The sequence below is a fragment of the Pleuronectes platessa genome, chromosome 17 (genome assembly GCF_947347685.1).
Source record: "Pleuronectes platessa chromosome 17, fPlePla1.1, whole genome shotgun sequence".
NCBI classification, from domain to species: Eukaryota; Metazoa; Chordata; class Actinopteri; order Pleuronectiformes; family Pleuronectidae; genus Pleuronectes; species Pleuronectes platessa.
The window spans coordinates 17658458-17888457 of NC_070642.1; the positions used below are offsets into that span (position 1 = coordinate 17658458).

At 42.4% G+C, this 230000-nt stretch overlaps 9 protein-coding genes across 15 annotated transcripts; 2 read left to right on the plus strand and 7 right to left on the minus strand.

Moving 5' to 3' along the window:
* Positions 1–51236: 51236 nt before the first annotated feature.
* On the minus strand, positions 51237–55950 carry hlx1 (H2.0-like homeo box 1 (Drosophila)). Its single transcript, XM_053445130.1, has 4 exons — positions 54649–55950; positions 53908–54093; positions 53580–53764; positions 51237–52133 (listed from the first exon to the last, which is right to left on the minus strand). Exons 1-4 carry the CDS (start codon positions 55148–55150, stop codon positions 51795–51797), a joined length of 1212 nt encoding a protein of 403 aa, XP_053301105.1. The 5' UTR covers positions 55151–55950; the 3' UTR covers positions 51237–51794.
* Positions 55951–63467: 7517 nt separating this feature from the next.
* slc35f6 (solute carrier family 35 member F6) lies at positions 63468–69909 on the minus strand. The gene is made up of 6 exons (XM_053445631.1): positions 69694–69909; positions 67263–67335; positions 66596–66767; positions 65986–66198; positions 65786–65896; positions 63468–65024 (listed from the first exon to the last, which is right to left on the minus strand). The coding sequence occupies exons 1-6, from the start codon at positions 69768–69770 to the stop codon at positions 64537–64539; spliced, it is 1134 nt and encodes a 377-aa protein (XP_053301606.1). The 5' UTR covers positions 69771–69909; the 3' UTR covers positions 63468–64536.
* Positions 69910–84908: 14999 nt separating this feature from the next.
* kcnk3a (potassium channel, subfamily K, member 3a) lies at positions 84909–113683 on the minus strand. The gene is made up of 2 exons (XM_053445488.1): positions 113401–113683; positions 84909–85937 (listed from the first exon to the last, which is right to left on the minus strand). The coding sequence occupies exons 1-2, from the start codon at positions 113681–113683 to the stop codon at positions 85024–85026; spliced, it is 1197 nt and encodes a 398-aa protein (XP_053301463.1). The 3' UTR covers positions 84909–85023.
* Positions 113684–125294: 11611 nt separating this feature from the next.
* On the plus strand, positions 125295–159460 carry enpp1 (ectonucleotide pyrophosphatase/phosphodiesterase 1). 2 transcript variants are annotated; one of them, XM_053445239.1, is made up of 24 exons: positions 125295–125721; positions 129583–129655; positions 139434–139487; positions 142790–142850; positions 144635–144732; positions 144817–144896; positions 145998–146117; positions 146870–146979; positions 147069–147134; positions 147226–147298; positions 147808–147916; positions 149838–149969; positions 150076–150107; positions 150249–150376; positions 150811–150880; positions 151794–151881; positions 152422–152606; positions 153610–153649; positions 153732–153892; positions 154832–154967; positions 155908–155982; positions 156994–157126; positions 157778–157922; positions 158056–159460. In XM_053445239.1, the coding sequence occupies exons 1-24, from the start codon at positions 125587–125589 to the stop codon at positions 158206–158208; spliced, it is 2457 nt and encodes an 818-aa protein (XP_053301214.1). In that variant the 5' UTR covers positions 125295–125586; the 3' UTR covers positions 158209–159460. The 2 variants fall into 2 exon arrangements, with proteins under 2 accessions (XP_053301214.1, XP_053301215.1); XM_053445240.1 differs by lacking the exon at positions 139434–139487 and having other exon boundaries at positions 125303–125721.
* Positions 159461–159667: 207 nt separating this feature from the next.
* On the plus strand, positions 159668–168344 carry sytl3 (synaptotagmin-like 3). Of its 6 annotated transcripts, none has more exons than XM_053444809.1 (14): positions 159668–159781; positions 162570–162815; positions 163205–163420; positions 164123–164190; positions 164595–164646; positions 164731–164797; positions 164892–164964; positions 165279–165406; positions 165955–166077; positions 166255–166424; positions 166512–166608; positions 166698–166868; positions 167148–167229; positions 167752–168344. In XM_053444809.1, exons 2-13 carry the CDS (start codon positions 162718–162720, stop codon positions 167187–167189), a joined length of 1305 nt encoding a protein of 434 aa, XP_053300784.1. In that variant the 5' UTR covers positions 159668–159781; positions 162570–162717; the 3' UTR covers positions 167190–167229; positions 167752–168344. The 6 variants fall into 6 exon arrangements, with proteins under 6 accessions (XP_053300784.1, XP_053300785.1, XP_053300783.1 ...); XM_053444810.1 differs by having other exon boundaries at positions 159672–159781; positions 162567–162815; XM_053444808.1 differs by having other exon boundaries at positions 159687–159781; positions 162185–162815.
* Positions 168345–169776: 1432 nt separating this feature from the next.
* Positions 169777–197350, minus strand: ezrb (ezrin b). Its single transcript, XM_053444814.1, is given in 15 exon segments — positions 169777–171289; positions 171476–171629; positions 171631–171716; positions 171876–171968; positions 173433–173593; positions 174267–174397; positions 176133–176296; positions 176774–176870; positions 179739–179885; positions 180134–180217; positions 180834–181108; positions 182670–182765; positions 188884–188967; positions 195418–195527; positions 197211–197350. Coding segments are annotated over 14 exon segments (1749 nt in total). The 5' UTR covers positions 195430–195527; positions 197211–197350; the 3' UTR covers positions 169777–171124.
* Positions 197351–199210: 1860 nt separating this feature from the next.
* On the minus strand, positions 199211–201950 carry LOC128460655 (radial spoke head protein 3 homolog B-like). The gene is made up of 7 exons (XM_053445899.1): positions 201774–201950; positions 201527–201659; positions 201286–201431; positions 200678–200881; positions 199897–200059; positions 199625–199711; positions 199211–199269 (listed from the first exon to the last, which is right to left on the minus strand). The coding sequence occupies exons 1-7, from the start codon at positions 201948–201950 to the stop codon at positions 199211–199213; spliced, it is 969 nt and encodes a 322-aa protein (XP_053301874.1).
* Positions 201951–202444: 494 nt separating this feature from the next.
* On the minus strand, positions 202445–205826 carry LOC128460232 (radial spoke head protein 3 homolog B). Its single transcript, XM_053445316.1, has 8 exons — positions 205595–205826; positions 204844–204925; positions 204603–204744; positions 204360–204505; positions 203762–203965; positions 203435–203597; positions 203259–203345; positions 202445–202893 (listed from the first exon to the last, which is right to left on the minus strand). Exons 1-8 carry the CDS (start codon positions 205702–205704, stop codon positions 202835–202837), a joined length of 993 nt encoding a protein of 330 aa, XP_053301291.1. The 5' UTR covers positions 205705–205826; the 3' UTR covers positions 202445–202834.
* A 3612-nt stretch (positions 205827–209438) lies between these two features.
* On the minus strand, positions 209439–215797 carry tagapb (T cell activation RhoGTPase activating protein b). The gene is made up of 10 exons (XM_053445693.1): positions 215570–215797; positions 215035–215119; positions 214875–214919; positions 214455–214515; positions 214023–214177; positions 213346–213507; positions 212369–212478; positions 211839–212025; positions 211453–211534; positions 209439–211172 (listed from the first exon to the last, which is right to left on the minus strand). The coding sequence occupies exons 2-10, from the start codon at positions 215059–215061 to the stop codon at positions 210001–210003; spliced, it is 2001 nt and encodes a 666-aa protein (XP_053301668.1). The 5' UTR covers positions 215062–215119; positions 215570–215797; the 3' UTR covers positions 209439–210000.
* Between the last annotated feature and the right edge of the window lie 14203 nt (positions 215798–230000).

Sequence of the window (230000 nt, forward strand, 5' to 3'; positions counted from 1 at the left end):
AAAAATGTTTTGGAAGAAAACTGAAAATCTCCTCCCCATTGTGCAAATCCTCAGCTACATCTGAACCAATGTGCTGTACAGATGAAGTGGCTCTTTGCAGCCACTAGGAGTCAGTTATTCTCATTTTTATTACTCCACATTTCAGTGGAGAGAAAAATTAAGTTATTTGTGTGATGACCTGAAGACTCATTGTTTATCAGGATGATGATTATAATGATGGTGATAATAACAGAGAGGAGTAAACAGAATGAAACATTACACAGTTTCACTCCAAAAGTAAAAGTTTCCCCCCTTACAAGGTAAAATACTAAATAATAAAAGTGTTTGAATAATTAAGAGTTGACGTGTCCTGACTTAATGAACTCTGCTCTGACACGGAGTCTGACTTCCTCTGTCTCCCGCTTGATGATCCCACTGCACGTTAATAACACGGCTGATAAGAGATCTTGGCATCGGAGCTCTGCAGCTGGACACTGGAGAAACAAGGTAATAATCAAGAGCAGTAAACAAACCGCCGTCTTCCTAAGGACAATCAGGGTCATCAGAGGAAGTCTGACGGCTTCCAGGGAAACAAGATATGAGACGACGGAGCCAAAATACAGAGAATTGTAAGTACACAGGTTTCATAGGCACATATATAATATATTTTACAGTGGGTGTGCTCTTGTTTTTTCATTTTTATCTACGGTTATCTACGAGATGATAATAGAGGAAATGATCAGCAGTGGAACAAAACAGGATATTTACACAAGGACTGAATCAAAAACAATTGGGAGATAATTTAACTTAAATGTATCTTCTAATTCAAAACTCAATTAGATCAATAATAAATTAAACAGCATCTATTTTTATTATCGTCTTCTTTCAAGTAAAAATATCTTAACATGACTTAATTCCAGCTTGTGTGTAGAGATAATTTGCCGCATTTATTTGCCTTGTTAAAATAGTGGTAGTTTTGTTGTGTGTTTTTCAACTTAATGGACCTTTGATGACCTTTTTGTTCTTTTGCAGGAAACTGTTCTTCATAAAAGTGAAGATCGCCCGATTGCTACAGACAAACAGATATAAAGTCACTTCATTTTTCTGGCACATCTCACCTCGACCACTCGTAGAGCACATACACCCGCGGGCTATTTTCATCTATTGAAGTGAAAGGAAGCAAATAACAGCGCATTAGCACATGCTGCACTCACACAAAGGCGCGCACACAAAGGTACTTGGATTGTTTTGGCAAGCGGCGAGTTTATTATTTTGTTTTATGGGGCTGGGAGGCGGGGGAGCTTGTTTTGCGGCGCTGCCTGTGATACGGCGGCTCTGTTTGTGAGCTTGTGAGAAAGGAAGCACCAGTAAGATCAATACATCCTCCACGTAGATTTCCAGCAGAGCGTGACGTGTGTGTGGGGAAATGAGCTGGGCCGAGGATACTTTGCTTGTTATGGATTTGACATGAACTTGGCCCCCGGCCTCTCAGAATGTGATGGATGTATTATTTAATCTTCCTGTCTTTGTTAACCTCCTTTTGGCCGAAGCCGCAGTGATTCTCGCTCCCCGAGTGGATGAAACAACATCCCCAGTTTGGCCTTTGGATTTTCAATGTAGTATAAGGATGGCCGTAATAACAGAGCCGCTCCACAAGGACCTTATCCATGGCAGACGCGCTAATGTGCAGTATTTTAAGCACACGTGAGTCAACTGCACAAGATGAGGTATCACTGAGGAGAGCAGCAGCTGCATGGAAGGGCCGGGACACCTTACCAGCTTCAATGTTGAGGGTTGGATGTTCATGGGAAAAAAACGTTGTGAGAACAGTTTAGAATATATTTTCAGAGTTAGGGAAACTAAATAAAATGGCAAACAGCAGAGCACACACCTCTGTCAAGGCTCAACCAATCTCAGACACTCATAGATCTAGTTGACCAAACTGTGCTTGATTTTTTCTTTAAGACCCATAAATTATTATCTTGGAAACTGGTGAAAACGTGGAAAAACTTCCATATTTCCCAGTGCTAAAGAAAGTTTGAAAACAATTAGCTGGATCCCTACCAAAGTTCTGTTACCTGCTGACCCACACCACATCCTTATATCAGGTTTTGGGGAAATATGTGCAGTTGTTTGTGTTTAATCTTGCTTACGGACAAAGATACCAACTAACAAGCGAATAAATCAAATAAAATGATGAAATATAGTTAAACTTATAAATTAATATATGGATTAAGTGTACAATTTATTCGCTCAAATCATCCTGTAGCTATTTTATTTATTCAATCTAAGCTACATTGACATTTTAAATGTAATTGAAATACATAAAGTCACAATCTAGGCTCGCTACCGGTTTAAAACACAAAGATGTATAACTGAACTGTAGCCTATGTGTCGAAGGTCACCTCAATAAAAGGATTAATCATCAAAGTTGTTGTTGGGTCATGACGACGTCAGGATGTAAAAACAGACAAGAACACACACGAAACTGAGGCTTAATGATGTAAACAGTGCGGACAGAGGCATGAGGATGTGTGTGTACGTGTGTGTTTAAGAGTTTGTGTGACTCTGCTTAAAATAAACAACCTGCCAGCAGCCTCAGACAATGATAGGGCAATAATAATCTTTGGAGGCTGAAGACGTCAGAGCAGTAGGAACCGGATTCAGACTCACAGACAAAGAGACAAATTTAGACCTTTGGTTTCTTGCGGGAACAATATTTGTTACCTTTGAGTCACATTTAAGGAAACACAGATTAACACTGAGGAAAATACACCAACATGGAGGAATGAGATTGTTTGACCACACCAGTAGGGTTGTATTATTAGAGGTCAACTTTTATAGTTTAGTGTTAAGTACGAAAAGATATATATATATATTGTATAATGGCGACATTAATCAAGTTTTTTACTTGGGACCATAGACTGTATATTAAGATGGATGACTGCTCCCCAAAAGTGGAGCCGAAGCATCTTGATTGCCATCTGGTGGCTGGCTGCAGTATAGGTCACAAACCGCTGCCTCCTCCATTTAAGCAGTTGGGACATGGACCAATTTAAGAAGTCAAAATACACATCAAAGAATTTAGTAGCAATTAAAGATGGTTTCGGTCATTTTCTGTAGTTTTTCTGATGCATGTTCATTGGTTCACTTTTCTGGTAAGTTTTGTTTTAATTTGTTATTCGATGCTATCATCATGACATGATGATAGCTGAGACTGACTCACGATTGGTCCAGCACAGGACCTCGATATCTCGGCTCCACGTCGTGATCACTTCTACGCAGGTTCCAAATGCGCAAATGTGTTTCTCGTTTCCAGGATATATTCTGGCTTCCTGTCTGGGTTACGGGAGGAAGTGGAGAGGCATCGTCCATGTTTATATACGCCCCAATATGCTCTGGACACGCATAATGAGAAAGCTTTCGTGCTAATGTGCCATGCTAACGGTCCATTCCATGCTAAAGGGAAATGCACGGGCAATAAACTCCACAACCAGATGGACACACACCTGGTTCCCCAGCTGCCTCCTCTCTCCTGGCTCATTTTGACAGCATCAGTGTTTGAATTAAGTCTTAATTTGTCCAACAACCTGATAAACCTGAGTTCCATTAGGCTTTTTCTAATATAAATGACTTGATATTTTCCTCATGTCAGTTCACACAAACGCCTCAATGCGATCCCAGGGTTTGTTTGCACCACTTAAGTTCAATGCTTCAAAACATAAATGTTAGATCGAACGCTCGATGAAAAGTGCAATGGAGCTTTGTAACAGCCGCCATGACCCGAAGCCGCTGAAGCAGCTCCGCCACCGACCGAACGAGCCAAGATCCTTTCAGAAGCAGGGGCACATGAGCGAGAAGGAAAAATGCTCTTGGAAAAACAACGAGGTGAGGGAATCGTTCCAACGTTTGCAGCAAGACACTATAATGACAGCGGTGAGTTATTAATGAGAGCCTCCGTCACGTCGCTTGTTGTCTCCAAAGAGGTGGATGAGCTGCTGTCAGCTGTGGTGGGCAATCAAACAAATATAGGGTTGGATTAAGAACCCCAAGAGTCGCCAGGGAGTTGTCAGCTGTCCTGTCCCACTGCTTCTCACCCACCATTATACGTCTTTACAGTATATCTCCAACTTCTCATATTGGAGCCCATTGTAATTCTTACAAAATTACAGAATCCTCACCACCAACAGGCGGAGTGATCCAAAGGTTTGAGGACATCAGGCAACCCAGTGCAAAGCCCAACTCCCCCACAAAACACACTAAATCGGTTTTCATTTTGCAGAGCCAAACCACATAGAAGGGGAGAAAAAAAGCTATATCTTTTGAAATTTGCAATCATAAAACTTGTTTTTTCAACTCTATTTAGAGCGAGGGTTCGGCTTCAAGCCTCTGATGAGAGGACGATTAGGGTTAAGGTTAGGGTGAGCTTTGAAAAACGACTCGCTAGGTGAATATTATAATAAAATCCTGCGTTGCAGCTCGGCCAGAAAGGAAGATTTAGGATCAAGCCCCTAAATCTGGAGCCTTGCCTCCGTAATCAGCCGGACGCAAGCGACCGCAACCCCAAGAGCCCTCTGGACGTTTCACTGTACGTTCCTCTCAGTCAAAGGAGACACCGGCAACGAACCAGCAATCGTCAAAGAAATATAGATAAAATCACGTCACACTCTTCTGCTTGACAGGTCGTCCAAATTAAAAAGGCATTTGTTGGAGAAAATGAGCCTCGCTGTACTGGTCCAGGGTCTGTTCCGCACATTTGTGGGCCGCAGTAAATTTCAGTACTTGCTTCATTTTTTTCTGCTTCTTTTTGCCCCAAATGATCCATTATATGACAGTGAATCAGGAGCCTGGAGTTGAGTGGTCTCCAATGCCTCTTCACATGCATACCTCAACAGTGCAGCCCCCCCCCCCCCCCCTGCACAGGATACAGGAGATTTGGATGTGCAGAGCTGTGCTCAGCTCCTGATGTCAGAGATGACTCAATCCAGAGGCTTCTAACTCCAAAACACATCTTTGAGATCTTGAATGGAGGCAAAATGGGAGGAGAGGAGTGGAAGGAATCTGTTTCCATGCCGCCATACACATGTTTTCTCTATTAGATAGACGGATTCTCATGCACATGTCAGTTACAAAGTGGAATACAAGCGCAGGCTGTTCCAAACACTACATGAGTAGGAAAAAATGTAAACATTGTGTCTCGATTCTAGAGGAGTGTCCACTTTCTTTTGCATCAGCCTCTAAAAACCACTTGAATTAAACGCGTCGACGTGTTTTCTTCCAACCTCCGTGAGGCTGGCCCTCAGTACGAGGCTCCCGGGGGAGGTTGAGATTAGCTAGAATGTGATGAGATGGTGACAAATATCCAACCCTCCCCCGTATCAACAATTGCGAACGCAAACCACAATGGGGGAGAGAACGCAGCTCCGATTGGACTGGAAAACAAAACAAAACAAAAAAAGGAGACGCGGCCAGGAAGCGGCGTATCCATTTCATGCCCCCGTCTGTTTCCCTGCCACCTGTTAGACATGATCATTACCACGGAGCAAGGGTGTAGGGGGCTAAGCTGGCCACATTTATATCAACAAGCTGGGATAAAACTGTCTAATTATCCCCCACGGCCCCAGGCCTGGCCCCCGACTCTCCTCGCTGAGCCGGGCCCATTTGCCAGCCTGGCCCGCAGCCAAACTCTGCAGGCTGGTATGTGACAGCACATCCTAATGACAGCTCTCTTTCAATCCCGGGTCTTTGTAATTGCCCTGGGTAGCTTATACACATTACGTGGCAACAGTCCAGCTCAATAGTAAGAAGGTCAAGGAGAGGTTTAATGGAATAAGTATGTGGATTTATTGCTCTACCTGGTCGGAATAAATCATTTTTGGGTTAAGGTGTTGAGGTTCACGATGACAACTGCGTTCCACTTTGAAAGAAAATATAGGTTTGGTGATTGAAACTCTTCCGAGTCAGGACGGTGGTCCTGAACGCAGCATGAACACGCCTCTCGTACGGTGGTCAAAGGTCTGAAGCAGGGAAATATAACTTTTTCTTAAACTACTGCGACTTTCAGATAAACATCCACCCGAATGTGCCACCAGCGAGCGAGCGCTTAAGTCGGCGAGAGTTACGCTTTGATCATCGGCCGTGATTGAGAGCAAATGTAGACTAAATGTAAGCAATTTGCACCTGTGCAGAGCTGACTGCTATAACAGTTTTGATGGCTGCGGGGGGGGAATGTGCTGGGTGGGAGCGCGGCATCCAGAGCCCCGCGGGACGCAGCATTAACGTCTTAATTAGGACGCAGGGGGACAGATTCAAGTACTCCAGGATGACGAGGGACGCAGCGATGGGAAACCAGAGCTGCTCGTCTTACCTAGTTCAAGGCTAATTGCTGAAAAGGATCTGACATGGATGTGCAGGGGGGAAACATGGACGGTATGTAATAAGATGACTTGAGGTCATCTCTAAAAACTCTTGGACTCATTCTGTACATCTTTGGTGGCTTGTAGGTCTGTTTTTAATCAATGTTATACATGTTGCTAACATTTTACTCTGTCCAAGAATTACCCTTAATTCAACATGTCTATCTTTCTTTGACCGTTGGCCTTAAAGGTCATTCTGTGAGAGCACTTTACGTGATCTTTAACGTATGAAAAAGGTGTCAAGTCTCTGAATAGATGTCCTTTGCAAAAGTGGCAACAGAAGTGTCACTCAGCAGGAGCCCCCACAGTGGCCGGTTCCCTCCCAGGAATGTATTTGTCCACAAGATGTCTTATTAAGTGGCAGCTGTAGAAGATATGATTACTACAACTGGGCACAAACTGGAAGCCGGCCTGAAGTCCTGGACCTAAGATGTGTCACTGCACTCACGGGCAAATCCCCTAAGAGAAAATAAATTGTGTGTTCACAAGTTGAAAACTTTTATCGGCTTGAAAAAGTTCTGTTGGTATTTTCAAATGGAGTTGTTGCTCTTTGCTGCAGCTTCATTTTCTGACGTAGATGAAAATCAGACAAAGCTTGTTTAGCTGCGACCAGAAAAAAATGGGAAATGACTGTAGAAGTAGATTTGTTCCATTTCTGAGACGATAAACCACCGAATGTTGGCTTCAAAGCAAATGGAGGCTTATTTCCATTAAAAGGGCCACTGCAGAGAATTCTAATGAAATAAAATAACTGCCCCTAATTGCCCTATCAAATAAATTCTTTGCGCTGACATCACCTTCAGACATTTCCTCCAGATACAATCATTTCGGGCCAAATGTGTGTGAAGTAATGCGCACTGCGGTTCTAAAGATCAGCAGCAGTGATTCCCCTGGCAGTGTCCAAACTTTATAGAGTGGTATAAGGCAGGCCTGCCCCAATAAAAATACAGGTGCTATACTTCCTCTTTCAAAGACTTTTGCAGACTTCTGTTCAATTACAGCTAAATGGCGATACGTCATTTATTTATTCTTTGACTGGCGGCGGAGAAGTCAGGGCTGGACAGACACCGTTCGGGACGTCCACTCCGAGTCTCCTCCTCTCTGTACGTGAGCGATTTGCCAATCTCCTGCGAACATTAAAATGCTAGCTCGTACGTCTCCCTGGTGCAAAACCGTGATCCCCAGCTTTGAAGCAGCTGGAAGTGCAGAGGGATAAAAACTCTATACAATTTCCACATGAAATAGGAAGACAGGGCCCCACCGGGAGACAGCAAATTGAAACTAGGGCTGTGCCTGATGGACCACAGGATATGCCTGCAAAATTTAGACGTATCAAAATGGCGAAAAAGTCTGCTAGTGCCCATTCATATAAAGTGAATGGCTTGTAATGTTCTCAGCGCCCTCAGGGGTATACTTGCAAGGTTGAGGAAAGACTACAGGAAGAGCAGAATGGTTTTTACATAACTTTATTTTAGTGCACTACAGGTTTTCTCTCCTCCCTGCAGTTTAATGTTGTATTCCACTGGGTCCCGGAAGGAAGCAGCCCAGTAAATCCCTACTGCTCAACTTAAAAAGGAAACGGAATCTGAAGACAGGTGAAAAACTGAAAGATAAATACATCCAGGCCTCTCACCCGTAGTGTTCCTCTCCAGAGGGTCATCTCCCAGCCACACAATATAATGGCACAGGCGCTTGGTTTAAATTTAGCCGGAGAGGAAGCCATAACGATGAAATAACACTTGCTCACTTTTAAAAACATAACTCATTTTGATTAAAAAACTCGCCTTACATGTTACAGACCACTGGCTGGTTTTTAGATAACCCAGGTCAGGGGATGGAGGTCTCTGGGTTTTCAGGCCAATTTGCAGGATGTTATAGGGAGAAAGTAACCGGGAACATTTGAAGCCGCACAGGAGAGACTCTGGGGGGGGGCTGCGGGGTGGTAGGTGTATTAGGAAGTCTTCACTTAGCCGGGTATAATGAACTGAGCCGATGTGCACTCTAGTAATGTTTCACGTTTTTTACCTTTTTTCATACGGAGGAAGGGGCTCGGGGGATGAAAAGTAAACAGTGAGAACTTCTGCATCCACCCAGCTGCTCCCAGCGCGCTTCAAAAGGAGCTTCCACATGTTTTCAAGATTTGAAGCAAGCGTCAGCATTTCAAGACGTCCAAGTAAATGCTTTTCAGTTGTTGTTTTTTGTGCTCATTTGTTTTCCCTTTGAACTACTTCATTTAAAAAAGGTACATGTTGCTGGAGAGAACATGTATTAACAAAAACAAGCATGAGAAGGAGTTGATAACTAGAATATCACTCAATAGAGCCAAACCCAGTCACCTCTTTAAACCAAAGTCAGCAGGTATACACGTTGTTTAAACATGGGTAAACCCTAAAAAAAGAATAGTGATTGACTTCTTTCCTGTTCCCAGTAGAGGATTTGGCCTCGTTTCACGTTGATCCCAAGATGTAAAAAAAACTACATGTTGAAAATGCTATTTACAGTCCAATGCCTGAAAGTTCAATGCCCGCCATAAGGTTGTGTTGGAAAAGGTGCAGCATCAACATCTAGAAATAACCTCATCAAATATATAAAGGGAATAAAATGTGTTAAGCTGCTCAATATTTATAATTAAAGCATCATCCTGAAACAATTCACAATGAAGTTACAAAGATATAAACCTGTGTCTACTGCAGAGTCATTTGACCCGGAATTGAATTCCGATTATATCCATTCCCATTGCTGACAAAAGCCAGATTTAACGGGTGTTAGTGTTTTTTTAACCCGTGGAAAATGTCCAAAAAAAGAAAATGTGTCCTACAATTTCCTTCCACTAAGTTTTGCAACAATACGTCTGTTAGTTTTTGTGCAATGCTGCAAATGAACAGACAAACTAACAGACACAGATGAAAACATTACCTCCTTGGCGGAGATACTAAATATTCTTACAGCAGGTCTCTAGGGAATTAAACTGTGTTATCGTGTTTTGATCTGCGGACTCTCTGTAGGTTGGGAGTCACTATCAGGGTGTGACTGTCGAGCGGATGAAACATCCACCATCTGCTGCTCTTCAAGTGCTTGTCATGGTGAGACGAGGACGGGTGTAGCCGCGCGTGGACGGTATCCAAAACATCACCGAGTGGTTTACGCAGTCCTCTACTCCGAATCCAACTGACAACGAAATAAACAGATAAAAGTTGTGTTTATCCGACGGGCCAATTTACACATGTGTGGCTTCTGAGGCTCATTTTAAATGGATGAAGACGAAATACAATATCCCCCCCCCCCCCCCCCCCCCCATCGTATCCGCCTATTTGCTCTTGTTGAACGTTTCTCACAGTCATTATTCAGACTCCTTAAAAAGTGCAGCAGCACAGTAATGAAGAGACGGCAGCGGAACACACGTGTGCGCAGATGCATCAATAGAATAGTTTCATTGTCATCTTAACTTTGAGCCCAGTTCATTATTCTTTACTTAAAGGTAATCAGTGGGGCTCCCTGCTCCGCGAATTGCACGACACAATATTTACATATCTGCTTTAATCACTGCGGTCCATTTATTTTTACCAGTTTAAAATAAACATGCTGGAGTATTACCAGCTGTCTAATAGAAAGGGGGGGGGGGGGATTAAAAAAAAAACTGCAGTATAAACGCAGTAACAGGGAATTGCTTTGGTATGAGGAATTTCTTCCCAAACAGCAAGCAACGTCTGTGCATGGGAGCAAGGTGCTTGGTCCTATATCTTCACGAGGTTATATATATATATATATATATATATATATCAGTGATTTTGCAGGGGGTCAGTAGATCATGATACCGAGGTCTCACAGAACAAGAGGAATCCTGCAATCGTATAAAAAGTTCACAAAAACATTATGACAATACATATTTAACATCCCAAGGACAAAAGCCTGCCGTGATCTCCGAGCAAGGCGTAAACCAAATGTTCAGAAAAGCATAAAAAGCTCCATGAAACCCGAGTGTTTCAATGTCCAAACACGCCATGACCGCGGGGCCATCTGTTTTCCCCTCGCTGCATCGGGAAGCCAATGGAGAGGTCCACAGTGGTGCGTAACCTCAATAAATATCGCAGATCCACAGGGACGTCCCCCAATTTGTCCACTGGTGATTCATCTGGGAACTAATAGTGGAAGACAATAACCAGCGAGAGGGACCATCTGAAAGACATCAGTAAACATGAGCGTAAATCACAGGACGGGGCCGAAGCGATGGAAGGAAAAGTCTGTCTGCACAAAATCATCCTGTGGTGGGATGAGTACAGGGCTGACGGCAGGACGATGCCGAGGCTATTCCCAGATTCTTGATGTTCTGGTCTGTATGAATTATGAGTGCTTGTCCTTTCGGTGACCTCGCGAGCAATTACGCCATTTTCTCAAACAGGCAAAATCGTGTGTTTACACTGAAGTACAGTGCGGATAACGACCGCGTCCAGGCAATTAACGCTAATCCAGAGCGACGCCCCCTCCGACCTTATATGGATTTCATTTTGTGTTGTGTCAAAAACTGATAAGGTCCACGGAGAGTTTAAACATGATGTAATCCTGGATTTACAAGTCAAACACTTCTGACATTGATAACTACGACTGTCAGGGCTGTTAATGGACAGTTTGAAATGTTATTTATTGGAAGCTGCAACTGCAATTAGTTTGACAACCATGCTAAATAAAGATATCCAAAATAAATCACTCCTCACAATTGAGAGGTTTCCCTTGTACAAACAGTTGAGGATATATGTTTATTAAAAGTTGAATATCATAAAAGCTTATTCGTGCACATTTTCAGTCAAAACAAAACACAAATGACAACATAAATCTCCTGTTTAGAGATAATTCATATTTAACCGCCAACCGCTCTTGAATTAAAGAATATTTTTTAAACCACAAGCCACCTTTTGACAGACATCCGTCAGCTCTAGCTAACAACCATGACTCATATTCCAGTAAGAAAAACCTAGCGGTGACACGTTTAAAAATAAAAATCATGTAAAAAAAAAAAAGCTCTTAAATACACCCTGGGTTCTGTGTGAAGCTAAATCCAAACGCTTCTCGTCCCAGGAGCGTTTCCAGAAGAAGTTTGAGAACCGGTGATAGACGTCCACATGCTAGCCGCCATGTCATCCAGTTTGTTATTTATCTTTTATCTTATGGTTATTTTATTCTACAGCACTTTGGTCAAATCTGGTTGTTTTTAAATGTACTTTACTGATTTACTGTTTAAAATCATCAAAGTAATACTTCGTTAGTGAAAAAATAGTGATAGAGTTGGATGGACATGCTGCATGGATTGTGGAGAACACTGTATAATCTGTTCCTCACACATTTGTGCATTTTCATTTTGGAAAAGACACAACCCTGAAAACCCCAAGGCCAAGGCCCAACCGTCCTTAATTTAAATAAAGCAACACCAAACTGCAAACACTCAGTTATCAGTGCTATGAGTGCAGTCTGGGCCGCAATTTTCAAATCAGAATCCGTCTGAGCCCAAGAGAAAACTAACCAACACAGGCATTCTGTTTTTTGTGTCTGAAGCCAACAGGAGAATAACGTTTTCCTGATTACAAGCACATGAAGTACAAAATCAAGTGGATGGCTCATCCATCAAGACCGAACTCGACCGGAACCCAAATGTTATTTGAAATGTTTCTGTCTGAACCTGGTCCTGGACCTTTTTAGGGCTCAGACAAATATTTCACCAATGAAACCTTTGTTTCGAGGCAAATCACATCGTTCAACTTTGGTCAACTTTGTCGCTTCGCATTTGCCTATGTGTGCCTATCGTATCTCTTCTTAGGGAAGAAGCTCAACAAATCCCCAATCTGTACATGCAAACTTATTTCCCAGTCTATTCTAAGAGCTACATGTGGATTCTAAGCATGAATGTAACATATATGTTCGGGGTTATTGCTATTTTTTTCATCCGAGTAATTTCCGCCTTCACTTACTCCTTCAGCAGCCGATATTAACGCTCGGCCGTAAACACCCATGAACATGGAAAGCGTCACGTCCGTATATCATAATCCATCTAATCCATATGCAGTGACAATTTTATTGTGCTCATAAAATGCTCGCGACTGCCCTTAAGCACATTGTAGTTTCAGCAGGCGGTTTAAAAAGGCTTAAATTACTCTCAAACAGCATCAGGATGAATGGATTGGCAGCTCTAATGTGAGAGCAGCTTTTTTCTGCTCAGAGAGGGAATTTTCCTCCCCGCCGCCGTGCCAAGAGCAGGAGGGGAAAGTCAACTCCATTCAACTATTTGTCAACTCCCTTTAGAAACATTTAATAGTAATAAAATTTATGGCTCCAGTTTCCAAAGGATACTGCCAGTGAAGTTCATCTCAACGAGAAGTGGCTGTAAATGCAGCCATTGTTTCACGCTTTGATTTATGACCCAACCTTTTTGCTGAGGTTTTTAAATATATGAATCGTGAAACCTGTAGGCAGCGTATGAACATAATGTATGTACGCATTTATGTATCTGTCATTTATTCGTCTTTCTGCTACTCTGTCCATCTATTTAGTCGATTCCATACCGTCCATAAGGAATAGAGGTTGGTGTGGGGGGGGGGGGGATACACTCTCCTGTCTGTACGATGAGCAACGACAGTACCAGACAGCTTTCAGGAATCCACTGAGGCGGCGCGTCCAGGATGGAGTTGCCATATGGCAGCGGTGCTTAAAATGTTGCCTCGAGACAGGTTGGAGCATGAACTCATATGTCACGTCTGTCAGCTGCGTCGCGTCCCTATTAAAACGGATTAAAAAAAAACGCGCATCGGGTTCATATAAGAAGATGAACCGAACCAACGGAGAAGACCAGGGTTGCTGTTTTGGGATCAGTAGGGCAAAGTCTAAGTCGCTTTCAGGCTGCGATTTAGTCAATCACTCCATTTCGGGCTCCTTCCTCCATTATTCCATTACCGTTTAATTCACGAGATATTATAAAATACGTTAGTCATACCATGGACCAGAGTTCAAAGTGTAAACCTTTTATTGGACAGTGTAGAATTGCCCATAATAAGGTCATTAAAACATGGCGTAGTGGATTGTGAATCCGGCAGCATGAAGGGGAAAAGGGAATCATGGTCAGAGTGAGTTATGGACCATGGAGGGGCAGTAAAAGTAAAATGATGAATTAGTATGTATTTCGGTTTTTTCTTTTCCCTTTTTCATCCTGACACCGGGAAGGAAATGCTCTTTGTTTGCTTAGGGACGCGCAATTTTCTTCTCGTCATCCCCCCCTCTTCTCGAATCCTCCTGCTGAATCCTCAAGCCATCAAATGGAGGATTTAAAGGCCTTTGGCGGCGGTTATGGCTCCCTGCAGAAGCTTCCTCGTGATGCCGAGTGGCGACTCCGTTAAGGTCAGGGAGGAAAACCAATTTGCAGGAGGGAAGAAAAAAAAAGGAGATTCCAAAAACCTTGGCAAAACTTCCGCAATTCGGTTTCATATGGAGCATCAATCAAGCCTGTTGCTCTCTTTACTGTAATTACTGGGAAATGGTATAAATATTGTGCAGGTTCTGAATCAGGCACTGAAAAACATGGAGAGTCGGTCGCTTCTGGATTCTCGTGCTTAATTCATCCTACTTTGAAAAATCTATAAATAAAATGGATCTAGAGAGATTTAAAAGAATATTCTCGTTTTAATGAAGGGACTTTCTTGTATTACACAAAGTGCATTTTATTTTTACTACTATGATGCAAGACAGAAACAAAAATCGATAACTTTAAACTAAGATCTGCTGAACGGAGAGGGGAGAAAATCATCCACACCCTCACGATGCACATGTGCGCACATGTGTGGATTACATTATGCTCCGGGTCCTTCCACAGAAAAACCTGTGTAATTTATGGGGAAATAAATCTATCCCCTTCCTGACAATTAAACCTTAACTCTAAAGGGTGGCACAAAAGAAAAGCTCTCGTTTCAAAAAAAAAAAAAAAAAAGAGGGGGGAAAAGGAATAGAGTGAGCCTAACTCACTCAGCGTAACACCACCAGAGTTTTTTCCCCTCCTGTCAGTATTGAACAGTGAATAGAGGCGTAACTCTGCATGGCAGCCATGTATCAGCATCAACATTAAAGCATCTGTCACATCCCCAGTGAGGGACCGGGGTTATTTGTGAGATGCTGCTGCTGCTGCTCAGCTGACAGGTGGCTGCAGTGATGATGGAGCCGTGGAGGCCATATGCAAAACAGAGCCGTCATGACACTGAACAGCTTCATAATGACTCCGAGACTGAGTTTGTAGAAGTAAACTGTTTTAAAGATGTTAGTTTTTTATGCTATATATATTATGTTACTTACATTATCTTTTTTAAATAGAGGGGTCTAGAATTTCTGAATCTTTTATTCTTACATTTCCAAACAAAAAGTATGATTTAAGAGGATTGATATTATTATAATTTAATTGTTGCTTTTAGCGATGGGATTTTAACATCCTTCTTTTTCTCAAAGTTTGCTCGGTAGTTGTGCTTTGTGTGTGTCAATAAATCAGTTAATATACAGAAAATGTATATACTGTGGAGTTTTTTACACCTAAGAGAGCTATGAAGCAATATGTATATAAAAGTATATACATATTCTTTTACGTCTTTGTTTCACGTTCTGTCTGAGTGATGCTATTTCCCACTCTGCTGGAGTTTTCATGCTTTTCTGCTGACTGACAGATGTTGGTGGTCACACAGCAAAAGACAGACAATTTAAAATATACAATACATTTTAAGAAATACGTGATGAATCAGACAAAAACTGTGATATTCAGACATTTAATCCTTAAACAAAGGATTCTGAAGTAAATGTTTGTTTGCTTGTTCAACTATTGATCCGGCATCGTGACTCTGGAACGTGTATTATTATGATATCTAAGTGGAAATGATTGAGTCGTCAGTTGCAGTCTCAATGTGGTGCTGTGGTTCTCAGATATCAGGTGTCAGCTGGAGGTTTCTCCCCCGGTTTCTCTCCACGGTCGCCAGGTGTTCGCTCATTATGGGAACTGTTGTTTTTCTCTATAATATCACAAGAGACCTTACTATGTAAAATGACTTCAGATAAGTTATGTTATGATTTGACGCTATCAAAATAAAACTGAACGGGATCCACAGAAAAGACTAAAATCTGGTTTTAAATCCTCGTGTTTTAATTTGAATAAATGAAGGGAAACAGGTGCACACTAAAACAACAAATGTTTACTCTTCCTACTAAAATGCAAAGTGTATCCAGCCCCAGCATCACATGTTGTTACAACTAGTTTGGTGTTACACCGGTGAATCCTGACAGAAGGTTTTATTAAAGTATTCCTGTGATCTGGATTTCAAATCCAGCTGTAAACAGTTGACCGGGTTAAGTTTTATTCCCGTCTCCGTGCACCGAGAGGCCTTCGGGGTTAAGCGGCAGAAAGTTCAGCTGGTTGTGAGTTATAGGATCTCAGGCTCATTTACAGACTTTCTCGGACGGAGAGGCTCAACAATTAGAAGCTGTGGATTCGGTACCGATGGGAGTTTCCTGAAATTAAGTCATTACATCCAAAGGAGCTGATGAGGTCACAGCTGACAGGAAGGCCCGAGGCAAGTGACTCAACAGAAACACAAAGGACCCGCGGCTCCGCTCCAACTCCATTCATTTTCAGAACTTTAATTCTTTTGTTGGATTTTCTTGTTGTTTAATATTCCAAAACTTAAAAGCCACATTGTACATAACCCAACGTTGTGAATTTGGCTTTCATCGACTTGCAATAACTTCCTTGGATTCAATTAAAGTGGACGGCAAGACATCAGTGTTGTTTCAGATGTGGCGTGCAGGCCGCGGTGCATCGCCGCAGCTGAGACGCACATTGTCTTATATCCTGATTGTGGATGAGGAGTCGGTGGAGAAACTCATTTTCTCAGGTGGCAGAATAAAAGGATCGCTTTTGGCAAATGCTTTTCTGACTTTGCCAAAGCGGTGGATTTATGCTCCGAGCTAATCCCTGTGTGATTCTGCAGCGCTGAATCCAAACAGCCAGAGAAGTGTTGCTCCTGGCCGGCGGAGGGTCATTTACTTAATGCTGAATGAATCTCGAATCCTGTGTAAACGTCAGCTCGCTGCAGAGAGAGGGTTTCTTTCCAGCCCAAAAAATAAAAAAGAAGGTCAGTGCTGTTCCTCAAGCTGGAGACAAGGTCAAGGAAATAATGTTTGATCTGTTATGGCACTCTTATAATTATTTGGACCCGGGAGGAGGACCTTTTCTTTGGCTTGGCTGCTGCCTCCTAATATTTCACGTGGAAGATGTGAAAGCCGTATCACAACTTGTGGTGGAAGACCGCTGCTGGAGATTCCTTAAATCATCTCCACTAATTTATTCCCCACTCACTTTTGTTTTATTAATTACCATAAATTTTAAAAACACTCCAGACATATACCTGCAAATGTCTGCATCATAAAGTGGTGTGAGTGGATTTCTTTGTTCCATGACTGCTGCTGTCGAGATCCTGGTTTCCTGAATGTGAAGGATTATCTTTCACATTTCTGTTTTCAAGTAGAACTGTATATTACTATATATTAAAACAATATGAGGATAAGATAAAACATAATTATGGATTCATGTCATGCTCACATTTTCAAAGGTTTATCTGATGTTAATTTAATCAGAAGATCTTGGTCAGCAACTAATGGTTTTAATGATTGTTGTCAGTGTTGATTGATGAATGTTTGATCTAAAGTCAAAATGATGTTGATCATCCAAAGAAACATTCTTTCGGGAGAGGCGATTGTAAAGGGCAGCTTCTAGGCAATTTTCTGTTGAAACTCAACCAAGCTCAAGAGAAATCTAATGTAGCCTGAGCTGATCCCGACAGACACTGTACTTTTTTGTCCGAACACGACCCAAGCCCAATGTTTTTCCTTGGTTACAGACACATGTAATGTCAAAAGCAAGAAATTAGTCCAGCCAACGTGAGCGAACAAGACCCGAACCCGAATATCATTTCAAATTTTCTGCCCGAACTTGGCCCGGATCCCGATGGACTCAGGTCGAGTATCCACACTCCACCAGGGGGCGCAAAGATGAAGGATTCAAACAAGAAAAACACTCAGTGGAGCTCACACCCCCCACCGAGGCTCGATAGCCATCTTAAATTCAGACTCACTAGATCAATATCAGCCCCCTAAATATGTTGGATTATTTTCATCGGGACCCAGGAATTATTCCCGAGAGAAACCAGTGAAAATATAAAAAATCTCCTAATGTCAAAGAAAGAGAAAAGTTTCCTGGATACAAACCAATATTTAATATCACATCCTTCCAGTTTCGTGTTGATCTATTGTTTTTGTGTGATCATGTTTACAACAAACCAATCAACAGACAAATGGACAGAGGTGAGAACATAACCTCCTCTGTGGAGGTAATCACAAGTCAGTAAAATATGTGTTCAGAATATAGAGCACAAATCTCACTGTTGCATTAACTTGCTTCTTTAAGTTCAGCAGCAGTATTTTTAGATTTCCTGTCCTGTTGCACACAAACTGCCCGGTATCAGCAAAAGACCATAAAACTCACACTTTACACACTGCTCAGTGTTTCTCTGAGGAGAATATCATTTTCACACTTCAGCAGAAAGCATGCCCAGGACAAATAGTTTATGAAAATGTTTAAAATCTTTTTATCATGTTGAATCATCGAAGAGAGCGAAGCCAAGCCGTGACCCTAACAGGAGCGTAGGAGGAATTGAAAAGTGCTGTTAAAACAATATATATTCATAAAAGCAGAGGTAAAAGTGAAGCCAGTGTTATTTCATTCAATAAATCTCCCGCAACAGGAGGAACCGGAGAAAAAGTGTGGAGCTTATGATCCGAGTCTTTCTCTAGCAGAGTTCAGCCGCTCGGCTTGGAGGAGCTAACGCGCGTGTCCGTTTGAATGGAGGGAAGCGGAGGAGCACTGGGAGCCTTCAGCAGGTTTTTGAACTCTGAGGTGGGCGACTTCTCTTCTCCGCGATCGTCCAGGTTTAATTGTTCCGAGTGCAGCTGGCGGTGAGTTACTGCCTGTTCGGACAGCAGAATGACATCCACGGCAGGTTTATAGAGAGGATGGTAAAAAAACGAAGGCCTGGTCGAGAGATCATCTGCAGGGACTGCGGCTGACATGACTCTGAACACTTCCTGCTCCTCACATATCGATATTACAAAAAACATACCAGCACTCCTATCTCATACTTTATATAAATATGAATTGGCAGCTTCAATAAGTGACTTGTGTTTTTATATTCTCATAAATCAATCACAGATACTAACAGACACAGACAAGTCAATTATAGCTTAAATCTTTCATTTTACGTACTTTGTAGGAAACTTCTTATTTTGTGTTGTTTCACCCGACGTCTTTTCAATTATTCTTCACTATTGTGTCCAGCCATACCGATAGCTTTGATTTTATTATTTAATTATCTGTGCAGCTTTAAAATGCTTTGAAAAGTTTTAATTCAAGGGGATGCTCTGGATTTGCCTTCTATTCAAGAAATAGCCTTAATTCAAGGTCACGGTCATCATGTGATGCTACAGGTTACTGACTAAACATATTTTCTTTCTGGAAGAAAAAGTTCAAATATTTCAATTATATATTAAGTCATTGTTAATGTATTTCGTAGCTAGCATCGTTTTTCAGCCGATATTTCAATGTTTATGTTTATGTCAGCACCATAAGTCTACGGTAGTTCGGAAAAAGTGTCACCGTTTGTCCACAAGAGGGCACTGACAAGTTTATTTTTTAAAAGTGCTCGGAACGTATCGTGATCACAGTTCGTTGAAAAAGATGTTTGGTTACTTTGGTCAATAGATCATTATAGGATGTTTAAAATTCTTAAATATCTATATTACAACTGCTCACAAAAATCCAGTATGGGTCAGAATATATTTGTTATGTGCTGCTGTATAGTTTAAAATGTGCCAATGTGTCACATTTGCAAGATCATGTCAAGTCTGACAAATTCATTAAAACCATCTGATGGAGCAGAAGAAATAAAAAGTGTTTAAATTAAGAGCTGTTGTAAGAAAGTGATTTTTAGTGGTTTCTTTCCATTGCAGCTCAGAAAAAGGTACAACAGAAGCGAACCAACATAAAAAGTGAATATCATGACTGTGCAATATGCCATCACTCATCACATATGGCTCACTATTTTCCTTCTCTCCGTCTTTTGCTGCGTTTCTACTTTTCCCCGTTGCTCCCTCGCTCCCTGGAATGCTGTGCATTCCTCTTTGTTTGCTCATAGCGAGCTCTCCCTGTGGATCCCAGCCCTGACTTTCCCAAAGCCGATATTAATATCACAGGCCATTGTAATGGAGTTATTTTCATGGAAGCCCCGGAGGAAGTCACGTGGCTATGATTAGTCCCCCGAGGGCCCGGAGCCTCCATTAAGCTGGTTGTTTTAACTCACATAACCATCAATGAAGTGGAAAAGCTGAGGAAGTAGCTATCACTCTGGGCCGGCTGGGGTGTTTTCTGAGGACCCATTTTGTTAATGGGGCCAGAATATTTTCCCTCTCTTCTCTTTTTTTTAGGGGAGGGGGGCTGGGTGGGTTATTCTTAAACTGTGGCTCGCAGAAAGAGCCTACACATGTGTGCGTTTACACTGACCCACCACCATTAAGATTGATAGCAATGGGATCTGGTGGTTAACACACCGTTTAAAAAAAAAAAAAAAAAAAAGGTGCAGGAACAGCATAAGGAAAAGCACAAGGACTCACACACACTCAGCAACTACACGCAAGGGCGAGCTCCAATGCATCTGCCATCAGGAAGACGACTTGAGGTAAGACGGAAAAAAAAAAGAGAAGCACCCTGGAATACATTTACTACTTAAACACACACGACTGAGAAAAGCAGACACTGCCACATGCACGCTTCCTCTCATAATTCTGTTCACCTCGCTTCTTGACCTAAAAGCCACTGGACCACTCCACCACTGGGCCACTTCCAAGGAAACAGGAAGAACTGAGCCGCTGGGGCGGTTGACAGCTTTCAGATGGACCATCGGTGATATCAACCATGTTCAGAGGCTCGCTGTGAGGAAGTGACGGCTGCTCCCACTCCGCAAAATGTAATTACCCAGAGAGGAGCCTCAGAGAAATGACCTCCAACAACAAAAAGAGGGAACTTACTAAAACTATGAGTTTTTATTGACCTTAGTCACTCTTTTCTGTCTAAGTAAATATTTAAATGATATATACGGTATATATTAATATGCACACCTTTAGATATCTTCTCACAAATAAACATATAATATACATAGACATACCAACATGCACCAAATTTATACATGTAATTATTAATTCAACAATAAAAAGAGGTATCGAGTTTTTTAAATTGACCTAAGTCCCTCTTTTCTTTCATAGTAAATATTTAAATAATATATATAAATATACCGTATACTTTAATACATATACACACAAATGTATACATACAAAAACATTTAAACATGTAATGTATGGGTTTATATGCCTCTGTAAACCGACACACATTTCCAGGTGGAATCCAGTCTGGTCTAACACTTCCTGTATAACTTGCTGTTTAAAATGTATCACATTTTTACTTTTATTACTGACAGTAAACATCTACCTCGGAGTTTCACCAGTGACCCAGATGCACGAGGGGGTCACGATATGGCTGAAACATCCATCAACACTTTAGGAACCATGTATGACTAAAAGAAAAACAGGAACTGGTTGCCCCCTGAATCTGGAATGTTACCCAGCAGGCTTTGGGCCTCACAGCCGCTCACCCTGTCTTCACCCGACTGAATCGCACGACTCCCCCTGTGTTTACAAAAATGACATTTCCATGTTAACTGTCGTTGTAACTCTGGCTCTCAGGGGAGAAGTTTTTAAATGTAAAACTCACTTGCCAGCAAATAAATCTGGTGATTTTATGGGGTCGTTCTTTTATTTTGAAAGAAAAATGTAAATACCAAGTCGGTCACATCACCGTGCAAATGGAAGATGGCTCAGAGCTTCCATTCAGTCACATCTGCATGTCGTCCAAAATGATGTAAGCAAGTTCCCGTCACTTTCCCTTATTAATGTCAGCTCCATGTTGGGTGCTGAGCTACATAAACACCCACACACATGTTAATAATGCACACGCAGCAAGACTCTATGTGGGCCCCATTTGACCTGCGTGTGTTAAACTGACACACACACACACATACGCCATCTAACCCCACCGTGTTCCCCACGCTGCTTGGTCCCGACTGGGCCCGGCCGGGGGAAATGGAAGATCCACATGGAGTTTGTGACACCGCAGCCCTCTGCTTCTCCCCAGTCGCCGAGTCCAGAGGAGGCCGGTCGGCCGGCCGCACATTAACTGGAACAGGTGCAGTGAGCGGGGGCTTGTTTTTCTTCATTGGCTCCTCAGGAAATCATAAAGCAAATATATTGCTGGAGGACAGTTTTTGGGGTGCCCTGTGAGCAAACTGAGAGGGGAAATGGATCAACGAGCGGCCACCGGGGACAGTAAATCAACAGGCTAAAAGGAGAGCTGAATGTACTGCGGAGGCCCCGGGAGCCCAGCCCAAGGCCAGGGCCTCTGTCAGTCACAGCCTGGTGTTAATGTCAAAGCCAGCTGGACCTGGCAGCACACGCCTATAAGGAAATGATTGAGCTGTCTGTGTCAATCGGCAGTGTACCACTAGAGGCCATCATGTCACAGGCCAACATTTTGGGGAAACTTCTTGCTTGTGTCTTTTTTTTCTTTTTACCCAAACCTTCTCCTTCGTATCTTTCTGTGGCCTTGACGTCGGGGGAGAGGATCAGATTTTCCTGCCCCGGCTCAAAGGAATCCCAGAAGCTGTTTTTCTAAGCCATATTTTTTATGACACAATATAAACATGAGTCTTCTCTCAGGATAAAAAGTTGAGTCATCCACGGTGAGATTAATGCGACTTAGTGTCGAGAGCGTTTTTCGCGAGGAGGGCGATCGCCCAGTCGAAAAAAATGTATGAGCCTTTCCACAACCTCTTTGGAGTAATGGGTCATCACTAATCGATTCGTGCTGCCTGTTTAAACTCCAGCGAGATCTCCCGGTCCCTCTGTCAAACGCCTCGGTGCACACCCATTTCTCACTGGCTGGGAAACCCTCAGCCCGCTACTGCGCTTGATTCAATCATCGTCAATCGGGAACATGTGTTGTTATTTGCCCGGCTACGCCTCGCCCTGCCCGCCGCTTCCACTGCCGCCACCAGTGCCACACGCACGCACCGAGTTTTTCTTTCGCCTAGTTTACAAATTAGAGCGGCTGAGGTTCACTGCTACTTCATACAAGCCGCTGCTGCCGTGGGAGACCTGGTCCTGGGCTGGTTACCTTGTGAATGGGGCATTATTATTATGAGCTGGGGACACGGGCAATTTTTCTGATTGAGGGTTTCAACACATCATACTGGGAAACAGCTGTACTACAAATTAGTGCATTCTCCGTGACATTGACAAATGTGCTGCTTGGACTCGGTAGAAGCTCCGACAGCTTCCAAAGCCCTGCGCTCTTGCCCACCTCCCCGGCACAGACACCTTAACCGCCAAACACACACACACACACACACATTTACACACATCTTGAACTTGTGCACTTGCCAGAAGAGGCAGGGTAATAGAGGCTCTTGTGTGTGATCACTCTGCTTAATCATCTGTCTGTCACTCTCGCTCGCTGTTGCCAAAGTACATACGCAGGGTGTTGTGCAACGCAATATCTATTGTTGAGAGACAGCTGTCAGGTGTCAAGTGACCGCGCGGGAATCAAACCTAACTTCATTTGCTGACTGATTTAAAAGCCTGTTGAAAACCAAACCTACCAGTATTCGTGGGGACATAAACTAATATTATACTTTTTTATATGTTGGACTGTGTGGGCAGGGTACTCATGCATAAGGAACTGATTTGGGATACAAGACTTCATAGGGGAACTACCTAAAGGACAGTTTAATTGCGTTAGTGCAGGTTGGGTCACAGAGTCCAGTTGGAGGAAGTGATCCATGAGATTATTAGATGTCCAACAACAGTCTATATACTTTGAGGAAGGATTTTTCAACTATGGAAAGTGGACATCTTCCACTTCTGCACCTTTGCGCAACCCATCAATCATGTCAACAAAATGTTTGTTTTCCTGAGGGGAGTCTAATCTTGAAGTTTGCAGTAATTGTTATCTCGCAAAATCTAAAAGTCTAATGTTTGCAACGGTTCCTTTTGCACCAGCCTGTCGCTAAAGAAAAGAGAGAGATTAGAAGTGTTTGTTCAATTAGAAAATAACGGCACATGTTTGCGCCATCCTCAAAAAGGTGCTCAGAGTGTTGCACGCCGTTGTGCATGCAAAAAGTGACAGAAGGAAATAATGTTTTTAACAGACAGCATGAGACACAAGTTCGAATCCGGCCCACTGGCTAATGTTGTGTTAAGCTGTCAGAAAGTTAACAAAATTGTCTAGATGCCGCTCCTTGTTTCCTATGAAATCGTGCAGCAATAAGTACATAGTGTGAAAAAAATACTAAGACCTCCGGGAATATGCGAGTTAAAAGAAAATGGAAGATTTATCTACACATGATCTAAATGGCAATACCCAACTCATTGCTTCACTTCAGCAATTGTTCAATCCAAGAAGTGGAAAGCTAAAGCTGCAGTAGAGTTAAGTGCTTAACAGAAACGGGTTTTCACTTCAAGGTATGACAGGTAATTGTAATTATGCAGTGGAATTCAAAACACGAGTTTAGTTTATGTTCTAAGTCGTTACGTGTAATTCAGATCCCTCGTGTCAGCGTCGTGCACTCAGGGCAACATGTGGTTTAGGAGAGAGTGTGATTATAGCGACGCTCACTAGGTATTTCCCAACTTAAACGAAAAACTAGAGAAGTGAGAAGTGAAACTACTTTTGGGGTCGAGCTGCTGGAGCAGCTGGAAAGCTGCATGTTCCAAAGTTAATGCAACAGGAAAATAAAAAATGGTACTTCCCCATTTTTATACTTTATGTAATTTCATACTTAATAAAAACAAGGTTATGCCTGCTGCAGAGGTGGATGGTGGAAGAGTCATCTACAACACGCTGAGGTGTTGTAAGTAATGATGTGTGTTTTAAAACCGTTTTAAAAACACTCAGGGCCGTCCGTGTCAAAACAGGATGACTTTTACGGTCATTCTGGTGACTTACAACTCATAATTTCTCCAGAAAACTATATTGATACCGCAGCATCTTTACTTCCTCATTCTGACAATGACACATTGTTACCGTTTCCTCTTTTATTATCATCAGCGTTACAGGCTCGGCCAAGGACGTACAAAGAAAGATCAAGGTAACGAGAGTTGACACTAAATGCCTCTGCTGCTTCTACGGACCTACATGAGAGTCATCTCGCTGTGATCGATGCTGGTTGGTCAGCGGGATAACCATTCCCTGACCATTTTTTATCAACATGGCAACCAAGTTCAAAGCCCAGCTCCAGCCGCACCTAATGATAAAATGAGGCTACAGACCACATGCTAACTTTGAAGGGGAGAGAGCAGGAGGCTGTTTTAGACATTTTCAGTTTACCATTGGCAGAACCTGTGATGTGGAGCCAGGCCGGTTCCTCTGAGGCTGAATATCACCGAGTTGGAGGCACAACCAGCAAAGAGGCCCGATGTTATTCTTTCTGCCCTACAGAGTGGCAGAGACAAGCTAAATATCTACCCCATAAATTTTACCCGGTGTAGGTCGGGCGGCTGGCCCGGCATCAGTAGGGTGTACCAGCCCCGGTGACCACAGAGCGGCTCGTATATCTGACTCCTCACATCATTCTGACTCACTCACCGCAGGGTCACAGCACCTGAAATTGACATTATAAAGCCTGGTGTAAAATGCTGAAACATCAGCGTTTAAACATATCGTTGTCAGATTCAATATGATACACTGGAGCTATTAGTGAAAACAGATATGGTTGGTACTGATTGTTAAAAAAAAACTAAGATGTTTCTACTTGACTCTGCTGACCCCACCTCATGTTGGCGTGGATTCATTTCGCCTTTTTCACTTAGTTATGAAAACACTGACAATTTTCTTTTTACAATTTATTTCCTTTATGATGAGTTTGAGTATGATGAGTATGGAAGCACCAGAATATTTTATGAAATAAAATTCTGCCAGTTTTCCCCCCAATGGCCTTCTTTGTTCATAAGCATAATAATATTTCAGAATTACAATTAACTGGTTTTATTATTTCCTCTTTTCCTAATGTCATTCTCGTTAACTCTTGTTTCTTGAGCTAGCTATAGCGACAGGTAGTTAGCAGTATACAGGATGTGCGCTATTAGTCTTGCCTACAAAGTTCCAATCTGTCATTTTTTCTCCAATAAGCACAACAACTAAATCTATTTAAATCGGCGGTGATTCAGTTCTGCGAACCAGCTGAATTTTGGTGTTTATATCAAGTTGCAGTTCCTGGTTTTGCTCGGCTGAAACTGACCTTTTCAATTTTATTCTGGAAGACTGAAGTCAAAAATGTATATTGTGACAAAAGGGGAAAAACCGACACTGCAGATGAAAAGCTGTTCGTTTTAGTAACTGCACATACTAGATTGCATAGTTAATTTCCATTTCTTTTTACCTCAAACCTAAAACAACAATGTCGGAAAACCATGTTGAAAAAGCTCAATGTACTGGAGAAGTCTGCGTAACTTTCCACCCTTCATCACGGGAGTTTTATTTATCTCTTGGCTTTAGTTTATGTGAAAAAGTGCTGCACTAATCAGTCTGCACATTTCCCTGCCTCGGTAACCTCCCTCCGATTTGCAAGGGTTTATGTTCACACAACCGCCATCACCATCATGACAAGGCACGGTCACTGGGTTGTGTCCAGTTTCTTCAGAGCGAGTTGACAAACAGTCTCAGTCTAGATTACACACTTTTCAAAAGAAAGCTATTTTAGCCAATGCAAAACCGCATATTTCAAACACATTTCTGCCAAGAGCGTAACACAATCTCACATCCCTCTGGCAAAATTAATGTTTATGAGTATTTTTAATGGGCTACCTCAGACCCAAGCTTTTTAAAATTATGCCAGCGCAACCAGAGCCTGTGAAATGATTTCAGAGCTATAAAGGAAGCGTTATGTTCTACCACCTTCGCTTTAATCGAGAGCAGCTCCCTTCAACAAGTCGTGTGAGTTACGGCGATGATGAAGAGGCCTCATTATTGAACTTTAAGTAAATCAGTCCTGAAGTTTCTACAGTTGAATCATTGAAAGTGCACCGGTCAAGTGTTCAGTGAAAACATTCAGTGAGATCAACTCTGCCAGGACAGTAACACAGTTGTGTGAACAGGACTTTGAATTTAAAAGCTTATTAATATATTTTATCAATGCTGCCAAGTTTCTCCTGACAGATGCACATAGCAAAAAAAATAACGTCAAACTCCCAAACACAGACGTACTTCCGTACTTTACATTGGCATGGTTGTGAAGCAATACAACCACTAGAGGGCAGTGCGGAGTTGAGAGTTTCTGACAACAACAACAAATATTGCGACGATAGACGAGTTGTGATAAAACGGGCCATCATATAGATGCCGGTTTCTTGCTAACGTAAATTTCCCCTCAAAAGTTCTGCCATTGTTCTTCATCTTCTCACTTGAACTTTTGACTATACTGCCCCCCCATGATTTCCTTAGGTACTGCCGTAAGAAGACGTGCACAAATAACAGACCATATAAAACGTTTCATATACTCAGTTTCAGTATATATCTAACATTAGGAAATAAACTAGACTCACCCGGGTAAATTTAAACTCTCTGTTTCAACCTAACACATTAGTCCCTCTGTTCAAACTAGCTAATTTGTGGTCACACACCTGTCTGTGTGAGCTGTGGGAACTACAAGCGTCTCTGCACACTAATTGGTATTTGTGGTTCCAGTAGATTACAGACTTCCTGTGTTCACACTCAGACAATAAATCATTTGCATTGTCGCTAAAAAACTTTGCATAAAATACAAAACTTCTTAAAATATAAAAAAAGTTCCTGATGGACCAATAAGCATTTTTTTCTAAGAAATCAAATCTGCACCAGCAACAGCAAATAATCTTGAAGTCAAAATAAATGAAATATAATAAAAACACAAGGATGTTTGGGTCTTGGAAATGTGTTTGCATCCAACACTGACTGAGACCAAGAACTTCTGCTCACTATGAAAGTGTTTGTGCTTGTTAGCGGACAGAAGGGAAGTAAAACTGGGCGACCAGTCATAACAGGAATCATTCATTTTAATCACCAAGCACAAGAGACAATAGAGTTTGTCTTGTTGCCACTGGTGCTGAGACATTTTGAAAATGCTCGGACTTTCACAGTCTATTCTGACAACACAGGGAGGCCCAGTTCCTGCTGATGGTGGCGTAATGAACACCATCCTCAGTATTATTTATATCCAAATAAACCAGATTATACATATATGTAAACTGCATACAGCCTTTTGTTTGCACTCTAAATACCAAGATGGTATATAGCCTTTGGCTGGAAAAAACGATATCACATAAACGTAGCTAATGGCCTCATTCTTATTGCCCTGAATAATGTCACAACAACAACAATATAAATACCTACAATCACTACAAAAATAAATCATTACCCTAACTCAAGATTGTATCAAGAAAAGAATATGAAATATTTCATCAGGCAGGTTTATCCTGTTTTAAAAACACAAAAACCTATAAAAAGTAGGAACACAACAGGCAAAAACAATAACTAGGCCAAATCAATGGTTTTCAAACATTGTGACCTCTTAGAAAGAAAGAAAGAAAGAAAGAAAGAAAGAAAAAAAGAAAGAAAGAAAGAAAGAAAGAAAGAAAGAATGAAGTAGTAGCTGGGGGCCTTTGCCACATTCAAATCAATAAATCATTTCACTTTGCGGGGGCATGACCTCTGAGTTGGGTATAAGAAACATGAAGCAGTTAAAAAGTTGCTCCACCACAGGCTGCTGAAACCAGGGCAGGGCAATAAAACATTATCAATAATTATAACAATAAAATATAATTATTATCACAATAAAAGTCCAATTTATACTGATGTTATTCTTCTGCTTTGTACAAGCAGGGCGAGGAGGTATAACACACAATTAATCCACCTCAGACTATAAAGAAAGGTTTAAAAAACAACTTTAATTCTAAAGAAATATAGACATGTATTGTATTATGTGTTAGTAATGTTATTGACCAATAGGATTTTTTTTTACAATTTAAAAAAGGTCACATATTTTAATATAGACCCATAAATCACATGTAGCATTTCACTGCAGAATGAGGATAACTGTGGTTTTGGTCATTTTACTTAGGTAAAAGAAGTGAACGTTTCTTCCACCATTGCACAAAGATGAATTCCACTACACAACAATGCAAGACACACTATAATGATGGACTCACCTCTCGGCAGCTCAGTCTCCCAGTCAGCAGAGGCTGGAAACGCATCTAGTGTAGCCTTAGCTCTGCGGCTAGCTTAGCTCTGCGGCTAGCTTAGCTCTGCGGCTAGCTTAGCTCTGCGGCTAGCTTAGCTCTGCGGCTAGCTTAGCTCTGCGGCTAGCTTAGCTCTGCGGCTAGCTTAGCTCTGCGGCTAGCTTAGCTCTGCGGCTAGCTTAGCTCTGCGGCTAGCTTAGCTCTGCGGCTAGCTTAGCTCTGCGGCTAGCTTAGCTCTGCGGCTAGCTTAGCTCTGCGGCTAGCTTAGCTCTGCGGCTAACTCAACCTGAAGCCTCCCATGCTCACTGCAAACAGCACAAAGGTGAGCTTAATTTGTGGCCCCTCCCACACCTGAAGGCACCTGATGTTGTCTCCGCCCCCCAGCCAATCAGCAATCAGGCGACTGTTACTCGAATTTGGCAACAAGTGTGAATCAAATATTCCTCAAAAAAGGTGCAATTTGGTTTTATTATAAATGTTTTCGGTGGCTGAGAAAGCTCAAACGGTTGTTTTCAAAATGTTCATGTGCATTTTTTGTATTTGCTTGTGTTTTCTTCATTTCAAGTGTTTCTCTCTGCAACTGCGTAAATGGCACACTTTCTCTTAGACTGCTAATTTTGCCATATACCATAAACAAATAAGTAAAAACTCACCTGTATTTGTTTTGATGTTCACCTTCGCTTTAACATGTGTAAACTAAAGAGGTTGAAGGCTTACAATGTATTGACATGCTCATTTGAAGGAGTGTTCATGTGCTTGTTAGTAATTTAAAACATATGCAATGGTAGTCATAAAACGTTTGTATTGTATTGTTCATTGGTTCGTTGCGATGGCGTAAACAACTCTGCAACTCTTGTACCAACATTTTTGTAGACTTTCTGAGTTTGTTGTTCCAGCTTGTGCACGAATTTCACCCGTCAGGAACTCATTTTTCAGATTATTCCGACACCACATGAACACACCAATATTCCCGAGTAATTTAAAACTTTCCCGTTTTGAAATAAACTGTACTATCACTTGTTTGTTTAGATGTGATTTGTTACTTTAGCCATTTTATGAACATGTTTTATGAACTTATTTTTATACCATGGCTTTTGTAGCCCAAGTGTTTTGCAACACATTGACAGTTTAATAAAGATGTGAAAAAAAATATCTTGGGACGGCGTATAAATAAAACGACCACACGTGGCTCCGTGTGCGTTTCTGAAACTCCAATTCAACCATTAAAGCTGCAATGAAAGTATCACATGTTACTGCAGTGACTCATAATCACTGCACTTTGATCTCGATAAACAGGAAAAAGTTTGGCCCAAAACTCTTAGAAGAATATCCCCGCGAATGGAAAATGTATTTTATAATATGCAGTACTTGTTAAAACTCTCCTGCAGCGCCTCAGTCTTTTGCCAAATTATGTTTTTCTGAAGACATTTTCATAAGGACGAGCTCTATAAGGCAGCTGTGTGTGAAGGAATCTTTCCCCCAGTCAGGTTTGCCGTGGCCCTGTTTTAGGGGTTAAAGCCGGGAGAACCCCCTTGTAGCTGGGGGAGATGAAATGTTGCGTCAATGTAAATGGAAGTGTGTGTGTGTGTGTGTGTGTGTGTGTGTGTGTGTGAGGATCTGGGAGCCCTTTATCACCTTCCCGAGCTGTTGAGCAAAAATAATGCCCCCTCTGTTTTCCTCATTACCGATGCAGCGAGCGAGTCTGAGGGGATATCCTGTTGGCGAAGCACACGCATTCATCCTGCCTGCGGCGGTTTTGGTGACACAAGATTTACAAAATGTTCCACCCGCCTCCACTTACCTCTTCACAATCCTCTATATGTGGAGTAATGGGCCTTAGATCCTCTGTTATTTCAGAAAACAGAGGATTCTCTAAACGGTGCCAACTCGAGGAGAGTTAACGCCGGCACCGGCAGCAAGCGGTGCTGTTCTCACTTGCTCTGACAGCCAGGGTTTTAGGTACTCACCGCACTTCCAACACGTTTCTGGATTTAATTAAAACTTATTTATGACCCCTTGTATAATATATGTACTTTATGTGTTTCGCGTGTTCATTTCAATGTAGATTAAATGCTCTTTTTATGGTAGCAAAACTTCTTCATTCTCATGAAAAGAGTGTTTATGAAGGGTTTTGTTCTTTTGCCCTTAAAGTTATGTCATGTTAAAAAAAGACACAGTAGCCTTGAAGTGAGGTGAACGACCCGCTCACTTCAGTGTGAAGGGCAGGTTTAGAAAGCAGATTACTCAATATCCAACTCAATGACTTAAGCAAAGTCTTAAAACCGCAGTGAAACAATTCTGTGGGCTGGGTAAGGAGGAACCATTAAGTAGTCGGAGTAATTCAAAACATCCAGTGACCATAATGCACCATGCGGTTTCTGATTTCTGGAAAAGTGAAGTACTTAAAAACAATCGGATTTGAAAAAATGTCATCCTCCTCCTTCATTCCTTCCTTGCCTGTGGCAATGATCTCCACCGTGGGACGAGAGTACCCAGATAAACGCAGAGTGAAATTTCTCCTCTCTTTTTTTCTCCTCCAGTGAAATATGGAGCGGTATCCTGCTATCACAGCTTGACCCTTTTGTCTGACCCAAACCACGCTCGCGGTGAAGCTCCTGTCATACCAGCGAAAAGGCAACGACATTAACATCAGAAACCAGAGGAAGCCCGGTTGCAGGCCACCCAGGTTTTCCAGGGGTCTGGAGAGCCAGGGAAAGTATATCTTGGACAAGTCGCCCGGACTACCCTCGCGTTTCCTATTATTAATTTTACGCAGGCGACCTACCCTGTTCTATAAATCATACCTGTGGTTTAGGAAGGGCCGAGGAGTCTCGTCCTTCTCGTGTTCCCTCCTAATACGCGATGAGTTCTGCTCATTGTCTCCCCGTCTCCCTGCTTATCTACCCCGGTTATCCAGGAGATTACCCCTGTCACTTACAACCCAACAGACATGATGTATTCCTGAAATGCTACTGAGAATCCGACATGTGACATTTGGGCTCAAATGTAAAGAAGAACCAGTCCTGACAAGTGGAAAGTGCCATTTCCATCCTGCAGTGTGATTTTGTTTTTGGCATGTTTGTGTTATTGCAACATCAGAGCTACTTAAGAGAGGAAGCTGCGGTGAGAACTGGCAACTCATTTCACCCCTTCACCCTTCAACTTAAGCAGAGGAGGCACACGGGGTATTACCCTCTCAAGTCAATGTAACGCAGACACTCACGGTTTAGGAGCGAGGTCAGGGAGGCTGTTCCAGGTTTCGGTTCACCAGCTCCGACATTAACGCAGCAGATATTCTTATTTTTGACAGGACTACTCATAAAAAAACTTAAGAAAACACAACATATTTCAGTATTTTTTGTTTTTTTATCCCTTGGTCTGCCTGATTCATGGAGCTTGGAGGGATTTCAAGGCCGTGAGGGATATTTTTGCCCTTTTCAGTTCAGGACTCCAGTCAGCCACACAATATATGAGCCTGTCAGTGTAAAAATAAAGTTGATTGAGATAGATATTTGATGCACAAATTAAAGTGTAGTGGTCAGCTATCAAATCGATATACAGTATGTTTTAAACCAGTAAAAACCCGGCTCCCTTCCAAACATTTCGAGCTGTCCTGTCTCAAAATAGAGACTCGTACTCGAAGCTTGGCCAACGAGCGACTGATCCGCTGTCAGAGCGGAATGAATCTACATGTAAGGCGTCTCTGAGCCATCCGCCATTTTCAGAAACATGTCGAGCAGAAACCACACAGGGACTATCAGGTACATCTTCTGTTTAATACAGTAAGCCCATTCATTCCTCTTTTTGTTATTGTATGCGCCTTAATCCCATTTCTGCAAAAATTAGATCTTTATCTCCCCGGTGTGCTCCGTCCCGCCGCACACAGGGAGGGAGAAGAAACTGCCTGTGAAACCTCAAGCGATTGCCGTAGTCATTCATTTGGAGAAAAAAAAACTAAACGTTTTTCTGGCACGCTCGCCGTGAGGATGTGGCGGCTCCCAGCGTGACGCAGTTACTGAGCTGGAGTCTGTCAGAAGTGAGGGAAGGTAAAGAGGTGTGGAGTCGTGAGGGATCATGGGGTGGGGGGGGATGTGTTGTGGAGAGAAATAACAAATCAAAGGGAAAGTAGTTTGAAGAAAACAATGCAGATAGATAGATAGATAGATAGATAGATAGATAGATAGATAGATAGGTAGGTAGGTAGATAGATAGATAGATAGATAGATAGATAGATAGATAGATAGATAGATAGGTAGGTAGGTAGGTAGGTAGGTAGATAGATAGATAGATAGATAGATAGATAGATAGATAGGTAGGTAGGTAGGTAGGTAGGTAGGTAGATAGATAGATAGATAGATAGATAGATAGATAGATAGATAGATAGATAGATAGATAGATAGATAGATAGATAGAAAGATAGATAGATAGATAGAAAGGTAGGTAGGTAGGTAGGTAGATAGATAGATAGATAGATAGATAGATAGATAGATAGATAGGGAGCTTTTTTTCATCATTGCAACTTGTAATTCCTTGATTTTTAAAAATATTTGAATATTATCAAATATTTTTTAAATACAGTGTTTGTGTAAATACAATAACAAACTCAAATAGGGTTTTCAGTTAAAGGGGTGTTAGGAATTTCTTGTTTTTTAAACGTCCCCTCAGAGCCACACACAACAATATACAACCAATATGTGAAATGTGTAAAATCCATGCCTCAGACGGTGGAACTCCCTTCTTGACCATTTCACATCCAAAGTTCATCCTCACATTCCTCCCCCCCCCCCCGGCTAATAGTTTACCTTGTTTACAAGATTATCTGCCGGCGGCTAACAGTTAACTTAATGTATGAATCAGACCAGGTGGACAAGTAGGAATAAATCTGGCCCGTCTGCGATTATCGTCATCACATACTTCAGGGGCTGTTAAAACAAACGGAGCGCTGATGTCAGGCGTCCACGTCGGCCCCAGCTGAGGAGAAGCAGTCTGCACACTCTCGGCTGATGGCTCCAGACAAGCACCTTGATGGCTGTAATTACTGTCATGTTCCAAAAGAGATGAGAGATACCAGAGGCCCAAATAAAACCTAAAACGTTTTTGATATGATGGATTCCTCCGGCTTTGTTTAAACATTCCTTCAGCTGTCTGTCCGTGGCCTCGAGGGGACGAGGAGACTCGAGCGCTACAGTCGCTCCGCTCGGCCTCTTCGCCGAACACAAGCTTTACGGCGTTTGAAAACAACGAGGACGCTCGGATGCAAAGTTTGCACGCGGCTGCGATCTCCGGCCTGTTTGCTCTACGGCTGAGTACGCAGACTGGTTTCAGTAAATGTCTGCCGCGGCGTGTTTACATTCTGCCTAATGCACTCCGATGACACCGAATCTAAACACATTCACACAGCGTCTCTGCGCTGCACAGCTTTACTGGCACATTCCGAGCCGGGTCCATCTTTATGAGTCCAGCTGTCTTACGGCTGAAGTTTCTCACCGCTTAGCATTTAAGGCTAAGCAGTCGCTCGCTAAGTCAACAAAGATTTGACTTATGTCGAGTTCTAAAAAGGAGGAATTTTTATTGTTTGAGCAACTTGTAGCGCTTGAGTCTGGAGGAGGAAGTGTGCAGATGATTCGGTTTTTTACATCTATGTGAGAGATGCATCACCAAAACATAAAAACAACTTCTAGCACCACATTTGATTTCACTAGAGCTGGATTTTTATTTGGATCTGCACAAAATGAAATGGTCTTTTTACATATAGTGCTTTCATACTTTAGCTTCGGGGATCAAACCAACCGCCTTCTGGTTTGTGGATGACACTGTTTCTTGTGACACCAAACCGCCACACATACACTCATAAATATACATGTTTTTTCAGTAATATTTCTCTAAGAAATTTCCCTTTAAAGAAGGTGCAAACAAATTCTCGGATCCGCACCGAAATGGCAATCCAGTATTTTTTGTGTAATCTTGTTTACAATCAAACCAACAACCAAACCAAATGGATGATGAATATCCCCTAATCGGCTTTGTTTGCATCATTTAGGAAGACGATCCATCTACTGGACCGCTGGATGTTAAGTACCTTGCTCGAGGGCACCCTGACGGTCGCACTGCAGCCGGGACAAAGCCACAGTCATTTACTCTCCCTGCCAGATTCTCTGATCCAGTCCAGAGCTCTGAACTGGCAACTTTCCAGTTTCCTCCAGCCTGATATACAGTAGCATGGACACAATTTATGCTTGTTTTTGCTCCACGGTTGATTCATGAGGATCAGATTATCTCCAGAAGTTGCATTTATCGACTGAGCCGCAAAAGGATCGCAAACACTCCGTCCTGTGCAGATGCGGAAAAGTGGGTTTGATTCATTTCGGCATTAATTCTGGTGACAGTTATGATTTAATCAGCTCGTCAGCCACCAGCCTCCACTCTGCAAAACAAGATAAAACATTATTTTATTCGTCAAAATAAAACAGAGCTTTAATAATGATTGAAAAATCCCAAAGATAAAAAAATAAGAGTTGGAAACTTTTGCTCAGATCCCATGATGAGAGGTTTTCATAAAAAAAAAAAAGACTGGCAGAAATGAAAACCATCATGCAAAAATAATTTAATTCAGGTGATAAATGTTGCCCTGCTGGTTATAGTGGGACTAAAAAACACAGCCAAGCAGCACTTGGCTCTGTTTCTCTAAAATGTTCCATGAGTGTTGAACTGTGCTCCAGTTTCACGCTTGTTTGACAATGTTGTCACTCTTTTTCCTCTTAAATATGAAACACTAAACACACGTGTACAAATTATAGCATCTTAACAGCCATTAAACCAAAAGACAAATTATTTTTCGGCATAAAAAAAAAAGAGCTGAGTGATTTGCAGCGCTCGTTAGTTGGGCGTTACTCTATTAGGTTTCTGGGTATTACGTCTAATGATGTCAACCTTTCCCTCATGTGAGTGTGACTGTGCTCCAGCCCGTATTCATTCAAAGGGAAATGGTGCAGCTAAATCACCTATAAACTCTTTATAATGCTCCAATAAAACACAAGAGTCAGATTGAAAAAAAGTCACCTCTGGAGAGAGAAATGTGCATAACATCAACAATCTGCTGTGAAATGTGAAATGAAGAAAGTGACCTCCAGTCCCGCGGCTCTCGCCCGGCTCCCATTCATCAGCGCCTCGTCTCCACTAAAAGCAGGCTTCACAGCCGGTTGGCGCTCACTCGCTAAAATATGTTCTGCTGGATGGACATAAGTGTCGATGAGGTGGTATTTCTCAGGCCTCTTGTCTTTCCGTTATCACAGGATGTGGAGCTGAGGAAAGGGAGAGAGCAGAGTGGGGAGGACTGGAGCCCTAAAGCATGATTTACTTGACCTCGCAGAGCTGGAACTCACGGCCAGAACCTCATTAATTCCCAGGGTCATTCTGTTCGGACATAAATTGGCAAAAAAAAAAGAAAAAAGGAACGCGTGGATGACTTCCAGACATACACCAAGAATTATGAAATCTCTGGCCTCACCCCGCCCTCCCGGCCTCTCCTCACTACCCACTCCAAAACCAAAGCATTTCCAAATCACCCGACGTAAATCACGCAGGTCTGCTCGGAGGAGTCGCCTAATCCTGATTGGAGGGAGGGAGGCAGATGGAACGTTTTGTGCTTATTAGGCAGCAAATATGGCGTTTGTTTTATGTGATTATCCACTGTGAATGATTTTTCACTCCCATCCATTCTGGAGCCTTGGCCTGTCTTTTGTTTGGGAAAAAGGAGCTGGAAGAACAGCAGGGTTGAGAGGGAAGCCCAATAAATTACACTAATGCACACATTTAAAGGGGTTCATATTCCCTCTGGCCTGTTATCAAGACTACTCCAGTGAGAATGTAAACTACCTCTCTCTGCCCCCCTCCCCAGGCTCAATATTTAATGTTATCATCCTTTAAAACAACTCCACTGTTTATGTTATCACAAATAAAGGGCAGATCATTTCAACTTTTCTCACTATTTCATATTGGCTCCAGATTAGTCAGGCGAATAGTTCTCTAATGGTGCTGCAGGCCTCATTAATTCAAGGAGATAGACCCGGCATTGTATAAACAGAGTGAAGTCAGGGCTGGTGAATCACACCTTCAGTTTATAGAGTCCGACAGAGGGGGAGGACGCCGCGTTGAGCCCACACAAGGAAAGCCCTGGAAAGGAAAACAAGCGTAATCCCGCCTGATAAAAGCAGGATTGTTTCAACGTTTATTTGGACACACAGTGCCTGGCCGGGGTTAGATCCTAATGAGACAGCGGCCTGTCCGGCGTGGATTCATCACCGCTGCATCGGGGTTATCACCCTCCGCCGTGCTCCACTACTTTTAATCAGGCTCCTCTCTGGTCACTCCCTATCAGCAGCAGTCCATCCCTGGAGCCGTCAGCATCCATCAGGAGCTGCAGACAGACAGGGGGGTGGGTTGGGGTTGGGGGGGGCGCGGCTGAGGAGTGCATTAGTAAATTATTGCCTAGTGGTTGAGCTTTAGTGTCTGTCATGTCGCGGAGTTGAAAGTGAAGGGAACGCACACATAAATGCGCATGTGTGCGTGCACTTGCATACTTGGGACATGTATTTATGGGAGCGCAGATAGAGATGAGACTTTGTTACAGAGAAGCCAGACTGATGCAAGAGGGAGATCAGTGCGGTGGAACCCTGCAGAGCTGAAAGCCAGGAACACATGAACACAACACCTGTAAAATATAATACAACACAGAACAAAATCCTCTGATGCTTGTTGAATAAATACACACAGCCTGTTCTAAACACTGGCTGCTTGGAAAGGGGTTGTCCACTCGACCTGTGGTGATCGAGCTTTATTTCTGAAACTGTAAAAGCGACATCTGATCAATTGGATTCAGTTTTTATATATCGATTTTTATTGTCAATATTTGTCAGTTATCAAAACAGAATATGCTTTATTACTGTTCACATGTGTGGTTAACAAGTTTGAATGATCTCCTCTTTCCTACGTCTGAAGCAATCGACACAATCTTCAACCCCAATGTCACAACTTTTCTAAATAAATGTTGTGTAATGAGGCTCGAAGCGACAAAATGAACATGTGCTTTTTAACGTGGTAGACCAACTGCTAAAGAGGATGATGTTGTTTCCTTGATGCGGATCTGCACCTTTGACTCGGTCAGTGTAAGTCGTGAAATAATCAAATTAGATTATCAAAATGGTCTGGGAGCGATTCTGGCCTTTTGTTTGATCCAGTGACTGAGCGCTGCTGTGATAGAAGAGCACACGTCTGCAGACCGAACGAATACTTGCCTGTTTATTCAAAATGTGATTAACGTTGAACGTGTCACGTGTCAAAATCACACAACACTGCACTTCCTAAGGGCCGTTATGACTACACAGGCTAAGTGTGATGTCAATAACACGAACAGTTCTCAGACAGACAAGCAGAAGTTCCCAGAATTAGCAGATAGATATATGTGGTTAACACAGATCTGGGCCGTGCTAGTTTGAACTCAAAGTCAGTGACGACAGTTGACTATTTGTCAACTTGACCACTCAGACAAACTTATCTTCTGCACTCACACGGTCACGGTGTGTTTGTGTGTGTGTGTGTGTGTGGGTGGGTGTTCTGTCTGATCAGTTTAACTTTAAAAGTGATTTAGTGGTGTTAGTTTTACTCACCAGCGCGACGTGACCTGCTCCCACCTCATCAACGCGCCCCCACAACCCCAGACAAGCACATTAAAGTCACAACAGCTTTCTGTCTTGCTTCGTCACGATGACACGACGCGACTGTGCAGCCTCACGGCAATCTTCGGCCTGAGAGAATAAATAAAGATACTTTCCTCTCTTCTACCTCCCGTTAAGTAAAATACACAAAGCTCCGACGCTGAGCGGGGCCTTAAATCACCCATTGTTGATGTTTAGACCAGTTAAGTCAATAATCTGAAACGTGTCACGGTGGTAAGTGATATTACAGGGAGACGTTTCTCTCTGGCGGTGTGAGCATGCAGGCTTATTGCAAAACCATCAGCCGGACCATGTGTTTGGAGTAACTGGCCCCAGGGGTGGGGTGGGGGGGGGGGGGATTGGAGAAAGAGCCCTGGAAGTAAAAGAACAATGTGGTAAATTACATTTTCTTCATAGCAATTAAACGTATCTGACATTTTAAGGTCGCAGAAAGATAATGTCAGTGCTACCGAGTGTTTGTGGAAGCAGCGTGAGAAACTCAATGAGAACTGCTGGCTCAAGAGAATGATGACACTTTGGTCAAGTACACAATAGAGGTTGATAAGGCAGTAAAGGGAAGTCTTCACAAATACACTGCACTGTCTGACCGCAGCAGCAATGTGATCAGTGTGAGATACTGTACTGCTTATCCGCAAATGCATCATCATTGCAGTAGCTTTATTGGCGATGAAGAAGAGCAGGGGGAGGAGCCAGGCTCCATCCAAACAGCCTCGTGAAGCCAGGGTCAGTCACATGACCTGCTGCTTGTAGAGCCAGACTGTGCTGGTTCATCCTCCTTCCTGTCAAATATTCATATTCACGTCAAACATATTGTTTCCCACAATTCCAGCTGCAGCTTCAAACCTTCTTACACCTGTCTTTAAATTTTCTAAATTTAATGTTTAACTAGAATCGCACCGTCATCTGCCAAAGCCCAACGGTCTCCTGAGGCTTCAACAAATGGCTCACAGAGATATCAGTTTCCTAAATATGGCTGATTCTTTTCTTCAAGATCAAAACTTTCCAATAGTCTTTGTATAATCCTGTTGGAAAACAATAAAACAAACAAACATACAAACAAATAAACAAACAAACAGGGAAACAAACAAACAATCCGATGGACAGGGGCAAAAAAAATATTTTCTTGGAGGACATAATAATGCTTATTTGTTTCAACATAGTCTACATCAGTGAAATATAGTATATATAAATATAAAAGGGAATTAAAATTTTCTATTTAATCATCCAATACATATGATACCTTACATCATACATTTCAGGTATTTTTGACTGACCAATAAATTGTTGAACCCCTTTGTCAACTGTCAGAAAAATGCAGCAGTATTGATCATCTTTTTATTTTGTGACAGATTTTTAACCAACTATATCTCTGCTAGTTTTATTAATATTTTATTTTCTGGTAAATTTGAGAGTTTTTATGCGCTTAAAGCCTAAATAATTTAGACATTTAAACGAATAGCAGATCAATCATAACGAGAAACAAGTTTCAGTTACTGCAAATACACACAAGCGTGTGAAATGACTAATTTAAATCATCCACCAGTTGGATAGCTTGAGATGACCTAGACACGCATGCTCCTTTGACTAATGGGAGACGCACAAATAAACCTGTTTCAGCTTGAGAGGACATAGCCTCTCTCCTATATTCCCCAGCACCATCCCATATAGACGGTAATTACAGGCTGTGTAGCATGTGTCTGGATCCGTGGTGCGGGCGGCCTGCGCTTCTGGCTGCCGAGGAGCTCTGCGTCCCATCACGGCCGTAATGGAAGCCAGATGTCTCCATCGTGTCTGTTTAAGGCTCATAATCAATAGCTATGACTTTCTCTCCTCTCCGACAGCTTGTTATGAGGGGATCTGTGAAGGAATGGCGTGTCTGTGCTGGAAGTGTGTCACGAGTGAGATTAACTAATTGGATTCCCCACATGAGCTTTTGTTTGGAGGAGCGCGGGGGGGGGTGACGGGACGATGTGTCCGGGTGCGAGGGAAGAGGGGAAGTGATCCCCTCCCTGGAGCCTCAGCAAGCCACACAACACTGCAGGCCTGTTCCTCCACGCTGGGGCTCCAAGAGTGATGGAGGGAAGGGGATTCCCATGCAAAAAAAAAAAAAAAGAGGAAAAATCCATCCAAATAAATAACAGTGAAGGGGCACTTGAAGTAATGTAGTGCATCTCCACTTCCTGTGGCTGTTTCCTGCAGGATCACTTTATATCTCAATCCGCGAGCTGGTGTCGGGGGAAGCATTATGAAGTCGATGACTCCAGGGGAAGGTGGGGGGTTTGAAGGGGGGAGGGGGACCGCAGGAAGAGGCAGAGGTGTGGTGATTGGAGTGCGCAGGTCGTGACCTCCAACTTGTAATGATCACCTGATGGATGCTGGGAGCCCGAGGTCGACTGCGTGTCAGCGGACAACAGGGAAGTAGGGTCACGGCCGCATTGATGTTTTCCACCACTGTGCTGTGGTAAACACTGAAAGGTCCAGTGTGTACGATTTAGGGATCCACTGGCACAAGATGAATGTAAAATAATCCTAGTGTGTTTCATCTAAATTGTACAAATTGTTGTTTTCTTTACCCTAGAATGGGCCCTTTATATTTATATCTGGAGCGGATCCTCTCAACAGAGGCTGCCATGTTTGTTACAGTAGCCCAAACTGGACAAACTAAACACCTTTGAGTTTTTATGACAACTGAAGCTACCACAGGTTCTCTTTCGTGTTTGGAAGGGAAGGGTGAGGTGAGGGGTATTCACCTGCAACATGCAACTTCACCACTAGATGTCACTAAATTCTACACACTGAACCTTTAAAACCAAACTTAACTGCAATAAAACTCACCAATTTCTCAAGGGAATAATATTGATGGATCTTGATGAATAAAAAAGTTTATTTGGGTGATCAATAAACATGAGTGTGTGATATTTGGTGAAGCATAGTTGAATTTAAGGGGACTGTGGTTCAAACTGAATTAATATCCAAGTTGTAATAAACTGGAATCGTCATTTATATTTACTTAAAACAATTGCAGATCACTGACAAGTTTTGGATGATTTCCACTCAATTGCAAGAACTTGGTATTATAGGTTCAGTTGAGTGCAGCCTAACTCAACCAGACGACTACATCTGTCCAGATCTGAGCACAAACTGATATCTAAACACTCCTCATATAGAGCCAGCAGCTCCGTTCCTGATGAGGACCACTGGGAGGGGAGCAGCCGATCTGGGGTTGAGGCCTCTGTCCATCCGGAGTGGGAATGACTCCATCTCTCCCTGATAAAGGCAGCGAGCTCTGGCGACGCTCAGTTAAGTTTTATAGTCAGATATGCACAGACGATTGGGCCAGCTGTGCAGTGTCATATATTCCTAAACAAACCCTGCAGGAACCGAACTCTGACCCCCTGCACATATGGGTTACACGGCTCGCACTTGTTCGTGCACTTAAATGCGTACAAACATTATGCGCACATGCACACGCTTGCAGAACAAGACAGTCACAGGGAGCTCTGCAGGAAAGTTTAGACTACGTGACCCTTGTTAAACCGGGATAAATCACATTCTCCGTTAAAGAGCATTAAAGCTGCAGTCTTAGAAAGGGCTTTCCTGTAACCGCACACATGCAAATAGGGACATTAATTACGATCTGCCACCCGCATCTGAATCTGCTGTCTGCTGTGTCAGTTAAAGGGAAGTGGGAACAAAGGATGTGAAACCGAGCCGCACTTTCTATAAATCACCTGTTGACTCTCACTTGCACAGCTCCCCTCCGGTTGCTGTGGCGATGAGCACACGGCACTTTTCTCGACGCAAACTGTTTCGAGAAAAGTTACACCCCCCCCCCCCCCCCCTCTCTCTCAGCCACAGATCTGTTTATTTTGGAACAAGAGCAAGACAAACCCAAGTGACGTCTTATTTATTTTCCCGCTCTCGCCCTCTCCTCCCCTCGACAAGCCGGAGTCGTGAAGAAGAATTCCTCGCTGATCCATCAGGATCAGTGCAAAGTGTGTGTTCTCCGGAGCGTTGACACCACACACACACACACACACACCCACACACACACACGGATATAATGAAGTGTGACCAGGTCTGATGCTACAACACAGGGACATAATGAGAGGCACTATCAGATAAAGGGCTGTGAGCGATGGGCTGAGTGACAAGCTTGATTGTGGTTTGTACCTGAGGTGGTCTGATTGTTGTCTCATGACTGTCTTTTAAAAGTATGTATGTTTCTGTCAGCATGTTAAGGTCGCTGCTCTTTACCCTCATTTCTTGTTCAAGTCATTTACATTGTTTTCTGCAGAACTTCAATATCACTTCTCGGAAAAGTTGCACAGGTCACACAAAAACATGTGGTGCACTCGTCAACATTTTTCTCTCTTAATGATTAAATCTGATTTGATAAAGCCAGAATACGTGTTTCGATGACTTGACATTAACTGAATGAAGAGGCAAAAAACCTTGTTAAGTCATTTAGCCGACGTGCAGTTCATCTTGTTATTCAGTGAGTGGTGTTTCGCTTTAGCTGTTCTCCATAAAACGGCATCTGCGAGCCTCGATAAGCAGCGTAAAGGGGAAATGAGGAAACCTCAGGCTAAACTCAGCAGACTCACCATTTATCTTCAGAGAGGCCGGTGCAGGTGACCCCAGCTGCATTGTGGGTCAGGTTCCACAGGGACCGTGCCACAGTGTGTGTCGTGCACTGAAAAACAATAAAAACATCACACACGAATTTAGTCCACTAATACATTTTATATTACCTATATGTATATAACAAATCAATGACAATGCAAAAATAAAAAGAGCATCCTGTGTATTGTAGTAACCTTAATGCATATAAACACACAATACTGTTTGTTTTCAGTATCGTGTATTAATTTTATGAATACACAAATACACAAAATACACAAATATGCTCTACAGTATATTTATCTTATTATTTTTTGTCCGTAACTACTTTATTAATGCAAATACTCAGCTTCCTGCAAACGCTTTCCACTCAATTATACCCGTAACTACGTGTGAATCAGGAATCTATTATTACCTGATGCCACAGCTCCCCTCGGCTTTACAGAGCTTCACAGTGACTTTCAGTTCATTGTTTAGAAATCTGCCCCGACAACTTTACTGTTTTGCTTCACTCTGCTTGCTCTCATGGTGTCATTTCAAGCAGCAGGCAGCTGTGTCCAAAAGAAAAAGCTCTAAAAGTCCTCTGTATGTCTCTGGCACGACACCCAACAGATGACAGACACGGTTCAGTGAGTAGCTGGTGATTTTAGCAGCTAAAGAGCCTGATGTTCCCCTCAGGAGTTGGTGGAGGCCAAAAAATGAGCAAAAATAAAGTAAAGAATTGATTTGATTTACAGAAACGGGACTTATGTTGTTCTGTAAGTTGACCTATTAGTTCACAGTGTTACACCATTGACTGTAAATCGGCTTGTTTTTTGCTGTTTTTTTAATTAAAATTTTCAAAATAATTGTTTATGTTAAGTTAAATTTCAATGCAGTGGGTAGGCTTAAGATGAATCAGCTTCAACAACACTGACTTTTAATAGGGCCCATGTTGCCTGTTCTTGCACAACATGTTGGTGAATGGGAACAATCTCCTGTGAGAAGTTACATAGTGATACTCAGGCCAGCAAGTTCAAGATCAAACTGCAGATAAGTTTAAAAGACGGTTTTCGCCTCTGATATTCAGCGAGGTAACTTCAGGTACCCCAACTGGAGTTTGGTGTGTTTGTTTTAGTGGCAAGAAACTGGGTATCCTGAGGTTTCAGTAAACTCCAGTCAAGTGACTATGATTTCTGTACATGAAAACCACTTAACCACTCGGAATCGCAGCCCAACAAAATTAATTAGCACTTGCGGCTGTATAGTCCGCTGTTGCTCAGTAAAAGTCACATAGTTCTGCTTTAAATGATCTTTACAATGTATTTTTTGAGAACAGGCCCATGTGAAGTGACCCGACTTTGAAAATTGTACATAAACCATGAAATGTAACCTCATAACATGATATTCTCATTGCTGAGAGAGGAAAACAATTTCACGCTGCTGAACGCCAGCTCTGAGGTTGAATGTGCGAGCATCTCTCTCATTTGCACACACACAACATCAACTCCATATGATGGCCGGACCCAGCGTACGCTTGGTTTGAAAAGCCGCAGGCAGTTCACCCTGATTTCAGAGAGCAGAGTGAAAATTTGCTACTGATGACAGATCATGTGAAATGAAAGTACTTTTTTACATCCTCCCATTTGTGTTTGCATCTCAGCGGGCAGCCAGAGCGCGGCCATAATCCCCCTCCCAGTGTGGACATCACTCAGTGAATTCAGCCTCTATGGAAAAGGGCAGGCGGTCGGACCGCTGCCATTTCACGGCCTTAATTAATACCAAACCTCTGCACCCTTCACAAATTACAGCGTGTACCGCACAGCGCTGGCGCAAGACAACAGTCTGCAGTCTGCAATAAAACGGTTGCTTCACGGCCACATTAAAACGCAGAGCGGTAGGTCAGAGGACTTCTAGCTTATAACTGATTACTGTTGGCCATCAGCTCTCAGTGTGCAGGCTGTATATTATTTGAGAAGGGTGGTGAAAGAGAGCTCATGCAGCGCTGTCCAGGTGGCAGATTCTCAGAGGGATCCTCCACAGTGAGAGCCAACCAAGGACAACCAGCGGAGCGTTTGAGTTTGGAGGGGGAAGGGAGGAACTGGCCACCCCACAGTGCCCAGCAGGCTGCGGTCTGCAGCCAGTGCAGCAGTAGGTAACTCTGGAGCCAAGGTGGAGTGAGAAAGGAAGGGAGGAAACTCAGAGAGAAACCATGAAAAATGTGGAGCATGAAAATGTCTCCCTTGGTTTATGGCAGCGCTGCCTGGCTTCCAAGAGAAACACATCTTTAAATTTAACTTGAGATGATTCCCCCCCCCCCCTCCTCCTCCTCCTCCTCCTTCTCCTTCTTCTTCTTCCACTTCCAACTGCTGGCAAGGGCCTGGTCTTGAAAGCAAGGCCAAGATGCTTGGAAACTGCGACCATGTTAAAAAAGCACTCAATAATGTGGCTTTTTGGAAATGTGGCGACAGCTTCTGTGTGAGCGGCTCAGCTTTCAGTGTTGGTGAACATGTTTGGTACGTGTGCAGCTGCAGAACAGTCCGCTCTATAAAAATCTCAGGATTTACACGGCGATGGTATATTTACTGAAGGTAAATCTGAAGTGGAGGGGGAATAACGCTGAAACAGTTCATTCAGTTACGTATTCCGCAGATTCTTCTGGGGATATTTCAATTTCGCACACAGTCCATTAAACATGAACTCTCTGAAGGCACTTTGGACAACGTGCATTTCACTCGTTCCTCGTTGTAACTTCAGACCAACTCTTTTCTAATTCTGCTCGGGGAGAAACATAACAACTGCATTTGGCATAAAAGCCCATAAATAAAAGACCTGATACGGGTTATTTCAGTGAATTGGATTAAAATGACGGGGCGGCTGGAAACACTTTGGCCTCCTATCAAATTGAAGGTTTGTACCATGTAATAATATTTTGCTAGTCTCAGGAGGAAGTCATCTCTCATGCCGATGATTCAGAGCTCATTTGAGGAAAGAGCAGCCCAGCCAATCTCATAAATCAGCGTTTGATGGAACAAACATACCTCAGAGGGAAACAGAGCATCGACAACCACTCCTGTGCTTACAACGACTGAATAAAATGCCCCAGCGATGATGAACACATCTTTTTGGGTGTGGAGCTGAACGCACGTTAGCCCTGAGCTAACACCTCGGAGTGCAGAATACCATTAAAAACATTAAGTTATATTAGAGGTTTAAATGCTGTAGGCGAATAAAGCCAGGGTATAATTTAGAAACACATTAAACCACAGTGTAAAGCAACTACTGTACAATTTTGAGATACTTGTTCTTTGCTCTAGTATTTTCAGTGTCTGCTAGTACTTTTATTGTGTTGCTTTTACAGCTGTAGATGTTTTGATTATTCCGATTTTTCGTAAACAACATTCAGACAGCTTCTAACATATGGTTGTTATCAGAAAAAATACTCAACAGTTCAAAATACACATTAAAAAATCCCTTGAGTCAATACATGTGATGCTAAACAAGTTCAGCTATTTAACACAAAACTAAATAAAATATGAAATTGCAACAAAACACTAAATCATTTTACTTTGAACTGCTAATGATGTGTTTCATTTGTTGTTTACATATTGTTTAACAAACACTTATGATCATCCTGTATAATGCCCATGTTGAACTGAATCATATCCATAGAAAATCTAACCAAGTTATTTTTTGAGTGTAGGTAAAATTAGCTGACAGGGTGCAACATAAAGAATAAGAAACAAAAATATAAGATATTACCGGAGCCATTCTGTCTGCAACTGTCACATGTTGCTCTTAATATGTGTTTTACTGGTGATATTGAGTATTTCTACACCGTCATATTGCCAACTTTGGCAAGTACATTTACTGAAGTGTTGTTCTAATTAGATATTGACTTTACTGTTTAAATCCACTTAATTTACCATTTTAGAGGAAAATATTGCAGTTATTAGTAGCGTAGCCAGTAAATTAGCAGATTAAATATTTTAAAGACACAACATTTTATAACTCATTTACGACTTTACAGCAGCAACATCAAAGAGCTTCTTAAGCATTTATAAATGGTAATCCAATAATTTGATATAAAGTAATATATATATCGAATGGGCAAAAAATAATTGTATGATGAGGAATATTTTTCCTCGAAACGACTCAATTAAACTCGAAAATATTTTTGAGATGATCCTTATCATGACAAAAAAGACTAAATAAGATAAACCATCTTCACACATTCTACATTTGTTTACCGCAGTTCCTCAAGCACTTGTTGAGTTATAGCGTAGCCTCCCCCCCCCCCCCCCCCCCCCCCCCCGCTGATGCATTAAGGCAACTGAGGAGAAATCTCCACCAGCCTATCAAGCTACTTCACAGATAATGCCTCAAAGCGCTGGAGACGTCACAGCTTTTAGTCCCGTTAATCCGTCAGCCGCCGCAGACAGAGAGCCCCTCCCCTGCTCTCACAGAGCCCATTTGTTTTACACAGTTACTTTTTCAAAGTGTTAAATATTGGCGAAATCTGCGAGGCTGGTTTGTTTTATGGGTTACCCCGTCCCGGGTTGCCAAGGGGGACATATAGGACAGCTTTTAATGGAGGCGGAAAGCCTGACATTAAATACCGGCCAGATGGACTTTCTCCTATCCTGCTCATAAAAGTTCTTAGGACAGTTCACAAATCAAGGCCTCTCAGTATTATGTTAAGCGTTTGGATTGTTATTGTTATTGTACATTTGCAAATACTAATGTAATTTATCGCTTTTCGGGCATAATTCGAGACTCAACCCACCCAGACATTTAATATGTATAAGCATTTAACAGTTAATATTAAGTTGATGAAGTGCCTGGTGCTTTTACTGCCTTCCATGGAAACTGGCTTTCATAACTCTGACAGCGTTTTCATCCAGCGTGAATCAAGGAGTGGAGATTAAGACGGGTGCCATCTACTTCATAACCGGTTTTCACGGGCCCTCGGCTAGTTTACGAGAGGCAGCGCTGGTGTTTCGGGGGTAAAATATCTCCTGTGTGGAAAGGAAGCAGAAGGCAGCAGGTATACTGTAGAGTCAGGCCGGAGAGGGGAAAATGAAAAGTGAAATTCAAGATGCGAGGCTAAAACGGAAAAACGGCCGCTCTCTGGGGGTCAGTCCTCTTTCCGGAGTAGAGGAAAGTGGACCCCGTAGTAGAGAGCTTGCGGTGGTCCAGGTTTTTGGGTCAGTCACTATGATGTTGCTGTTAACATCACAACAAATACTAGAAGGGATTCCTGGCAGAGATGTAAAGATATCTGTGGAACTTATATCAGGAATAACATAATAACCGAGTTGTGTTTAGCAAAGTACTGTAACAAAATACATTATAAAGAAGTTCTATTTACAGGCACCTGATCATATCTGTACTCCACTATTGGCATATTATACTTTACTTTATCTACTCATCAGCACATTAATATATGATAAATATACATATTTATGTACACCATGTTATGATCCAGTTATCCAAAAACTATTATTCTATAACATTTAGCTTGGATGTGAATTTATCAATAATACTGATCCAAATAGATAATGATATTTAGCAGCACTAAAAGAAGAAGAGAGCTTTAACTTTCACCTTCTCTTTTGATGATAATACATTTATATACTGAAGTATTTTCAAACTGTGATGCTGGTAAATGATCTTCACACTTATTTTCTGCTGATCTGAAATTAAACTTGTTAAACTGCAGAGGGTGTCACCAGCAATGGAAGGAGTATTCAAATATCTAACTCGAGTAAAAGTAGTAATACAACAGTGTAAATAACCTCTGTTACAAGAAAAGGCCCTGAATGTAAAATGTCAAAGTTAAAGTCATCAGTGTGCCGAGTGGCCATTTTTGGAAATACAATTGTGTTTTATGTTATAGTTTATTAATAAATAATATATATCACATTTCTATATGTTATAAAAAGTAACCAGTAAGTTGATGAGTGTGGTCAGAGTAAGATATATGTCTCTGACATTAAGTGAAAAGGTATAATTAAGGGAAATTACTAGAGAGTTATTTAAAGTACATTAGGCTACTTGAGTATGTGAGCTTAGTTTCCACCATTTCCTGACACTGACACACAGAACTAAAACTAACTTTGACAAATAAAGGACTAAGAGATGGAAGTTTATTGAAACAGTATCACAGCATTTAGACCTAAGAATTAAATGTAGAAATTGTAATAATAAAAATGAAATTAAATAGAAGGTAAGTGTTTCAAACAAAGTAGAGACATAGATTTTATCTCACCACATAATAAACTCCCTCTTTGGTGTCTGGTTCACGATGAGATATTCACGCATTCTATATTTCTGCTGACAGGACCAGGTCTGCATACAGAGAACTTTTACTTACTTATGTACATAAAGTAACACTTTGAACGCAGGACTCTGAGTCTCTTCACAGTGCGGTGCCGCTGCTGTGACTTCAGTAAATGGCCCGCGTGTTTCAGAGAGAGCTGCTCTCAGCTTGTTTTCCATCAGGCTTATTTTTCCATCAACAAACCTCTTAATAGCCGAGGCAGGCGTGGTGTATAAAAGCTTAGAGTGACAGACTAACTCAAATATGATTCATCAAATTCTCTACAAGGTCATTGGAGCTCTTGAATAAACACATACAAACACATTAACATATATTACTGCACTCAGACTTATCTCGCACAATCTCTATGTTGTCCGCGCGCCGGAGGAATTTTCTGGAAACGTCAGTGATTTATTTTGCACCAAATATACTTTACACTGAGAAACAAGTCCGAACAGTTATAATGATTACGTGAGAATAAATATTGATATTTTTTAAAGTTTAAAAAAAAACTGTGCGAAATTTGGCCTTGAAGAAAAACCATGTGAGGGTTATTCCAGATTTATGGAGGACTTGTAAAATATAATTACTCTCACAGACACACACACATATAGAGCTAATGCAAAGGGAGGGAATGTGTCATGACATCACGTCATTAAACATCCTTAAGCAGCTTTTATTGTGCTGCACATGTGAGTTTGGTGTAAAGTGGATTCCTCCTATCTGGTCATCTCTGAGCCGACACCATTCACTGTACAGATAAGGCTGATTGAAAAATGACACTTTCAACACTGCAGCATCCTGATTCCCGTGTAAAACATAATCTCAGAAAAGAGAAAAGTGATGTGGAATATCAGAGCTTGGAAAAATGACCGGAGAGGGGGGGTTATGAGCAGCACTATAAACGGAGGAGATGTTGATTGTATCTTTGTCTGGATACATAAATTATACCCATCCGGGTCGTCTGTGCTATCTGGAGCCAGCAAATGTATACAGACTATAAACTACCCTCTTCATCCCCTCCTCCTCCTTCTTCTTCTTCTTCTTCTTCTTCTTCTTCTTCTTCTTCTTCTTCTTCTTCTTTGGACGACTTGTCTGTTGATCGTATTTACTTTGTCTTCAGTGATCAAAACAACAATGGGTTTAAGTTCACAGACAAAGATTAAACAAAGTAGGATTCAAACCAGAGTCCTGCAGGAGAATCCTGGGATTTATGAATCTGTAAATGATTTGTGTTTATTTGCCTTTGTGGATGAAACCAGTCGTTTTGGCTAGCGGCTGCTTTTATCCATTTGTTTTGTTTTATGGTCATATGCATCTTGATTTCCTATTTGGGTCTTTTTATTCCATTTTAAATGCAAAAATAGAATGAAAATAACCCATTTCAAATTAAATACAAAAATTAAAAGTGGATATTTTAAAACCTTGCTAATATTAAACCAGCTTAGCATCCTTGACAAAAGATTGACTCAATCATCATGAGTTAGCAACGTGCAAATTTAGAGAAGGCGTTATATCCAAGTGGCATAATTTTACATATTTGATTATAAACTTATAATTTGTTGATCTATAATTATAATTTGTTTTATTGATATCCTGACTTTGCTGTTTTAAATTAAATGTGTTAGGTGTCCTTGAGTGGTTTGAAAGGCGGCCGTAAATGAATTATTGTCTTTATGCCAACAAAAACAATTATAACAATTTATAGTAATGCTACTAAAATAACAATAATAATAATAACGATTTTCAAAGTAAGAAATATTTTATTTACAATATTTTCAGTGCAAATTATTATTAACAAAATAACACAATATACTGTATATTCAGACCAAAAACAAACAGGGTACATGAACACTGCCGATGTGAAGCTCTGAGATTTCATTAATAACGTGAAACAAAGTGGCTCATAACCTAAAAAGTAAAATTCACAACCGCACATTTTCTTTTCCTTCACATGAGGAGACAGAAATCTGATGGACCGAACCAATCTGTGGGTTTAGTCTCACAGAGAAAATAACATACAAAGAAGATAACATCTAATAAAAATGAACAATTGAATTTGGACTATTTTCCTCGTGTGTGGGTTAAAATAATGAGTCCCGTTAAATAACGATACAGGTTGACTCCTCTGGTTCACAAGATTTAAACGCACAGGCCTGGGTGTGTTTGTTTATGGCGCTGACTCCTCATGTGTTTTATCATCACTGACGTTCTTCTGTCGCAATAATAATAATAATAATAATAATAATAATAATCAAAACCCTTTATGTCTTTGTCCATCGCTTTAAAAACCTCCGGGCTTCATATTAGCACCTGAGAGGAGGCCGCTGTGTCTGTGGCCGTGGCCGCCGCCGGTGCGCTGCAGGCCGGCGCGCCCCCGCTGATGATCACGCTGGTTTTATGGAGCTCGGAAGCGTCCAAGTGTCCGTCGGAGTTCTCCTCCTCCGGGGCCTCGTCCGAGTCGCACTCGCTCCGGCCCTCGCCGCTCTCACACTCGGACTCCTCCGGCTCTTTGGGCTCCCTGCTGCCCGGCTCCGACGCGCCCTTCTCCGGCTTCTCGTCCTTCTCCTTGTCCTTCTGCGCCTGGGCCTCTTTGGAGTGTCTCCACTTCATCCGCCTGTTCTGGAACCACACCTTCACCTGCAGACGCACATCAGACACACAACCGTTTTGTTCTGTGCACATTCAGACAGCAATTCAGTGCCATTCAGCTGCAGGTCCATGCATTTAATTTCCAACAAATCCTGCTTTGTTTTCCAGTCAAATAAATGGGTCCTAGAATTAAAAAAAACCCTGGTCAGAATGCTTCTAAAACTTTCATTTGAATTATAAATATAAAAAAACTCTATATAAACTTCCACCAAAAGCAAAAGGTGACTATTATGTAAATATTTTGTATCTAACTTTTATTTATGAGATGTGAACCTCTTTTGCATGGAAAAAAAAACAGCAGCATAAACAGTGCAATACAATTTATTAAACACGTAAACACAACATCAAAGTGATTTAAGAATGAGTTTAATGGCTTAAATAAATTGCCTAACATGGTAATAATTAATAAAAAAATTATGGGAAGTTCAGTTCTCAGCTATGACGTTATTGGCGACACGTTTCCTGGTAAAATGAAGTGACAGTTTACAAGACGTAAACAAGAGCTGCTGGCTCATTGCTCAAGATGAGGGGGAGAGCTGACCCTTGCTTCTCAGACATCAGGTTGCACCATCCATGCATGGTGACATATGCCTTTAAAAGCCTCAGACAATAGCTCATATATCTTTTATTCGTTCTTATTCATTCTTAATTCTAGATTTAGATTTCTATCCTGGTTGAATCTATGAAATCGAGTGTCTGCTTTTTACAAATCATATCCTCTGTGTGTGTGTGTGTAGCTGCTGAGATGAGGCTGTAGATCCAAACACTGAGGTGAACTTTTCACTTAACATCCACTACTGTCACTTCACCCGTCAGGACTGTAGCTACACCATTAAGGACCCGGAGGTCATGGCCCCCTCCTCTATTTTCCTGGGTTTGTGTGAGTTTAAGCAGCCTGCGTGTGTCTGAGTTAAACCTGACCTACCACATGCAGAATTTAAGATTAACTGAAAATTATGTTTATTGATAAAAATACAGAGTTAGTAAATATGACAAAATTCGATATGATAAGGAAATCTGGGAAATTATGAGGAGTTAAGGAGGGGGGGTCATATAACCCCAGTAGGCCTGTTCCTAAAAAATCCTGGCTGCAGCCCTGTGGTTTTATTGTTTTATTGTTTATTTGGCCGAGTTCAAAACTGCAATCAACAATAAAACTCCATCAAAACCAAACAAATTCCAAAAATAGAGTTGTTTAAATTAGATGACTACACATTGCATAGAAATGTATTAGTTAATATAAATGTTCTGCTTTATTATGCAGCTCTTTCTTCAAGAAGAGCATATTTGACTGCCTCTCAAAACCATTTCTGTAGGTTAGATGTAGTTTATTTAAAAAATGTTTTATTATTGCAACATTTAATCCACAGGTAGGATCGAGGCCTACACCTATAACATCACAATCCACAGGAAGGAGTCAAGGTTTGTTCTCACCTGAGCGTCCGTGAGGCCGAGCATCGCAGCCAGCTGCTTTCTGTCCGGCTTGGTGACGTACTTCTGAATCTCAAACCTCTTCTCCAGTCCTTTCCTCTGCAGGTTCGAGAACACGGCCCTCGACCACGACCTCTTCCTCTTGTACGTCTGTGGCATTGTGTCTTTCGTGAGGACGGCGTAGGGACCTGTAGAGACGACACGAGGAGGACAGGAGGTCAAAACGTGCCGGTTCTAGAGAGCGGAGGTACATCATCTGCAGGTGCCCTCACACCTCCGACATGAGAGCATGTCTCCTGTCTGTTAACAGTCCTATACATGTGTGGACTACCTGGGAAGGTGTCCTGAAACTGATGCTGGCCTGAGTGTCTGCTGCTGCTGCTGCTGCCTAGTGAACTCATCATGGAGGACGCGTCGCTCATCCCGGGGTCTATGGAGGAGAAGTACTGGCTGGCCGGAGGCTGAACGGGGATGTGGATCCCTGACTGACGGTTCAAGCTAACGATGGACGTGAGATCTGTCACAGAGCGAGAGATGATGGGCTTCAGTCAGGAGACAGTTATCGCAGTGACACACAGGCACACTATCACTGACTCGGCTCTTCACTGGGGCTACTTGAGATGTGTAAGGAGATTGTGGGTTTTAACATCAGCCTGCAGGGTTTTTCTTGCTGGAGTGCTTTTGAGCAAAGTTCAGCTACACTGCTGCTGTGTGGAGCTGAACCTGACCTCTGACCTCTCTGTGGAAGGGGCAAGAGAGGAGAGGATTTCCCCACAGGACTCTTTAAAGTGCAGCTTATGAGGCGCTCTAACTACTGTGTGAACAAGTCTGTCAGTGTTATCAAGAGGAGTTTGTGCAAAGTTAACAGCTGCCTCTGGTTCGATGTCTTCAGTTTCTAAACTTTGGACATAACTTTAACTTTTCTACTTAGATCACATAATTAAAACGTATTTTAAGGGTATAAACACATCCCTGGTGATTGTTTTCTGTGGATGACATCACAAGGAGCCTCTCCAGAAACACCACCTAACTGTTTTGGAAAGTTTGAGGGTAATAAAATATGTGTGCTCACCTCTTAGCGACAACTTTTCTTTTCCTTTTGGGTCAAAGTCCGTCGACAATATCCGATCAATTCCGAATTTGAGGTCTTTGCTGGAAGGCGGCGGAACTTGCTGGGAGGTATATGCAGTTCTGGACACTGAGGTCAACTGTAGTCCGTGTCTGTGGTACGGAGACGCCGGACTCATCCGCGCGCCGTACGGCTCCGGCGCCACCGGGGAGGGACGCAGCGGAGAGCCGCCGGAGTGTCCCTGCTGCGCACGGTGGTGGTGGTGGTGGTGTCCCATGTGCACCACGAGGGCCGACGATCCCGGGATGTTCTCCGCATCTCCAGCCTGCAAGATGTCTGCGATGCAAAACGACGGCTTCTTGATCGTATCCACAGCGAAGCCCCCCGCGCAGTACGCGGACCAGAGGCTGAAGTTTGACGCGTAGAACGGGTTGAGCCCGGCCGTGTACATCCCGAACTCTTTAACGGGTCTTCTTGTTTGTCGGAGGAGAGAATAAAAGCGCATGCATGTATAAAAAAACCCAGGGGTGGCGTGTCGAGCAGGAGAGATGGACGTCCTCTTTGCGTAAGTGCCAAAATCGCTCTCCCAATTCTGAGATCCTGACCCTGCTGCTGCGCTCTGAAGTTCCTCCGCTGACACTGATTGGTTGCTGTCTGAACCAATGGATGTTCTGGGCTCGCTCACATCATTACCCCTGCGAGTTTGGGTGATGTGTGACCCCGACACACACACACACACACACACACACACACACACACACACACACACACGTATACACACACACACACACACAACACACACAGAGACACACGCACGACCGCGAACACTTCGAGGCAATTTTGATCCTGAGATGATGGATTGATCACTTACAGAGAAACTCCTATTTTTACGCGCAATGAATCGCCACTAAACGGATGAACTCTCATTACAATTTATATTATATCACTTAAAACAAATTATTTTCTACAAGTACATTCATTAGATTGGATCATTTTTTTAAAGCAGTGTTAAAATCTGTCAGTTTTCAACAGCTAAATCCTGCAAAATTTAAAAAAGGACGCACACAAAGTTATAACATTTAAATAAAACGTAATAATTAACCGAATGAAACTGACGTGTAACCCTGAGCGTGCACTGGCCGCACTCATCCTGTTATTGATGCGCCCTGATTCGCCTTAAATCAGCGGATATTCCTGCAAGACTCGGCCCCGAAATAGAAGCTGTTTTAGTATTTTAGGATGCAGCAGAAATCCTTATTTCTTCCGGCGCAGGAGGGAGGCGAGACTTCATAATGACTGTTAGAACTTCCCTTCTTCAATATTTGTGCTACTTTATCTCGACCTGCAAGTTGCACGGTGACGCAAATCCGTCCCCATGCTCATAATAAACACAGGAAATCTATTCCCCTTCAAAACCAAAACACAATTAACTTCAGAGGCGATACTTCATCCGCAGGGCCCCCTCAAGATTCACACGTCGGGCCTCTGGACAGTGGGAGCGTTTTTAGAATCGAGGATTTAAATAGTAAAATCTTTTATTCTTCCTCTGCTGCGTCTTTATTTGGAACAAATGACCCTGAACGAGAGTTTTAATTTCTGCAACATGAGAGAACAGCTCGTTCCCTCTGCCCCCTGTCACCACGACACACGCTGACCTGTCAAATAAAGCCATGAACATTTTAAAATATATACTTAGTTATATAAAACTATATGGTTTATATATAATCTTATTTATGAATATAAAACAATTTTAATTTATTCTAACTATCAGTAAAAAATGACACATCTCACAAACACACACGCATACACTCTCTCTCACACACACACACACACACACACACACGTACGTGCACAAATGCACAAACACACAAACACACACACAATCTAACTCTCTCTCTCACTCACTTAAAAACACAAACACACGCTCTATCTCTTTCTCTCTGTCACACACACACACACACACACACACACACACACACACACTCACACACACACACACACACACACGTACACACATACATACACAAACACACACACAAGCACACTCTCTCTCTCTCACACACACAGACACATACACAACCATACATACACACATAGACACAAACGCTCGCTCTCTCTCTCCCTCTCTCTCACACACAAACACACAACCACACATACATACTCACACACACGCACACGCTCTCTCTCTCTCTCTCTCTCTCTCTCTCTCTCTCTCTCTCTCTCTCTCTCTCACACACACACACACACGCACACGTTACTGGGAACAATGGCCTGTGAAGCGAGTCCTCCTTCATTTAGTGGTGATTCATGCGGCCGGACGAGGCCGATGACCCTGACCGCCTCCTATCTTTGGACGCTCCTATCACGCTGTTTTCGAGTGACACTTTTCCGGGTTAAATATAGAAAAGCAATTTTTTTTTTTTTTGTATTTCTTTAAAAAAAAAAACGTTTGCCCTCCATCACGCAGTCAAAACAATCCAGGGAAGAGGATGTGCAGGACGCAGCAGGCCTCCTGCTATTTCAGGTGCTGATGAGCTTCTCAGAGGGAAACGTTCACACAATAACCTCAGATCAGAGTTTACACGCAGGAGATGTCAAACACACAGAGACTGACAGGATCAACTCACCTCAGCTCAGATCTAAGAACCGTCAAAGGATATTCTCTTCTTCAGCTCGTATATAAACTCACATATATTCACTAAAAATAGAATCTGCTTAATGAGACGAGAGGACAATGGTTCATATGTAAAATATGTTTTCAGAGCATGTGTTTCACTGTGTATGTTTGCTTGTGGAATTTATTCTGTTTGCCAAAAACATGCACTTGATATTTAAATTACACAACACACATTATTTTCCAATAACCATGATAAGCCAAAGATAAAAAAAATGTAAGCATATATTGTTTAATTTCCTCCCTAAAATGATTATTATTATATATAAAAAATGGATTATAAATATATTAGGGCTTAAGAGAATGAAGAGGGAAGGCACTTTTTATGCGCTCAGTATTTGCCTTTCTGAAAAATAAAAAAGTTCTGGAAAAGTTTCAACAGATTGGAGATAATTTCTCTGCAGACATTTGGACGATGCATCAAGTGTCTGCTCTTGAAAAAACCAGTATCAGAGACATTGCTCTCACCAGTATCCAGTATGCATTGATCCAGAAGAATCAAGGGTCTTTCTTTTTCCCCATGTGTAGTTTTATCTGCAACCTTTAATATATAAAGTGTTTTCAATGCAACCAGCAGCTTTTTTAAATGTACGTTCTTGCTTTGAAACCTGCAGCATCTGTCCATCTGAAACTCTCCTCTGGCGTCGACCTATTAAAACCATTTTAAACGCACAGGTCTGAAAATTGAATATTGTAAAAAAGGCACATTTCGATGCTCTAATCACCTGTAAAAACTGAATTATTACTTTTGCAGCCACGAGTCCTGTTGGATACCGTTCTTCACCTTTATTTCCAGTTTCCAGACCCAGTTCTCTGTGGAGCTGTAATAAACGGTGGTGAGTGGGATTCCTGCCCAGTGCTAGTGATTCCTGCCTCTGGTTCAGCCCCTGGAGGAGTCGAACCAGTTTTCAGCAACAGAAAATACACAGTCAATCTTAATACTTAAAAAAATGTGATGCTCTTCTCTGATACAGCAGCATATAGTATTTCTGAGGGACATATGTAGTATTTTATGTGTTTTTTCCCCAGTATATTGTCCATTTGTAAAGTAGCATCATCATACACAACAACACAGTGATGAAAGTACAATATTTAAAAACAATTCTGAGGTACTACTTTATGTTATTCTATACTTCTCCTCCATCTTAATGGGAAACACTGTGCTTCTCACTCCAGTACGTTTATATGACAGCCAGTTACCACTTGCTTTTCAGGTTAAAACTTTACATGAACAAAACATATGGTGATCTTATAAAATCTGATGCACCGGTGTTTCCTATGCAATCATTTTGGCTCGTGATCAGTCTGTAGCTGAGGATCATCGATATTCATGAGGCTGCAGCGGTTTCTTCAAACGCTTCATTTGGTTTCATTTGATTAACACTAGTTCACACAAAAGCCAAACTTAATCAATCAAAAAGCCAAATAAAAGTGATAATTTGTTTTGTTCTCATTATTCATCTCATGACCTCTTGGATTGATTTTGTGACCCCTCAAAAAGGCCCAAGCCCTTGGTTCAGGAACCAGGGACAAAATAATTACTTTTATTTTGATATTTAAAGTACATTTAAGGCCAAATATGTTTTCAATGATTTTCAGTTCATGGTTTCAAAGTATCTCTACATTGTTTGGATTGTACTTTTAATTAGAAGGAATCAAACTTCCACCATTAAACATCCAATCTTTCCTTTTAAAGGTTTTATAACAGAAAAAAAACTAAATTCTGATGTGGAAGAAAGTGATTTCCCATTAATCAACAGTGCACTCCCTATTTAAGACAATGATAAATGACTAATTGAGTAAAACATCTTAATGACTGATCAGTGAGAGGAGGCGACTGCAGGGAAGCTAATCAGACACATGAGAACACAAGTGTTTATGAGGCTCATGCTCACTGTGGAGAAACACAAAGCACCGCGGCCGGGCTCTGGCGACTACCTGCAGGTTTAAAGCGTCCGGCTGAGCCCATTGTTGTCGCCTGATTGCCGCCTGCGTGTTTTTCAGGAAGTCTTATCAGGCGGAGGAAAACTGAATGAGCCCCTGAAACTCTGCTGGATCTGAGGCCTCCGAACGAGACTGAAATGATTTCCATTATTACACCCAGAATGATTGCTCCCCTCTGGAAGGCTCCAGGTTCGGGGCCAGAATTACTATTTCTGGCAATGTTTGCCTCAGGAAGGAACTTTCGCAGATTTAATGGGACCTGGGCCATTGTACACAGCCTTCTGTATGGCACGGTGCCATTAGTTCCACAGAGAGGAGGGAGGGAGGGGGAAAAAAGAACTGAGGGATGTGTCTAAAGTCAATTCAAAACAAGACCGGCCCGTTTATGTGACCCTGAACACATCCAATATATCTCACACGCTGAACTCGCTCCGAGGTTGAGATGAACTCAGATGCTGTTTCATTTGCTCGCAGGAGGCTGAACAGTGTCTGTGCAGGTTCTTCTTAATCAAACATGACAAACGCCTTCGTTCCCTGTGTTCTGGTCTGAGCTCACACGACAGAAGAAGTTCACAGTACAAATTGTGGCTTTAAGTTAAAGTGTAGACAGGTGAAAAATGTACTTTAATGATAGTAAGTCGAGGTAATTCCTCCCCTGAAGGTGTCCTATCTTTATACATTTCATTATTCAACCATTGTTACTGTGAGATTCATATGTAGGAAACGTTCTGTTGCTGTAGTCGGTCAAAGTGGAGTTAAGTTTCACGGTTGTATTGGTGTATGCTGTTTGTTTAACTTGTCTGTATTTTAGATGAGATAAGATAACATCACATAAGATAACATAAGATATCATAAGATGAAATACCATAACATAAATTAGACAGAAGAAAAATATAGCCAAATATATTATTTGTGTAAAAGAAGTAGGTTACGTAGAAATGTAGAAATAAATGATAAATAAAGTAAGAAGGAGCAAATAAAGTTGTAATGAAATTGAGTTACAAAAGAACAATTGTAAAACACTTTTTATTACATGAAACGGAAAGATGGGTAAATATACTTTTAATATTTTAATAAACATCTCAATTATCATAATTAAGCAAAATATCACATACAATAGGTCAGTGATTATCGTTGAATGTGTTTATGAAGGATGATTGTGAGAATGAGTTTTCTTTTTATTGTTTTATAGCAGAACAGAACAAAATGCAAATCAATTCCTCTTTAACAAATATATATCAATAATTCCAGCTTCTCCAATTGACCAGTCTGTTTATTTGCAAATAATTTGATCTGGAAATAAACCACCTAATATTAAGGTCGTTTGAATTCGTTGATTAAATCAAATTGAGCAACTGACTTTACTTTCTGTGCAGCCTCAGTGACTGCAACAGCCACGTCCATATTGAAGAGAGATCTAAAATGTCTCCAGAGTCTCAGATGATATGAATGAACGAGTGAGGAGAATAAATCCCATTAGTGTCTCCTGCTTCCTTTTGTGGTAGTGGCTCTCCAGCTCTTTGCTCTGCACAGTCCCAGTTCGAATTATCAAGTGGTCATTAGCAGGACAGTGGAGTAGTAGACTAATCACACTCAGGCCGGGCTGCCCTCTGCTGTAAACACCCTGAGGAGCTGATGCTTTAATAATGGAAACTCTTCAATGTGAAGGCGACTCAGTGCATTTGAACTAAAGAGGAATAAAAAATAAAAAAACTCATCAGTTTACATTAAAACAGTTTTAAGTCGCCTCTCGTGCACAAGGCGGGTCGGGCTCCTCTCTGCAGCTCCAGTGTGCACACGCACACGCACGGTTAAATCACCGAGGCTAAATACTGCAGGAGACTAATGGAAACACCGAAGGTCATGATAACAAAGCATGAGGACCTGATGCTGCTGCTCAGGAGGAAGCCGAGCTCACACCAGGAGCAGAGAGAAATGTTGGAAATGTTGTGCAAGTGCAAAAAGAGACAGTCTTTGCAACTTATTGTTTATCGTGTCCAATAAGAACTGTAGAGTTATTGGGCGAGGAAAAATAAAACAAAAGGAAGTATGCAGAACATCTTGATTTAGGATGATTATCTAGTTTAATTTCAGACTTTAATTTAAAGACTTTCTGCAGATGCATTCAGGACAAGGTTTCTGATGCAGATTTATGATTTAAAGTAAAAGCGTTTGTGCAGATATGAGGGTGTGATGCAGATTTAAGGTTTAAAGTAAAAGTGTTTGTGCAGATATGGGTGTGTGATGCAAAGCAGATCATCTCAGTCTGCAGCTCTGACATCGAACATCACAACCAGGATCTTGCAGGGAGCTTTTTTACGCAGCGGTGGAAAAATAAGACGGGGAAGACGATTCATCAGCCGAGAGCTGCAGAACTGTGAGGTCTGATTTAATCCATCACATTTTATGCAAAAAAACAACAACAACCTATCCAGCTGTCCATCCATCTACCCAGCCTATCCTATCTCTCTATCTATCTATTTTAGATCAGTGTGTCCCAGGGGAGGACAGAGTCAGATCTCATGGGGACAATTTAGTCTTTCCAGCTACTGGAAATGTTTTTTCCATTCTGTCCCTGGAGCCTCTTTTATTCTGGTATGATATTATTTATTTATTAATTTATCTATCTATACACAATCCAACTGCTCTATCCAACTTATGCTATTATTACATTTTAAAATATTTGCTGTTATGTTCTTGTTTTTTTTTAGGTTTTGAAATAACTGAAAACCTTCGGAAAAAAGTTAATTTAAATACTTTTATTTACAATACAGATATTCTGTTTGATTCACTGTGACTGTTCTGTGGACAACATATTGTGATGTCTTCTTTTCATGACCTCAGTTCATCGACAGAGCAGCAGCTCAGAACCAAAACCATCTATTCACAGTGAGGAGCTGATGTTCTCTGCTATTATTTAACAAGACGCTGCCATCTAGAGGTCAACGGAGGACTTACCGCTCAGAATGACTGAAAAAGTTGACTAAATAACTAAGTACAGTTTTCTATTTTTAATTAATTCCTCCAATCTGCACGGGGAGCTGGTTTCTCTGCACGTAATTAAATAACTCAACGTCAAACTGTGTTTAACTCCTCTTCACAGTAAATAAAAGTATATGAACATTAAGGATATGAACTGTTTTTCCTCACTCTCATAATTAAAAAAACAACTGAATCCAAACATTTACATTGTAAACATAAAAAAATGATCTACTGAAACCTTTAAAAACTCAATAAAATGTACTATTGATTAAAATGTTAGTTATAACTTTACACTATAATCCAATATGAGATAAGTTGTAGTCTTGTATATCTTAATTTGAAACTTTTACTGCTCTACACAGGCCTAGTGAAAAAATTATGAATAATGTAAAACTCTATGATAACTAGTAGTTGCTGGTTAATAAATAAATCTGCAATGACGTTAATGTTGGCTTTAAATATCTTCATGTGGCTAATTGACATATAACCGTGTGGGTTTGTGTTTGTGTGTGTGAGTGAGTGTGTGTGTGTGGTCAATTTCCACATTTACCTCCATCCTGTTCCTGGAGCTGGACGGGGTCGTGTGTACACATCTCAGGGGACTCCTGGGTTTAACCTTTGACCTCCATTAAAGTGTGAGAGCGGTCTTCGGGGAGGATGTGGAGTTGGACTCAGGAAGTGAAGGCAGGTGTCAGCTGCTGGTGCTGGTGACACCGGACCCTTCCACTGACCATTCACTTGTTTTTTCTCTGAACTTCAGCTTTTCACTGAAAATGTGTCTGAATTTTCAGTTGAGACAAAGCAGCTGAAACTTTGCTGCTTTGCTTTGAAAGATATTTGGCAAATTTCCACATTGCCGGATGACTACATGATTATTTTATCGCTCATTATGTTCAGTGCATATTCAACCTATATACATTCAGAAATATTGTTTATTTTATGTGTAAATCTGCCTTTCTATTTTTACAATTTTTGTATCTATTGAAAAAAGGCCCCCATGAGCTCTGAGATAAACAAATTTGTCCAGATAACATCCTAAAACCTCAATAAATACATTTTAAAAGCTATAACACATTGGCGAAGCTTTTAACAAATGTAATGATTTAAAAGGAGAAAATTTAAGTATGATATTGTTTTCGCCCCTGGTTTTTACATTATCTTCACACATCTACTGACTGTGATCTCCTGCAGGTGAACACAGATCTCAGTAAAAATACCACTGTACCATTCAATAAGTGATTTAATGACAGTTCCCTTTTTTTCCTTATTGAACATTACAGCCAATGTCTCCGACCATGGAAGAGAGAAGCAGGATTTACAAGAACAAGTGCCGATCCCGAGGTGTCGAAGGATCACATATACAGTTACAGTTATTCTCTCACATCCTGTATCTGCTAAAAAAAAGTGGTTCTGCAGTTTGGTGACTTTTCTCTCTAGTGCCTCAGCAGTGAAATGGCAATGAAATTTGTTTTTGGCACACTTATACTGCACGGTCAGCAACATTAAAAATAAAAATTATCAATACACATCTAAAAACATATACAATTTGCATTGTGGACCATTTCAGCAGATATTGGGCCGACATCCGAAACGACATGATATTGAAATCAGCATAAAACGTCTGAATGGTCAAAGTTGAATTGTCATTTGTCAGTAATTTTTTAAAACATGTGCTTTAGTCAGGTCGCTCTAAAAACCACATACAAATCAGTCAGTTCAAGTTAAAAAAAAACTAAACAAGGGAGCAAATGTAGATACTGGCTTCAAATCATCTTTTCAAATCATGATTTCTGATACAGACACAAAAAATGAATTTCTTAATTAAAGGATCCCTGAAAACCCATAATGTGATATAAAAACTTGTTCAGACGACCCTCTCTATCCGCTAGTTGACATTAAGGGAAATGCACTTATTCTATTACTGAGCTGATGACTGAGCTGAGCTGAGCTCTTTCGTCTGTATGAAGGTACCGTTAGCTTAGCTAAGGGTAACTGTGTCCAAACTTTGTGCTATGCTAAGCTAAGCATGTATTTTTTTTCCAGACTCATATTCAACCCTCTCATGTTTAACACTCGACAAGAGAATAAGTGCATTTCCCCAAAACATTGTTTCTTTTAAAGGTTTCCAAACTCTGATATATTACAGCAAAGTGTGAGGTCAGTGGAAATCTGAGGTGTGAAAAGAAACCCATTTAAAAAAGACTTTACCTCACAGCGCTCATGAAAGGTGCAGTGTCTTAAGAGAGAGAGTCTGGTCCGCCATGCCGAGCGTGTCGACCATAAACAAGTCTTCAGCTCTCGTCACCCCCCTCCAGCGTGCCGTCGTTCACCAGTCTCTCTCTTTCTCCTGGGTTGCTCTCCTCAGCCACGCTCACAAGGCCAGCGCAGCACGGTATCCTGGCCAGCAGGGGGCGGTGCAGTCCATTGTAGAGCCCCGTGCCCAGCAGCAGGACCAGGAATCCCAGGACCTGAAGGCCCTGGAAGTGCTCCCAGCCCAGCGCCAGGCTCACCACCCAGATGACCAGCGTGCGCAGGCTGTCCAGCACCATGCGGGTGGTGGCGCTGATCTCTTTGGTGACGCTGATGCCGGCGAAGTTGAAGAAGGCGATGCTGACCGTGTTGCCCAGCAGAGCCAAGATGATGAGGGGCTGGTGTCCGATCTGGCAGAAGGCGTCCAGCGCGTCCTCCAGCACCCCCCGAGGGTTGTTGCTGAAGTCGCCCACATGGATGAAATACATGGGGATGAGCAGCAGCGACAGGACGAGGAAACCAAAGAAACCTGGAAACAGAAAACCAAGTTTAATCTGACGTGAAGATCACAAACCAGTTGGCTTGTAACACCTTAGATGCATCCTGGGATCTTGCCTTTTAATAATACAAGATAGATAATTTAATATACAAGAACTGGCTCTGGAAAACAGATGAAAATTAGCCTATACAGCTAAGTCTGGCTCATTTTCAGTATGTGACCAGTCAGACCAAGCAGTCGCTAATCTTCTATGATAACTGACTTTTTAAACTACAAATAAATCATTCACAAGACAAAAATAAAAATAAGTCAAGTTTAAAAAAATAAGTTCTGCATATTTTTTCTGTCTTCTTCCTCACCTCCCTTCTACAAAAGCACAATATATAGCAAAGGAACGACATTCAATTAAAAAAAGGGTCACAGAAGAATAAAATTGGCACAGAAAATATCAAAAAGTAAAAATAACTGTAGATATTATATAAAATATTGTTTTACACTGTGGAGAAAGTTTCAGTATTTGTCCCTCTACACTTTTCTTTCACATCTTAAGTCACTGTTAATTTTCAGGACATTCCAAAGTTCAGTCACATCCATAAGAATCTATCTCTATCTATTGGTCAGCATGTGACAGGTTTCCTTTGGGGGAATTGATCAGGTCTATCTGGTGTCAGTTCACATTGACAAGTCAGGACTTTGGCTCGTGCTACTTCCTTCATCAACGGCCCTAGAACGATTAAAGTTCCTGTTGGCACTAAATGTTACACACGACTGCAGATGGACATCGTCTGTACCTTCAGTACCGACAGCACGAAGGGGATGGACGTCGTGCTTGTAGACAAACTTCTCCTCCAGGACCATCTGCACCGAGACGATGATCTGAGCCATGATGATCAGAAGGTCTCCTGCAGCGCCGGAGAGAAGTGGAGTATATTTCAGACAAGAAGTACTTACACCGTTAATTACAATGTAGTTATATAGAAAAACGTTTTACCTGTGATGACCTCGCTGAGTTTGTGCTCGTCTCTGTGGCCGGTGAGGAAGTCGGAGAGGCCCACGATCACCAGGCCCAGGATGGTGATGAAGATGCCGAGCCACTGGCTGGGTACCAGGCGTCGCCCCAGGAAAGCCGTAGAGAGCAGACCGGTGAACACGATGACGGCTCCGCGCAGCATCTGGAAGCTGGAGGCGCTCGTCATGTTGAGTGCTGGAAAACACACACAAGGTTTTTTCATTGGAAACGTACCTAGAAGCACATCTGAGGAATTGCAGGAAGTGCAGAGGATTCATTTCTGCATTTGTGAAGATGTTTTTCTGTCTGAGACCCAGAGACAAACAATTCAATTCGCAATGTTGCTGAAAGCTGCAAAACAAAAGTGATCCTGAGGTAAAAACTTTCTTATTTTGGACCTAATCATCTTTCTTCCTGACAAAAGGCTTCTTCAAACAAACACCTAATCTTTACTGTTTGGCTGCATCATTGGAAGTCACTACATGTGACCTTTGACAGGAAGAACAGATCAGGATGTGAGATTTCAAGAGATCCTGTTAACCGTAAATAAAGACAACACCTGAGCAATTCCGATAAGCTTGTGCTCACTTACCAACATACATGATGGAGGTGGCTATCATGTCGCACATGGCGGGGGGGAAGAAGAGGAGAGGGTTGAAGCTCTGCCCCGGGTTCACCTTGGGCTCTGGTCTGCGTCTGTCGTGGCAAAGTACGAGGTAGAAGACGGCCAGACAGCTGAACTCCCCCAGGAACATCCCCACCGCCTGGACGCGTGGAGCAGGACAGACAGAGACGGACAGGACACAGATATGAAACAATCAATAATTAGATTTTACTTTCGCCATAAGTTTTTTTCCCAGTGCTTTACCCTTTAGAAAAGGTTCATATGGATTATTATAAGTTATAAGTTTTTTAGATAGTTGCACTCAAGCACAGAGGATAAATGTGCACATCTGTTGTCTCTGCTTCACAGGGATTGTTTGAGACATAGAAACATGAACACATTTTTAATATACAGGTATAAATACTTTTTTTTCAGATAGTAAAACAAGGCGAAGTTCAAACAAGCAGATTTCCGAACTTAAGTAGTTAAAGTCTGAAATTGTCTAGATTCAAATTGAAACTTCCTTATCAGACGTTGAGCAGACATCTGCTGCCAGATTTCAGTTCTTCACCGGCTTTGATAATTGCGGTACAGAAACAATTTGGTCAAGAATTTACATAAAATGTCTTTGTCCAGTGTGGTGACTTCACTGTACCTGTACGAACGGGTGGGAGAATCCATGTTCGGGGTCACCGCGGCAACCCTTCGCCGAGAACATATCGGCCCATCTGTCGGACAGAAACAAGTTGATGTAGTTCAGTTATGGATATAAATTATATCAGGAGTCATCCACACTGAAGGCACTACAAAGGAAAGAGGTTTGCTGTAAAAAATAGTTTATTAATTGGTAACTATATATGAAGTTTGGATTCTGCGGGTCACTAAAAACAAGCAAATTGTTTACATCACCTTTGTAACAGATTAAACAAGACGAACATTTAAGATGGAAACACTTTTTGCACGACATCACTTTCGGCCTCTGCTCGATTTATTTTTGTCACTTATTTCAGCATTTAAAAAAAAAGATCATGTGGGTGTCGAGTTGAGTTTAGCTTTGCAGCAGATCCCTTTCTTATTTTCTATTCTGTGTTTGACCAGCAGAGGATTTCCTCTTCCTCTTCTTTCACTGTGACCTCAAATAAAACACCAAAGAGTCAATTAGATAAAGAAACATGTCACTTGTCAAGTTAATGCCTAACCCGTTGAGTTTTACAGTGAGTCAGTCAGCGTGAGGCAGCGTGACGGGCACGTGAGCTTCCCGTCTGCTTCAAAAGGCATGACAGGCCAAATGTTTTGAAAAGCTGCTGACACGGCACATTCTTCACACACAACAACTTCTGAGCTCATCGATAGTCTGAGGAAACTTGAGTGGGTTTGTTGCTGACTGATCCAAATCTGCTCCGACTCTCCTCTTTATTCGTGGTCACGGCACATCTGGTTCAACAGCGTTACACGGTGCAGGGCGGCGTGAAGAGAGAGAGGAGAACTTGCACCAACACTATCAACCTGCGTGTTGTGACTGATGGGAGCTGAAGAGCCAGCAGCGTGACCAGACTGGTTTCAGGTGGCCGCCAGGAAACTGTACCTGCTAAGTAGCTGTGCCCGTCTGTGTGGAACATGGCACAGCTTGTTCTGTCCCACACAGCGACACCAGTAATACCTCCACACTGGGATTCATTGCACTTTTGTTAAACTGACCAAAAAAGGGAAAGAGAAGTGTGTCTCAGACAATGGAGCGCTGACGTGACACATTATTAGAGAAGTAAAGATACTGAGTTTCTTGCGTGGCAGAAAATTGCAAAACTTGTGACTTAAGTCATTCAAGAAAAAAAAAGTGTCATCATCTATATGGATGATGGAATATATCAAGAAGAAAATAAAAAATATTCCCTGGATCCAGTTACATAAACATGAAGATGTTCTTTGTGATAGAATTGCACATTGTATATCTTTGGGTTTAGGACTATTAGAAATATATTCATCCAAAGGGAGATTACTGTAGTTTCAGTCCTAAAAAAAAGTTTTAGAAAGGTGGGTATTTTCAGCTTTCCCCTCTTGTCCATTATCGTTCAATCAATAAATCAGACTTTCTTTGTATAGCCCATATTAACAAATCACAATTTTTAGTCATAGGGCTTGACAACGTGCGACAGCCTCATTGTGAAGTGAATATATTTCGGCTGGTTGGTTCGTGTGAGCGGCCTGAGGAGCTGGGATGGGCCTTTCACACTGTTTTCTGTTTGTTTAGAATAACTATACACCGGTTGAAGTAGTATAATTCAATGGGTAACACAAATACATTACCTTTAACAATTGTGTTGATGCAACTTGTAACTTTAATTCATACAAACTTAACTAGAGTGTGTTTGAAGTTGGTAAACAATTGTCTTTGATCAGGGTGTGACGACTTGTGTATTGGGCCTGAAATGATTAATGGCCGATCAGAAAACTTATTTAAAGAAAAATAACGAATGACCGACTCTGTCTAACGTCACTGTATGCAAACAGTCAGTGGATTTCAGTTAATTTGTATTTGTCAGGAAGATTAAAACAAAATACATCTGCAGACGTCTCTTCCTTAGACCAGATGATAATGAAAGTGTAGCTGCAAACCATTGTTATCTATGATTACTCAACAGCACATGGAGATCTGAGTCACACCCCATTAAAAACCAGTTTGTTGATCACACAGCCACTGGACCAGGTTGAATCTGCTGGGACGTCGAGCCTCAGGTGAGACACACCAGTCTGTGAACAGAAGCTTCCTGGTCACAATCTCACTTAGCTTCCATTGATAGGATGTTGTTTACAGCAGCAGCAGCTTGTTATTTACATGCTAACGTTGCATGCTAGCTGCTGTAGCTCACCTACACATGAATGAACAACATGCTAACACAACAAAAGGCTAAAGGAACAAACCTCTTCCGTTATTGAGCCAAAACAGGGAGAAGCCATTTAGCTTTTGTTTGCTAACATTCCGCCCCCCCACCCAAACTCTTCGTGTTGTTTAGCTCCCTCCTACAGTTGATTCACTTTAACTACAAACACATGACACCACTTGGGATGATATGATTAAACACACTCACTTCGCAGATAATGTGTTGATCGATCCAGTTGTGAGCATCAGTCCCGCAAGGAACAGCTGGTATTTAGTCCAGGCCATGGCGGGGACGAGTGAGAGTGCGGGACAGACAGACGACCACCGAGCTGTTCCTCTGTTTGTCCTGTTTGTCTCCGGGTTGTTGTTGTCTCTAGGTCTCTTCTCTCCGTGCGATCTGCGGTGTCTGTAAACGCCACATGACAACACTCGCAGTCAGCTGACCGCGGCGCAGGAACCACGTGCTGCCTTCACGTTCCTTCGGAAATGACGCGACGCGACGCGGCCCAACCAAAAGCTAGGAGCGGGTGAGGAAATGAGATAAGAGCGCCAAGTGTTTGTTTAAATATCTAAACGATTTAGGTGAAGGGATCTATTGGCAGAAAATGTATATAAATTAATCCTTGTGACTTTTTTACTGGTGTGTTTCATCTAAATTGTATATTGTGTTGTTTTCTTTACCCTAGATTCATCCATTTATATTTACATCAGAAGTGAATCCTTTCTACGGAGGCTGCCATGTTTTTTACAGTAGCCCCGACTGGACAAACCAAACACCTTTTTAGTTTGTATAACAACTGAAGGCAGCCACAGGTTCTTCTTTATGTTTGGATGCGGAGGCTGAGGGGAGGGGTATTCAGCTGCTACATGCAGCTTCACCACTAGATGTCACTAAAGTCTACACACAGAACCTTTAAAAGAAGACAATGGATGTATGTGGTTTGTTATATACGTGAGTCTAATTAAATTGATTGAATTCAACCCTCTCATCAAAATTGTTAGACATTATTATTATATTACCCAGTAAAGACAAGTTATTTTTTGCGTCAAATTTCAACAACAAGGCAATTCAACTTCTTTATCTAAAATGTTGAAAGTAAAACACATTTTAAAAGCAACATAAAAAAATACAAAAAAGAAGCATTTAAAAACCCATTGAAATGATGGACATGAAACAAGGCAGTGGCAAAGAGGCAAGTCTCCAGCATTGATTCAAAAGTACAAAGAGTTACATCACACCTGTAATTTACTTGGAGTTTGTTCCACATAAAAGCTTTTTCTCCATGTTTACTTTGTTAAGAGTCAGCAATTTACGAGGGGCTGTGAAGGTAACACGGCATGCCTCACGGATGAACAACAGGTGGCGACAAAGACCCGCTGTGAACCATCCTCATGTGTTCGTGGGACCTCGGTGCATTTCCCTCCTCTGTGGCCTCACTTTGCTTAAAATGAGAACATGCTCCTCATCTCCCCTGAGGATGCTGCCCATTACCTACTCTGCATGCTAGTGTCACTATAGAAGCAAGGAGGCAAGGAACCAATGTTTATGTTGCAAATTATTAACTTTTGGTACTGACGGGCCAAAGGTCAAAGTCAAGGTCAAGAAAAATACGGTCAGAAAAACACATTCTAGGATCTTTCCTTCAACAATGGTGCTCCGGAGACCACCTGAAGCTCTTATTAACCAGATAATGGGTCCACATCACATGACGTCATATTAAAGTGACGTCATGAAGTAGTCAGAAAATGAATTCATGCATTCAGTGTAAAAATACATAATTCCATGTATCTTGTGCATCAATAAACACGACCTGAAGCAAGATGGTAAACTGTATAGCGATCTGGTTCGGATATGGTTGGAATGACATCATCATGACGTCACTATGGATTCAGAAGGAAAGGCGACCTCATGATGACATCATCATGGAATAACATTATTAAAGTGAAAAGTAGTAATCATTGTCTGATTGGAGAACATGCAGTGCACCTTCCACCTGCAGGGTCTGCGTCACCCTCTCGTGATGCTCTTCATTTTAATCAGGTTATCTCTTTGGAAACCTACTTACAGTATAAAGGTGAAAATCACATATAAATCACATTTCTAGCTTAATTGAGGATATTAGATTATTCCAGGTTAAACCTTCTGTGCCATATAATCACAAGATATCTGTGATACATGCGGTGCAACTACCTTGATATCATATTATCTTTATAACTCTCTGCAGCACTAAGCACATCAACATTAGGATACCACACACAGACTGTTTTTTGCTGCAGTGTGAGCTATTCTCCTGCTTCCACTGGTGCTAAGTGGCATTTTGGTAACTTCCCAGACAGCTGATAGGAGGGAGGGGAAAGTCATCTGCTCGGCGGCTCTTCTCGAAATGTCTCCTCTCCTGTCAGTTCAGACGGCAGTAAAAAAAACTTTTGGCTTCCACCACTTAACATTTAGCTACAGCTGCTCCAATGCTGACATGAATGCAAAAGAAAAACCTTGGACTTGTTCTTGTGACTAGACTCATATGTGTCTGTCTTTTAGAATTAGGGCATATACCTGTGATGAATCTACATTGGAATTAGGCTGGTTTAATAATATCACTGCGGTGGGGCAGCAGCCAGAGATGTCAAACTCTTTCATCAAACTTTTTGGACTACTCTGGATGGTTAGAGCAGAATCAAAGCATCTATCTTTTCAGAAACAGCAACAACACATTTCTGGCCCTTACATGTCAAGTTATCCATATCAAGCATATAAACATATATATATATTTCCTACAGGCATTGTGGGATATTTGAAAAACATCATCTACAGTCAGCGTGGCCTTGATGAGTCATAACGTCTGTGGCGGTCGGGATGAAGAAGCTACCAACACCCTGGGGCTTCATCACTTCACACTGACTGGCCTGGGAGCATATGATTAACAGCCAACCTCCACTGGTGTGAGGTTGAACCAGCTCGTCTGAGGCCGCTGACATGTCACAAGCACGCAGCGTCAGAGGCTGAGGGGCTGATTGGAGAGCGTGATGTGCGAGGTGTCCACTGGGGGCAGAATCATACATGACCACAGTTGCACACTTAAGACAGATATCGCCTGTGATCCCGTGAATCTGAGCTGTTACATAACATCTGCACAGTGCAGCACAAACACAGGACAGGTCGGATCAAAGATCACCTGCTGACAGATGTAATCAATAATACAACTGGCTCAGAGGCTTTAGATCGCCAATATAAACTGAGTACCTCTCATTGGATGGTTTGTAATGCCCAGATCTTAGCTCTGACATGTTTTATCTTTATTTCATAAAATGTAGTATAACTAAAATGTGACAGAATTACTCTTTTATTGCTGCAATATATAAAAATTCTTTGGATATATATATATTTGACAACAATTTAACTGTTAGTATAGCTATATGATATCTAAACTTTTAAAGAAAACTGGATTTACTTTAGATTACAAACTGAATTAAATCCAGTAAAATATTAAGATTAAATGCTTTATTTTAATTTCTTCTAGCATTTATGGTAGTAGTAGGGGTAGTAGTTTATAAACCCTTAATCGATTGCTTGTAAGATACAACACTGTAATTGTAAGGAGTTCTTTATTTACAGTCTAGATCCATACATCCCCTTTTAATGGGTTGAAACCCATTTGTATCCACAGAGTATCTGACCTAATCAGGTCATCACCCTCCTTATATTTACATACTATACGTGACAACCTGAATAATCACAGACATCCTGCTCCCCTGCCTCTTATGATCGACCTGAGACCTTCACACTGAGTCTGTGGATGAATCTGCAGTGGCTGCAGGGACCCCGTCGGCTTGTGAGGAGTTTACTGTGAGAGTGAAAGCATTTGAAAGAACAACATCTCAACCAGTTCTCTAGAATCACCTGTCCCACTGGTCGCCGGCCTGTGAGATGAACCATATTCAGTGGGTCTGCTGGGATCAGGGTTTTAAGGCAGGTGGCAGTTATTGGCTTTGACCTAATCACCTCCGTTGCTTAGCTACTGTTCATCTTTCCAAGACCTGTTCGGTGACTCTTTTTTTTTTCTGGCCTCCACAATCAGTGTAATTGGTTTTCTGCTTCATATTTACTTTGAGCCCTGCGCCTTTGTGTTGACTGGTCGCCCAAACACACAAACACTTCCACGGCAATGACACGTGAAAGTGACATCTGCTGTTCACCTCTCGTGAATCTACACTAAATGTTTACGTGTCTGCTCTTTGTGGCCGCTCTTGCGTTTTATCCCGCTCTGCTCCGTTAGCCGAGCAACAGCAGGCAAAACCCAGCAAAACCTATTGAATTCTATTTTTAAAAGACTCTGGTTGATGATGACTTCACAGCTTCGGGGGCTGGAGTTGAGGCAAAGCATTCAAATTTAAGACGTCTCTTCAGCTTTTATGAGATTTAGTGTAAACTGAATTATGACACTGACAGGGGCTGTGCTCAGTCGAGGATGCAGCAATAAACGTGGCCTCCTGCGGGATGGAGAATCTCAACGACAGCAGCAATCAACTCCGGTAAAAAACAAAACAATTCAATGAATCATTTTCAATTATTTCCGCCGACTCCCCTCCTGGCTATTTTGTGAATTTTAATAGACCATAACAGGAATACTGATAATTCTTTGTTATGCAGGGTCTGTTATCCGTTGTCACCAAACAATGGCACAAAAGCACCTTGAGGCTTTGAGCACATGCACACACTGTACATTCATCTGGCTCGAGTCTGCAGTGCTTATGTAATGTAAATGCTCATCTCACCCGTGGCCCCACGCTTTTCAAGAGATTACCCCTGAGGTCAGTGGAGATCTGCAGCCGTATTGATTAAGAGCAAATAAGTTAATTAGCCGTTAGGATCAGCAGGAGCAGTGGCTGTGGAACAAAGGCCAACAGGAGCAAAGCATTTTCATGTCTACAGGAGCAGATATGAAATAGAATGATGACATGAAATTGCCTTATTTTTGACGATATTTAACTGATTAATTGGTATTTTTATTTGGGCTCTTAAACTAAAAAATGTACTTTGATGCCAGATTCTCTCTCAATTGAATCTCTCAATGGTTGAATCAGGTGATGATGAGGAGTGTTTCAAGGGACATTTGGGGGCCCCGGGCAAAAGGGACCTGGGGGAGGAAGGCTAATGGCATCGGGCCTCGTTACGGGCTTTCCCTCAACAGTGTCATTGCATTGTCTCCTGTAGTTGATCATAGAATTTAAGGGGATTCTCACAAAATGGTCCTTGCTGTGGACCAGGTTGTTTCGGGGGGCCCCTCTCAGCTTGGGAACCTCAACAAATGCCTTCCCTGTTTCCACTCCCCGCATGGTGATGATGATGAGTAGCAGTCACACTTGTACTTATAGGAGTTATGGAAACGTAAGTCAACATAATGTATGAGATATTTATTTTCCAATTCCTGTCACCGTAGATTAATGCTTCTGATCCTGGAATTCATTGTATAGCCTTTAAACAAAGCTGCACCCACGAGAACGAGATGTAAACACGAGCCGGCAAAAAAGTTCTTCGAGTGCAGTCTTGACTGTTGGGCTGAGAATGTTCAGGACAACTCTTAACCTTTAGAAAACACGTCAGCAGTTAATTTGAATTGACTCCTCGTAATAACTGTTATTTCCAATGCAATGAAGCCTCTTCGCTGGGCGCAGGGTACGTTCACACGCAGCTGGAAAGAACACGAGTCGGAGAACGTCACAGCTAACGTGGGAGACAGACAGTGAGGGGAGGAGGGAGTGCAGTGGGAGGAAACGTGTGGCGTAACTCATGGAAAGGTTATGGCACACTTTGTCTAAAGGTCAGACTTCTTCATCACTGTAAATTAGGCACAATACTGTAGAGAGTGAGCCACATACTGCTTTCATTACTAGCAGTGTTGGACGAAGAGGGCGTCTTGAGTTGTCCGTTGCTGTTAACTAATTATTAAAACCAATCATCAATTATTAGTTAACGACATCAGAGAGTCCTATAAAGAAAATGACCCTAAACAGGGAAAACAGTCCCGTTTTATTTTCAGGCGACCTCTAGTGGCCGTATTAATTGCGATTTAGGAATTTGTCATATGATATTGTTGATAATCTATACTGCAGCCAGCCACCAGGGGGAGATTGAGCTGTTTTGGCTTCACTACTGGGACCTGTCATCCATCTTTAAGTCTGGTAACGAAGTCTTTCAGGTTGTTGCACTTAAACTTGCATTTATAATTTCAAAGTCTGCTTATATTCTTTTAGCATTTTAACTGTTTATTCATTAAAAATATATCAGCTGATTATCAAGTTAACAATTATCAACTTATCATCAATGTAAACACAGGATTTTAAAGTTTAAAGACCATTTCACGGTTAATATAAATATACTAAACGTCAGCATCACAACAGTTTCATTTTTTTTACATCCTATTTGGCTGTTTATTTATCTCCTTAACACAAGTATGTGGCAACTCTCCACATACCAGTCACTGAAGTATGATGGGAATGTCTTCTCCTGGGTGTCGTTAGTTATACTTGTCATTTATATAAAAGTAACAACCAGAAGAAGTCGGTTGTTTGGTTTGTGTGATCAGATGTTTACTGTCGTCCTGTGGCTGCAGCGTAACCTTCCCCCTTTAAAAGAGAACAGCTCAGAATTACTGGCACTGTTTGTATATATAGATTTACTGCAGTGAAATGTATTGCACAAGCTTTTAATGCCAGAATATAACAAACAGAAGCTGAGGAGACACTGAGCAAGACTTCCAGTCGGAGCTGCTCCTTTGATTATTGTTCTTTCAAGTCTGTAAATCTCACGAGTCAGATTAAGACAGGAGTTGAGTTAAATCAGGATTTCACAATCTGACTCGCTCACTCGGTCCGGTTTAAAAATCCAAATGATTATGATGTTACTCTACATTGTTCCATGACGGAGCAGGGGCTCGCTGCGGAACGACTGAGGCCAGTAACCCACGTCCATATTTGGCCACAGAGACATGCAGACACATCCTCTTTGTGTGAGGCTGAAACCAGTGCAGATTGTTGGACTGTAGATCTGCCTCAGCACGGAGCTGGTGGGTTCCACCGAGAATCAGAACTGGTTCGATCGTCTCATGTAATGGGAAGCGGTCAAAAATGGAATAAAAATGTAGAAATATCAAATCTAAATCTTTGCAGTAAAGTGTAAAGTCACAAAATCGTAATTTTTCATAGAACTGACAGCTGAGACCTTCTGTTTTGCAGAAACTTTATTGCTGACTTTGCAAAAATCAGAAAACAAAACGCTGCGTTATGCTGTGCCTTTAAAAATATATGATAAAACCTCTGACGCAGACGATGCTGACCTGTGACCCTCTGTCTCCCCCGTCCACTCGTCTCCTCTCTGACCATCGTCCACTGTATCAGCAACACACCAGGACAGTTGTCGTGATTAGGCCTCGGCCGCTGAGGGCTGTCACCGCTTACGCAACCGCTCTCCAGTGGCGCTCAGTGTGCGAGCGGAGCAGGAAGCGGTGGTAAGTCCCCACGTGGCACAAAGAGGAGGCCGTCGAACACATGTGGCTTCGGGGGGGGGGGGGGGGGGGGGGGGGGGGAATTAAGCATCTCATCCCTCGGAGAGACTCCACAAGAGGAGGATTGAAATGTTAAGTATTCCCAAGACAGAAAAAGCAAATCCAGCTTCCAGATCAGCACCTGGGGCCGCACTCTCTTTGTTTGTCCTTCTCTCTCCTGAGTCCACGCAAGAATCCAGAAGAGTGGTATTAGTGAAGTTTGTATAAATTAAATAAAGACGTTGGAGCTTTTTAATGAGCCGCTTCTAAGAGACACCAGCAAATCACTGGAATCGTCTGCCTGCATGGAAATACAGACTGATCTACTGTAGATCTTAAATGTTTGATTTGCACATGTGCTTCTCGAAGTTTAGACTTGTTCAAGTGCACTGTTTGCTCTCGATTGTTAGGAAGAAGTGCTGCGATAGATTTTCTACACGATTTTCTACACTATTTACAAATGAGCTTATCCCAGTGCAGTTATTCTGCTATGTAATTGTCAAAATAAACAAGAAAACATTTTTAATAAGAGCCACATTTTTGTGCTTTGTCTCTTTCTGAGGGGTTCAGGGTTTTTCGCTGAAGTCAAATTGATTATATCTGCATCACTTGGGATGATGATGGTGGCCGTCCTGAGCCCACGCCACCTCCTGAGCTGTTGATCTGGCACATGGGGCGTGTATGGATTTCACACCAATCCCTTCAGCTCATATATATCTGGGCAGATTATCTAACCATCAGAGGGCTTCACCGCATGGCTGGGGGTGTGCGGAGGGGGGGCGAGGCGGGTGGGGGGGCCAGTACGGAGGGCCTGGCAAATATTTCCCGCGGATCTTCTTGGAGGACACCTAATCACAAGTGACACGGGAGCAGCACTGCCGACTTGACGCTAATCCATCCTGAAGTCAGAAACATTTCCAAGGGTCTCAGCAGTTCTTTCTGGATAAAAGGGCACAATTGAAATTATGCCACGGAGGCTGTGATGTGATACAGCACTTCTCTCGATCTTTTACACACACACACACGCACACACCCACACACACACACACACACACACACACACACACACGAGGGGTGAAGACTGTGGAGCTTTCAGACAGCAGCCAGCAGATTGTGTCTGAGGCCTCTCCCTGTTGTTCTGGCACGTGCTGCCCCACTTGGCCTTGTTGGGAATGTTTTTTCCCGTCCTTGCTCCACGGGTCCACATGCTGCTCTGATCAGAGTCTGATCACATATCGTCCTTTTCCTCACCTCTGTCTATTTTTAAAACATATAATAACAAGACACGTGGTGAGGAGGTTAAAAAAAAAGATGATGATCTGATTTTTTGGGGCTGTCAAAGCAGAGCTGAAGTTCCAAGGTTGACATGTGACGGAGCTCCCCCCCGAAGCCCTGTCTCCTCTTTTGAACGAGTGTGTTGCTGTCTCACCGATTTGAACTCAACGCACAGTGACAATGAAGAACGAGAAAAAAGTGTCTCAGATTGAAACGATTAGACGGATGGGATTAAGATGGGAATGGAAATGGAGATATAATGGATCAGAGTTCTTATGACAGTGTTTATATGGATCTGGTTGGTTCTGGTGTCACATTGTAATACAGGGAGGGCACTTTCGAATTTAGTGTGACATCTCCTGTCATCATCACCTGTTCCTGCGTCTACCTACTTGACAATGTTTGGATTGTAGATGACATCGGCGTCTTGCATTCGTTAACTTTTCTTAAATTAAGTGCGTATAAAAAAAATTGTTTTTTCCGTTTGAGTGAATAAGATGAATGAACCATTACAGCCTCTATAAGAACATTAAAGTGTTACAACCAGCACTATTAAGAAATCACTGGAGACGAAGAGAGCACAACTAATCCTGCAAGTTTCTTCTGGTTCATGTTCTTTTTCTATTGTTTAATGCTGCTTCGGCTTCCTGCCATAAACAATAAAACAGTTTTCACACTTCAAATGAACAAAACCTTGCTTTAGTTTGATTCAGATTCAATTTGGGTCCATTTTAATTTGGTTCAGACTTAACTGAAAAGTCAGGAGGTTCGAAGCCAACAAGGTGAGAGAGTGACGTCTGGCCTCCTGCTGTTAACTTCTGCTCTGAGGGAGCAGCTCGTGGCTTTTTGATGTCTGATGCCTGTAAATCTCTTTTGATTGCCCCGCTGCAGAGCTGCTCTATCAAATCAACCTGGCAAAACCCCATTAGGCCTCGGTCCTGACCTCAGCCCACAGACACACCGGTGATCTAACACCAGATACCTCACACCAGGTCTCACATGGGACTTTCTAGACATTTGGACAGTTTCTATGCCAAGTTAAGATCTATGGTTTCTAGAGGCAGAGTTATAATTACATGTTTTAGCCAATAGACAAGAGCAACTTAAATAAAATTCTCGTGTGAACTTTGATTTACCAAACTCCTACAAAATAAATGTCACCTGTTCACCCTGGTTCATATTTTCACTGTGGCACATCAGTGTGTTTGCACTGACAACCTGTAACATGGCTGTCGGTCTGATTCTGCATGTTTTCCATCTGGCTGGTGTTTCCGCTCCTTCTCTTCTCAGCCGATCAGAGGAACCTCTCGGCGAGTGCCCACAGCCTGTTTGGCCACAAAGCCGGGGCTTGTGTCTGAAGCCACGCATGTGGAATGATCACAGAGGATACGGGAGAGGGAGGGTGGTGGAGGAGGGGTACTGTACCAGAGTCAATGGCAGCATAGCTGGAGGTCACAGTTATGCAACACCACTAATGTCAGACCGTCCCTGTTGCTAGATGACATTTTGCCTTTAGTTCAAATAATCACATTAGAGGCGGTCTGAACCGGGTGTCTGTTTAATTCAGGTGTAAAACGGAGACGGAGAAAGGTTCATTTCCTCTGTATTCATGCAAGTCTTCTAAAAGCTTACGGAGACGAAACGAGGCAGTGCCACCGGAAATCGAAATTTCCACAGTAGCGGAACTTTTTGAGAACAGACTTTGTGAGTTGGTAAGAAACAACAGACATCTATATGGTGTCATTTCAACAGAAGCACGTGGACGAACTTTCTTAAGAGCTACATTAGCCCGTTGTCAAAAACCTACAGACTCTGCGCTGCCCTCTAGGGGATGTTTGCTTAACAACAACAACAATGTCAAGGATACATGCGTACGGGATACATAAAGGCTACATAAATCTGACTTCACACCCGGTATTATTTGATTACATTTTTTAAATCATATTTCGGTTACATAAATCCTCTTCTCGTTCCTCGCCAGAAAAAACCCGATCTGAACCGAATAAACCTGAAATTCATGGGAAGAAAAACAAGCACATGGAGGTGAGGAGCCTTGAGGCTGCATCTCTTCCTGTTGAGAAAACACATGTTCGGTGTGATTCTGTAGTGATGGGTTGTAGAGGTGTCAACTGCACAGTAGGAAGAAAAAAAAAATTTGATATATCAGCTTTGGAAACTTTGCTGAACTAACATTCTTCCACAAAGCACAGCGAGAAACAATGGCTGTGTTATTCTGGGCCATGTCTCAATTCTGATTTTGCTTTATCTATACAAATGTGAGGTGAATGAGAGCTGTTGTGTTATCTAAATATGTTCATTAAAATCATATCAATGTCACCACCAGTCAAGTGGATGAGCAGGAACTGGAAATAAAAGTGTTCGGTGCTATTTGGACCAGAAACACCATTTACCTACTGGTTCCCTTTATGTTCTCATCCAGATCAAACCTTGCTTAGAGCTCAAGGCAACAAGGTATTCTGTATTCTTTATGTGGGGAGGAAGGATCATACTTGAAACTTGACATCAACGATATGATATAATGATCATAAACTGGTCCATGCAACCTCTTGTAAATGTGTTTATGTGAGAAAAACCCAACAAAAAGAAGAAAATATAAAAAAACAACAACCTACCAGTCAAAGAGAAATTATGAAAACATTGAAAGACAAACAGAGAAAGTCCCATTTCAAAAGATGGGGATTGAGTCGTGCAGGTTTATTTGATGGCTGTCGTCTTGTTTATTTCTCTCCCCTGTGTGGGAACCATTAGTGTGTTTCTTTGCTGTCAATCCCACATGGAAGCAGAAGATAAAGTGGCTTAGTGCTCAAAAGATCAAATACCACACACTGACAGACGGCAAAGTGTGCAATTTGTAATTCTTACGACACAATAATACACAAAAATACACAACCTCCCGCTTCTTCCTCCAGGAGAGATGGTTCTCAGCGCGTAAAGAGACATTTCCCCTCTTATGTGATTAACAGCAGAGACTCTAGCAGCCCGTTAATGGCATAACCGCCTCATGAGATAAAGGGCCGGCCGTATTTTCAGTTTCCTGTTGCGCCGGGATCGAGATGTTAGTGGAACTGAATACTGGACGTTCAGAGGTGGAGGCTCTGAAAAGATTAGAAACCCATCAGCCGCTAAACAACCGGCGTCATCCTCTCCACTTATTCCCTGTGAATATGCTCCACTGCCTCTGAAAAGAAACTCATCCCAGAGATTATACTGCTTATAATGCTTGTGTGTTTGACAAGTCTCCATGTCTCAGGGGAAAAAAGAGCAACAGGAGAAAAGTGCACGAGGGAAACGTGTTGTGTGTGTTTGTAAATGGTGATTGTGCATCATTTTCTCTAAGAGGAAAAAAAACGATTCAAAGGAAAATACAGAGAAATCACACGTTTAAAAGCACAAACGCCTGAAAGGTTTAAAAAAAATGGCCTTTCATTTATGAAGGGTGTCGTGTTTGTTCTGCTGCCAGATGCTTTTAGCTCTCTTGTTAACTCACAAACACTTACGTTGCCTCTTCCCCCCCGAAATCGATGCCTTGATTTGACAGCTGATTCCTCAGTATCATATGGATTTTCCACTTTAATGAGACAAGGTGCGGATTAGTGTTTCCAGCTGGTTTCTACCTGAACGTTTTTTGAGCATCATGGAGCCTAAATCAGTCAAAATACTGTGTTTAATCTCTAATGACACTGTTACATCACCATATTATTTTTTCACTCATCTCTCACCTCTAAGAATTTAGTTTCATGGGCCTTAAATAAGCTAATTTAAGGAAAATGGCTTATATATATGTATGCAATATGTATTTTTCTATTTTATCTGGTCATTAACATTTTCTAGTGGTGAAATAAGTTCAGAAAACAGCACGAATGTGTTAATACAAACATCCCTTCAAACTGTCCTCAGTTCAGTTTGTCCTGCTCGGCCGTTCAAGCATGAAGAACTGCAGCCTGTCAGATGTCGTTTGTGTCTCAAAACCCACGAGTCCTCACAGCTTTCACGTCATTTACTGTAGTTGGTTCGGATCACACTCACAGTCCCAAAGAAGTGCTCGGCAGGTTTAAATTTTTTAATGACCGGGACTGAGATTGACATTTCAGAAGCGTGTGAAGGACATTCAGCTAAATGTAACCGAACTTATCGCATCAGAGATTAAATAAACCGACAAAAATGCGTCTGATGGTGGCTGCAGCTGTCGAGGACTCAGAGGACAGGATGTTCTCAGCTACGGTTTCAGGGCATTCGGGGAAGGGGCAGTAATGGAAATGGAAAAACATACAAAATACATAGAGTGAGTTTTCAGCCTGTTTCTGACATTTATGTTTGCCTTAAAATATTAAGCCCAAGAACAAGTAGTCATAGGATAACAAAAAGTTAATGCAGATGTTTGAGGAATCAAGGCGTTCAGTAGCTGTACAGCAGTATTGATTGTCAATCTTCCAATATGATTAGTATCTATGCAGTGACAATTTACATTATTTCATTTTAACTGCATTAAACTGTAATAAAAAGAGTAATTTGTAGAAAATAAGTTGTAATGGACTCAGATTTAGGTGAGTGGCATCCTCATTTTGAAATATTAACAATCAAGTAGAGTAGATAAAGTGTATAAAGAATTTTATTATCGACCATCTGCACAACAGTTGTAAGTGAAAATATGAGGTGGGAAGTTGGTAATATGATGGAGAATGCACTTTATGAAGAAAAGAGCAAAGGGCCCGAGAACGCTTCCATGAGGAACTCCATCATCAATATTATGCAGTCGTATAAAGACCCAGCCTAAAAACTTCTTTCTGTGAGACACAAACAAATACACACAAGCACTTCCCAGTCTCAGATCATTGATTAATATATAATTTACATTCTTACAGTAAACACCGCAGAGTAAAAAGATGACATGCACCGAAGGACACAGAGATGTTGAGTGTTCGTCTGGGAGTGTTTTTGTTCTTCTGAAGTGAAGTGGAAGACTTTGCAGTCTGCAGATTTAAGACTGTGACAGACTTTTAATAAATGTCATAACACTTAAAGTCAACCTCATCACAACTTTGGTTATGTAACGAGGCGTCGAGACCTGGCTGTGAAGTTCTCTGATGAAAGCAGTGCTGACAGTGTGATGTCATCTGAAAGAATTGATGCAAACAGGACAGGTCACATTTTCAGTGGATGTTTTACTCCTTAAAATTACTGTAATTAATTTATTGATTTATGCAGAACGTTTTTTTGTTATCATAGAGCAGGTACTTGTGTTTCAGGGGAACATGAAACGAAAAGCAGACACAAAAAAGAAAATTCATTAGTCAATACTTTTAAATCATACTTTATTATTGTCAAAGAAAAAAACAAAAACATGCTTTGAATGTAGCCACACTGACTGAAGTCCCTCTGTGGATTAATGAGAGAGGCTGAACAATATTAACACGCATATTGCAGGTAATCAGAATGTTCCAGTAGAAAAGAAAAGACGGCAATCCGATATGAGACATCATCAAATAAAATAAACAAAAAAAGGAACGATGATTATGTAAGATTCAAAGTCAGAGGACTAAAACGTAAAGAGAACACACACTGCATAAAGACCTCCGTTGGCTGAATCAAGTGTGTTATTTGGGGTTTGAGAACACACGCCCCCCCGTAAGTGCATGAGGTGCAAACTCTGTACTGCTACTCTGAAGCACTCACAACAACACAGAGTAATAAGTCAGGTATCAGAAGAATGAATTAATAAGGGCAGATCATTTCCATAACAAAACATAGAGTACTTACGTTAAAAAAATAGAATAAAATAGTGCACTGAGTTCCAGTGTCCTAAAGCCTTTACAACAGTCTTCTAAGGTGCCGCAGTGAGTGAGATATGATCTTCTACTATCTACAGAGTGAGCTTACACGCTCCAACAGATATAGTTCTATATGAAAATGTAAGACAAGCAACAGGTGACGGGAAGAAACTATGAAAAAGAAATTCATAGCGATTTGTACGAAATACATAGAGGTGGGCTGTGTCTCATTCTTGAGCTTTGAAATCATTCCTGCTCATTCTCAATCAAAACTGTCATTGGGATGCATGTATTGTGATTCTTTTTCTAGTGGAAGGAAAATACATGAAGCAGATGAACAACATTTGGCTCGAACCTTTAGCTACAGACACACAGGAGAAGACACTGAGAATACTCTTGAAAAGTTTCACTGAAAAAATAGGCTTTCTACAAGTGAGGTGTCCAAATATATACACATTTTGAAGTGAGGATATTACTTACAACCCTAAGACTCCCTCTGAAAAGACTTTTTTGAAAAAAGTGGACTTTGTGTGACTAAAGAAAATATTTCTTAGCGGGGCTTCATATACAGTTTACACCCAGTCCCTCTTAAAAACATTGTTTCACAGTGTATTTTGTCCCTTTTTTCGAAATAGACTATGTTAGAGTTCCGAGGTTTGAATGCTTCTTGATCAACCATTAGCATATTATCTCAGGAACAACGTTGTCCTAACTGGTTTGTGCTTTTGCTAATGGAAGTTGAAAACACGGCTGGAGCTTCAGTGTCAGAAAGAAGCAAACATGAGGAGCACTGCGTTTCCTCTGGACCGGAGTTGTGTGCCCTGATGTCCACAGCTAATCTAGTGCCACGGCAGGAGGGCCCCCCCCCCCCCTCCCTCTCCACATGGTAGACTCGAGTTGGACTTGACCTTAGAGCATGAAACTCCTCTCGGCTTAGATGGAGCTTCTACGTTTATTGAGTCTTCTGTAGGTATTGATGCTGTGCAGACCAGTGGAAACGGAGCTGATGCCCGAGTGACGCTGCAGGCTGCACACGCATCCATTCGAGTGGAGGGGGTTGGAAAAGGCCTCTCCCTGCTCCATGTAGGTGTCCGAGGTGGAGAGGTCCCGTGAGATGATCATGGGTATGGAGTATTGCAGTTTTTCCCTGCTCTTGTACCACAGGCAGGAGCACATGGACTGGAAGTGGAGCACCTCAGCGTACACGTTGCGCAGGCCTCGGCTCGCTGGTCCGTTGCCCCCCGCCCCGCTCCCTCCACCGCATCCAGAGGGTGTGGAGGAGGAGGAGGCCGGGTCGGCAGAGCAGTGGATATGTCCGCCCGCCTGCCCGTTGTGAGCGAGGAGCGCCCTCTGCTCTGCGTCCCGCTTCTCGTCCTCGGCGTTCATCGTCATGAAGCGCAGCACTGCCAGGTTGAGGAAGGCTCCGATCACAGCCAGACCAGTCAGGATGTAGATGAAGCTGAAGGCCACGTACTCGGGCTTGGTCTGCAGAGCTTGCTCGTTCTGCAGCGCCACATAGTCCCCGAAGCCGATGGTGGTGAGCGTGATGAAGCAGTAGTAGAAGGCATGAAAGAAGCTCCAGCCCTCGAAGTGGGAGAAGGCCAGTGCCCCGACGCACAATGTGCTCATGCAAGATATGAAACCGATGATCACCATGTTGACCATGGAGACCTCCGTGTGCCTCAGGCCCACGCACTTCTTCAGGCGGTGGAGCAGGTACCTGACGAAGGTGTTGATCCGCTCACCCACGCTCTGGAACATGACCAAGGTGAGCGGGATGCCCAGGAGGGCGTAGAGCATGCAGAACACCTTCCCTCCATCTGTGCTGGGGGCTGCATGGCCGTATCCTGAGGGACAGAAGGAGAAAGGAGCAGGTTTACTAGGGCAGAACTAATTAAATCTACAGTGCAGGGGACAGGGGTCTGAGAGGAGGAGGCTGCAGGCTGGGAAGATTGTCAAACCTGGAGCAGACAGATATAAATGATTTGTATTCTTTGAGCAGCACTTCTGATAAATTCAAAGACTCTTCATTTCACGGCGCCAGAATGCAATTGGAATTGAGAATGCACAGCGGTGTGGCAGGAATGGCAAAGTACTGATGTTGTGTAAGGGAGAGGGAGTTTGAATTATTCATTGACAATTTGTCTGTGTGTGCAGTGGCTTCAGCTAATGAGTGCATTTGCACCTAATTAGCCCTCTACATTATTCCAGATCAAATAAACAGAACACCATAGGGTGTCCAGCAGCCCTTTGGATCGTCAGATTAAAGGACCCCCACAGCAGAATAGCAAAAGTCAGCGGGGCAGTTTGTGTGCGCTTCACTGAGTCTTTGGAGGAGTCCGAAAAAAACAAGAATAGAAAAAGATGAAACATTTTGCAGCAACAAATAAGTTCATTAAGAAACTTCACGTCAAAGGTTGGAGGATTAACTTTCCTTTGAATTAATTCTCCATTAAGAGATGTTATGTGAGTGAAATGGCCACTTGGATAACACCAGCGCTCACCACCAGCCGGTGTGAGATGAGGCATGACTCACAGAGGGATTCTGTATGCACTCACGGTACACAGCTCATGAATTTCAGGACAGATTTGATCGTCCTTCCGGCACATTTCAGGTTACGTGTCACCTTTTTGTCTCATAACGTCCTTCTCTCGCTCCCATTGTCCCACAGGAGACGAGGCCGTCGCACGCGGCATCATTACTGCCTGACATAAATTCAACCACAAGTGGACCTGTTGCACACGGGAGGCGGGGAGATGATGTCCTAGCTAACAATGGGATCAGCAAATGGAAAAAGGTTGGACAATAGTGAGAATGTAATTACTCCCGGGGCTGATTTAATTCTTTGGGGTCGGGTTTTATTGTCACACTGATCTGTGCGGTTGAATCACATGTCTGTCAGCTGCCAAGTCTGTTTAAGGCTTAACCAGCTGTGCTGCTATTACTGTTTGTGTGCTTTTGATTAGTACTTTGTTGTGATTAGGGGGCACAGTCAATACACAGTTAATCTTACCAGAGATCCTTGTACCCTGGCCAAATGATGACCTTGAATTTGACCTTGGTATCGAGGATTCTTTTGTCTAATGTAGCTTCCACAGTTTCCCAGTTAGGTTTCAAGTCTAAACTGGATTATTCGAATATGTAATTTTTCAAGGCAACTGTACTGTCAGGGTTTAAATTGGTTTTGTCAAATAAGCTTTTATACGATTAAAACCTGGCGCACTTTTTAACATTTATCTCCCTATATAAATAGTTGGGATAGCTAAAACTATTTGCCTTCAGCTATTTCAACTATTTATCCATCATTTCAACATTAGCATAATGTCCCTGCCTGTTTTGCTAATACTTGAGGTGAATGTAATGGCGAAAATAAACTGCCGACATATGGATAAATGGTGGGATCTCAAATTTCAGCTATTTATTAGATAATTTAATTTCATAATTCAATTATTACTTTAATGATTTACTGTGTGTATCTGTCACTTTTAGCTCCTTTCAACTGTTTAACCAACAGTCATCTTTAGCGATGTGTCCATTATGCTAGCTATTTCTTCGATCACTTTTAAAGGCCTAATGTGATTTCATGCCTCTTGCAGTTTGTTGAAACTTTCTGCTGTGACAGCATGGTCAACTCTCACAACATGAGTCAGTTCCTGTTGACATTTATTATGACTGAACACCAGCTTGGTTTTTCCTCCAGTGGCTTCTGGTTATCAAAAATGCATAAGAGATGGTCAGTCTGCTGCAGCGCAGGTCTGTGAATAACAATGTGTTCTACTCAGCCACTGTGAGCATATTGAAATCAGAACTTTCTAAAGAAAAGCTCCTTTATTAGATCTAGTTCCGGAGGTTGAGAATGAGAAGCTGTTTGCTGTTGTTTAAATAGTTTATCGGGTCTATGTTCCCCTCAAGCAGTGCAGCATTAGAAAATACTGTGAGCATCTTGTTTTGTCACCTCTTAAAACATTCAGTGTCAACGAGAAAGTCCACAATATGTTCAGATTTACCCAAAGGTGCTTAGCTCTGCAGCTGTGGGTGCAAAAGAAAAGGTAGACGCTCTTATTAACCATTCACTGCAGAGTGAGTGGGACAGAGTGTTCAGGTGAGGGAGGAGGCTGAGTGCTGAGGCCTGTCAGGAGCTGTCGACAGCGGGGGGGCAGCTTATCGGGACGCGGGGGACGACCGGAGTGACAGCGGCGCTCGTCACCAGCTGACACGGTGACCGGAGGCGACAAGGCCGGCCGTCCTGCTGCTGTGCGAGCGAAGCGGAGCGGCCTACATGACCCCCCCCCCCCCCCCAAACTTCTTCCGCTCCTCCCCACCAACAGTGACAAAGTTATCATGAGACAGGACGTCCCCGCAGCTCGTCCTGGCACTCAGCGGCGGGGGGGGGGGGGCCACGAGGGCCACTTGCTCTGTTTACATGAATTACTGTCATTGCCACTGGCGGAGGAAACGTGCATCCTGAAAGGTGAAGGAACAATGGAGGTTTGATGGACATCTGAGGAGCCCCAGACTCTCCGAGGCTGTAGCTTTCATATTGAACACATTTTGGTTTTCAAAAGAGGGATGTTATCATGAGGGAGAGGCTGCGACTATTTTGCACATATTTCATTGGGGAGACCGGGAAAAACTGAGAGGAGACATCTGGGAAATTACAGTCCTGGTTATTTTTTCTTCTCTCAGAGAAAACAGTAATTCCCCTAAAATTAGTGCAGATTGTCGACGCGTGTGAGGAAGGTTGCAGCACATAGAAGCCGTATCAAAGACTTCTCCGCAGCCCGAGACTGATTGTCTCATAACCTAATTTCTGCAATTATCATGTAAAGAGAAAATATGAAAATTGCATAACATTGAAAGGAGATAAGAGCCTTTAAAAGACTAACAAGCAGGGGGAGGCTTATAAATGTCAGCTGAACACAGGTGCACCGTTCTCCGAGCTCTCATTCCCTCCTCACTGCTGCCTCTCATTACCCAACCTTCATTTAGAGCCAATCATTTAAGCTAATGCCTCCAGCAACAGGCTGGTCCTAATTTAAATGCTTCAAAACAAATCATTTCATAGACAAGGGCAAATATTCCTGTAAGATATCTTTCCCATTCCTAAACATTTAGTCACTCAGAGAATTAATTTCCCGGGTCTGTAACATGTTCTTTTTTTTTTTTAACCCTCTAATTAATTTCTCATGTTTTAATCCTCCCATACTCATTTAAGCAGATGGCTTGCAGCTTTATTCAGTGCCGTGCCATATGAACCCTCGCTCAGTTTCTCAAATGAAACGTCTGATATCCTTTTACACAGCTCGTCTGGAGCAACGCAAATCAACGGTGCTCGCTGTACCTTTCAGTCCTGATGATCTGAATGCAGGTCCTTGCCTGTGTGTGTGTGTGTGTGTGTGTGTGTGTCTACAATATAACACCACCAGGCTAACAAAGTATTCTTCAACAGCCTGATTAATTAGGTGCGGGTAAAATTTTTTATAAATACAGGCTTTGAAAGTACATCAAAGGAAGGCATAATGTGGTTAGCAGGGCTCCAGTTCCACGTCACTCAATTACATTTTCATTGATTACCAGACACAATATGTTCTTGCCATCAAAATGAGAAACAGAACCTATTCATCAAGCCCATCGCCTCACCTTAACGAGGAAAGGATTTTCTAGAATTTTTATTTTTGTATCTTGAATTGTGTGTTATGTGCTGTCTGTCTATCTATCTATCTATCTATCTATCTATCTATCTATCTATCTATATATCTATCTATATATCTATCTATCTATCTATCTATCTGCCTACCTACCTATCTATCTATCTATCTATCTATCTATCTATCTATCTATCTATCTATCTATCTATCTATCTATATATCTATCTATCTATCTATCTATCTATCTATCTATCTATCTGCCTACCTACCTATCTATCTATCTATCTATCTATCTATCTATCTACCTACCTACCTACCCATCTATCTATCTATCTATCTATCTATCTATCTATCTATCTATCTATCTATCTATCTATCTATCTATCTATCTATCTACCTACCTACCTACCCATCTATCTATCTATCTATCTACCTACCTACCTACCTATCTATATATCGATCTATCTATCTATCTATCTATCTATCTATCTACCTACCTACCTACCCATCTATCTATCTATCTATCTACCTACCTACCTACCTACCTACCTATCTACCTATCTATCTGCCTACCTATCTATCTATCTATCTATCTATCTATCCTTCTATCTATCTACCTATCTATCTATCTATCCATCTATCTATCTGGATTTTAGTTTGAACAAAAAAAGGAAAAGCTGCTGAGCCCAACACGTGACTCAAATGTCCACAATACGTAGAACAAAAAAAAAACACAAGAGGGGAAAATATATGTTTTCAGGAGCCGGGGATGAAATTAAATACAAATGACAGATGCGTACACAAGGGGGAATAAAATGGCGTTATGAAACCTGGCATGTTATGTACACATTACACGTCTGACAGGATGGAAAGTCGCCTCACGGTCTCTGGAGGAGACTTCAGGACGTGCAGGCTCAGTAACAGAGGTGCTGGTGACCGAGCTGCTCTCTCTCTCTCTTTCTCTGGGCTTCACTGGAGACTGATAATGTCCTCAGACATCTGTGCTCCTGGAGACTAGTCAGTGCCGCGCTATTTAATACACTCGTCAGTGTGTGTGATGCAGGGGTTTCACACACAATTTTGTATTATCTTTGCCAGCAGATGATTTGTCTGCGTTTTTTAAGAAACATTACCCGAGAACTACTCAACCAATTTCCACAAAACTTGGCGGAAGGATACGGTGGGGGTCGGGGAGGGACCCATTAAATTTTGGTGCAGATCCCAACTTTTGCGAGATGGGATATATTCCAACATTTTTGAGAATTTCTAAAAATAATAATACTGAGATCTTGATGGAAAGCAAGGCACATTCAGAGGACTGAAGTCTATGAGTGTGAAATTTGGTGCAGCTGGATTGAGTTTGAGGGACTGTTGGGCCTTGGCGGAGGTTCACGCTCCCCTGGGAGCTGTTTTAGTTGAGATATTCTTTAACCCTCCCCGGTAGATTCTTCTTCTTTGGCTTTCACTCCATTACAAACTGCTGCTTTCCACCAAAATGGCTTGATTTTAAACTTCAGTGGATTCTAAATCATTTAAAAAAGATCAGATACATCAGAAAAGTTTTAGTAAAATGATTTACATTCACATCAATCTAGCAAATGACCAGTAAAAAAAATATTACATAAACTCAATAAACTTCTTTTCTGTGCTCTTAGTTAAGTCGTCTGGATTACGGTCGTTATATAGTGTCTGGAGGTCAGAGAGATTTCAGTGAGTAAATCAAACTAAAAGCATGAAAGAAAGAGTAGGATTTTAAAAAGAGAGTGGGAACATCTTCCAAATCCCTCGAGTGAGCAACACTGATGGTAAATAGATTAAAAATACCAACGTAGATTAAACACCGGAGGACTTATGTAAAAGATAAGACATACGACTGAGAGGCTTTAGTTTCAATGTAAGTGGTATAGACACCAGAGTGTGATGGATGACGTGACCTTTTCCCGGAAGTGAAGTCAAAGTGTCTTGATTGTCCCCTTGTGGCTGGTTGCAGTATAACTCATCTGGGATGATTCTTGCAAGTTGGGTTTTTAAAGAGTTATTTAAGTTATAAAAATGTCAAGATTGACAGCTGTCTCTGACTCTGAGTGCATGTCTCGTGGGTCTCTGGCTCGAAATGACGTCTTTGGCACAAGATGGCAGAGTTCATATCTGGGATTATTTGGCTTCATTTCTGAATAGTGGAAGGAATCAGAAGCACGTCATCCATTTTTTATACACAGTCTATGTGTATACACTATACAAAAAACAGAAACTTCTGAAAGTCCTCACATCAGCAGCAGAGAACTGGATGGGGAAAACTTGTGTGATGACTTCCATCTCCCTGGTTGGACGTCACTGTCAGTGTGCATCACCGTAGTGGTCAGTAAACAAATTCCTCGAGCAGAGCCCCACTGAGCCCGGAGGTGTTGCCCTCCATCACCACATCCAGCCCTACATGGCTGACCTAGTTCTTCAACATACAGGTGGCCTGAGCAGCCAGCCCCGTGTGACGTCACGCACATCTCCGTTTACACCGTCGATACAGCGCGGCGCAGATTGGAGAATGTTCTGTTCAAATGTGCAAATAAACACTGGTCGTGTCAGCCGCTCGGTACAGACTGTCTTCGAACACGCTGCTTCCCAGCATGCCTGCAGCTCGCTCTCCTCTCCAGCTGCGTCTGGCCAAGGACGTCATCACAGGACACGGTAAACTGTGGATCTTATCTACACGTGAGCATCAAACGTTTCGGACGCACGAAGATTTTGGAGAAGAAGTTAATCATTAAATCTGGTTTTCCCACGACTCGTGTCCTACCTCTGTGTAAAGTGGCCACCATCGACTCTCAATCACAGACACCTCAAACTCCAGACGACCCCGGGACTGTTTACTCAGGCTCTCAAACACAGCTCTGGCTCTCCCACCTCCCTCCATTACCCCGTCCGGCTTTTGACCCACAGGGCCTTGCTGACAGATGCTGGGTAATGTCCATGTAATGAGAGCGAAGGCAAAGAATTGGAGGAATACTTTTTATCGGGGGGGGGGGGGGGGGATATCAATATTTAGAGTCAATGAGTTTAAACCTGAAGCAAAGGAAGCAAAGCTATTTCATTTATTTTCAATGAGTGGGAGTTCAATGAGTTTTCAGCGAGTTATGGATTAGAGAGCGAGCTCTTCCTGCTGTTTTAACGGCTTCAGTGCTTTATTATTCAGAAAGTCAGAGCTGATACTGAGGTGCACAGTGAGTAGTGAGACATCCTATATGTTAGTGCCACGGGTTAATTCAGTTCATCTGTCCCGAAATAATAAAAACACAACTCAACAAATCCCTTTTGTTGAACATTATCCCGCTAGACTGACATCCAGCAGCAAGGGCAGAGTATATATAGTTTTTCAGAGTCTTCCAGAACCATTAAAAAAAAAAAATTGATCTGCCGCCTCTACGCTTAAGGCTTTATTAAAGATGGCAGTCATGGTTAGAAGAAACCGATGTTCCCTCCAGACAGGATGCAAGCGTTGGTCTCATGTGTCTTGTTGACTTTACAATCCACTTCAATCATAAAAAACAACTATGCACTGCTCTGCGAATGGAGAGACACACTGCATGGATCTCTTCTGCTCATCCCTGACCATCAGGCCACCGCTGCTTCTGTATCTGACCCACATCCGTCAGTATTCAGCAGGACTCAGTCAATAGAACCCTGAAGCTGAGCTGTTCACCTGTGTAGCCAAAGGTCAGTGAAGCTCCACCAAGCAGGCAGAACTCCACGAATCGGAGATGCTACTGTTGTAGTGATCGACAAACATCTCTTACATTTATTAGTCTCAGTTGCAGAGCGCTGGTTGTCCATCTGTATATTCTATTCAATTATTAATATCGAACGTATCGAATGTCCAAATGCACCAAATTCAACTCTGCACCTGCAGCAACTTTCCTTTCACCAAGTACCAGATAAAGTTTACTGATGAGTAATTTTGACACTACATGTATATCGTCCTTTCAACTTAGATCCTTTATTTATCAAATTATTGTATTTATACGTTGCATTCGATACCTATAATGATGTCAGGTATGTCAGCGTCCACATTATACCGACCCTGCTGTCAGCAAACTGCAACAGAGGAAAAAATATCTCTCTAATCAAACTTTCATTATATGCAGTGACAGTGAACACGCAGGCTGCACAGCGGAGCGGGGAGGTGTCGGCGGGTACTGGATATATTCATCACAGGCAATCTCATGTAACGCTAGAGGAGACAGCTCATTGGCAAAGCGTCTGTCTGGGTTCACTTTAACTTGGTTACCCCGGTGCTGGCTCCAAATCAGGGCCTGGGAGCATGTGCTCTCATCCAGCGCACAGCTGAGGCCCAAACACTGAAGCATTACAAGCCTGAAGACCCAAAGAGACAAGAGGTTCGATCACGGGCTGTGACTCGGCTGCCGCGCACCCCAGCTTCACCTGTCTTGTATAAAACCTCTCATCAGCATGCAACACAGTCACGACATTCACACGCACACTCTGCATCTCGTGAAGCATTGAAACAACAACGTTTGCCTGCGTGTGTCCGACCATCCTGGTTCTAATGTTTGGCTTTCACAGTGAGGAAAAAAAAATCCCTATCAGAGTTTTTTCCAAACGTACTCCGTAGGTTCCTTTTTAGGGGATATGAGCGGGAACCTTGGCAGGCCGCAATTTTCCATGAGGTCAGTAAGCAAGGCATTCCATGTGGAGTGTGAGATCTGTGGGAGGGTTACCTAATTAAATAACTCACGTGATTTATGTACCTGATACACAGTTGATACGGGTCTCTTTTCAAATTCACTACACAGCTGGACCACGGCACGAGTTTACATACACAGATAGTGCACACAAATGGGGGGGACGAGGAGGAGGAGGAGGAGGAAGAAGAGGAAATGAGAGATTAAATATAAAGGGGAAGAAAAGCAAAATAAGGTTAAGAAATAAAACCGAAGGGACAAACCGATTTTTAATACTTAACAGAGAGTGAGTCTGTCCTGTGCCAAGTTTTCTTTTAAAAACATTGTACTGTCCTGAAACCAAGACACACACAGCTTTAGAACTTAATTTAGAAGGTAGGAAGTCTTTAATTTGTGGTCACCGCTAATAGGAACAAGTTGGGATTTGGTTCCAGGCCTTTAAGAGGTCAACTCAAATAACAGAGGGATCCATTTCCACCGCTCCACTTGGGTTATCTGCTTTGAAAGTGTGCCTCTGTTGGCCCAGGGAGAACATTTTATTTGAGACTGGAATTCATAGTTGTTTGTGTTGGGGAGAGATGCTGATTCCCCGTGGTAAACAACTGGAAGTATTGCAAAAAAATACCTGGGGAACTGAGCAGAAAATGTTGCCTCAAAACATGAAGTCTGGAGAGAATCAAACAAAGTAAACTTCAGTTCTGTTCCTGCACTTTTGACCTCAGATCAGTGAACATGTAAAGAGAGCACAGGTCAGCGGGGGTGTGAGGGGAGAGGACATAAATCAACGTGGTACAAGGTTCAAGGGGGAAGTATATGTTCATCTGCATCTCCACCGTAATTTAAAGATCAGGGAGATCGGGTATAAAAGCTATAACAAGTTGTTCCACTCCGGTCCAGCAGGTGGCACAAGACTACACAACAATGTTGATACTATATAAATCGACAAACATATAATCAAACAAAAAGTTGATGGTTAGCGAAAAGAATGAAAACAGTTCCAATAGCTACTTGAAAATAATAGATTAACCTCTGAAATAGTTAGTTACAAATAATGTAAAATGTCGATAAAAGTAATGGAAATCCAGTTATTGATATATGGTTCAATTAAATACCTTAAATTGTAGTCTGTTACATTAAAAACTTATATATGACTTAAGTTGTAGAGGAGATAGCTACAAGTGGTGAACAAAGAGTTGCAAGTGTTAGCACTCAAGCTAACAGTGATGGTTAAACTATAACAGTGGATAATGCAACATAGCTAAAAGTTGAAAATGGCTAATGTGTTGCTAAAAGCAATGTTTTTTTTATGTAAGATTTGATTCGATAAATGGAGGAAGTGTTTGAATATGACATGTTTGAAACCGTTAAATAAGATAAAGATTAAAATCGTTTCAAAAGAATAATTGAGGAACAAAGCGGTCGGTGTAAGAGGTTCGTCTAATGAGGCCGCTCTGGTACATCAGACCAAAAAGTGTTGTGAAGCGCAGGCTAGACTTTAGGCTACAGTGCATAATTAGTCACAGATGCCACGGCTGATGATGGTGGTGAGGATGACGAGCATCATTTTCTGTGGAATACGTTCAGAGCCCAGACACACACTTACATCGCGGCCAGGAACTGGGCCAAGAGTGAATCAGCGGATAACTGCTAATATTCACACACTATTAAACAGCTTTAGAGTCTAATGGTTTTGTCTCACATGCTGGCGGAGAGGCCGTGGATACTGTACCACACGAAATCACACGTAACGCTGGAAAACAGTCCAGCTCAGCGTCATTAAAAAAAAATAACATACGTGACAAGCCTGCTGTAATTTGACGTGGTTATTTCACGCCTGCCATGTGATTTTTGGCGATTTGGACTGCGGCCGGGTAATGTTTTATTCAGCCGAATGCCTTTTTTAAAAATAGCTCTTCTTGCTTTCTTGTTTCTCTTCGCTCACTCAGCTCCTGACTCTCTCTGCCCTCCTCTCTCTGCCCTCCTCTCTCTGCCCTCCTCTCTCCGTGTTTCCCTGTCGCCTCGCTCTCTAATTCAATGAGATGTGTTGCAGCCTGCGCAGCACAGTCACCTGCCTCCGTCACCTGATTCCACTGATATATTCGTACATGTTCTGGCCCCCGTTCCGCTCATTCAGCTGCTCTCAGGGAGCAGATGCTGTCCTGAACTGACGTGCTGGCAGAGGGGGGGGGCACGCGTGTCTGGCACATAACACACATGCATCAGATTACACAGCAAAAAAGGACGACAACAAGGTAAAAAGCCAGGATTAAATGAGAGGACAAGGACACACAGTGGAACAATGATAAGCATTCAGGCTGCACAAGCCAACCTTATGTTTTTGAATTCTTCGAGGGCAGCATCAGCAAAACCAGGACACGTCTGTCTATTTCTGCGTTTCTATCCTGCTGCTTCATGAATTTTAAATTCATGCATCTCAGTGGCAAAGCTGGATAAACAATCAAAAGCAATGGTTTAACAGCTTCTTGCTGGATAATCAACACCACCAACGGTTTGTATTTCAATTAAAACTCCTGATATTTGCATATCGGTGGTTGGATCTGCATGTTCTTTCACGATAACTTAAAAAATATGGTCAGCATTTCGTTAGAAGTCTCCATTGACAGAGGCTTGAAGCTTATCTTTGGCTTTATACTGTTGTATATAAGGAAGTTCTCACATTATTAAATGTTGAACATTAAAGTAGAATATAGTGAATGGTTTAGAATGTTATTTTTTGGGGGGGTTATTTTTCTAACTTTCGAATAGCTGATCTGAAGAATGGGAAAAGCTTCAACCTCCCCTGGGAAGTAATAGCGCTCACTTTTTCAACTTTTGTTTGAGCTTGAAATTTAAATGAATCATCTCCAATTTGATATGTAATCCACCATAAATTGTTAGCTGCAGAAACGGCCAATATCAAATTCTTTATGAAATAGCCAAAACGACATTTCATCCTGTATCCACCAGATTCACAGACATTTTTTCTTTAAATGGGATTTGACCAAGACACAGTCAGACACACGCTTTGTTCTGTGTGGTTCTGATAATGGTTTTCTACTGGAGTCAGAAGTGCCCATCAACGTCCTGGCTGAGTTGCCTGACTGGGATTGTTTCCATCCCGAATAACGATCATGTGTCATGTTATTTGATGCACGAGACTAATGCTGGTACCTGAATTAATGACCAGAGGCAATTAAATCAAGTAATGGATCTTATTAAGCTGTTACATGAACCCCTATCCACACCGCCTGGTGCTCGTCAGCCTCTTCTGTCCTGAAAAACTAGTTGCCGTTTTATTTTTGGTGCTAAACTGAGAAATCTGAACAAATAAAAAAAAACAACAAAGAACAAAAAACTAAATCTGTTTGACCTAATGCTGTTTTTGTCCTGTCTGTCAGTCACAGAAGGCGCTACAGTAGAATGCCTTCATTTAAATGCGCTGGAAAAGCTACGTAGCTAAACATCACGAATCGTGGAGACAAAAAGGTTTTTGAAAGAAACAAATAGCTTTTGAAAAAAATCATTTTCGTTTGTTTTCCTTTGCTGCATTTCTTGTAGTGTTGTATTTACTTTTAAAGTGTTATCATGATAAGATAGAAAATCACTGGCAGTTGCAATTTTTGAGGTCAAACTTTAAGAGAGACTTATTCTGCTCATATTCAGGTTTAAAATATCAGTTTAGGTTGTTATATGAAAAGGTTTAAATGCTCTCATCGCTTTCCTCTGATGATTGCTGCAGCTCCTCTTTTCAGCTTCTGTCTGAAACACTTAGTTTTAGCTACTGTCTCTTTAAGACCCCCCCCTTCTGATGAAGCCCATTCTGCTCTGATTGGCCAGCTTCCGACTTCTATCGGAAACTTTTCTGCGAACTTCGTGCTTTTTAACTCTTACATAGGAAAGAAAATCATATGTCTCCACCACAAGGAAGTTCTTGCTGCTTTTGCTTCTTTGTGACACGCGAACACGTCACGCTACATGTTGTGTGTGCGATGTCCGAATCAAATCACACAGTGTCGTAACTTTGTCTGAACTACGACTGAATGACCGTCGGCTTTTGTCTGTGTGTCCGGTCTCCTTGACACCTTGGTGAGGTAACCACTGCCTCGGGGCGCCCATATGGCGCGAGCCGACAGACCGGGAGCGGGGCATCAGTTCCACCTCCACTCAGTCTGCAAGTTCACCTCAACAGACCTGAGTCACACGGTATCTGCAGCATTTGTTCTAACCTACTTGGAGGAGTAAACCTGCATCGTGTCAGTTTGGCCAAAACCGATTAGAATGAATATTGTGGATACAGCTGGTTGCGGGTTTTAAATCTGTTTTTGTTATTCAGTGATATTTCGTAAGTGGTGAGTTCAGACAGTCTGGGACCTGGAGAGGTTGAAACCACGATAATAAGGACATTCAAATGTCACTTCACTCCAGCTTATGTCTCAGCCCGAGATTCATTATGAGCAGAAATAGCCTGACCGTCCACTTCTTCGGTTATGACGGACAAAGTTGTGTCTCCTATTAATTAAACAACAAACTTGTCTTGTTTCAGCCTCAATGGTCATTCGGGGTAGAAGTCTTGTCTGGTTTAACCTAAGTTCCATTTCACGTAAATTAACGGTGATTTATTTCCCCTCCTGCCACGTTTCCTGTCCTGTGTTTTTTTACACGTCTGTAAAACCAAACCTTCCCCTGAATCTTACAACAAAAGTGTCTTATTGTTAATGGCTGATGTAGAGCACAGTAACCGAAGACCATAAATGTCAGTGGCCATGATGCTTTTTATGTTGTAATGATAGCGAGTAGGTTTACTGGCAAGCGAGTGTAGATGTTTTTTTGGTGACGTCTTCTTGTTCCAGCACCAAAGAAGGAGTTCAAAAGCTTTCTGCTTTGTATTCGGACGATAAAAGTAGGAGGTACTGCCTCGTTAATGTAGTGTAGTAAAAAAAACAAAGGATTACTCACAAGCTTTACATGATCAACTTAATGTGAGCCAAATATCCTGTTGCAGTTTTTCAATTTCCTACTTTGTGTCCTTAAAATAAATCGTAATTTACAAGACAGGGTGACCCAACACCAGGCGGAGATGAGTCAACTGTTTATACACAAGTCCACTTTCTGGAAATTACAACCAGTGAAATCCATATTCACAGATAAGAGTGATCTCGTATTGCTATGGTGTGCGTCCTCTTAGACAATTCTTGAGTGCACTCCAAAACAATCCCCCGACAAGAACATTGCCACTGCACAATTCCGCAAAACCACAGATTACAATCAAATGCAGCACTTATGTCAAATGCCATTTTCACCGCAATATCTAGCAAAGGCAACAACGGAGTAACTACTGAGCTGAGGGGTCATGGTTGTCTCAGTTTCACTTAACTAAATCACTTGGTTCATGTCAGGGAAAAGTCGTTGTGAACATCTTCACACAGTCTTGCACACTGGTGCCTGCAGTCCCCTGTGGGGGGGGGGGGGGGGGGGGGTCACAACAGGGAAGGCGAAACAGATGATTGCTTTGGGCCCCCGAGGTGAAAGGGGGGCCCCAGACTATTAATGTCAGAACACAGCAACAATATTTAGTTTTTATTCTATGATCGGTTGTGTACAGGAGACAGCAACAACACCATGGTCAGGAATCACCAAATGAGGCTCCGAGCCAGGCTTAATAATACAGTATGAGATTTTGGTTGTAGACTAGCTTGAGCAGTTCAGTTCGAAACGTCCTTTTTACCCGGGGCCACGAAAAGTCCATTTAAATCCACCTAGGCCCCTGATTGACTTTGAATTCAGGCATCCAGTAGGAGGCCTGAGCACAAACAAACCTGTCTCAAGTTAAGTTACTGCAGCACATGGGACAGCAACGGACCAATAGGACACATGTCAGCAAACATAACTAGTAGATTTCTTTTTCAACATGAACGCAGTTGATAGTTTGCAATCATAGAAGTGAGCTTTTGGATCGGACTTCAGGCAAACGGATCCATTTCTCAAATCAACCTTTCTGGATTGTTAGTTATGATCTAAGCAATAACGACATTTTTTAACATGGGGCTTCTTGATGGAGTCTGAGGTTCCCAATCATTTGAGATGGATATCAAAGCCAAGCATACTTTCACAGATTTCTACAAAGCTTGGTAGAAGAATGTGGGATGGGTCAGAACCTATTACATGTGATGTGGATCAGGGGCCGGATCCAGGTTTTTTTCTAATGTCTTTAATACTGCAAGAGAGGGAATTTTGCATAATTTTCCCAAGGAGTAAAACATGGATCATTTAGGAAAAATACCTCAATCAAGTGTATGGGATATGGTGAAGCTTGATAGATTCTAGGCGACTGTCGGGCCTTGGTGGAGCTCTGCACTCTTCTCTGTGCCAAAGGATTTCTATATTGCTCTACATGTATAACACAGAACAGAAAGCAAACCAGCCATCTCCCAGTGTCATCATGGAACCATCAGTTCAACTAAAAAAGCTTTAACTGCCTCTTTGACAGCCCAGATTGCTTTTGTTCCCATTTTGTGTCAATTGCCATGAACAATAAACACCCTGGACCCGTTTCCAGCCGCCACACATCAGCATGTAGATCAGGAGCAGACGCCTCCCCTCTGACAGCAGTGGTGTTGGGATTATTCCAGAGAAAAACAGGTTAGCAGCCTGTTTCTTTAGCCCAAGGTTTTCACAGGGGACTTTTTTTCGTACAGATATTAAACGTGTACTCATAAGCTCACGTTCAGATCGCGGCCCTCGGGGGTAAACACAACTCACCTATCACTGTTATTGTTATTATCATTACGCCCCAGTGTGTGACAGTCCACTTCATCCAGGTTGGCTTGTTGAGAGATTAAGCAGATGCTGGAAACAAATTGGAAAACAAATTCCCCGGGGTGACTCTGCATAAGCCGGGCGAGCGGCGGTCTCTTGGCGCTGTCGGACCGAATCATTCCAGCGCTCGGAGCCAGTTGGAGAAGCATCGGGCTAATACAACACCGCGGTTACCAAAGCATTCAACACTGTCCCGCTCTCTGGACGGTCGGAGCCGTCAGGAGCCGGCGACTTGTGAGAGAAATCACTTCAGGTTGTTATGATAAGGACGGAGATGAAAAGCTCTCCCGTTTGTTCTTTGAGCAGTAATAGCTTCTCACCTCTCACCTCGGTGTTTGGATGCTTTCCACGCGGCTGAGGAGCCTCTACCCTGCTTGATGTGGAAAGATTTTCTTTATTGTGACACAGACTTATACCGAGGCAGAGAAGAGCTGAGGCTCCTGGAGCTCTCCAGGCACCGGGGAGACAGCTCAGTGCTTTGGGCAGATAATCAACACTCATCCAGCTGGTATAACACCCCCACCCGTCGGAGAGGAGTGTGTGCGAGAGCCACTTTTCGTGACATTGTGTGATCCTCGGGGAGAACTTCTCCGCCGTGGTCATGTGACTGGCTGCGATACGGCTTTTTATAGCAACAGACTGTAATTTAGTTTTTGGGGCCTTGAGCTATCGAATGGTACTTTTTCAGATTTCAGTTTTCTGACGCTGACTTTAGCACAGCGAGCTCAGCTGTCTGGGTTTTGTGGGTTACGTATAAATCATCACACTTCCTTGGTTCTCTGCTGCTCCACTGTTTATCGAAAGGGTTAACTCTTAGTTCAAAATGCAAAACAAGCACACACACATATACTAATGTACACATAATGAGCTCCAATGAACCAAGACAATTGGCAGACAATTTGCAGCTCATTCTCGGCTGTGTCTCTTAAGCATTATTGAGTGAAATGTATCAATGGCTTTGCATTAGTGTCTTTCCCCACAAATTTGCCGTAATTTCCTTTCAGGCATTTCCTGGGGAAACAGCTCATATGGATTCTTTTTTTAGATTGATGCTCACATACACAATGAACTGCGGCAGACATTATCATTTTTGGTCTCTGAGCAAATTTAGTGTTTATTGGCACATGTGTGGGTTTATTTAGGAATCTGTTGGGTGTTAATGAAGAAGAGTTTGAAAATAACCCAGTTTGTGATGCATGAAGACCTCAGTAACATCACTGAATAATGTATTTATGAAAAATGGCCATTATTGTGCTGGTCCTGTGAAACCGCGTGATGGAAGACAAGTGCAAGAAAAACAACTCTGATCTTTAATTTATCAGTGAAAGCTCAAATCTTCACTTATATTAAGAGCGAGTCCTGAACATCACTTCTCAACCAAATGAGTTATTTGATCAAAATTCTGTCGAGCTATAAACTTTCATGGGAGCTGTGGATTCATCTGTTTAAAAAGTAATTGCTGGACGTCAATTTGTCTTAAAATATGAAAAAAGAAATGCAGTACATTGCTCAACAAGACAGAAGACAGAAATAATTACATTAATGAGAGATTGTTTTGAGTTCCAGCAGCCAGAGGAATAGTAGCTTCCATGGATGTGACATCCTAACTGACTTTTAATTACCATCTTTTCAAAACAATTTCAACCAGACTAGTCTAATTAAAAATATTTATACACATCCTCAACGCTCCTTGCAAAGCTTAATTTTCCATAACATTCTCCACGGCAAAACCAAAGAGGCACAATAGCCGTAACTCTTTTTTTTCCACTACCATTGTTCCTGGACTCACATCGCAACTGTCTGCACCCCCGAACACATTTGCAATACCTTTCCTTTTCAGGTCACGAGGAGAGAACAAGTGTTGGAGCCTTATTTAAGAGGCAGTCTCATCTGTATACTCCGCACACACAGAGCCTTTACATATTTCATTTTCCTCTTTGCCTCGGTCACTTGCAACTTACGAACATGGTCTCTGATCGAGAGAAAAGGTTTTGATGACAGTTTGGATTTAGCTCACTGTTTACACAGATGTGGAAAATCTAAATATTCAATCTCATTTCAGCATGTAGCTTTTGCTCCCCTCATTGGTTTGTTTCCATTCATTTTCTCATCACCTTAGTTTGCCACACAGGTTCGATTAATTTGCACTCAGCCACCCAGGATATTTAGGTTTGTTCGAGTTGAATTTAGCCTTTCTCTTATCTTCTCCTTGTGTGTTATTTGCTTTAACCAAACCAGTATCTATGTTTAGGTCTGTTGGTTCAGTTAGCACCTCACTGGTTGGTTGTTAGTCGGCAGGATTATGCAAAAACTACTGAAACAATATCCATTCAATTCTATGAGGGAGAGGGATAAGGTAAAACCCATGAAGTCCATAAGAACCCCAAAACTCATTAAGAACTTTGGCGATAGTGGGGGTGCACATGCATAAGAGTGAAAGAGAACTTGCTTGAGAGAGAGGGTATGTGCACAACTGCTGAAACTATGAGGTCTGACTGTCTGCGTGGATGGTAACAACTTTATGGACAATGGTGCAGGCGAACACGTGGAAAATAGCACTGCACATGAAAACTAACAAAACATCTAGTTAGAGATCTCTTATGCTGTCATGACAGATGTAAGAGAATTTGATTATTTATGAACCTGATGCAGGAGAAATAATAAGATGTTCACCCAGTTGTTAACTTAAGGGTTTGTATTGTTTTTCTGGGCAATGAAAATGTGTTTTTTCTTCAACCAACCAACCTGTTTCCTCTTTGCCTCACTGACAGTCACAACCGGATTTTCCATATTCATCAGTACATCGTCATCCAAAGGCTATTAAAACATGACTCCACTTGTGACATATCATTTCGTTATGATGAACTCAAGGTTGAAATGTATTTTTGAGTCCCACACATACCGTCATGTAGCCATAAATACTCACCAGAGCGCAATATGTGTATAGATGATCTGCAGAAAGATGCATTATTTACTTCAGTTTTAGTGACGTGTTAAAAGCTTAAATACGCAGTTGTTATAGTAAGTTATGTGCATCACATTTACATAAAGAATAATGTCTGACTTGTCTTTTAAAAGAGGCAATAACTTCAGCAATGTACTGCACCTCCAGTTGACATTTACAGCATTGATGGGGTTGTAACACGTATTTATTGTCTGGAACACTATGACACATCTCAGTTAATCTCAAATTTCCACTGGAAGGATTATGACATTAACTCAGCGGCCGTATCCAGCCCGCACTAAAAGCTCTGGGTTGTAAAAGAGGCACATAATTCAATACAGAAGCAGGACATGAGATTATAGGAGTTTTTCCATTCAGAGGGGAAAAGATGGAGAAATGATTTCACACTTCTGATCAAATAAACCTCCCAGGAGTTGGTTCCGCTGAGTTTATCTGAAACTTTACACCCCCAGCCTATATTTGTACTCTGGAACCCGAATCAGTAGGAAAGGATTCAGATCTCACTACTGTGTACTATTTTATTTGGTCTCGCTCCAGCCCGCCCGCGCTGGATTAAGAAGTCTAACAAACACAAAGTCATGTTTTGTTTAGTGAGTCAGGCAGGCACTCAACTTTCCATCGAGGCTGCGGAGCATTAAGCAGACGCACGAAAAGGTAAACACTCGCTGGTCATGTGAACGGAGCAGGAGCAGCAGTGAGAGTCGCCTCTATCAACTTTCTCACATGTCGCTCCTTTAGATCCAGAGCAGCAACAAGCTTTCTCAACCAATAACAGCCGAGGACTCCTCCGCCTGCGGACTCAGTTTGTACCAGTCACACGTTTAAAATAAATAAAACCTCACGTTTACACACCGACTTCTAAACTGTCCGTCATTAAAGTGTCTGGGACAGGTTTGATTTTTAGCGGGTCGTGTTTTTTCGCTTCAGTCTAAGTTGTTTTTAGCTTTTTCTCCAACTTCAAATGTTCGGAACAAATTGAAAAATAAAAATCTTTGGTTTCAGTCTTCAGATTAAAAGAAAATACAAATGAAAGATCCGGACCTGACTACGGATCTACAGAGGATTGATTCTGTGCAACTAAATGCTTCCAACCAAATGCTTCCAGGGTGGTGGTTCCCCGTTCGAATCCTGGTTGGAGTTTCCCTATGTTGCCTTCCTCCCTCTTCCTAAACAGTCTGTAGGTATGAATGTGAGTGTGAATAGTTGCTTGTCTCTGTACATTGGTTCTGTGATACACTTGCATCCTTGAATAAGAGGTATAGATAACGGATGGATGAATTTTCCCCGTGCTGGAAGTGACTGATAAAACCCAGTGAACAACCTGAAGCACCATGTTTGTGTTTGTTTTGAGTCTAATGAGTTGTGGATGGCGTTAAGGAGGTGTATGTGCTTTGCTGTCCCTTGTGCCTCTATAATATTTAATCTATTCAATTCCTTTAATACAGTAACAATGATTACAAAACAAAGAATGTATTAAAATTCACTTTAGTGCAGCAGTGCTGTGTTCATTAAAGTTTGCCGCTCATTTGGGTCCACTCACTAAACCCAGAGACTTAAACAAATCAACAAAGTTTCCTTCATTAGAACCGAGGAGCTCAGTCTCGCAGACTCTCTTTCTCTCCTTCTTTCATAATTACGCTCAACACAACAACACGCGACAGCAGATAAGAGCCGCTCTCCTAATCGAGACCTCATTACTTTTCGCCATTTGTGAGTAATTAAGTCAACGTTATCTCGGGGGAAGCCATCAAGAGCAGATTTACAAGGTGCTTCTCGAGCGTAAAAATACAATGCACACAGGATTTACAGGGAATGTTCACTCGTAGGGAAATACAATGAGAGAGCATCATCAAAACAATACAAGCTTACTCCAGGTGGGTTCAGTCCAAAGGAAAGCTGATTTCAGTTCTAAATGTAGAAATGTAGAGAAAGTTTATGAGCTTAATTAATGCATGATGTGAGGGCGGGGATCACATTTATGTTTGTGTCAGTAACAGTTGCATGAGGTAACTCCTCAGCAGGTATAGCCGAATATAAGCTACAGACTCAGAGCTGCCCATTTTTTGAAGTTTACGATCTTGCAACCACAGCTCCCTTCTGGTGAGTGTTTTAGCTTTATACGCAGAAAGGGACACAACAATGGTGAAGATGAAGACGAGGGAGTTGTTTTCTTGACGATGAGGAGAAACCATTACTGACATTCAGTGTTAGCACAGCTTTGCAGTCCCCGCTGGTATCGATTCCCATCGGTAAGTCAGAGCAGAACGATTGAACCAAACCGAGCTCAGTCATTCTGGCAGCTCTGGACGTCTCCAGTGACAGCCCTGTGGCAGGACTGACTCAAAGACACTGAGTCCACTGCTCTGTCTTAATTAACATTGTTAACATGAATATAAAGTATAACTCATCCAGTGTTTATCCCCTCTGGACCCTCAGGACCTCAAACCTGTTAAGCTTGTTGTGTCATTTATATCTTAAAGAGAAAACTCATATTTCTTATGTCAGCAAACAGCCCTAAGTCAGGTTCTATCTCTGTGATGAGTGAGGGGGACACTGCCTCCCTGCACAGCCCCATGCTGGCTTATATAAGGTCAGCCACACTGTGCTGGGGCCCTTTTATGCAAAGAGCAGGGAGAATACAGTTACTTTATCCCCCAATTCACTTGAAACTCAGCAGCAGCTCCTCAGCAGAGCCGGGATCAGTTCACCCCCCAATTCGATTAGACTGTAAACTGAAACAAGCTCTTGTGGAATCTACACCTTCCACTGTCGACTGATTCATTGTAGATAGGCTCCATTTCTTTCAGTCAGTGAAAAAATAAAAAACAAGGTACAAAACTTCAAATTGGCCCGAACAGCTCATGTAGGAAAAGCAGAAAATAGAAATACACTCATGCTTTTGAATGTGTTCAAACAAGATGTCTTAGAGAGGCTCCACCATCTCGTCAAAGTCGCTCAGATTCTTATGAAACCATCTTTGACGTGCACTTTTTACCTCCGTCCACGTCCCCTCCTTTAACATGGAGGAGATGGGGTTTACGACCGACACTTCAGCCAGCCACCAGGGGGCGATTAAGAAGTGAAGCCACGTAATCCACGATGATTCAAGCCATCCATCTTTATATACAGTCATGTAATCATGTAAACATAGGTTGTAATTCCTTACATAACTTTAATGGTAAAGCAAAGTACCAGTACATACTGTAAATACTAGACTGAGTCACATTAGAGTTATATTACTTAGTAAGTACATGTTGTAATAAAAGCTATTCTAGAGAAGCACTTACAGCACCCACACATCTCTTTGCACTGACTACCAGTGGCAATACATCACAGCCCGTTGTTGTCACGTCGCAACACATTCTAGTATAGTTGTGGATTTATTTGTGTTCCGTGGATTTATTGCCAACTGGGAAGTGACAATGATGATCGGTGAGAGTTATATTCTCTGTGCACTCAACCACTTACCACGCTCACCTCTTAAGCTGACTGAATAATAATGATGATACTAATGTAAGTAATTGCCATTAATAATTCAGGACGCGCCCTCTAATTGTGCAACTGCTGTAAATGGATTCACGTCTGGTGCCAAATCAAAGTCTGTGTCAGCGATGGAAACACACGAATATGACGGGATAATTATTCATTGTCAGGCCACATATAGAAACATCAGGTTCACTCACCCAGAGAGGAGTTACTGAGCATGTCTGCTCTTTTTCAGCGGCGGCCTGCTTCGCATTAGAGCACTAATGTGCTTCCACACTTGGTAGCTGCCCAGTGCATCAACAACTAATGTGCTGGTGGTGACAGAGCAACTGAACCAAGGAAGGAAGGGCTCCAGCTCTCTGGTCCAAGCCACTTTTAACGGGATGGAGGAGTTCTGTGAAGCATCCAGCAGGTTTCCCTCACAAGTCCGAGGCTCTAGCCCTGACTGGATGCTATCTTTTGGGATTATAGTGACGCACACGGATGCATTTGTATTCATTTCTCCTCCTCTCCCTGAAAATCACACATTCAGAGGCTGCAGACGATGAAACGCTGAGCTCACGTCTGCACCGGCGAGAGGCAAACAGCCAAATGATCTCTGAGCAAAAACTATTTAACAAGAGGTGATTCACAAGAATAAAAAATCCAAGCAGAGGATGTGATTTTGAAGGAATGTTTTTCTAACTACAACCACATGGTGACCTTTATGAGTCCTATTCTTATGAAAAGTTGTGTTTATGATTTCGAGAGAAGGTTAATGACTCTGGAGATTAGATATCTGCGCAAGATTAATTAACTTGAAAGGTCGGATCACGCAGGTTACACAGATCTTTCTTTCCTTCTTTCCGTCTCGTTGGGCCTCTGTGTTTGTGGGGGTCACAGAACTAAGGAGCATACTGGGAGTAATCACTTCCGCCAAGGCTAACACCTCATCTTGTTGTGTTAGAGAAGGTGAATTATACGTCCATTTATACAGCTCAGGTTTAAAGAAACTCCCCCAGCGCCTCCACAGAGTTTCCTGAAAACCAGATCAGTAGTTTTGGACGCTGATGACAGACAAACAAACGGAGAAGTGCCAATCAAAACATAACAAGAACTGGCCGAAGTGAAAATAATAACAAGTTTTCCCATTTGACATTAATCTGGATGACCCACATACACACAGAGCACTCGTAGTTCCAATAAAAACTTGATGGCGAGGTCTGTGGATTATCCAGACATGCTGCTGTTGTAATTTCCTTCTCATAACATAATTTGTTATTTTAAAGACGTTGGAGTGGATGTGCGGCCGTGTCAAAGACAGATTAAACCAAAACGCTTGCTGGAAATGAACGCTTGCGCAGGAACGTTATGTTTACGAAAACCTATAACTTACTGGAGGAGCTCCACTTCTGCCTGCACTGCAAATTCTCCTGCTTAAAATTTGACCTTGAACAAGTAAGTCAATGACATAATTTACTTAAGTTCACATATATTGTGTAATACCACGTAACTATTCATGGAGTCAGTCTAACATCATGATCATGTGGTCACGTATAGCTGACTCGTGTATGTAAACTTGCCACAGCAGGGACGGTGGTTACATAACCTCTGAAGTACATGTGTCACACGTGTCCTCTGGCACCAGTAAAAAAAACCTGCATCGTTTTTTGAGTGGGTGAACCAGGTTCTTACAGAGCGACTGTGACAACAACCCTCATCAGACATTAGTGTCAAAGCTGAACCTTCTGTAAAAACCTGAGATAGAGTTGCTATGGAAAAGGAAGGTAATGCTGTATGACATGGGCATGGTTAAAATGGAGGTTATAGTTTATGACAGGATGCAAACTTTAATCTCCAGCTTTAACCAGATCCACAACCCTTTACATACATTTCTAAGAGAATATTCCAATTATATCTGTGTATGTTAAAGTTTGGTCAGATTATCAGTCAAGTCAATATTACAACCTGCTACTTGTTGACACCCAAACCCAGAGCATGTATCATCAGGGAGAGAAGAAATGTCGGGAAATAATTTCTCTAAATCTTACCAAATCAAATTGGATCTATTTGAGTTAAATGGCAAAGAACGTGTGTGAGCTACTCCTTCAATTCAGCTTGTGTAACATCAGTGTTGTATCAAAGATTACTGTACATATGTCAACATGTGTTAATGAAATACACAAGCCCTCTGCTTCACACGTGCTATAGAATCACACAATGTGTCCTTATCGGACCACACAGAGCACATCAGATAACACACAGAGGATAAGGGACATGTCTTAAGACGGCGTTTTCATGTCCAGTGGAGATGCTCAACATGTCGGGGATGAGCTTGAACTGCAGCACGGACACTGGTCATTCCCCCCCTGGAGTGGGTGAGGGCAGATGAGGGAGGCCATGTTTGCACCCTGTGTGAAGGGTCTCCCCCAGTATCTCCCCAAGTATCCCCCCCCCCCCCCCCCCCCCCCCCCACCTCTCTCTCCAGAGCCCTCTTCTTTCTCAAAGCTCTTTTTTCTCCTCTTCCCCTCGTGGTGTTTGTCAAATCGCTTCAATCTCTCCCAGAGCAGTGGGTGAGTAAATGGACACCCTGCCCTCCTACGCCCCCCCACCCTTTCCTTTCCTGTGGAAAGTGATGACTGATTACTGATTGCGACTTCTCCTCCCTTCTTCACTTATGTTAAATTATTAGTAGAGCATGCCAGAGCCAGATCTTGTCGTGTGTTCACTGCTCTCCCGCTGACAGCCGAGCAGTTGGGAGACGCCAATTGAAGTGTATATTTATTCATAGCTTTCCAGGATATTGTTTGTTTTCATGGAATCAACAGCCCATCTATAGTATATAATCTGAATTTCAAAGTAGCCATGTTGAGATTGACTGGTTTGCTTTTTTACTCATGTTTCAAAATCAGAAACATCAGTTATCACTTCAACTCGGGCACCGTGGTCCTTGGGGGTGTCTCTGTTGGATGTGAATGTCCCAAGGCCTCATTTCATGATTGAATTCAATTATAACTGTTAAGAAAATTTGACAGAAAAAGAAAAAGGTTCATGACTATTTTTATACATCCGTTAGTGACAGAGATAGTTTGAATCTGTTTTATAGCAAAATAACATTCTGATTAAATCACAGGCCTCATCGAGGGTGTCTCCTGCTCAGGATGTGGACGATACTGTAAGTCATGAGGTCGTGATATTGAGTTGTTGGACGGTACAGTATCTACAGTGTTAATGTTGTGTGCCAGAAGGCCAATGGAACAGCGAGGGTCTGGTGTTGTCATTAATACTTAATGGCAGGCTGGAGCGCCCAATCACTGTGTTTGTAGCTGCCTCTGGGCTCGCAATTACAGAATGCGGTTACAGACACCCGGGGTTGGGTTAGTGTGCAATTAGTCGGCTGCATCTGATAGGGTTACAAGTCACAGGTCACTATGCTGACAACAGGCCCGGTCACTAAACACAGTGAGAGAGGAAGGCTCGGATAGAGGCTGCGGATAAGGACTGCTTCTAAAGAGATGAAGAGCAGACATTAAAGTCAGCCCATGTGACATCTGTAACAGGAAATGTCAAAATCTCCTACTAATACATCCAAAAAATTGCAATAAAAAGCACAATTCCTCAATTCAATAGCTTCAGGTCAGGCTAATGTTAGCCAGGACCAATCGGTACACGTGCTCGACCAATCGTGAGTCAGTCTCGGCCGTCAATCACGACGTTTCACCCTCTTTTCATGAGTAACAAATTAAAACCAACTGAAGAAATGAATACAACATCTCTGAGAAGAATGTACTGTGGTCCATGTCCTATTCACTAACATGGAGGAGGCAGGTTTATGGCCCATGCTGCAGGCAATTTATAGTGAGCTGTCATGTCGTCCATCTTTAAATTCCAGCAGCAGCAGTTGTATGACAAAGGTAAATTATGCATCCTCCTCGTTTTCAATATTTAAAATGTCTGACTAAGTTCAACTTGAACTCGAACTTGTAGTCATTATGCAAAGAGCTGAGTGAAGCCGAGCTGCTAAACCGATGAGGCTGATTTTTGAAGGTTGTGTAATAAAGCGAGTGCAGAGCTAGCAGCCATGTGGCGCTGAGGGGCCTCTAGGAGCAAGAGTAATGAGTAAGAGCACAAGAAGACGAAGAGAAAGAGGCAATCGACGGTCTCATAACTTCATTTTCCTGGAGCGTCTCCTCTAATGACAACCTTTAGTTATATGAGCAGCAGATTTTCATATTTGGACAGACGCTTGTCCTTAAGAGTCATCGGCTTGGCTGCTGAAAATATGACTTTCAGGCGACCCCTTTCAAGACGGCCATTAAATAAAAAGGCTGCAGGATAAATTTCTGCCAGTGTTCAGTTTATGATGGTAATGATGCATCTCAAAGAACTGAAGGACACCTTGCCAGACAGAGAACACAACAACAAAGCATTGACATAAAGCAGTGATACAGTAAAACACCAGACCAGAACACTCTGTCGCCCTTTCAGCACTAAGGCAGATATTTTGCAAAACAAACTTTTTCCTCTGCAATGGTTCTCGTCCCTAAACTGTGTTTTAAATCACAAAAACAAACAATGTGTTATGATCGAATTCCAAATCACAGTGGACTTCACTCTTACCCACTGTTGCTTTGTGTAATGCACCAGAAACAACAACGACTGTTCACCAGTTTCTCTACATCTGTTTGGCATGGCTAGGTCTGAGTTATCCATGTTACCTGCATTCAAACAGATCTGCCTCGTCCCAGTATAACATAAACACCACTGCATTCGTCTCTGGTATTTGACAGATAACTGATCATTGACTTTATCGCCACCTACTGGCCTGGCATGCTCGTCTTGAGCGATCGTAGTCATTTTTGTGTGTCTGTTCAGACAAATGGCAGTGGAAATAAGTAGTGTAGACAAAGCCACAACGCTGCAATTGTTTATACCACAATTATCGAATATCATCACCTCTAGCTCACATTTACAACACATGGGACTTTACCGGTCATTATAGTGCTGCGGTAGACTATGTACGAAGTTTTAGAATGCGTTAAAAAGCTTTTTAAGTGAGTTCTTGAATACTTCTGAGCTGCTTCCTCCAGTACTGCATATTCCTCATAGTTATCTCCTGTTTGTGTATTCTGTCCCCAGGTCCCTCTCAGTTCTCATGTCAAAATTGAAGGAGGCTTTCTGCTGCTGCCACACATCTAAATCTTTAAATCTAGTTTTAAGTGCTTCATTTAAATCTGGCTCTGAACTCAGTTTGAGTCTCTGTTATGATTCCGTATTATTATTTTTACTTTACGTATGTTCTGTTAACTTATATTCTATACATATCACTGTGTTTTTCGTTTGTACATCTTACCTCGTATCCACTGTGCTTGTGTTGATTTTAGCTTTGCCATGATTGTAAAGCAGTTTGGCTCCAATCTGTGTTGTTTTGAATGTTTATACATAAATCTCACTTGACTTGAACAATCTCGTGTGATATTCTGCTGCAGCTGTGTTATCACCGTATAGTTTCCATATTACAGGTCGGTTACGTGACTTTGAATTCTCTGAGTCATGCTCTTGTCTGTGTTGCCTCCTGCAGTATTGTGTTATATACACAGCAAAGCAAACCTCTACCACCTTTTCATGAAGGTTCACGGGGTTCACGTGAAGCAGGAACACGATCCATCAGGTCAACTTTTTCAAAATAAAAGTTTCCAGGCACGATCTCTCTCTTACCTATGGTGGTGATGACAGTGATGGCGAAGTAAAAGGAGCCGGCGAATTTCCACTGCACGCCGGCTTTGTGCGGCTTCAGCTGCAGCACCACCTTCTCCAGCTCGTCGAATTCCACCGAGGACAAGTTGAAGGTCCGGAGCAGCGCCGCTTTCCTCAGGTCCAGCTTCCGCCGCTGGCTCGTCTCCTTCTGGGACTCCAGCGCGTCGAAGATCGCGGCGCCCACGATCAGGTAGGTGAAGGTGCAGATGATGAGGGCGAGGGTCCGCACGTTCTGCCTCTTCATGGTGGTGGGTGGTGTGTGTGTGTGTGTGTGTGTGTGTGTGTGTGTGTGTGTGTGTGTGTGTGTGTGTGTGTGTGTGTGTGTGTGTGTGTTTGTGTGCGTGTGTCAGGGGGCCGGGCGGAGTGTGAGCGCGGGTCTGGAGGACGGGGAGCTCGGCTGCCTCATGGCTGTGAGCGGCTCTGACGGAGCGGAGGAGCTCTGAGTACTTTATGAGGAGCGGAGGAGCTGTTCATTCAGCACCACCCCTCCCTCCTTCTCCTCCCTCACTCCCTCCCCTCTTCACCTCCCTCGTTCCCTCCCTCCGTCACCTCCCACCCTCCCTCTACAGGCTACCATCCATCCATCCTCCATCCATCCATCCATCAATGCCTCCATCCACCACTCCCTCCATCTCCTCCCTCCCTCTCCCATTCACTTCATTCACTCACTCCCTCCCTCTACAGGCTTCCATCCATCCATCCATCCATTCATCCGTTCATTCATCCGTTCATTCATCCATCCATCTATCCATCTATCTATCCATCTATCTATCTATCTCTCCTTCTCCTTCTCCTTCTCCTTCTCCTTCTCCTTCTCCTTCTCCTTCTCCTTCCCTGTCTCCTTCTCCTTCTCCTTTTCCACACTCCCTCCCTCCCTCACATCACCCACTCCCACTCTCTACAGGCATTCATCTATCCATTCCTCTTTCTCCTTCTCCATCTCTTTTTCCTTCTCCACCTCCCTTCACTTTCTCCTTCTCCTTCTCCTTCTCCTTCTCCTTACTCCCTCCCTCATTGACCTCACTCACTCCCTACCTCTATAGGCATCCATCCATCCTCCCCATCATCTCTTTGAGAACATGTTTGCAGATTAACTGTTTTGAGTGAGTCCTGTTTAACTCTAATTGCAAAGCCTTGTGTGGATTCTACATTTGACTTTGTGGCATGTGACATGTTTTATCTGCAGAAGAAGAGAACATGTCCTCAGCTTTTGATGAACACAGCAGTAAGTCATGCATGCAAAGCTGAGTTTATCTGCCTGGCTGAAGCTGGCATTCCCTTTTCACTATTATGTCATTTTTTTTGTTTATTTCAACCAATAATAATACATGTTTTCAATGTTTTGTTTGTGTAATATAACAAGTTACATATATCTAATGTAAACAGATTCAAAAGGTAAAAAGCTGGCAGGTTAACTCAACAGTGACAACTAGTGGACAGGTGAGGTTAAAAATAAATAATTAAAATCTACTCCTAATCATAGAGGAGGTTTTGTTGGGGCTTGAATTTAAACTTTTTTATTTACAACAACACATTGTGTATCCATTACATTTAACATCTTCACACTTTTCTTAAATTGTGTAATTAACAAATAACGAATTAAATGACTAAAACACATTGTCAAAGAGTAACCATCCCTGTGAGACTTTATGTGGACGACAGCAGCCGTGGTTCTCTGACCATGGAGCAGCGGGGGGGTGGGGGGGTAGAAACTCCCATCATCCATTACTCTTTTTTTTCTCTGAAAAGAAAACTTCTGCATTTGTGAGTCATCCACATTTAAAAAATATATCCAGTTGTTGTTTAGGCTTGGAGCGAGGAAAACCCCAGCGTCCAGTCTTTGACCTTCAAAGCAAAGAAATCAACAATTTGTTTCCCACATTTGAGAGAAAACAGACGTCACGTCGAAGCTTCCAACCTTGTTTACACAGATTCTAATAATTTAGCTGCATGAACAGTGAGGAGAGTGTTTTTAAGCTGAAAGACAAAATAAAAATGATGATGATGATTTGACGCAAAGAGACTAAATGTCAAGTGAAAGTCTAACTGGGGCCAAATTTGTGGTGACCCTCGGTGTCACTGGTTTCCAGTGAGTGGTTCCCCGACGTGTTGTGCGTCAGCGGGAAATGCAGTTGCAGTCTGGGGAGGATACTGTGAAGAGGTCAAGGCGATCCTGATAACATTTCACATCAATATGCTTTCTTTTCCACAAACACACACGCATTTTATAATTTGATTTAGCTATAGCTGTAGAATATAACACTTTTATTTTCTAGTTTTTCTGATTAAAAAGTATATTTGCATGAGTTCTGGTATAAATTCTCATATTTTGCATTACAGAGGAGTTACACACAGCGTTTCTTCCACTGTTTCAATAACCGCTCTTCTGCAAACCTGTGACAGGCGACGCCTTCGACACTGCACCTCGATGCCTCTGTTATTGACTGATAGATCCCGGTCAATCCTGAGTTCCACACGGTGAGCCACGACATAAATAGCCCTGGCTTCGATAACCAGGTCAGTCAAGTCAACCGTGACTGAGCCTGCATAAATCCTACCCCCACGAAACTGAAGTGCTGCCGGCCCCGGCCCGATCAATACGTCGAGGAATCCATCACGCTTTGATCAAAAATGTGGCCTTTCAAGAAAAAAAGAAATGTGGCTTTTGGAAGATAAAGAATAAAGACATGGTCCCTCTCTCACTGCTACAAAGACTCTATTGAAGACTTCTATTTATGTAGCAGAGTTAAAATGTATATTTTATGACAGAGAATAACACAACATTTAAAAAACATTTACTTTCCCCATGCCAAAAGGGTATTTATTGTATTATTAATAAATCCAATAACTGTAAATAATGAAGGTGAGTGATGTGTCTCCACTTCCTGTGAAGTCCCACTTATATTTGCTTAGCCAATCAGGAGTCGGTCTCAGCTGTCAATCATAAAAAAATGTCACGATATAATTTGACCCTAGTTGTAGTTGTGGTAAATGTAGTATCATCAAATCATTAAATTGATAACATTACAAATGCTAACATCAGTAAAAAAAACAAAACAGGGTATTAATGTTGGGAGAATCAAGCTTTCTGCACCAGATGTAATAAATATTTCAATATGGTGATCTGTGTGTGTGTGTGAGTGTGTGTGTGTGTGTGTGTGTGTGTTTGTGTGTGTGTGTGTGCGATCTCATTTCTCAGGTTGGCCCCTGGCTCCGAGCGTCAGCTGCAGAGTCCTGCAGGGTTTCAGCTGCAGGTCCGTCAGCTCCGCTCCGAGCCTCCTCCACTGCGTAAGCAACGAACACATCCTCATGAGCCCGGCCACTTCCTGCAGCCTCTGACCCATCAGACTGGATTCTTTCCGGTGGCAGGTTCTGACCCAGGGCTGTTTGAGCAGGCGATCCAGCCTGGATTCTCATTACTGCAATCTTTGGAGAGGCTGCACAGTCCACACTGAAGACAGAGCTGTGATCAAACCTCGTCCTGGGTGCTCGGGATGGAAACCTCCCCCCAAAAAAAGTTCACTGCTGCATAACTAAAGGTCCCGACAGCAGAGTGCCCATTGAGGAAAAGTGATACATAGAGTAGAATTGATTTTATCGCTGTATTATTTATGTTCTGGTATTTCAAATTAGGCGTCTGAGTTTGAATGACTAAGCTGCAGAGGGAATCTCCACTGGTGCAGTGTAGATGAGCTGTTCTAACAGAGGCTGGATGATGTCCTCGAAATGCACGTGGCCAGGAGAGATGCAGAGAATCCACAGAACCGTGATGTTTTTTATTTCTGTTTATTTGTGTACATGCAAATCGTTCAGGGGGGAGCTCCCCCCCGGCTGCAGGCTGCGTTACGTACACACATCATTGTCATGTTGATGTTGTCATATCAGTGGCAAGCATTGCATTAGCAATCCAAATTCAGTCAGTGAAGCAAACAGGTGTTGACCACTTCAAGCACTGATGCTGCATGTCTCACCTTATTGTGGCCCGAGCAAAATGGATGTGAGCCTAAAGCTGCATCACTTGTAAAATAGAAAATGTGGCTCAAATACCCCCAAAACAAAAACAAGGCTTTTTTTGGCTAATCGTGCAAATGTGATGCTCTCTGCAACGTGTAACCTGGATGTGAACCTGAAGTGGCCCGTGTGGTAAATTGTGGATGTGGGCCAAATCTGGGCCAAAACTATTTCACTACATGGGATGATTTTGGGGGCCCCCTGGTGGCTGCATGGCCCTAAAAGCCGCTTAGCTGTTTTTGTGTGTGTGTGTAAATAAGACACATTGATTCAGAGGTAAAAACATCTCTAACCTCTTTCCCCGACATATGTGCACACCCACACAGATGCACATGTAAACACGCTCGCTGGCAGGGCTCAGAGTGCACAAGGCTGACTAAACATTACTGGAGAGCATGTTACATAACGCCGGGATTTGAGCACATCATTAGGGCGATGCCAGGGAGACAGGAGCAACCACCCCGCCCGCCCCCATCCCTACCAGCAAAGCATCCTGGGAGGGGTGCCCTTCAGCTGCCCACATCTCATTACACGTGGTTCCACGTGGCCTGCAGCTTCCCGCTGACATTCAATTAAAGTCTTTCATTTCCCCATCATTTGCTCCGCCTCCGTGACTCCATGGCCGCCGCTGCTCCCGCTGTCATTTGATAATTATTCCAAACATTTCTCCGGTTTAGAGGTGAAGCGCCTGTGCGTGCGATACACCTGCCCCTCCACGGGATGACAGGTTGGCACGTGACCCAAAACAATGTGGAATTCTGGGTGGATTTTTAAAACTGGGGGAAAGTCGGGGGGGTTAGTTTGTGTTTTTATTGATTATTCAATTAAATGTTTGGCTGTAAAATGACACAACACTGATAGAAAACTCCTCTGACAATCTCCCAGAGCTGAAGATCACATCTTCTGATTGCTTACTTGGACATTTGAGCATTCTAAAACCAAAACAAAGTTAGTTTACATTCACAAATCCCAAACTATTGATCAATTATCCAAATAGTTGCTGATTACTTTTCTGTCAACACCCACAGCTCCTCTGCAGCTCCGAGGATTCACTTCTTTCGCACGGATTCAAACGAGTAAATCCACTTTTCCGTGAACTCAGACCTGTCATCCCTCCGTCTGTCTCCCTCCCTGTCATCCCGCTGCTTGTGTGGCCACCATCCGCTCTAATGAACCCTGTCACATGTCTGTTGTAGTCTGATTACACAACGCTTGTCTCCCTGTATATGAATATTTCAGCGGCGATTACCCACGCTGTCGCCAGCTTCTCTCCGCATAGATCCTCAATAAACATTGACAGCACGACTCTCATTAGACCTAAAGTGTGGAAAGGTCACGTGTCAAAGCGGAGTTATTGATTCGGGTCCCACCTGATCGATGGCTCGCAAAATACCAGGGATTATAAATAATGAGCGAGTGAGGAGTGGAGCAGGAGTGATGAGACTGAGGAAGAAAAAATTGACGTGGGTGATTAGAGAGTACTATAATAGCTGCTTATCATGCAATCAGATACAATTGATGGCAGTACTAATTAGAGCGAGTGATAGATTTATTTTCCAGTTCCACTTTGGATGTCATGGGAAGTAGTTGATATTTCTTTATATTATATATATATATATTTTTTTTTTTCCCCCTTATTTCATCTTTAATTCTCAACGTCTGGATCTCAAATATCCCAGAACCAAAAGATATTTACTTCACGATTTGTTAGTTTAAGGAGTTCATGCATATTGATCTGGGTTACAGGCCAAATGTATTATCTGTAGATATTTGTAAATACATAAGATTAGTAAAAAATAAGGATAGCTACGGAGGCCCTGCAGCTCAAAACACGACGGCAAATCACAAAGCACATTGTGAAATAACAAAACCCAATCAACATAAAGAAAACTGAACTGGGATTTGACCTTCAGGGCCACACTGCCCCTCGTATTTTCTATTTTCAGAATTCAACAGTCCCCTTAAAGTCAATCAAGCTGCTCAGATGTCAGCGTCGTGTCCCTTCCCTCCACCAAGTGTCCTGAAGTCCGCTCAGTAGTAATTGGGGGAATCTTGCTGACAAACAAACCCTCGATGGAGGTGATGAACCTTTCCACCTCCTCGGAGCGTCACAGTGTGTGATCGACTGGCTCCTCCTGTAATATTGATGACACCAATGATTACCAGCTAAACTCTGACGGTTGTTGCTGCAGCCCGACGTCCAACAGGAGGACACATGGTAATGAGACACTTAACGGCTCCTTAGGTTTCCAGCTCGTCCTCCCATGGACCAGACAAAAGGTCTGTCTGTGTCTGTCTCTCCTCCTGTCTGCCTGTCTGTCTTCCCCAGCGTTTACATTTGGATGAAGATAATCAGAGTTATCACACTTAATATTTCCCTTCCTATGTTGTTATTACATAATTATAAATTCAGTTAAAGCGAATGAAGAGATCCGTATTGTTTTTACAGTGAATGTTCCGTTTGTCACTGTCTCCAACATTGTGCTGATTTACAGAGTGAAGTGTTCAGTCAGCGCTGTCACCGCCAGTTATCATTTCCCCATTTTATTAAGCTGATCTTTGCGTAATGGCGACAACCTCCAGTCGGAAAATTCTGCGTCACAACCAGAGTCTCAGTGAAACATGATTCATTCATTTTACCAGCAGCAGCAAAACCTGATTATCAATCTTTCTAAATAAAAGATGATCTGGTGATGTCTGCTAACAAAGTGCTTTTTACTCTGAAGAGCTAAAGTGAAATCAAGCTAATTGACTCTAATTCCAACATCCAGTTTTCAGCTGCCGATAATGACCCAAGAGAAAAGTCCTTATCTGATCTGGTTCTGAAGGTTTATAAACATCATATCTATTCTTCACAACACATTTTCTTATTCAACACATTCGTGACTTTCTATTAAACTTACTTTACAAATAGTGTGAAGCATATAAACATCAAATAAACAACTTTATTCCAATGCCAAATCCTCCACGATTCATAAATTATTCTTCGGGGATTTTTGCAATGTTGAAGCAATAAATAAGTAATATCAAATCTGGATCCTGCAGCTCTGGAGGTCAATGAGGTACCTGCAGAATCACGACTGAGAGAGGAGGAGAAAGAGAACCGACCTCAGGACAGAGACGACCCAGTGAACAACATTTTCACAAAATTAAAAAAATAATCATGATCGTTCAATCCCCTGTAATGCACCTAAACACAAACTCCGCTGTGTGAGTCACAGTCAACAAATCCTGATGTTCAATGGCAGGTTGACCTGACCTGTGTTTTCTCCGTGTGGCTCAGTCACTGTGCATGTTCGGCATTTCATAAATTCTCACACACACGCACACACACACACACACACACACACACACACACACACACACATATATATATATATATACATGTATAGCTGCAGGGACTGTGAGGGTGAGTCAAACGTGTTGGTTTGATTGCCGTCTGAAATTGATTGCACCGACGTCCTGTTCTCACTCGTGGCACAAAGTCCAACAAATCACTTATTTTTCAATGGTACCACTAAATGTTCAGTGTTCATAGAAAAACAGCTCCCTCTCTCTCCCTCTCTCTCTCTCTCTCTCTCTCTCTCTCTCTCTCTCTCTCTCTCTCTCTCTCTCTCTCTCTATCTCTGTCTCTCTCTCCCTCTCTCTTACATAAAAACAACAGGAATACTGTGGAGGCCACACTTCACTGATAATCACTGGTGGGATGGAAGAAATGGCCGTGAGGTTCAGAGGAGCTTTACGGGGAATCAGAACATCGAGGGTGACTCTTGTAAAAACAGCAGACACGTTCCTCCTGAGCAGGCTCGACCCACCGTGTGGCAGAATCTCATCCTGGGCTGAAAAGTGTTTGCAGCTGCAGACACTGACCACAAGTCCTGCCCAGATACATGTGAGGCTGGGTGGACCTGGTGTCCTCCAGTTTCCTCTGCACTGAGGCACAGTGATTTTCAGAGATATATCTGGTGCGGTGTCAGAAAACCACACATTTTTTCCAGCTCTGACAAAGAGCAGCTTTTGACAGCATTTCCACACTTTGTCTGTTTTTAGCATCGCGCCACGTCAGCATATTCCCATTACCATTAGTGAGAAAGAATGACACCCCAGAGCTGTAAACTGTGAGCAGCCGTCACTCCCCTATTAGAGGCTGTAGAACAGGCCGATGGAGGCGTGAGTAGAACATGTGTTTTGGGGATTTTTTCCTCCTAGTTATTTAATATATTTATGAAATATAAAGAGCTCAATACATGTCAAAAGCATTTTTTTCATTGAGATCCATGAATTACTCCCTGTGAAAAAGGTGAAAATGTTGGAAAATGTCCAGAGATGATCTACATCTATGCCTACCACCCACTTCCATAGAAATCTGCTGAGTAGTTTTTGTGGAATCATGCTTAACAAAAAACAAACCGACCAGAAACTACCGGACAGGGGTGAAAACATAACCTCCTTGGGCAGAAGGTATAGCAGTGCAGTTGTGTCACATCTGGATGCTGCAGCTCCGGAGTCAAAGAAACACCTGCAGAGTGAAAACAGAGAGAGAAAGAGGAAAAGATCAAACATGCAGGAGAGAAACGAACCAGAGTCAAGGACAAACTGATTAGTCGGGATCTTTTCAATTCATTACCTTATCTCTCAATGTTAAAGAAAGTGATTCCTGGATCGGCACCAAAATCGAATGGTTTCTTCTCTGAACCAAAACCTCATCCTTCCAGCGAGTTTCATAGACATCTGTTCTGTTGCTTTTGATGTAACCTTGCACGAAAAGTGTTAGTGAAAACACAACCTCCTTGGGAAAGGTAAATTAAATAGACATGCATAAATACAAAGTCGGTGGGTTGCAGCATCATTCACGTCCCAGTTGTGTAGGTGCTGTGAAAGTCGTTCATTATTTCAGGGGACAAACAGACTCTGGGCTCTACACCGTGAATCTGACAGGTCGCCACTGACAGACACTGAATGTATGAGGAGACACCAGCTTTAAATATAATGTGCAGCTTTACCAGCGCCTACAGTAAACCTCATGGGAGGGGGGAGGGGGGAGGGGGGGGGATGTGCTCACAACTGTCAGCTGAATGAGTTCTTCAAGCGCGCCTCACCGCTGCTCTCTCTCCCCCTGATGTTTTATACATACGTCTGGGTTCAAGCCACTCCACTTCAACTGTCGCCCGGGGGGGTTTTGAATTGTTCCAACGGTGGCGGCTAATTGATTTTTTAAAGCCCCAGATTCAGACCGAGAAAGTGGAAATAACCGGAGCACTTGTTGCCCTTCACCACTTGTTGCAGTTGAGGGAGAAAAACGTTTATTTTGTTCGAGATAATAATATCATCAACAACGGTTTTATTCTGGATGTATGCAAGAAGTAAATAATGCACGTCGCTGTAGGAGGGAAGCTACAAACACAATCTGTGAAAACATGCTTTTTGGAATATTCAACCTCAGCTTCAATGCTCTGAATTATTCTTACAAATGTTTCCCTTATCTTTTCAACCCAGAGAGATTCACCAGCAACTGTAAAAACTGCAGCTGTCAGTATTTTTTTGCATTATACATTATTTAGAGTGAAGCGTTAAGCAGAAGCTGAATGTACAGTATAATATAAGTGTGTGTGTGGGGGGGGGGGGGGGTTGAGGCACAGGAAAAGTGCACAGGGAGTTCAAGAGATTATTACTTTAAAAACAGAAGCTTTGAGGTATAACACAATATTTTTTGTATTTGTTATGATGGTACTTTATTTTCCCATATTTAATTATAGAATCATTATATTTCTGGTCACATATAAGATTCAATTAAGAGAAAAAAAGAAAAAAGAGGACAATTTGATAAAAATAAAATAAAAAACCCAATAAATAAATAAACACATATTATTATGATAATAGTAATGTAATCAGAATTATTATATATTATTTTGGAGCAAAAATTCCCCAAATATAAAATACATACTATATATACTCCATATGTCTTGGGGATTAGGGATTACATTTTTTTTATTAAGATTAAAGTGTCATATTTTTTTGTCATTTTACGTAACCACAAGCTGCATTTGTCAGATTTAGCTGTTGTGAGCATTCGGAGCATCGTGTTCCTTAAAGGGACCAAAACCAAAGAGGCAGGAACATGAGGACAGTAAGTGCTACATGTGCAGGTCAACATGAAAGGTCATATTGTGATGTCCAGCTGGGACGGGGACAGCTGTAGGGGGACACTCTGCCGGGAGACATGCAATTCACTGAGGAGGCCACACACACACATACACACACACACACACATACCGGTTTTCTCTGTCGCTCCCTCACTGCAGCCACAAACAGAAAAGACACACACAGACATGCAAGGACAACTTGTATCCTTATTATGAAAACACAAATTCAGGGTTATCTTCATCCTCTGGTGTGCACACATACACTTTATACAGTACACAGATCTGTACACGGATACACACACTTTCTTTTTTACACAAGCAGCGAGAGGAGTAAACCCCGGGCTGTTTGTTTTCGCAGGGCAGAGGTCAAAGGTCATGCGTTCCAGCCACATGTGATCTCCATTATCACACTGTGGGACGACCCCGGATCAGGAGGAGACCTGGACCTCAGTCAGCTGAAATATGTCCGTGTTCCAACTGTCAGGGAAGAGAAACAACGTCGTTCTATTATATTTATGACACGAATAACTCTTCTTTTTGTGACACGAACACAGCTCGCAACGTGTCGCAACATCACCACCCTGTGGACGGTTTGATAACAGCACGTTGATGAACTGGAATTTTGCAGCATTTGATACAGGATGCATCCACAATATATATTGAAATTAACTTTACACAGTGTATAGATAGATAGATAGAGAGAGAGAGAGAGAGAGAGAGAGAGAGGAGAGAGAGAGAGAGAGAGAGATAGATAGATAGATAGATAGATAGACAGAGACAGAGAGAGAGAGAGAGAGAGAGAGAGAGAGATAGATAGATAGATAGATAGATAGACAGAGACAGAGAGAGAGAGAGACAGATAGATAGAGAGAGAGAGAGAGAGAGAGAGAGAGAGATAGACAGATAGAGAGAGAGAGAGAGAGAGAGAGAGATAGATAGACAGAGAGAGAGAGACAGACAGATAGATAGATAGATAGATAGAGAGAGAGAGAGAGAGAGAGAGATAGACAGATAGAGAGAGAGACAGATAGATAGAGAGAGAGATAGACAGATATATAGACAGAGAGAGAGATAGAGAGAGAGAGATAGACAGATAGAGAGAGAGAGAGAGACAGATAGATAGACAGAGAGAGAGAGACAGACAGATAGATAGATAGATAGATAGATAGAGAGAGAGAGAGAGAGAGATAGACAGATAGAGAGAGAGACAGATAGATAGAGAGAGCGATAGACAGATATATAGACAGAGAGAGAGATAGACAGAGAGAGATAGACAGATAGATAGACAGATAGAGAGAGAGAGAGCGAGCGAGAGAGAGAGAGAGAGAGAGAGAGAGAAAGATAGGGAGATAGACAGATATATAGACAGAGAGAGAGAGAGAGAGAGAGAGAGAAGAGAGAGAGAGATGGATTAGTTGTTGTAATATGATGTTGAATTGTGTTGAAAAAACAAAAGACAAAAAATAAATCTTTAATTGTACTCATTTTAAATTGTGATAAAATAGGCCCTTCTGCACTAACGCAGTCTGACCACAGGGTGGCAGCAGTCTTCTCATTCTAAATGTATTGAAGTTTCTGAACAGCTGTTTGCTCTTAAGTTACATGTGAGACTTTAAACAAAACTTGTCTGAGACTCAAACATAAACATCCAGAGTGACCTTATGTCTTTTTAACTAAAAGAACACCTCGTCTCAGATCTGGCCTCACACTGAAACTCACTGGTGAACCCACTCTGCTCAACACATGGAAACCAGGGGGGAAGTCAAAGTTGTGTTTCTTGTCTCCTCCTCCTTGTGTCCAGGATCAGTCTCATTCTGCAGCAGCTCAGTGAAGCTGCGGGACGAGAGGAGACGAGGCGGTGCTTCCCTTCAGCTCTGATCCACTCACACTGCACACACACGCACACATACACACACAGACACACGCGCACACAAATCCTTCATTTCCTCAAACTGTGGCTGGACTCATTCCTCACTTCATCCTGTCCAGCAGCATGGAAGTATCCAAAGGAGAAGAGAGTGGGAATGAACACCGATCCTCTTTATTCGGGCCGGCAGAGGTGGAGAGTCAGAGCAGGAGCACTGGACGATGCAGGGACTTGAGCAAGCGGAGTAAAATCCTCATCGGGGTACGTTCACTGGCTCTGGAAGTCTCATATCTTTGTCTCTGACCCTCTGTAAAACCCACATACTAACAAACCACGTGTTGTGTACTTTAATTATCTGGTTCTACAACTGCTTTATGTGTGATTGTGGCTTTTTTTTATACAGTTTGACAGTTGATTATCCTGCACTTTTAAAAGTATTTAAAAGTCTCCACAGAAGTTGGTGTGTTCCTCATTTGACTTTCAAATCACTTTCACAGCATTTGTGTCTACTGCTTCTTAATGAAGCTCCATAATGTTCATGCAGGACTTATTAAACATGAAATATGTCCAAACTGTGCCGTGTATACAACAATCTGCAATGTGTTTCATGAGGAATAGAATAGTTTCAGATAGTTTTCATGTAAAACCAGTGAAAAATTTCTACTTTTCTTTGTCACATATGTCTGAAAATGCAAAATTTTGAGTTTTGGACTCTCACTCGAACTAAATAAGACATTTGAAAGTTTCATCTTGTTCTCCAGAAGGATTTGTTGACCACATTTTCACATTGATCCAAGGAGTAATCTTGAGAACAATCAGAAGATGAATCACTAAGGAAAGTAATGATGACATTTAAATAGAATGATGATTGGGTGCAGGCCCAGTGACTGAGTCTGCACTTCACCATCACAGCCTCAGGCCTGGATTTCTCCACTCAGCTGTCTCTCACTGACGGTGTGAACCTGGAAACTTCATGTTTTCAGTCCGGTGCAAGACTCAGAGGCCAGATCAGTGTCTGCAGGTGGAGGAGGTGAAGCTCAGACTGAACCTCCACTAACACCGTGCCAATCTAATCGTTTCTGTGCCCTTTAGGATTTAAAACCCACTTAGAAATATTCCACTTACTCAAATGTAAAAGTAAGAAAATCCTCAAATTGTCGCTTTTTGAGAAACTGAAACCAGGAAATCTCTTGTGTTTTTCTTGAAAATAACAAAAATGATAATCGACAAGAATAAATTATATAGCTCCAGATTCATTTTCTTCCGTTCAGTTTGTTTTTTCTGTACATCTTTGCACAGTGTTTATTGTTGACAGTTTCCTGAAGTGAATTGAGACATATTTTCTGCATGCAGGCCTTTTCTTTCAAATCTGATTTCCATTACCGGCATCAGAATGCACCCCTCAAACTATCTACCCACAAGTTCCTGCTCAAACCCCAGGAATCACTTTTTGCACTTGCTGTGCTCTCTCTATGCTCTCTCCTGTCTCCTGTCTATCTCTCTGGCAGACGGCCCAGCATTACACTGTAGTGTTATGCAAAGGCCTCGCAGACGGATGAGTAGGAGTACAGAGCGAAACTCAGGGGCAATTTTATTTTTACTCTCATACTCATTAGTTTGTGAGACATTTTATGATGTATTTTTTATGTTCGTGTCTGTCTTGCTTCTCCCGAAATTCGAATCAGACATTTACTGTGCAGACAGTAGTAATCGAGTGTGTTTCAGACGTGTAGGTTTTCCACCAGACAGACTGTTTGCTTTCTCTGCCCACGAAGACCACGGCTAAAGGGTTTTCCCAATAAGGACTGGTCTCTTGCTGTCTTGCTCTCTTTCTTTCTCTCTCTCTCTCTCTCTCTCTCTCTCTCTCTCTCTCTCTCTCTCTCTCTCTCTCTCTCTCTCTCATTCTGTCTGAGAACCACCTATAACTGGAGAGAAATAAGTGCAAATATCCAGACACACACAGCGGCATATTTTCATACCTGTCTAGGACTCCCCAGTCTCGTCTGTGTGAATCACACTAAATGGATTACTGGACGGTGGATGATTCCCACATTCCTCCATGTTTTTCTACACACACGATACCACCACACTCTAGTTTGCAATAATTAGAGGGCATGGATGACTGCAGCGTGAATATGTCTGATCTAGTGTTGAGTCTGGGCGATTTTATTCGTCTTAAGATTGCAAACAAATATCACCCACAACTTAATTTGACACATGTGTGTGTGTGTTAACATACTATCATGAGTTTTTGTTGGATTTAAGTCTTGAAAACTAACACAGGAAAAAGTTGAATCCCCACCGGAGAGAAAAGGTGGTTTCTATTTCCACACAGACCAATTTAGTTCAACTGTGATAGAATCAAGATTCGTATCGATAGAAAGATTCAAATCTTAGGACTTGTTTTAGTCTAATGAGATTTTCCGGCAGCAACTAGAACATGGATAAAAATAATTATAATGCAAAATCTTTAGCAGAGTGTAGTCTTATTTACTTAAACTGCTGCTTTCGAATTATACAGTCTATCGCTTCGAAATGATCTGTGTTCAACTGAGATAAGTGAAGGTGTCGCAGGCTACAAAACAGGATGTTTACACTTTAGCAGCACACTTTAAATCAAGGTCTCAAACTCCATGATAATTAAATGACCATCAAAACCACTGCAGGGCGGCTGTGGGCTTTTGTGGAGGCTTCAAAATAAGCAGCAATGACAGGAGGCTGTGTAACCCCCCCCCCCCCCCCCCCCCCCATCTCTAACGCCCCGGTGATTACAATCCTTTAGCCTCCAGTCTGCAGCAGATAGCAGATTAGTGCTTCTGTCCTTGTTTAACTCTTCACGCTGCCCATGGCGTATGAGCGAAGGTGGAAAGGATTGCAGGAGAGTTTAAAACTTATATATAAGTTCATTAATTAGGTTGTAAGAGAATATAAATGAAAGCAAAGAGAATGACAAGACTCAAGTTACTAGCTCTGAGAGGTTTTACTAGCACAGCAGAGCTTTGAGACAAACGCTGACGGGAATAGCATTTGTTTTTAATTTGGTGGCGCTCAATTAAAAGTCAGGGCTTCACCAAAGTTACTGCAAAAATCATCCTGAGGGGAACATGAATGTGTGTACGAAAATGTCCTGATCATGAATTAAAGTTTTCAAGATATTTTATCCAACGTGCCAATGTTTGAATGATAAAACTCAGGGATCATCTTCTGAGGACAATAACTTTAAAAAGAGTATGGTAAATTCAAATCCTTTAAAAGGAGCTTTTATTGTTGCGGATCAACTTCACTTTGCAAATTCCTCTCACAGTTGTTGAGAGTGTTGATTTCGTTTGAGGAAAACTCTGCGAACAACCTCTTGGGACAATGAATCTAAAAAAAGAGAAGATCTGTGTTAAGCTCTTAAGGATTTTATGAAATGTCAAAATGTGAGTTTCATCCTTTAACGGGAGCTTCTCTTTTCAAACTTGTTTAATAATTTGCTGATCCAGAATCCATTAAGTTTTCCTACTGGAAGTGCGTGTTATTCACGACTGTATGTTCAGCCGTTTGGAGCCAGTCCGTCCAATAAACCGAATTTCATGACAGTCCACAGTTGATAGTTGTCAAGACATTTTACTAGAAAACCATTACTGTCAATTTCATGGTGTCGCAAGAGGGAAATCCCAGAGGAGTCACTGGAGTCATTTGGATTCTGGACCAAAGTGGTGGACCAACCAAACCACTCTGCCATAAAAATGGTTGTTGTGTTTACAGCTCACATTCGGTTGTGTTGGTGTCAGCAGGTCTGTGCTGAATCTGTCTTGATTTACTGCTTCTCTCTCTGGAGCCAGGAGTCTGGTGCAGTTTACGTCTTGGTTTGAAAGGCATGTAGCTGAGTGTCGCTGCAGTGCCAGAAGAATACACATCAATTAGAGACTTTATCACTACAATCGTGTTTGTGATGTTTTTTTTAACGTGATGATTATAGATTTGGGGAGGCTTGTGGAGTTTTCTCACTTCTTGTTGTGTTTACCTTCCACGCACCAGAGCCAGTTGTTTGTTGACAACTGGATGTGATTTTTCTTTACTAACCTAAAACTTTATATATATATATATATATCTTGACAATTGTTCTCTGGACTTCAGGTTCTGCTGCTCGCCCTCCTGGTGCTCATCCTGGCTTTGGCCCTTTCTCGGAGAGGCTCCAATAATGAGACAGGTGAGCGGCGCTGTTTCTTTACACATTTATTCACAATTTTTTTTTGCAGGGCCTAGTTACTGGGATTCTATTTGAGTTAGGTTGCCATTTGGAATTTCGAAGAAACTAGAATGAGAATCTCCTCATGAAACCACTTTTAAATTCACTAGATCCAGATTTTTACTTGAATCTAAGAAAGACATGAGATCATCATCCGTGTCTTATCTGCTGTGTCCTTCCGTCCGGAGTACCAGTTGGAAGAAAAACATCACCAAATAAGGGTTCCTTCCTGTCAGGTAGACAGTATCACAGCAGTGAGACACCTAGTCAGAGGGATTTCCACTACCTTAGACACTGGTCAGTGGATTTTCCTCCACAATATCAATCCCCGAAATCAAATCCCATCAAATTTCGACAAATCAATGAAAATGTTGTAAAAACGCTTCACAAAAATGAATCTGCATTTGCCTCCTGATCGGAATCCGCTCCACTACCTTAGACACTGGTCAGTGGATTTTCCTCCTCAATATCAAACTCCGAAATCAAATCCCATCAAATTCTGACAAATCAATGAAAATGTTGTAAAAACGCTTCACAAAAATGAATCTGCATTTGCCTCCTGATCGGAATCCGCTCCAAAATGTCACCAAATTTCTTTCTTGGCCCGAGAGCCAAACTTCCAGAAACTCATTATTCTGCTGACAGACAAACATCCTTGATGGAGGCCACTGGGCATAAACGAATAGCACATGAATGATTCAAATGTCCCATTGTTCGCAGGAATCAGGACCATGAAAGGTAATGAAGTCAGACTCGGCCTTTGTTCAGTGTCATCTCCTCTTTTGGTTTCCTGTCCCCTCTCTGGTATAAATGTACGACTAAAATTTCCCTGCAGAGTCTTTCAGTAAACAAACTTGGGCCGCTCTGTGAGACAGTGCATTAGGACTGAGTATCACAGCTCGCTCTCTTGTCCTTGTTGACGTGCTCGAAATACTCGAAATACTCGGGGACCCGCTCCTCAGAACGCTGCTCCTCTGCACCCCTAGTGGTGGAAAACTATACTTCCAGCTTTTCTGCAGTAGATCTGAGAATCCTCACACATCCTTAGTGTCTTTTAAATCAATTCCTAAAACTTTGTTTATAGCTAAGCATCAATGAATGTTTGACATATGTGTTATGACTATCTCCCTCTTGTTTTGATTGCTGTTCTTGTAATTTAACTGCTATTTAAATCAAGTTTATTATTAGGGCCCGAGCACCGAAAGGTGAGAGGCCCTATTGAAATTGTAAGGATTTTTATTATTAGGGCCCGAGCACCGAATGGTGAGAGGCCCTATTGAATCTGTAAGGATTTTTATTATTATTATTATTATTATTAGGGCCCGAGCACCGAATGGTGAGAGGCCCTATTGAATCTGTAAGGATTTTTATTATTATTATTATTATTATTTCCCTTTGGGGGGCTTTTTCAGGGTCTAGACATGCTCAAAAAGTTATGAAACTTTGCAGGAAATTCAAGGTCTGCGGATATTTTAGTATTCTGGAGTAATTGGAATTGGGCATGGCAAAATGGCTCTACAGCGCCCCCTGGAACCAGCCCCTAGGTTTCCACATAACGGATTTTCATCAAAATCTGGATATAGGTGTATCGTGACCAGTCATGAAAAAAAGTCTCATGGAGCATTATGAAAAACGCAACAGGAAGTCCGCCATTTTGCTTTTAGTGGCCATTTTGGCAATATCCCACATTTTTACTTTTACGTACTTGTCCCAGGGCTTTCATCAGATCAACTTCAAATTCAGATGAGTGTCATCACAACAAGATGGAGATAAAAAATGATTGAGGGATTTTTTTTTTATCACACCGTGTGACCGTGGCATGGCGTTAAAAATTGGTTACACGCCATCAAAACACGGGCATCTGTATCTCGGACATACATGTTCCAATCAAGTCCAAACTAGACATGTAAGACAATAGTCCCCGCCTGATGACATCTATGCATAAATGATGACTTAAAACCGCAGCGCCCCCTGGTGGCAACAGGAAATGTCTTGTTTTTTGCTTGTCTTACACTTGGATGAATTTCTCCTCATCCACTGACCTCAACCATGTCAAACTGTATCAAATGGGTCCCAAGACATTGACAATGAAGACATAAGATTACCGTGACTTTTCGTCAAACGCCATATGAATGGCGTTGCATTAAAGTTCATCAACTCGCCGTGAAACACGAAATTGCTGTAACTTCAGTGTTCATGATTCTATCTCTCTCAAACTACATGTGTGTAACAACAGCCCCCCCCTGAAGATATTCATATGGTTTTAAGAAATGGGCGTGGCAAAAAAACTGACCAGCGCCCCCTATAGGGCAACCCCGGCACTACGATGGCCGACATTTATACAAATCTATCGGGACATGTGTCGTTTCATAACAAACAAAAAAATATCTTGGATAGGTATGCTTGACCAAACAGGGAGGCCGCCATTTTGGATTAAGTGGCCATTTTTTTTCCATATTCCACATTTTTACTTGATGCACTTGTCCCAGGGCTTTCATCAGATTAACTTCAAATTAAGATCAGTGCCATCACAACAAGATGGAGATAAAAAGTGATTAAGAGATTGACCTTTCGTCACACCGTGTGACCGTGGCGTGGCGTCTTGAGTTTGATTAAACGCCATCAAAACACGAGGTTCTGTATCTCGGACATACATTGTCCAATCGAGTCCAAACTAGACATGTAAGACAAGGGTGCCATCCTGATGACATCTACACAGAAATTATGACTTGAAACTACAGCGCCCCCTGGTGGCTACAGGAAGTGACATGTTTTATTCTTTGATGAACTGCTCCTGACTGCTTTAAGATATACAGCTCAAATGAGCTCAGTCAAGTCATTGAATCAAGGTCAGAATTATGACATTTCCTCAAACCATTTAAACATTGAGGTGCGGCGAAGGATCATCCTTCGCCAAAGGACACGATGTTTTCATAAGTCCACTGTGCATTGTCCTATCACTACCAAACTTCTGTCACATGATAAGAGTACAAGCCTGAACAGCTCTATGTGTCAATATTTCCTCATTGTCATAGCGCCACCTACTGATTCGCCAGGAAACAGGAAGTACTTTGTTAATCCACTCTGCATTATCCAACCGGCTCCAAACTACTGACCTATGATCACAATACTGATCTGAACAGCTCCACATATAAATATTAGTTCAGGGTCAGAGCGCCACCTACTGATCAGTGTGAAAATTAAGTTGTGTTAACATTGTCCGATTGACACAAAATTGCTCACGCTACATCAGAGCGCCTACATGAACAGATATATATGTCTGTGCGTAATAATAGTGATGGCGCCACCTACTGGCAAACCTACTGCTGCAGAGCGCAAAACGCATTTAACGTGGAGAAGTGCATGCTCGATCGATGATGTGCGCTTGGTCATCGATCGCTCTCTCCACCGACCGCAACAGGCTTCAACGTGCGGGTGCTCGGGCCCGCAAGTGCTACAACGTAGCCCTAGTTATTATTATTATTATTATTATTATTATTATTATTATTATTATTATTTCCCTTTGGGGGGCTTTTTCAGGGTCTAGACATGCTCAAAAAGTTATGAAACTTTGCAGGAAATTCAAGGTCTGCGGATATTTTAGTATTCTGGAGTAATTGGAATTGGGCGTGGCAAAATGGCTCTACAGCGCCCCCTGGAACCAGCCCCTAGGTTTCCACATAACGGATTTTCATCAAAATCTGGATATAGTTGTATCGTGACCAGTCATGAAAAAAAGTCTCATGGAGCATTATGAAAAACGCAACAGGAAGTCCGCCATTTTGCTTTTAGTGGCCATTTTGGCAATATCCCACATTTTTACTTTTACGTACTTGTCCCAGGGCTTTCATCAGATCAACTTCAAATTCAGATGAGTGTCATCACAACAAGATGGAGATAAAAAATGATTGAGGGATTTTTTTTTTATCACACCGTGTGACCGTGGCATGGCGTTAAAAATTGGTTACACGCCATCAAAACACGGGCATCTGTATCTCGGACATACATGTTCCAATCAAGTCCAAACTAGACATGTAAGACAATAGTCCCCGCCTGATGACATCTATGCATAAATGATGACTTAAAACCGCAGCGCCCCCTGGTGGCAACAGGAAATGTCTTGTTTTTTGCTTGTCTTACACTTGGATGAATTTCTCCTCATCCACTGACCTCAACCATGTCAAACTGTATCAAATGGGTCCCAAGACATTGAGAATGAAGACATAAGATTACCGTGACTTTTCGTCAAACGCCATATGAATGGCGTGGCATTAAAGTTCATCAACTCGCCGTGAAACACGAAATTGCTGTAACTTCAGTGTTCATGATTCTATCTCTCTCAAACTACATGTGTGTAACAACAGCCCCCCCCTGAAGATATTCATATGGTTTTAAGAAATGGGCGTGGCAAAAAAACTGACCAGCGCCCCCTATAGGGCAACCCCGGCACTACGATGGCCGACATTTATACAAATCTATCGGGACATGTGTCGTTTCATAACAAACAAAAAAATATCTTGGATAGGTATGCTTGACCAAACAGGGAGGCCGCCATTTTGGATTAAGTGGCCATTTTTTTTCCATATTCCACATTTTTACTTGATGCACTTGTCCCAGGGCTTTCATCAGATTAACTTCAAATTAAGATCAGTGCCATCACAACAAGATGGAGATAAAAAGTGATTAAGAGATTGACCTTTCGTCACACCGTGTGACCGTGGCGTGGCGTCTTGAGTTTGATTAAACGCCATCAAAACACGAGGTTCTGTATCTCGGACATACATTGTCCAATCGAGTCCAAACTAGACATGTAAGACAAGGGTGCCATCCTGATGACATCTACACAGAAATTATGACTTGAAATTACAGCGCCCCCTGGTGGCTACAGGAAGTGACATGTTTTATACTTTGATGAACTGCTCCTGGCTGATTTACGATATACAGCTCAAATCAGATCAGTCAAGTCATTGATTCAAGGTCAGAATTGTGATGTTTCCTCAAACCGTGTAAACATTGATGTGCGGCGAAGGATTTTCCTTCGCCAAAGGACACGATGTTATCATAACTCCACTGTGCATTGTCCTATCACTACCAAACTTCTGTCACATGATAAGAGTACAAGCCTGAACAGCTCTATGTGTCAATATTTCCTCAGTGTCATAGCGCCACCTACTGATTCGCCAGGAAACAGGAAGTACTTTGTTAATCCACTCTGCATTATCCAACCGGCTCCAAACTACTGACCTATGATCACAATACTGATCTGAACAGCTCCACATATAATTAGGGCCCGAGCACCGAAAGGTGAGAGGCCCTATTGAAATTGTAAGGATTTTTATTATTAGGGCCCGAGCACCGAATGGTGAGAGGCCCTATTGAATCTGTAAGGATTTTTATTATTATTATTATTATTATTATTATTATTATTATTATTATTATTATTATTATTATTATTTCCCTTTGGGGGGCTTTTTCAGGGTCTAGACATGCTCAAAAAGTTATGAAACTTTGCAGGAAATTCAAGGTCTGCGGATATTTTAGTATTCTGGAGTAATTGGAATTGGGCGTGGCAAAATGGCTCTACAGCGCCCCCTGGAACCAGCCCCTAGGTTTCCACATAACGGATTTTCATCAAAATCTGGATATAGTTGTATCGTGACCAGTCATGAAAAAAAGTCTCATGGAGCATTATGAAAAACGCAACAGGAAGTCCGCCATTTTGCTTTTAGTGGCCATTTTGGCAATATCCCACATTTTTACTTTTACGTACTTGTCCCAGGGCTTTCATCAGATCAACTTCAAATTCAGATGAGTGTCATCACAACAAGATGGAGATAAAAAATGATTGAGGGATTTTTTTTTTATCACACCGTGTGACCGTGGCATGGCGTTAAAAATTGGTTACACGCCATCAAAACACGGGCATCTGTATCTCGGACATACATGTTCCAATCAAGTCCAAACTAGACATGTAAGACAATAGTCCCCGCCTGATGACATCTATGCATAAATGATGACTTAAAACCGCAGCGCCCCCTGGTGGCAACAGGAAATGTCTTGTTTTTTGCTTGTCTTACACTTGGATGAATTTCTCCTCATCCACTGACCTCAACCATGTCAAACTGTATCAAATGGGTCCCAAGACATTGAGAATGAAGACATAAGATTACCGTGACTTTTCGTCAAACGCCATATGAATGGCGTGGCATTAAAGTTCATCAACTCGCCGTGAAACACGAAATTGCTGTAACTTCAGTGTTCATGATTCTATCTCTCTCAAACTACATGTGTGTAACAACAGCCCCCCCCTGAAGATATTCATATGGTTTTAAGAAATGGGCGTGGCAAAAAAACTGACCAGCGCCCCCTATAGGGCAACCCCGGCACTACGATGGCCGACATTTATACAAATCTATCGGGACATGTGTCGTTTCATAACAAACAAAAAAATATCTTGGATAGGTATGCTTGACCAAACAGGGAGGCCGCCATTTTGGATTAAGTGGCCATTTTTTTTCCATATTCCACATTTTTACTTGATGCACTTGTCCCAGGGCTTTCATCAGATTAACTTCAAATTAAGATCAGTGCCATCACAACAAGATGGAGATAAAAAGTGATTAAGAGATTGACCTTTCGTCACACCGTGTGACCGTGGCGTGGCGTCTTGAGTTTGATTAAACGCCATCAAAACACGAGGTTCTGTATCTCGGACATACATTGTCCAATCGAGTCCAAACTAGACATGTAAGACAAGGGTGCCATCCTGATGACATCTACACAGAAATTATGACTTGAAATTACAGCGCCCCCTGGTGGCTACAGGAAGTGACATGTTTTATACTTTGATGAACTGCTCCTGGCTGATTTACGATATACAGCTCAAATCAGATCAGTCAAGTCATTGAATCAAGGTCAGAATTGTGATGTTTCCTCAAACCGTGTAAACATTGATGTGCGGCGAAGGATTTTCCTTCGCCAAAGGACACGATGTTATCATAACTCCACTGTGCATTGTCCTATCACTACCAAACTTCTGTCACATGATAAGAGTACAAGCCTGAACAGCTCTATGTGTCAATATTTCCTCAGTGTCATAGCGCCACCTACTGATTCGCCAGGAAACAGGAAGTACTTTGTTAATCCACTCTGCATTATCCAACCGGCTCCAAACTACTGACCTATGATCACAATACTGATCTGAACAGCTCCACATATAAATATTAGTTCAGGGTCATAGCGCCACCTACTGATCAGTGTGAAAATTAAGTTGTGTTAACATTGTCCAATTGACACAAAATTGCTCACGCTACATCAGAGCGCCTACATGAACAGATATATATGTCTGTGCGTAATAATAGTGATGGCGCCACCTACTGGCAAACCTACTGCCGCAGAGCGCAAAACGCATGCAACGTGGAGAAGTGCATGCTCGATCGATGATGTGCGCTTGGTCATCGATCGCTCTCTCCACCGACCGCAACAGGCTTCCACGTGCGGGTGCTCGGGCCCGCAAGTGCTACAACGTAGCCCTAGTTAGGGCCCGAGCACCGAATGGTGAGAGGCCCTATTGAATCTGTAAGGATTTTTATTATTATTATTATTATTATTATTATTATTATTATTATTATTTCCCTTTGGGGGGCTTTTTCAGGGTCTAGATATGCTCAAAAAGTTATGAAACTTTGCAGGAAATTCAAGGTCTGCGGATATTTTAGTATTCTGGAGTAATTGGAATTGGGCGTGGCAAAATGGCTCTACAGCGCCCCCTGGAACCAGCCCCTAGGTTTCCACATAACGGATTTTCATCAAAATCTGGATATAGGTGTATCGTGACCAGTCATGAAAAAAAGTCTCATGGAGCATTATGAAAAACGCAACAGGAAGTCCGCCATTTTGCTTTTAGTGGCCATTTTGGCAATATCCCACATTTTTACTTTTACGTACTTGTCCCAGGGCTTTCATCAGATCAACTTCAAATTCAGATGAGTGTCATCACAACAAGATGGAGATAAAAAATGATTGAGAGATTTTTTTTTTATCACACCGTGTGACCGTGGCATGGCGTTAAAAATTGGTTACACGCCATCAAAACACGGGCATCTGTATCTCGGACATACATGTTCCAATCAAGTCCAAACTAGACATGTAAGACAATAGTCCCCGCCTGATGACATCTATGCATAAATGATGACTTAAAACCGCAGCGCCCCCTGGTGGCAACAGGAAATGTCTTGTTTTTTGCTTGTCTTACACTTGGATGAATTTCTCCTCATCCACTGACCTCAACCATGTCAAACTGTATCAAATGGGTCCCAAGACATTGACAATGAAGACATAAGATTACCGTGACTTTTCGTCAAACGCCATATGAATGGCGTGGCATTAAAGTTCATCAACTCGCCGTGAAACACGAAATTGCTGTAACTTCAGTGTTCATGATTCTATCTCTCTCAAACTACATGTGTGTAACAACAGCCCCCCCCTGAAGATATTCATATGGTTTTAAGAAATGGGCGTGGCAAAAAAACTGACCAGCGCCCCCTATAGGGCAACCCCGGCACTACGATGGCCGACATTTATACAAATCTATCGGGACATGTGTCGTTTCATAACAAACAAAAAAATATCTTGGATAGGTATGCTTGACCAAACAGGGAGGCCGCCATTTTGGATTAAGTGGCCATTTTTTTTCCATATTCCACATTTTTACTTGATGCACTTGTCCCAGGGCTTTCATCAGATTAACTTCAAATTAAGATCAGTGCCATCACAACAAGATGGAGATAAAAAGTGATTAAGAGATTGACCTTTCGTCACACCGTGTGACCGTGGCGTGGCGTCTTGAGTTTGATTAAACGCCATCAAAACACGAGCATCTGTATCTCGAACATACATTGTCCAATCAAGTCCAAACTAGACATGCAAGACAAGAACTCCGGCTTGATGACATCTACACAGAAATAATGACTTGAAATCACAGCGCCCCCTGGTGGTAACAGGAAGTGTCATGTTTTATACTTTGATGAACTGCTCTTGGCTGCTTTAAGATATACAGCTCAAATGAGCTCAGTCAAGTCATTGAATCAAGGTCAGAATTGTGACATTTCCTCAAACCATTTAAACGTTGAGGTGCGGCGAAGGATCATCCTTCGCCAAAGGACACGATGTTCTCATAAGTCCACTGTGCATTGTCCTATCACTACCAAACTTCTGTCACATGATAAGAGTACAAGCCTGAACAGCTCTATGTGTCAATATTTCCTCAGTGTCATAGCGCCACCTACTGATTCGCCAGGAAACAGGAAGTACTTTGTTAATCCACTCTGCATTATCCAACCGGCTCCAAACTACTGACCTATGATCACAATACTGATCTGAACAGCTCCACATATAAATATTAGTTCAGGGTCATAGCGCCACCTACTGATCAGTGTGAAAATTAAGTTGTGTTAACATTGTCCAATTGACACAAAATTGCTCACGCTACATCAGAGCGCCTACATGAACAGATATATATGTCTGTGCGTAATAATAGTGATGGCGCCACCTACTGGCAAACCTACTGCCGCAGAGCGCAAAACGCATGCAACGTGGAGAAGTGCATGCTCGATCGATGATGTGCGCTTGGTCATCGATCGCTCTCTCCACCGACCGCAACAGGCTTCAACGTGCGGGTGCTCGGGCCCGCAAGTGCTACAACGTAGCCCTAGTTATATTTGGTTGCCTTCCTCAATAGAGATGTTGACGGAAAATGAAGGGACACTGCAGCCAACCAACAAATACCCCATAAGTAGGTTTTCTACTGCTATTTTTCTACACTAAAAACTGGTTAAACTTGAAAAACAAATACAAATAAACATAAAAACAATCACTTTAATTTACAGCAAAACAAACACCAGTTTTGCCCATACACAAAGATCACAATATCATATTTCATTTTTTGCTTTATTGTGATAAAACAGCCAAAACACTGATGTATAAATAACTGCTCATCCGTTCCCTCGTGTAAATATCAGAGATTCCACATTTGATTTATTGTCCCGTGAGGTTTGGTTTTCGACTCCTCGACTCACTCATGTGTGAAAATACCTCGGCTGCAGCGGCGAGACAGACAGAAATAACCTCCCTCCGATTAGGGTTCAGGAGAGGCTCGTGAAAAGGCCCACTCTACATGTTCAGCTGGGTCAAGGTACAAACAAGCCCCACGTGTTGCTGCTGTGAGGCCACAAACCTGCTGTCTGGGCAAATCCACCTCCGTGCAGCCTGTTGACGTCCCTCAGAAAACTCTGAACGTGGGAGTAAAGAGCAGCAGTGACGGGGGATCTAAAGCCCCAGAGGTCAATGTGAGAGTGAATAGGATTTGTTCACATGTTTCTCTCTCAGGGTGGTGGTTTCTTTTTTCCTCTGCTTTTTTCCAAAATACGTCATGAGTGCAGATTTGGAGAGAGGCAGGAATGTTCACCCCGGGTTGGCGTGTTCTCTGCAGCTATACATTCCCTCTGGTTAGATGTGGGCAGTGGCATCTCAGTGTGCTCTTTGTTGGAAACCGCGATGCCATGACAGCCCTCCGGGGCAGCCGTGGTGACTGTGGGCAGCTGTCCCCCGCCTGGGTGGGGCGCTCTCTCTCTGCTGCGGTGGCATATCCCCCCTTTAACTTATATTTCCTTGCAGGCTGACATGAAAGCCATATGGGGAGAAGACGTTTTTAAAGCTCATGCAGGCTCGTTGTTTATCACATCTATGGAGCCTTGGAACTTCCCCATCTTTTATAATCTTTCTCTCTAACGTCTTTGGAGGCAGATTAAAAGAAATGCAAATAACCCAGAAGAACTCGACTTCTCCCCGGAGGCTGAGAGCGAGTGGTGCAAAAATGCTGAGAGCGGGTTTTCCTGCGGAGCATCCCCCTGCCTGGTCCAAACCACACTGCTGGCCTGGAGGGGCGGCGAGGGGGGGGGTGTAGGGGGGGGGCTTTCTCAGCAACATGCTAAGACTCCCTCTGTCATGTGTCCAGTCAGCAGCGGACTTGACGGATGTGTTGGGAAGGCAGCTGCTGGGAGGTGAAAGAGGAGGCCCGGAGCTGCCCTGGTGGAGTCACCTTGTCTGTGGGAAGAGTTTTTAAAAGACACAGTTGGTTCAAAATGGTCCAGGAGCTGCTTCCAATAGAGGATCTGTTCTCTTTATTTATTTAAGTAGTCGCAGTGTGTGAGCAATCCCATTTTTCAACGCCAAGAGCTTCACAAAAATAGAAGAACATCAGAAAGTAGTAATGCAGAATAAATATATGCACAATAAAAAGGTTTTCAGTTGTTCTTGAAAGACTTCAACAGATAATGCAGAACGTTAAAGAGCGGTCGATAATGTTGGGGCCAAAGCTTCTACACTTCTAAAGCACAGTCCCCTGTATGTTTTTAAACAGGCACATTGAAGTAAGCTCTGGTCAGAGGACCCAGGTGATCTGGGCTGTTGGGTTGAGGAGCTAATTTAGTTTTTTATCTCCAGTTAATCTCACCAATTTCATCACCATCATTTCCTGTAGCAGGAGCAGCTGTTATCAGTGAAACTATCTGACCTGTTTTAACCTAGATAAGTAAGTTAATGTGGTAACATATTTGTTTGTCTTGGCCTGATGGGACCTAGTGCTCAGATTCTTGCTGACAGCCGCCAAGATTGTGTGTGTACGACAAAAATTTTAGCATTTAGCTGTGAGATAATATTATTTACTGTACACGTGTCCCTCAGGAGTTGTTGAAGATGATATCGGAGCTAAATGCAAAGTAAATATTGATCTTGAATTTGTCAGGTTTTCAGAAACACGATACCGATTATAACAAACCTGTAAATCAATTTTTTCATTTTTGTGAAATATGTGGTCAAGTTAGACAATCACACTCCTTTTCAGAGATAACAACTATAGTGTTTTTATCCCTGTTTTGTTTCCCTGACAACAAAGTCCAGATGTTTTCTATGGTGCGCCAACACATGTTGTCCAGCACCAAACCTGATTCAGTCATTTCTGTTTATCCGTTGAGGTTTTTTTCTTTCTGAGCCGTATTACGTGATATACTCATGTGGTCCACAGAGTCGTTGTGCTCACGGAAACCCCCGGAAAACATTCATCCTCTGTCTTTAGTCATCTGATGAATATGCGGAAATACTTTCACATCCTGCCTCATGCCACTCAAATATTTCAACAATCCCATTTATTCAACATCAAACACCCAGATGTGGAGCCCTTTGGTTCTGTTGGCAGCGACACAGTCCTGGTGAAGAACGCTAAAGGAGTTTTCAGCATCTTATTGGTAGATTAAATGTTATAGAGGCCGAGTTGTCAAGCATTTTAAACCTGAAATACTGTTACTCATTTATTTGGCCTGTGACCTTTGACCTTTTTAGTTGATATACCTACTTAAACTAATTTGTAGGCTTTGTAAAGACGGACAACTCATCTCCTATTCCTTTCATTGCTCAGAAAATAAGACCATCCCAGATATAGGCGCTGTCATCTTGCACTTTCCAGGGTTCTGCTGATAGATCCAATTGTTTTAATAGCATCAAAATTAGCAGTTGGATGAAAATCAGTCGGGGGGGGGGGGGAAACTACCTAAAATGACAGAAATTTGAAAAATCTATTTGATGCATAGTTTTTTGTTTCCACTAACATGAAGGAGGCTGGGCTCTTTTTTCTCTGTTTTGGTCTCAACCAGCTCCTGAAGGAAATCGGCCTCTAAATGTTCAACTATGTTCACCAGCCGGTTGCTCACTGTGTCTTTCTGCCGGTTATAGCTCAGGAGGGAGTGTCCGGTGGGATTTGGGGGCTTTTGTGCTGAAACTGAAAATCTACAAGCAGACATTAGAAGAATGAGCTGAAACTAACAATAAAACACTAAAAGGCGGCAGAGTGCTCTGAGTTCCCATCTCTCATGTTTCATTGCAAGTGGGCTTCCTAACACAATCTTTTACAAGTTATCGTCTACAACAAGGCTGGGTCCTTTCCTTTTATTACGTCATTGTGTGTTTGTTGGCATCAGGACTGTGCAGAGAAACACATTGTTCGTACTGAAAGCCACTGACAACACTCTTCTTCTCCTGCAGACGGGACCCTGTGGCTGCAGGCGTTCGCCGACGAAGCTACGCAGCAACAGTGTCCACCTGGGTAACACAACACTCTTGTTTAAAAGCTGTAATCTGGGATCTGGTCCTTGTTTGGATCCCAGCAGCTCCCGTCCTCCTCTTTGTGTGATATCATGTTTTTCCACTCAAACTGAAACTATTCATCCCACGGTTTTCCTCAATTGAGCCTTTGTTGCAGTTGTGGAAAATAAACTGTGACAACACTGGAAAATAAAAAAATAGCTAGAGGTGCTTAAATAACTCTGGAATGGGTGTAACCAAGTTTTGAACCTGGGACTTGGAGAGGTCGTGAGATGATTGTTAACCGGGTAGGAAAGAAGAAAAACCTAGTTCTGTGGAATTAATTTGTTATTCTAATAATATCCTTTGCTTCTCCGATCTAACCTTAAAAGGGATGGTAACTAAAGCTGTAAAGAAAAAGTAAAAAGTACTTTAATTAGAGGACGAGGGTTATAAAATATTGTTTAAATACCTCAAATCTGATTTGGCTTTCAAAAGGACAACCCCCCTTAAATCTCAGCAGGTTGTGTTTGGATCCCACCAGCTCCCGTCCTCCTCTTTGTGTGATATCATGTTTTTCCACTCAAACTGAAACTAGTCATCCCATGGTTATTCTCAATTGAGCCTTTGTTGCAGTTGTGGAAAATTAACCTCGACAACACCAAAACAAAAAATAGAGAGAAGTGCTTAAATAACTCAAACACATGACTGTTTTTTTTACAATGGTTTTGGTTCAGTGGAAAAAAGTAAGTGTCTCTATTGAAACTGAGCTAACGGCTGTGTGTAATCAGACATGTGTGGCTGAATTTGGTCTCGTGTGTGTTTCTGCTTTTGGGAAGGGAGGAACCCAAACACACACATCACTCTATGGAAAAGAGAACCTGGGGCTTCTGATGAAGCTATTCTTACAAAAGTCTCTCATTCTCATTACCGGCTTCATTATTTAGTTTTTTTTTTTTTGTTAATTCCTCTTTCTATAATCTAACTAAAGTAATTCTTTATATGACACTTGTTCTCCTTATTCCTCTTGATGAGAGTAATATTATTAAATATTTCTATTTAGAAAAAGAACCGATCTGGTAAACAGTCAGTATTTAACTGCTAGAGTTTTATGTTATTCTCCAAAGAGGGTTGAACCCAATAAATAAATATTTGCCAGAAAGTTGTATAAAGTGAACATTTCTCTGTGTTGGCTGACTAGACTGTTTGCTAACAACTTACTCTCACTGTATGTAAGTGCTGGTGTTTACAGCTTTTTCCTTTACTCTCTAAGGACTTAAACATTCTGTTAATGCAACTTGAACAAAATAAATATTAGCATCAGGGTTGATATGATACCGTTGTTTTGGAGTCGATAGCAAAATAACATTTTCCACTTGCCTTCGCCTCGCAAAAACCGTTAGAACTGATGTTACAATCTTGTTTAACGTGAAAAGGAAGTTAAAAATTTAAAATCATCCCAGTGACAAAGACCAGAGTTAAATTTCACTTCATGTATCAAAATAAATCTGCTGATGGTCGTAGAAGTCTCAGATTCATCATCAGTCGCACTTCTCTTCTTCTAGTGGGTGTGCGTCAGTGTGTGTCTGTGTGTCTGTGTGTGTGTGTGTGGTCTCTGCTCTTCACCTCTCAGTCAAAGAGCTGTTCTGTGTTCTCTGACACACAGACCGACTGTACAAAACTACCTCCTCGCTGCCAGAGTGATTCTCATTCATAAACCCACCTGTCTCCTCCATTAAAAAACACTTTAAACTTCTCTCTCTCTCTCTCTCTCTCTCTCTCTCCCTCTCCTATCCCCCCTCACAGCTTCTCCAAGCCCCCCCTCATCCTCGTGTCCTTGGACGGTTTCCGAGCCGAGTATCTGACAAGTCGGAGCAGCCACCTCCCCGTTATCAACAAGTTACGTAAGTCGCAGACACCATTGACTCCACAGCTCTGCTATGGTTTACCACTGCGTCCCAGTCTGACTCAAACTTATTGTGTTGCAGGAGAGCTTGGAGCCACAACACCGTACATGAGGCCCGTTTATCCCACTAAGACTTTTCCAAACCACTACAGCATTGTGACTGTAAGTTTCTGAACCCAAGGGATCACACAAATTGGAAACAAATGGCAAAACTGTTAAACTTGTTTTGTCAGTGGTGAAAGAACAAAACTCATTGTAGAGAAACCACAGACCAAGAGGTTCAGAATCTTACTCAGGTAAAAGTACAGGAGTGTTTTCAACAATATAGAGTAAAAAAGTATTACTTCTGCAGATACATGGCCCCCATGAATGATATACTGCATTACAGAGTATAGGTACTATTACTCTGTTGTTTGTCTCTATATGTGGATAGATAGAAATTTGTACTTTGAGAATCAATGATTCTCCAGCCGTGGCTGAGGTGTGTAATCTGATCTTTACTGAGTTGGAGCTGGTTATAACAATTATTGACAGTGCCCTGGGGTCGGATCACAAGATGAATCTGAGTGGTCATGAGATGATTAGTGGGAGAAGAAAGAGAAGAATTCATTTTCTGACTTTGATATGTTGCTTGTGAAATATTGAGTTATTTTAGCCGTTGGATTAAAATATTAAAATACGTCTGGAATGAGTCTAACCAAGTTTTGAACCTGGGGCTTGGAGAGGTCGTGAGATGATTATTAGACGGGTAGGAAAGAAGAACAACAAAGTTCTGTGGAACTAATTTTATTCTAATAATATCCTTTGCTTTTCCGATCTAACCTTAAAAGGGATAGTTACTCAAGCTGTAAAGAAAAAGTCAAAAGTACTGTAATTATAGGACTAGAGTTATAAAATATTGTTTAAATACCTCAGATTGTACTTGAATAAACTCACTTCTTATTTCCCACTCTTGCTGTTTGTAGCCTACAGTTTCTATGTGGAGGCTTTTCCACGCGATTGTAGTCTTTCTTCATGATGGCCCAGAGAGATGAGGCCTAATGGCTCACATGTGCTTGTGAAGTGAACCACAGCAAAACTAAAGGGGCTTAGAGAGCGGAGTTCACCTCTGTCGGTGGTGCACGGAGCCTGCAATTAAAATAAACTGCTGCGGCTCCCAGTGATATTTGGTTGGATTCGGATCGGAGAGGAGGAGGTAATCACAGTATCAAAGCAGCTCGCCCTGACTGTGTGTTTGTTTTCCCCCCGACTCGATTCCTGCAGGGTCTTTTTCCCGAGTCTCACGGGATCGTGGACAACAAGATGTACGACGTGACCCACAACGCTTTCTTCAGCTTGAAAAGTGAGGAGAAATCCGACCCTAAGTGGTACCAAGGGGAGCCGGTAAGTGAATCTGTGGAAATATGTAAAGAAAGGCTGTAATTCGTCGGCACGAGACACTTGTTTTGTTTTGGCGATCGAGTTTCACAGTTTAGAATCATCTCTCTCCGTAACGAGCTGCTGGATATAATGAGGGACGGCGCGGTGTTGAATGACGGCTTCTGAGGGCTGCGAGTGGTGCTTGTTTAGATGCTGCGTGGTTTCCATTGGACCGGGAGGCCTCTTAAATCTCGATCCTTCACAGTGGGACAGGCTTCTCCTCTTGAAAATGCACCGTGCGTTCGTCTAATCTCACTTTCCAGGAGGAAGGAGGAATAAATTAATCCAGCTGATTGATTTGATTCTGCAGGAATCCAATCTTTCATAATGACTGTTGATCCAATGCAACAAAGTGCATCTGCCACAATGTGCATTTAAACCTGCTGCATGAATAAGTCACGTCTGATCAGTCGACTAGTTATTGATATTTGTTATTTATAATAGAATTATAGAGTTGGATTTCCATTAGACCTGCCCGGGCTGTGAGGGATTAAATTTACCTAATGGACCAAACACTGTGATGAATGAATGAGTACAGTTTATGTCTCTGAATTAATCATGAGACTATATATTATTTTATTTTCTTCCTCCTCTCCGTTCCTCTCCTTTACTTTCCTTTCCTTGTCTCTCCATTCCTTTTCTTTCCTTTCCTTTCCTTTCCATCTCCTCTCATCTTCCTGTTCCTCTCCTCTTCATCTCCCTCTTCCTCCCCTCAGCTCTGGATCACTGCCATGCATCAGAAACTGAAAACAGGAACTTTTTTCTGGCCGGGCTCAGACGTTAAAATCAACGGCAGCTATCCAAATTTCTACAAGCTGTATGATAGGTAAGTCACGTTCTGTTACACACATTTAAATGATGGTGTGTAATGTCATGGTATTGATTTGTTTATAAATCTCATGGTTTGCTTCACAGGACCATTTCTTTTGAGGACAGAGTGGGGACGCTGCTTGAATGGCTCAGTTTACCTGAAGGAAAAAGGTATAACTTGATTTTATTTTCATTACAATGGGTCAATATTGAAAAACACTGTTCACTGCACTTAACTCTTAAATCCTTGTTTGATTTTTAGACCCGACTTCTACACTTTGTACCTGGAAGAACCTGACGCGTCAGGACATAGGTATGGGCCAGGAAGCAAAGAGGTCAGTCAGTCAACCTGCAACCATCAGCTGATTGTTCATTATCTGAAGGAATAGCAAACCCAGACAGAATAAAAATATGAGTCCTAAGGGGAAACTTAATTCATTAGTTTCTGACCTTTAGCATTGCAGTTTGAGATACTCGTCAAATTGCTTGTCGGTTCAACAACCCAAAATATATTCCCTTAAGGCAAAGACGGGAAGCAAATCATCACATCTGAGATTTGAATAATGAATTGATTATTCAAAAGAATTCCAAATTACCTTTCTCTTGATCCACTAATAAATAAGTGGACCATTAGTTCCAGCTCTGAATATATTGTTAACAATTTTAAAGAAACATCTATGAAAAGCTATCTGAATCATTTTCATCTAGCCATTTCTGCACGTAGCGTCTCCAAGTTATAAACCAAACCCTATTTTTCTGTAATCTGTATTTGTCTGCACATTGTTCTGCTGCCACAGTGAAACATTAACTCTGTTAAAGCTTTAACCGCTGTCCTGCTGTTCAGGTCACTTTGGCCTTGGAGCATGTGGACAGGATATTGGGAATAATGATGGACAGCCTGACGGAGAAGAACCTTCACCACTGTGTCAACCTGATGATCGTGTCTGACCACGGTGAGATCAACACCTCAGCCTCCACACAGATATCACATACAGTTTCAAAAGGAGGGAAAGACGAATCAATGAATGAGTGATTATAATTTTTAAATAGTAGATTCAAAAAGAAAAGGAGCACTTTCAAAGCAAGAATGATGAATTATTTCCTCTCCTTTGTTTGGATTCTGTTTGTATTACAATCAGTGGAGACGTCAGTTGCGAAATGCATAATAAGAGGAAGTGGTGCTGAGGGCCCTTGTGATGTCATCAAGGTTGAAAGGGGGTGCGGCTGCACAGTAAAGGAATCTAGAGAGAGTTGAGGATCTGAATGAGATGAGATGATTAGACTCAACCATTATAAGATAAGATAACAACATTGACAGTGTTACAGCATCAAAGAGGAAATAGTGAAATTCAGACTCAGTATAAGTAATAAATAAGTAGAAATACAATGTGTAAACTTTGACAGCAACGATATTATTGGCAAAAATCTCATTGAATTACTGTTAACACCCGACAGTCACCTGATTAGATGAGAGGGAGAGAGAGTGGAAGAGAATCGTGATTGATAGGGACCTAGAGAAAGTGTCACTGGTTTAACTTAAAGGTTCAGTGTCTAGAATAGAGTGACATCTAGTGGTAAAGTTGCATGTTGCAGCTGACTACCCCGCACCCCACTGTCCCCCTTACAAACATGAAAGAGAACCAGTCGCATCCTTAAGTTGTAATAAAAATTCAGTTGTTTAGTTTGTCCAGTCTGGGCTACTGTAAAAAAAAACATGGCGGCCTCCGTAGAGAGGATCCACCCCTGATGTAAATTTAAAAAGTATTTATATATAAAGGGCTCATTCGAGGGTAAAGAAAACAACAATAGATCCCTTTCACCTAAATCTTATAAACATACATTGAACCTTTAAGCTAAGCCTAATTCTTTCAAACAACCTTCCTCAGTCTGTGGTTTCACAGTAGTAAGGCATGGGGGGGGGGGGGGGGGGGTTAGAGGTGTACTGTTATCTTCAAATGTTTGACTTGGTGGAGTCACTGCACCTGTAGCACGGAGAACTTCAGGAGACAGAGCCAGAGAGAAATCTAGTGAAAACAGTTTGTCATCCGGGAGTAAACTGTTCTCAGTTCTGTGTGAGGAGAGTTCTTCTGTGAGGAGGCATCTGGAGACCAGATGTTTCAGCTTGTAATTTACTTTAATAAAGACCAGTGCTGGGGGAGAGAATGGGAGGAGCCGGTTTCTCCTCATCAAAGACCTGATTTCCAGGAGAAGATGTCGCTTTGGACGAGCTGTGGTTGTTATTATTCTGAATGAAAGAAGGACTCATCAGGGTTCACGTCACAAACCCAAAGAAAAATGCTGACTAATGTTAAACTAAATATAAATGTACTCGCTCTGTTGTGGGCGGCAGAAAAGACGAAATAAGTGCTTACGTCTCCAAATTTCCGGGAAGAGAAACCTCAGCATAAAAGCATAAAATCATGAAAAATCATTAAAGCATAATCATGGATTTAAAAAAAGGATGCTAGAAGTGAACTAATGACACATTGTTCATGCCACTACGGCCACATTTTGAACTAGAACTAGGCTCTCGGTAGAGTGGATACCCCAAAATCAAGCTGCACTCAGTTTCACACACTCATAGATATCAGTCCCAAAAAATTCCCTAGATTTGTCTCATCAAGATCCATGAATTATTCTCAATCTCCAACCTCGCAATGTCACAGAAAGTGACCATGAAAATCCCTGATCTGGATCCACGCCAAAGTTGAATGGGTCTTGCTAATAAACAAACAAACAAACAAACAAACAAAGACCAGAAAAACAAACACAGATAAAAAAAAACTCACTTCCTTTGGGCGGATGTGAAAATACGATTTGCAAACGATCACGGCGTATAAAAAATCTGAAGAACTCTGTCTGTTTTCTGAACAGGCATGGAGGAGGCTTCCTGTGACAAGGCAGAGTATGTATCAACCTACCAGGAAAACACCAACGACTTCAATGTCATCCAAGGCCCGGCTGCTCGCATCAGACCCGCTCGCCTCCCAGACGATTACTTCTCCTGTGAGTTCCTGTGGATAACATTGGTTTCCCAGCTCCGCAGCATCACTCAGTGTCGGCTTGTTTGTGTGCAGCGTGTCTAACCTCGGCCTGTGTCTCTTTCCCCCAGTCGACTACACCGGCCTGGTGAAGAACCTGTCGGTATGCAAACTATTTCCAAATGTCCCTCTGTGTATTGATAGGGAGAATGACGAATTATCTGCCTGCTTAGCTTCAGGTCCAAACAAAGGCCGACCTGGTGGTGCAGCGTGTTGATTCTCCCGCTCTGTGTGTGATCTGAAGTGCAGGGTCACTAACCAGTCCATGAGGCCGTACCTCAAAGAGAACCTCCCGAAGAGGATGCACTTCGCCAACAACAAGCGTATAGAGAGAGGACATCTGTACATGAAGGAGGGCTGGCAGGCAGCTCGGTGAGTGAGCGACCACTTCACTCTCTTTAAACAGTTGTGTGTGTTGCAACATTGTTTTTCCATAGCTTTGCCTTCATTCCTGTCAGTGTTAATATATATTTCTCCCCAAATAAAGATGAGATAGAAACTTGTTATAGCAGCAGAACACAGAATGAGGCAGTATTACAGTTAGTGGTCAAGATTTGGAAAGTCTGGAATGATTATATATGAAAGCGTCACTGAAATGAATGCAAATGTCCGTTTTTTTTAAAACTTTCTGCAGCCACACACAAGTAGAAACACCCATAGTGGGGAAAATAAATAACTTTATACAGTGACTGACCCTGATATTGAGATGGAAACACACATCAGTAACTATCATCATGTGTTTTATTGACCGTGATCTTTATGTCTTTGTGTTTTATTAAAAGATACATTTATTTTTTCCTCCTCAGTTACAGGGAGGAACTCAAGTACTGCACCGGAGGATTCCACGGCTCAGATAATCTCTTCACCAACATGCAGGTCAGAGGGAGGAAGGATGCGCGTGTTGCACTTAATAAATGTTTTTCATAATAATATATCTGTAGTCTGACAGCTCAATAGACCTTAACGTTAGATGTCAAGGTTTGTCGGTCCCATTTTTCAAGTCTACTTTTCCACAGAGCCCCTGAAGTCCTTTTTTTATCTTAATGGCAAATTTAATTTTCTCGTGGGAACAGGAAATGTATCCTGTCTTAACAAAATAATAACTACTAGCAAACTAGCAAAAGAGGATAACTTGTGCCCACGAGATATTGATCTTGTACACACAGGATAATTTTCCTTTTCCCTATCTTTAATCTGCAAAAAAGTTATTCCATTGGCCAGTGCTGCTGCTAAATTTAGGGATTTAATTTGTTTATGTTTGCCTCAAAATATGAGAAAAACAAACACTGTGTTTTTTATAAAACTCACTAATTACACTTGTTGCTCTCCACCTACACTGTCTCAGCTTTGGATTCATTTTCTCTGTGCCACCTTCATACCAGTCGTTACAAACACGTCTCTGTATGTTTTTTGGATGTGGTTCTCATTGCATTTTGTTTGACTCGGTGTAATTATAGGCTGCTGGCATCTATAAAAAAAAATATCTTTGAGTTTGGCAAAAGTCAGCCTGAGGAAGAAAAGGCAAAGTGTTCTTGAAATAGATTGTTTGCTCACCTCCAAATATCTCACCAGCCAACCAACACGCGTCCTCGAATTTAAATCCGTAACTCACAAGGTCGTGTGAGGTCATTCTACTGCTGTAGCTCATAAATATTTACCCTCGGTCTCATCGTGGCGCTGACTGTTTGACGTCCTGTTAATCACAGAAGGAGTTTTTAACTTCACAAGCTGGAGCAGCGTTGTTTAGATACTTCACTCTGTTAAAATCTACTTCTTGGTGTTTTTCCAGGCGATCTTCATCGGCTATGGTCCGGGATTCAAAAGCAAAACTGTCGTGCCACCTTTTGACAACATCGAATTATACAACGTCATGTGTGGTAAGTTGTTGTGTTACAGACACAGTTTTTTGTTGTTTTTTTGGCAGAATAAACTGTGTTTTAAAAAGAGGTGAAGTTCATGACTGGGACACAAACATGTCTATTTATACGACAACCGTGTTTGGCTACCCAAAGCTCATCATCCAATAACGTTCACTCCCATTTAATCTGCTCATATAAAATGGTGAAATAGTGTAAAATCACATGTAGTCATGTATGTCCCCACTGAGACATGTGGAAGCAAACAGATTCACACAGACACACACACTCTGAAACATCTGTGTGTGCAGTGGACTGTTACCAATGATTCAATGACAGGTCAAACACAGGGAGGAAATGACTGAAATGAATGAGTGCTAAATTCAATGGTTTCAAATGACCCCAAAGGATTTTAGAGACCTGGTACAAAGGCAGCCGGTGGAGCTTGTTCTTATCTTCTTGTTCTTGAGTAGTTTAAACCCTTTTGTATTATCTTTTATTTTTAAATAATTTTCTTCACACATTTGTCCGCTATGTTGATGTCTCTATTCGTTCCTCCAGATCTCCTCGGCATTCGTCCCTCTCCAAACAACGGGACTCACGGCAGTCTAAACCACCTCCTGTCACGTCCATCGCACCTTCCAGTTCACCCAGCGCAGCTCTCCCATGAAACCCCCTGCGAGGCCAGTGACCCCGTCCCCACTGACGACCTGCGGTGCACATGCACATCTCAAACCAAGACACAGGTAATGTGCTAACAAGTCACTGAGGCTCTGCATGAAACGTCGGTCTGGGGATGAAAAAACTGGTCAGTCAGTGTAGACCATATAGACTGCATGTAAAGATAAAGAAATGGCGGCTCCCACAAGTGAAGCCAAAGTGTCTTTAACAACACGTTGCCATATTCTACAACGGGAGCCAAAGTCTGCACAGTGGTATGGAGGTGCAGTGTCGAGGTCCTATATACAATCGACCAATCACAAGTCAGGATGTTCCTACCCGTTTTAATAGCATCAAATTACGAATTGAAACCAACTACCTAAAATGACAGAAAACCTCTTAGAGCAAAATTTCCTAGATGTGACTCTGACTTTTGATTTTGGTCCCATATCCTATCCACTAACATGGAGGAGGCGGGTCTCTGAGCTATATACTAGAGCCAGCCACCAGGGGGTGATCAAGATGCTTTGACTTCACTTTCAGCGAGCGGTCGGGATGTCGTCCATCTTTATTTACTGACTATGGAAAGAATTCGTCAAACACTGTTGAGGCGAGGGGCTGTTTGGCAGCTGATGATGCAGAACGAATGGATTTCATTAGATATCAGGAAGTTCTGCAGTCGGTTAAGAATGTGAAACTGGTCAGAGGCTGGACCAGCAGACTTTCAAATCCACCATGAACCACTTCAGAGAAACACATTTGGAACGGACCTTGAACATTATTGAAAATCTGCAGTTGGATCATGTTGTGCGTGTGTTTGTGTGTGAGATGAAAATATGTCAGAACTGGAAGTAATCTGCAAAAAGAGTGAGTTGAATTTCAAATTCAGGACTAGAAAGACTCTTAACAGCTGTGATATCAGGAAGGAGAAGAGTTTCTGATGTTTCCAATGTGCCACAATCACAGATCAACATTTTGAATATGTTGGTTGCAGGAGTTGTGTTCACTTTCTTTTCCCAAATCTACACATAAGGACTTTTCGCAAACTTTTGTGTTATGCTGCATTAACAAGAAGTGTTTGTCTTTAAGGAGACTGATATGAACAGGCTCCTCATGACAACTAATTCCAGTGAGTAGCATTTTATCTCTCGTTGTTTTACTTTGCATTTTTTTGTAAAAATATGTGACGTATCCCACATTTTGACGTTCAGGCACTAAAGTCCTGCTGCGTCGCCTCCACCATCCCTTCGGGACGCCCCGGGTCGTCCAGCCAGACGCCGCCTTCTGCCTCCTGCACCAATCGGACTACCTCAGCGGCTACAGCAGGGACCGCCTCATGCCCCTCTGGGTGTCCTACACCCTCCAGCCTCTGGTGAGTCCGCTGCTCTGGGCTTTTAAACACGGCCTGAGAAGTTGAGTCGTCCCAACCAGCTCTATCTCTGCTCTGCTTTGGGTTTGGCAGCAGGTCGGACGAGGTTTGTCTCGCTCTCGGCAGCTGTTACTTTTCTTCTGAGCTCATCTCGGCTCAGACGGCTCTTGTGTCATTACGCGGTTGAACCTTTAGTGTAAATCATTACCTCAGGCTGAGCAGCACGCTCCCAGGAGAGTCGACACTGTTTCTCTTTACTGTCTGAATGATGGAGCACGTGAGGATGAAGATCTGCTCTCGCTCAAGCTTTGTTTAAATACTCTCCACGCTAAACTAGGCCTTCGACTGTATGGGTTCTAATCTGTGTCATGGTATAACTTACAGTATCACACTCGACCCGCTTGTACAACCAGGGAAAAGTTCAATTTCACAGTTTGTCATATTCAGCCGCCCCACATAGAGTTCGCTTCAAGCTACTTTGCTTTCTACAAACTCAATAATCATTGAACAGCGTGAGGCCGTGCAGCTCCTCTGCCTTCAGAGGAAGCTTCTATTCTCGTGCATACAGGATGTTTGAGGTTTGCATAAAGCGTTAAAGCCACATTTTCTTCCATGACACATTTTAATTTTCCAGGGCCGACGCCTGTTCCTTAGGGCTTCTGTCACTTTTTCTCATTCATCTCTTCTGACCTCTGTCTTTCTAAAGAAATGAACAGGTCCTACTTTTAGAAACTGAAACCTTCAAGGCTTTAATCTGTAATCTGTAAAGAATACACATTTCCGCGTAAGTAGTGCCGTACTACATTATCCCAGGAGTGGCCTCACTGACCCACATACACATGGCGAGGCAAAAGTCCAGCCAAGTGATCTCACACCACACCCAGAGCGCTGGCCCTGAATCCAGCTCCTCACTGTCCACCACTGACCGCTCCTCTGTCTCAGACCACAGTGCGACCGCTGAGCCCGGAGCTGGAGGCTTGTGTCCGTGCTGACGTGCGAGTCCCAGCGGCCGACAGCCAGCTGTGTTTCCCCGACAGAGAAGACCCGAGTCTGTCCTACGGCCTGCTGCATCCCCCCAGTGAGTGTGTGTGTGTGTGTGTGTGTTAGTGTTAGTGTGTGTGTGTGTGGTGGAGTCACAGTTCCATGTCGCCTGCTGGGTGTTGAATTGAAGTTGACGTGTTCCAGAGCCACATTCTCATGTAAAAATGCCAGCGTGCTTTGGGGTTGTTCTCTCCCCCCCCCTCCTCTAATGAGACGCTGTAGATTTACTGGGCTGAAAATGAAATTCTGGTTTCAGGTAGCTCCACAAAGGGAAGTGACAGACTGATAAAGAGGAGTAGAAGCTCCCCTGCAGCTGTGTGAGACTAGTGGGCTCACTGAATTAGACATTCTGTCTTGCACGTGGCCGGGGATCTGTGCAGTTTACTGACACATAAGAAGTCGATAACAGATTAGTCGATTAGGATTTTGACAGTTTTAAGCAAATAGTGTATGATTTCTTAGTTTCATATGATAGTAAATAGAAACATGTTGCGTTTGACATTTGACTCCATCACAATGGGCTCAGGGGAAATGTGGTGGACAACTATTTCACTTTTTTACACAAAATGATTAATCCAAATTAAAATCTTAATCAGTCGTGAAAACAAAAAGTAGTTTGAAACTTATCTGACTTCAGCTCTTTGTGTTTGGATCATGTTGCGCTTTATCTGCCAAGATGGAAAAAACACCACAAAATGTGTTGGCAGGATGTGGTATGTGTCAGGTGACAACTAAGTCCTGGTGCGGATCCCAATCAGAGGGCGGGTCCGAGAATTCATGACCACTTTCCTTTACCTTTCTAGAGATTTCCCAGGGAGTAATTCATGGAAATCTATGAGTGTGTGCGAGTTGGTGCAGGTCGATTGAGTTTAAGGGATTGAGTTGTTGGGCCTGGCTCCATTTGAAACCTGCTACTACTCTCTCTCTCTCTCTCTCTCTCTCCCCCCCCCCCCCCCCCCCCATCACTCCCTCTGTAGATCTGAGCTCCGGTGGACCTGACTCAGACTCTCTCCTCACGTCCAACATGGCTCCGATGTTCCCCGCGTTTAAAGGTGAGTCAGACATTTGTCGGCTGCTGCACCTTTAGACGGAAATGTGATTCATGTTGATGCACGAGTTAAACTTTTAATCCCAGAGGGGAGAGAGAGGTGAGTTCGCCACATGAGTGCCAGAGCTTCTGAGCTGACGAATTTAATTAAGCAGTGGACTGAGAAGCTACTCCAGACCACAACTACACATGCTGTGCTGGGTGACGTTGTTGAGAGAGAGAGCAGGTATTCAGGTTTCACGAGCCAGCTGATCCCAGTTTGTTCTTTAATACATAACAGGAGTTCAAACGCTGTGATCACATGGGACGACTGCGCTCGGGTTTGGTTTCTGTAAAGTACAATTAAAGGTTTAGTCTTGTTTTTTAATCCTGACATCCTGCTGCAGTTTTCCTCAAAATCAAATCCACTTGGACTCAAGAATAAAATTGTTATTTATGTTTTTAAAGTAGCAAGTTAACACACATGAATCTGAACGTTGCTTCACTCCCTTCATTTGTGTTCTTTTGCTCATACATCCACGTTGCTTAATTATGGCCTATCCCACGAGGATTGAGTCCATACCTGCTCTATTAAAACAACATCATCATGTGTGTCATATGTGAAAGGTTTGAGTCGACATGGCTTATCAGGCTTTTTGTTGGGACTTGTTGCTTTTGTTGGAGGATTGGTTCACGGAGAATTCTCTGTAAAGCTCTCGTCACATTTCTGCTGCTGCCACAAAACATCTACATGGAAACTCTTTCTCACTGGAAGAAAAAACCTCCTCCTCGTACTGTAGTTTGTGTCTGAAGCCAAATTGCATCTGCTAAATGCTGCTGCCCCCTGGTGGCTTGTCAAACACAGTGCATGACCCCAGCTGGAGGGAATGTGTTTTCCTCATATTTCTAATCATAAACCCCTCAGGCTTCTCCCTTGCACACACACCACATCATCCTCTTCATCGGTTGTGGTGGATTGTTGCAGTAATAAAAGGTTGTGTGTGTGTGTCTGTGTGTGTTTTCTCTTTTACCGCAGATGTTTGGAGACATTTCCACGACGTCCTGCTTCCAAAGTTTTCACAGCAGCTGAACGGAGTGAACGTCGTGAGCGGGCCCATATTTGATGATGACTTTGACGGAAACGTTGACGCGTTCATAAGAGTCTCGAGGTGAGTCAGTGGCGCCCGCTTCAGGGTCATTCATTTCATTTAATAGTGAATCTGAGAGATATTTTCTCAATTGAACAACAATTATTGTTCAAGAACTGAAGGAAAAAGTGAGAAATGACATTAATATCCTTCTGATACTCAACTGATATAAAAAGTTAGTTTCCTCTATGAAAAAGAAAAGTTTCTAACATTTATATACTTAAGTTTTAAATTAGTTTTTACTTAGTTTCGCGACTTGAGTGCAGTAAAATTGATGATTATAAAGAATGAAGTTAATCTGCTCCACGATATTTGTATTTACGCGACATCAACACACCTCAAACGCCTTTTTGTGTCATTATTTGAAAAGTTATTATATCAACGCACACATTTCTGCCAAAGTTGAAATTTCAGTTACTTCACCTGAAAACAAGGTTGTAATTTCCGTTGTGTCTGAACTGAAGTTTTGATTGTTGCTCAATACTTCCTGTTCAAATACCTTGGAATTGAAACCACAATTTCCGGGGAGTTTACACAAGCAGCAGATGATCAGTGCGAGTCCTGACCAATTCTCCATCAGCTGAGATTTCATAATTGCTACAAGTTTCTGCAGGAATTATACATCACAGATACCAGAGCCGTGTTTTAATCCCTGTGATCCCGTCTCTCCAGGAATGAGACCCTCACCCCGACTCATTTCTTCGTGATCCTGACGAGCTGCGTGAACTCGGCCCTCAGCCCTTCTCAGTGCGAGGGCCCTCTGCAGACCCAGTCCTTCATCCTGCCCCACCGACCCGACCACACCGAGAGCTGCGCTGTGAGTAACACCTTCACCACCACCTCACCTTCTGCGGAAAAACCTGCTGCTGACAAGTCCCACAGTGGAAACACATCATCGCTTCTTCTTTTAATAACCGGCACATTCATTGGTTTTCTCTGCTCTTCCTCAGAACGGGTCGGACATGTCGTGGGTGGAGGAGTGGCTACGCTTCCACATCGCCCGGGTCCGAGACATCGAGCTCCTGACGGGGCTGAGCTTCTACCACGACAGGCTTTCCGTGGAGGAGACGCTACAGCTCAAGACGTTTCTACGTAGCGCTTAAAACCAGAGACGTTTTTGTTTATTGAAATAAAGTTTTAATCTCAGAGGGAAGCACAACAGGCCTCTGTCCACGGGGTCTCGCAGTAAACCTGCTCTCAGGGGCCAACGATTCCTGTTTCCAGACCATATGAATCCCAACGATGAGTTCCATCCGTCTATTTTTTATTGTAATGTCTGATTCCAAAACCAATTTTTACAGTTATTCAATGTGTGAGAGTCACGTGTTTCATTTTAGAGATGATTGTACAGAGAGTTTAAATGAGCTTTGAACCAAAGATGCCATCCCAGCTGCCGCACTTCTTCAGATGGGACTGAAACAAAAAGGGAAACGTTTATCCACGGAAGACGTTTTTATACCACAGATGATTTCAGAGTCAGGTCTTTTTCTTTTTTTTAGAAACACTGTGACGATCTGGAGACTTTCAGGAATCCTGCCACACATCTGGAGAAGTGGAAAAACACCCAAATCCTCTCATGATTGTTTTTGTATTTTCTTTATACTGCGCCAGTGTTGTATTGTGGTTTTGTACATTTTTGGCTTGGTCGGTGACATCCATGAAGAGAGAATTGTTCAGTCGAGTGTGTGCGTGTGTGCGTGCACATGTGCAGTTTGTGTATTTATGGACGGATTACGAGGCACAGACGTGTGAAAGGCTTCTGACGTCAGGACACCCAGACTGAAACAGACACCAAACATTTTTTTATTGATGTCAAACTTCGCCAAGGATGATGTGTTTTCACCCCTTTGCTTTTGTGTGTTTGTTTCTCAGCTGATTTCCTTGAAATTTGTGGAATTTCCTTTTTCTTTCTCTTATTTCTTTCTTACTTTTCCTTTATTCCTCTTTTTTATCATTTCATCTTTTTCACAAATCTCCCAGGGAATGATTTATTAACTGATATGAACTATTTTGATGTTTGCATCTCTTTCTCGAGCTTTTGTGTCTCTTTGTCGTTTTTTGTCTCTGTGGCTGTTTGCATCTCTTTGTGGTCCTTCGTTCATTCAGCATCTCTTCTTTGGTCGTTATACATCTGTCAGTGGTCCCTTTGCATGTCTGTGGTTGTGTCTTTATACACCAACCTTAATGTGTTCTGTGCCTCTGTGCAGTTTCTCTTGTGAGCACTGTGCAGGAGAAGCAGAGCTCTCAGGTGCTGCAGCTGAACTTCAGCATCTGTCCATGACTCTGTGTTGTGTGCAAACGTGTATTTTTTTATTATTATTTGGAGTCGGTACATAATAAAGTTCATATGATTTAGCGTTTTCCTTTATGTGTTTTTTCAATATTGTCAGAATTGCCTTTGGACAAAAACCCAATTTTATATAAAAACCCTTCAAACCTTTGTGGCCTGAATCCTTTGTCTCCAGCTGCAGAGAAACACTTTCCTCACACATTATTGCACATCGAGGGGAAATCTTCAACCCAGCAAAGCAGCCGTTGGTCTGCTGGCCTCCACCAGATTGCAGCAGTGCCTGTGTGTGAACGTGACGAGGAAGGAAGCTCTGCGTCTTTCCTTCAGTCTATATAAATCTGCCACTTCCTCACGCTGACCAAAGCAGCCGTGCACTGAGCCCGGAGGTAAGATCTTTTGCAGCTTTCTCTCTCTCTCTCTGCGTCTCCTCACTTTGCTGTGACCTAATTTCTCGTGCATCAAACCCCGAGCTCACTTTGTCTCTGTTGCTGCTCTCCGGGCTCGAATCCTCGTTGTCTTCAGGTCGAGCCGGTTGAGATGGAGCAACAGAGGAAGGTGTTGAGAAAAGGTTTTGTAATCAAAGATCGTGGTGAAGGAAAGGATGAGTTTTTGTTAAAGCCTAAATCTCCTTTTGTTTTTGAACTTTAGCATTGTTTACATCCTGACTGACATTGTGCTTTAGCTGCAGAGGGTGAATCGATATCTGCATTAATGTCTCACTAGTTGACAAGTATGTTTACCAAGAAAAAAGCAGAATTGTTGATAATTTAAATTCTAGTTTATCTTGTTGATTTTCATTTGTTTTAAGATGTCTGTGGTTTTTTGGTTACCATGAAGAGAAATATCTAAAGAGATTGACTTCTGTTTTATTTGTTTTTAATTGAATATTGTATATCAGTGTACGTGTCCTTCTCTGTTTGTGGCGTCATTTACATTGTGCAGGCTGCAGAATGTAAATTCACAGTCTGCATCATTTATCAGATTTTGACAAGCATATTTATAAAGTAGAACATTTAGATTTATCTTTTCACAGAGACAAAAAGAAGGAGAGAAAAAGAGAAGATTCATAACTTCAATGTTCGTCCATTTATTTCATGTAAAACACTTGAGTCATTATATTCTTCTGCACCAGTATAGTGTATGTATGGAGATTGCGTGTGTGGGTTTGGTGAGTGAGTTGTGGTCGAGAGTTTTTCTTTTGAACTTGCCTGTGGTGATCAGACTTGGCCGTGAGCTGACTGGTTGAAAGCAGCCGCTCACACGGGTCTTTCCAGGAAACTCTGTCCTGTGTGGGAAACCTGTGAAAGACCCTTTGACCAGACTCCATGTTTGGGTGTTCAACGGCCCTTTACTGTCACTGCTGCTCATGATGGGCTCGTCTTCTCGGATGTGACCTCCCACGTCAGCGTTCAACCACACACGGCCTGAATCATTCTGGTCCTCTGCGTAGTAGAGGCGGAGTGTGAAATGACTGTGCCTGCATTGAGGAAAATGAGCATCACCAGCTTCTTCCTGTTGCATTTTTCACATCTCACATCATTTGATATTTGCAACTTGAGAGAATCCCTGTCAGGCATGTGGCACGTCAGCAGAGGACAGATAAACAGCCGTGGCCCCTCTGGGAGACGGGAGGCCCTAATCTCTGATTGTTTTCTCCGGCCCGCCTGCAGCTCTGGGTAGCAACTGGGACACGTTCTTATCTCCCAACACAGACTGGTGTTCAGCTGCTCAACCAGGCCGGCTCCTCTCGACTCCCTCATGCCTCATTTGGCTGCCACTGAGGAGGAAAATGCTTTGTAAACAATTAGGAGGAAAATGAACCCATTTGTGAGATGAATGAGAAGTTAAAGGAATAGTTTCACATCAAGACGCTGGAGCCAATCAGGTCCCTGGAAACAACCCGACACACTCACAGTCAATCATCCACTCAGTCGGGCCAGTGAGCCAGACACACCTGCAACACACACAAGCACCACAGCAGAGAGAGAAACACCACACAGGCAGATCCAAGCGTCGTAACACACTTGAGTCTGACAAATCATCTTTAGACACAATGTGAACTGATGCAACTTCTATGTTTAGTACAGGAGCCTGAAATGACACCATGATGGGAAAAACCCCACCGAGGCCCTTAGCTCGCTGCTAAAAAGCTTCAAAGGACACGTATGATGTTTCTGTGATGATGGTGGGGTTTTTAAATAATGATAGTAAAAGAATAATCTGAAGATTCGTCCCTTGAGATTTAGCAGCTGACTTCTGAGCAGTTGGCTCATCAACACAGAATCGGTCCAAGAGGTGCAAATGACACAAGATGAAAATGTTCTTCCCATTCTGTCTAAACACGACCTTTACCTCGGGTGTGAAATCTGTGACCACGAAACACTCCAAAAAAAGAAGATCCGTTATTGTGCAGATTCAACAAATGAGATCTAACGCACTACAGATTCATATTTGCAGAATACAGACACGCTCACATCTAACTCATGTCCAGAAAGCAATTGAACTAATATTCCAAAGATGATGAACTGCTCCTTTAAAATAAATAATTTATGTCTGTGTTGCATTTGCATTTTTATTAAACAAACCTACTCCCTCTTAACCCAGTGGATTCGCTTCCTCGGCTCACAACTTTCTTCTGGAGTTTCAGCTGTTGGAGTAAGATTTTTTAAATAAATAAATAGATTAATTTATATAGAAGACTCAAAGAGAGAAAAAAAAAAAAAAAGAAACTAGAACACAGACGCACGTCAGACATCAATAATGCAACGGTTGGCATTTGTGTTTTGCAGTCCTGTCATCAGTGAAGCATCGCTGCTCCTCCTGCAGCTGAGGAGGTAAAAGAGACCCTGTGACACTGATACAGGGGATGAAGGATGAGGACACGTTTTTATTTCTGTCTTTGGTCCAAATGTCACCGGCTCCTCTGCCACAGTTACTCCTCTATTGATTTACTGTCTGCGTCATCGGGTCACAGATTTGTAAGAGAATGAGAAAAAGGGAAAACGTCTGCTGGGCCAAAGTGAGGCTTCCTCATCCAGGTGGAAACACTACAACCCTCTGCTCAGGAGGTCCACTTCCTGCTCTGACGTGGGACGGAGGCTCCCAGGGCATCACAACCGGGGGAGCACTTTGGATAACCTGTTTTTTATCTTTGACCCTTTTCTGCTCCAGCAGCCTGAAGAGGAAGGAGGTCTCAGCCTGAGTTCAGTGAAGAGGAGGAAGAGGAGGAGACAGGCAGGAATAAAAAGAGAAAGCAGAGAGGGGAGGACCGACAGTGAGAAGAGAAGACAAGCAGAGACGGACCAGAGGCTGTTGCTCAAGGATGGATCTAGATTTTCTTCACGCCCTGGAGAGAGAGAGAGTCCTGGATGTCCTGCGGAGAGACAAACAGCTGCGTATCATAGAGGAGGACAGGATCAGGTGAGGATGTCTAATGTCTAATGTTTCAATAGGAAATATTCAAGATCAAGATTCAAAACCTTATAATAATACCATGTAAACAAAATCTAATAATGTCAATTTTTTAATATATATATATAATTAAAACCTGTTAATTTGAATTTCAATAAATAAGATATATTTTTTGAATTAGTGAGATTTAAAGGTTTCGTTAAGGATCAAGATTCAAGAGTCAAAAGTGTTGACTCTTTTGACACAGGCTAGCAGTTCCCCCTAGCTTCCAGTCTTTATGCTAAGCTAAGCTAAACAAGACTGGTGTCCTTTAACCCCCTTCAGGATTTTTAGACAAATCACCGATATGTGACGGTTTTCTTTTTTGACACTTAAAGATGTCTCCTCTCTCATCTCAGGAGAATGAAACACGAGCTCCAGGAGCTTCGCAGACGAGGCGCCAAGAGTTTCACGCGGCAGTACGGCGAGCGGACCTGCGCCCGCTGCCAGAGGCCTCTGGGAAAGTTCTGGAACTCGGGCGACGTCTGCCACGGCTGCAGCCACCGCATCTGCAGCCGGTGTCGTGTGGGCGTGGGAGCGTCGGGCTGGACGTGCACAGTGTGTTACGCCTACAGGTACAGTGGAGAGTCAAAACACCTGCATCTACGTGACTGGAAATATTTGACTCAGTTGTCGTCGATAAATGACTGTAGAGTTCAGGAGACAGGTCACAGGAACAACTGGAGCTGCTGCTTTGCAGTTTATGACTTCTGCAAAATCACTTTCTTTTTTGTCTGCTCTTGTTTTGTACCTTTAAACTTCAAAATGTTTTTAAAGCAGCTTTAAACTATTTTCCTACAACGAGATATAAAATGAAACAGGGAGAATTATCATCAGCTGCAGCTCAACTTTATGGAGATCTAGAGATTAACGAGTTCCAGCTCAGTTTTTTAATGGTCCAGTCCACAACTTCACTGTTTTACATCCAGTTCCAGCTCAGTGTTTAATGGTCCAGTCCACAACTTCACTGTTTTACATCCAGTTCCAGCTCAGTGTTTAATGGTCCAGTCCAAAACTTCACTGTTTCACCTCGAGCTGCAACAAGCAAATTTTGAGTTCCAGCTACAGATTGTGAATATTTTCTGGTTTCCTAATCACATTTTATTATGATTATTTATGCGTTTCAGTCTGTAGGTCAACCAACCGGACATCTTAGAGACTAAACAATTTATTGACAGATTAATCAATGATGAAATAATCATCATCTTTTTTCCAGTATGACTACAGCTTGCTAATATATTGACTATGACTACTAATCCCAGTGGTTGTCTCCCCAGCGAGGTGAAGATCAGGTCTGGAGATTGGTTCGTGGAGGAAAAGTTAAAGAAGTTTCCCGTCTCCAAAGGTTTGTTTATAATACTTGACCTTCATTGACTCTCATTTATTATTCATCCTCCCTCGGTATCATCCACTTAGGAAACACCGAATAATAAAATATGGATGTTCCCAGTTATGTTTGTTTATGTTTCTGAATTATTCAGTATAAATCTATTTATAGAGAGACAGAGTTATGATACCAATAAGGATATGTAAATATTTATTCATGTCTTTTAATCCTTTCATACAACGTAAATAGACATAATCCCTCTCACTTTGTTTGAACATTACATGAAAGTCTTGGTTAGTTTAACCACTAACTTACCACAGAGGACATCAATTCTCTTCACACTGGACTCCACCCTGATCGAGTTGTTGTCACACACGTGGAGCCAAATGTCATCCGATTTATTTTGTATATCTTCTTTACAGACAAATATGAAACAGTCGGGGAGAAGCTGTTGCAAACCTACAATGTCCTGAGGTAAGATGTACGTGATGATCATACGTGTGTGGCTCTGCTTTGAGTCATCAAATCCTTAAACGCATGTGTTCCCTTTTATTTCAGTCATATATCTGTGGTGCCGCCCACTCCTCCACCACATCTGGATCAGCATTTTCTGAGCAGATCGGGGGTAAAGCAGATTTCCGGCAAAATTATTTTACGGCAAAAAGTGTCAAACTGTGCGAGGCGAGTGGCAATAATTGTGTTTTTTTTTCCAACTGCAGAGTTTGAACAACTCTAAACTTTTCACCAAATCGGTGGAGGATCTTATGGTTTCCTTCACGAGTCACATGAAGAGTAAGTTGTCACGAACATCGTTGTCATATCAGTCTTTTGCAACAGCACAACGTTTAGTGCACAAGTGTATGAGAGCAAGCACAGTATAACCACAAAGGAAGCTTGCCTCAAAGAAAAGATCTCTGCCCCTGAAACCCCGATGTTGCGTAAGAAAGCAGAGATACGCATTAGGTAGAAAAAAAACACATCTGATAACACAACTCCAGGAAGTGGACAAACATTCAGCTCAAAGTGATTTCTGTGCGTTTCTATAGACTCTCATCTAAGTTCCTCTTTTTCCTCTGAGATTCCAATTCTCTTTTTTGTCGATGCAGATATTTCCACTTCTCAAAACGACGTGCAGGCCGACCTGCTGTTCGTGGGCAACGGGCGCAAAGGGTCGTGCTTCACCTTCACGCACCAGAAGAGCCTGTCTGACACCGAGATCAACAAATCCTCTCGTGTGAGTCAGCGACAACCCTTCAAATCAGAATCATATAATTAAACAACTGTCCCTGGTCTCTCTCTCTCTCCTCTCTCTTCCCCGTGTTTGTACGCTCACCCCAACCAGTTTAGGCAAATGGAGTCTAGTTCTTCTAGTTCTAGGAGTCTTCTATGAGGAGTCTTCTAGTTAATGAGGGAAAGGTTTTTGCTCGTTGCCAGAACTGTTGGGTTTCTCTATAACTGTAAAGTGCCCTGAGATAATGTATGTTATGATTCTGTACTATTCAAATTGAAATCGAAATTGAAACGGGTCTTCCTATAGAGTCAATTCTGTCAAGCACTGATTTAAAAAGTGCAGGTTTCAGATTCAAAACAGAAAACTAAAACTAATCTAAGTCCAAAAGATTTGCAGCAGACACACATACGGTAAGTTTCCATTTTGAAGTTGCTAAAAAGAAAAGAAGAAAAGAAGAATACAACCTCAAATCTTCGAAGCTACTAATGGGCTCTATGGAACCAAAGAGTATAATCACAGCAAAGTGAATGTTCCTTTGTGTTTCTTTGCAGCTTTTTAAAGTCCCAAGTCTCCCAAACCTGTTCAAGAAAACCAAAGACAGCGACCAGGAGGGGTCGTCCACCGGAGCCGAGGAAGAAACCTCCTTCGGGTCTGAGCTCTCCGGAGGAAAGAGAGTGAGTAGCAACGTCCTGTGGTTGAGATATCAGATTATAGATAGTGATCGCTTCACTCTTCATGAGTCACGTATATGAAATCTGTTTCCTGTGCGTTCTGTGCTTCCTTTAATCAAATTCAAGTCCTCGCTGTTGTGTCTTTCTCTCCCTCTAAACGTCCTCTGTCTGCTCCCTCAGGGCAGCAGCAGCAGCGTGGGCACAGACTCCGGCCTCTTCGAGAGCATCAGCGTGGCCGGGGAGCTGGAGCTGTCTCTGACCTACGACCCCGACGCCTCCTGTCTGGAGATCACGGTTTGCGCCTGCAGAAATCTCTCATATGGGAACATGAAGAAGAGGAGATGTCACCCGTAAGGATTATTAATACAGCACTGTGTGTGTGAGACACCACGTGACATCATCGTATAACCTCCTGTGCGTGTTGTCTCTGCGCATAGATACGTCAAAGTCTTCGTGCTGCCGGAAAAGAGCGGCAAAATGAAGACGGCGGTGAAGAAGAACACAACCGATCCTGTTTATAACGAGGTTTTAAAGGTAAAACACAAAATTGAAATAAAAACACAAATGCCTTTATTTTGTTTTGTTCTGTGTTTTTACTTCTCCACGTTATATTTATATTAAAGTATCATATAGAGCGCCACCTGCTGTTTGGAAAGAGACTGCAGGCCACCGTGTGGCATTCAGGAACCCTGAGAAGGAAGGTGTTTCTGGGTGAAGTCCTCATCCCACTGGACGGCCTGACGTGCGAAGATCAATCCCCCCAGAGCTTCAACTGGTACCCACTGTGTCCCAAGGTAACACAGAGCTTTAATTTATATACAAGACCAGAAAAGTATATAAATAATGGGTATTTAACCATCATTACAATCTATTTCAATCAATTACTGTTCAGACAATTATTTCCCCTAAATAATTTGTCATTATGATCCGTGACCTTGACTTTAATTGGTCCAATACTTCAATTTTTGACCGACGTCATCAGACATTGATTTATCTTATATATTCAGTGCATATGAATTATTTCATACTTTCTTATCTTATCTTCCTCCTTCTTCTATGTATTTGTTACGTAGGCTGAGAGACCAGATGGTGGCGCTATGGAGCAGGACGGATGAGAACTGCTGATCTGTGTCATGTTCACCTCCAACGAAAAGGGTGAGTAATGTATATATATTCTACTGTTTCTATCATGTAGTTGATTGTATTACAGGTGTGTTCCATGGGATATCTGAATAATTTAAACACGTTTCAAAAACATAAAAATCTGCTTTACAGAATAAGAAAAGACAATAAATACATGAAGTTTTTTATGGGACGTAACTTGAATAAATTCCACCGTGTTACGTTGGTTCTTCAGTTACAGCACTAGAGGTCAGGAGAGCATCTCTTATAGACGCTTCTGCTGTGGGGGTGCAGCCACATGGCAATGATCAACTAAGTGTCCTTATCAAAGGCCTCAAACCCCGGCCCATTAATGCAAACAGCGGTCGGAGCAGCTGTGTCACAGAGTAAACACACCTCATTGTGTCCCTGTGTGTGTGTGTGTGTGTTTGTATGCAGGCCTTTGAGGTGTGTCTTGTGTGTTCTGGTGTGTGTTTGAGAATGCATGAAAGAGTGTAAGTGTTTAAAAGGCACGAGGGCGTGTTAATGACAATATTTGTGTGTGTGTGTGTTTAGGTGTCTAACTCTGGGACTGTAGGCAGAGCTCTCATCCAGATGACGCCCGTTTCCGAAGGTGAGACCAGGCCTCTCACCGACTGCTGGCTGGCAGTCTCCTGGGTGTCTCTCTCTCTCTCTTTCTCTCTCTCTCTCTCTCTCTCTCTCTCTGGACCTGTGGGACCAAGGCCCCCCCAGCCCCTGAGGGATCCCTGGCAGGGGCCCGAAGAGACCACGAGACATTTCCATCTCCTCATCCTAAATAGCTAATCCTCTGATATCTCATCTATCTCACATTTATAAGCAGCGTATACAATTAATATATGTTAATAACTCACTATAAACCATTTGTAAGCAGATATAAGGATGTTTTAAGTGATTACCATTTGTAAAAGTTCATGAATAACACAATATGAAATAAGGAAAATCCCTGTATTTGTAAATTTTAGGACCATGAAATGTGATGTATTTATTGAAATCATTTTTGTATGTTATTTTTGTCAACTATGCTCATATTTATTGATGAAGTATTTATTTATAGTTTCTCTCTCGATGATAATAAAGGCAATAATAAATAAATAATAATAAAGCTCTGCAAGAAATCACATAAGTCATCGATGGTGATTTCTTTTCCTATCTCACCGACAGCCACCAGAGGGCGATCAAGACCCTTTGGCTTCACTACTGTCGTCCATCTTTTTATAAAGTCTATTGTATATCATGAGTGTAACGTGGTTTAAAACGTTTTCCACTTTAATCTCACTTTCTTCTTTAATGGGATGTTTTTATCAGAAGAGTTGAGCAACTAAACTTCCATTCAAATAAAATGCGAGATTAAACACTTGACTATTACAGACAGATAAAACTTGGAGCCACACCCGTCACTCACAGGAAGTGCTCTGACTTCTCCTGCAGCACAATGAGTTCTTTCTTGTCTCGGTCCGAGCAGCGTGTGAAAGACATTCAGTTCAGTCTCTGGTTTCACACAGCAAGAGAATACAACAAAAAACTGTTCCTGTAGAAGAAGCGGTGATGTCACTGACCTGGAATTCACTGTTAGACCACACGTCTCCATGGCAACTGGCTGTTCCATTGCTCCAACCAGTGGCGTGACATCATCGTCCGGCGGCGAGTCACCGTCAGCACAACGTGACGTCACCGGACGCTCAGACTCCAACGTGCTGCTTGCACAACAGCAGTTTGCTCATTACACGACTGATTCACTCTGAGCATGACACCGGATGTAAGTTTTTATAAACTGAATCATTGCTCCACTTTCTAATGAGACATTATTAAAGCATAAGCTGTTATTAATATGTAATAGATGAGTCGTAGATAGATTAGTGGACAAAAAGGCCTAAAGATATCAGAGAATAATAAGGCATAACAAAATGATACTTTTCTCATTTTGTAGGAAGCCATTAACAAATATTGGGCAATAACTTGCTAATGTTAATAAATCATTACTAAATGGTCCAATAGCAATGAAGTCTACAGGTACAAATATGAATAACATAAATAATTTAAAGGGATTTCCCAAATGAATTAAAGTGCAAAGACTAAAAAGTGTCCTCCTGGAGAAAGGACTTTCCACAACATGTCAACCTCAAAGTTTTTCTTATTAATGACTTGTAACTTATATATAAGACAAGATACAGTGATTGATTTATGTTGTATCTACAAAATAGAAGAGCCATAATTTAAAACCCTTTAAACAGAAAGTTGTACCAACTGTTGAATATCACACACACACACCCTCACAGTGTCAATCAAATCTTTTCAACATTTCTATTCTCATCCTCTTGTTTAAGCATGTTAGCATTTGCTGATTATATATAAAGCAAGACATTACGATATTAAGTATTGGAAAATGTTACGTTTTCATCCTGAGGACATGCGTGCGTTTTCCAATTTTCCAGTTCAGCCATTTGATTGAAAACCAGTAAGTTATACTTGTTATTTTAGCAGAGCTGAGGAGCCAGCAGTCTTAAAAGTTGGACAGAGGTACTTCTCGTTAAATATCCCACAAAATAAAACACACACAGATGATGAATCATAGATTTATTTTATTGCCAATATGTTGAACACCTCATTATAAAATCCTGTTCATATACAAAGACCAGCAGAGCCGTGTGTTTCCATTACAGTGTAAGTAGATGCTACTCTAGTCCATGTCCAGAGAGGAGAGGGTGAGATGCTGCTGTGGAACCGCCCGGGTCTTTGTAAATGTTCACCTCGGGCCTCGTTTGTCCTCGGAGGTCAAACACAACAGAAATAAAAAGGTATTCAATTCAACGTTACATCCATGTTTTCTGGTGACTCGGACCAGCTGTCTGGGAGTGGACCCTGCAGAGAGAGAAAGGCCACTTTTGGAGGGTTAAACTAAAAAGCACAGAACGTGTGCTCGTCTCTCACTCGACAGCGACAGGACAGACGGAAATAAAAATGACAGTAAACCAAAGTGTCCCGGTGGACGCGGCGCTCCCATGGGACAGACGTGTCTTAGCGTGCTGTGGACGCCAACTAATCAAAAAGTACCTAGATCGATCGCTAGCTCCTCGGCGGATTTCATGGCATGCAGCTGGACACTTCCTACAGTAAAAAATAATAATTTACAATTAAATCTCTTTAATTTAGTGATCTAAAAGGAAAAACATATGGAACATAGGACTGCTATTATTTTGGTCAATATATAAAACCTTTTTGAAACAGATATGTTTTCTATATCATTAGTAGATAGCAAAAATATACAAACCAAGATGAAAGACCCTTTTTAATGTCCCATATACAGTATAAATATCAAACTAGGCATGATTTAAACTACTGTATAGCAATATTCAACATAAATGGAAGTGTTCAAATATATTGGAAAACGAAAAACAAACTGATACTGTTTTCCCCTTTCTGAGTGGTCGCTGTAAATGTCCTTTTTTCTTCCAACACAACAGATGACAGACATCGACAAAAGAAGCCAGGCTTTGATTTCATATATTCTATGTGCACATCATGAAATAATAATAACAGCAATAATAATAATAACAATAATAATAAAATTTGGCTAATCCCACAACTAGTCTGCTTAAAAACAATAATGATTTGGTCAGAACGGATCAAATTAAAACAATCGAATAACACAAATCAGATGTTAAACACTAAGACGAGAGGAGGTTTTGGCACTAAGGTTTCGTCAAAGCCCTGCATACCACCCGACAAAGTTACAACAGGAGGTCATCTCTCTGTAACAATGCTTCTGCTGTGCTTATACTGCTCCATGTAAGTCTGAGTGTGTGTGTGTGTGTGTGTGTGTGTGTGTGTGTGGATATGCGTCAGCCGAGGAGCGGGGATCGTGGTGACCATTCAGAAAGGGGGCGTGGCCGAGGGGCCTGAAGGCTTCTTATAAGGCCTCGAACTCGTCGATCCTCTGTTTGGTGTTGCCCGATCGGATCTGCCGCAGGGTTTTGTATTTGTCTCGGCCGGCCCGGACGTTCTCGCTGTGGAGCAGGTCGTTCTGGGTATTCTTGGAATCGTCACGCGCCTGAGCCAGCTCTGAGGTCAGGGCCTGGGGGGGGGGGGGGGGGGGAGGGAGACGCAGAATGAAATGAGGAGCAAACCAACTACACTGCTGCTTTTACCACTTCAGCCTGAAAGCAGACGTTAACAGTGACATCACTGAAAGGTTACTACACTTTGTCTGCGCTTGTGGATGTTTTGGTTTTTTGCACCCCTCTCTGGGTAGAGTCCTCACCTTCAGCTGGCTCTGCACGCGCTCGTTCTTCTCGGCCTCGGTCACGCGGTCCTCCTCGTGGCGGTGGTCGTTGATGCCCTCCATCTGCAGGTCGGCGCTGTTCGTGCTGGCGTTCTCCTCGCTGTCGCTGTTGTCGTCCATGTCGCTGTACATGGGGGGAGGGGGAGGTGGCGGGGGGCGCCGTCATCACCATGTGCAGCTCCTCTTTGGTCTTCATCAGGTCGTCCTGAGCCTCCTGGGCCTGGGGAGGACAAGAGGGACGAGGGACAGAGGACCTCGGTCAGTGGATAAACTCATTTGTTTCATTCACGAGTCATAGTTACACTGGCTCCTCTTCTGGCCACAGCTCATGAGAGCAGAGGAAGAGTGGTCACTTAATTCTGATTTCTAAAGCTCTCACCCTGAGCTGCCATGAGTCGGCCTCCTCCTCCTTGAGTTTCTTGGCCTCCTCCAGCAGGGAGATCTTGGCTGAGTGCTCTGCCAGCTCCGCAGCCTGGTACGAAACAACAGGACACACAATTATTCAAGAGTTCCGATTTTTAAAACACACAGTTTGATAAAGACGTTGATTCGATTCACTAAAAGCACGACATGGAGTGAACTGGGAATCGAATTATTGGCTCACATTTGTTTTTCTTTTACTGGGATTTTCTTATTCATTTCTCATGGCTAAAAATGTTTCTTGGTCTATTAAAGAAAATAAGAAAGAAAATAAGTAAACTCCTTTTTCCAGTGGACAGATTGAACCTTTTTAAACTGTGGTACTTTTCTCAAATGGTGTCAATGTTACAAGGAAATTTGAAATTTCAGCGATCTCAGCTTGAGAAGCATTCTTGACCTTTACCAGCTCTGTTAAGGAGGTTATATGTTGACTCCTGTTTGTTTGTTTGTCAGCAGGATTACACAAAAACCACTGAACAGATTAATGCCACAAATCCCGAAAGAGGAAAGAGACGTGGGCCAAGAAAGAATCCGATCAACTTTGAGGTGGAACATCCAGTTTGTTTTGTCTTTAACATTGAGAGATAAGACGTTTTCTGACATCAGGCATATTTAGGGAACTCGTATCAATGTGTGTGTGTGTGTGTGTGTGTGTGTGTGTGTGTGTGTGTGTGTGTGTGTGTGTGTGTGAGATTTGGAGTGGGACTGTTGGGCCTTGGCAGTTACAGTTACTAAGAAAATAAAGCAAGCCGCTGCTTGGAGAAGTCTCCGGATGAAACCCAACCAGACTCTGTGGGTGCAGTGGTACGTTCCTCCTGACCACCACAACAATGGAACCAGCTTCTCTTTCACCCGACTGAACAAACCACCGGCTCAGTATTATAGTCGTTGCTATAATCAGTGTGTGTTGAAGTCACTGAATGTGGGACTAGTCACTCGGTGTAAACACATCCTCGTTAATGAGTTACCCTTCGATCTTCCAAACATTTTAAAACGTGTTGAAAACTTGAAACGAGACCAAAGTCTGACTCGATCCCGGTCGCTGGACGTTAATCCGCCCAACAAGCTCCTTAGTAGGATTTAAGTATAAAAGGCGAAGCAGCAGGTGTCTGTCCAGTAAAGAAACAGTGCTGGTGTTTGACTGGCGGCGTCTGAACGTGTCAGAGGAACCACAGCTTCACACACACACACTGCTGTGGTTGGTCCGCGGGGTGGTGGTGAGTGTGAAGAAGCTGGGCGTGGTCCATCTAGATGCTCCTAAGTGGGTTTGTCTGGAGCTACAGTAGCCAGGCACGGCTGAATGCTCCGCCCTGTAACGTGCCTTGTGTACAGACTTGAACAAAGCTGAACGTAAGGTGAGAACTAGGAAATTGAGACAGGTTTACTTTATCAAATCTGGCAAATAAGAGGTCGTTGATAAATCTGCAAATCCCCCCCCCCCCCAGCAGATGGAAAACTTGGCGACACAGTCAGTGCAGAATTCGAAACAGCCTCTCAGTGTTATTAAAATACTGACCAGCTGCTCCTGGTCCTTCTTCTGGTCCTCAGCCTGGCGGGCGAGCTCCTCTTTAGCCAGCAGGGCAGCCTGCCGCTCCGACTCCAGGCGAGCAGCCTCGTCCTCGGCTCTCCTCCGCTCCTGCTCCAGCATCATGGCTCTCTGCATCTGGTCCTGCAGGTCTAGAGCCCAGATGGCAGGAGAAGAGGATATGCATCAGAAACTCACAAAGACAAACTGTACAACTACAATACTTTCTACTCATTCTTACAGCTGCCTGATCAGAGCAATGTTTATCTCAACTGATCAATTCATCGTTTGGTAAAATCTCAGAATAATCGTCAATTTGAGGAAATAACCTTGAGGCCGACTTGGGTTATCGTATTCAAGAGGCCAAAAACATGTTTCGTCAGGCGACCATGAACTTGACCTTTGACCACCAGAATAAAATAAGTTCATCCGAGAGTCTAAAGGAACGTTTGTGCCAAATTTGAAAGTATAACCTTGAGTTGTTCTAGACACAAACTCATAGCTAATGGTTATTTCCTGTCTGAGCTTAAAAAAAATTAAAATAAAACTGAAAATTAAGAAAAATACTTGACAAACAATCAGAACATACAGATCATATTGCAGCTGAAGTAACTTGACAGTTGTGGGAATATTTAATCTCACATTTTAGCTCCAGATTGTTTACAAAACAACACGCCTGCGTAAATAACCTGTTCATCTACCTGCATAGAGACACAGTCTAATCATAAGCACACACACTTTCTATCGTGAGGTCAAAGTGATGGATAAGCCGCTGCACGTCTCCTTTGTGCAGCGCCCACCTCGACCACCTCCCCCCCCCTTCACCTCTCTCCGCCTTCTTGGTCTTCTCCTCGAACTGGTAGAGCCTCATCATCAGATCCTTCTTCTCTCGCTCCATCTGCTCCTTCTCTCTCTCGATGGCCTCCCTCTTCTTCTTCTCGTTGTCCAGCTGGGCCCTGCAGATAAGACACAGCCGCCGTGAGCCGACAAAGAGACATGACACGCGGCCGTGATGTACGATGACGCCGGCGGACAATGGTCGCTGACACACGAGCGGAGGTTCAGCCCAGGTTTGCACACAGATGCTCTGGAAGCACTGCAACACTGACTTTGTATCCGTCACGGTCACAAACAGGAAACTCAACAGTCGCTGAAGTATCATGGAAATCATCAGATTTACAGTTAAGTCTTATTCGATGTATTTGGCATCACGCTCACCTTTAATTACCCTGAGAATTTGATTGAAACTACTATTTGAATTATCATTTAATCTGCCAATCAAGAAACTTTGCTTAACTTATGATCAGCTTATAGGACGGTTACAAAGAAAAGCAGCACACTTAAACAGAGAGTTAGAAATATAATCATGAAAATATATGCAAGCAAACTGTAAACTGTTCTGTAAAACTAAAATGTGTGCACTATCAATTAATTCATATAATATTTGACTGAGGTTTAAAAGTATTGAAGAAAAGTTTATGGTTAAACTGCTCAGAGCTCTTTTGAATTAAGGCTAAAAGGATTTATGTGTTCATTGTGGTTTATTAAATTACATTTTGGACGATAAATTCACATTTCACACTCCACTGTACCTAACTTTAATCTTTTGTCCTAAACCCCCTTTTTGTCTGTATTAAGTGTTGCCTTCTTGTATTCATTGCTTCCTTAAACACAGTTTTATTTCATATATATTCTTTTACATATTTAAGACTCAAGGTTTGTATTCCAGCTTTCTACTTTTTTTCAAGTCTGTTACTTTTTTCTCTAGCAACAGCCTGAAATCTCCCCAAGTGTTGAATTCTGTTTGAATGAGGAAGTGTTCCTGTGTTGGACGCCGGCCCAGTGTCCACTGAGAGCTTCTGTGTGTGAACCCTCCAGTGATCTAATGGCTCTCTCTCTCTCTGGTATTTACTGTGGCGTCTGCTCGCCCGTTACATCACCGTGTTTGAACAGCTGTACGGGACAGACAGTCGGCCGACAGCTGGAGCTGAGACCAGGGTCAACATCCATTCACTTTCAGTTCAGGCTATTCAGGAAGTGCGTCTCCCATACTTGAAGAGGAATGCTGTGTTACTACCCGGAGATCGGAGGTTTCACTTTACACGCTCCACTGATTCACGTGGAGAATGAAAACTACAATAGGCTAGAGTATTTATCCGGAGCCGGAGTCTAGATTATATATGTCAAACTTCACATCGGGCTTTGTAATATCTTGATAGAAAATTCCTATATTTTCTGGCATTTTTCCAGATCAACTTATTCATCAATATATCAAGAAAACAATCTGCAAATGAATCGACAATGCACATAAACTTGAGTTTAGCCAAGGACAGTTTGTGATTTGTTATTCAGATATAGAATTTCAAATTACTTCTAGATCAAAGTTATCATCACTATATTCATCTATTTCATTAATTATCGTTTTTGACATTAATCAGTATTTTGATGCATTTTAAGTATATTTTTTGTGTTTATTTTGCCAAATATAAAAGATAAAAGTTTAAATGATTCAAAATCCCAAATAAAATAATCCAACTAACAATAAAAACTCAAATTCGATAAAAACAATTTAACAAATCTTTAGCTGTGTCCCAAGTAGTAAACCAAACATCTTAAATCATATTTCCTTCAGTAATGGTTTTGTGATAGAGTAGTAGAAAAACGATGTCTCCTCTCCAGGTGAGTGCTCACCTCTCCTGCTGCTTCTGCTGCTTCTCCTCTCGGGCCTGCGCCTTCATCTGCTGCACCTCGATCGTGTCGGGCTTGCGGCGCCGCATGTACAGCTCGTGGTTTCCCATGCACAGCTGCAGGATGCGCTTGTTTATGCGCAGTCTCGGAGCTAAAAACACAAAGTCCTGAAATAGGGAGAAGAGTGAAGGGGAATGAGAGAGAGAATGGACCAGACCAGGTGAACAAGCTGTCGTTCTTTGCTGAAAAAGGACATAAGGTCGAGTGGTGGCTCTGAGCAGGTGCCGGGAAAACCTTAATTTAACAGATTAATTCATATTAATTCAGATCACTGTTAAAAATCATTTTGACGGACGGATGGATCCTGAGAACTAATCCTTGACTATTCTGTATTAAAATCAAGATTGAGGACATGTTTAATGGTTCTTGTCTCCACCACAGAGAAACATGATGCTAACAGTAAAAAGCAAGCAGAGAGGGTTTCTACAGAAACTCGTTGAAACTTAACAGGCTTTAAAAAGAGGAACAACAACTGCTTGAGTAGAAAATAGTGTTAAGGAAAAGAAAAAGGGTGTTTTCAGATTTTCAGATTTAGAAATGAAAGCAGAAGTAAAATCAGTGACGACCGATGCTTCGTTACTCACCGGGGATTTTTTGTCGATGGGCTTGATGATGAATTTCTTATCGTTGAAGGAAATGTTTCTGATCTCACTCCAGGGGAAGCCGATCTTCGGGGACAATCTGATAAAGTGATCACATGAACATGAAGGTTAGACGGTGACACTCGGCTGTGGGAGTAATAATCTACCAAGGAAAAAGAGATCCTGAAAAAACAGATTCATTCTTGTCCACTTGTGTATTGCATGAGTTGACCCATATCTTGCACTTACGTTTATTATTATAACTTATTATTAGAGCTACAATAAGTCGATTAATCAACAGGCAGAAAGGAAATCAGCTACTTATTTGAGTTATTTGTGTCAAGTGAAAGATCTAGATGAGTTTCTTTTTTGTACATATCAGAAAATGGAATTATTAATTTAAATAATAACACTCAGGACATCACTATCGGCTCCAAGGAGTTATAAATGGCATTTTATCAACACCAAACACTTCTAGATCAATTGATTTCAATCCCATCACGTCTCGTCATAACCAGCAGAGACTAAACCTGGCTCAGGCAGTGAACCTTGATTTCTGTAGATCCAGTGTTCCAGTGCGAGGGATGAATCCGGGGTGTGGCTCCCTCCTCTATTGTGCCAGACACACTGAACGGATGCCAATCTCCCTCGACACAATGCAAACTAGTACTGCAAACACCGACGAGCCGATAGTGTTGTAATCTGGAGAGGCAGCCGAGCAGCGAAACTCGACTGTGAAACTGAACCGTCAAACTGGAATTTCACTCAATTACTGATCCTGACACACGCCTCTGGAATTGAGAAAGCAATGTGGATGTTATTCTAAGGATTGAATCCAGTCTTGTGGTTTATTTGGCTGCTATACAGCACAAAGTAACATAGGTTATTTTCCGGTTCAAGTACTTTTACAGTCTGGCTAAATACTAAAGATTAAAACAGGGGATTTTGATCTTTATGGCTGAAATTAACTGTTATTTTCATATAGAATGCATCTGCTGATTAGATTCTCGATTGCTTTGGTCTATAAAATGTCCAAATATGGAAAACGTTGCTTGTGTCAGTCAAAACTCAAAGTTGAAGCAGAAACCAGATGATATTTAGTGTTTTTGTTGTGAAATGCTGTAAAAATAACTGAAAGTAATGAATATTTTGATCATCTCTTCAATTATCAGATATTTTTTCTGTCAATCCACATAAAATATCACTCAAATAAATATTTCTCCCAAACAGTATCACTTTACCACTAAAACTAACATATCTACCATCCCACTGTGGATCAATCTCTTTGTAATGGCTAAGTTTAGTGGTGGTTTTCAACCAGTTTGAATCTCAAGTGTGTTGCTGCGTTTTGTGTGTGTCCACGGTTACTAAGAAGAAAACCTGTGGAAACTCTGTCACATAAAAAAAAAAAAGAGCAGCACTGCGGTTTGCTGAGCGGCGGCGTGGAAGGAGTTAAACCAGAACCAGACTGTGCCTTGGCGAGGCCTCGGCTGCCCTGCTGCATTGTGGGCCGGCTGCCCTCATTGGAGAGACGGGCTGTAGGTTAGCCTCGCATTCTTAAGTGCTGCGCAGCTTGAAAAACCAGTTGGCGTAGTCATGGCTACAGCAGAGGGCACCGCGGAGGAGAGGCATTTTCTTTGCTGATCCCAGGGAGCTCATAAAGAGACAGAGTCACACAAGGACACACACACACAAGGACACACACACACACACACACACACGGACACACACACACAGGAACCTTCTCCACAAGGTGATTTCCGGGAGGTTTGTCATGTTACACTCGGAATAAATGAGAGATCAGATGAACTTTAACACAATTAAAGTTAAGAGCAATTAGATCATTTCCAGCTTGAAAAGAACCTCGCTCTCCTGGAGGACGATTAGAGGCTTCAACTGATTCGCTCAACTTTGTCATTGCCCTGCCAGCAGCGAAATGTGCTCATTTCTTCCACACAAAGTCGACCGATCCACGGGAGGAGCTACGATCTGGTCGTGAACGAGGGTTTTTCCAGCACAGGGTCAATGACTGAGAGGCCGATGTCCCTTTAACACAGAGTACTTCACTCCAGTAACCCCGGCAGAGCAGGGCTGCGCCACCAGCAGCCACAGGAGATTGGAAAAAAACTCATTTCACCAAATAAGAGGGCGATTACCTCCCAAGCTGTCTTGTCCTGTAAACAAACGTGGCAATCATAGCCCAGACTGGGCTGGACGCTGGTGTAACAGCCTGCTTGGTCTGGAAAAGTAGGTTTCACTTTGACCACAAGGCCCAAACACGGAAACATCACAAATACAAAACAGGGCTTTTAAATTTGATTCTGCCCAATTGTCTGTGAGAGTGATGAACTAGAAATGGACCCAGTTTAGCAAAAAGAAGAAAAAATATGGTTTTAAAATGAATAGCACATATGTTAAGGAAACAATCTGGAGTATAACTGGTATGCAAACATAGTAGGAGCTTTATGAAGTCTTTTTTCCCAGTGGGGAGTAGAAATTGCAACAACAGTCAGAGGTGGGAACAATAAACCCCCCCAATAAACCACAACTCTCTCCTGAAGCAGCCATAGCAATCATAAACAATAATTTATCGTTATTATTAACATAGTTTGCAGCCAGCTCCCAAAAACCTTTTCAGGAATACTTTAAAAATGAAGCTTGGATTGATTTTTATTTGATAATAACGAGGTGTGAGGGATTCAAACTGCTGAGTGTGATGTTTCAATTCCGTCTCTGGACCTACTCCTCCCCAAAACTAGTCCCCACCTATCCGTCTTGTCGCTCCTGTGCTAGTGTCTGTCTGCTGAGAAACAGGAACAGTGATCAAGTGCTGACAAGGACCTGCCCCAGCCAGTTTACCTCTGTGTCACAGCTGCAGCCTGCGACACGCACACAACAAGAGCCCGAGCAGACGCCAACAAAAAAAGGCCTGATTACTTCAAGTCTAGGTCGTGAACCAAGCGCTTACTTGTCGTCTTTCTCGTAAATGTTGAGTCCCAGGGCGTCGACCCCCAGCCACAGCTCTGTCCCCTTCTTGTTCTTGATTTGGAAGTAGTTGACGCCGTACATTTCCAGGTCCTGGGCGATCTTGAGGTACTCCAGCATGGCGTCCTCCCTGCAGGAATACACACGGTCAATCTATAGAAGTATTTATCGTTGCCTTTGCCAGGGATGTTGTATTTTCAAGTGTTTGTGGGTGAATTGTAAATTTTCGTGCAGATCCGGATCAGGGAACAGATCCAGGATTTTGTTTAGTGCAATGAGGTGCAGATCCAAATAAATCCAAACCTGCTGGGCCTCGGTGGAGACACGTGCCCGACTGGTGTGAGTCATGTGGTTTAAAATGACGAGAGCCACACTTACTTCAACATCCCACCGTGCTCCTCGTGCCACACCTGAATCCTCTCCTCCCACTGTTCTCTGGATAACTTGTGCTGGTCCAGGACTCTAAAACAACACAGAGAGGAAACAGCAACAAAGATCAGCTGAGCGTTCACGCAGAAACCAGAAACACGACAGATGGTCTGATAACTTGGCTTTGGTATGTAAGGTAGCGTGATGGAATCTGTTCTTGTGCAAAGCGGAAAAACTTTGTCTTAGTAAAATGGTGATTTCCCCGAGGTGCAGAGTTTTCCTCATCTGCAATCCTTAACGGATATAAAGTAAATACATATAAAGTTTAAACAGGGGTGTGCCGCCAGCCGTGCACCGAGGCAGAGAGACAATTGCGTGTGTGTAACAGCTAACATAATAGTGTATAAAGGTCGTCAGGGTTGAGGTACTCGTTACACAGCTATTGTAATGCTACAGGAAGTCCTGAGATAACCACACACAATTAGTTGTCCCCTTCTGTACATTTAATTAATAACAATTTACACAATGGCATAGGGAGATAATCCAAATTGACAGCAGATACAAACAAATTATTTAGTTTATTTTGTTTATGGAGGGTGGAGATGATGGTTTCTCCTGTTCAATTACCACCTTACGAAATTAAAGCACACTAGCACACAACACTTTGTCTTTAGATGAAGACGTGAGACGACAGTGTGTCCTCCCGAACCTGTTCGGCAGCAGACGCTCAGACACCAGGTAGCCGGACCGATGGGCTTCTTTGTTGTAGTCTCCAAACTTGGCCTGGACGGAGTAGGAGGCGAGCAGCACGGCCGTCTCCGGCGGGCAGTAGACCTCGTCGCTCAGGATGCCCTCCTTCACCTGCAGGAAGAACAGCTTCTGCGTGATGTCCTGGATCAGCTCCTCGGAAACGTCCTCGGGGAAGAATTTGGCGCGAAATTTAAACTGGAGCGGGTTCTCTTTCTTCACGTCCTGAGACGACACCTGGAGAGGAATTCAGACATAGTTCAGCTCTGTGAAGTAGGGACGGTAAATTAGTATTTGGGGGAAATGCACTTATTTACTTTCTTGCTTGGTTTACAAACAATATATTTTGTTTATCATCCTGATCGCCCTGTGGCTGCAGTGTAGATCCTTAATCTGCTCCATGTTAGTGGATGGGACGTGAACCTTACCCAACTATATTTTAAATACTTTTTGAGTCAGCGATTTAAAACTGTGCACTGTCAGTGCTTCACACGTGGGAAAAACACATGCTCTGCAGTTTACAGGGGACCCTGCCCTTTCCAAAAAGGGGATCTACTGTTTTCATTTTGTGGAAATAATTCCCTGCTACTGTATGTGTTTACACAATGAGCCTCTTCCTCTCATTTCAAAACAGGAACTGAGCGGTCTTGATGGAGAGAATGGGACCGAAAGCGACCGGGAAACTTCCAGTTTGAGTTTTGTGCTGATGAGCAGCGTCAGTTTTTTATTATTATAAAATGCAAAGAGTCCATTTGGAACGATAATTAGCAATTAGATGGATTGATCTGTTTTTCTATGAAGTTCCCCTCTATCCAGTTAGATAAAACATTCTATACATTTTCTAGTATATTAAGAATAAAGTACTCCACTGATGTAGCACTTTTATTTGCCATATCATCGGTGTAAATCCACACATTCATCTTCCTTCATCTGCCCTACATTACCAACAATGCAACCCCACCACTGACAGTACGGTCAAAGATTCAGGGGTGTTATGCTAGTAGCTGTTATGCTGGAGTGTAATGTTCGGAGGTGTTGCCCTCAGGCCCTCGGGCGTCACTCCACTTCCTCGTCACAGTTTTGACCGGTGAGGTTTATGAATAACTCCGGAGCAGCGGTTAATGAAAAGCAGGAAACCCTGTTTACTCAGGGACCACAGAAGAAGAACCGGAGAAGTTACAGTTCACAGTAAGTTCACACTCCCGTCTAATCATCCACCTCCAGCTGAATATATGCCGTGTTCTCGCCCCTCGTCACGGACAGTAACCAGAGCATGGCCTCAACATGAGCTGCTGTGTGAAGTCGAACTGCAGCAGAGCATGTGAATATATACACGCTGCAATATGGTGGCTACTGATTGACCTGGAAGGCAAACACCAGGAGCCCTGATTGCATCGTCCACTCAAAGGAATGCATTCTTTCTCCGTTACCTCATGACGCTCCTCAGGCAGAGGTGATGCAAAAGATGAAGAGTTGGGACATAATTGAAGGAATGGAGGAAAATGTAGTGCCAAAGAAAAGGGCTTGTGACATATAGTGTACACTAAATCACAGATCAATGGTAAGTGAGTTGGAGAAAATGATGAAATGAAATCATTAGATTGAAAATAGATTTCGACTGTTGAGAATAACCAGCTTCAAAGTGCATACAACATTGTGCGTTGTAATTTTTTAAAGGATCTACACTTATACTCATTCAAGATGAATTCATTACACTAGTAAAAATTTTCCTCCAGACCCAATGACTCATTTGGCCTTTAAAAAGATAAATGAAAACACAGTTTCAGCACATTCTTACCTTTTTGTCCAGTTTCAGCCAAGTGTAGTAACCCTTTCCGTCCATGTACTGAAGTCCGAAGTACCAGACCTCACGTAGGCCGATGGTTTTAACCACCTGCACAAAAAAAGGAAAGGTTTTTTAAACACAGGCCGGAGATATAACGAAGACAGGCAGCGAGCAAATCCTCATTTGAGAAGAAGGAACCTGAGAAATTTGCCCCACTCTTTGTTTGATAAATGATAAAAGTTGCCAAATATTTCAGTTTCAGCTTAAAAACATTTAAAGGGTAAAGGATTCGTTTCAGTCTCCCACATCACCTGGATACAAATGCGACTTTTGAAAAATGACTTCTTTCTAAAGTAGGAGCAGGAAGAGACTTGACGTTGGCATTGATATAATCTGACCTTAAGAAAGACGCTGAATGCATTTTTAATTAACCCGCTTTGTTCTGAGAAGTCACACCCTCTTCTTCCAGGGAAACATATCATGAGATGACGACTTTCACACCTCACACCTCAAAAGGGGAATTTAACAAACTTGAGGGTTTCCTCAAACAGAAGTTGTATAAACAAGGCCTTTGGAAGTTTGACAGATGTTGGCAGAAGCTGTTGAATCTGACCTTTAGGTGACATACTCAGGTATCCGGCTAATCCGGTGGGAGAGTCTCATTGTATCACACTTTCCCAGGACTGAGTAAGGACTTGGCAAGATAATGATATGAACACCAGTCTCCTTCTGCCTCGATAAGTGGACTTTAAAAAACGGTCCATGAGTGAAGTCTACGACGATTCAGCTGAAGATCTCTCTGACTACAGGGTTATGTTTTTGTTTGTCTGTTGGCGGGATTACGAAAAAGATACAGGACCGCAAAGTTTACCGAAAGGATGCGTCATGTGTCGGGGGAGAACCCATTCAATTTCGGTTAAGATCCAAATTAGTGGGCGGGGCCACGATTTCTTGCATTGGGACATTTTTCATTTTGAAGGGAATAAATCTGGAGCAGTAACATTTTTGCTAAATTACTTTAACAACAACACATCTCATTGTCTTAGAGGAATCAAGCAAAGTGCTTATTCAAGGTTTGACCCATGAGGAGTGACACGGTACAGGAAGGATGTGATGAATGCCTCCAGTCTGGGACCAGCGTCAGCCTGAGAGGACTGTGGAGAGGAACAGGGAGTCTGGTCTGGTTTACTAGTTCGTCTCCGGCTCAACTGGCTCATCATCATTATCACGAACTAACATCTAAAAAGAACGATGACGAACACGGATTTCATTTCAACCGCAGTGGAAACGCTTCAGGGCCTGACCGTAGAAGTCTGTCCTCAGATCAGCAGTTTTCAGATCTTCTGACTGTGTAGCGGAGGCAGAGAATGAAAAACCCAGGGAAAGATCTGGAATAATCACTTTGCGCTGCAGGAGGAGGAGGAGGAGGAAGAAGAGGAGGAGGAACTGCCATTTTCCACTGGCTGCCGAGAGAAACCTCAGTCAACCAGAGGCTCTTTATGGCTTTCAGAGAAGCAGAGCGATTTTCCTACAGCACTGTTTAGGAATTCATGTTCTTTTTGTGTGCACGCTCTGTGTGCCGGACCCTCTTCGACTGCATCCCTGCTAAATTCCCCACCCAGTCACCTGGTGAGGGAGGTACCAAGTCACCGGGGGAGACGTTGAACATTGAGATCCTGCCAAGGTTACACTTTAAATCAAACCCTCCCCCTCTCCTTTCTCTGGCTTGGTGGCCGTTACAACATATAGGGCAGGCTGACCTGTGGGAGGATAGACTAAATGGGTTTTCTGATGGTTTGTATTTAGAGCAACAACAACAACAACAGCATAAGAACGGTGGCCCTTGAAATGAGAGAGCACCTCAGGCTGCAGCATCTCACCGGTAACGAAACTGCCTCTGAAAACAATCGGCCCTTTCATGGTGCTCTGGCTCCGGGGTCGAGAGGCAGAGAGTCACCGCACAGATACCAACATAGTTTTTTCTCAGGGGGATAAGCTTCTGTATCTGGAGAGGCTCGATATGACGCTGCCGGGGAAGCAACCGTCAAATCGATAACATGCTGTATATGTTATAAAGGCTTCATTAGAAGAGGATTCAATCTGAATCTGGGAACATGGGTTCAGGCTGGGTTGGCAGGCTGCCTCCACTTTAATGGGTCGCTGGTTACGTCAGGAGCCATCAACACCTCAGATATTGGCTCCGAGTGAGATTACTGAAAACAGAATGCTCCGGAGCAGGTTTGCGGTCAGATCAATCAGGGACGTCAAGACATTTGAAAAACCACATCAAATGCAATTTAATCTGTTCGAGGGTCACATCCGTCAGAGTATTTGAGTATGATGGCCAACCAGGTAGAAGGATAGGACCAAGATTCATTTACAAGACTCTTTATACATTCTGATGATTACTATCCTTCAAAGACTTCTATTGTCAACTCCATAAAGGGGGTTATGTTTTCACCCCAGTTGGGGGTATAGTCTTCTGGATTATGCAAAGCTACTGAACCAATTTCCATGAAGGTTTCTGGAAGGGTGGGGCACAAGCCAAAGAAGAACCCATTGACTTTAGTACTGAAAACGGTATAAACAGGCAGAACCAGGGTTATTATGGTCTTATCGTGGTGAGGTAGTGTCTCTCACAGCAGTTCTACTTCTACCACAATATCCACACTTGAAATAAAATCACTACATCTTGTGAGTGCAGTAAGCTGTTGTAAACAGAGGCACACAACAACCTGATCCTAGCAATGATTTAAAAAAGCTTGGTGAAACATTTGCAGTCGGGTGAAAGAGACTTAAACCTTCACAGATCCTGTGTCTCCGGCCGAAGGGGCAGAAGTTCGGTGAGCGTGGCTGAAGGCTGCAGCCTCGTGTTACTGTCGTCTGTCAGAGAGCGAGAGTTTCTGGCTGTGGTGAGCCAGAGGAATGCCACTGGCCTGAAACTGCATTACTCACTGAATCCTCTGGGCTGCGCAGCGCAAGTCAACCAGCGGCTCAGGAGGGGAAGGGAGGGGTTCAGCCACTCAGGCCCCGAATATGAACCAACAAGTAGAAGGAGTGAGGTGGGGCGGGGGGGGGCCCAGAGGAAACTGGTCTATTACTGTCAGACCACAGGTTCATTGTGACCGGAGAGCAAAGGGAGTCTAGCAGACCCAGTGCTCTATGGTTTAATATCTAAGAATAGTTCTTCTCAAATATTTAAACAAAGAAAAAACAAAGTTCAGCATGTTTCGCTCTCTTGACCAGGAGCAGGTTTGCTGTGAACTGATTATTCAGACTGGGATTCGGACCAAGACCCAGTTGAACTCTTTAAAAAGGGGAGCAGCTTTGTGGGTTGGGTGTCAATGAGAACTAGTTTCGTGTTTTGCTCCCGGCACCTGTCAACCAGATTCTTTGGACTATGATTAAGTTCCAAAAGATAAAGCGTTGAGATTTTTTAAATTTTGCCACGTTTCCAGCTGTTTAACCTCAATCCGCCAGCAGCTTATTAACCAATCCAAACCTTTTCCCGAGGGCAGACGCTGAAACCGCTAAAGCCCCATCACAGAAGACGTGTTTACGGGGTAAGAAAAAGACAAACGGCGCTTACGGCGGAAATATAAGTCGATACATCTTTTGTAAGTCATGACGGCTGTGATTTGTCTAATTGCAGCTGGAGGCGAACATTTGATGAGCAGCAGCGGAGCAACAGTCATATGGAGGTGAAACAGTTTGAGGGTGTGTAGGGGAGTGGCAGGCGTTTCTCCTTCACAGCGGCATGACGGGGACTAAGGCTATGATCAGCGCTGACCACACGGGCCAAACCACAGCTCCCGCTCGCCCTGAGCTCACTGCTGTTAGTCAGCATTTCCACAAAACCTGTCTGGCACACTGTGACTGCTGGTCGGGGAACCCGTTTAAAACCGAGTCAGGCTGTCGGCAGACTTCAGGGACGCTCGGCTGCTCGGACCCAAGAAGAGCTGCGACCTGTCTTGGACGGATTCCTGCCCTTAAAATGTGTAAAATGCTCCTTTGCACTAAAATAGAGCAGCACATTGTCTGACTCTATCGGAGGAAGTGAGCAATCGTCTGGGGAACACCTCCCCGAAGAGCCATTCTAACAAGTAGGTCGGAGAATTCAGCAGCTCCTATAAATAGAGAGATGTCAAAAGGTGAACAGCTCCCTTCCTTTAACAAAACCACAGGTTAAAAGCTCCAGATACAGGAGCCAGGGTTGTTGTGTTCATTGTATTCAAATCTTTTTGGGGGATAAATTGTTCCTGTCATACTCATGTCAAAATGATTCCACTGACATGTCGCCGCAACACACAGTTGGCTACACTTACTAAAGAAACGAGTTATACAGGAAGTGGCTAAAACAATGCCTTTCCTCCCTCAGTGGCGTCATGCAGCCTCGAGGGAGCTGTCAACTACATTTGGATTTTTTTGTGCCGAGTTTCACAGCAGCACAAGAGGAACAGTGACAATTTTAATAATGATGATCACATCCGCTGAACAAACTCTCAAATTTGCTTACTAAAATTCCAGAGTGCAGCGCAATCAATCTCATCTTTGTCTATAGTCAACAGAGAGCCAAGGCCCAACAGTTCCCTTAACTTCAAGGAAACTGCACCAAATTGCACACACTCATAGATTTCAGTTCCCTTAATAAGATCTTTGAATTATTTCCTGGGAAACTGGTGAGAAAGTCACAAAGAAATGCCCCATTTGATAATGCTGAAGGAAATAAACATTTCCTGGATCCAGCCCTTGATTTAAGAGGTTCTTTCTTTGCCCAGATTTGATCTTTCCACAAGGTTTAATGGAAATTTGTTCAGTTTTTGCGTAATTTGAAAAACCATCAGTGACGAAGACATTTCCTAAAATGGTGCCAGACACCATAAAGACGAGTGAATCACCAGCGAATAAACATGTCTGTAACTCATCATATCTCCTGAAGATGAATGATGAATCTTTTTCAATACTAGAGAAACAATTATTAAAGGTCAAACTCCAGTTCACTCTGTAACTTCCTCACAGACTTCATTCAGGAATTCCTCCCTAGTGTCATTAATCACACGTTCAATAAATGCCTCAACTGCTATTTGTTCAATTCAGTTATGAAGATACATTTTCACCACGAAACACGATGAACCTATCTCACAGAGACGCTGTGTCGTGTTTATATAATATAATATAATAATATGCGTTAGTTATGGCAACGTGTGGTGCACTATGACTACATGGTGCATGCGACACAATTGAAAAGTGTGAAACGTTGGACACTTCTCACCCTCAACAGTCGCCATCTAGACTGTGTATCTGAAGGGGAGGGGCCGGCACTGTATTCTGAAACTTTGGGGAAATGGCGGCCAAGGGAGAAGGAACCAATCATCAATTCCTATAAGGGCACGCTGGTTTGAAACAACACTGTCCGAAGTGTTCTTCATGAAGCTGCTATAGTCTATAGTCTAATTAATGTATCTGCACCAACTGTAGTATCCGATATGAGAGGCAGCGAGAGGCTGATCAGGACCCTAACCCTCCTGAGGCCTAAAGCCTCTGTGTCTGCAGGAGAGAACTCTTCAGACCTGGGTGTGATGGATGCAAAGAGCTTTGTAAGGAACGAGAATGAGGGCAGCCACTTTCTTCAGACACGTCAATCCAGTTAACATGACGGCCGAGGCAGAGGCAGCTTAGTGGGGAGCAGATGGTGGACAGTGGAATCAGAGTGTGGCTGAGGTTTCAACACAGATGTGTTCGTCTGCGTTTGTTTGTCGGTTAGTTAGCAGGATTCCACAAAAGCTACTGACTTCACCACCAAACTGGGAAGGATGCAGTATGATTCAGGAAAGAACCCACTGAAATGCTGGTGTGGATGCAGATCAGGGTGTGGATGCAGGTTTTTGCAGGGGGGGGGGCATCTATGTTGATTTCTCAGAATAAGTCATGGATCGTGATGAGCAGGAACAGCTCATCGGCTGTGATGTAAAGTCTATGTGGCTGGAATCGGCAGCTGCTTAGCTTAACTTAATTTAGCATAAAGACTGAAAGCAGGAAGACGTCCAGACCCGGTTCTATCAGATATTAAGAATCTACGAGCAGATTTGAAACCAACTGCTTAACACATAACATCTCATTTTGTTTAATTGAGATGAAAACCAATCCTTATTTAAGTCATAGTGAAAACATATTTATAACTCAGCACAGGTATTTAACAGAACAGATTTACAGATTCTCCCAGTACCTGGTCAAACAGCTGCTTGCCGGTGGTGCTGGGCTGGATGGCGAACTCCAGCTCAGCGTCCATGGTGGTGACGCGAACATTGACCTGTGGAAAGAAAACAGGAGTTCAAACGCTGATCCAGGGAAACAAGCAGGACCCATACGTGGTACTGCAGTGTGTGTGCGGGTGCATGTGTGTTTGTGTGTGTGTGTGTGTGTGCATTGTGTGTTTGCAGAGTAAATACACAGGGCTCTGTGTTTATCTCTGGACAGGCTGAATGAAGGGAACTCAAACTCTTTGGTGCCTGGATACAATTTGAAGCAGAGGTTCTCAAAAATCTGAATGTAATAGAATGAATTAGACCCGGAGGCCCTATGCCTGTCACTGTGGGTGGAGGAGGTATGAATAAAGCAGCCACTTCACTCGTTCACGGAACAAAACACACAACTTATAGTGTTTAATGATTGATCAGAGTGACCTGTGTGTACAATAAGAGGCCTTGACTTTAATGTCCACTTACAGGGATCCACCCAAGGTGATTAATGTACAATTTCAAAACCAGTACAAACAGCATGACTGGTGCACGGCACGGAATACTGATGACTGACGTCAACCGTGTCCCACAATGGAGAGAAACAATATTCAGTATTGTAGGTTTGGTCTTTAATCAGCAAACAATATCTGAAGTTCACACAAAGGCCTCCTAACAATGCACAAATATTTACAATAACTGCTTTGAGGCCAGGCTCACACTGACTCTTCTCTGTGCGCCTAATGTCAAATGTCTCTGGTATTTGCGGGGGGGGGGTGGGGTTATGAAAAGACAAAGATGCCCCAGAGTATTGACTGAGTCTATTACCGCTCGGTGAAAATGAAACAAAGAGGTTAGTGGACACAGTGAGGAGAGAGGAAGGCCGCCAACACAACCCTCCAGTGACATCTTTCAACTCCAGCCCATTGTGAGCGCTGGGGAAAACTCTTTTTCAATGACGCCCACTGCGAAAACGGGGGGGGGGGGGGGGGGGGGGGGGCGTCTGGGTCAGTGACTCGTCCGGTGAGTCAGAGCTCCATCGTCTCCCGTGAACCTACACTGGCTGAGTGACAGACCTAAATCCTGCAGCGAAGGCAAATCCTATCAGAGCTTTGGATGGAAAGCGCCTGGCCGCTGCTCTGTGGAGGATGTTGTAGAAACACAGTGAAGTCTAGACAGTGGATCTTCAAGGATGCTGCCATAGAGCCGGCAGGTCAGCAGGGTTCACTCACTGGGGATTAGAGCGAGCAAACTTTTGCTTTCCCCCAACAAAATTGCTCGGCAAACTTTGCATGCAATTTAAAACCGTCCAGAAGAGCGACTTACACAAGCTTCAGGTCACAGCTAGAGAACCGGGGAAAGAGGGTTTGTGGGGGGGGGATGCTGCATTTACTTTACACGGCAAAACAAAGCTCCCCTTTCAGCTGCAGCGCCCCAGCAGACCCCCGCTATCATCATCTACATCCTGAAGGAGCCAGACTCCCACAAACAGCCCAAAGAGAAATCACAGTGGCAGCGATCACATACGTGTCCAAGTACACCCCCCCCCCCCCCCCCCCCCCTTGTTTAAACTTGATTTAGTGATTCAACAGCAGCACGGACGGTTTGAGTTTCCTTTCTCTCGACGTCACAGTCTATATTTGTGGCAGTTACAGACGAATTACCTCGAAAGAAAGAAAATAAACACACACACACATACACACACACACACACATACACACACACACCCACCCCTGACGGTCAGAGGATGGAACATGTGGCGCAGAGGAGCCAACAGGAAACCAGTGAGCGAGCGATATCTGATCTCGAAGTGAAGTCGTCCAACGGTTACTCACAATAAACTGAGGCCATTCACAGAGGTAAAAGAAAAACATGACACATGTGCTAAAAATACACCGGGCAAAGACCCAGAGTTCCACAATGAGCAGCTTCAGTGGGAGGAAAGAGCAGACGCTCATATGGAGGCACATGAATCCCAGTTTCACAAGCCAGTACTGTGGAAACCGACCCACTAACTTCCACGCCAGGAGCTTCGGAACACAACTCTGACCTGCTGGCACGACACATTAAGACGTTTTCACACACACACGGTGGAGAGTACGACACTTTGGTGACTAAGAAACGACAACAACACAGGTGGTTACCCAGGCAATGCAGGAGAAAAAACCGAACAATGTAATGAAACCTCAGTTCTCTATTAGTGAAACGCTCTGAAACACACGTCTGCACCAGAGACGCTAAATAAAGATGGACGACACGTCTTCACTTCCTCCCATTGTACAAAAGTGAAGCCAAAACATCCCCGATACGTGGGCACCCATCTTGGAATACTGTCATTTGAAGCCAGAGCCTGTGATGTGGGCATATATCGTGATGGTGGATCATAATGGTGGACAGTGGTGGTGGTGGTGGTGGCAGCTGATCATGGACCATGATGACAGCTTCTTCTAATTTTCCTCCCTCAAGTAACACTTCATCAAAAATAGTAACTTTGCATCCATCCCATTCAATTTCCAATCTTAACAAAACAACTTCTAACTGGTATTGCAAATGGCAATTATTTTCATTCATGATTTAATACGACTTATTTACTGTGTCATATCTCTAACTAGATAATCCACAGACAGAGATATGAATTTAAAGCTACAGGGTGGAGACGCTTCCCTGACTCATTAACAGAAAAAGGGTAGTGCTACATTAATCAGTCAAGGAATTCACCAAGAATGTCAAACATCTATAATATGATCATAAACCAAATATCTCCCATTCATTCTTTTCAAAGGTGAGTTCAAAGAGCTGCTCCAAGAGGAGCTGGCCATCGCCTCAGCAGTTAAACGGTGAATGGGCTGCGCCGCATTCTTCAGCGAGGACCACTCGATATTTAACCCTCCGCAGAGTTTGCATGACTTTTAAAAACTGTTTAGCAAAGGCTGTTGCTGTGAGGACGCCACTGAAAATGGGCCCGAGAGCAATATAGCAATAAATGACTTCTGCAGTGGAGTGTGGAGCAGCGGCACAACAAGGCCGGAGAGAAAAGGCCCAGTGTGTGGTTCATTGACGCTTCAGGAAGTGACATGGTGTGTGTTGACTGGAGCGCTTGTGCCAATAACAAGCGGCTGATACGAGACTTTCAGGGACGCGTCGGGGCCGTGTTTACGTTTGCAGATATGAAAACATTTATTTTACAGAGCAAACAAAGTAGAAAGGAAATTCTACGTAAAAATAAGATATTTTTCTTTATTAATATTCTATATATTTGATGGTATTTGGGTTCTTTTTATTAAACGATATTCTTAATGAAGTTTGAGGTTTAACTGTAAAGTATCAAGCCTCAATAAAATGAATTAGATTTGATAACATCCATTATTTATTTTTAAATCTGAGGATTTATCATTATCAGAATCGTTTCTGTCACGAATATCAGAAAAAGATCAAAATCCATATCTGCCGGGCTCTATAGTTGTATCTGATTGTCCACAGGTTCTTTCAATATTAAAACAAGGACAGACTTTGTGGCATCATCAATCAGGACTGGAGGGCGTGCCAAACATGACTGAGTTATCAATTATTAAAAGAAACAAATGCCAACAATAGAACTGGACATGAAAAGGAAAACACCCAGCCATGTTGGTGGTGACCGCACCTTGTATGGTTTGTGTCACGGGGCAGCGACCGCAGGGGAACAGGATTCTGGGAGAGCCGAGGATCACAATCTTTTCCTCCTGACAATGTGTCATTCAGATATTTGAAACATGAGTCAGCGGCTCAGGAGGCTCCACTGCTCCTCCGATCTGACCCCACCTCCTGCCACCGGGCACCTTGCTCCTCCGTGAACATAATAATCATAAAAGAAAACGAGTTTCTCTTTTCCAAACCCTCCGCGCTGGAATGTCTGGTATCGTGCCAAGTATCTGGACTGTAGGAATTCAAGCTGCACGCAGGTCTCTGTGCCAGTCACAATCGAAAACCTCAGGTTCACACTTTGATCTTTGATTCTGAGACTTGACTATACAAATAGTCCAAAACTCACAAGTGAGCTGCAGCAGTCTGATGTAATTCAACCCTTAAAGGAGGGATTGAAGAGGAGGAGAAGATGTCGGGGGTGAAGAGGAAAGGATCAGATTTAAAACCCTGAACATTATGTACACGACATGTATCGCACACCCTGAACTGTTGACTCACATCAACTCCTCTGTAGATTGCACAGTCATCATTTACGTGTCTTCAAATATGCACCTGTGATGTAAGACTGTCCAACAGGTTTAATGATCACATTTATTTTCTTTAATTATGCACATTTGCAGTGTTTCTCTGATTCTGTGGGAACTCGGTTTTCCGCTTTCTTTCCATTATCGTGATTATAATTTATTGTTGTATTTGTGCACAACGATGAGACGAATATCATCAACTAACTGGAAACTATTTTGATGATATATACATTCTTTATCTGTTTTCAGCTTCTCAAATGTGAGAACTTGTGTTTTTTCCTTCTCTGGTATCCAAATAAGTTGAAAAATCAGACTGAAGGCCTCAATGTGGGTTTAGAGCAACGTCAAAGTGTCAAATGAATATGAATCCAGACATTCCACCACCCGCTGCCATCCACTTCCATTTGTGAAACCTTTCTGGCTACCTGCCTGAACCACTGGGACTGAAAACTAATTTCACCCATTCGTCTGAAGTCAAAACATGAACCCTTATTTACACGTCTCTCCACTGCTCGGAGTGAAACTTCAACTTCAGACTCATCAGAAGAGCCAATTTATTTAGGCGGGGTCAGACACACAACAGTCTGTGAACTGAATAATGAAAATAAATAACTCAGGTCTTGATGTCATGGAAAAGAAAACGGTTTGATATTATCGTCTTTTAGAAAAGAAGGCTGTTTTGTGGCGGGTGCTATCAGGACAGTGATGATGTCACTTCCACAGCGACGCACATGACAACCCTGAGGCTACTCCAAACAAACCCACAACACGCTATATGACGCCGGCCGGAGGCTTTAGTCATTGTCATCACAACACGTCTGCTCTGCTCTGATAAAAAGACTCTCTGGGAAATTTCTGCCTTTGTCAAATTTTAATCTAAAAATTGTATTACTAGCGATTGTAGATCCGGTCACGTCTTGACTTTAGATCTCACTTTTTGGAATAAAAAAAAAAAAAAAACATAGGATGGGGTTGTGGGGGGGACTTATGGAAATATGTTTTACTCATTTCCATCACATTTTCCTACATACTGTAAAGTACACACGCATTTCATACGGTTGCTAGAAGTTTCCAAACAGTGAGCAGAGGGAGAGACGAGGTCCATGTGCTCTATGTGATCGGTGGGGTGGGGCAACGTGCGTCAGGAGCTGCTCAAACATAAAGAAGCACTTCATCCAATAGTTTTCTTTTAGGTCTTTTCTTCGATGAAAGGTGACTGATGTTATAAGTACTGTGGGTCACTGTTATAGTGAGTAATATTATATATTATATTATATAATATTATAACTTCTCTAAGATGAGGACATTAAGTCGAGAGGAATCCCAGATTGACAAACACAGAGACACACAACCCTGTATTCACCAGCTACACTGTAAAAATATGAATAAAACCCAATCTGTGTGTTCCATTGAGTCTCACAGTCCGTGCTCATGGCTGGATGATGTCCTTATACATATGACACACCCCCAGGACATGATACGAGCATGTGATATGTGGCATTCCCCCTTAACAGAGACCCCACTGATACTGAAAGTTTCTATGACATAATAAAAGAAGTGGTCTCTTTTTCTTCTAGCCCCAGCATTTTTTTTTTCCGCGATCATTCATGGAAAGTTTGACAGAGGCAACCGGTTATAGAAAAAAACACGCAATTAAGATGATATGCAAATTGTTTCACAACGATGACTCAACTTGAAAGTTAAGGAACTCGTAGCAATGATGGCAATCTGCCAATGCCAAGAAATTATTTTAAATATGTGGTTTTTTTCCAAAGCAACAAAGAAATCACAAACATTAACAACGACTATCGTAATTGAACTTTGACAGAAGTTCAATATTTATCGGTATGTTGCTTATAAATTATGTAAGAACATAGGAGGTATAACACCTAACATAATAAAACCCTTAACCTAACCCATTAAGTGTTAACTATAAAGAAATAATGTGGCATTTATCAATTTATATGAAAAATAAATTGTCTTTATATGGTTTTCCACCCTATTGTCGAGCCCTAATTTCATAGCCAATACAAATATCACCTCTTGTTTTCTCACTAATCCATTAAGATTCAATTTTTCACTTATTTTTACACAAAATAAAATATTCTAACATCACTAAAAAGTTAACTGAACATATAGAACACTGTATAAAAAAGCTATGAGATCTATACTCAATCTACATTTGATCATTACTTTATCAATATAGATTATATTATTATTTACTTAAATGTCATGTGTCCTTTGATCTTCGGAGCCTATAAGGTGTGACACAACAAGCGGTCACTGAAAATGTCAATAAATCAAAAGGCTTCTTACCGCTTTGGGCATGTTTCTGTTCTTTTCCTGGCTCCGTGCGAGGAGCTGCTCGTTGTAGAAGAAGAAGAGTTCGAGGCCTGAGCTCCGAGGGACTCTTCAATGCGTCTTTCCTGAACAGAGAGAAAGAGGAGAAACGAGTTTGAGAGACTTGAGCGCTACTTAAAGCCGGCGGCGCGCGGCTCGACACTCCTGCAGGCGACAGTCATCACGATGAATCACCGCGAGATCCAAGCTCACAGCAGGAACCTGACTCAGCGCCGGAACTGCGTCCTGAGCAGCCCTTCAAAGCAAGAGCACGAGAGTCTGGTCAATTCTGGGAACTCTTCTCACTTCATCGCAACGTCACAGAGCCTGTTCCTGAGTTATTATCAACATGTCTGTGCTGATGACTTCAAAAGATATATAGCACTTCATTAAAATGTTGTAAAAAGTTGTTTAGCTTTTCTTTATCTATACTCGTATGACTTCCATCACTTTAAATGTGTTGGTTTTTTATAAATACAATTTGTGTTACATACGCTTTCCTCTCATAACAGCATCAGTTCCTCATGGCATGGTTTCCATAAGATGTTGGGAAGGTTAATTTGAGGACAGATCTCGGCTGCCACGTTCATGCAGGGAATCTAGTGGGGGTGGTGGGGGGGGGGGTGCACTGAACGTATTGTCATGTACATTAACGCATTTATTTTAGAGACTGCATGAGTTGGGTTTGAGTTACCTTAATAAATCATTTATCTTTTCAATAAATACAAAAAAATGAGCATGGTCAAAAACATCACAGCCAACATTTCGAAGTTGGTGACAAAGATACCAATACAATGTGATGCCAGGGGCTGGGTTTTGTTTCTTATATGTCAACTATAAATAAATTGTGTCTGAACATATAATTACTGATCGTTTTAATATGGTGTTAAAAACATTAAAACTATCAAATTAAAAACAAAAATACAATACGGTGATTTGTTTATCTTTCCATTATAGATTATTCGGTATAATGTCCAAATGCTGGTTGTTTAATGTCAATGATGCACACTGTGTGGTCCTGTCAATAGTTTTATTGTGAAATCACACACAGGAAACATTAAACTTCTAATCCACCTTGATGAATTTGACTCATGCAGGCAGCAGCAGGTTTAATATGGTCCTCAGCCTCACCCAGTAGCTGTGATAAACTCACAGTCTCCACCCTGCTCTTGTTTAAACTCTTATTCTGAACATTAACGAACAAACCCACATTGATGTCCATCCAGGTTTATCTTAGTGGACAGATCAAGTGGATTCTACCGTCACAGAAACAAGGCTGCATTAAAACCACAGAATCAAAAGTCCAGATACGTTGTAACATCAAGCTGTAAACTAAACAGATGTAGCGAAGATGAGTATCAGTGATTTCTTTTCTCTGAACGGTTTCGTGTGCGTGTGAGACACAGGTTCACACCCACAGCTACAGGGAAACTAACGAGCCAAGCAAACGAGAAAATCCACCTTTAGTTTCCCTGAACGACACAAACAGACGGCACAGATTTTGTGAGTGGAACAAAGATGTGGGACAGTTGAAAGAGGCGAAAGAAAGAGGTGTGAGTGTTGAACCGAGTCTGTGATCGTGTTGAGCTGCGAACACACACACACACACATCCTCAGTATAATCCCACTGACACCTGTTGAGAGATTTGTCTCCTTTGTACACAGCAGAGGCGGAAAGTGCGCGGAAAACAATGTGCGTAAAGTGGGTAGCTTTTACGCATCAGGAGCGCAGCGGTTAAACGTCTTTTTGGTTGAAGTTGAAGTCTTACCGGAGTTGATGCGGTTTGGAGACAAGGTGCCGCTGAGTGAAGCTCGGTGCCGACGCTTCGCAGCCGCAGATTTCCCCTCCCTCTGTTCAGCCAGGCGCAATATGGCGCTCCTCCATTCAACCAGCCAACCGCGGAGGAGCACCGGCCCTGGCAGTACCTGCTGCTGCCGGTAGGGTGCTGCAGGTTGCTGCTGCTAGAGGAGGAGGAGGCGGTCACAACCAGGGTCCCGGGGACTTATTGAGGGGGGTGCACCTTAAAACTAGTTTCATTATTGTGTGTCAGGGACATTTTAACTCGAGATGGATCTTCCCCACCAACAGCAGGGCCCTCGACAGCCAATTAGAGGATTTAGGGGGAACAAAACTTGAAGAAACATGAAGAGAAAAAGATTTCCACCTCGACTATAATGTATTTAAAAAAAAAAAAAAAAAATACTGTGGCTGGTATTTAAAGCAGGTAAAGGACCAAAAGTAAATATTTAAAAGCAATCTCAAGATCACGCAGCAATAGAGCAAAGATAAAGAAGACAAAATAAAACATGATATGATTTAGAAAGCACGCAATTCTTTATTCTTGTGTGTCAGAGACATTTTACACTTGAGAAGAAACTAAAACTTCAACCTTAACTGTGAACTTTACTGTATAGTTGCTGTATAAAAGCCAGTGAAGGCTGAGGGCTAATTCTTGGTACATGAAATTGTCATCCAAACAACACAGTGTGATTTGGTAAATTATCATTTTAAAGCATAACCAAGCGTCTGCAACACTTACATTATTAAAGGAATAAATAAATATGATGTTAGTGTAATGGTGAATGTTTATTTATGTTTAATGTGTAATTCATCTGAGGATTTGTATTATAGAGTTTGAAACAAACAGAAATGTTCCAAGAAAATAAATGACATACCTATATAACCTTAATATAACATAAAATTCAACAGTGTCACAAAGTAATACCACTGACATTGTATGTGTGGCAGCATTTTCTGGTGTACAAGTACTTTTCAAAAGGGGTTTGAAGATTGTTTTACATATTTGTGATTGATTGTGTTTAAGCCACTTTCCCTGAGAAAACGTCAGGTGGATTGTTTGAGCAACACCAGTTAAAACCATCGAGGTTTTTAAATAAATACATTAAACCCTCATTTGTCTTCTGTGCAAAGCTTCACCTCCTGAGCACAGTTTCATCACAGTGCAAACTTTTCTTCTTTTTTTTCTTCTGTTGCACAATATTTCACCAGTGGAGGAAGTGACACTGAACCAAGGAAGTGCCTACCAGGAGCGGGGGAGGGAGGTGTCATAGGTGAGCCGACCAATGAGGTGGCAGGATTAAAATAGAGCCGTATATATCGGAGGTTAGACCTACTTCTCACCATTATACAAAAGTAAAGAGTGACGTGACAACTGCACAACACTTAGCTCGACTTAACCTGGCTGTGCCCTTCATCATCATCGTCACAGTCACTTCCTTGACTACAATCGTTACGTTTTGGAGTTAATTTAGCATTTTATTGGATAAAGTATATAAAAAAATAAAACATAAAGATGATAGAATGCTTGTTTTTTTGGGTATAGTCGTATTGATTTAGAGAAAGAGCGAGTGCTTTTCTGAGCAATGCAAAACATTGTTGCATTTGCCAGTTAGTTACACTGAATGAACTGTTGGCAAAACTATCTCAGATGCAAATAGATAAAGCTACAGGAAGGTGCTTTGAATTTTCAATGGTGCTTTTAAATCATTTGAGTTCCTGAGGCGTTTTTGTTCACCTGCTCTAAAACTGATAAAGTTTTGAAGATAAAATATGGATTTTGGTCAGATTATTTTTTTTGTCTGCGAGGGTTTGAAAAACAGAAACAGTCGTGAGGACAAAACAAAGATATGATAACAAATAATAAATAAAATGCATGATAGCTTTGCCAGCAGAAATGTATTTTAATTAAACGTTCATGTCTTTGAATCATCACAGAGTCTCTCCATGTGAAACGTCAGATTTGTGTGGTTATGTCTCCGGCTCCTTGAACTGCTCCAGCCTCTTCTGAGCGACGTCATGGATGATATCTGAAAAAAGTAATAAACAGAACTTCTGACTGTGATCTCTTTGATGTTTGCAAATAACCACTAGGTGGCGCTCCAACAGTGTCTGTGACCTGATGACCCCTGGTGGAGCATTTGTGATGTAACTTTTGACTGTCAACTATAAATTCTGGAGAGAAAAGCATTGACACAAATCCTGTTTGGGTTTTAGTCTAAACTTTCTAGAGGGTACAAACTAATTGGCTTATATCCATTACTGTTATTTGTACTTTTGTGTGTTTGCGTATTTATGTACTACTCAGTGAGAAAATAAGACAATTGCCTATAGGTTGAGCAGAGGAATGTCTAAATTTAATATTATGATACTGAATTCTCTTACTGTCCAGAAGCTGTCTAGCTGTGAATCTCCTTTCCAATTTGCTGTTCACCTCATCCATCAGCCATGGTAGGAAATCTGTCTCAACATCTGGAAATCAGAGACACAATAATGACAACAGGTTAAAAGTAGGAGAGGTATAAATACACAGATCATATGAGTGGAAATATCAGTGAATTTGCAGTGGAGTGCCATGATGCCCCCATGTGACAGTAAATGGGGGGATAGGTGACTTTGAATCATGCAGGGAAGCATTGTGGCAAACGGAGGCTGACCTGTCTCCACGGGGTCGTCAAAGTAGCCGTTGCTTCTGAGCGAGGTGAAGGCTGCAGGTACGAGGTCAGCCAGGTCCTGCTTGGTATACGCCCGGGCAGCAATCTTCTCTGCAGTCTCTCTTTCTTTCTCCAGAACCTCCTCCTGCTGTGCAATCCTCCGCTCCTGAAGATCAAAGGTATATTTTACTGTATCTTTTCTCGATTAACTCTTCTGATATGGCAGAATAGTACATAAACCTACATGGCATTTTATTGAGGCTGTTGTATTTGCTATTGTAAATGTTTGATGGTTCCTTCTTTGGAATAAAGTAGTATGCAACAGAGATTTTATATGGAATCGTCATGAACACTGAGCAGATAGTGGGTGTGCAAGAGAGGACAACCACCAAAGAACCAGGAACATCTTTAAATGAGATAATTGTGGTGATTTAAAAGTGATCTCTGGAGGATTCGGTGTAAAAAGGAAACCTGTGAAACTTGAACTGATTCCTACAACTGGAGCTCCACTGACTTAAAGCACCAAAAAACTGAGTTTAAGAATTTTCTGTAACATGAATTTGATGTGAGAAAAAGCTGATAAAAGTTAAATACTGAAGAGCCCTCGTTAATCTGCCTATTCAGGACTGTGAGGTTACAGTTGGATCACATTTGATAGACAGAGGCATTACCCTGATATCATCAGCAAACTAACCTGTCAGCTAATAGATTTACTGATGGATTCTATGAAGGAGGCATGCAAGCATGAAGTTCAGACCAGAGTACTCAACTGAATTTTACTTACCTTTTCCTCACGGTGGCGTCTCTCCTTCTCCTGAAGGTGCTGCACTTCTGCCAGATGGATATTCCGCAGCTCATGGAAGGCCCTCTGCTGGGCCATGAGACAGGCCAGCTCCTCCTCCTCCATCACCTCCAGCAGAGACTGCTCGATTGTCTTTCCCACCAGCACCTCCAGCACAGGCTGCACCTCCCTGTCAAAGTCAAACAACTGCACAACACACTGGTCATGAGTGGTGCTGTGCTGTGTAATTTTAAATATTAGGTCTGATTTGAACAAACCTGCAGATATTCAAGCAAAAGATGATTTGTGTTGCTTGTTAGGATCGAGGTAAAACAAAAACACTGGAACCAACAGATCCCATAATGCAACCAGTGACAGCTTTTCACCCAGTCACCGTGTTAACCACCACAACCTAAGTTTATAAAACTGGATTTTAATTTCCTTTCAATTTAAAGTTTCTTTAAGCTTCAATATCTAAACTGATGTGATAGTCTACTTTGGTTTGGCAGTGGTAGTGGTGACAGAAGAGATGATAGAATAAAAAAATATATCTTAATACGTAAAATGGTGGACCTTCCCCAAAAAGGCCACATCTCATTGGTTTGACCCACCTCTCCCTCCTCTATCTGTGTGGCAACATCCTCTCCGCACTTGGCCGGTATGAAGAGTGGGGACGCTGGTCTGTCCAGGAAAGCATCCGTCTGACACTCGATATCTGTGGCCACTATAACATTACTCAGTTCTTCAAGATAAAGATCTGAAAAGAAGTATTTCAAATGAGTATTTCAAAAAAGACAGTTCTGTCTTCTTAGTGGTACAACTTCTTAAGTTGTTAAGAATAACATGTTTTACCTGTTTGTACATCAATGTGTTTTCTCCCCTGCAGAGCTTCAGGAGTCTTGGCCCTGCACTGCTCTTGAGCTCGTTTTATAGCGATGGCTTTCCGCTTGATCTCCTGCTGTCTTTGTATTTCAGCAGGGTCCGCCTGAGCTGTCTGTAAATGGGTCAGGACAAAAACAAATCTTTAAAATCAAGTGTTCCCAAGGAGAACAAATCAATCAGGAGGAAAGCAGAGAAAAAATGAACATGTCATACTTACGGTTGGTACGACGAGTTGACCAAAAGTATTTCCTCGGACAATACGACGGTCATATATGATGTTTACATGTTTATCAGGGGCCTCTTTGTATTTGCCGCGGGTCCCCACGGGTCGGGGTCGACTGGCAAAGATGCAATCCCCACTGGGTTTTCTACGGCTGCGAGAGGCAGACGCCATTTATAAGGAAACTGTCACTTCTGTAATAAAAAGTGGCAAGCTCAAATTGTCTCTAGTAAGGGCAAGCTCAAATCAGGGCAACAGAAACAGCCATTAATATGTAAAGGAAAGTGCCTTTGATAACACACTGTTTAGAAGCAGCTGTCTTAGTTGCCACATGGTGAGGCAGGAGAGGCAGCTGCCTATGATGCCTCACTGTCTGAGAGCAACTAAAGATGTTTGGGATTTATTCAAAGACATATATATACTGGTTTATGAAAGGTTATTAGATAGTTTGCTAGCTCTCGGGGGGGGGGGGGGGGTGGAACCAAAATGAATCAAGAAGAGCTTCACATTTATCATATCAATATCCATGATCTTGGTGTCTATGGATAGGTAAGAACTCAGAGACTGTTTTCCCAGATCTTTGTGAGTCTCCATTTATAGTTATTCTCTCTAGGTTGACTACATGTATTCTGTGTTATTGTGTTACAAGACGGCAAATAGAGACTCACAAAATGTAACTTTTTTTAATATATACATATATACCACGAGACCCAAAGCTGCTAGACCAAAGACAAGTGAAGGAAAGACATTTTCTACTAATTTTGCAGGTAAATGGAAACTACAAAACATTCAAGAAACTATCAGATTTGCATATCTGCAGAAAAAGACCAGATATTGAATCAGATAGAGATATGCACGACAGGCTACATTAATATACATATGGAATTACAGGAATGTACAGATGGTAATGCAGTGAGAGTCTCCACTTGTGACATGTTGCACATTGTTACATTGCAAAGTAATAAAGAAGTCCTCATAAGTTTTTTTGATGGACAAAAGTTTTCATGTCATTGAATCATCACAGAGTCTCTCCATGTGATACGTCAGTTTTTGTCTGGTTATGTCTCCGGCTCCTTGAACTGCTCCAGTCTCTTCTCAGCGACATCATGGATGATACCTGAAACAGTCATAAACAGAACTGACTATGATCTCTGTTATGTTCGCAAATAACCACTAGATGGCGCTCCAACAGTGTCTATGACCTGATGACCCCTGGTGGAGGATTTGTAAAATAACTTTTGACTGTCAACTATAAACTCGAGAAAGAAAAGGTGCATCGACACAAATCCTGTTTGGGTTTTAGTCTAAACTTTCTAGAGGGTACAAACTAATTGGTTTATATCCATTACTATTATCTGTACTTTTGTATATTCTTTTGTGTGTTTGCGGGTTTGTGCACTTCTCAGTTAGGAAATAAGACATGTGCCTATAGGTTGAGCAGAGGAATGTCTAAATTTAATATTATCAACAGAATTCACTTACTGTCCAGAAGCTCTCTAGCTGCGAATCTCCTTTCCAATTTGCTGTTCACCTCATTCATCAGCCATGGTAGGAAATGTGTCTCAATATCTGGAAATCAGAATCACAAATAAGACAACAGGTTAAAAGTAGGAGAGGTATGAATACACAGATCATATGAGTGCAATACAGACGCTGACCTGTCTCCACTGGGTCGTTAAAGAATCCGTGAGTTCTGAGCGAGGTGAAGGCTGCAGGTAGAAGGTCAGCCAGGTACTGCTTAGTATACGCCCGGGCAGCAATCTTCTCTGCAGTCTCTCTTTCTTTCTTTAGCACCTCCTTCTGCTGAGCAATCCGACGCTCCTGAAGATCAGTGGGAACTTTTTAGATTACAGGTATGGTTTCTGTATCTGTTTATCATTAATTCTTCTGATATGGCATATATCTAATAGATTTACTGAGGAATTCTAGGGGGAAGACATGCAGCATGAAGTTCAGACCAAAGTAGTCAACTGAATTTAACTTACCTTTTCTTCACTGTGGCGTCTCTCCTTCTCCTGAAGTTGCTGCACTTCTGCCAGGTGGATATTCCTAAGCTCATGGAAGGCCCTCTGCTGGGCCATGAGACAGGCCAGCTCCTCCTCCTCCATCACCTCCAGCAGAGACTGCTCGATTGTCTTTCCCACCAGCACCTCCAGCACGGGCTGCACCTCCCTGTCAAAGTCAAACAACTGCACAACACACTGGTCATGAGTGGTGCTGTGCTGTGTAATCTAAAATATTAGGTCTGATTTGAACAAACCTGCAGATATTCAAGCAAAAGATGACTTGTTTTGCTTGTTAGGATTAAGGTCAAACAAAAACACTGGAACCAACAGATCCCATAATGCAACCAGTGACAGCTTTTCACCAATTCACCGTTTTAAACACCACAACCTAAGTTTATAAAACTGGATTTTCATTTCCTTTCAATTTAAAGATTCCTTAAACTACAATAACCCAAATGTCATGATAATCCAATTTAGTTTAGTAGTGGTAGTAGCGACAGAAGAGATGATAGAATCTTTTTTGTGTAAAATTGGTGGACCTTCCCAAAAAAGGCCACATCTTACTGGTTTGACCCACCTCTCCCTCCTCTATCTGTGTGGCAACATCCTCTCCGGATTTGGCCGGTATGAAGAGTGGGGACGCTGGTCTGTCCAGGAAAGCATCCGTCTGACACTCGATATCTGTGGCCACTATAATATTACTCAGTTCTTCAAGATAAAGATCTGAAAAGAAGTATTTCAAATGAGTATTTCCAAAAAAGAAACTTTCTCAACACGCAGTGTGAAAACTTCTGAAGTTGTTAAGAATAACATGTTTTACCTGTTTGTATATCAATGTGTTTTCTCCCCTGCAGAGCTTCAGGAGTCTTGGCCCTGCACTGCTCTTGAGCTCGTTTTATAGCGATGGCTTTCCGCTTGATCTCCTGCTGTCTTTGTATTTCAGCAGGGTCCGCCTGAGCTGTCTGTAAATGGGTCAGGACAAAAACAAATCTTTAAAATCAAGTGTTCCCAAGGAGAACAAATCAATCAGGAGGAAAGCAGAGAAAACATTTCATACTTACGGTTGGTATGATTTGTTGAGCATAAGTATTTCCTCGGATAATACGACGGTCATACATAATGTTTCCATAGTAGCTGTGTGTCCTGTATTGACCCAAACAAATAAAATAGAATAAATTAAAGCTGTTTTCATTGTAAACATTTTTATAAATGTGTTTCATTTTATTTGATGTGTTTTTTACTTGTGGGTGTGTTTTTTATTTGTGTATATCTTTCAAGCTTTGTTTTTAGAAGAGCTGGATAATCAAATTCGTAATTTTTTAATTTGTGATATTATATGAAGATATTTTTTCCTGTCTAATGGTGAAGGAAGGACGGCAAATATATTACCACTTCGTAAAATGTCATAAAAATGGCTTAAAAACAACCTGTACAAAATCTACTTCAAATAACAAAGTACTCTCAATGCAGAATGTTCCTTTCCTGAGTGTTATGAAATCATAAACCACATTTTTAAAGGTGATTGGTAATTGGGTTGCTACTTGAGCTGGCGCTTATTATATCAAATCACTTCTTACCCTGTGGGTTTAAGTGGCACCTTTCATAACAATTACCTCTACAACATGTGTCAAAGTACTTTAAAGTACAGGCACTCAAATAAATAAGTACCTATAAAAGGACACATCTATTTTTTCACATTCCAGCAGGATAATGTTAAGTTTTTCTTTTGGCATCATATTTTGCATTCTCTCCACACGTCACTGGTTTGGATGGTGAATCTAATCATGATACATGTGACCCGATGGTACGAACTGTTCATCCGGAGCTTCTTTGTATTTGCTGCGGGTCTCCACGGCTCGGGGGCGGCTGGAGAACGTGTACGTCCCGCTGTGCGCTCTGTGGTTGGGAGGAGCAGACGCCATCTCTCGGGGGGAAAGTGTCGGGAAGCAGAGGAGTCGAGTCTGGGACGAGTTCCGATGTGTGGACCCCCGAAACGACCAGGAAGCAAACAGATGGTTGTGGCGACCGTCTCCAGGAAGTGGAAGGTATCTGCCACCACGTCACTTCCGTTGACAACAGCCAATTACAGAAACTCTACAGGTGAAACGCCCTTAAAAGAACTAATTTCTAATAAAGAATAATAGACAGTTCCCCCTCTTCTATATTTGAATCATATATAGTTTTTTACACATTGATGCAGTCTTTTATTTTCTAGATGGGAGTAGTTGAGAATAAAGTTGTTAATAACCAGATTTACTAGCTCTTAATTTTTTACATTATTACTTAGTAAGTTTCCACTTTGCATGGACAACTGTTACACAACTAACAAATATTTACACAGCAGTTGCTCGGATTTTTGCTAAAAGAATAAGACTTATCTTTACACAAAGACCACAAACTGGTTTCATGAGGCGTTGACCCATGTCGGTCAACATCCGACCTGATTGACGACCCTGAGCAGTTACAGGTTTGTTTTCTTTAAACACTTGGACTCAAACGAACACAACCTTGAATTTTGGGCCATAGAAAAATTCAGCTTTTACCCTAAAAAACATTTATAGGAATGCAAGTTGTTCCGCTGGGGCTGTCCTGCTGCTACACTTGTTCTTGATTGGAGCTCATCGTCTCTGTAAATTCATTCTGCTCAGCCTCAAGACACACTGCAGCTGAAAATCCATAACCAGATTTAGCCAGCTGACTCATAATAGTCCTCTAATGGTCGCCTCATAGCTGTAACCATCACACTCAGGATAGTGCCTCCGGGCTCTTGATAAAACGTCTACAACACAAAGAGGACTGAGTCAAACGTGCTGTGCTGCTCTTCAAACTCTCATTTCTGCACAGCATGAGACAAAGATAAAAGCATTTTTAAGAACTGCTATTAATTTCCACGTGTTTGATTATTACGGTGAGGATACAGAAGCGACAAAACCAAGTATTACGGTCGGCTGTGCGGCCGACCCTGACGCTCCGCTGCCACGTCGGCACATTTAAACGGTGCACAAGCAAAACAAAACCGTGCACCGTCTGCAGGCGACAGGGAAATGTGGGTGGCAGGAACTTGCAGACCACAAAGATTCTCAGCTCTGTAAAAAGTGTCAGTGATAATGGGGCACCGGTTTCAGCTCCAGTCTTTGTCTGTGGGGACAAAGGTGAGGCCTCTGTGGTCTGGACTGAGCCAGCTCCATCATTTGTTTCCACGTCAGAGATTTTTACGTGGAGAACAACCGTGCCTCCGTTTCTCAGCAAAGCACAAGCAGCTAAATAAACCAAGACCACTTCTACTTCCACCATCACTCCCATCAATACCACAGCTCCAGAGATGATGGTGCCACATTTGAGCACATTAGCATATTCGATTTGTTGCATAATGGGCAACGCTGAGTGTTTACTTTAAATATTACAAAGCATCTCCATGAAAACCACAATGTATTCACAACACCCACCCGATATAGCCACAGCTGTGGAGGACCACTCTGCTGGAGCTACAGTGCTTTGCATAATTATTCACCCCCCTTGGATGTTTTCCCAGTTTGTACTGTTACTAACTGGAATTCAAATTAAATAGACTTTTTCCCCTTCAATCAAATCAACATACATTGTTCTTTGAAGATGCAAAATACCATTAACATGCTTTGATCTATACCATTCCATTGTAGCTCTGGCAGTATGTTTGGGTCATTGTCCTGCTGGAAGATGAACCTCCGCCCCAGTCTATTCAAGACGGAGGATTGCCCTGTATTTGGCTCCATCCATCTTTCCCTCATTTCTGACCAGTTTCCCTGTACCTGCCGAAGAGAAGCATCCCCCCAGCATGATGCGATGGTGTGCTCGGGTTGATGGGCAGTGTTGAGTTTCCGCCACACTTTAATAATTGTCTTTTCAGATGAGTGTGGAGCCCTTTGTGTCATCGGGGGGGGGGCTGGGATTCTCTCAGGGCAGGGCCTCCTTCTACCACGTCCATCTTTTCTCTTTCTCTCATGGCAAGCGACTCACGGCACCGTCACCTTTTATTTTCACCTTTATTAGAACATTTTGACCCTTTCAAACTTTATTTAAATGGCACGTATAGGAGTAGAAACTTCGTGCCCCCTGAGACGCTGACTCAGCCTTCTGTAAACAGACATCATGACTCATAACGTGGACGAGGGGAAAAAATAGTTATTAGAGAAGCGGTGATGTTCATCTGCTCTGAGTATAGTAAGAGGCTACTCCTGTATGTGGCAATGGAAGCAGTAAGAGGTCAGCCACTTATACAGGTCGTGCACTTTAGTAATTAAAAAATACACAATGTGTGTGCAAGTACAAGATAACCAGGACAGTTGAGCTGTATGATGCAATCCAAGTGCAGCAGGATAAAATAAAAAAGCTGCCTTCGCGGAGTGCATCAGGATCAGATACAGAAAGATCTATATTTAATCAGATGAACTCGCTGAGGCCTGAGTGCACGTGTGTGCAGATCATTCGATAGCATCTACTCTCCAACCGCTGAGGAAGTCAATCGATCGATCGATCTGCTCAGTCTCAATCTCTGTATATCTGAGTATATTTAAAAATTAACGGCGTCGACATGTTTCAGTGTGATTGTTTTTTCATTGATTGATTAGAGTGTAATTCTCCACAGAGCTCATTCCTCTGCCCAGGCTCAACAGTCCCCTCATGGAATCCCATTTAAATCCACTCGATTAAATTCACTAGATCCAAATAAACATCAGCACCAAAAAGTAGAAGTTAAACCGCTACAATCCGTTCTATCAATCCAACCACTCACTCACTTCAGCTTTCCTGAGGTGTCGGTTGCAGTGGTGGCATTCAAGGTGTTATACACATGAAGTGTGTGTGAAGATGGACGACACGGCAGCTCACAAAAAGGGGAAGCTACAACGTTTCTGCTGCCACAGGACTGCATGGCTGCAGAACACATGTCCAAAAATCCCACCTGCACCATGTTAACGGATGGGACATGAACCACGCTACAGATTCAAAGCACATGTCAAATATTGGTTTTGTCGTTTAAGGTAGTTCAAGTCTCCATGTTTCTCCCTTGTTAATTAAGCTTGTGGTTGTGTTGAGTTACGTTGTGTTGCAAGATCTTCCTCTTTTTTTGTTCCCCCTTTACATGGCGATAGTGAGCGCAGAGTTTAACAAACGTCTCTTTGACTCAGATTTAATGAACATTTGTTTGTTAATAATCCCTGCAGATCAAGTGTAATGGATGTTTGGATAACAGATTCCCCTTTCTGTCTTTATTCTTGTGTGATTCATTCTTCAAAAAGAGAATTTAACAGAGGTTGTCTTAATCTTAAATTTTACAATTAAATTGTGTTAAATGAGGCTCAAATCAATCACATTGTCAGGCTTGTAGATTATAACAACTTGTCGAGGAAGGAAACAAAGTGATAACAGCCTGTAGAAAAGGAAGGAAGACGAGGTGGCATCGGCTCATCGTGCAGTCACAGATAAGAGGAAGAGCGATTCAGAGAAAAACCAAATCCGTCCATGTGACCGTGTCTGGTTTCCTTCTGTTTCAGCAAACTGTATGAGCCAGAACACGCTGTTCTCTCCATTGAGGCTCGTTAGCCGCTGTTACGCAATGAATCGAGGTCGAGTCAAAGAAACTTTCTAAACGGTCCTAGAGACAGAAGAGAAAAGTCAGTTTGTTCTTTCAATCATTTATTTTTACCTGAAACAACTTATGAGTCCTTGGCTTAAGGTTACCAATCTCTATCTGTGTATCTATTTACATATTCAGCAAACAAGTAAACAAAGCATTAAATTATCAGAAAAGTGCTTTAATGTAGTTGAAGAAGTAGATCAAGGTGAAGAGGGGTGACACAGAAACATGAGCTAAACTGTACATATTCTCTACATCAACAAAAGGAATAGCATATTTTCTCCATAGCAAACTGTGTCTTCATAGCTTCATTGGGATAGACTAAATATCTATCATAACACCATATATTTAATATCTGTACTCTAAACGGTACTACTTGGACAGTGCAACCACAGCGGCAGCACATAGCTTGCATTCAAAGTGAAACAGTGACACATAGAACATTTCTATATACAAAAGGATGAGATAAAGAATAAGAAGTAGAAAGTAGCTGCTGTGATGAGGCTACAGTAAGCGTTCAAAACAGCATGATGTGGCCCAGAAGGGATAGAAATGAAAAAGACATAAGATAAATCAAACACATGTGAATCAGTTCCAGAGGGAATCAAACGTACGACTCCTGGGCGTAAGAAAACTCCTCGAACACGGGCTGACTACATCTCCGTGACACGGCGTCGTGGTGGCTCTTAGACACGGACTCGGACATGGCTCTCTGGCGGTAAGGATGCCGCCGCTCGACAGCGCCGCCATTGTCCTGCGCTGCCTGGGAGAAGCAGTCTGTGAACTGAGGGACGGGGCAGGTGGGTGGGAAGTCATAATTCACCGAGGATGGGCGGGACCTCCTCTCCAGCACCATTGCATCCTGCACAGTCATGGCTCCATACTGCGGAGGGAGGCCCATGTTCTGCACCGCCCTCTCGTATGGTGGAGGCTTGCAGGGCAGCCGGCTGTCCACCTGCTTAAACACCTCGATGGCTGACAGAGGGCGCTGCCTGTGCAGAGGCTCAGCTGGAGGGTCTGCTTCGCTCTGAGCGTCCTCCTGGAGCGTTTCACAAGGGAAGGAGTTCTCCTTCTGGGAGTCTCTCTTCAGGCTGCTTCTGCTGAACGCTCCTAGACTCCTGGTCCTCATTAGGACTTTACTGGCCACCCTCATGGACTGTGAATGCCTCTTCTCAGACGAAATCGGTCTGACAATGTCCGGTTGAGCCTTTGCAGCTACTAATGGTGGGCTGGAGGAGATAGCTCTCCTGGGGCAGGATGGTGACCCCACTGGGGAGCTGGTGAAAACAGAGCCCTCTGACTGGTTTGAGGCGGCGCTCTCCAGGGAAGAGCACGAGCAGTCCTTGACGCGATTACCTGCCATGTAGGGCAGAGGATCCAAGTTTGAGCTGCTTCTCAGTTTGGGAAAAGACAGGACCGACCTGTGCCCTGCTCGTCCTTTGGCCAAGAAGGAGTCGTCAGAGATCTGCTTTGTCAGAGGCTGCTCCTCAAAGTCCCTGCTCTCCATGGAGCAGTCCTCGTGGCTCCGGGTGTGGCCAAACAGGCCCTCCAGGTCGGGTGAGGTGAGGATGATGGGCTCAGAGCAGCGACGGTTGAACGGCTTCTTCGGGTTGAAGGCCGCGTCCGATGCCCAAGAAGTGGTGCGGGCGGAGGGACTGAGGGAGGAATATGAACCACACCCTCCGTGTGTGGAGCTGCTGCTCTCGCCTGCCTCCCCATCGCCATCTAAGTCGGTGCTGTCATACGCTGAGTCATGGTGCAGGGACGACAGAGACTCTGTAGAGCGAGAGAAGAAAGAGGATTAGATCTCTAGATTATATGATAACTCTTGTTTACTCAAGTTTTATTGTTGTGCCAATATCTGTATCGTTGAGAAAGAGCCCACAGAGACACAGAAGCTGACATGACCTAAACGTACTGAAAGACCTAACAACTATTTAAGACTTTTTCTTAAGACGCTCCATATTGTTTACTTTCTCTATTCGCAGCATCATTGTTCAATACACATATTAATAACAGAAATTAAAAGGAGGGTCTGGTTTTCAGGTGTAAATACCTTCATCGGTGTCCAGCAGGTTGGGGATGTTCTCTCCCAGTATGTCCCAGTGCTCGATCAGAACCTCGGTGAGTTCTGTGACCTGCAGCAAATCAGAAAAAAAAGGTTTGTGTTATTGTCATATTCACAACAATATCAATGGTAAAAACTAAAACAGATAATTTGATTAAAGAATTCTTAAAATGAAAGCTGACATGAAGAAGAGATGCAGTCCAGACGCATCGCTCCACTCTGTCCTATCATCACGTGGCTCAACAAGCAGCCAACAGGAGCCGAGCTACTATGACCTTACTTCTGAAACCAGTCATGGCTTTTTCTGCTCTGTGAACCGCAGAGCTTCAAAGCCCCAGGAAGTGTGAAAACATTTTCACAGCACAACTTTATACCTTCTGCATCTTTTCCTTCTGCTCATCCAGCGTGGCTCCGTCCAGCTGCAGCAGCGTGGGGGCGATGCACACCGCCAGGTTGTGGGCGCCCATTTTGTTGATGTCGGCGCTCTGCAGGATGTGATGGAGGACGCACACGAGATGCTGAAGGAGCAGTTTGTTGAGCCCCGGCAGCTGGTCTACCACCCTGGTTGGCAGGTAGAAAAAAAAAAGGGGGGGGAAGGGAAGGTGGACAAAAAGAGAACAGGAAGATTAGTTTGGCGGTCTATTTTTTTTAATTTATTTTTGTAAGTTTCTTCCTTTTTTTTAAACCGAAAAAGAGAAGTTGTCTGTGCTCAGCCTGCTGACAGACGACACCGGGGATTCTCTGCAAAACTCCATTCAAAAAAACATCTATTTCATATACCCACCACAGGACACTGATGAAAATACCAGCAGATTCCCCTTCATATACATAAAGGTCATGTAAACACAAGGATGGCAGCCGCAGGAAATTGCTGCCGACTCATTAGCAGGTATCGATTACTTACTTTCTGATTTCAACAGCTCTCTGCAGAGTGTCTTCGATGTCAAGAGCCGTCATCCAGCTGTCGTAAAGTTCAGACACCAGCAGGCTGCCAGGAAGTTCCTTCAGGAAACTCTGTGATAAACACGAGGAGGACAGTGATGAGCCACTTATTCATAGAAATTATTAGATGTGTCACATGTGGTGTTAAAAGGGCAGAGCACTCCAGAGGACTCCAAACCGCTATTCATTTCAATGGTAAGTGTTAAAGTGCACTGAACATTATAAGATAGATAGATAGATAGATAGATTACTTTATTCATCCCCGAAGGGAAATTAAGTCGTCATAGCAGCCGGTACATTTGAATACAATAAAATACAATACAATAGAATAAAAAATAAAATATAAAATATTGCGGTAGAAAGAATAAAAACAGAAACACAAGATAAATGGGTAGATAAGGTGCAGTGGCAGATGATGGTAATAGTACTGATGATATGATGGTAATGTTATTGTTAGACAGTATATAAAAAATAGTACAGTATATATAGTATATAATATATATTTATATATGAAAGTAATTATACCAATATAATAGCAGTATATAGTAATAATAGCAGCAACAGTATATATAATAATAATAATAGTAAAATATAATAATAATAATAACAACATGTACACATGTATAAATATGTGTATATAGACTTATATATACAAAGAATATATAAAGAGTATGATATAATATATGATATATAGTACGGGTATAAATATAAGTATTTGGCGATACAATAGATATATAATATACTATGAGTGTAAAATTATAAAAATGTATAATGCATCAATGATTATAACCCATGCATGAGGTGTCCTTCTGGATGTGGCACAAGCTTGTTAAAATAAAAATGTAACAATAAAAGAGGTGCTAGTACCAAGCGGGGGGGTTGTGAGATGAAGTGACCCCTGTTTTACACAGCGACAGAAGAGGTGTGTGAGAGACGTACCTTGAGGAGCCCGACGAGCAGAACCACCGGCTGCGCCTCCAGGTCGACCTCCAGGCCGCCGTTCAGCTGCTCCCTGACCTCCTTCATGTTCTTGTTGTTGCATGGTTTGCGGAACACCCCCTCCGTGGACGGGCCCCTCTTCCTCAGGAACACCAGAATCTCCTGGTGAGAGGAGAGGAAGACAAGGAGAGGGAGAGGAAGAGGAGGAGAGGGAGAGGAGAGGCTTAGAACCGCACGTGCCCATAACTCTCTCACTGTATATATTGTCGTTCTATTGTTGTTTTTAAATTGTTGTTTGTACAGTGCACCAACCACACCAAGTCAATTTACTGTATGTGCAAAAATACATAAAAAGAATTCTGATTCTGATTCTGATTCTGAGGAGAGGAGGAGAGTTGTCATATTAAAAAAACATACAGGCTGTGTGTGATAGTGTGTTAGTGTGTGCTTCCTGTTGCCATTCACAAATTCTTAGAAACTGATGCGTTGGTTGAGTGTGTGCCTGTTTTGTTTTTTTTTAATTCACGTTCAGAGAAGTTTTGCAATGTGTGTGTCTAGCAAAGAAGTGATATGGTTTGATGATTGAATGAAACTATGTCATTTGCTCTGGATTTTGAGGTAGAGGGACACAACTTTTGACGTGAGCTGGGATGTTTCAGGTTAAAGAGGAGACTTACTGTGACTGGTTTGGGGAGGGAGTGGTCGTCGGGGCAGATCCTGCAGAGGGGCAGTCCAAACAGCTGAGTCTTGGTGCAGCTCTCGGTGCGGCTGGCCTTGCTGATGAAACTCGAGCCCTTTTTCAGCCTCTTCACCACTTGGTTCCACTTTTTCTCTGGCGGAGGCAAATATTGCATCATCCGTCAGTTTTATTCAACAGTCGGACATGAGCCGAGGGGTTTTGTTGAATTTATTGTAGCTAACGTGAAAACAAAAAAAAAAGTTGTGCAAGAGTCTGAAACCCAATTTCTTCACTTGCTCTCTCTTATCAGTTGAATTTCCTTTTTCTGTGTCTGTGGTTGTTCTCTCTACTCTCGTTTTGACACATGGCCCAGTTATTGAGCCCCTCCCTCCCTCCCTCCCTCCCTCAAACATTTGACATTCAAACTCACCAGTGGGATGCGTCAGCTTGTCCTCCTGGTTAATCGGCAGGATGGCTATCTTTGCATCGCCCTGCCAACGAAACCGGCAAGACAAAATGGTTATGACTCTGCAAGTGGACATGAGCATGCAAAGCAGAGGAAAGAGGGAACAGAGTTGTGTGTTGTCTATTTGTTTCCCCTCGGTCGCCATGCATCACACACACCCCGGCTCTTCACGCCTTCCAAACACGTGACTGAGTTTCCGTTGTACAATCAGACGACAAAAGTTCCCTATAGCAATCAAACACACGCGTCCTAACTTATTGTGTTCAATTGAAAACTCTTTTTTTGGTGTGAACTTTTCAACATGTGCAATCACACTCCATAAGTTTGTACAATTTGCGGCATGTACATCTCAAGAGGCCACGTGAAATCAGGCTTTATACTTACATCGAGTGGAAGTTGCTCCATGCCCCCTCCTGTCAGAGCTTTAGTCTGAAAGTTGGTGAAAAACAAAAGAACAGTTAGGTGTTGATTGGTTATTTCTTTTTGTAAAGTCAGATGTGTCGCTTCCTAATGGACGTGGTGCAGCGAGCCGCGTGAGACTCACTGTGACGCTGCCACTCAACACCTTCATGAGGACGTCAGGAGGTGAAAAGGCACAGCCAGCCCTCGCCTTTGTGTCCTGAATTTTTCTGTCGTAAGAAAAATTACAGAGTGAATATATTTACTTTTACTTACTTTTTTCTCATTAAACTTTATAGGTCTTTATTTTCATTTTATACAAGCACAAAGAATATATGTGATGACAAATTATTGTGTATTCGCCAAACAGGAGATCAAGATCATGTTGTAGCGTTCTGATTTAGAGTAAAAGAGAATCAATTAACAGATTACTTCATTGTGAGTGGACGCTAACTTGTTTATGTCATCGTTACCATGTGACCTATAATGCTAATGAAAACACAATCGGACTTAAATCATTTAAATTGAATTAATTTCAGAGTTTGTTGTGATGTACGATTTTTACAAAATGCAGCATCGATCAAAAGCACTTCTCGCTTGAGCTACAGTAAAAATTCAAATTACAAGCTTATAATGCATATTTATTATAAGTATTATTTTTATAAAACTTGGTTTCCTACCTGTGTAGAGTATCCAACCAGCGTTCTTTCACCTCAGGTGAGCTGCGGGCAAAATAACAGCATGGTCTGAGTTACTTATCCACAGAGAGACGCACACAGGCCCAGACGACAGTGGGAGGAATGAGACGGCCGTGCACCCGGGGCGGCTTTTAACAACTCTGGTGGAAACTCTAACTCAGTCATGGGAACAGGAAGCAGCGTCACGGCGGCCCCCGACCAGACACCTTCCACTTCCTCCTAGTCGAGGTTTGCTGTTCGATCAGTGGAAACAGGACAGTGACACCGATACGTTCGCCTACGTGTGTGTTCACCTGAAGGGCTTAACCTTTGCGGCACCATATGGTCTTACAGTATGCATATCAAGTAGGCAGACGGCTCAAGTGTCAACAAGTGAGCACGTGGTTTCCTGTCGGCTCCATGACACAGAGCAGGACTGAATCGTTCTCACGCTGAATCATTGCCAGAGTTAAAATGTTCAGAACAGACAACTCAATTCATCGCCTTCTTGGTTTGAGTCTAATAACTTTGCAAGAAACGTGGGCGCCAAGGAATAACACAACAAAAAAAAACAGTCCGGTTCCCAAACTGAACCAGTGTCATTTAGAGCCTCTTATCTCAAATCATTTACTGAAATGCACTTTCATCCTTTTAAAGTCGATTGCACCGTCCACACGATTTATCGTAAAGGCCAGTGTTTCCAGATGGAGTCAGCTGAGCTCAGCCCATCACATGAGCCCGGGCTCGTAGGCCGGCTTCGCACTTCCTATTTTGCAACCTCTCGTCTTGTGATTCTGCTGGGAGGACTTTCTCTTTAACCACTTCCCCAACAGATCTCATGACCATGAACTACATGTGTGAATACTCCATGAGCAGCCTCAGGTTCCATTCACGGCCTTAATAATACGAGGCAGGAAGCCGCTGTGCTTAGCCCTATTATTAATATTAAAACACTGGGAAACCTTTGAAGGAATTGGTTTTTCAGAAAAGTGCTCATTAGCTAGTTTTGACTTAGTTCGGTCCAGTGTTAATTTTGGCAGCTATTTTTGATTTAGTCTTAGTCTTAGTCTTTTGACGAAAATGCATATTAATTTTAGTCACCTTTTAGTCATTTTAATCCTTCTTAGTTTTAGTCTAGTTTTCGTCGACGAAAACAAATTCCATTTTAGTCTAGTTTTAGTCGACGAAAACGAATTCCATTTTAGTCTAGTTTTAGTCACATTTAATAGCCACATTAAACTCCTTTTCTATAAAAACATATAGCTGCAGCCTAATAGCTTAAAAAATATATTTAATTTTAAATGTGAAAACAAATAGGGAGAGCAGGTCAGACTGGAGCCGGACACAGAAACTGCAGCTCGGTAGAAACCAACTGCAGCTTCTGCTCTGATCAAGAAGCTGAGGGGCTGATCTCTGAGCAGCTGAGACCAGAGAAACTCTGGTTTTCACTGTTTTCATAGTTAAGAAGCAGTCGGTCACTGAGAGGCTGCTCCACGAGAACGCGCTCTGCTTTCACTGTGTCTCCCTGAGCGAGTGCGCGAGGCGGGGGGCGGAGCTACGGACCGGAGCGCTATCTGGGGCGCACACACACACATACACACACAGACACACAGACACAGTCACTCGACCGCTCCTGATACTTCATGACGGCCTGATACGATGATGTTTTAAAAATTATTGTGACTTAGTCAACCACCAACATTTTCGTCTCGTCTCGTCTCGTCAACGAAAATTAAAATAGATTTCGTCATAGTTTTTATTTTCAAAGATTCGTTTTCGTTACGTCGTCGTCTCGTCTTCGTCATGGAAAAAAGGTCGTTAACGAATATATTTCGTCATAGTCTTCGTCAACGAAATTAACACTGGTTCGGTCCTTATTATACAACCAGCAGCCACCACACTTCTATTCAACATGAATTAACAGGGACTACAGAAGCCGGCCAACTGTCGATGAATGAATGGATGAATTAGTGCGCAGACTGGTGATCTGTGCTGTAGCTCATTATTAAAATGCACGTCTGCACTCTCTCTTGATAAAACATGTTGGGTTTCTTATATACAAAAATGTATAAACGCATAATGAGGTTAGCCTTGCAGGTGGTGCAGGTCACACTTGCACAAGAGCCAGAGACTGTAAATTAAGATGGACGACACTTCTAACAAAAGTGAAGCTCAGAAATCCAGGATACAGGAGCCGCCATCTTTCCATGCAGTAGTGATCATGATGTTTCACCCTGGGTTTACAACATCAAAAAACTAATTCGAACCAAACTTACTGTAAAATTTGAATGAGCCTACCATCGACTAAAAGTGACGGACACCATCTTTGACAAACGTCATTTAATGTGTTATTTTTGCTCCGTGTCCAATCCGCTAACATGGAGGAGGCAGGGTTTAGGACCTATACTGCAGCCAGCCACCAGGTGGCGATCAAGATGATCTGCTTTCACTTTTGGGGAGCTGTCATGTCGTCCATTTTTATATTCAGTCTGTGACTTAAACAAATAAGAATATGATGTTTAGAGAGGAATCTAAAGATGTTCGCAGGCGCGTATGGTCAACCGCTCTTCATCTTTTGAATACTTTAATGTGCTGCTGCTTGAGTCAGTCGCTGCCGGTCTGCTCACCGAAAACACACCAAAGAGAAAGTGAGAGCCCAGGCCAAGACAAGGGTCACCCTCAGGTCAACGTCCCCCGTCGTTCCCTCTTCATCCTCTGCCTCGTCTTCAAAACCGTACAGCCAGACGTCCCTGAGGCTCACTCTGTGCTTCAGCCGGTAGCTGGCACTCGACCTGGTAAAAGGAAAGCAAAGGAAAAGGTCCATTATTGTGGTAATTTCTGCCTCCACTTCAGACTGACTTGTTCCAAGAATAAAAAACAGATGATAATAGTTCGATAATAACTGTGTTTATGAGAAGGGTCCCTGCTGACTGTGATGTGTTTGAATAACGGCCTGTGAGCCCCGTGTCCTGGAGTGTTGATGGATTAGAAGAGAAAATGAGTCATATAGCATGAGGAAGAGAGAAGTGCCCTCGGGGATTCAAGAGGAGTTATGGTAAAGAAAGAGAGCGAGAAGAGGGGCGAGGTAATCCGTTAATAATGGACAGAAGAACTCGGCTGGTTGGAAGTGAACTGCCCCCGACTGGAACCCAGCGTGCACTGTTTGTGCTCACGGAGGGTTTTCACCACACACACACGGCTACAACCAACACCATCTTCCCTCCAGTTACCCCACAGTCAATTTCTATTTATTAATCAATGCTCACATTTAACATAATCGGCAGCACAAGGTGAAATAAAGACGAATAAACTAGGTTTTTAAATTAGGTTTAAACACGGAGAGTGGGATTTAGAGGATCTGTGTGGATCCAGACCAGAGGCAGGGAAGGATCAGCCGCGCTCTGTGTAATATCTGATTTATGATTGAGGTATTGATTTTGTAGATGACTTTAATTTCTTGAGTTTAATTTGTGCTACAAGTACATTTTGGAGCGCTCGCTGTTTTACACTGTTTTACACTGTTTTACACATTTTTCCAAAATAGGCAGTTCTCAGTTAATATTGTGATTTACTCGGGCTCATTCCTGCCCTTCACACAATCGCCATGCCCTGGTTCTGTGGCCTCATGGAGATGAAATATGAAATATGAAATCCCCCCCCCGCTCTACAGCCACAGATGACATTCTAAAGAGCTTATTTTTTCATGAGCCAACTGCACTTGATGTTTGAAGCACATGGCTCCTTTTGGAATGCTTCTTCACAACAAGCTGAACACAGATCAGTTCCACTCATTTCCAGAAGTAATGATGGGTCACAAACACTGGGGTGTGTTTGCTGTGCGGTATCGTGGCGCTGCTTGTGCTGTCTACTGGAACAGTGGGCAGGTTGTGGTACTGAGATGAGCGTGAGCCTCCTCCCACTCACGAGCCTGAAAACTTCCACCGGCTTCGATAAACAGCTCGAAGAGGGAAGCTGAGCAGCCACGTGAATCACGTTTATAGTAAATCCATTAGTTTAATCGAGCTGGGGAGAAATCTGGGAAATTAGATAAATGCTGGTTCTATACTATGCAAATAGATTAATAATTTCTCTTATCCAAAATTTTTTTAAAGAAAGTGATTGAAGCTGAATATTTAATTCTGAAATAATTATAATTATTACAATGTTGTCTGTAGATTTTCAGGACGTGACCTTATTATTTCATGATTTTACCTTTAATATTGAACTGAATACCTTCATTCATTTGTGTCCATGGATTTTTGTTAAGCACTTTGTAACCTTGTTTAGATAAGGGCTAAATAAATATAATCATTATTATTATTATTATTATTATCATTTCCTAAACCGTGTGTCATGATTGGCCTGATTTCAGACGATTTTAGCATCAAGGTAGTTTACACTCTTGTGTGAAAGCATGAAAATCAACTCTCTCACATTTGTCTTGTCTGAAAAACATTGAAACGTTTCTCTCCTCATGTGACTCCACTCTGAGGGAATCACCAAACCTTCTTCTTCTTTTTAAAGACATGGTGACTAAACACAATAAACCGTCTGCTGGGAGATTCCCTAACAGTCCGAGCATAGTGTCAAAAAATACACACCTTGTTTTGACTTCCCCTTTCACTTCTCCCATTGCAGCTGCACAAATGTGTGTCATATTTCAGCAGAAACTGTTTTTATTTATTGTAACTGTGTTTACTACATTTGAAACAATTCAGTGGTTTCCCAGCGGTGTTGTTTTGTTCTTATCTAGAAATGACTGTTTTTCACTCTCTCTTGAACTGGAGGATTCATTTAGTACTGACTTGAGTTTGGCGAACACGATGACATCGCTGAAGAGGAACATGCGTCTCTCCCGGGTCTTCGAGCCCTCGGTGACCTGGACCCACTCGTCCAGCAGCAGCTCTCCGTTCTCGCTGCTGAGGCCGAGGACGAATGGACTCTGCTCCACGGACACCCAGCACGACGCCTCCTCCCTGAGCGGACACACAGCAGAGGCGAGGGTGAGTGACAGGGACGTCCTGGACCAGTCTAATCTCAGTGGTTATACTATCGGTGCAGGAAGAAGAGCAGCCGGATTATTAAAGACCCCTTTCACCCCAACCATACACATTTTTGCCTGCTGCCATCTGGCCGACGGTACCGCAGCTCCGGGCCCGCACCACCAGGCTCAGAGACAGTTTCATCCCCTGCAGGCCATAAGACTTTTAAACTCCTCTCTGTGACATATTTGTATATTTCTACTATTGTTGTTTTATTTTCTCCTCAGCTGTTTATATATATATTTAGATATATATGTATACCTTATTTTCTATTTTAAATTTTGATATTCTATTTTATTCTATTTTATTCTATTTTATTCTATTTTATTCTATTTTATACTATTTCTATTTTATTTTATTTTATAGGTTGTAATTACTTGAGCATTGTTAGAAGAGAGCCTGAGACTCAAGCATTTCACTGCCAGCGACTGCTTAATGTTATTGTTGTGCATTTGACAATACAAAATCTTGAATCTTGAATCACACTCATTAGTTTAATTATTTAATTTGGTGCTTTTTTTGTGGGTTTAGAACATTTTCTATCTTTTTTTTTTGAGCCAACCTGCTCCAGGTTCTCTCGAATATGTATTTCTATCACTTTCAACAAATTTCAAAGTTTACAAAGCACAAGCTCTTATTGCTGGAACGTATCATTTTAACACTTTGGCATTGGAGGCAGCTATGATACAAACTATTTTAAGATGTAAAATTATTTAGTTATGGCCTCAATGCGACACAGAAAGCTTTCAAACAAACAAGAGTGAAGCAAATTGTAGTTTGATGGGGATCGACTTGATTTAATCTGATTTGGTTTTAACCCTTGTTCTGAGAGAAGGATGAAAAATGGGGCGAAACATGATGATTGGCAGCTGAGACTGACTCGTGATTGGTTGAGCACATACGTCAGCGAGGCCTCAGCACATGTGGCTCCGCCCCCTGATCGTTACTGTGTGTTTCACTATAATTTAGTGGTTGTGTTATATTTAATCAGACCTGTTATTACAATGATCCTCATAGTGTGTTTTTTTTACATAAGGTCAGCGACCTTATCGACAAAATATCCAATTATACCAGTCAGCTGTTCACGCTCATCGTCATATTTGACACTTTGAAGCTCAGGGAGAGATTCGTGGAAGTGATTACAGTCAGATAACGATGGCTGGGAACAGGTCCATGATGATTTCACAGCTATTTGATATATTTCTCATCAGATGCCTTCCACATAGATATAATTCCTGCCATTTCATTTTCTTTGAGTTTCCAAATACATACGGCATACACTCTATAAGAACATTATGAAAGTAGAGGTTTAATACCTGAATTGTTATTCTTGAGAGTAGTGGTAATGGGTGATAGTGATCATCCCAGTTACAGCAGTGGGTTACGTATTTAACACCAAACCAATATTCCAAGACATGTGTTCTTGATTTACATAATTTTCATGAGTTCTAAAAGACTTGAGGGATGATAAGTCATATGAATGCAAAGCAACGATATAGTGAATGCAGAAAACTCCCATTAGAGCTCAATGAGCTGTTAAAGTTCTTCAACTCTTGAGATCTGTTAAACCCAAACAGGTCAAGTGATTCATATTCACGTCACAGTGCAGCGTTGTTTTTCCTTTTCTTTTCTTTTCGATCATTTCATCTTCGAAATCTCCCCGACAGAGATGTCCCAAAATAAATCTGAGGGCTCAGAGGAAGAGTGAAAAAAATTCTGCTTCACCAAATCTGTACTGGAGCTCAAACTATAAGGTGGATGGAAACCGGTCTGTGTAACAAGGTGCGATGCTGGAAACTGCCCGACATCATCATCCGTGATAAGGACGTGACCGATGTGGAGCTCCGGGGATTGGATTAGATTTTTCGTTTGAGCGACCTGAACAGAACACCCACTCACACCAACCTCATGATCCTTCACTTAAATGACCCAGAGAGCAAAGAGCCATGTTTTCATTAGAAGAAAAAGGTCAGGCCTGTGGATGAAGGCACCACCGTCACCAAGGGATCAGTGAAAAGTCTTTACCTGGGTGTGATTGCTTTACATTGGTGTTGATGGACTTTACTGGCTGAATGTCTGCAAAGGAGAGTCGGCCTTATTGGATGCAGATTTGCCTTTTTTTTATTCCTGGGACATCTTTGATTACAGTAGACAGCAAACTAATGTTCTCCTAAATTAAAAAACTGTTTTCATTATATCCACTGAACAATCAAGATGATATTTCATTTGAACCTTAAGCCGAGACAACAGGAAACCACATTTAAATTTGGAAGTGCGTAAAAATCAAAGGTTTAAAAAAAACACCATATGTCCCAATTTTGAAGAAAGTAATCCTGCTAACTAACAAACCAACAAAAGAAAACATTATTACTTCAAAGAGAAATACACAAATCCAGGCATGTAGTTGTTGGTCTGTCATGTGTCTCTGAAGCGCTCAACAAGCGAGGTGTACACGACAAGCACCACTTGCTTGCTCTGAAGGATTGTGAAACCAGTTTTGGTCATTGCTCTCTTCCCACTGCCTTTCGATTGGGGGGGAAGAAATTCAAATGTTGGCCACCGAGGGATTTCCCCCCGTTACACTTCTGACCTACTGAAGTTCACACGAAAAGATACAAGCAAATATAAGAGAGATAACTGCCGGCTGCTGTTCATCAGGATGAAATGACCTGAAACCACGGCTGCTAATCTGACATCTTAAAAGTTATTACCCATTTTATGAAAAGCTTTTGAAAATATACTTGTTCACATTCTCGCTTAAATGAAGATTAAAGGAGCGTTACCCTATCAGACAGCCTCGCTCTGTCCGCAGTGCAGTACAGAGAGAGGTAGTGTCTACGTCAGTCCCACCACAGTGAAACCAACAGCCCCTAAACACCCCCGCTCAAGGAAAAGCCCAGTGTGTGTGTGTGTGTGTGTGTGTGAGCGCTGAAGGGGTGGGAAGTATGAAAGTGTTTTTTATTTTTGGTCTGGTATTTTTCTTTTTCTTTTTTACTTTGATGTCCTCGCCCACCGGCTGCTGTGGTGGTCTCTGTTCAACTGCCTGAGTAACAACTCTGAAAGGTTAAAGAGTTAATATGAGAGGAGGTGAAGAAGAGCCCACACTCAAAGAAACAGACCGTAGGTGGGTTATGACGTTTTTTTCCTGAGGGGGTTGAAGATAAATCATCATCAGTCCTGCAAAACGAATTCTTTTCAAACCAAAGACGAATGCTAAGGTAAGGGTCGCTCTTACAGAGCAGAATCCCAACATGAGGCCTTGATTAGAGTATAACAAAAAAGTATCTTGCAAACGTGTAATGGCTTTTTTGTTCATTCATTCCGTATTTACCAGCAACAAAAGATATAAAAATAATTAGTAAAATGTCAAACCACAACCTTCACTTAGGAGCAAAAACAAGCTCTAAAATGTTTTTGTATTATGTGAAATTTATAATTGATCATTATCAACCTTGATATGAAGATTTTTATTTTGATATCATGCTAGGCCACATCGCCCCGGCCCTTAATGTCATCACAAGTGCAAATTGCAGTTTGAAACCTCCCCTGTGGGAATCCCCCACAGGGACATCTGGGTCTGTGGTCCTGCAGGTGACACCGTCCACTCTGTAGCGACCACGGACCAAGATGTCCCTGTGGGGGATTCCCACAGGGGACATCTGGGTCTGTGGTCGTCATTCCCACAGGGACATCTGGGTCAGTGGTCACTACAGAGTGGACGGTGTCACCTGCAGGTGTCCTGACTCCGTTCAACTCAGTGTCAGGGTCATGGGAGGTGAATAAGCAGGTTTCCTTTTCGTTATAGGATATTTCAAATGCTCCTCTGTGACGACTTGAGATCGTTTCACCATGTGCTGCCATGGTGGAGGCTGTGGTAAGGAAAGTGAAACTGGCTGGGGGCCATAAGGATTATGTCCTGTAAGTGATGTAGCTTTCAAAATGTTTCAATACCCAGTCATGATGCAGGATTTTTAAGAAGCTATTTGGTTATCGCATGTTTTTTTGGTTTTACTATGGGTTTTCTCTCTTTTCTGTGTGACAACCTTAAACCTACTGAACACAAAAGGTAAAAAAAAAAAAAATGTAGCTGAGTGAATTCACTTCCACCAAGGAGGTTATATACAATTTCATCTTGTTTGATTTGTTTCTGAGCAAGATTACTGCCTGGATTCCAAGGAAATCCTCAAGTAATCCAGTTAATCCCAGTCAAAAATCTGAAGCGGGCACCAGTTACATCCCAGATCTATGGACTACTTGAGAAAAAAAAGGAAGCACTTCATCTGAAAACATCATCCGTCCTCCCCCCCCATCGATTCCCCTTAAACCACTGAGTTGTCACGAGCGGAAACAAATTGTAAAACAGTGTGGCTGCCCTTGCGGCTCTCTGCTGGGAGCGTATGAAGGCACAATGCACAGAATGTTCAGTGGCGGGGAAACGATTTCCAATAATCATGTACACACCTGATAGGAGACCACGGCATCCCCAGCGCCTTCCCGAACACCAGGGACGGGGCAGAGCGTCGCCTCTGGGCCAAGTGTCTGAAGTCCTGTGAGACAACAGAAGTCAGAGAGAAGGGATATGAAATATTTACTTTTCATGCGCTTGATTCGCGCTATTTGCTGAACAGACGGCTCTTTACACTGCAGCTGTGAATAAGAAGCTGTTGGACCTTGGACACCGTTCACCACGACCCTTTCTTTCATTCAGGTGTCTCTGCAGTTTTTTTTAATTAAACATTTGACCCACAGAAGACTGCAAATGTCAGAAGGCTCAACATCTCCACAGTGAAGGAACCATAAAGGAACAAAGTCGATTAGTATTATCAAAGACTTCCATGATGATATTTACAAGGAGGTTATGTTTTTATCTCGGTTGGTTTGTTTGTTCGTTTGTCAAAAGGATTATATAAAATCTTCTGAACGGATTTCCCACAAAACCTGATTAAAGGATGGGAAATACAACTTTCCAGGAAATCTCCGGGATTTTGTGCCATTTTCACCAATATCCCACAGAACAATTCATTGAGCTGGGTTAAAAATAACCTGCATGTTTATTTGGGGAAGATCTAAATAATTCATGTCTGTTTTAATTTGATTCTTAATTAAAATGAGTTGATATAAGGTCCTTTGTGCTTTGAATAGGTTTCCCTTTGAAAAACAACAAAGAGGCACTGAGTGTAAAGAGGTTGTCAGATGTGGACGTGCACTATGGCCACAATCAAAGATAATGAGGTCTCTAGTTCAGGCCTCAGTTTGCTTCATTTCACTGAACAGATTGTACAGACACTATTTTTTGTTGTTGTGTTCATTCTGTGGTGACGACAGAACCCAGCTGCCGGATCTTCCTGCTTTATGTGCGCATCTTCTCCCCGGTGCAGGTGTGATCGACAGCTGAGCACATGTTGCATCAACAATGATGCAAGTACACGAGAAAAAAAAAAGCTTCATTGTGACCGTTTTTGTGAGATTTTTGATAAACTGTAATTATAAGTGAGGCTTTGGTCAAAATTTGACAAGTTATCATGATAAAAGACCTAAGGAGGGTTAATTATCCTGAACACCGGCGTGCCACAGGGCTGTGTGCTAAGTCCTTTCCTCTACTCCCTCTTCACCTATGACTGCACACCTGTACATGTATCTAATATTTATATATTTTTATATATTTATCTTGCTCATAGTTCTTATATCATACAATACCTGTTAATACTGTACTATTCCATATATATTTCATACTGTACATATCTATTTATTACATTCCACTTTAAATACGCACAATACTCTGCACTTTACTGCCTTTTTTTGCACTTCTGGTTATATGCTAAACTGCATTTCGTTGTATAAGTACTTGTACAGTGCAATGACAATAAAGTTGAATCTAATCTAATCTAATCTAATCTAATAACAGTGTAAAAACGTTATGCTACTTCTGCCATTACTTTTGAGGGAGGAAAAAGGAAGGGATTCAGTGTGTTCTGTGTTTTCTGAAGAGGACACTGTCCAACCTAACTGGTAATAGAACATCCAGTGCGTTCATAAACATGCTGATGCTCCACTGTCATTCTGAAAGTGAAAAACATCTTTTGTTTGGCTGCTCCATATGTAGGGGACATGTTGATAAGATGGTTACTATGGTTTTCTCACAGCAAGAAGGTTCTGGGTTTAAACATGAACCTTTTGCACATTCTCCCCGTGTGTGCATGTGTTTTCTCCGGCTTCCTCCCACAGTCCAGAGACACACAGCTTTAGTTCATTGTCTCTGTATGTCGGCCTTGTGATTGGCCTGTGACCTGTCCAGGGTGTACTCCGCCCTCTTCATATACAGTCTTTGACTCCGTCGCTCTGTTAATGTAATAGCTTGGTTTCTGTCCATGGTTGGGCTTTTCCCAAATTTGGTCTTATTCCAAATGTAGCATTCATTTACGGTATAACTTGTATGTTGTACACAAACAGGTTGCTGACTGAGGCAGAGATACCCAAATGATCAGCCCACATAAGGAGCCTCCAAACAGGTTTTTCTCCTGTTGACATCCCAGGGTGTTTAATATTAGTCGTACTATGCACCTTTTTTTTTTTTTAAAGGTTCAGTGTGTAGAGTTTAGTGACATCTAGTGGTGAAGTGGCATGTTGCAGCTGAATACCCCTCACCTCTCCCTCTCCCCTTCCAAACATGAAAGAGAACCTGTGGCAGCCTTCAGTTGTTATAAAAACTCAAAAGGTGTTTCGTTTGTCCAGTTTGGGCTACTGTAAAAAAAACATGATGTCCTCCGTGGAGAAGACCCACTCCTGATGTGAATATAACGTTTTTAAATATAAAGGGCCCATTCTAGGGTCAAACAACAATTCCTACAATTTCAATGAAACATACGAGTGAAAACATCAGGATTATTTTATATTCAATTTCCGCCGATAGATCCCTTTCACCTGAATCTTACACACTGGACCTTTAAAACATCTTTCCCACACAGCACACAGATCAAAGGACCAGATGCACAGGTATGAGTCATTCATCTGGAACGATTAGAAGCAGTGTCCAATCGTGGATGGCGGATCGATACTCACAGGACGCAGAGAAGCTGAAGCATCATCGTAGCTTCCCCTCCTCATCGCCGTAATCCCATAATCGTGAGCGTCCATGTTGATGTCTCCCATGAAGCCCTCAGCCCCCCCACAGCTCCACACTGTGCTTTGAGAAGTCAGTCGGCAGCTTTTCCCTCTGCGGAGTCGAGGAGAAGCAGTTCGCGTCCCAAGTCGAGGGCTCTGCTGGGAACTGAGCAAGGCAGCGGGCGCAGAATGAAGCCTCCCGTCCTGCACAGCAGCTTCTTCTATCTGGCCCTAATGAGGCTTGGAACAATGGAGGCCCCGGCTGGCACACAAAGGAGGAGATGGGTTTTTGTGCCTGACCTGGACCCACAGTGCCAGTCTGACCAGGTCCCCCCCTCCCGAAACCCCCCCCCCCCCCCCCCTCATCCACTCCTCACGCCCGGCCTGTCCTGTTACGCTCCAGTTGGGCTGCTTCCTCTCTTAATGAGATTGCCGTGCGTCCCATCAGGCCCCGGCCGCCACGTCCCCATTTCTGGACTAACGAGGGTGAGATGCTGTGACACCCAGTGTGTACCCCCCCCCCCCCCCCCCCCTCCATACTCACATGAATAGGTCTACACATACAGACCTACTCAAAAATAACTAGTGCAGTTTGCTTTGGCGTTTAGAAATTACACTACAGTGTTAAACACACAAACTTCAACCGACAGCAACAAGTGAGTTCGACAACAGAAGGAAAAGTGTCAGAGAGGCAGCGCGTGACGGTGAATGATCGTTTCATCTGAATGAGATGTAGCTTGTGACTCGATTTGGTTTTGATCTCATGATGATGTCATTCACATCATGTGATTATAAAATACCTTTCATTGAGTATAAGCTTTAGTTTGTGTCTATGGCAGATACGCAGAGACAAATAAATGTTTTGGCTCTACATGAAATCATTGTCTGACTTCATTGTGTTGTCGTCATGACGTCACTAGTCATATGAAATCAAATCATTATCTGATCAATAATATAAACTGTAGATTGTCAGTTATATATAGAGATATATAGAATATACACACGTACAGTACATGCACACACACACACACATGCACATGGTGGAAAACAATATGATTTACTTTAGAGAGATTAAATTATTAATTCCATCAGAGCACTGCTGCTTGTCTAACTTGCAAACTGTGAGTTTTTTCTTTGCCCCTGAAGTAACAGCAGAAAGGGACGAGGTATAGTGGATGTGACACAAAAATGAGACTAAATTTAAATGTCCTGTTGCCTTAGATAAAATTGGGGATTTCTCTGTGTTTGAACATTGTTGGAAACATTTTGGATAATGTAAGTACACAAGTCAACAATATAAATTAGACAGGTCTGTTTTTTTTAGACATTTCAATGAAGAATGGTTGCATATCTTTAAATGAATACCATTTAAAAAATCACATAACCGCCACCGAGGTAATGTACTCACTGTGAGTTTCCATGGTTAGAACTGAATGTGTGTCAGTAGAACAGAATACACACAGCTCTGCTCCTTGAAATGGGAAACAATACATTATTTCATACATGCAATCAGACACTCACAGTTCTTTGTGGGGAGTTGTCCAGCCAACACGTTCTCATGATGAGAAAGGAGTTTTGCATCCTATAGCCTATAAACACAATTTTCGGCGAACTGCAAAACACTCCAACAATTTGTCATTGTCTGTTATTAAAAAATGTGCAAAAAACATTTTAAACGATGAAGCGGTTATGATGAATGGGTTGTCAGTTGGAATTATGAGTAGTAAGTGTCCTGGTGCCAGTCATGAGCAACTTCCCCTTACATGAACAAATTGAATCAAAGCTGCCAGCAGCGTAGAAGGGCCCTGTCCTGCTGTTACCTTTGGTTCCTTCATTAAGAACAGATGAATGGAGGAAGAAGATGGTATCTTTCAGTCAGCAATGCACGTAGTAGGGGTGACAAGCGTTGGAGATCCCTGCTGTAGAACATGCAATTTAACCTATAAAACATGCAATTCAACTCTCAATAATGTGAACATGGGCATGGATGTAAAATCAGTGCACATCAATGATTCCTTTTCATGTAGAAAAGTGTGCTCTGACACTGACAGCTTGACGTTAGCGCACAAAGGAGGGATGATTACAGACTTGAGTGCAGACTATGGGGGGGCGGCTAAAATCGTAACCATTGCACAGATCATGGATGAAATAATAAATTAAAAAAAATCTCATCTGAAATTGCAGTAGATTTACTGTATTGTATTGTTGGTTGGTTGGTTGGTTGACTGGTTGATTGGCTGGTTGGATGGTTGGTTGGTTGGTTGGTTGTCTGGCTGGTTGGCTGGATGGTT

Excerpts from the sequence above, each read along its gene's own strand:
- kcnk3a (XM_053445488.1), bottom strand. The coding sequence starts at position 113,683 with ATGAAGAGGCAGAACGTGCGGACCCTCGCCCTCATCATCTGCACCTTC. Across the intron at positions 85,938-113,400 it reads CACTGTCATCACCACCATAG|GATACGGCCATGCAGCCCCC; the intron begins GTAAGAGAGAGA and ends TCTGTCCCTCAG.
- enpp1 (XM_053445239.1), top strand. The coding sequence starts at position 125,587 with ATGGAAGTATCCAAAGGAGAAGAGAGTGGGAATGAACACCGATCCTCT. Across the intron at positions 139,488-142,789 it reads AACCAACAAATACCCCATAA|ACGGGACCCTGTGGCTGCAG; the intron begins GTAGGTTTTCTA and ends CTTCTCCTGCAG. Across the intron at positions 154,968-155,907 it reads CGGCCTGCTGCATCCCCCCA|ATCTGAGCTCCGGTGGACCT; the intron begins GTGAGTGTGTGT and ends CTCCCTCTGTAG.
- hlx1 (XM_053445130.1), bottom strand. The coding sequence starts at position 55,150 with ATGCGCTTTTATTCTCTCCTCCGACAAACAAGAAGACCCGTTAAAGAG. Across the intron at positions 54,094-54,648 it reads AGAAAAGTTGTCGCTAAGAG|ATCTCACGTCCATCGTTAGC; the intron begins GTGAGCACACAT and ends GCTCTGTGACAG. Across the intron at positions 53,765-53,907 it reads GTTTCAGGACACCTTCCCAG|GTCCCTACGCCGTCCTCACG; the intron begins GTAGTCCACACA and ends TCGTCTCTACAG.
- slc35f6 (XM_053445631.1), bottom strand. The coding sequence starts at position 69,770 with ATGGCCTGGACTAAATACCAGCTGTTCCTTGCGGGACTGATGCTCACA. Across the intron at positions 67,336-69,693 it reads ATCAACACATTATCTGCGAA|ATGGGCCGATATGTTCTCGG; the intron begins GTGAGTGTGTTT and ends TCTGTCCGACAG. Across the intron at positions 66,199-66,595 it reads CACCTCCATCATGTATGTTG|CACTCAACATGACGAGCGCC; the intron begins GTAAGTGAGCAC and ends TGTGTTTTCCAG.
- LOC128460655 (XM_053445899.1), bottom strand. The coding sequence starts at position 201,950 with ATGGCGTCTGCCTCTCGCAGCCGTAGAAAACCCAGTGGGGATTGCATC. Across the intron at positions 201,660-201,773 it reads GTCAACTCGTCGTACCAACC|GCGGACCCTGCTGAAATACA; the intron begins GTAAGTATGACA and ends CAGACAGCTCAG. Across the intron at positions 199,712-199,896 it reads TGACGACCCCGTGGAGACAG|ATGTTGAGACAGATTTCCTA; the intron begins GTCAGCCTCCGT and ends TCTGATTTCCAG.
- LOC128460232 (XM_053445316.1), bottom strand. The coding sequence starts at position 205,704 with ATGGCGTCTGCTCCTCCCAACCACAGAGCGCACAGCGGGACGTACACG. Across the intron at positions 204,745-204,843 it reads CTCAACAAATCATACCAACC|ACAGCTCAGGCGGACCCTGC; the intron begins GTAAGTATGAAA and ends ACCCATTTACAG. Across the intron at positions 204,506-204,602 it reads ACACATTGATATACAAACAG|ATCTTTATCTTGAAGAACTG; the intron begins GTAAAACATGTT and ends ACTTCTTTTCAG.
- tagapb (XM_053445693.1), bottom strand. The coding sequence starts at position 215,061 with ATGAAGGTGTTGAGTGGCAGCGTCACA. Across the intron at positions 214,178-214,454 it reads CAAGCTGACGCATCCCACTG|AGAAAAAGTGGAACCAAGTG; the intron begins GTGAGTTTGAAT and ends TGCCTCCGCCAG. Across the intron at positions 211,173-211,452 it reads CCTGCTGGACACCGATGAAG|AGTCTCTGTCGTCCCTGCAC; the intron begins GTATTTACACCT and ends CTCGCTCTACAG.
- sytl3 (XM_053444809.1), top strand. The coding sequence starts at position 162,718 with ATGGATCTAGATTTTCTTCACGCCCTGGAGAGAGAGAGAGTCCTGGAT. Across the intron at positions 166,078-166,254 it reads AGCTCTCCGGAGGAAAGAGA|GGCAGCAGCAGCAGCGTGGG; the intron begins GTGAGTAGCAAC and ends CTGCTCCCTCAG. Across the intron at positions 166,609-166,697 it reads TTTATAACGAGGTTTTAAAG|TATCATATAGAGCGCCACCT; the intron begins GTAAAACACAAA and ends TTTATATTAAAG.